The 286619-nt window shown below is 47.5% G+C and overlaps 7 protein-coding genes and 1 pseudogene across 17 annotated transcripts in view; 2 read left to right on the forward strand and 6 right to left on the reverse strand.

The window, feature by feature from the left end:
• Positions 1–15984, reverse strand: part of DNAJC16 (DnaJ heat shock protein family (Hsp40) member C16) — a 36283-nt gene extending 20299 nt beyond the window's left edge. The window contains exons 1-4 of one of the 3 annotated variants that reach the window (XM_081057453.1): positions 15834–15944; positions 13765–13949; positions 9668–9734; positions 8311–8650 (exon numbers count right to left, since the gene is read on the reverse strand). In XM_081057453.1, the coding sequence (XP_080913579.1) occupies positions 8311–8650; positions 9668–9734; positions 13765–13931 (574 nt within the window). In that variant the 5' untranslated portion in view covers positions 13932–13949; positions 15834–15944. Of the gene's footprint in view, positions 1–8310; positions 8651–9667; positions 9735–13764; positions 13950–15569; positions 15668–15833 lie in introns of those variants that run through there. The other 2 variants (XM_081057452.1, XM_081057454.1) reach the window with 2 other exon arrangements.
• Positions 15985–17571: 1587 nt separating this feature from the next.
• CASP9 (caspase 9) lies at positions 17572–35992 on the forward strand. Of its 3 annotated transcripts, none has more exons than XM_081057455.1 (9): positions 17572–17895; positions 21083–21389; positions 23514–23548; positions 24462–24632; positions 25090–25179; positions 26369–26516; positions 31916–32095; positions 32710–32819; positions 33868–35992. In XM_081057455.1, exons 1-9 carry the CDS (start codon positions 17764–17766, stop codon positions 33955–33957), a joined length of 1263 nt encoding a protein of 420 aa, XP_080913581.1. In that variant the 5' UTR covers positions 17572–17763; the 3' UTR covers positions 33958–35992. The 3 variants fall into 3 exon arrangements, with proteins under 3 accessions (XP_080913581.1, XP_080913583.1, XP_080913582.1); XM_081057456.1 differs by having other exon boundaries at positions 17653–18157; XM_081057457.1 differs by lacking the exon at positions 24462–24632 and having other exon boundaries at positions 17644–17895.
• A 694-nt stretch (positions 35993–36686) lies between these two features.
• On the forward strand, positions 36687–37159 carry LOC308501298 (large ribosomal subunit protein uL23-like; annotated as a pseudogene). The gene has a single exon. The product of its transcript is annotated as a large ribosomal subunit protein uL23-like (transcript).
• An 827-nt stretch (positions 37160–37986) lies between these two features.
• Positions 37987–47933, reverse strand: LOC308501556 (chymotrypsin-like elastase family member 2A; the record flags this gene model as incomplete). The annotated part of the gene is made up of 7 exons (XM_081058072.1): positions 37987–38025; positions 38594–38746; positions 39744–39889; positions 41890–42026; positions 46011–46139; positions 47228–47325; positions 47928–47933. The coding sequence occupies 7 exons, from the start codon at positions 47931–47933 to the stop codon at positions 37987–37989; spliced, it is 708 nt and encodes a 235-aa protein (XP_080914198.1).
• An 8810-nt stretch (positions 47934–56743) lies between these two features.
• On the reverse strand, positions 56744–61715 carry CTRC (chymotrypsin C). The gene is made up of 7 exons (XM_081055863.1): positions 61447–61715; positions 61254–61351; positions 60294–60419; positions 59390–59526; positions 58460–58605; positions 57433–57585; positions 56744–56820 (listed from the first exon to the last, which is right to left on the reverse strand). Exons 1-7 carry the CDS (start codon positions 61612–61614, stop codon positions 56806–56808), a joined length of 843 nt encoding a protein of 280 aa, XP_080911989.1. The 5' UTR covers positions 61615–61715; the 3' UTR covers positions 56744–56805.
• A 6031-nt stretch (positions 61716–67746) lies between these two features.
• EFHD2 (EF-hand domain family member D2) lies at positions 67747–83943 on the reverse strand. Of its 2 annotated transcripts, XM_081057883.1 has the most exons (5): positions 83556–83943; positions 71636–71783; positions 70320–70454; positions 69181–69359; positions 67747–68404 (listed from the first exon to the last, which is right to left on the reverse strand). In XM_081057883.1, the coding sequence occupies exons 1-4, from the start codon at positions 83867–83869 to the stop codon at positions 69228–69230; spliced, it is 729 nt and encodes a 242-aa protein (XP_080914009.1). In that variant the 5' UTR covers positions 83870–83943; the 3' UTR covers positions 67747–68404; positions 69181–69227. The 2 variants fall into 2 exon arrangements, with proteins under 2 accessions (XP_080914009.1, XP_080914008.1); XM_081057882.1 differs by having other exon boundaries at positions 67747–69359; positions 83556–83942.
• A 9574-nt stretch (positions 83944–93517) lies between these two features.
• FHAD1 (forkhead associated phosphopeptide binding domain 1) lies at positions 93518–212962 on the reverse strand. Its single transcript, XM_081056020.1, has 34 exons — positions 212818–212962; positions 208196–208373; positions 183971–184177; positions 171892–172147; positions 167567–167676; positions 163953–164189; positions 159779–159902; positions 157865–157995; positions 155806–155895; positions 154651–154755; positions 150951–151058; positions 148369–148452; positions 147475–147627; positions 146325–146520; positions 136709–136779; positions 134956–135108; positions 131873–131980; positions 131527–131634; positions 128165–128272; positions 124986–125093; positions 122423–122596; positions 120284–120509; positions 118634–118718; positions 116523–116629; positions 115426–115585; positions 114106–114238; positions 110074–110203; positions 109411–109535; positions 106686–106781; positions 106015–106235; positions 105279–105444; positions 101865–101945; positions 99294–99347; positions 93518–93731 (listed from the first exon to the last, which is right to left on the reverse strand). The coding sequence occupies exons 2-34, from the start codon at positions 208286–208288 to the stop codon at positions 93615–93617; spliced, it is 4425 nt and encodes a 1474-aa protein (XP_080912146.1). The 5' UTR covers positions 208289–208373; positions 212818–212962; the 3' UTR covers positions 93518–93614.
• Positions 212963–226422: 13460 nt separating this feature from the next.
• On the reverse strand, positions 226423–282292 carry TMEM51 (transmembrane protein 51). Of its 5 annotated transcripts, none has more exons than XM_081055799.1 (4): positions 282053–282292; positions 236230–236303; positions 231807–232362; positions 226423–229640 (listed from the first exon to the last, which is right to left on the reverse strand). In XM_081055799.1, exons 3-4 carry the CDS (start codon positions 232148–232150, stop codon positions 229241–229243), a joined length of 744 nt encoding a protein of 247 aa, XP_080911925.1. In that variant the 5' UTR covers positions 232151–232362; positions 236230–236303; positions 282053–282292; the 3' UTR covers positions 226423–229240. The 5 variants fall into 5 exon arrangements, with proteins under 5 accessions (XP_080911925.1, XP_080911924.1, XP_080911927.1 ...); XM_081055798.1 differs by lacking the exon at positions 282053–282292 and adding an exon at positions 280969–281667; XM_081055801.1 differs by lacking the exon at positions 282053–282292 and adding an exon at positions 247730–247817.
• Positions 282293–286619: the final 4327 nt, after the last annotated feature.

Here is a 286619-nt window from a genome sequence, read left to right on the forward strand (position 1 = left end):
TTCCTCTCTGGCCCCTCCTCACACTCACCTGCTCCAGCCCCCAGCATCTGCTCTTTTTTAAACATGCTGGCATTCCTGCCTCTGGGCCTTGGCGCTGGCTGTCCTGCCTGGAGTGCGTATGACATCTGCACAGCTGACTGACTCACCATCTGCAAGTCGTTCTCCAGGAGCCTCCTGGCTCCCGTATTTAACGCTCTCTCTCCCCTCAGGAACCCCCTCAACCCACTCACTTTCCCTGTTTTCCAAGAACTTACCATCTTCTGACATAGCACCCACTTTCGTTTTCCTGTCGGTTTTTATTGTCTGTCTTCCCCGCTGGAATGTACGGCAGGGATCTCTGTTTAGTTCACGGGTGCAGCCCAAACACCAGGACAGAACTTGGCACGCAGTCGGAGCTCACCGAAACTGGGCCATCACTGTTTATCCAATTCTTGCTTTTTGCACACTGAAGTTGCTTTTGGCTTTCACTGTTACAGAGAGTATTTTGATGGGCATTCTTATACACCTTTGCATACACATCTTTGTACATTTGTGTGCTTCTTTCCTAATTAAATTCCAAAAATGGAATTGCCGAGTAAATGGCAGGGATCACATACTTACTACTTTTAAAACTGCTGAGTAGACTAAACACATCTATCTGCAGGTGCGACCCCTGGAGTATCTCAAGGGCAGGAAAGGAGGAACCCTGGACATCACATAATCCACTCCCCTCACTTTACAGATAAAGAGATTCAGAGAAATTAAGGGAGTTATCCCACTTTGTAGAGCTAATGACATTGTAGAACAAGAATCTAAACTGGACGTTTTAGAGCGAGTCTGGTGCACTGTTATAGCACTCACAGGAGTTAACAATAAAATGGAACAAGGCCAATAAATCTAAGTACACGTAAGAATTATGCACGCAGAAGAAAGAACAGGAGTATACACCGAGAGACGTGGTTTTACGCAAAGCCAGAGGAGACATCACCAAGGAAGGTCAAGTGGCCATACAGCACAAGCCCCGGGGTGGAGTAAGTGTGCCTTGAGCCCCTCTAAGTTAGGCAGCGTGCCCAGCGCTTCCCAGATACTAGCACTTTTCATACTCACAAATGCCTGAGTGTGAGTACTGTACTTTTCATGGATGAGGACACTGGTGCTGAGAGAAGCTGGCATCACAGTCAGTATGCGGTGAACCCAGGCCCATCTGAGGGCGAAGCCTGCATCCTCCCCTCTCCATCGACCTCCTCCAGCCCAGGTTCTGAACACTGAAGGGATCCATTTCTTAGCAACCGACTCACCCTGAAGGACCTTCCCAGGGACTGCTGCATAGACCAGATGCCAATTTATTACCCGATCCTGCGGAGTACACCTTTCTAGTAACGGCGTCATTCAGGGTGCCCGCTACCAGACTTTGGGACACACAAGGATCGAATTAGTCATCGGAAAGGTGGCTGACGGGCCTGAAGTCAGGATGAAGGATATAGGCAGTCTTTGGAGAGCAAAGGAGAATTGAAGAGATCTTTGCGTCTGCTGCTCCTTCTCTTCCCCCAGGTATCCCTGAAATGCACTGTCTCACCTCCTGTGGGCCGGGCTGCCTTCTAAGGAAGGCCTTCCTCGTCTGCCCAATTTAATACAGCAACCATTCAGCCCAGCAGTCCCCAGTACCCCCCTGCTTTATCATGCTGGGTCACCATCTGACAGACTGCGTATTTTATTTGTTTGTTTGTGTCCACTCACCAGAATATAAACTCAATGAATGCAGGGATTTTGGGCTACTTTGTTCACTACTGTATTCCTGATATCTAGAACAGTTCTTGGCACTTAGTAGGCACTCACTGTTTTCTTAAACAAATAAATGAATCAAGTAAAGTATTCAAAGTCAGATCCAGATTGAAATCCGAGCTCTGCTACCCATTAGCTGTGTAACTTTAGATAAGTCATTTAACCTCTCTGAGCGTCTGTTTCTTTAGTTGTAAAAGACAGAGAAGTTCTTGAGGATTAAATGACAGTATAAAAAAGAACCTAACCCAGAACCTGGGATATAGTAGGTGCCTAATTAATTATAACTACTATTATTATTATGTCATCCGGACCATGGTGAAGTCTGAGCCTGAGACTGTCTCTATGTGAGTGGGATTTTATCCTCCAACAGACTCTGCCTCTTCCTTGTACAGAGTGAGATAAACAATGCCAAACCCTCCATCTTTAGGTTGTCTTTTCCCCACCTTTCCTATTTTCCCATCAATATAGCTTTTTTTCCAGTGAAAATAGAATACAAGTGATTAGGTTTCATCTCTTTGACTTAAGATTACCTTTGAGTCCTTGGAATTACACACATCATCTTCATTATACTCAGCGTTTCCAATCTATAAAGGCTATTTTCTTGGATCGTTTCTACAAAGGACTAAGACTAACTATTATAATCCCATTTCTAAATTCTGGAGGAATTTTACTTCTCCCCTGTAGATTAACTATCATAAGGATTAGACTAGAATAAAGAACGATAAATACCCGCTATCTAAATTGGTGGTATTTTTCCTCCTGAAAAGGTATTTAAGAGCATAATAAGGATTCCAAAAGTCATTTAAAGTCCAGATGAAACGCCTCCCCAGCCCCCTCCAAGCTGTGAAGGACGAGTAAGGCACTCTTTTCTCCCTAGGACTCAGGCTGGGAAATGACCATAATGACTGGTGGTGACTTAGGGTCGCTGAGACCCAGTGAACAACACTTTCCATTATCTCTTCCTCTGCCTTCAAATTCTCTACACTCCAAACTTCAGGGTTCACAGAGGGAGCTCGCTGGGCCAACAGCGAGTGAGACTGTTCAGGTATTCTTATCTCGATTCCGCATAACCCAGAATCCAAACGAACTGGGGTCGAAACTTTAAAAGAAGCAAAGCACATGTGACCTCTTTCAGAAACGTTATTAGATTTTTATAGGCGTTGTTGATGTTTCTGGCTAAGGTGCCAATCCAGGGGAACCAAAAATACTTTTAAAATTCTTTTTTTAGGTTGTAAGAGAATCTTCTTTCTGTGTAGTACTAAACATCTTTGAGTCATGACTCTGTTTTGAGGGGCCAAATTCTATTTGCTTTCATTATACACTCCAAAATGTGTAGGGGAACCCTTTTTCCCCTCTGTAGCACACACACATTCATTTTTCTTTCAGTTTTCACACATGCCATTCTCAAATCTGGCTAAATACACCCTGTTAAGAAGCAAACTACTGAGATGCAAAATAATGTGAAATAAATCAAAATCAAGGACATGGAGCTAACGCAGTTTTTTTTTTCTTTTTTACCAATTTCTAGGTAGACCCTTTTCCTAGATAGTATGAATTTGTTAGATATTCAGCAATTCCTTGAAAGAGGCATTACTCCTTCTTTTTAAATAAGAAGACATGGTGAATAATCACTGCATGATTATTTAAATTGGGTTTCCCTAAAATGATTTTTGATTTCAGGACACGAACCTCCTCCACACCCTGGTAGCTCTGTCTGCACCTCCTGGCAAGCACTGAGTGTGCTGTGATGATTCAGGTGTGTCTCTTATTTTGGTTTCCTGGGTACAAGGACCAAGTCTGACTTATTTCTGAAGCAGTGCAGCACAGTGGTTCAAAGAGTGAATCTGGAGTTCGATTCCGGTGTCCATATTCCAACACTGCTGCTTATGGGCAGTGTGACCTCAATTAGTTCCTTAACCTTCCTGGGCCTCAGTTTGCTCATCTGTAAAATAGGGATAATAACAGTCCCTCCCTCATTGGATTGCTTTGGGGGTAAGATAATCCATACAAAGCATTTAGCACAATAAAAAACAAATGAAATGCGCCATAAAAACTATTATTATTACTATAATATAATTTAGTGTCTAACATAGTACTAGGTCATCAAGAAAAAAGTTTTAAATGAGAACATGGAATGAATTCCTTATCATCCTCTATTCACTCTAGTATCCTGAACTTGCACATGTGAGGCTGGTGTGAATTCTCGGGGTACGTATCTTCTCTTCAACTAAATGGTAAGGTCCTCAAGGTCAGGGGCAGTGCTGACTATTTGTGGGCCCTCCTCCACAACACGGCCTTCTCTAAATGTTGATGCTTTTGCACACTAGTTATTACCGCACTGCATGACTGTAGATTCCCCCTAAATAGCAACATGTCTCCTCAGGGTAGAACTGTTCTAGTTCATTCGTGCGTGGCAATTCAGGCATTTTATGTTATTCAGAGAGAACATCCAAGCTTCCCCAGACCACTCAGCTGATCTTTAAGAATGTCTGCTCGTTCTGTCAACTCAGAATAGAAACATTTCCTGCAGTATTTGTCTTAAAGGGTAGGGCTGCTTCATGTGGACAGGGCACGGCCACGAATGTTGTAATGATCTCATCTCAATGTTGCCCAACTGTAATGAAGCAGAACCTGACTATCAGGCATCGTCAACTAATCTGGATGTTCCAAAGGGTGGGGCTGGGAGGGGTTTTGTGGAGCAGGGGAACAGACTAAATAATCAATTATTACTTCTATGAATCTAAATCCAACTCCTTCCATCCTTGTCATTTTGAGTCCTGACTCATTAGGATTGTGAACCAAAAAGAATGGCAAGATAGTCAGTCATCAAAGATTTACAGACCCTGAAAGGCAGTACAGCATCGGGTTCAGTATGTGGACTATAGAGCCACATTACCTGGGTTCGAATCCCAGCACCAACTGTGGGACCTTGACAAGGTACCAACAGGGAGCTAAGAATCTGTAGAAGGGATGACAATAGCTCCTGCCTCGAAGGGTTGTCTAATATGAGTTGATATTTATAATAGTGCTTAGCATATGGTAAACTCTCAACAAATATAAGCTATTATTTTTCTTGTATTATTTTCACATCATCACATTCAGTATGTCTCAACTGTAGTTACTATTGAGAACCACTTCTCCCCAAATTCACTTATTCCATTTTTCCCTGCCCATCCAGTAGTTCGAGTCAGAATGCAGAGTCCATCGTGAGCGCCCCTCGCCTTCTTCTTTTTCTTATTTCTCACATTCAAATGGTCTCCAGGAGCCAGGTCCCTCCAGGCCTCCACGATCCTACCCACGAAAGACCTGACACTTGTCCACCTCTCTCTATTTCGACTGCCCCAGTTGAAGCCAGTGGTCACTGTCTTGCCAGGGCTGGTAACCTCCCTGCCTCCATCCTCACCTTTAATTTGTTCTTCACATAGCTTTAACCGTTAACGTAGATCTAATTAGATCACTCTTCGATGTGAAAACTTTCCCTGGCTTTATTCTATACTATAAAATAAAGCCCCGCCTCCTTAGCGTGAAATTTAAGGCTTCTTACTGCCTGGCTCTCGCATGCTCTTCTGTTTCCGCTTCTCTCACCTACACCTGCTGCTGGCTCTCCTGAAGATCTGGTTCCGGCCTGCACTGCGCCCTCTGCCTGTGGTATTCCTCCCCCTGTCCTGCCCAGCCAACTGCTAATCACCCTTCAAGACTCAGCTGAAAGAAGTTAAAAGCTAGTGCTTGCTTGTGAGTGACTTGAAGTTGACTAGTACATTTAAGAATTTTCAAATGAGTTTATAGAATAGGTGGTTTCAAAAATTTTTGGCTCAGGCGGTTAGAGCTCTGTGCTCCTAACTCCAAAGGCTGCCGGTTCGATTCCCACATGGGCCAGTGGGCTCTCAACCACAAGGTTGCTGGTTCAATTCCTCAAGTCCCACAAGGGATGGTGGGCAGCGCCCCCTACAACTAAGATTGAACACAGCACCTTGAACTGAGCTGCTGCTGAGCTCCCAGATGGCTCAGTTGGTTGGAGTGCGTCCTCTCAACCACAAGGTTGCCGGTTCGACTCCTGCAAGGGATGGTGGGCTGCGCCCCCTGCAACTAGAAATGGCAACTGGACCTGGAGCTGAACTGCGCCCTCCATAACTAAGGCTGAAAGGACAACAACTTGAAGCTGAACGGCACCCTCCACAACTAAGATTGAAAGGACAACAACTTGACTTAGAAAAAAAGTCCTGGAAGTACACACTGTTCCCCGATAAAGTCCTGTTCCCCTTTCCCAATAAAATCTTTAAAAATAAAATTTAGTTTGGTAAACCAGAAAACTCAATTGATCAGAAATTCTCTACTGCTCATTTATTAAGTGCTTAATATATATAAGGTCCTTAATAAAAACTTTTCTCATTTAATATTCGTAACAATCCTGTTGGTCTGACAGTATTACACCCATTTTAGAGATGAAGAAACCTGGGATAAGTAATTTGTCTAAGGACACAAAGACAGTAAATGACAGAGCTGAGATTTGAACCCTGGTCTATCTGACTCCAAAGCACGTGGTCATAACATAATCTCACATCGTGTACGCTTGCTTGGAAGTCTTGAAATATAATGTTGCACTTTGGTGTAAATGCATTATCATCCTGAATTATGCAATGGTTTAATCTTTATGTTCTGCTGTTGGCTTTTAATGTCAGCTCCTCAGGGACGTTAAATAGTTTTCAATATACCACCTAGCATGGTATATTGCAATTAAGCCTTGTGATGAAGGAGCTGGTCAATCAGTGACTCCTACTTGATCTTAACCGCTCATTCATTCGTCCTGCACCATCAGCAAGCATCTACTGCCTGCCTGCCACATGTCAGACATTGTGCCAAACAGGTTCCTTCATTTTCCAAGAACTTCTTTATTCAGTCTCAGGAAAGCATTTTGGCAAACCTGAGTACCTGAGTGCTTCAGAACAACAGGTTGAAAATGTCTGTTTCAGAATAAATGAACCGATGGTTTTCAGTGGTACGCTCTCTCCAGAGACCTCCGGGCCCCTCAGCTGCTATGGTTGAGTCTGTCCCTTTTTAGTTACTCAAAAATAGGTCTGCTAATGCCTGTGACACACACACATACACACACAGACACTTTAGTAATTCCAACTTTTAGGAGTTATAAGTATCTTCCCTGGATCACTAAAATCTGCCTGGCACTAAATGGTAATTGTAAACAAAGGCAAGACTAATCCATAATCAAGAATGGTAACCCATGACCATTATGGGCTGAATTCTGTCCCCGCCCTCTAAATTCATATTTTGAAGCCTAAGTCCCCGAACTTCAGAATGTGACTATTTGGAGACAGGGCTTTTAAAGAGGTAATTAAGTTAAAATGGGGTCGTTAGGGTGGGCCCTAATCCAATATGATTGGTGTCTTTATAAGAAGAGTTCAGGACACAGAAAAAGAGAGTGAGACACCAGACACATGTGCACATAGAGAGATGACCATGTGAACACACAGGGAGAAGAGGACCATCTATAAGCCAAGGGGAGAGGCCTCAGAAGAAACCAACCTGCCGACATCTCGATCTTGGACTTCTCGACAACTATGAGAAAATAAATTTCTGCTGCTTATGTGATATTTTCTTATGGCAGCCCTAGCAAATTAATCCACAGAGTGAAATCATAAGTACTGTAAGAATAATCTACCCAAAAATTGGAAAACATTTATCCATAAAGACACGTGTGCTCCAATGTTCATTGCAACTTTGTTTACGGTGGCCAAGACATGGAAACAACCAAAATGTCCTTCGATAGATGAATGGATAAAAAAGTTGTGGTATATATACACAATGGAATACTATTCAGCGGTAAGAAAAGATGATATAGGAACATTTGTGACAACATGGATGGATCTTGAATATGATGCTAAGAGAAATAAGTCAGACAGAAAAAGCAGAGAACCCTATGATTTCACTGATATGTGGTATGTAAACCAAAACCAACAAAAGACCAAGACAAACAAATGAGAAACAAAAACTCATAGACACAGACAATAGTTTAGTGGTTACCAGAGGGTAAGGGGGGTGGGGGGTAGGAGATGAGGGTAAAGGGGATCAAATATATGGTGATGGAAGGAGAACTGACTCTGGGTGGTGAACACACAATGGGATTTATAGATGAAGTAATACAGAATTGTACACCTGAAATCTATGTAATTTCACTAACAATTGTCACCCCAATAAGTTTAAAAAAAAAGAATAACCCGCAAATCCTCTCAGCCTTAAAATTGATGCTTGAGGGCTGCTTTGTTCACCAATAAATTTAAGCTTCCCCTACGTAGTAGGCTCCCAAATATGTGTTAGGAGGCTAAACAGAAAAAGCTTCAAATCCGTAATGTAATGCAAAATGAAAATGGCTGATACATTTCCCCTCTGTGAAAATGTACCCTTGGAAAACAGCAGTCACCGTGAGCTTGTGAAGAGAAATCACACTATTCCTTCTCCCCAATATCCCATAAAATTCAAGATTTAAAAGTTATCTTCTCTTATATAAACATCTTCCAATGAATAAAATTATCTTACCCAATTCTTCCAGTTCTTGAACTACTTCTTTCCAAACAGGCTCGATATGGATACAGCTAAAGCACCAATCTGAGGTGATCTTAATGAGGTAGGGTTTCTTGAAGCTATCTGGAACCACTTCGTTCACATAATGTGAAAAGTGCAATAAATACTTTTCATCCATGGAGTCCCGCCTCTCAGAATTAAAAGGGAAGTGAAAAAAAGATTCATCAAAATAAAAATTTTCATGGAAATGGCGGAAGCGATACTCTCGCTGCTGTTGCTGCTTCTGGTAGCCCTGGTTCTCTCCAGCATCTCCATAGTGATCATAATTTGATCTCTTTTCTTCATTGGAAAGAATCTATAGGGAAAGAAAAAAATAAGAAATTAAAGAACGAAAAAAGATTTACTCAAAGAACTTTCCTGTAAGCAGCTTGGAAGACATAAGAAGAAAATAAATGTAGAGATCTGACATGATTAGATATTCTAACTGCAGTCACTCAACATAGCAGGAAACACTTCTTCCCATAGAAACATTGAGTATTTCAAGACCACATTACTTCAGTCGTTGAGATACTCATGTTCATCTCGGATTTAAAGATTTTGAGCTGTCATAATACTAAACATATCAGTAAAACGAATAAAACTTAACATAATGTTCATTACTAGGGTTCAACCACAAGAACACTGACTAGGTCACACCCTTTAAGTTGGAATAATTCAAACCAGAATATGAAAATCTGTGAACATCAAAAAGTAACCGCAGAATTGAGTTCAGTGTCTTGCACGTAGCTTTGTTTTAATTTAGAAACAACTTTGAAGTCTAAACCTTGAGAACCTGTTTTAGGATGATGTTTCGTTCTAGACACTAAGCACTGTCTGTTCAAGCACATTACCCTCCATAAATCAGGATGCCACGGACTTATCTTTTATGAGTCTTTAAGATCAACCTACTTTAGCTGACATGTTGGAAAATAGTAGAAAATCTTGTGTTTAGATGTATTTGTAACCTTGTGTCACTTTAATAAATACAGGCAAATTGGTCTGTAGTTATTTAAGTTTCTAGATATGTGCTGCCAAAGTGAGCATGTAACACAAGTTTCTAAAAAGGAAAAGAAATAGAAACATACATTCAGGGTAATTCTACAATTCCAATTAGAACCTTGAAAATAGGCCTTTTTTTTTTTCCAAGAGCTGAAGTGTTCAGGCACTAGTTTCAACTTACTGGATGTGGCCAAATACGGTCTCTGGACCATCGTCTAGAAACTGGGTCAAGGGTACAGGGAGCATGTCCCAGATGAGAGGACTTTATAAAACTCATTACCTAAGGCATATTTTATAAGAGGTAATGGATACATCACAAAGTTTGACACGCTACCTCGTAGGCCTTGCTAATTTGGATGAACTTGTCTTCTGCTCCGGGATCTTTGTTTTTGTCAGGATGCCTGAAACACAAATGGGCAGGCAGTGAGAATGGGTTTAATATTCCACACGTGGTCAATTAACATCGTTATACACACGGTTCACTACATCAGAGGCAACAGGAAGGCTATCCTGTTAGGACAGTGTCTTAAAAATAAATGGTAGAAGCAATCAGTTGCTTCACATGACTATATTAAATGCAACTTTAAAATGGGCAAGTTCTGGGGGCGGCCAGTTAGCACAGTTGGTTAGAGTGCAGTACTCTTAACAACAAGGTTGCTGGTTTGATCGCCACATGGGCCACTGTGACCTGCGCCCTCCATAACTAGATTGAAACGACTACTTGACTTGGAGCTGATGGGTCCTGGAAAAACACAACTAAAAAAATAAAATAAAATAAAAAATACACACACACACACACAAAAGCGCAAGTTCTTCCAAAAGCACTTTAGCTGGGCACATTTCCAAAGTACAACACGAGACAGTACTGTAGCATTTCACTGAGGAACAGTGGGTAATGTATAAGCCTTTACACTGCTCCTAAATATGGTTAGAGCTGGCTCAAGGCTGAAGTCACTTATCCATAAGAACCAACTGCTTTTCCCAGGATGGCAGCACTTCAGCCCAATGTTAGAATGATATCAACGAAGATATTTCTTCTGACAACTCAGGCAGACATAGGAAATAGCTTTAGTTGCAACATGAATTTGTTTAGTAAAAAAATAACATCTTGCTGCTGATGTTCAAATTAGAACATTTTAGTTTTCATTACTACTGTGGTTATCCCATTCCACCTACATATGATTGACTTTTACCTATAAATAGATAAAAGTCTTAAATAAAATGGATAAGAGCAAAGTCTACAGTTTATGTAAAGTGATTTCAACTAATATTAGAATTAATATTTGCTATTATGCGCAACTGGCAATTATCCATTTTGCAGTCATATATTATTCTGTAATCTGCTTATCATCAATTTTAGCTTTGGGGATTTTAAAGTCCTGGAAAGCAGGGGCTGAGTTGATTTTTCAATGTTCATTTTATTAAGAGACTCTGTTACAGAGCTAATTCTTTAAGTAATCACTTCTGCTAACTTCTAATAAATTTCATCAAGCAAAGGTTCTGGAAAGAGAAACAATCTACTGGGAAGCAAATGACTCCTGAAAACAGCATGAAGTACATTGGAATAAGAAAAACTTACAACTTGACCAACTTATTCCAACAGGATCACGTCTGAAAGAATTATACCACATATTCTGATTTCTCTAAAAGTAAAGAAACTTCAAACAGTTGGCTGTTGAATTTGGACATCACTTTTTCCTCAACTGTTTAACCCTTGTTATGAATATTAGTGGGAAAAATATCAGCTAGGTATAATGAAAATAGTGAAAATAGTACAACTTAAAGAAACAAGATGGCAGTTTCAAGCATGTTTCTGGATGACAAAAAAAAAGTGCTTTAAATATTCAAACTTAGGCTAAAGGCTGAGAAGCTAAAATGATGCGATCATACAAATGAAGATTTAACACACAGAACTCTGTAGGGGGAGAAGGGAACGAAGGAACTTGTAAAGAGACTGAACCAGAGAGAGAGTTTTGAGGGCAGCTGGGTTAAAACCACAGATCTTGGAACAGAGGAAACCAAGGCCCAAGAATTGGGAGGAAACCACAGGACAGTTTCAGCTTATAAGGAATATTCTCCTAATCGCAGGGAGACACCACAAAGTTGAAAACACTTTAGAAAAGGATAAATTCAGCTCTAGGAAAGTACCATCCAATGCTGTTTTCAGTGTATAGGAAACGATTCACAAACTACAATACACATCCTTTACATTTCAAAGTGAAGAAAATATTGTATTTGGTATCTACTGGCAGTCTAACTACCTCTAAGGGAATAAAAACGAAGGCAGAAAAGGTAATATAGTTTGAATGTCAACTGTAATTGAAAAATAAATGAAAAATACAAAAAATAATGATAATAAACATAAAAAAATAACATAGTAAAGTATTAGACGAATCAATTATTGTTCAGGTGACTGACCATGTGCTTCAAATCAAATTTTATTATGCCTTTTTCTTTGGTAGAAGGAGTTATTTTGCCAATGTAGATGACAAAAGAAAAGTACTTATGATAAAACTTAATTATTGGGAAATAGTTTTCTTGAGAGAAAAAGTAATTTTCAATGGTTTTACCAAGCAAGGGAAGGGAAAGCTCTTGAGGAGTGTAAGCCACTCTATTAAGTAGTGAAACACAGTGGAGAAAGGCTACAGATCCAATTCAACAATTAGTAGCTCATTCTGAAAAGTCAAACTGGGAACACTACTATGTTCATTGCATATGAAATCATTAAAAAATGAAACAAACTATTTCAGCAATAAAACACTGCCAATGCCAACACAGCAGAAAATAACAGTATAGTAAAAATACAAACGTAAAGTAAAATTTTAGACTTTCACTGGATGATACTCTATATATTTCTATGGTGATGAATTACTCCTAGAGAGAATCTAATTAAGGAAGAGAAGCATATGACTCATTTAATTAATATCATAACACCCTTTTCAGCTCTGGAAGACAGCAGTCAAAACTATACATTTTAAATAGGTCCCAAGCTATCATTTCTGTGTTTAAAACATTGTCAAAGGCCATATCCTGTCTAAAAGAATGTTGCTACCTTATGAATTCATTGCAGATTTATACATTTTGCTTTAAACATTATGAGACAAGAATCTGAAATGATGTCGAAAGCAACTTTACTGTAAAGAGTCCCTGGAAAGAGGCCACGCATAATGAGAGATTGTGTTTTTAGTATCCAATTCTGGATTCCTCACTGATATAAATATGGTCTAAAATATCTGTCTATTCAAAACATTATATTTTAAAACTATCTTTTACCTTTATTGAAACCAGTTTAAAACTAAGATACACCTTTCATTGAAGAAGAATGATGTCAGGCAGTCATGCGCAGCTTGCAATGTCATCTACAAATGGCAGTTTTGTTCCTGCATAACTTTCTACCCACCCACATACTAACCCACTCACTCTTACTTCTGTCCAGGAGGGTAAGTGATCAAAAAGCAAAAAAGCAATAAGCTACCTGTTGGTCCAGAGGGTCAAACTATGGAACCCAAAGGTAATAGAGACTTAACTCTAAGCATAGATTTCCTCTCACAAAACAGGGACAGCAGTACCCTCCCTCATAGGCTAATTATGAGAGTTAAATAGAGAGATAGAAAACATAGGATCTGGAACCTCGCATGCAGTAGGCCATCAATGATGGTTCCCATCCCAAGCCTTTCATTACTGATGCTTGGTTTACCCAGCTTGTAGTCGCCTGTGTCCTTTCCCTCCTTTCCTCCTCCTGCTGCTCCCTTCCAGCTATATAATCCGACACTTCTACTTCTTTGGTAAGTCCACAGCATTAGTGGAAGAAATTGATCATGTCTGTCCAAAATAAATTTTAAATTTATTGCTATCCTGCTAATTCACAAACACTTGTATCAATATATTCTCTAGCATATTCCACATCTATAGGTAAAATTATGATTTTGCTATAATTTTTAAAAGTAATGTACTCAATTCCCGAATAGTCCCTTTAAATCGAGCGCAAAAATCTCTTAATGTAAAATTTTTGTGAAAGCTTAAAAAGTTAATAATCTAGAAAATAGGATTGGATAGTGTTCCCATTAGCAATGACACTCATAAAGAGTTACTTTATGAATAACATCATGGAAGGGTAGCTTATCCCTTGTTGATTACACACATATTTTAAAAATTAAAGTTCCCCTCCTACTTTACTTTAACATTAAATATGCTAACAGTATATAGGGCAATTAAAGGGGTTTCACAGTAACACAGGCTTTGGGTCACATCACTAAAAATTATAGAATAACATGAACATTAGTTCTCCCAAATAAAATATTTTAGACAGATCTATATTATATATTTATTGAACACAGAAGCAGAGACAAATAAAAGCTAATCATAATTTAGGCTTCATTCCCCTGCTAAAACTGCTTAGTTTATATTAAACTATTTCTTTGTTTCACCTACCATTCCCGGGCGAGCTTCTTATAAGCCTTTTTAATATCAGCCTGACTGGCTGTTCGGCTGACCCCTAGGACTCTGTATGGGTCAAAATCCAACGCAGACAGAATTTGCAGGATCAGAACCAGAACTATCAAGAACTGCCAGGAAATGCTCAACTTTTTGACTTCCATTTCTCTTCCTTTCCAGAGCTGAAATGATTGAAGAGGCAACAAGTTTCAGTGGTAGAAACCTGGAAAGTCTTGCTTTTTTAGGTAAAGGTATAAGATACAGAGATGAAAAACAAAACAAACAAAAGATATTTTGCAGGAAAAGTGTCAAGCTGTTACACCATATTTTAAAAAAAAATCAATAATCTCGCTTCTATTTATATCACAAATAAGAACTATTATAGATGAAAAGATGAGCAATAAGAATTAATAGCAACTCTCCAGGATCCTTGGATTAGAAACGCTTTAGAAATGACTGAAAATGAATGAGATGAAATAATAAGCAAATGTGGGAAAAAATACATAGGAAAATCAAGGTCACTACATCTCAATACACTATTTCCCTTATTCTGGTGATAGTTTAAACTTAAAATATGAGACTTGAGTATACTTCACTGAGTATATGCTAAATAAATTCATGAAATCCTAAAATTTACCATGTGCAAAACCACAAAATGAGATAGTTGTGACATTCTTGGGTGTTAAATAAGTACACATACGAAAGTGAAATGCTCTTTAAAAACTATGCAATTATGATTTAATACGCCCCAATTCTATTCTTTCTTACCTAGTCCATTTGAACAAGAAAATGAGAAGCTGATCGTTAGCAATATGGTCATTATAAATGGAGGCCTCAGGAAATGCTCAACATTTTTTTCACTATTTGAGAAAAACTGGTGAGAAAAAATTTAGTTTTCCACGTGAAGGGGAATTAATGGCAAAGACTGTAGACCAGACAGACGCGGTCTTCACATGTTAAAGCTCCATCTTTGGTGAGCGTAGTGACTGCGTGCATTCACTGTGGGTTTTGGGAATAATCCTGGCTGCTTTAAGAACAAGGTAGTGCTGTCTGACTGCCCCGACCCACGCCAGGATTATGCTCTTTGTGATGTTACACAAAGTTCTATCAAGGCCCAAATTTACCTTGACTTCTCATAAATCACTCAAGTGTCAAGGTTCGAGTGTCTATTGTTGATACCTTACTTACGAGGGTGGGCCAAAGCTGTTAACAGGGGTGGGTTTTAACAGGTGGAAGGCTAAATACTGACTGGGAGTCCTCACAAAATCGACTACCCCGATGACCAATGCTTAGGATTGCATGCATGCTGCACAAAAGCCAAAAACAAACCAGTTTCTTTGCTAAGGTGACCTAGAACCTATCCTAGCCTGCAACACAGGTCCCGCGCGCTGAAAATCCGAAGGTGATGTAGCTACTGGGGAAGCACTTGGGCTCTGGAATCAGACGAAGATTGGGATCCATCCTCCACCCTTTCATGACCTTGGGCAAGTTAGTCCCAAACTTGTTACGCCTCAGTGTCCTTATTCAAAAAAGGGGGGTGAATAATACCATCTTGAAAGGATCAACCTGGGGGTTAAATGTCTGCAAAGGATTTACGGAGCACAGGGTCAACACTCAGTAAGTGGTACTCGGTAGGTTTTTCTGCCGAGCTGTGCAGCCACTGCCTTATTCAACTGTGTCAGTCGCCCCCAGTTCGTTAGAGGGCCCACGTGCGGCTGGGGGCTGTGAAGTTCTTGTGCTGACCGCCTGACGACGCCGGCCCCGGGGCAGTGAACAACCTGCCCAACAGGTAGGCTACCAACCTCAGGCAACATTCCCTAAACTAAGCAGCTGCTGCCGGAGACACACTCCGGGTCTGAGCCCCGCCTCGAACACCCGCCGGAGGTCGCAACCCTCCAGGAGACCGCCGCCGCCTCCTCCGAGAGCCCTTGGCCGGGCCCAGTCGGTTCCCCTTTCCTCCCAGGCCCAGCAGGGACCGGGAACCAGGAGGAACGGAAGGGAGATTCCTGAGCCTGCCCGGTCCCGCCGCGTTCGCGGCTCCGCGCGTCACGCCGGGAAGCAGTTACCGGGAAAGGGCACCAGCCTAAAAGGCGGCAGCTTCCGACATCCAGTTAGCCCCGCCGGCAGGTAGCCTCTGGTCCACACCGGCTCTCTTCGGGGCCTGGGGAGGGGAAAAGATTGAAGGGAGTCACGTGATACTTAAAGGCCCCGCTCATCAAAGGCGCTCACTGAAGCGGCTGAGGGCCTCTACTTGCAATCTATTTTGACCCTTGTCACCCACCGTCTGCGCGTGGACCTGGCGCGGTTGCCATAGGAACGAGGCGCGCTCCTTGGCGGGCCCAAAAAGCATCGTCGTGACCAAAGAGGTCAAAACGTGCCTCCTAGCGAGGCTAAATCGCGGTGCATGATGGGATGCGGAAAAGACCTCCCCGATCCAGGGAGGAGTTTCCAGTTCTACCAGGAGATGGCCCTCGTCTAGCAACGGTTGTTAGGGTGGGGAAGCAATCGCTGGTCTCCGTTCTCTTTAAGCCTATTCATAGAATTCTAGAGCGTCAGAGTCGGAAGGGACCTTAGGGATCCTTTCTAGTCCAACTCCTCCATCTGCTGATGGGGAGACTGAGGCCCAGAGATGGGCAGGGACTTGCCCCAGGCCTCGAAGCCGGGACTTCTAAACCCGTTGACCAAAAAGCGAGCTCCACCGTAGAATGTGCCAATCCCTGCCCTTAGCAAGGGAAAGGGATGTGTGGTGGGGGCAAAGGGGAGAGGGCACAGGTGACTGAGGTCAACTGTCATTGAGCCAGAGATAGATTCTGTAGGGATATAAAGAGCTACATTTCATATCGCCCTGCCTCGTATATATGTATGTATGTATTTATTTTAGATCTCCTTTGTATTTATCACTAACATGCTGTATCTTTTATTTTATCGTCTTTCTCCTGCTGGGATGTGAGCTCCTGTGGCAGGGCTGTGTCTGCTTTGTTTCACCTCTGTGTTCTCGATGCCTGCACAGACGGGGGCACAGGCAACATCGCAGTAAATATGTGTGGAATAAATGGGTGAACGGGGCTGGAGTTTTGCTACTCAAGAGAATACCTTTAAGGTGGACTCCCGGTTAGGAGTGTGGACTCTGAGTTAGGGTCGAGCTTACGTCCTGCCCCCCTCTGCCACTGACGACCTCGTGCTCTTGAACGGTGGCTTTCCTTCCTTGAGCCCCAGCATCCGCATGGATAAAATGGGGGAAAACACTTCCCTGGTAGCATTGTAGTCAGGGATAAATGCGATAATGCAATGTAAAGTGGCTGGCAGAATGGCTGAGACCTCGCAAATGCTCGATAAACAGGACCAATGACTTCTCAAATGAGCCGTACAAATTGGGAGTTCCGAGGACGCGACTTCTGCCCGTTTTCTGGCTTTGTTTGGGAGGTGCAAGGGTGGGAGGGAGGGAAGAGGGGAAGGGGAAACCATGAAGGGTGGGCGGGCTGGATGAGACACACGAATGTGGAACAGTAGACGGTAAGATCCGGACGCCCGGGTGGAAGGTTTCATTGGGGGCAGGGGTGGCTAGAGGGGAGCCATACCCGGAAGGGGGCTGAACGGGGGCGGGGACAGGCTGTGGCTCGAGCAGGGCTGTCTCTTAGTAGAACGACCCACTCCGAGCCTCGGGAAAAGTGAGTGGCCTTGGCGAGGGGCCTGCGTCAGTGACGCGAGGGTGTGTCTGGGGCGGGGCGTTGGCGTGGGGCGGGGCGTTGACGAGTGGGTGTGTCCTGGGGGCGGTGCCGCGGGGCTGGGTCCTGGGGGCTGGGCAGGGCTCAGAGGCGGAGCCAAAGGGGCCGGAAGTGGCCTGGCCCGGGAGTCGGACCCTGGGGGTGAGGAAGACTCGGGGGTGGAGCGCAGCGCGGTGGCTGGTCGCCGGGCGGGTCCTGGGGAGCAGGCTGGGCGCGGTGGCGTGGCCCGGAAGCGGCCGGAGGCGGCCGGTGTCCCCGCCGTCTGCTCGCCATGGACGACGCTGACCGGCAGCTCCTGCGGCGGTGCCGGGTGCGGCTGGTCAGCGAGCTGCAGGTGGCCCCTCTCTGGGACGTTCTGCTGAGCCGCGAGCTCTTCACGCCCGGCATGATCGAGGACATCCAGGTGCGCCCCCATCCAGCCGGCGCCCCCGGCTTCCCGCCTCGCGCGCAGACTTGTGTTACAACGTAACTTGCTGGCGGAGCTCCCACTTCTTCCTCTCCTAGCCGTACCACCCAGGACCCACCCCCTTTTGGGCACGACTGTGTGGGGACCCCGATTTCCCGCACGGCGGCCAGCCCACTGAATGCCCGCCGACCCAAACAATCCCAGTCACCGACCCGAGGGCTTGCTGAAGCCATGCCGCGCCCTGCGCCCCCACGTGCAGGTCTGTGCTGCTGCCGGCGAGGAGGCGCGGGTGTGTTTTCCTCCTCTAGCGCGGAGGTCCGGGGCCTCCGACTGCCTGGCTCCCTGTCCTTGGACGAGTCACTTGTACTCTCTGAGCCAGTTTCCTGGGCCGCGAAACGGGGACAACGGTAGTATTGTCCTGAGGGCTAAATGTGATAACGGACGTGAAACGGGGGAGTGTCAGGCACAGAGTAAGGGCTCACTCAACACATGGCCTCCTTGGCCAGCCCCTCACATAAAACCTAAGTTTATGTTTTGTAAGGGGTTTTGGAGATGAACGGTTTAATGCAGGTAATGGAGGGCACAATAACGTCACACCTTGGAGGTTCTCTTTAAAAGCACTTGCATATCTTTGTCTTAGTTGACCCTTACCGCAGGCCTGTGAGGTGAGGCCGGTTCAGGGGGCATTTCCTACCCTGGGGGTGCAGTGGGTGGGTGTGGCTTCCTGGAGGCCCCTGGCCGGTGTCCTGGGGACTGCTTACAGGCCGAGTGTCCAGTTTCTGCATCACCCAGGAGCTTGGCCTGACCCAGTGAGGAAGTCTTGAATAGGACAAGTGTCGTCTGGAAAATTAGCAATGCCTAGTATTAAAAGAAGCCTTTTGAGCACCTGTTGTGTGGCCTATACTGAGTGGTGGAAATGGTTTGAGACCATATCCTTGCCTTACATCCACAGTGGTCACCCATTCACATGCCCAATGCGTGGGCACTACAGCAGGCAGTCTCTGCCCTGCCCTCCAGCTCCACCTCCAGCTCCTTCTTTCTTCCTGCTCCTGCCCTGCTCTCTGTCTCTGTTATATGGCCGGGCGTCAGGTAGGTGGTCACAGTAGCCCTAGCCACGCCTGCAGCTGGGGAGAACAATCTTGAACCACATCCCCAGGCCTATAAGAAACGATACCGTAATTGCAGGAGAGATAAGTGGTCCAGGGAAAGTTTCTAGTCACAAGCACATTGATTGAAAGAGCTGTCCTATAGTTGTTAACTTTTCCTCATTATCATGGTAAAAAACATTCCCCTAGGTGCAGATTTAAGATGCTAATGAGATGGGAGTTCCATTGCTCTGGCCTCGCAGCAGTGTTGGACCAGCCTCAATATACTTTGGGGAGGGAGAAGGGAAAGAGGAAGGAATGGCCCCCAACCCCAAGAGCCCATAAAGCCACTGTGCCTATAAACCTGGGTGAGCCACACCCATTCTCTTTCGAGGTGTGCTCCCTCAATGCGGCAAGCTTTTGCTTTAATAAACCTTTTTGTCTGCAAAACTGTTACGCCCAGTCTCTTGATTTCTCTCCCAAGAGGGGCAAGGACCTCTGCACCGGTAACAGTCATGCCAGAATGCTGGGCTGGTGTTGCCAGACTTTGCATGTCTTTAAAGAGAAGCTGGAAATCATGATTTTGATGTCAAAGTCTCTGACTTTAAATGTTAGTAACAATTCAGAATTTTTAAAGAACGCTGTGTGAACAACAGGCCGCCCTTTCACCACACTGGTTTGGCTGATAAACACATAAGACTTTGGAACCACGTGGATCCGGGCCCTCATCCTGGCTTTGTTATATATTAACAAGTTGCAACACTTTTCTGTGACTCAGTTTCCCTCTTCCTGAAAGTGGGGATCATTGTAATTGAAGGTTGTTGAGGGGGGCTAAATAAAATGATGCATGTAACAAGTGTCTGCCTTGTTGTGCGGGTTGAGTAACTGTTGAGAGAAATCCAAACACCACAATCTATTTGTAGAGAAGTAGACATGTACCTAACTGTTTTTCTAGTGAGAATTATCTTCTCAGTGACACTATATATATAGGTCTGTGCTGTTCAATATAGTAGCCATTAGCCACATGTGGCTATTTCAATGTAAACCTGAAGTAATTAAGATTAAACAAAATAAAACATTCAGTTCCCCAGTCATAGGACCCAAGTGCTCAGTAGCCGCACGTGGCTGGTTGGACAGCCCTATTGGACTGCACAGATAAAGGACATTTCCCTCATCTTGAAAAGTTCCCTTGGACAGTGCTGCTGTAGGATATTTGAGGATAGGGTGGTGTCTTACTCCTGTGCTTCCTGAGGAACTTGGCCCAGTGCTGGGTCTCAACGGACAGCCAGCAGTTAACCAGCATCTTCTTTCTGCTTCCACCCTGCTCTCTGTCTCAGTGACAGGCCCCACCATCCCCACACCTGTCAGTCTTGACCATGACCATTTCTCCTTCACAGGCCACCCAATCAACGGCCAAGTCCTGTAGATTCTCCCTCCTTGTTTCTCTGGTCTGTCCTCTCACTTCTCTATATTCCACCTACACCATTTTTGCTGCCACCTGACCTGGCTATGGCTTTACTCCCTTTAATTGTCCACCTTGCCCCCCAGGATAATTCCTAAAAGGCAGATCTGACTCTGTCACCCCCTTAGAACTCTTTAGTGGCTTCTCACAGCTTTCTTGGCAGGACCACACAAATGCCTCCTCCCTCACTCCTGTTCCCCACCCCCAACTAACATTTCTCATTTCTTGGAATTCACTATTCATTTCCTAATGTTCCCTGGGGCCTCAGCTAAGATCCCCTCTTGGAACCCTCTGACCCCCAGGGCTTTTCAGGTGCCTGTGTACCTGCCTAGTCCCATGTGCTTTCCCTGCAGCACATCTCTCCTTGTTGTGTCATTATTGATGTGTCTGTTTCATTCCCCACCCGTCGTTTGCCCCTTGAGAACTGAGGCTGTTTGCTGCTGTATTGTCAGCCCTTAGCACAGCGCTGGCCACATAGTAGATGCCTCCAAAATACTGAATGGATACGCAAAGGCAATCTCAATTTTTGCTCACGTGCCTGACTGTTTAGATTTGTGTTATAAGGGAAGTGGAGGGATGAGGTGAGCATCACAGGAAAGTGCATTAGTAATAGTTCCATGTCTTTCTTTCCAAACAGCATGCAGGCTCTGGGTCTCGGCCTGATCAAGCCAGGCAGCTGGTCATAGATCTGGAGACTCGAGGGAGGCGGGCCCTTCCTTTGTTCATCTCCTGCTTAGAGGATACAGGCCAGACCAGCCTGGCTTCATTGCTGAGAACCAGCAGCCCGGCAGCGAAGCAGTATCCATCAAAGCCAATCCCAGGAAAACTCACTCCAGTGGTGCTGGGGCCAGAGGAGCTCTGGCCGGCCAAGCTCAAGCCAGAGGTTCTCAGACCAGAGGTGCCCAGGCCAGAGGACATTGGTTCTGGAGGATTCGGTGATGTCCGTGAGTACCGAGAGTGATTGGTGGGTGAGCATAACGAGTGGTCACTGGGAAATGACCATTGGTACAGCTGGGCAGACTGAAATTCAGAATTTAATTTTGGTATTGTCTTTCTGAGTACTCATAGGGGATGGGTGGAATATTCTGGTAGCCCTTCAGGAGATTTAATTTTGGCAGCCCCTCCTCTGAAAAGCAAGTGTTCTCTTCTGAATGGGTAATTTCAAATGTCTTCTACTTCACAGATTCTTTTCTTTTGTGCAATCAAGTCTGATATTGATGCTCTCTATTGCAGTTTTTCATTTTATTCATTGTATTCCACAGCTCCAGCATTTCTCTGTTTGGTTCTGTTTTATGATTTCTACCTCTCTTTTAAAATTCTCATTTTGTTTGTGTATTGTTTTCCCAATTTTGTTGAGTTATCTTTCTGTTGTAGCTAACTGAGCTTCCTTTAAACAATGATTTTTAATTCGTTATTGGACAGAGCTCATATTTCCATTTCTTTGGGGTCGAATACTGGAAAACTATTGTGTTCCTTTGGTGGAGTCATGTTTCTTGATTTTTCGTGTTCCTTGAAGTCTTGTGTTGCTGTCTTTGCATTTGAAGAAGCCTTACCTCATCCAATCTTTGCTGACTGGCTTCTTCAGTGCATCTGATTTGGATTTTTATTTTATTTTATTATTTTATTTTTATTTTATTTTATTTTATTTTTATTTTATTTTATTTTTATTTTATTTTATTTTATTATTTTATTTTTTATTTTATTTTATTTTTTATTTTTATTTTATTTTTTTATTTTATTTTTATTTTATTTTATTTTATTTATTTTATTTTATTTATTTTATTTTATTTTATTATTTTATTTTATTTTATTTTATTTTTATTTTATTTTATTTTATTTTATTTTATTTTTTATTTTTTGCATCCGCAGTGTCCTAGATCTTCTCCACTAGATTCCTGGACTTCTACAAAGGCATGCTGGTCTGTGGGCGATTGTCAAAGTCGGTGTTCTTTGTGGGAAAAGGCTGTAGAAAATTCTTAGGCTGCCATTCTGATGTCACTTTCTCATAGTGTGGATCATTATTGCTAATTTGGGAAATGAATAAATTCCTCAGTAGTGGATAATGGTTATATTTTTTAGGGTACAGTAAAAGTTTGAAAATGAGCAATCGTTTCAGAATTAAGCCTGTGGACTAATTGAAGTCTTCAGGCTAAGGAAAACCATTTCTTTTTTTTAAAACGGGATGTGAATGCTTTTCTGCCATGACTTTTACATTGACGAGAGAATAGTTCCAACAAGGGGTTTAGGCGTGCTCTGAGCAATGAATGTCACCATCATTGGCACATAAGTGACATGGAACAACATGACATGGAGGTAGCCACCATGTTCTCTTTGCTTAAAAAAGAAAAAAATTCCCCATGACCTTTAAGGCTGGTGGCTAGTTGACTTCTAGCTAATTGAAATGAAAACGTTTGACATTGAAGGAAAAATGACAATTTTACTCCCTTATTCATTCTGCAAATATTTCCTGAGGACCTACTGTGTGTTGGGCCCCATGGGTTCCACAGAGTGGGAGCATCTACTTTCCTGGAGCTCCCCTTTCACCCTTCTGTTCTAGGATTTCACTTAAATGAAATTGCACCATACATAATTACTTTTCTGGCTTTTTTGTTTGTTTGTTTGTTTTTTTACTAGGCATAATGTTTTTGAGGTTATTTGGTGTTGCATGTATCAGTCAGTAGCTCATTCCTTTTTAGGCTGTGTGGTGTTCCATTGTACGGCTATATTGCGGTTTGTTTCTCCATCGACTGTTGACGGATGTTTGGGTTGTTTCTAGTTTGCGGCATTATTGTTAAGGCTTCAGTGAACATTGGAGGCCAAGTCTTTTTGTGCCCATTTCTTTTGGGTGTACACCTGGGAGTGGAATTGCTGGTCAAAGGGTAGGTGTGTGTTTAATTATTAGAAACAGTTCTCCAAGGTGGCTTTGTCCCTTGTCTCCCACCAGCAGTGTCTGAAGGTTCCCAAGTTCCCACTCCTATGTTTCTGTGGGGGGTGTCCTCACATAGTCCCTTGCTCCTGCCCTGTTAGACCCTGACATTCATGTTTTCCCTCTTTCTTTCTCTTTCCAGGTGCTCAGAGGGAATTGAGGGGAAACGCCGATGTGGTGAGTCTTCAGATGATTTGGGGCCAGTTGTCTTGGCTTTGGGCCCTTCGGCTCTCCACTCCCCAGGGAACCCAGGGAACCCAGGGAACCCAGCCCAGCTGGAGAGAGGGTCCCAGGCCCAGGCCCTCTACAGCTCCCTGACTCCAGCACAGTTCATACTGCAGCAGATTGTCAACCCTGCTCTTTCCTCATCTGTGAAGTCAGGGGGTCAGACCTAATGAGGGGTGGGCATCAGAATCAGCTGTGGCACCCACCCCAGACCTAGCTACTCACTCTCTCATTCACAGCATTTTTGTGTGTGACTTCTGTGACAGCCCTGGGTTCTGTGTTGGGATACCTGGGAACAGACCACTCATGTTTCTAGTCCCCTAGTCCCCTGCTCTTGAAGCCATCAACCTAGCAGAGGCTCATTACACAAAGAAATATATACATATAAATAGTGTGAAGTACCATGAACAAAAAGAACAGACTGATATGAGAATTACAAGGGAACTGTCAACGTTCTGATGGTAGGTCTGGGCATGAGTCTGCCAACAGAGCTGCCCACATGACTCAGGTGCTCCCCTGGACTAGATGGTCTATAAGGTCCTTTTGGGGTGAATATCTATGGTTGCTAGATTTCTAAGCTAGCAGTTCCCATTCTTGAGTACTGTGATGGGAGCTAATCTCTTCTCCCACGTTTAGCTATTCGTACATCACACAGCTCGGGCTCACCCCAGTCTGGTTTGCAGTCTTTGCTCCTGCCCTGCCATGCTGGGTGTAGACCCTGTTACTCCTTCAGTGGGAGGGCAGACCCCATTTCCTGTCTTATCCCTCCAGACTGTCAACCCCACGAGTGAAAACCAGTGGGTCGCCTTCCCTCCTGAGGAGTGCAGGGAAGCCCTGGTTTACGTTGGTTCCTGTGCTTGGGCAGGCATACGTCCTGAACGCAGACCCCTGTGGCTATTGCCTCATTATCAACAATGTGAACTTCAGCTTGGGGCTCAGCACTCGCTTGGGCTCCAATGTCGACTGTGAGAAGCTGACGCAACGTTTCCGCTTGCTACATTTCATGGTGGAAGTGAAGTGCAACCTGACTAGCAAGGTGTGAGCGCTGTCTGTGGAGATGTGGGGTGGAGGCCAGGGTGGAACACTGTCCTATGAAAGACCCCAAAAGCAAGTGACTCCCTAAGACGAGCCCATAGGTCTGTAGGACCATTAGAGGCAGCGTGGTTCAGTGGTTACCAGTTTGAACTTCAGATTCAGACAGACCTGGGTGGAGGACTGGCACTCCTTCTCCCTGCCGTGTGACCCCTGAGCCTTAGTGTCCTTTTTCAGGCAATAAGAATAGTCCTCATCTCCCAGGGTTGTCGTGAGGATTAAATGAATAGTGCCCAAGCATAGTACCTTTTCCCCAAGAACGGTGACTTGAGACCGTTAAGTCTGCCATACCTTCAGTATTGGCCCTGGGAGGAGGGAACGTGCTCCTAGGCTTTCAGGTGGGCCCAGGAGGGGAATCTGGTCTGTCAAAGTTCCAGCTCACATGTAACCTTCTCTTGTAGCAAATGGTCCAGGCTTTGATGGAGCTGGCCCGACGAGACCATGGCGCTCTGGACTGCTGTGTGACGGTCATCCTCTCTCACGGTTGTGAGGTAGGAGGTCTCAGCTCCTGGGGCAGGTGCCCCAGAAAGGCTGCAGCGAGAGGCTGTGCGGGAGCCCCATTCCTTCCTGTGTCCAAGTTACCCGTGGCTTTATGGGTAGAGCCTTGGGGTCGCGTCTACCTCCTGTTGTTTTCTTGGGAGCCACCTGGCTCTCGGAGGAGTTGGATGCTCCTCCTGGGTTGGGTGTTCCTGGGAGAAGCCATCTCTGGGAGAGGCAGGGAGGAAACAAGCTGCTCACAAAGCTCCTTCCCCCAGATTTTGTTCAGAGCCTTGTTCAGAGCCGGCACAGCACAGAAGAGCTCCCAGCTCCTGCCTCGGTCCTGCTGGGTGTTGTTCTGGGCCCTTTGCCACTGGCTGGGAGTCAGGACACTCTGGGCTCAGCCACGAGTGTGCTGGGACATTGTGGCCAACTTTTTTCCCCTTCCTCGTCCTCAGTTTCCTCATCTTGTAAGTTGAGAGTTGGACAGATCAGAGGTTACAAGCTGGGGTCCTGTACTCCCCCTCTGGGTTACAGGTAGCATTTTCAAAAATGGCAGCCAGCTTTCACAGAAAAATCAGGATTTCTAGCTTCTCATGAAAAACCACAAAGGCCTCGCCTTAGCAGGCCAGCATCTTCACAGAGCATGTTGTGCGGCCTGCAGCTGGGCAGGGCCTGCCCCTTAGATCCTTCCCAGTGTGGCCCCTGGACGGGCAGCATGGGCATCACCCAGCAGCTTGTGAGAGGGCAGGCTCTGGGGCCCTACCCCAGACCTCTTCATGCAGAGCCATACACGTAACGTTGGAGAGGACTCCATCTAGAGCAGGGGTTCTCAATGTTTAGCAGCATCAGAGGTACCTGAAGGACCCGACTGCTGGTCTCTACTCTCAGGGTGATGGATTTAGGAGGTTTGGGTGGGGCCCAGGAGTTTGCGTGTCTTACAAGTCACACGTGATGCATATGCTGGTTGCCCAGGGACCTCACTTGGAGAGCCATGGATCCAGAAGAAGCTGGCTGGCACTCTCATTAGGCTGGCTTGGCCCCTGTAGGCATGTGGGACTTTGAGACCCCTGGAATAGAAGCTGCCCAGGGCTTGTCCAGAATGAACCTGCTCTGTAATGCATGCCGCCCCTCCCCCAAGCCTCAGGACAGGGATTCCTACCCAACTTCTTGGTTTTGTGACCAGGATTCTTGGTCTTCTAGGCCAGCCACCGCCAGTTCCCAGGGGCTATTTATGGCACAGATGGGTGTCCTGTGCCCGTCGAGAGAATTGTGAACATCTTCAACGGAACCAACTGCCCCAGCTTGGGAGGGAAGCCCAAGCTCTTTTTCATCCAGGCCTGTGTTGGAGGTAAGCAGGCCCTCAGCCTCTCTGCAGGTGAATCTAGGGGGGCCGGAGCGGCTTCCTTCTCCATCGAGCCCCTCACCATGTCCAAGGGGTCTTCCAGGGGTCACAGTGGTTCGGATGGCAGCACCTGCATCTGGCTAGAGCAGCCTCCGCTGTGTCTTGCCTTGGGAGGTGAGAGTCTTTATCTCACAGTGCTGTAGCAGCAGGGACTCTTGTAACTTTGGGAACTTCAACTCCAGAGACTTGACAGAAATAAACAACGTGGAAGAGAAAGAAAAAAACTCTTCCATTTTCTTTACCATCATTCTCCTGACCTCCATCAACTAGACCCCCTTTCCACTACCCAAGAGAAAGGGGGGCCAGCTTTCTGGGAAAGTTCAAGTTAGCTGGTCTTCCGGCCTAGTGCCCATGCCATATCCATTCTCAGCAGCACAGAGGATCTTGGTGGTGGTTTTGGGCTTATTGGTGGGGCCTATGGGCCCCTGGGTGATCTGGTCCCGGCCACTGCGCTTCCTCCAATCTGGAATGCTGTGCTCGCTCCAGCACCACTCAGCTTTCCCAGGATGTCACGGGCTCTGGCTTGCTCCTCAGCCTTCCCATGTGCCATTCCTCTGCCTTGTCTCCTGGCCAACTCTTCCTCATCCATCCTTCTGGTGACAACTTATTGTCACCTCCTCCAGGAAGTCTTCCCTCAACACCCACTTCCTTGCACAGTCAGCATTAACCAGCCCTTGTGCACATGCAGCTCCTGTTCTTCCCTGTCACAGGACTTTGTCCTTGTACTAACATGGCCTCATCCCCAAGGTCAGGGCTAGGCCTGTCTGCCCTACAGCTGGGTCCCCGGCGCCTGTCTGCCCTACAGCTGGGTCCCCGGCTGGTCTCAAAGCTCATGGTATGGTTGCATCTTAGGTTGATTCTAATTATTTAAATTTGAAACAAAACCATAGAAAAATAGCTGTGAGCAAAATTTGAAATAACATAGACTCCCTTCATTTAAAAACAAACCAAAATGACTCAGTGGGAACAGCAAGATTCCAAAGTTGGAATGTATTAGGTTGGTGCAAAAGTAATTGCGGTTTTTGCAATTTTTTTTTTTTTTAACCTTTTAAACTGCAAGTACTTTTGCACCAACCTAATAGCTGCTTTTGGAGTTCCATCCGGTCCCTGCTTAGCCCCCAGCTGGCTGTGTGATCTTGTGTTTAATGCTGTTGCCACATGGAGGGTGGCACGTCAGCTGAGGACAGAAATACCCAAATGTCCCTGTCTTTGTCTGTGTCTGGCAGGGTGTCCTGTGGTTTACCTGCCTCAGAACGTCTGCCCTGGATTTTGGTGTCTCTTATGTTGCTATTTTAAAGTTCACTGTTGTTACAGTTTAAAACCATTTTAAAGTCCTCTAACATGGTCATCCACCCCTTCATTAAGAGGTAGTACGGCACCAGGGCAGAAACACGTACCTCTTAAGTCAGTAACTTTGGTGTGGAATGTCATTGAACAAGTAGCATGATTCAAGGTGACATGGCGTGGTGATGGTCTTGGCCAAAGCTGGGCGGCCTCTGTTGGGCCAAGCTGTTCATTTTGGGTCACCCCTCTTCAGAATTTTAGCGATCATGCTGGGAAGGCAGAAGGAAGGACAGTATGAGACAGTGGTGGTGGAATTTATGTGCTGAGCGAACAGCTCCTCTCCCCTCTGTATACTTATTCTTATGGGAAGTTAGTCCTGCCTCACAAACGGTGTTGAATTATCGAGGAGCTTTAAGAACAAAGCCATGTAGAAAATGTAGCTAGGCCTTCGCGTCAGATTTGTAGGATGAGGCTGACCCATGAATGAAGACACAGCTAGCATTCTGTCTGACCCACTCTTTCTCTTGTCGCCATATTCCCCTCTCACATCCCATTGTCTCTGCTCCGTTTTTCACAGGCAGTCGCTCTGTCCATCCCTGTCTCCTTAGGCGGTTCTTAGGTCTTCCTCCAATGGAGTGCCCCCTCCCCCCTTCAGGATCCAGCTCTCCAGGCGGACCCAGCCGTAGTCCCATGCTCACATCTCGGGTCCCTTCCCCTGTTCCACTGCAAATCATCCCCAGACACGTGGGGCACATTCCAGAATCTTGACCAAGAAAACAACCAGAAGCAGTGACACAAGTCAGCTATAGAATAGTCCAGCTTTCACAGATTTACGAAGCCCCCTTTGCAGGCTTGGGGGGCCTCCAGGCAGTACAGCAGGGGGGTTGAGAGGCAGAAAGATATAAGGCAAAATCCTGGTCCCTGCACATTAGCGGTGAGAATAGAAATGACCAAGTTTCTGAGCTTCAGCTGTCTGGGGTGAGAGATCAGTAGGTGTCGGGATTATTATGGGGTTGCCAGAACTGTCTCTGTGTCCTGAAGATGGGACCCCAGCTTCCCTGGGTGAACCTCCCTCCTTCCTGGCTGTTTCCCACCACAGATGCCTGCTCTCCTGCCCATGGGCCTGTCTGCCGGGTGCCTTTTCTCCCACTGGACTGTTCTCCTTTTTCACATCGGAGCCTGGGTCCCAGTCCCCTGCTCCAGAAGGAACACTCTGGGCCACTCTGCCCTCTGCTTGTTTTTACCGAAGCTCTTTTTAGCTGCCTTCTTTGCGGAGTGGCCCGTTGTACCCTGCAGGGAGCTCTGCTCCGAGGAACTCACCTGGGACACCTGCAGCATCGCCACCCCCATCGCTCTGCAGTTGAGCTGCGTGTGGCTCCCATTCTGCTCTGACCCCTGTGTTTTCCAGGCCTTCCACTGCTTTGGGAGTTTGGATTTTACAACTGAAAGGACAGAAAATATGACAACTTAAAGTCATGCAGACACCTGCGAGGCCGACACAGCCATCTTATTTTTGGCTTTTACCTTTGGCTCTTGGCTCACGGGCTCAGTCTGCTTCACTCATCTAACATTATCCCTTACGCCTTTCCCCACATCTCCACAGTCTTCGTCATCACTAGTTCAAATGGCTTTATACTCTTCCATTTCAGTGATATGCAATCCCTTACTAAACCACTTCCCTCATGTAAGCCATTTAGGTGATAATCCAATTTTTGGCTCACATGACCACAAATGTCTTTATATAGAGCGCTTTGGCTCCACCTGAATTATTTCCTTAAGATATTATTGGGTCAGAAGCTGTAAGCTTCTCCATGGATACTGTTACCTATGACGTGATGCTTTCTTTGATTCCCGTAAGAGGATTTGCGATAGCTTCAGAAATACAAATGACACAGAACAAAATAGAGGAGCTGCGAGGAAGAATAAGTTTGGAATCTAGAAATGCGTTCTGCGAGGTCCTGCCTGCTTGCAGAGGCGGCTTGCAAGTTTGGCTTGTGCTTTTCCAGCAGCTGAGGGTAAGATAGGATAAGGCAGAATCACACAGAAGATCCACCTTATGTGGTATTTGTAAGACAGAAGCCAAGAATGGCAATTTTTCTCCCCTCGGTTGTCTTAAAGGGAGCACTGTGTGATAATAGTGGAAACTTCCGCAACTATATTCCTATCCCCACCGCCCAATGCTCCCCAAAAGGTGAGTTTTATACAGTTTTTTAAAAAATTTCTGTCCAAGTCTCAATGCATGTGTTTTCAGTTTGGGCGTTTAGCTCTCTAGACAGAGGACCCCGTCTTCTTACTTTACATCTTCCTCAGTGCCTGTGTTGGTGCTCTGTACCCCAGGGGGACCCCATATGTGTATGTGTCTTCATCTGTGTCATAAACCATGATTTTAAAGAAGGAAAATCCTCGTGATGTTGTGACTGGGGAATAAAGCACGATTAGTTGAACCTGCGAATCACCAGGTAAAAAATCGACCAACGACTGCAAAGAGAGCCGAGACGGTTAGCCCTGATTGTCTTTGGGTGCTGCCAACATGGCTGGGCTATGTTTTGTTTTTGAATCATTATGTTGAGATGTAATGTGTGGTGTGGTGGAGGCCATCAGTGTTTAAAACAGCCGATTACAAAGTGACCCCTGTAAACTGATGGGATGAAAAGTGGTTCATGCTCATTCAAAGAACATACAAAAAGATCAAAGACTTCAGAGGTATAAAAAGGTAAAAAAGTAAAAGTCCTCTGTCATCCCTACTCCCAGGCTTGTACCTCAAAGGTAGCGACTGGCAACAATTGGTGTGTTTTCTTCCAGATTTTTTTTTTCTTCTCTCTCTTTCCTATCTTTTTATTTATGATCTATATGCCAAATGGGTCATATTTTATATGCTATTCGGTGACCTTTTTTGGTAATTTTTTTTCTTTCTTGTTTCTCTTTTTTCGTTCTTTTTCCTCTTTTGGTAATTATTCAAAAATTGAAAAATGTTGCGGTACATACCATGCACATAAAATTTGCCATCTTAACCATTTTTAAGTGTGTAGCTCAGTGGCATTAAGTACATTCACCTTGTGCCACCATCACCACCATCCATCTCCAGCGCACTTTTCATTTTGCAACACTGAAACTCTGTCCCTGTGAAACACCAACTACCCACCCCCACCCCAGCCCTTAGTAACCACCATTCCATTTTCTGTCTCTATGAATTGGACCACTTTCGGCTCCTTTCCGTGTCTGGCTTATTTCACTGAGCATAATGTCCTCAAGGCTCATCTCTGTTGTAACATGTATCAGAATTTCCTTCCTTTTTAAGGCTGAATAATGTGACTTGTTTTTTAATGACATAAAATTTGCCATTTTAAAGTGTACAGTTCAGCGACATTAAGTACATTTACCTTGTGCAACCATCACACTGTTTTATTCCAGAATATTTTCATCACCCCAAAAAGAACTCCATCCCATTAGGAGTTACTCTCCATTCCTGCCTCCTGCCAGCCCCAACAACTTGCTTTCTTCTCAATGGATTTGCCTATTCTGGATAGTTCATGTAAATGGAATCATATTATGAGGTCTTTTGTTTCTGGCTTCTTTCACTTAGCATGCTTTCAAGGTTCATCCACATGTATTATGTATCAGTTACTTTATTCCATTTTAAGCCTGAGGAATATGCCATTGGATGTCTATACCACATTTTGTTTATCCATTCATCTGTTGATGGACACTTGGGTTGTTTCCACCTTTTGCCTGTTGTGAGTAATGCTGCTGTGAACATTTGTGGACACCTGTTGTCAGTTCTTTTGGGTATATATTTTGTAAATTTTTATAGCTGTTTTTTAAATTTCTACACTTCTCCCCTACCCTCCCCCCCCCCACACACATTTTACTTAATGGGTGTATAAAACTTTCGTTGTAGAAAAAAGTAAAACTTCTATTTCGGTTTCCTATGTGTTTGCCCAGCACGGCACCCTGGCTCCAGAGGGAATCAGGCAGGCTTGGGTTGGGGACAGGCTGCATGGAGCAGGAGCTCCGGTCTGTGTGTTTCCGTGACAAGTGGTGTCTGTTTCTGCTTCCTACAGAGCAGAAAGACCCTGGGTTTGAGGTGGCCTCTACTTCCTCTGAGGACAGGGCCCCTGGCAGTAATCCCGAGTCAGACGCTGCTCCATTCCAGGACAACCCAGGCAACTGTGACCAGCCAGATGCCATGTCTAGTTTGCCCACACCCAGTGACATCTTTGTGTCCTACTCCACCTTCCCAGGTGAGTGCATTAGGCGGTGGGTCCCCGCATCTGCCCTAAAAGCAACGGTGTTGTAAAAGAAAAGACCTGGATGTGAGTCTTGGTTCTGCCTCTTGCCACCTGTGTGACCCTGAGCAAGTTGCTGCACCTCTCTAAGCCTCAGCCCAGGGCAGGGCAGGCAAGGCGTCTAGGATGCAAAATTTATGGAGGCTCACACCGTCGGGTGTGTGTGCCTCGCCCTCAGCCTAGTCTTGCCTCAGTTTTCTCATCTTTAAAATGGGAATAGTAATCATACCTCGGGTTGTCATGGGATTAACAAGGTGGCTGGCAGATCACAGAGTGCAGTGCCTGGCACGTAGCAGGTGTGACAGCTATTAGTGTCCTTCCTTTCTTGTCCCTCAGGGGAGTCACTTGACTTCTCCAAGCCTTGGTTTCCTAGTTGGGAAAACGGGAATCATAACCAACGTCACTAGGTGGTGGTGAGGATGAAATAAGATCACGAGTGGGACAGAGTGCAGAGATGTGGGCTGTTCTGCTGGAGGTGTAAATGGGTCAGAGTCCGGAGGTGGCCCCTGCCTGCATGCGTGGGGAGGGGGTGGCTCTCCCAACAAACTTCAGCCTTTCTCTTTCCCAAGGTTTTGTCTCCTGGAGGGATCCCAACAGTGGCTCCTGGTACATCGAGACCCTGGATAGAGTTTTTGAGCAGTGGGCTCACTCTGAAGACCTGCAGAGCCTCCTGCTCAGGGTGAGCGGTGCCTTCCTCCAAGGAGAGGGAGGCTGCTGGGAGGGGCAGTATGTCCTCCATAGGGCGGGGTGGTGGGGGGAGCAGGTAGACCACAGGTAAAAGATGGTGAAATCCCGTCTGCTTCTGCGCAATGGCTTGCTACGAGTCCGTAAGATGTTACTGCCTGCGGTGACATTTGCCCCTTATTCCAAGGGCTGCCTTCCACTGTTGCTCTGGGATCCCCAGGCTGACACCTCCCGCTCCCCCCCACTGACCAGGGTTGGATGGCTCAATGGACAGAGCATCGCACCCCTGAAGGCATGTGGTGGCCCTGTCCCTGCACCCTTCACCCTGGTCATCTACTCTTGACCCTCAGCAATTGTGTATCCTCCTTAGTATGTCCCCTCCTTGGGAGGCCTCAGAGAACAGAGGGATGGCCCGATAGGGCTCCAGCCTCAGTGAGATCCCAGAGCACACATGGGCCCCTCTGGCTCTGCCCAGGCACTTTGTGCCATGACAAGGGGCTGTAAGGCCTGGGACCACTCCTTTCTCCTGAGTAGACTCTGGCTCTGCTTTGCTCAGTGGAGCGGAGGAGAAAAGCCAAGTGCAAGGCCACCATGCACCATGGCCCTGGCAGGTGACCCTCAGTGTCCGCCTGGGGCCCTGCAGGGTGGGGAGAAGGGTTCGTCGGGGCCAAGCAGTGCACTCAGCTCCCCGTCCCATCGCTTCTCTCAACTTTTCTCCCAGCAGACCTTTCAATCTGATTCAAATTTTGTGAATTTTTGAATTTTGAAATTTTGAATTGAGTTTTCTAAACTTATGGTTGCAGTGTTTGTCTTTTAACCCCGCTGCCCCATCCCAAGGAGCTGCAGGTAGAGCCATTTAAAATACTTATTCAGGGGACATTCCCCCCACCCCCTCTTCAATTCTGTTAGGTTGGTGCAAAAGTAATTGCGGTTTACAAGTTGCAAAAACTGCAATTACTTTTGCACCAACCTAATAGAAATAGAAGGGATTCTTACTTCGATCAATAAAACTCACAGACCTCCTGGTGGTTATGTTTTCACAGGTCGCTAATGCTGTTTCGGAGAAAGGGATTTACAAACAGATTCCTGGTTGTTTTAATTTCCTCCGGAAAAAACTTTTCTTTAAAACTTAATGAACCGAGGGCCCCTCATCCTGTCTTACATTTCACCCCAAAACCTTCATGCTCCAGGCCCGGCGCTGAGGCCTGGGCTTTCCTTCAGCTACGGCTGTCACACACTGAAGGATTTTGTAGCCCGCTGAGGGTCTGCTCTTTCCCCACTGGCAGCAGACAGGCTCTTAGCAGCTTCCAAACTGGGGACAAAGGACCAGTGATGGAGGAAGAGGAGCTGAAGAATGCCGTGGACAACACATGGCTTTTCACCAGTGGCTGGTTCCCTGGCTGATGGCCGTGGCCTGTGATCTTTGCATTTTTCTCTAGAGCAGGGCTTTTCAATGTTGGCAGCACTGACACTTGGGGCCAGATAATCCTTTGTTGTGAGACTGTCCTGTGCACTGTAGGAGGTCTAGAAGCAGCTCTGGCCTCTACCCACATGCCAGTAGCCCCCTCCCTGAATAGTGACAGCTAAAAATGTCTTCAGACATTGCCAAATATCCCTGGCTGGGCCCCACTTGAGAACCACCGAAGTATGGGAACGTTTTTAGCTATACACCAACCAGCGTCTCTCTAAGATCAGCAAGTTTGGGGCTACTGGAGCCTGAACAGTTGGAATCTGTGAATGTTAAATGAAGTCTTAAAAACTATTAATGTTTCCTGTATTGCAGTGTTCTTTAAAAACATCTGAGGTGAATATGAACTTTCGTTTTCCTATTCTCCCCCCATCCCCATTTCGCTTCGACTCTTTGTTCTTCCTTATAAAGGAGACTTTTGCTTTTTCCTAAACATTTCCCGGTCTCATTTCATTTGACCCTCACCTCCCAGGAAGGTGACTGGAGAGGGAACCACGTGCTCAGGGAGGTCACGTTGCTTGTCCAGGGGAACAGTTAGCCGGGGGAGAGACCTGGCCAGACCTGGGTATTCTCAGTGCAGCCTGTGTGTCCAGGTGCCTTCCTGGCTGAAGGCCCCGCACTGCAGGGTGACTGTGCTATGTGACAGTGACATGTTGGGCTTCCCCAGAGATGGCCCTGACCTTGAGGTCTTTGAGGCTGTCCTGACCCCTGGCCTTTCTTGCTTTTAGAGCCCCAGATGTGAGGATAGTTCACTAATAAGACTGTCACCCAGATGTGATTCATGGAGTTGTCACTTTATTTTCCTTCTGGGACCTTTCCAAGTCTGAAACAGTCCTGGGGACTTCTGGGGGTTAGTTATTTGCCATCACCTGCAGGACACATAACAAGAAAAGAACCCGGTTAACCTAGCAGAATGGAGACCTGTGCTTGGCAGTGTCCCCACCTTTCTCCTTCCAGGGTCCTTGCTGCTTGTGTCCATCAGAGGCGCCTGCAATGAAACAGCCACCCTGTGCAGCTCTGATGGTGTTCAGGGGAAAACGATGTAATCACAGCTTTTCACGGACCTGCTAGAGCAACTACAAATTATATACTGCATGTGTGGATGGGCAGACTTGGATTTCATTTGTTTCTCCCAAGAGTTTGACATCCCTGAAATTGTTAACAAACACTGCTGTTTACATGGCGCTATTATGCACTGTGGGCGGGGCTGGTTAGCAGTGTTCTCTTACACATTTTAACGCCAGCTCCATGGTCCAGAGATGCTGCTGGATCTCTGTAGCACATACTCAACCAACGCACGAGAATGTTTATGTCCCAGGATGTTGATGGCGGCAGCGTGAGTGTGGGAAACAGGAACTACATAAAAGGTTCATTCATTATATTCATACTATGGAATGTTATGTAGCTGTTCGAAAGTGCCATAAATATATGTGCTCACATGTAAAATGTGAAGTGGTGTTAAGTGAAAAAACTAAGTTGCAGAGCAATGAAGCATAAAATTCTATTTTTGACTAGAAGACGGTGTGTATATATGTCATAAATAAAATCTCCAGAAAATGATAATGGTGACTAGCTCTGGGGGGGTGGAATTGGAGATGTACAACAGGGGGGGGTCTTATGCGTTATTACTTGATATACTCCTATATTCATGTTTTTACAGAGTGTAATCTAATATAAAAATTAAAAAATTATGAGTGCTGAAGATCCATGTGTTACTGTCATTCAGTGAACATTTGTTGAGAGGATGAATGTCTTTGGCCACCTGTCTCCACCTGTCACCTTGCTCAAGTCTTTTGCTGGCAACTTCCTGACCTTGACTTGTCACCTCTCTGGGTTTGTCTGGGCAGGTGTTCCCAAGCACCTGTGTGGGACTCCTGGCATGCCCCTGGGCTGAGACCACGGCGGGGTTTCACTTGCCCATTGCAGCTGCCGGGGCCGCCTCCACCAGAGGACAGCTGGTTGCTTGGCTCTGCCATTCCTGGAACCCATCACCAGGCATATGGGCCTGCCTTGGTACTGTCCCCAGAACGCACAGCCCCTGCCTAGCTGCCTTGTGAAGCTTGCTCTTCCCAGGGGTCCCCTTGACATCTGGCCATGCTTTCAGCTGTGGCATACTCTGTTGCGCTTGTGTCTTTGGCTGGAAACAGCTGATGCTAGGACAAAACATCGGGACAATCGCCCCGTCCCCTGTTTGGGCCCTCACGGTGTTGCCAGGGCCAGCTGCACCATGACTCACGCAGCAGCTGAGGCTGGAAAAAGATCCTAGGAATTGTCTGGGGAAAGGCCCCTAAGCACCCTTACATCCAGTCAGTCTTGGGCCAGGCTCCTTTGAAATGCTGGCGACCCTTCAAAAGCCAGACTCACATTTTCCTCTGTCAAAATGGAATCGTGAAGATGGCGCCGAAAACGAAGAAGAAAGCCCCTGCCCTTCCCAAAGCCGAAGCCAAAGCGAAGGCTTTGAAGGCAAAGAAAGCAGTCCTAAAAGGAGTCCACAGCCACAAAAAAAAGAAAATCCGGACATCACCCACCTTCCAAAGGCCCAAGACACTGCGGCTCCGAAGGCAGCCCCTAAATATCCTCGGAAGAGCGCTCCCAGGAGAAACAAGCGTGACCACTATGCTATCATCAAATTCCCCCTGACTACCGAGTCGGCCATGAAGAAGATAGAAGACAACAACACACTTGTGTTCATTGTGGACATCAAGGCCAACAAGCACCAGATCAAACAGGCTGTGAAGAAGCTCTATGACATTGACGTGGCCACTGTCCGCACCCTGATCAGGCCTGATGGAGAGAAGAAGGCATATGTTCGACTGGCTCCTGACTACGATGCTTTGGATGTTGCCAACAAAATTGGGATCATCTAACCTGAGTCCAGCTGGCTAATTCTAAATACAAACGTTTTTCACTGCAAAAAAAAAAAAAGGAATCGTGGCTTTCTTCCAATTTACCAAAAACAAAACAAAAAACAAACCCTTCAAATGAATAGCCACTCTCTCCTAGATCTTACATTTTTCTCCAACAAACTTTTCTGGAATCTTGGGTATCTGTGGCTACTTGTTGGCAAAGAAATGCCAGCAGACAGACAAATGAACAAGGAGCCGGCAAATATTAATGGGAAACTTGGAGGCAGCCACCTGCTTATTTTGACAATACCCATTTGATAGCATAGTTTTCCTCTTGTGACCACATGCTCGTGGCTGTGGTTTCATATTTGGTTTTGTAGCGGAATGTCAGTTTGAGTCAATTGAACAGTTTTCTGAAAATTAAATGAAATCAGATGCCAGCTTCCCCTTCTTTGGGAGCTCTGGCTCTTAAAAATGTGGAGGGAACCTGGTCTAGTTCAGATCCCATTCTACAGAAGAGCAAACTGAGGTGGTGATGCCAAGAGATGAGAAAAAACAGTGCCCCTTATTGGCAGTGTCTTCTTCCCTCCCACCATTCATCACCAGACACAGGGACTCCTCGTCCCTGCTCCACTTCCCTCTGCGTCTCCCCTCAGGTACCCCCAGGCCTGCCTTTCTTGTGATGACCCTCCCTTGGTGACTGCTTACACCCGCTGCTGATTGTAAACATGGCTTCTCCCAAGATCGGTGCCAGTTTTTTTGTTTGTTTTTTTTTCACAGTAATTTTTATGGTCTTTATAATTAATATGTGTTCCTTGTTAAAATAGGTAGTGAGCTGGTGTGGAAGCTTATGAGGTACTGGTTTTGAGTTCCCAGGAGACAGCTTTCTGGGGACACATTCACAAAAAGAGGAGGATCAACTCAGCCCCACTGCCTGGCCTGTCCCAGTCTAAAATGTGAACAGAAACCTAAGAAACCTTCTAGTCCAAGGCAAACTACGATGGTTGTCACCTACAGAATAGTTGGGGGACCGTTTGGGGGAATTGTTTCCAATAATTAAGGCTGTGGGCGTCTTTACCTATCAGGTTTGGGGTTTGCAGGTAAATACATTTATAGTATTGGGTGATGGGGTCTGGGCCTACATAGATAAGCAAAAATAGCACATCCCATGAACCCTAAGAAACCCCTTAACACCCGAGGAGTGTCCTTTGTTTCCAACCTCTTTGGACAAGTCCTCCCTCTATGTGTCTTTTCACCCAACTTTGTCTACACAGAAATTGTGGGGACACATGGGGGTGCCCAGCAGGGGTTTCCCAGGTCTGTAGTCTCCTTCAGGGGCTCCTGCCTGGCTCTCAAGGGGAAGGAGGGGGGTTCTCAGACCCGGTGGACATTGCCCTCGTGGGGTCAGGTCAGGAGGGCAGGGCCCGTGGAGCCCAGGGCTTGTCCAGGTCTTACCGAATTGATCCAGTCGATGTAGTCGGAGACCCGTGTGAAGACCGAGGGCTTATGGTAGTAGTTGCAGCCAAGGGAGGACCCAAAGCTGACCACGCCATGCACTTCCCACTGGCCGTTATCCGCTTGGCAGTTCAGTGGTCCTCCTGAGTCTCCCTGGGGAAGGCCAGAGTTCTGTCAGGAGGGATCTGGGAGCTTGGGTGGGCGATGGGAGGGGAAGGGGCTGCCCATCGGGCCCCACGTTTCACATGTTTGCCATGCATTTTTATTGTTCCACTGCAAGTCGCCATGTTCTCGGACCAGCCCTAGCGGTGACAGCTCAAGATGGCACCACAATACCAACAAGAGCTAACATTTATTCTTTTTGTGTGCCTGGAACTGAGCTGAGCACTTTCTATGCCTTACCTCATTTAATCCTCATAAAAACGTATGAGGTAAGTATTGTTAGTATCCCCACTTCACTAAAGAGGGAAAACTGCAGCTCTCAGAGGTTGTGACTTTGCCTGAGGTTGTGCAAGCAGACAGTGAAGGAGCTGAGACTGTGTCCAACAGCTGGAATGCCATGCGCTCAACCACCACTGGCCATTTCCACCCGTGATGAGGGACTTTCTTGGAAGTTGGTCTGCACTAGGCCAGAGAGTTGCAGGGGCACAGTGTGATTTTAGGAACTTGTGAGGCTCCTTCTTACTTTGTCCTCACTCTACTGCGAAGTCCACCACATAGCAATTCCTTTTGGTTAAGACACTGTCTCCAGGAAGGCTCTGTGGCAGCTACCATAAGAAAACACATTGAGCCATTAATGGGATTAATTCAACAGATGAACTCCTTGTCACCTTAGAAAGGCCCTAACCCAGAGAATACATCCCCTTGGCTCTCTTCCTACACAGAGGAAAGAATAAGAGAGATGACGGTAATGACAGATTGCAATGAAATCCAAGGATGGACTTCCCAGCACGGGGTGTGGAGAAAACTACGAGGACAATCTCAAAGCATATTTTCTGGAGACTACAAGGACAAAGATCAGGGACTCAAATGTCTGGAGCTGTTTCACAGTTCTTCTGCCAGCATGTGGGAGGATGGATTCTAGGACCCCGAGAGCCTCTCCCCATCCCCTGCCCCATGTCATTGTGGAGGGACGACACTCGGCACTCACATTGCAGCTGGAAAGCACGCCATCACCCCCAGCACAGATCATATTCGTCTTCACGGAGCTGCCCCACCAGTCAGGACTGGAACATGTGGCATAGTCTACAACTAGCAGCTGACCTTGCTGCAGGATGTCAGGAAGAGCCCCATTGGCTGCATGAGAGAAAAGGTGTTAAAGGGACAAAGGAACGCCTGAGAATAAAGTAGTGGACACCTACTGGGTTTTCTGGCCAGCCCCTTTTTTTTCCTGGTCACTCTTACTTCCTATCTATCCATGGCTGCAATGGGAGTAACCACATTTGTGTATACTGTGTCCTCACAGTTGATTGGTTAGTATTCGGGCAGACCACTGATGATTGGTTCAGGGCTTAATATCTGACTCAACCTAAGCCAATGAGCTCCTTCCCTGGGAATTTGAGTTTGAGACTAAGAAATCCCAGCCAGAGAGAATGTAAACCTGGGAGCTGTTGGCAATGGCTGCCATTTCCTTCTAGGGAGAGAAGAATGAAGTAGATCCACCAAGAAAGAAATTCTGAGAGAGGGTTTCTAAAGTTTCTTACAGTCTTCCAGCCCCTGATTCTATTCTGTTCCTGAAGCTTGGCTGTGTCTCTGCCCTTGGTTGAGACCAGCTAGCTTCATGGTTTTCTATCACTTACCTTAAACATAACAGTGAACCTTCTGGCATTTGGGGCCCCAGGTTGAGAAAAATATTCTAATGTGGTGAAGGGAGAGCTTTCCTAATGGCCCCTAATGACACTGTCATCATAATCTCCATTACTATCACTGCTACTAATGGCAAGGATTTATAATATTACAATTCTTCACTGTGCTTCCTTAGGCTTTTCAAAACCTGCTAAACCTCACAGTAAATATTTATTCCTATATGACAGATGGGATATTGAACCTGAGAGAAGTTAAGCAGCTTGCCCAAGACTGCTCTGATTAATAAGTAATTAATACTTCTATAATATTTTACAATGTATAAAGCATTTTTATATCCCTTTTGTTATCTCTTTTAATCTCGCCAATTGCTATTTCAATTTCACAGATGAGGAAACAGAGGCCCCAAAGTTGCTTGCCCGAGGTTACCTAGCTAAGCAGAAGAGCTGGGACTAAAATCCAAGCATTTGGACCTTTCCTTGGCTCTCACTGCCTCCAACGAAATGCATTCTGCCTCGGTGTTTTCTGGGTAAATGAACAAGAGGTGGTGCTTGTAGCTTGATAAGCATGAGATGCTTCCTCCTCCTCATTTCTGCTGACTTTTTATGTGTCCTTACTTTTGTAGATAAGCCAGTCAAGAGGGCAATGCTAATTTACATGAGCATACGTGTGTTGATGTATCTCTGGAAAAAGTATATCACTTGTACTTAAAGGCTTATGTCATTCTCAAAAGAAAAATCACCTGCATGAGTCTTCCTAGAGTCTTCCAGACCTCTAGGGATATTACCACGGAAGGACAGTGCCTCTATTCCTTCTTGATGGCTAGCATCATCGGATTTCTGAACTTTGGGGTTTGTGTCAAAAGGAGACTCACATGCAGCCAGGTTTTGAGCAGGAAGATCAGGTGGCACATGGGAGAGTTAAGTTGGGGGGTCTGATGCGGGCCCCAGGGATCTTTGTGGAACCCCCAAAGCCTGAGGTCACAGAGTGAATGCTGTTCTGGACTCCGGCCTTGGTCCATAAAGATGAACTTCTAATGGCCCCTAATGAATGGCCCCTAATGGTCCATAAAGATGAACTTCTAATGGCCTAATGTCATGTAGTCTCTCATTCCATCATCGTGACAGTGACAACCAACACACAGCACCTACTATGTGTCAGGTACCGGTCTAAGTGCTTCCCATGAATTATCTCCTTCAATCCACTTGACAACCCTGTGACGCATGTGCTGTTATTATTCCCATTTTACAGGTGAGGAAACTGGCATGGAGAGGCTAAGTAATGTGCCCAAGGTTACACAGGTGGCATGTGTTGGAGCTGGGATTCAAACCCAGGCAGCCTGACCTCTCATCAGTCTACACTATTCTGCCTCTTCAAGACAGCCACCATTTTTCCCCAGATACCCTGGCATGAGAAGTGTGGAGAGATCCCCTGAGTGGATAGGGGTGATAACGCCTCCCTCCCAAGCCTTGGAGTTCCCAGCGCCCACTTACTCTGCAGCCTTCCCCAGCCGGTGACGTAGCAGGCGTAGTTGTTGGGTAGGATGCTACCAGCACGAGGGAGGCAGCCCAGCTGGATCTTATCGCTCAGGGCGACGGGTTCGGCCAGTTTGAGCATGGCAATGTCGTTCCTGGGTTGGCAAAGAGGCAGAGCGTAAAGACAGGGTTGACCGTTCCTGCCTCAATTTCATGTCTGATCTAGTCCTAGCTGGAACCATTAAACCCCCTCATTGGTCATTCTGATTGTGAATCTTCCTCCTGCCAGAGCTACAAGGGATTGGGGAGCAGTGGTGGTTAAACCTCAGGGTTGCATTTTGTCTCTGGTGGAGCTTGGAGCCCTAAATCCCCCCAAGTCCTTTCAGGGGACTATTTAGAACAGGGAGGGCAATATGTTTTGTCTTGCAATGTCTGCTCTGATGTGTTAACCATGGCGGCCAGGTGGGCTGTGTTGACAAGGATTCTGAGGTTCTGTTCAGGGTCAGCAAGGAAATAAATCCACGATTGCTTGGTGATGGCTGTCCGTGCCATATATACTTCCTGTGTTCAGTTAGAAAATGGCAAGAGATGCTCAGATAGAAAGGCCTTTTGCCTTTATACTCTTCACTCTCCCTTCCATCTTGAGTCTGCCTCCAGATTCATCCCTTAGCTCACGTTCTTGTCTAGGAAACCATTATTGATTGGCAGATTGTATTTTCCACGATGGCTGCAATGAGATCTCTTATCCCATAGGCACTTGTTACGATGTGATTTTGACATTCTGTCCATCAAGAGGTGGAGTCAGGCTTCCTTCCAGGATTGGGAAGGGGACCCCCGGGACCTGTGATGTGGAGGAAGTGACACCATGTGACTTCTGTAACTAGGTCATGAGAAGCTTCTGCCTGGGCCTCCGGGACTTGGGTTCTTGGAACTCAGCCTCCGTGCTGCGAAGAAGCCAAGGCCACACAGAAGGGCCATGTGTAGATGGTCTGTACAACAGTCCCAGCTGACAGCCAGCATTGACTCCCCATAGGTGAGGGAGGAAGCTTTGTATGTGATGCAGCCCAGCCACCACTGTCCATCAACTTCATGAGACATCTGAGTGAGAACCGCCCCGCTGAGCCCAGTCAGACCATGAAAGAGAATTATAAGTGATTATTGCTGTTTTAAACCATTACGTTTTGGGGTCATTTGTTATACAGCAATAGATAACCAGAAGGGGCGGCGGGATGGTTCAGTGGTTAGAGCGCGAGCTCTGAATGCCAAGGTTGCCGGTTCAATTCCCGCATGGGATGGTGGGCTGCACCCCCTGCAACTAAAGATTGAAAACAGTGACTGGACTTGGAACTGAGCTGCGTCCTCCACAACTAGACTGAAGGACAATGACTTGGAGCTGATGGACCCTGGAGAAACACACTGTTTCCCAATTAAAATAATAATAATAATAATAATAATAATAATAATAATAATAATGAAACTGGTTAGCATTAAAAAAAAAAAAAAGATAACCAGAAGGTCCTTAGGGCTGATGGCCTTCTCAGTTCTAACACAGATTTTTAGTTATTGCCCCCATAATTCTCTTCACTTGTCCTCCATTCCCGCTGGAATGCTCTGGTCACTGCCCCAGGACCACTAGCCCATTCTGTGACCTGTCCTCGCAGTTCTCCTGACTTGAAAAGCCCCTTGTAAAGCCCCTTCTGCACTTTCTGCTCACCCATGTTCTCCCTATCTCCCAAGGCATTCCTGTGTCTTTTTAGGGCTTTCTGGTGGTGGTGGTGGTGGTGTGTGTGTATGCGTGGTGTGTGTGTGTGTGTGTGTGTGTGTGTGTGTGTGTGTCATCTAGTTGACAAGCCCTTTGAGGGCAGAGACCGACTCGTGACACATGGACACCCTACATCCGTCATGAGCCTTTATCAGTGCTGGACCATCTCAGGCTGATTGGTTGAAGAAACACAGTGTTCCGGCCACAGGGCGTGCTCCATGGGGCTGTGATGAGGAATCTTCTGGAAGATTTGGCAGAGTGAGCTCTCTGGAAGCCAATTCAGGAGTGATATGTTGGGCTGCAGAAGAAGGTGCATGTGCATAAATCATGCAAATTGGAAGCAATAGCTGGGGTGCTTCTTTCTAGAGGCCCTTTGGGACCTGCAGACCTACTCTTTTGGATTGGGAGACAGAGGATGACGGACACCTCTGGGCCCTGAAAAGGTGATGGGGAAGCAGGGAGAGGGAAGATAACTTTGAATCTCCGCTAAGGAGAAAATGACAATAATGATGAAAGTGTACTGAAGGACTGCTAGGGTCAGCTTTCTCAGAAGTGCCTCACATCTCATTTAATGCTCCTTTCTAGATCTGTTAACTTCGGGCAAATCCCTTAATTTCTCTAGGTCATGGTTTCCTCATCTGTGCAATGGGGATAATAAGAGCACCTCCCTCTCTCCTAGGACTTTTGTGAGGAATACATAAGACAATAGACGGAAAACCTTTAGTACAAGGGAAGTTTGTATGACTGTGAAAACTACCTCCTGGGGTTGGCAGAGATCTCACCGGGAAGGCGTCCTGCATTGTAATTTCTGGAGGGTTGAGATCCTGACATTCCTGTCTTTGGGGCTGGCACGTTTGGCTGGGCACAGACACCATTGGTCACTGGACTGCCTGTGCTTGTGGGATTAGAAAGGGGAGCTCCCCCAAACCACAAGGAGCTGCTGCTCTGGTTTAGGGGTTACCATAAACCGCACGGGGCTGGGGACCCTGTGTGTCTCACTCATTGCTGTTGCCCAGGTGCCTAGAACCAGGTGCCTGGTGCCTAGTAGGTGCTCAACAGATATTTATGGAACGAGGGTGTGAGTGAAGCTATGGCTTGGAATTTTGTTTATGATCACCTGACTCTCAGGATTAGCAATCACAGAAGAAACCTGATGGTCCAAAACATATTCTGCAGCCTGCTTTGTACCCCCTTCCTGGGTTAGGGGCTGGCGATCCAGGGGTGGGTCAGGCCCAGCTCAGTCCTTGCAAAATTCCATCTAGAAGGGGAACCAGACATGAGCTAATCTCTAATGCAGCGAGCTCTGTGCCTTGACTGGGCCTGCCCCTTGAGAGCAGGATGGAGCAGGAGTGGCTGATTGTGCAAAGGACCTTCCCTTTCATCACTTCCTTCCATCATCCCCGCCCCCCCCCAGGGAGACAGGACCAGCCCCTTCCCAGGCTCTTTTCTAAGGGCTTTACATACATTATCTCATTTAATCCTCACAACAACCTGATAGATAGGCACCGTTATTATCTTCATTCGAATGAAGAGGAAACTGAGGCACAGCACAGAGAGGCTGAGGAAGTCGTGCAGGGTCACACAGTCACGATTCACAGCTAAGCCACCAGGCTCCAGAAGCTCAGCTCTTACCTAATCACTACCCCTCACTGCCTCACTGCCACACTTATGCCCAGGAGCTCCCTGGGAGCTGGCATGGTGACCTGTGTGCGTCTCTGTGTCCAGCACCCAGACTCCAGTGCCCAGCATGGCATATGGTACATTGGGGGGGGGGTCCGTAAAGGCTTCGGGGTGGGCATAGGATGGTATCTGATCATCTGGGAGGAAAAGTGGGATGTGGCTGTTGTCACTTCCTGACAAGCGAGGGGGGATCGTTACTCGTGGGCTTTGCAGAGCTCTGAGACCCCCGTCATCTTCCTGTGCACATTCCTCCCAGGCTGTCCCTGCACGTTATCAGGGAGACTTTGAAATGTAAAAGGCCTTGTTGGGAGGGGGCACAGCTTGGAGGAAGGCAGGAGGCAAGTGTCCTGCTCCACTGACAGTCATGGGGCCAGCAGACCCATTTCTGTGTCCCCAGGGCTGGGCGCAGTGTAGATGTACTGTCAGGGGTGCCTGAGGTGGACAGGGGGTCTAACAGGCTTACCTGACAGGACACACAGGGGGCTCTGCCAGTCTTTGCCTCTCCCTTCTACCAGCTTACACCCGAAAAGTCAGAGCTCTTTGGGGCTGGCTCCACTTCTAAAGGTCAGAGCTCCTTTCCCTCTCCTTACAAAAGGAGCAAAGGAGGGGTAGGGTGGCGCCTACTGCTCCGTGTGGGACACCCCTGAATGTATGCCCCTGCCGACCCAACCCCCAAATACACCCAGACAGAAGTTACCCTTTGGAGAGCTTGTTGGGGTTCCAGTCTTCATGGACCACGAGCTTGGAGACCGCGACCGCCAGCGAGCCGGGCTCCTCAGTGGAGAGACTGTGTCGGCCAAGCATCACCCGGTAGGTCCTGGAGGAGCTGGGAGAAAGGGGGTCGAGTGGGGAGGGTCAGCTCCTCGCTGTCCTGTCCTCTCTCTGCCCCCACCCCTGCAATTGAGAGGGACACCTCAGTGCGGTCTCCAGAGGCCTGGCTTTGGATGATGCTGGAATGGGCCCAAGTAAGCCACTAGTTGGCACTTGGGGATTTTTCTTCCCCGGAGCGATTGGTTAGTTACAAATATAACATTATAACTATATAACAATTATAATTACACTACACTAACTATAAACTGTAATATAAAATAAAAGTTAGAATAATGTAAACTCTATGTCATTATGGGGGAAATGAGATGTCATTTGCCCTCGAGAGTATTTTCTAGTTTAACCCCCACCTCTCATTTTTAGATGGGGAAACTGAGGCTCAGAGAGGTGTAACTGGTCCAGAGTCATATGGCTAGTTAGTGAGACTCCAGAACTAGAAGCCAGGACTCCTGCCTCCCAGACCTCTATTATTTTCCCCACCACCTCATAAAGCTTATAAATTAGGTGGTGAGAAGGGACCTCTCCCTGCAATGAAAGTCACACAGACCCAAGGGAAACTCCAGTGAGCGCCAGCTGGGGTGAGATAAGCAGACGTCTTATGCAGGAAGGGAAAAAGACAGGTGAACAATGAATGTTGCAGGAACTTTTCTTTCCCCATGGGCCTTTATAACGGGAACAGTTCACTTTATTGAGCACTTACTAAGTGCCAGGCCCTTTAATGCATCGTTTCATTTAACCTACACTATATTATCTGCTTTTCTGCAGGTGATGGTATCGAGGCTTGGAGAAGTCATCAAGTTATTTAAGAAAATGCAACTCCACATCTGGAGGCTGCATGGAGTATGCCAAGAGGTCAGGAAATGGGCCTCCCCCGCCCTTCTATTCCCCCTCAATGCTTTGCACAGGGCAGTCATTCTATGTCATATATTAATCCATCAATTGCCCAACAGACAGAAGCTTGTTTCTCGGCCAGACAAGTGGTTATTTGCAAGGCTCCTTTACACAGGGTAGTTTGGGCCATTTGGTCCCCAACTCTCAGCTAGCTGGTGGGATGAACGGGCTCGGTGACTAGGAAACAGAAGTTACCTGATGCAGTGGGCAGCTGTTAGGACCCAGTTCTGGGCCACCAGGGACCCTCCGCAGGTGTGGCGCCATTGGTCTTTGGAGAGGTACTGCAGGGAAACCTGGAAGAAGGGTGGGTACTCTGGTAGCTGAAGGAGCTGGGCCTCTCTGCTTTTTCAGTGGCCCTGAGAGCAGGGCTAGGGTGAGGTGAGCAAGGCACTCGTCACAGGTGCAAAATGTAAGGGGGCACCAAGAAACTCAGCCATCAGGATAAATAACATTTTAATGCAATAGTAAAAAAATAAAAATTAACACAAACCCATCCATGATGAACCAAATATCACCCATTTAAATAAAGACACTATTGAAAAATAACTCTGTTTTGAACATCTTTCTGTAATGTGATTTGTGGGATTTTCGCCCTCTTGGGAGCTGTTTCCTTAGGACCTAGCCCTCCAGTTTAAGGTCTAAAACCAAATCTTGACCCCTCCCCACCTTCCTGAACCTGCTCTTTTCTCAGGCTTCTTCCTCTCGGTAAATGGCAACCCTGCGTTACCAGCTACTCAGCGCGAACCCCTTGGTGTTATCCCTGACGCCTCTTTCTCTCAGATCCCTCATTCAAATCCACCAGCGAACCCCAGCAGCTCTACTTGCAGAATATGTGGAGGGGATGCTACATCTCTTGCCAGCTCAACGGTTAGTCCTAACCACCATCATCTCTCACCTGCATTATTAGTGCAGTGTTCTGTTTGTTCTCCCTGCTGTCACCCTGACCCATCCCTCACCCCATGTGTTCTCCACACCACGGTCAGAATGATCCTTTTTAAATGTAAGTCTGATTACGTCTCTTCAGTGGCTCCCCATTTTTACAAAGTGTAAAATCTTAAATCGTATGATGGCCTACAAGGCTTTGCATGACCGCCCTGACCTCATCGGCTCCCACTCCCCTCCTATCCAGCCACATGAACCTCCAGGAGGTTCTGCAAACACACCAAGCTCACTTCTGCCACAGGACCTTTGCATTTGCTGTTCCTCCTACCTGGAATAGTCTCCTCCCAGATATTAGCTTAGGTTCCTCCTTCACTTCCTACAGGTGTGTAGTCAAGGTCACCTTCTCCAAGAAGCTTCTATGACCACCCTGCACAGGCACATGCGCACACTTCTGTCCATACACACACGGACACACAGGTGTGTGGGTGGTAGGGTGGGGCTGCTCCTTACTGCAGCTGGAGAAGGCACGTCCAAGGTTGACCGAGGCCACAGAAATTGTGGCCACAGCATTTTATTGGTGAATTTTCCCATCTTTGCCAGTGTAATAGATCCCATGATGGGGGGCAAAGGGGTGATGGGAGGTGGTGGGGGCAGGGAGGGAAGAAATGGAGCGTGGGTGACTCACCTGCCAGGGCCAGCTGTTGGGCCTCACATTTTCACCTCCCACCACTCTGGGCAGGTGAGGCAGGTATGTGGGGAGCCCACAGCTGAGAGCTGTGAAAAGAGAAAGGGTTGTGAGTCCAGGAAGCAGTGACCAAAACCATGTAACTACACTTGCCACACACCCAAACCCCAAAGAGGAAATTTCTTTTCTGGAAGGATCCCAAGAGGTTCCAGAATCCCACCCTTTGACTACTTCTTCGGAACTTCACTCCAGCTTTCTTATAACCAGAGCACTGAGTGCAGTGGGAGCAGGACAGTGTCTCCGGAAGGCAGCGTTTACCTCCAGCCACCAATGCAGAAAGCAGTAGTGTCCTGAGCATGGTGTGTCCGTAGGAGGCCTGTAAGCATGGCCTTGATGAAGGCCGTGGTTTTATGAGCACGCTTATCGACCAGAGATATACTAGGAATACACAAAGATGGGGATTTTCTCAAAGCCCAGTGGAAAATAGGGCCTGTGTTCAAATATTTTTTCTCATTTCCTCCCACCTGTCACCCTAGATATACTTTGAAAAAGATGCCAAAGGTAGATATTGAAATATGTATTCTACCTGCTTTCAAGAGATTGTCTTATATGCTGGGGAAGGAGGAAAATATTGGTTGTTGGTCCCTGGAGTTGTTTTTTCCACAGAGAAAATTAGGTTGCATGCTGAACAAAAAGTATTCTAGGCCAGCGGTTCTCAAAGGGACTGGTATTGCCCACCAGGGACATTTGCCAATGTCTGGAGACATTTTTGGTTGTCATGGCTGGGGCTGGAGTCCTATCGGCATCTAGTGGTAGACACTAGAGACGCTGCTAAACAACCTACAACGCCCAGGACAGCCCATCACAAGGACTTATCTGGCCCCCAAGGTCAATGGTGCCGAGGTTGAGGAGTCCTGTTCTAGGCCACGGCTTGCGGTGTGACCTTGGATGAGTCACAGAAACTTTTAGGCCTGGGGCTTGCCCAACTGAGAAGCAGTCTGTTTTGCAACATTGTGATGAGGGTTTGAAAAATACAGGGGACACGCTTACAAAGAAACACAAGACATCTGCACAGTTGGGGTTTGGCAGCCCCAGCAACGGAATGAAAGAGAGTGTGCTGACAGAGGAGGGTTTTGTTGGGATGGATCACGATGTATTTTATTGCCTGCTCCCAACACAGCAGCAGTTTGCACTTCTCCGAAAACTTCATCTTCCAAACGGGGTCAAAGCAAGAGCCTCATAGAATGGGGGACTGATACCAAACACCACATACCTATCAGATGCATTCTAAGCCTTACAAAGCACGCCAAGGGGGTCCCCTATTTCAGATGAGGAAATGGAAGTTCAGAGAGGCAAAGTGACTTGCCCAAGATCACACAGCTTCTAAGTCAGAATGGGAATTCCAGCTTAGGTTGGACTGATTTCAAAGTCCCTTTGCTTGATGTCACTGGAGATGGCATTCTGAATCTCCTAGCATAGCAATAAGTTCCTTGTTTATTGAGAAGGGTGGAGAAAATAAGCAGGGTTTCCTTATTCCTCCTTAGACCTTCACTCTCCTTGCTTGTGGTCAGAACACAATGCCAGACAGGCCGGGCTCAGGTGAGACAGCCCTGCTCTATGACCGCACACTCTACCTTTGACCCAGCAAAAAAAGCAGAGAAAGTAGATTTAACTCAAGTCCTCACTCAGCCAGATTTGAACGTTATTATTCTGCACACGTCACTTATCTTCTGGACCTGTGTTTCCTAGATAATAGTCCAGGTGCAGACTGCAGGATTGTCGCAAGAGTGAGCGAGAGAATATGGGTGTGAAAACATTCTGTAATCGCCCAAGGATCTTGAGAAGGGAAGTGAGGCTGGGGCGGAGAATCCGTTGGACTGGATGTCAGAACACCCCGGTCTCGTCCCTGCTGTACCCCTAACTCCCCACAAGTGTTTGGACTTCTGTTTACAGTCTGTAGCAGTCACTACAACAGTAAACTATTTCTGAAGCCTCCTGTTTTATCTTGAAAGTTAATGTGAATTTGGCATTCTGCTCTGTGTAGCTGTGTTTGTTTTCATATAAAAAGAAGGTTTATCCTGTATGAGGTCACTGAACAAATACCAGTTTGTCATATGCCATGGGCTTGCTGTGTGACCCTGGGCAAGTCACACAGGCTGTCTGGCCTGGGGTTGCCCATCTATAAAACATTGAAGGATGTATGCTCAGTCTGTTTCACCACGTCGCTTTGAGGAGTTGAAAGTGACAGAAAACTTCATCAAACAGGCTGAAGCCATGAGGCCATTGATTGGGCCACAAAATGCGAAAGTCCAGAAGCAGTGCTAGCTTCGGGCACAGCTACCGTGTTTCCCCGAAAATAAGACCTAGCCGGACAATCAGCTCTAAGGTGTCTTTTGGAGCAAAAATTAATATAAAAGCTGGTATTATATTATATTATTAGTATATTATATTATATTACATTACATTACATTACATTACATTACATTATATTATATTAGACTGGTAAAACCGGTCTAAAAACCATGTAACTACACTTGCCACACACCCAAACTCCAAAGAGGAAATCTCTTTTCTGGAAGGATCCCAAGAGGTTCCAGAATCCCACCCTTTGACTACTTCTTCGGAACTTCACTCCAGCTTTCTTATAACCAGAGCACTGAGTGCAGTGGGAGCAGGACAGTGTCTCGGAAGGCAGCGTTTACCTCCAGCCACCAATGCAGAAAGCAGTAGTGTCCTGAGCATGGTGTGTCTTATGGTAAAATAAAACCGGGTCTTATATTAAGTTTTGCTCCAAAAGACACATTAGAGCTAATTGTCCGGCTAGGTCTTATTTTCGATTTTCTGGACAACATGGTAGATCCAGGGCTCTGATGATGTCCCCAGGACTTGGCTTCTCTCTGTTTCTTTGGCTCTGCCTTCCACTGTGAGGGTCCACTCTCAGGCTCTCCTGAGTGGCTTATAGCAGCCCCAGGTTCTCCCTTCTCATGGGAAGAAGATGGCTACAGAATGTCTGGCCCAGGGTTTCTCAATTGCGGCCCTATTGATGTTTTGGGTGATGATTCTTTGTTATGGGGACTGTCCTCCGCATTGTAGGTTTGCTATCACCCCAGGCACCACCCACTTGATGCCAGTAGCTCCCTTTTCTCCTCCTCCAGTTCAGTCACGACAACCGGAAATGTCTCCACATGTTGCCAAATATACCAGGGGAGCAAAATCACCTCCCCACTTCTTGCTGTTGTAACCTCACGCCCCCTCATCCTCAAACGCAGCATAAAGTGAGTGAGAGCCTTCTGGTAACTTCCAGAAAGTCCCTCAACTCTCTGATTGGATCTGCCTCAGGTCATATGCCCATGAGCCAGCCAATTATTGTGGTGGGAGAGCGGATACAACACACTGACTGACCAGGCCTGGAGCAGAAACGCCACCCCTAGATCTGGGCACGAGGCTCCACCCAGACCACACATAGCAGTGGGGGAGGGGTGACATGGAAACAAAAATGTAGGCTTCTGGAGAGGGAATGGAGGCCTGCAGGTACATAGCCCACTTCCCGCTCTGGGGCTCAGCTCCCCATTTCTCTGTCCTTGGACCTCAAGGCAGTCTGTCAAGTTCTACCCTGGGCTGGGTCCTTGAGGTCTCAGTGGGGACAGTTAGATGCAGATGTGACCTTCTCATGTGGTTTAGGAGTCATTCAAAAGGATTCCTCTGAGAAGTCACATGGCTCAGTGGTTAGGGGTTTGGGTTTACACCCCGATGCTTCCGTGCCCTGATTCTGTGGTTTGGATTCTTGCTACTCAGAGAGCGGCCTGGACCAGTGGCATCCTCAGAGCTCAGGACCCGGTGAGAAATGCAGACTCTCCCCCCAGACCTACTGACTCAGCAGCTGCAGAGGAACAAGATACTCAGGTGGTTCTTCTGAAGGTTCAAAGTTGAGAAGGACGGGGCTAAGGCAAGTTTTGTTTCTCTTTTCCTTAGTTTCTTTACCTGTCATATAGAAAATAACCATTCCGGCTGTCTCTTAGGTTTTTGGGTAGAATTCGTTTACTCACTCAAAAAACTGAGAATAGTAAATGTGCAATGAAATGTTCACTCTTACATCCTTAGAGCTGCAGGACTCAGATAATCAGAATAGCACAGAACTCTTCAAACTTTTCCATCAAAGAATCCTAGTAACTCAGGGGTTGGCAAACTTTTTCTGTAAAGGACCAGCTAGTAAATATTTTAGCTTGGGGGCCATATGGTCTCAGTTGCAATTAGTGAGCTCCACTGTTGCAGTGCAAAAGCAACCATATGGGCATAACTGTGTTCCAATAAAACTTTATTTACAAAACAGATCTTGTTTGCAGGCTCTAGTTTACAGTAGAGTAATCATCTGGGTCTAGCACACGGCAGTCACCATAACAGCAAGGTGTCTCTGAAGTCTCATCCTGCATCTGGAAAGCTCCATTTGAATTTTGTAGCTTAACTTCATAGCATAGCTAGGGTTATTTTAATGTAAAGTTTTTTCTTCCCACCGAATCTTCACAGACTTTGGGAAGATGTCCCGTGTAGTCTGCCTTTTCATGCCCCCCTGGCCCACAACCGTAAGAACTTTTGCAGTCACATGCCCCAACCTGATAAGAGTGGGCTTCAGGGAACTGGCCCCCAAGGCCTGCTGGGAACGAGGCACTCTCTCCCAAGTAACAAAGGGAGAGGGGAGATTTGCTAATAGGAGCCCAGGATGTAAGGTCAGTAGAAGTAATGACTCATCCTATCATATGCTGCTGCTATTTAATTGGTTCCCAACAGGGAGGGAGGGTGGGCAGGTGCCCATTTTATAGATGAGAATACTGAGGCTCTGAGAGGTTGAATGACTCAGCCACTGTCATTGCCTGTCAGTGGCAGAGTTCGGAGCCCCAGCCCAGTGAGCACCCTCCCATAATTAATGCCATTAATATGTGACTGAGATAATATGGGTGTAGGAGATTGTCAACATGGCCCCCAATTCTTTACCCGTCCCTGTAGCCACACCTTATGTTCTGTAACTTTGCAGTGTCCTCCAGGGAGGAGGATAACAGACATATGGAACTGAACTGCGCCAGCCAGACCCAGACTTGATCAGCCAACCCCTAGATGACATAGGAGTGATTCCAGCTAAAATCAGCAGGACCACCTAACTGACCCCCAGCTGACTGCAGATGCTTGTCATTAACTGCCACTGAGGGTTTGTGGTTGGTTGTTATGCAGCATTATTAATTATGCCAGCAGTAGCTGGTACAGCGGGTGCAAGCCCTTTGTGAACATCTGTGAGCAGTAATGCTCCTCCCAGGTTTGTCTGTCTGGGCTCATTGCCAGCCTCACTCAGGCTTGTTCACACCCACAGCCTACACTTGCACCTCCGGCAGGGCCAGGAGAGGATTTCAGTGTATGAGGGGGTCCTTATAGATTTGGGGATTAATGATTTGGGGATTAATGGCGGAATAACATGGTTTTTAGCCACACAGACTCTGCAGTCACTCACTGCCTGGGTTTAAGTTCTCGTGTCCTATTACTAGCTGTGTGATCTTGGGTGAGTTTTTAAACCTCTCTCAGCCTCAGTTTCCTCATCGGTAAAGAAGGGTAACAATCAGGGCTGTCACGATCATTAAATGAGATCGTGTACGTGAAGCCCTTGGATTGCCTGGCCCACATATTACCTCGTGCTCAATACACGGTAGCCACGGTGACTGCATCAGACACACAATGGCACGCTAGTGGGCTGCTGGGAAGTGGGCTCTCAGATCCCCCTGCCAGGCGTTCCCCTGCCAAGGCAGAGGTGGAGGTGGGAGGGTCAATGCCTGAAAGCCCCCTTTCTCTCACTTCCAACGGCTGATTTGTGACCTCCTGGACAAAGTCCACAAATGCTTGTTGTCACTCCAGCCAGACCCAAGGGAATTCTTCCTCACTCCACCCTTCCCTCTCTCTTACACTCCCACAGCATGCTCTAGCTTTTGCCAGAAAGAGATTATGTAGCTGTTTTATCATTGCTGCTTTAACAACTTACCATAAATGCAGTGGCTTAGAACACAGAAACATATCCTCTTACAGCTCCGAAGGTCAGAAGTCCACAATCAGTCTCACTGGGCTCAAGCAGGATTGGTTCCCTCTGCAGGCTCTCGGGAAGAATCCCTTCCCTCGCCTTTTCCAGCTTCTAGAGGCTGCCTGTATTCCTTGGCTTGTGGCCCCCCTCCTCTACCTACAAAGCCAGCAGCATAGCATCTTTGAACTCGACTCTCCGACTCTGAAGCCCCGTTTCAATTCCAAGCCTCCCACTTCCCTCTTATAAGGACGCTTGTGATGACATTGGGCCCACCTGGATAGTCCGGGTACTCTCCCCATCCCATGACCCTTAAATTAATCACACCTGCAAAATCCCTTTTGCCACGTAAGGTCACACATTCGCCTGTTGTGGGGACTAAGACATGGACCTGTTTGGAAGGCCATTTATTCTGTCCATTTCAGAGAGACTTTGACCCTTGGACACAACAGTGGATCTTGTCCTCGAATCTAAGAATGCTTGTTGAATAAAACAGAACTGTGTCGTATATTTCACTGTGTATTAGCTAATAAAAGTAGTTTGGGTAATTCAATCACATAGATTCGGGAGTGGGGGTGGGAGGTGTGGGGTGGTGCTTCTAGTCCACATTATACGTATGCCTTGTAAATAAGTACTGAATTACTGCTGAACTCCTGAGCCCTCTCCCTCCTTTCCATTACTGCCGTGGTCGGGGCCACGTTAATTTTGGCCTGAACCATTGCAGCTGGCCTCCCTGCAGCCATGCTTGCTTGCTCCAAATCACCCTCCATGCAGCTGGCAGATGGTCGCCTCTCTGTCTAAAACCCTCTATGGCTCCCTATTGCCCTCTGAATAAAGTGGCAACACCCCCTACCATGGCTATCAGGCTTTCCGGGAAGGCCCTTTGCTCACGCTCCAGCCACATCTCTTGCCCTTCCCTGCTGGGGTGCCCAGCCACCCCAGTTTGCTTGGGACTGTCTGGTTTTAGTGCTGAAAGTCTCATGTCCTGGAAAACTACTCAGTACCAGGACCATTGATCACCCTGTCCCTGCCCTGCGCCTTATGCTCTAGCAACGCCAGCTGCTCGGAGATGGCGTTCTTGTTGAACAAGTAAAGTCTTTCCTGAGAATTGCCTCGGCATAATAAGGTGTGGGAGGGTACACCCTGATCCCCACCTCCAGGAGCCAAAGTCTGATGGAGAAGCAGGACAACTCACGGACCCACCAGAGGCAGCTGCAGCTGCGGAGGAGTTCAGAGGCCGGGGTCGGGGCGTCTCCCTCTGTAATTAGCACATTCTCAGGAGCGTGGTGTTCAGGGGTCGGGGTCCCCACTTGGACTGTCCCTCACTGGAAACTGGATCAGTCTCTTTATTGGCCCCACCTGCCCTCCAGTTCTCCCTTCCCGCAGCTTCTGTGGCTCATGCATTACTGGCCATCCGTTCCTGTGACCTGGCCCAGCTCTTTCCTCTCTCTGGGACTCAGTTTCCCTGCCTGTCTAATACAGTAAAAGCTTTTGCAGCTCTGACCTGCTGAGACTGTGTGTGGAGACCATTGCTTTCCTCAAACCTGCATCCCCTGAGGGCTGGACCGTGGTCTCTTCCTGTACCCTCACTCTGCCCAGCAAAGGGCTGGCGTGTGGTCAGGGCTCATTAAACACTTCTCAACTCAGAGAACCCAGGCTGACAACAGCCACGGGGTCTGCTCTGGGGTTCGGGGCCTCCTGTGGTCATCTCTGAGCAGTGGACATCCTCCTGTGGCCGACCTCTCTGGAGCAGGGAGGGCTGTCCTTGGGGAGAACCCATCCTCCACCTTCAGCTGGGGGCCTGAGGACCCACCAGGCTCCTCTGTGGAGGCCGGATCAGGAAGAGGTGATTGGATCAGGGCCACAGTGGTTCACAGCTGTGAGATGTTGGGGGCCAACTGTGTGTGTCCTTAACTCATATCCCCTCAGGTACCAGGTGGTGTCCTAGGATCCCCTTCCACTGGCATCTCAGGCCTAGCCAGCCTGGCTGGGGTGTGCGTGTCTCTCTCTTTTGCATCCCTGGTGTGGAAAGGGGCAGCCCCGAGACAGCCTGTGCAGTGCAGGGGAGACGCAAATCAAGAATGCAGGCAGCTTGAGGGGGAAGGAGGTTTATTGTGGTTGTGGGGATTTGCGGCCTCGGGTCCCAAGGATGAATTACAGCTGCATTTTCTGGAAGAGCAAAGAACAGGGTGAGGGGCGCTGGTGTGTGTGTGTGTGTGTGTGTGTGTGTGTGTGTGTGTGTCCCCTTCCAGGACATCACAAGGCTCTGCTCGGAGAGCAGGAGAAAGGCGGCACGGCAGGCAGCCCTGGGCTTTCGCAAGCCAGTCTTGCTTCTGCCCAAGGGCTCTGCACCCCTCAGCATTTCAGATCACTATGTAAATGGGGCTCAGAACACATGTGTCCCCAGTGTGAAAGCCCCCAGCCCGAGCGACCCTCTGCTCCCTCAAGATACATATGGCCAGCCATGCCACCCCTCTGCTCTGCTGGGCCCTGCTCTCGTAGGGCCGCCTTTCACTTTTGGGGGGACTGATGTGATGCCAGGGATCAGGACGTAAGAATTTGCTGAAGCCAAGGGACGAATGGGCGGAAACGTTAATGTCTCTTTGCTTCACGGCACCTACTGAAGGTCTGCACACAGTAAGCACTCAGTACTTCTTGACTGAGTGAGTGAATGAATGAATAAGCACATGAATGAATGGGTGACTGAATGAGTGAGTGGGGAGCGAGTGAGGGTGAGGGGCTGGCGGGTGAAGGAAGGAGGGCTCGGAGGCAGGCACCCACCTCGTTGATCCAGTCGATGTAGGCGGACACGCGAGTGAAGACTGTGGGCTTCTTGCGGGTGTTGCAGCTGAGCCCAGAGCCAAAGCTGACAATGCCCCTCACCTCCCAGGAGCCGTTCTCAGCCTGGCAGTTCAGTGGGCCACCGGAGTCCCCCTGCACCAGACCAGGAGGGTATCAGCTCCCAGACTTCCCCCTGAGGCAGGCTTGGGAAGCAGGGAAGTGTGTGTGGGGGCCCTCAGCCTTGGGCCCTGTTTTGGCCTCAGGCTTCCATGTTGAGGGAGGCAGAGATGATGTGGTTTGGGGCTGCCTTGGCCTCATTCTGGGAGGCCCTGGGGTAAAGACTAGCTCTTGGATTGCTGTGTGATCTTGGAATCATGACAACCCTCTCTGTGCCTCGGTTTCCCTAGCTGTTCAGGTCACCCTGTCTAAGACTCTGGGAGCTGCCCAGGTAGGTGAGGATGTTGGAGAACTGGGAAAGTGAGGCAGGTGGGAGTGGGGAGAGGGGTCATGTGTTTGAAAACAGGACAGTCCCTGATTGTCCTAGATGTTTCTTGGTTCTGTGTCAGACTCCCTAAGTCTTCTGTCTCCCTGAACTGAGGGAGCTGATGGCATGAAGAAACATGTGCAGAGACTTTAATGAAGTCTTTTCTACACTTCTCAAACTCATCTATTCCTCACAGCAACCCTGCAAAGTGCTCACTATATTCCGTATTATAGATGGGAAAACAGGTTCAGAGAGGTTAAACAGCCTGCCTTAAGTCACACAGCTATGAAGTGGAGGGACTGGGGCTTGAACTCAGATACTCACGCTCAACTCTTATGCTCTCAACACAGTGCTGGGGGCAGGGGCAGGGAAGGAAGTGAGGGAGACACATTTCTCCTAAGCCTCCTGGGCCCAGCGAGGGCTCTCCAGGAAAGGGTCCACTCATGTGGGTCTCCCCACTCCCCACCCTCCTTTGCCCTCCTCACTGCCTCCTTCTACTTGGCCACCTGGAGTAGGGACAGGGTGCAGGGCCTGGACACTCACGTTGCAGGCTGAGATGACGCCGTCACCGCCGGCGCACACCATGGTGTCCCTCACCATGGCGCCCCACCAGTCTTTCTGGGTGCAGGTGGCATGATCCACCACGGGCTGCAGGCCCTGCTGCAGCTCGTCAGCAATGGGGCCGTTGGCTGGGGAAAGAACAGGTGGTGACCTGGGAAGTCAGCCCAGACAGCCCAGGCCTACAGGGAACAGAGGGCTGGATGGGGCTGGGACAGGCCCCTGGTGAGTTCTGGCTAGACTTTGTGTGAGCTGTACACATGCCTTTAACGGAGAGACGAGACGGAGGCAATGGGCCCAAACTGTTTGGATCAGAGACCCCTCTGAGGGTGGGGAAGGGAGAGCAGGCTCGAGGCAGAATTAATCATAGAAAGCCCTTTGAGGCAATATCTCTTCAATTTGGATGCTGGGGTTTTAGTTGTCATTTATTCCCTTGTAGGTCTCTGCCTTTGGTGTCTCAGTAAAAGGTCTTTCTCACCCCAAGATTTCCCAGTATTAATCTGCATTTTCCTCTGAGTCTTCTGTATTTTTTTAATTTGCATTTAACCTTTTAATTCTGCGGGACTTTATTTGGACATATGATATACTGTAAGATCTTCTCCCCATCCCAAACGGTTTGTTTAGTTTATTTGATACGCAGTCACTTATACGGCACTTAGTATGTGCCAAGCCCTGTTTTAAGCACTTGGCAAATTCTAATCCATTTAATCCTTACAGCACCCCTTCTATGCATTTGCTAGTGTGTCTGTTACATGGTATGTGCTTAATAAATACTAGCCGTTATTATTACAATGTTAAAAAGATCTGAAGATGTTTAGGCAGAAAGGAAAAGTGATCGGCAAACGTGGGTGGGGTGCTTATTATGGGAGCTGCTTGCTTCAGAAAGCTCTTGGATTTGACAGGGGATGTACTCACTCCAGAGGCGGCCCCAGCCGGTGACGTAGCAGGGGTAGTCCTGAGACAGCAAGGAGCCCTGAGCAGGCAGGCATGCCACCTGGATGGTGTCACTCATCTCCACGGACTCCGCCAGCTTGATGAGGGCAATGTCATTGCTGGAATTCAAAGTTGAGGTTTGAATGGGCAGGAGGTCTTGGCCCCCCCCCCCATCAGTGCTAAGACGCCTGGGCTATGAAGTGAGAGTCATGCCAAGGGTGACCCAAGGGTCCTCCCTAAATATCCTGACTGACAGAGATGTCAGAGGACAGATGACCCACCTTCTAAAACCATACTCATGCCCCTTTTCAGATATAGCTTCTTCTCCTATCTGTGTCTTCACATCATGGAGGGCTTAATAGAGGGGAGACTCGAGCAGAAGCATTTTGAACCACTGCAGGTTATGTATCAACCAGAAATGAAGCTAACGTATAATAAATAGAAAATTCCAATGATAAAAGAGAGATGCTTGTGGATGCCATTTTTAATGTTTTCACGTTACCAGGATGAAAGCTAGCAACCCGAAACAGACCTAGTTTGATTCCGAGTTCTGATACATACTTGGCTGTGTGACCTGGGACATATTTCTTAACCTCTCTGAGTCTCAGCTCCTTGTCTAGGCCTGTTGTGAGGATTAAATTTAGGCAATGCACTGTTTGGACCTCAGGGTCTTTCTTCCCTGTATACCTTCCAGGGACTCTTGGCCAATGATGGAGGTGGACAGGGTGTCTCTCTCCACTTAGCATTTTGCCACTTTGTGTAAAGGGGTCATGTGCTGACTGTTCAGGCTAAGGATGGGGTCCAGGGGCTCTGCAGCTCCGTCTCAGGACCCCTCCTTCTTCTGTGCTTCCCCCAGGGGCTGTGAGATGGTCAGCTGGGCACTCACCGCACCAGGAAGGAGTTCCACTTCTCGTGAACAAAGATGGTATCCACGTCAACGAACAGGGAGCCTTCCTCATCGTCCACTACCAGGTTGTTCTTCCCCAGGGCCACTCGATAGGTCCGGGCGTTGCTGAACAGAGGAAGGGGACTGGGTCAGGCGGGTAGAGAGGGAACTGGGAGCTTTGGTGGCCCAGCTCTGTGGCCACTGTGGGAATGGTTTAGGGGAAGAGAGCGTCTATCCCCATAGACCCTTGCCAGGGCACAGGGTAAGGACCTTGGTCTTGGAGTCAAGTCTACTTTGACTCCTAGGTGGGTAGCCTCAGGCCTCAGTTCCCTCGCCTATAAGGTGGAGATAATACTGGATTTCACCTTGCAGGACCGCTGTGAGAATGAACTAGTCTAAGCCACCAGCGCTTCTTGCCTGCATCGTCTTGCCTACTCGCCCGCTCCTCTCCCCTCATACACTCTGCTCCTGCTATGCTGTTATCCTCATCACTCCTCAAACATACCAAGTAGACTCCCTCCTCCAGGCTTTTGCACTGGCTGTTCCCTCCCCCTGGAGCACCCTTCCTGCCAGACTGATGATTTCCTCCCTTACTTCCTCCAGATACCCCCTTTTCAGAGACACCTTCCCCGGCCACCTCATTTAAAATAGGACCCCTTGTTCTTTAAATTCCCTTCCAGCCTTCTTCTTCATTGCCGTTTGATATGTTATATATTTACTTGTTTAATGGTCTGTTGCTTTGTCTTCCACTAGAATAGAAGCTTGCTGAGAGCACAGACTTTGTCCTCACTGCTGCATTCCCTGACACATAGTAGGTGCACAATAAATACTGTCGAACGGAGAAGTGAAAACTGAATTACTGGATATAAGTAGCTTATTTAGTCCAGTGCCTGTGTGCGCAGTAGGTGCCCAGTAAGAGCAGCCCAACAAGCTCCCGCTCCAGGTGTTATCCCCGTTCACCTGATGCAGTGGGCAGCCGTGAGGACGAAGTTGCTGGCGATCAAGGTGCCACCGCAAGTGTGCCTCCACGTGTCGTCCTTGAGGTACTGGAGGGAGATCTGGAGGCGGGTGTGGAAAGGCCATGTGTCAGCCCCCAGGGACCCTCACCCCACCACCCTCCCCACCCACCTCACACCCCTGCAGCAGCACTTACCTGCCAGGGCCAGCTGTGGGGCCTGGCATTGTCTCCTCCCACCACCCGGGATGATAGGTTGGGCAGGAAGGTGGGGACCCCGCAGCCGGAGGCTGGGGAGACACGAGAGGAAAAGCACAGGTGAGTAGGGCTGGCATCCCCATTGGGGGAGTGATGGGGAAAGAGCATGAACTTTGGGGCTGGGCAGACATGGGTTCAGATTCACTGCATGACTTTGGGGGAGCTATCTAGTTCTCTGGGCCTCAGCTTCCCTTTCTGTGAAATGGAAGAATAGCACTAACCTTGTGAGTTTGTCCTGAGAACTAAATTAGACAAGGTCTATAAAGAGTTAAGGGGAAGGCCTGGTATAGAGGGAATGCTTCGTACATTGGAGGAAACAAAAGGTGGCTGGTATGTTGTGAGTGCTCGGGTATATCTGTGTCCCTCCTGCTCACCTTGTTGTCCCTTTTTAGGCCATGACATAATGGGGTATGTGAGCACTGGCTCCACAGAGTTGTAGACTGTCATAGCTGAGAGCTGCGTGGAGCAGTCAGAGCATGTGCTCCAGTGAGACAGACCCAGACTCAAATTCTGGCTCTCCCATTAACCAGCTATGTGATCTTGGGCAAGATACAGAGCCTCACTGGGCTTCAGTGTCTTTCTCTGTAAAGTGGAGGTATTAATAGGCCTTGCCTCTCAGATTAGCTCCTGCATGTAAAGGACTTAGCACAGTGCCTGGCACATAGTAGACACTCAATAAACAGGGGCGGCTAGCTATTATTATTACTGCTGTTGTTGTTAGCTAGAAGGACTCTTAATCAAGCGCTCTCATTTGCCAAAGGAGCCAGTGAGATTTAGAGAGGTGAAGTGGCTTGTCCAGGTCCCGCCCAGAGTGAGTGACATTCAAACCAGTCTCCTTGACTCCTAATCTGGGAGAAGGCCACCAACATAAGGGAGTAATGGGTCCCCAGGGGAGAGATGCCAACACTGAGAAAAGTAGGCCCCAGCAGTCCCTGGAGTGACCCAGGATGAGGCATCTACGGTGTCTCCAGCCCACACTCGGTGCTGTCCCCACTTCCTCTCCAACCCTCACCCTGGGAGGTCAGATCATCAGCTCTATTTTGCAGAAATGGAAGCGAAGTTGCCAAGCAGATGAGTGGTCAGCAGTATCTGAACTCATATTGGACCGCTAGCTCCTTTCCTGGCGCCCTGGAAAGCAGAGGGCCCCCTGCTCCTGTCCTTGTCCCCGGGGTCCAGCCTGAGCTTACAGCCCACAGGCTGCGGCTCATCCCTGACCCATAGCTTACCGCAGGCCAGGAACGCGGCGAGGATGGTGAGGCCCAGCATGGTCTGTGTGTGGTCAGGACCGAGTAGCTGTCGAGGTGGGCAGGGGCACACTTATAGGCAGGAGTGGGGGTGGGCCCACCGGTCAAGGCTGAGCTACCCCTTGGAGAGAAATCTGTTCTGATAAGGCCCTTTCCCTGACCTTGGGTGGTTACTGTTTAATTTGGGCAGGAGATAGGGCTGGCTCGAGGCATGGATTTCCCAGGTATCCTGAGATAGAGCAAATTCGGAGGTTTGAAGGTTTTGGGGGTCCCCACCACTCTCCATGGAGTGTGTTCTCCTCCTCTTTCTGTATCTCATTCTTTTGTTATTTTTTTTATTGGGCACCTACTATGTGCTAGGCATTGTGCTCAATGCTCCTTGTGTTCACTGACTTCTCCCCACAACGTGAAGTAGACACTCTTACCCGCTCGTTAAAGAAGGGGCAGCTGAGGCTCAGGAGTCAGTGAACGTCCACAATGACACAGCTGGGCAACAGCTGAACCAGGATTTGCAGACAGCACTTCTAATACCAGCCTGCGGCTTCAAACTACTGCGAATCACTGAGTTCTTCTGTCTTTGTATCTTCATCTCTTTCTTTCCTCTCTTTTTGTTGTTTTTGTTTCCTTTCTTTTTCTTTTTCCCTCATTCAACAATTAGTGTCTGGGCTTGCAGCACCCCTGCTCTCCAGCACCTCCTCCCCGGGCTGAAGATGGAGACCGAGGCTTGGGCAGCCCCTGGAAGGTGCCTGGTTGGCCAAGTTCCTACCTGGAGCCATCTCCCTTGTCTCCTTGTAAAGCCCCTCAGTCTCTCCATCTCTAAAATGGGCAAATAGGACCAGATGTACGCCTAGGCTCCTTTCGACCCTAAGGATCTATGACTTGAACATCAAAGTCAAGCGGCAGATCTGGGTTCATTTGGCACTTGGTCTGTGTCCAAAGCACTGTGTGCCCAGAAGTTCTATCCCGAGCCTCGGCAGTTTGGGATGAGTCTGTCCCTTGCAGCGTCTGGTTTAATCCATTTGCCCCAAGGCCTGACCTCAGTCTGGTTGGTTCGATTCTGCTCTTCCCTTTCTACTCCTCCACGCACTCCTTGGAAGTTGCTTTCTGAACTGGGCCCACTGATCTAGGAATTTTTCCTATTAAACTCAGAACACTCTGCACCCTGCTGTTAATGGTGGTTATCTGGGTGGAGGAGGATTTTAACTTCTATATTTTATGCAGCTTACATTCTTTTTAAAAACAAGTATGCATTACTTTGGTGATATAAAAACGAATAATTTGATTAAAAACAGTGACAACAGAGAGACGGAGTGTGAGGGACTGTGCAGGGGTCTGTCCTGTGATGACATCAGGCCTCAGACCTGAAGTGTCTGGGGGAGCTCAGTCTGCGGGAACTTTCTGGTGTATTCCAGAGGCTGGTTCTGACAGAGGGATCAGTGGCTATGGCCTGATATATCTCAGATCCAGAGCTATTAGTTGCCAGACTCTGCAAAGGGTCACCCTGGGCTGGGGACTGACATCAGAAACAGAGATAGGACTGCGGTAGGTAACAGGTCAGACTCCTGGTTTCTGTCTCTCAGTGACTTGCTGGATGTCCCCGGTCTTGGGCAACTTCTTTGGGCCTCAGTTTCTCTTGAACAACCTGGGAAAATGATTAACTGGGCTTCTATGTGTGGGAGTTCGCTGGTTTACACTCAGAGAGATACAGCGTCTTCTCGGCACCCATCTCAGTCACGTGTACCTGCCCATACATACACAAGCATGAAGGGACAGGTAGACAGACAGACAGACACCCAGGCCTACAAATCCACAGACACGCACACACTAGTGTCACACATAGAAAGCATTCAATTCTACATGGCACGTGCAGAGCCACGTGCCACACATTCTAGCAGGTACCCGAATAGAGAAATTGCCACAAATTCACAGGCACATAGGTAGTGAGCTACCAGACAGAGCCATTCATTTTTCTTTTTCTTTTTGAAATGTTTACAAAGACACTGACCTTTTTTTTTTTTTTTTGGAGGGAGGTTGCTGGCTTCTCTGGAAAGTGCAGACAGCATCAGTTTTAGGAGAATGTCCTGGTTTTGAGACGTTTACCAGGTGTAGCCCTTTATGTAAGATAGCACGAACAATTGTCCCTGGAGAAGACTGAGGTCACCTCACTCTGCTTTAGATGCTGAAGACGGAATGTTGAGCGCTTTGCCTAGCGTTGGACCATACACCTGAGGGGGGAAGACCCAGAGCCAGTGCTTCCTATCCGCGTGACCTTGTGCGTGACTTAATCTCTCTCTGTGCTTTCCTGCCCTCATCCATAAAATAGGGGTAAAAAAGCATGGTACCTGCCTCCTAGGGCTACTGTGAGGAGTGCCTGGCAAGCACCATATAAGTGTTGGCTGTCATTATTATGGTTGTTGCCGTCTGCTTCTTACGAGAAAGCTTGCGTCTAGACTATCCCTGGGCCCTTTTGCCTTTGTGGATCCCTTCTTCCATCGATGAATATTAAAAATTATGTTTTATGACTGCATGGGTATAAAGACTAATATAATCCAGTTTAGATTATATTCATTTCCCCCCCTGCTGATTTTAAAAGAATCCAAGACATTTTTGTAGGCTCTAAAGGTATCGTGGGCGCCACCATACTGATGGAGGATTCAGCCGTGGCCCCTCCTCCTGTCAGGTTATAGACAGCTGAGAGAGACTTTGGGTGAATGTTCTGTGGCTCACCTGGGCCCCGACGGTGCCTTTAGCTGTGCCTTGGGGCGGTTGGGGAGAAAACTGGGTTCTCACTGAGAGCAACTGGTCAGAGGTGCTGGGAGCAGGGCATCAGAGGATGCCATTACTGCAATGGCTCAAACTGCCTAAGTTATGGTGGCGACATTCGGTTTGCTGACCTGATTTTCTGGCCATGGTGACCAAGAGAGAAGAAGCAGCCCCCACAGGGAGGGCTTGGGCATATCTGCAGAGGGGAGTCCTAGGGGAGTGGATTTCCTGTGACTAGAGGGGAGGGGGTTTGGAGTTGGCTTAAGTTAAAGATGCGACTCCTTTGTTTACCCCGACTGCGAGGCACTGAGATACCTACCACGTGCATGGAGGCCACTCATTCATTCCTCTCACCTTCGCTGAGCACCTCTGTGGGGGCCCCACGTGTTAGGGCTGGGACGACAGAGATGTTAAGACCCCGTCCGCCACTGCGGGCGCCCCCTGCCTGGCAGCATGGTAAGTGTTTCTCGGAGAGTCCCTGCATAAGAGGCGAGTTCTGGGTGGGAGCTTGATGGGGTGCAGGTTGGGAAAGGGTTCCTTCTCTACAGATTTCATGTCCAAAATGAACTTGAGGACTTGAGAGTAGGAGGATGCTAGAATCCCACCCCCATCCTGCTGAACTCGTGTTGTTTTTCAGGCCTGGAGTGGGGCCTCCCAGGAGCCCCTTAGGCTCAGACTGTACTGGAAAAATGACCATGGGTGGCTTGGTGGAGGCTGGGCTCAGGGGAGGCGAAACCTCAGGAGAAGCAATGCCAAGGCTGGGAGGTGGGGAGGCGGGGCAGTGAAAGGCTGAGAAACAGGGCAGGTGCCACTGACTGGGGGCCGTATCTTTTAGTCGCTGAAACAGGACTCTCAGGTGGCAGCTGTTACGTCTCAGGTGAGGCCCAATAAGTGGGCGTAGGGGCTGGCAGGGTTTCTCCTCTAAACCCGATGGAAGTACTGGGAGTTCAGAGAGGCTTTGGGGGCTGAGTGAAGGGTTTGGGTTTGGTGATGGGGGCCGGGACAGTGCGGGGAATCTCACTGAGAGGCTGAGACCTGGGGAGGTTTTTAAGAACCTGTCTCCCTTCCCACTCGTGGTCCCTGAATCATTTGGGGCCTGTTCATGCCTCAACATGTGCCCTCTGCCCAGGCTGGGAGTGTGTGTGGGTCTTGTGCAGGCAGAGGCTAAGGGCCCAGTTGGTGGAGGGCCCTGGCACGTGACATTTTTGAGGGCTTGAGGCCCATGTGCAGTACCGGGCCAGCTGGGAGGGGACTCTGGAGCTCGAATTTTAGCCTTTCCTTGTCAGTATCCTCTATCCTTTGGTTCTGAGACCATTTTTGCTAGGATGTTAGGGATCTGTTCTCCCTTGGGAATGCCATTGAAAGGCAATGCTTAACCTAACATGCAGTGTTAATGACCGTGGCATCTCAGGTATTAGGTGGCATTCCCTAGGACGCAGCCCTCCCCAGGCCTGGCCTGTGACGGAGAGGGCACGGGGACCCTGGCTGTAGTACCATCTACGTCCACCTGGGGGCAGCGATGCCCAGCCTAAGCCCAAACTCCCGAGAACACTCAGGTTTTACTTGGTGTCCTACCTGGAAACCACAGGGAAGACCTTGAGACCCTAGTCCACCCTCGCATTGAACAGATGAAGACTGGGATTCAGTGGGAGCCTGATCTGTCCAAAGCTATACAGGAAGCACCCTGGCTTTTCCTCGTCACCCCCCCTCCAGCCTGTGTGATACAGGAGGCTTGGGGCATGTTTGTGGGAGTCTTGGGGGGATCTAAGGTGCATCAACCCAGAATCCCCATAGCCTTGGTGCCACTTTCGACCACATGCTGTGTGCTACGGCCCCACGGACGTGCATGCCCCTTCTGAACTCACCAGGCCACATGGTTGGATGGGTAGGAGCACGGGCTGTGGACTCTGGCCCTGGCTTGCGTCCTGCTGGCCCTCTGGGAGATTTTCTGGGTCTCCCTGTTCTTATCTGGGAATAAAACAGCACCCCCATCATGGGCTGGTTGTTGGAGCAAATGAGTTAGTATCCGTAAAGTGCTTAGACTAATGCCCGGTGAGAGCGGTGGCCATCAGATTCAACTTCTCCCATTAGGAGTCCCTTCCTCCCTCTGGCCTCTGACATGCCATGGGAGCCACCTGAGCAAATGTTGCCCCAGCACCCAGGTGACCTCATCCCTGTTCTACCCCTTTGCCATGCCCTCCCAACCAACAAGAACCACACACACATAAAAATGTATAATTTTCTTATTTTAGTTAAAAAATAATTGTACCATTGAATGAAGAAGTCATTTTTGGGGTGGGGGGCGGTGGTTGAGGAAGGAGGGGGGAAAAAGCAACAAGCCCAAAGAAAAAGAACTTTCTCTATTCATCTGTAGAAACACATCCGCTAAGGCAAACGCAATTCAGGGCCAAGGCTGCTGCACTGGGGTTAGTACCTCCTAATTTCTGCAGATTCTAAGGCCAGAAAAATAAAACCTCTGCAAGTCCAATGGGAGTTTCATAGACTCTAGGGGGCATTTACTAAAATAAAGAGTTATCGAGTTTAAAAAGCGTGACGTTGTCATGACATACGCGTACATTGAAAGTTGCATAACTGGCCTCAACGGCCACTCATTTGTTTGGACTGTGTGACGGGCACAGTTTCACGATAGACAGACACACACTGACACACACACACGTGAGCAAGCACATGGGAGCTGGGCAGGACTGGGCCAGTGGCACAGGGAGTGCTGGGGTCCCCATGCTTCCTCAGGGAGTGGGTGTGATGGACAGATCCTGTCACTGGTGACAAGGCGGTGAATGTCACTCGGGTAAGGATGGTGTGAAAGGGCCGAGCGAGGTCCCCTGCTCCTCCTGTCGTACAAACCACGTAAAGCACTTCTTGGTCGCCTTCTGGAGAATGAACACGGCGCTGATTTCGTTCCCTACGAAGGGGTCAATCCCTCCTCTAACGCTGCTCTCTCCAGAGCCCCCGAGACCCTCAGGTTGTCCCGGGGGGCACTAGAGAGTAGTGTTTCTGCCCCCAGAGCCTCCCCTGCCCATGATCCATGGCATGGCTGGGAGAGTGTGCGCCTGTGAGGTAGATTGACACAGCTGTCCCCTCACCCTGCATGGCTGGGCCCCAGAGTTGGGGTTGCATGGGTGCCAGGGCCTTGGTCCCTTCACAAAAATAGAAGCCTTCCCCCAGCCCCTGACCCCAGTAGAGAAGAGGCAGGGCTGTAGGAACAGGTGCTGGGGGTGGGGCACCCGTGTGCCTCTGATCAGCTCCCAGTCTACGGAGCCAGCCACAATCCTTGCCATCTGTTGCTCCCCCAGTCTAGGAAGGGGCTGAGGGCCCCAGGAGCAGTGCAGCCTGTGGGTTAAGGGCAGGTGGCCTCTGGGCAAGGGAGGAGGCGGAAGGGACAGGCACAGGGGAGGAGCGGGGTGTGTGTGGAGGGCAGGCAGAGGGGCAGGGAGCAGGCGGGGAGCAGCCAGGGAGGGCTGGGCCCGGCAGGGAGCCAGCGCTGGTGTCACGGCCTCAGGAACAGCAGCAGGGAGCGGGGTGGAGACCGGGCCACAGTCTGTGAGCCTGCTCAGCTGGCTGTGTTCACAGACATTTGTAGGTTTTTAGTATGGTCCCTCAGACAGAGCCGAGGACTCGGGCTCGGCTCCCCGTCTGCCACCCTCACCCACTCTCGCTGGCCGGACTGGGCGCTGGTTGGGCCGCAGCCCCTCGCTACTTGAAGGTAGACTGCAGCTCCTTGAAGGCCGCTTTCCGCTGTTTCATCTCCTCTGCCTGCTTCTTCCTCTCCTCCTGCTCAGCCTTGATCTCTTCCTCAAAGCGGCTGGACACATTGATGGCCTGCACCTAGGGGTGGAGTGGGAGCGAGGTGCCTCAGGGCAAGAGGGGTCCCTGCGCTTCCATGTGGACTTTCCCAGCTCCCCCCCTCACTAGCTCCAGCCCTGGGACGGGCACTCTATTCAGCTCTCGGAGCCTCAGTTTCTCCATTTAGAGCCTGGTGCTCAGTAACTCTGGCCTCATAGATTCATTGGGAGGATTGAACAATAACATGTTTGGGGGCTGCTGCATAGCACGGGTCCTGTAACTTCTGACGTGTCCTTACCCTGCTTCCTGTCCAGGGGAGCCCAGCTGCCCACCAGTCCCACTGATAAACCCTGAAACATCTCCTTAGCCTGAGAAGCCCAGAAGGAGGTAGGAGGCGGCTTTTGGAAGGAATGTTCTCAGCTAACATGGGAAGACGGAGAACAAGGGGCCCTGAGGGCAGGATCCAGGAGCCATTCTTGTCCCTTCCATCTCTTTCAGCATGTGTTGAAAGGGGAGGGTGCTGTCCATGTAGGTGGCTTCTGGGGTCCATCATACCCCTTCCAGGCTGGGGCTGGCAGGGCTAGCATCTCCAAGAGGCCCCAGGAGCCCGTGTGTGTTTCTAGGCCTGGTCTGCTGTCTCCCAGGCCCACCCCTTAAGGCCCAGTCCTTTGGGGGCAGTGGCACTGTATACCAGGGGCAGCTCAAAATGGTCCCTGTCCCCTCTTCAAGAGTACCTGCCCCTCCCCCACCCTGGGGGCAGGGAGAGAGAGGAAGCTGGAAAGAAACACAGCCTAGATGGGACAGACGCCAGAAGCACAGTGGGCCTTGCCCAGCCCAGCCGGGGTGTCAGTTCTCACCTCCCGTCTGCAGCCTCCGCAGAGACAGGAAGCAGAGGTACTATTCCTCTAGCTAACCCAGGCTCCTGTGATACCCTGGCTACCCGTCCTTGAGCTGGGGTCAGGGCACCCCGCCCTGGGCTCCACACATCTTTCCATTCCTCACCTTGGCCTCAAAGAAGCTCTTGGCCCCCTTGACGCCCTCGGTGGAGACATCAATCTCAGAGAGGCGGGCCAGCACGTGTAGTCCGCTGTCCTCCTGCAGCTCCCCAGCTGCCGCCTTGCGGAAAATCAGGAGGAACTGCAGCAGGGAGAAAAGCATGGGGTGTCAGGGTGAGAGGGAAAGGGGCCAGTATCCCTGGCCATACCCAGGCCCAGCATGGCCTCCCTGGGAAAAAGGAGGCATGCTCACGGGACTGGGAGCTAGAGGTAGGTCTGGGTTCTCCTCCTCCATGCTGTGTCTCTGCACAGGCCTTGTGCCCCTACCTCTCCGGGTCTCGGTTTGCCCATCTGTACAATGGGAGAGAGGCTAGGGGACCCATCTCTTGCTCTCCTAGGATCCCAGGCCATATAGCAAGCCTGCTCGGTCCACACTCTGCTCCCATCAAGTCTCGATGACATGGCCTCAACTCACCTCTGTTTCCACTGTTCCCCAAACTAATTCACTCTAAATTCCATTTATTAAATCCTAAAGGTACATGACTATGCCCACTTTATAGAATGAAGAAAGGTTCAGGGACAAGAAAACACCTGTGCAAAATCTCAGCACCAGAAATTGATGGAGAGATTTGAACCCATGTCCTGACTCCAAACCAACCATTATCTTGCACAGCCTGCACCTTCCTCCCTGCCACTTGTCCTCCCCCAGGTGTCCCCACACTCCCAACCACCACCTTTCTCTTGCCCTGCCTCCTGTATGCTTCCTGCTGGCTTTCCAAGGCCCTGACTCTTCTGAGAGCCCCCAGCCCCCCAGCATTTAATGCTATACTGCTTGGAGTCCAGTCCCACTGCTCTCCGTGAGCCTTGCCTGTCTCAGAGTGGGGACTGAGTGAGATCCGGAGTGTGAAGTTCCCCAGGCCAGTCAGTGCTCAGCTCCTCTTGGACCTGCAGTACATGTCACTCTCTCCACCTGCCCCCCTCTCCTGAATCCCCGCATCGTGCCATCTCACTCTGGGCTTCTCTCCTCTACGCTCCAGGACTCCTGGAGCCCAGGGCCTTTCACTGCACTCCCGGAGCCCACACAGGGGCTCACTCAATAAGTGGTCACTCATGAAGAAATGGATGTCCCTTCTTCTCCGGTAAGGCATCTCAAAGCCCAGCCCCTCACCCTGGTGCCTGCTCCAGGATCCCACTGAAGCCTCACTCAGCCAACTACCAGCCATTCAACAGCAGCTGTTCAGGACAATGTTGCTCAAAGACAAAGGGGAGTGTCTCTCCTTGCCAACAAGCCCTCCGCTGCAGCCCCATGGGGAGTGGGCTCACCTCCCGGAAGCTGAGCTTGCTGTCAAAGTCCTCGTCCACCTCTTTGATCATGTTTTTCAGGCCCAGGTGGGTTTGGGGGGCTCCAAGTTTCTCCATCATCAGCTTTAGCTCCATCAAGTCGATGAAGCCATCCCGGCCGGCATCGTACCTGTGGGTCCACAGAGAAAGATAATCCTGATTATCTCATACCTGACCAGTGAGAGCAGGCACGAGCCGGAGTGCAGGGAGCCTGGGGGCTCCGAGGGCATCTCCCACCAACATATCGTCCTATCACAGCTGGAAGGGACCTCAGCCCAGGCGGAGTCCTGATTTGTGGCCCAGCTACTGCTTGGTTACTTCTGATGATGGGGAACTCACCACATGGCCTGGCAGCCTCCTACATGTTTAACAGCAGTTTTAGACAAGCCTGCTGCACAGGAAGCTCAAACCACAGCTTCCCTGTACTGAATGTTATATGAACAAGCAGGGATAAAAAACTCACAATATCATGGGGTGCAGACTGGGAGGGTGGGCGCTGAGGGTAGCACTCACTGACCACCTTCAGGACCAGCTGGCTTCCCAGCATCTCCATGGGCACTTGAGGGAAATGTTGATCCCACTCCCTGTCCCCACCCTGGAGGGAGGCAGAAGGTACGTCACAGGACAGGACTAGGGGTCACAGGAGGGAGGTCCACTTCTAGTTTTCCTGGAGGTGGCCTGGGATATGCAGAAAACAAGTTGTGCAGGTTCCCTGAAGCGAACAGTGGGGACATAGCTGGTTGGCTGGAAAAGGCCTGGAACAGTGATTAGGTGACGGCAGTATCTCTGCCCTCACATTTCAGGTCTATTTTTCCTACCACCAATGGCCTGGCAGAGTCAGGCACAGGGCGATGGGTGGAGTCCAAACGTCTCTTTAGACCGGCCTTCTTGTAGTAAGAACTTCTTGTAAGTGGACCGTTCCCTGGCTGGAGAGGTGCCACTGGTGTCAGAAGTACACAGAACGGTGATGTGGGCATTGTTTGCACAGCCCTGCCGGGCCTTCTTATCAGGCTAACCAAACACTTGTCTGCTGGGGGGCTGGGGAGAGTGGTCTCAGGGCTGGCCAAATGGGCCTTCGGAGCCCAAAGAAACCTTGTGCAGTCCCCAAGGCCTCAAGCTAGCTGGGTGACAGTAGTGTGACACAGAGGGGCTGAGTTCCAGAAACCTGTGTCCTGAAGACTTGGAGTTCCCACATAAAAACAGATCTCATTCCTCTGCTCCCTTCAGGACTCCCAGTTCCCTTCCCCTTCTCTAGTTATAGGTAAGCTATGCATGACTTTGGACACCTAATAGCAACCACTTTTCAAAAACTGTCATTGTACCGCGAACTTTATTCTACTTAAGCCTTGAAATAACCTGATTTTATAATGGAGACTCAGAGAGGTTAAGTGACCAGCCCAAGGTCCCACAGCAGGAAAAGGAGCTGGGCTTCCACCCCATGTCTGTCAAGCTCATAAATCTGCACATTTGCTCTGTGCCCAGCCCTCCTCCACATGTCCTGGGGCTGCCAGCAGAACAGAGACGTCTGCCTGGAGCGTGGAGTGGAGCATTTGTGCAAGGGGTATAAATAGTTCACGAGTGAGTCAGTGGTTGGAAGTGAAACAGCAGGGGAAGATGGATCTCTGGGAACTCTGCAGGGAACACTTGGTCCTGAGGCCTTCTTCCCCACTACAGGGGGAAAGCGCTGGAGTGGGGCACACAGGCCAGAGGCCCCTGTGAGCAGTGGCCATAGATGGGCCGGAAGCAGATGCAAGAGAATATGGTAGAGACGGGTGGGACCTGGGAGGGTCAGGCAGGCCTATGATCCCATGGATCCCAGGTCTAGGCTCCACTGAGAGCTGGAGGAGCCCCTCCATCCAGTTTTGGAGCCTGCCTGCCAGTTGGTAAGGGGCTGAGCTGCTGGTGCATGACTCTTAGTGACAGGTACTGGGGCATCTCTGTGGAGAGTGGCCTGGTGAGAGAAGTCCGTCTTTCCTGGGATGAGTCACATGGACTCCTTTCCTCAGTGCCCCTCAGAAAACAAAGCCCCATCACTTTCTGAACTGGGGCTCCAATGAAGGTCAGCGACATGTGAGGGCTGGAGCAGGTTGCCTGGATTCCAGAAGCCTGTGTCACTGGAGCCTCCAGCTGAGGCTGAGACCCCCTGGCATGATGGTGACTCTCTCACAGGGTCACTGTGAGGACTGAGTTCCTAAGTGCCAAACACAGTGCCTGGCACATGGAGCTGGCTCCAGAAATGGCAGCCGCCACCACTATAACGAGATTTAGTGACCTTTATTAAGCTCCTACTATGTGCCGGGCATTTCCTCTTTACAAGCTCTGTGCTCAGCAATCCTGGCAGGTCAGTATTATGTCTCCATGTGAGTGATGAGGGAACGAGGATTGTAGAGGTGAAGGCACTGGCCCGATAAACAAGAGGCCAAGGATTCGGACCCCGACCCTGCGATTCCCACACTCCACTCTCGGCGCTGCTCCACCCGTCTTCTGAGCCCAGCTTTATTTACTGCTCAAGTGTCCCGCTTTCTCCCGCAGCCAGTGGTGGCTCAGTTTCAGAGGAAGTGCAGATAAAGTATCCAACCTTGGACGGAAACTTGGACTCTGGCAGCTCCCAGGCCTGGCTGGGCGGCAGTTTAAACCACCGGCTGCATCAATCAAGGGTCAATCAATTACTGGGTCTGGGCTGGATCCCAGGCAGGCTCCAGCCCCCAGGGGGGCAATGCAGGGGCTGGCCGCAGGGCCTGTGGATCAATCGCCAAGGGGAGGTGACAGAGGTCATGGAGAGGCCAGGTGTTGGGGTGGGAGTTGGGGCCCCCAGACGAAGTGACACTGGAGAAGGCTGTTCCCATGAGACCCCCGGGGGGAGCAGGCATCTACCATGCACCCTGGGCTCTGATGGGTGAGCTCTGGGTCATTGGATCAGCCAGGTGCCAAGGTTAACCTGATTGAAGATGACCTTGAAGGTTTGTGCTCTCATCAACTCTGCTGACTGGGTTACCCTGGTAAAATCGCCGGTTCCCACAAACCTCAATTTTCCCATTTAAACCATGGAGATCAAAGGACCCATCTCAGGACTGAGACAAAGATTAAGAGTCAAAATAGATCCCAATCCAAGTAGATTCTTAGTACAGACTGTAGCCTACAGTAAGTAAGCACTTAATTAATACAATATCTACCTTTAGGATTAAAGATTAAATGAGATTATAGGTATAAAACGCCTAGTATACAGCAGGTACTTAAACCTGCTAATTTCATTATAATAACAGTGGCTACTAAGAACTTTTTGTGTGCCAGGTACTATGTTAAGTACTGCACACATAATGCTGACAATAAGCATAATGATAGAAAATGCAATGGCTTCTTCCCAGGGTACCAGTCCTGACAGGTGACTGGCTGGGCGGACATGCTTGTTGTAGACTAGCCTGGAGGCAGAGGGTGGACAAGATGATCCAGAGGCTCCTCCAGCATCTCACCCTCCTCTGAAGGTCTTCTTCCCCCCTCCCATTAGGCCTGATTCAAAGACCCTGCCACTTGGGGAGGTGGAAAGACAGCAGCACAGAGCCTTCCGCTCTCTCGCTGGGCAGAGGGAAAGAGGAGCCTAGATTACTCTCCTGTCCCTCCTCTGACAGAGAGGGAAGTGACAAAGAGACAGTCACTGTGCTACCAGCAGGTGGACAACTGGCAGCATAGGAGAGAATGATGTTCTAAGATGGCAGGAAACAGGCATATCTCTGGCTGGGGAGACCCTCTCGTCCATCAGAACCTATCCCTGAGCTGGAAGTGAGGCTGCAGGAGGCTGAGAGGATGCAGGGAAAGAGAAGTCAGCACACAAAGTCCATCTGGGTCGCTTGGTCTGTCAGTTTCATGTTACGGCAGGAAAAATGTTGCCCAGAGTGGTCAGCAACCAGCCCAAGGACACACCGTTGGCAGACCAGAAGATTCCAAACGCTTTCCTCCCTGCCTGCCTGCCTCCCTTTTTCCTTGTCCCATGGAGGGACCTAAATTCTCTTGCAGGGCCTGGGAAGGCTGGGTTGAGAGCCTGGCTTGGAGCCTGCCTGGGAGGGCCCATTCCATCCGGCAGGACTGGCAACAAAGCTCCCAGGCCGGGAGCTCAGCACTTTCTCTCGCACTGGAGGGAGGAGGCTGCAGCTGGCACCCTGCCCGCATTCCTACCCGCCTCCCCCTGAATACTTCTCGACAGGGAGGGCTCTGCAGCTGCCGCCCCGGATGCTGGTGACAAAATCCCCTCCCATCCATCCTTGAAAGTGGAGCAGCCGGCCACCACCCAGGCAGACTTTGCCCTTTGGGCTGAACTGGTCCCACCAGCTGGCTGCTCCTCCTCTGCTCTCCAGTTCTGACCAGGAGTCACGCGGGTGGGTGGTGGCTGGCTCCTACAGCGTGCAGTATGGATGCCCTGGATCTGCACCCAGGGCTCGTCCCCATTTCATTATCATTAGTGGCCACTCTGCTGAGCGCTTACTATGTGCCTGGCATTGTGCCAAGCGTTTTGCATCAGCTCCTCACCCGAACTCTGTGAAGCAGGCATAACTATCCCCATACCACAGATGAGGAGACTGAGGCGCAGGGAGGAATTGACTCGGCCAAGGCCACCGTTGACAAGGCCACAGCTGGGATCCGAACCCAGGCGTGATGAAAAACACACTTTTCACTACTATGCTATGTCCTGATGCCTACAGACCCTGTCCAGAGAAGCTCAGTTTGGGAGGGACAGTGGAGGCCACCTCAGCCATTCGTGGGGGTCAGGTTCCAAATGCAGTTATTCTGCTTGGTGTCTTGAATACCACTGAGGACGGGAGGCTCACTGCTTCCCCTCACAGGACCATTTTGGCTATGGAACTGTCTAGGAGAAAGCTGTTCCTCACACATGACTCTCCCCACCTGTTAGTTGTGCTGTTCAATCTGATGGCAGGATGAGGAGTTACCACTGCACAGGGGCAGGATGGCAACAGTTGGTTTGGGAGAACAGGGCTGATTCCCATCCCTGGCCTTTGCTAATGGCCCCTCTGCCCCTGAGAGGCCCCAGCAGGACAGACAGCTGGAGAGGGTGTTTATAGACCAAGAAGCCCTCAGGCGCACCTGGTTTTGGTCTCAGCATTCACAGACCTGGTCCCCCCACATCCTGTCCGGGAAGGCCCCTGTGGCCTCTACTTTTTGTCCTGCAAAATGGGAAGGCAGGTTCCTTGGGGCAGGAAAGTTCTGGAAGACGAAAAAATTCTGGCCTTGCTGTTACAGCCAGCTTGGCCCTGCCTGCCTTTCCAAGCAGGTAGATGCCCACATGCTTGGTGATGACGGCTGAGCAGCGCCCATCAGTTCCCACCCGCCCCCGCCCCCAAACTGCCTGACTCATGTGGGGAAAGCCCAGCCGATCACCACTTCCTCTAGTCCTATCTGCAGAATCTGAAACTCAATCTGCTGCCCTGTGTCAGCCGAGGGGTATCTGAGTGCGTATGACAATCTGCTGGGTGCTGTCAGGGCTCGGAGATATCCTAAACTGGGGTTCAAACACCTCGCGCTGAGCCCCAGCCCGAAAGGGGCAATCCTCTCCACCTGCTGCGTCAGCAGTGGGTTTCCCCGCCAGCTCTCCCCTACCCGCTCTTAGTATTAATACTTATTGTAACAATGATTGCACAGAACGTTTACTGAATGTCTCATAGAGCCCCGTGTTTATTATTTAATGTAACTTTTCCTCCCTACCGCTCGGACTAAGTAATGCATCCTACCTGAAGGTCAATCTTAGGCAAGCGGCGGGGAGATGGCTGTGGGTGGGGGGGCTAGCACTTCATACACAATGGGCACACCTGGTGATATTCTTAAAATAGAAACTGATCTAGTAAGTCTGGGGTGGAGCCCGAGTGTCTGCCCTTCTAACAGCTCCTGAATGATGCTGAGGCTGCTTTATTTGGGACCCGTGGGAGCAAGGGCCTCGAAGTCACACAGACCCAAGTTCAAATCCTGTCTCCGCTCCTTACTAGCTGTGTGACTTTAGACAAGTCACGTAAAGCTCCCCGAGAGCTCTTCTTTTCTGTGAAATGGGTGATGATAAAATTGCAGGATGGAAAGAAAGGATTAAACAAGAGCTAAAGTGCCCAGGGTGGAGCGGATTGACAGTGGCCCACCCCTCAGAGTGCTGGGAAGGGCTGGAATTGCATCTCCACACAGCTCTGGAATCTGGGGCCTGACTCCCAGCTCTCTGTGCCTTTCTGGCACGGAGGCCTCACTTCTCTGCAGTCCTAGAAAAGCAGAAGTCAGCCAAGGAGAAGACTGCTCGGCAGACAGAGGGAACTAAGCTGCTGGAAGGTGTGGGGACTGTCCCCGCTGAGGTCGCAGAGTGACTCTCTCCTCCCCTCCTCCGCCTGGGCGAGGCTCCCCTTGTAGAAAGGGCCTCTGACCTTCCCCGAGGCAGTAGGGCTTGGCCTCCCAGAGCCTTGGGTCCAGAGGGCAGGGAGGAGAGAAGACAGGCAGGAAGGTACAAACCAAAGGAGAACCAAAAATCCCAGGAAGAGGGAGAACAAAGGTGACTCAGAATCAGAAGGGAAGGAGGAAGAGCAGTGGGAGAGCACAAATCCTGCCCAGAAAGCCAGGCTCCTGAGGGCTTCCCCTGAGGCTCTCAGAGTCCCCTGACGCCCAACCATAAACACAGCCCTCGCTGGCCTCTGGAACTCCCTGTAGACAGACCTCATTCTAATCCTGCCTCTGCTGCTTATTATAACCTCCTTGAGCCTCCATTTCCTCATCTGGCAAATGGGGATAATGACAGCACCCACCTCACTATGTAGGTGTGAGGATTAAATTTAATTTCTGAAATAATACACTTAGGCTCCTTCGGGAGCAACTGGACCTGGTGGCTCCACTTAACAGGGAGAGGGCGGAGGCAGGGGGCTGGCTGTGGAGAACCTATCATCACAGCGTTCCTTATGAGACCTTTCAGTCCTCACGGTAGAAATAAACGGAACCTTCCATCTCTAGCTCTGTGAGCCTGTCCTCTCTCCCCCCTCAAAGGCTCCTACACATCGCTGCTCACGGTGAGACTTTAAGCTTCTTGATGGCGGGAACTTTATTCTTGCCTAGGTCTCTGCACACAGCAGAAACTTAATGAAGTATCTGTTGGATGAATGATCAAAGGAACGGAATGGGGGTTTTTCAAAGTCATCATCTATGTTTTTAACATGCACAGATCAGACACGATGGGGAACTCGACAAAGGCCCAGGACTTGTACGACTTCATCCTCAGCCCTTGACCTGGTAGGTTCTGCAGCCCCAGGAGGAGCTAAGTCTTGGAGAAGCTGAGTACCCCACCCAGAGTCTCCCAGCTGCACAGGGGCGGTCCAGCACGAGGGTCCCCTTTTTGTACTGCTCCTGCTCCAGAGCTGCTGTTTGCTCTTCGTTTTTTTCTGCCACCTGCCTTCCACGTAATTAAGTGATAATGAATTCCTTTCTCCATTTTTGTTATTTTATCTAAGCCATATGTAGCTGTCAATCAGAGTGTTTGTTGGGCAGGAGAAAAGGGTTGTCATGCTGGGTTCCTGTCACTCTGGACCAAAGCGAGAGGGTTGCTCCCAGTCCAGCAGCTCCGTGGGAGGTAAGTGAAGGCAGCCAGTGGCTTTTGTGGAGCTGCCTTGGTGCCAGCCCAACCACCGCCAGGGCTGGGGATGATGGTGACAGGAACTTAAGAAGTACTTACTTTGTGCCAAGCATTGGGTTAAGTACTTCACAACGATCATGTGATGTGGGTGCTATTATTCTCCTCGTTCTAGGGTGAAGAACTGAGGCTCAAAAAGGTTTAAGTGCCTCGCCCCAGGGCCCACAGCTGGGATTCAAACCCAGGGCCGCAGAGTCCAAACGCCCCACACTTAACCACTGCACCACACTGCAGTCCTTCCAGGAAGGACACTGAGGGGTGGTACTGTGAAGGGCCAGGGTCTCTGCGCAGGTGGAGAGGAAGGGAGGAGAAGGCAGGGTGGAAAGGAAGAAGCTTCCAAGAGAGGGAAACCTGTCTCCCTGACGTAAGGGGTCATGAGACGAAGTGGCTGGGGACGAGGCTGGCAAGGCAGGGAACTAGGGCGTCTTCCTCAGATTCCACGGCAGGTTCAGAATTACACGACTGTCTACCTCTCCAGCAGGTCTCAGCTTACGAAACCCCGCAGAGCCCAGGCAGGCTGTTGCCAGCTCAGAAGTGGGCCCCCTTGAGGCCCTCTGGGGCTATCATTGCCCCCTGGCTTGGAGGGTTCCACAGACAGCCCTGGATGATGGGCAGAGAGAAGTGGGAGAGGGTGGCATTAGAGGTGGTGGGCGCAGCCTGAGGCCGCATCGGGACGGAGGACAGACAGTCCTGGCTCCACTATCTCCACGTGCCCGGCACCGCGCCAGAGCTCTACATGCGTCCCCTCCTCTGAGCTTCACCCCCAGAAGCGGGGACCACTATCCCCACTGTACAGAGAAGGATGCTCTGGTCCAGCCACTGAAAACCTCCCTGTGACCCCAAGCAAGTCACTACACCTTTCTGGGTCTCAGTTTCTTCTTCTGTAAAGTGAGGAGAAGGGCTGGAGTCAGCCCTTGAGGTCTCTCCCTGCTGGAACCTGCACAGCTGTAGTGTGAGGTCAGCGATGGCGGAGCGCCTATCTTCCCTCCATCTCTTCTATTCTCCCTCCATCTCCATCCTCAGGAAGTATCTGCTGATGAACACTGCATGGATGGACAGGAAGACGGTGGAAGGCAGTTCTGCCATCCAGAAGGGTTCAGGACCTATCAGAAATAAGGTCGTTGCTGAATCACCTTTGGCAACCATCAGATAGAGCCTGCTCCTTTTACAGATGTGAAGCCTGGGGCCCGGGGTCGGGGCACAGGCAGAGCCAGGATAAAAGGCCAGGTTTCCCAGCTGCTGGCCTTCAAGGAAAGGCCGACTCTTAGCTCCCTCTGACCTTCTGTCTCCTGCACTTGGCTCTGGTGGACAGCTGCCCAGGAGGGCCAGGCTCCCTCCTCCCTGTCTTGGGAGCTGCACACCAGGGTGGAAGTCTCTCCGCAGAGCCCTGGCTGTGGCCCTGCTTGGACCCAGAAGGCTGCAGGCCTACTCAGACAGCAGAAGCAGAAGAGGGGTTTTGTCTTTCATGAGAGCCTGCCTGTTGGCTGTTCACAGCCGGACTCGGTGGGGCTGGGCTCGGCTGGCACAGTGAAGCCTTGTTTCCTTGAATACAAAATCTGCAGCTTTCCATTTTCACCAGGGCCCCCGGCGGGCAGCACTTCCTTCCCTAGAAGTCCAGCTCCTTGGCCCCTTCCTGCCTCTCTCCTCCCAAAGCTCCAGCAAGCAGTCATGCCAAGAGGTGGCTTGCAGGACTTCAGCTCCCCCGAATCTTTATCAAAGTATTCCTCGTCACACTAACACCAAAATCAGACTCTGTGAAAAGGGAGCTTGTTCTGCAAATGCACTCCCCCAGTTCCAAGCCCTTTGCAGTCTCATTACAACCTCCCAAGTCCCTGCTCTTTGGGGTGTCTGGGCTCTCCCAAACAGCTCCATCTTTTTTTTTTGGCGGGGGGGCAGAGGGTAGGGATGCTGTGGAAGCCTAAGAGAAGGAGGGCTCTGGGGGAAAGACGCTGGTGGGTGGTGGGTCCATGAGGTGGAAAATCACCCATGAACATGGAAGGGGATGTTGGAGGACTGTTTTCCCACTGGCAGCAGATACTGGTGACAGGAGACCCGGAAGGGAAGAACAAAGGTTTTGGAGTCATAGACTCCATCATTTTGTAGCTGTGTGGTCTTGGCAAGTCACTTAACTTCTCTGTGCCCAGACTCCCCAACTGTGCCATGGGAATGATGACAGTTCTTCCATGGGGTTACTGGGAGGAACTGTGAGCTCCTTAGCGCTTTGGTCCTCCTGATACAAGGATCTTGGCTGCCTTCGAATAATTTCGCTTGCACTCCCCAGGGTAGGGCAGGCTCTACAAGGAGGTTCTAGAGTGAAGTTACACCCACCCTGGGCTCAAGGAACTTGCAATCTATTCCTGCTACAATCTTGGAAATTTCCTCCTTGGGAATCCTGCTCTCCTAATCACGCCAGACTCTGGCTGGGAAGAAACTTTAGAACTCTCAACCAGGACTCTGGAGTCAAAGAGGCAGGCTGCCCAGGGCTGTGGGACTTGCATGAGAGGCTCAGCGGGGAGTCAAGGACTGTTTTTCCCCTGGAAAAGTATGGGGCGCCCAATCATTCAGGTCTGGGAACCAGAAACCTCTTCCCCTGCGTGGTAGGGCCAAATGCAGAAGCAGCAGCTGCAGCAAGTGTAAGAAGTGGGAAGAGCCTTTCTCAAGCTGTGGGGTTGCAAAACACCCGCCTTCCGGCTTGCTGTCTGGGCAGTCAGCTGCTGGCCAGCTTGGAGGCTTACAGCCCCAGCCTGCCCTGTCTCCTGCCTGGAGCAAGGTGGGTCCGGCGCCTCTCCCGTGGCCTTGGGCTGTCTGTCTCAAGGCAGAGACCTCCTGACTCCTCCATCCTAGAATCTGCCTCAGGATGGTTCCGCCTCCTCCAGGACCCACTCCAGACCAGTACCCCGGGGGTCTTGTCCCCTCCTGAAGCTAGGACCAGGGCGATTGGTGACAGGAAGTGGGGAAGGGTACCAAAAGGAATGGGGCTGGGTGCCTCTATTACCCTCATCCTCAAACCCCCTCCCCACCTGCAAACATGGCTGGAGGGGAGTGTGGCTGACCATCTCAATCCCAATTGGGTCAACCCAGGAATGGACCAGAGAGGACCTGGATGAAGCCCTTTCTCCCTCCTCAACAGAGACATTAGGGTGTTTTTTAGAGGTAGGGCTGATCCCATGGGCTTGGGGGTGGGGGAGTGCCTGTCCAACCTGCTGAGGGCACAGCATGTGGAATTATATGGAGTAAAGGGTAAGGGTGAGAGCAACTGGGAAGTCAGATAGGAAGGTGGGGGTCTTTGGGAACCCTGCATATGAAACAAGGGGCACAGGTGAGGGGCTGAGGAGAGATGCGGCAGTTTGACAGAGAGCAGGGGCATAGTGACTACGGAGCTGCTGGAGGCAGGGGAGTGGCGAGGGCAAGAGGAGAATGGTTGTGATACCTGCAAAGTGGGGAGCAGGGACTGAGGGGCCCTCCCCAGGGAGACTACCTGAGGGTCAAGGACTGGGGTCCTGGCTAACTGTGGATGGGGGTAGAGGTGGGAGGGGATGAAGGGTCTTTGACTGTAGTTGACTGGCAGATGCTGAATAACTGCAGGGGTAGAGGAGGAGAGGGTCTCTGCCCAGAACCTATGTTGAGAAGGATCCGAGAGAAGCAGAGGAAATGAAGGTACCCCAGGGAAAAGAATGTGTGTGGCCTGGGGAACAGGGACTGGGCACCTTTGTTGAGGCTCTGGGGGGGTGGGTGTTTGTGACCAGGGTGTGCTGAGGTGGGGGTGGGGAATTGAGTGGCTTGTTGGGGGCGAAAGGCAGGCCACGGGGTCTTCAATCTCGGTGTGCGCGGGTGTGGGGTGGTGGGGAAAGCGTCACTAACAGGGCAGGGACCTAGGCCAGCGACCCAGAGTTCTCAGACCCATGTGTGTGGTGGTAATGGGGGCTCGCGAGGACTCGTGATTAGAAGGAGCCGCGGTGCCCCCATTCCGTGTGCGCGCGTCTAGTGCACTGGGGGCGGCGTCACCCAGTGGAGGGGTAGCGTGCCAGGGGTCCCGGGTGCCCAGATCCATACGCGTGGTGGGGCGGATGGCTCCGCAGCCTCGTGATTATCTGGAAGGGGCCGCGGGGGTTCACAGCCCTGGTGTGTCGGGGTTCGGGGGAGCGCGGCTGGCAGCAGGGGACGCGGGGCGGCGCGGGGTCGGGGCTTGGGGGCCGAGGCCGGCGGGCGGGGTGGGTGGGGGGGCCGGGTCGGGCGGGCACTCACTGCTTGAACATCTTCTCCATGTCCTTGATCTGCTTCCTGGAGAACTCCTTGAACTCGGTGTAGGGGTTGAAGACGCGGCGGCTGGGCGACTGGGGCTCGCCGATGCCCTGGTTGAGGTCCGCGCGCCGCAGCAGCTTGGCGCTCAGCTCGCCGTCCGCGCTGCCCAGCGCCTCCGCCGCCTCGTCCGGCGCCCCGGTCGCAGCCGCCGCGGCCCCGTTCAGGCCGGGCTGCTCCGGGACCTCGCCGCCGCCCTCGCCCTCCCCCTCCATCTGCAGCCGCCGGCTCAGCTTGCTGGCCAGCTCGTCCGTGGCCATGGTGGCCCGCGCGGCGCTCCCCTCGGCCCGGCCCCTGCTCGCCGCGCGCCCGCACAGCCTCTGGCCGCGCTCTTCCTCTTCCTGACACTCCCCGCGCGAGGCACCGCCCCCGAAGGTGGGACTTAGGCCCCTCGGGGACCGCCTGCTCCCCGCCCCCGCTCCCGGCCCTGCGCAGCAGGCGCGGGCTCGGTCTAGGTCGCTGGCGTTCGAGTGCGCTGGGTGCGCCCAGCCCGCCGCCATCCCCCAGGGGGTCTTTGTAAAAATCCATCGCTCGTCGCCGTCCTCACAGCGCCGGCTGAGCGGGAGAGGTGGGGTTGGGGGTCCCGGACGCAGGCGGGAAAGGAAAGGCGTTTCTCCCCTGTAGTTTGAATGTGGATCAGGGGCTCCGGGGGTGCAGCCCCCAACTCCTCTGGAATCCCCATGCCGTGAAGTCGTAATCCTGTGTCCGTGCCACCCTGTCGGTTGCCATGGAGACAACTGGTGTTGTCAATGAGGGTTGCAGGGGTATGAAGGAGATGGACCCGGGGAGCGGGAACCCCCGTTTAGATTTAACCACAGCGGAGCTGCTGCATCTTTTGGAAAAGAATGGACCAGCAGCTGCGAGGGAGATGGGGCTTGGAGGTGTTCCGGGACTGGGGGAGAGCAGAAGGGGGAAGGGGCTGGCCCTGTCCCCCTGGCCCAGCAGATCACATGGATGACTTTGCAGAATAGCTGCTGGGCCACGGCTGGCTGTCGCCTGTGACTCTGCTTTAGGAAAACCGGCAGGGAGACCAGGATGGTGCCATGTCGACAAGGGCCCCAGAAGAGACATATCCTTTCCAAAGGCTCCCTGGATGGGGTTTCTCTCAGCAGTCTGGCCTGTCACCTTCAAACTGCAAAGCTGTGGACCCCCAGTATCAGAACCCAGTCGGGGGTGAGGGTGGGGGCGACGCTGGGCAACACTTCAGAGTCCCAGGCTCCAGTCCAGACAGACAAAATTGATCTCTGGGGTAGGGCTCAGAACTCTGCATTTTAACAGCACTCAGGGGAGTTCTGCTCACTGAAGTTTGAGAATCACTAGTCTAGGAGGGCTGCTTTGTGCTTATTCTTTAAAATGTTAGGACAACACTGAAGACCCCTATGTGGACCCGCATGTCAAATGGAGAGAAAAGATGGAGGCACAGAGCACTTGTGAAGCTAAAGCCAGCAGCTTCCAAAGCGATTTGCACAGAACGGACTCTCCACTGATACTTGTCAATTTGCCATAGTTTACAAATTATTGCTGAAATAATTTTAAAGGCATTTTAAAAAGAACAAAATTGAGAAAAACACTTCAGCGCTCAGAAAATACAAAATTTGCATTCTTATTTTTGAGCTTGTTTTCTGAGTCCAATAAAAATGTCCAGCTTAAATGACATGATATTGTTCTTTTAAAGCTTGGAATTAGTTTTTGTCGGTCAGGGGCAGTTTGGCCCAGCTACTTGCAAAAGGCAGGTTTCTGTATCTCTCACCTGTGGCTTTGAAGGACCCAACAGAGCTACAAAAGTTTGTTTTTTTATTGGACGCAAAAGATTAGGAATGTGGTGCAGATTGAAACTTTAAAAATTCTGTCTGCAGTTGTTTGCGTTTGTCCAAATCTTAGTTTTTCTCACAAAGCAGCTAAAAGACAAATCTGGTGAACCTTAACTTGCTTTAACGCATGAATATAATAGGCCTCATGAAATAGGGCTGCCTTTATTATGAAATGTTTTGCATCTGCTTGATGTGGGAGCAAACTGTTACCAGGGAAGAGATTATGTGAAGGTTTGCCTTCTTAAAAAACAACTTTCACATATATGTGAAAAACCTGGGGTTTGGTTTGAATTATTCACACGAGCTGTATGTATGAAACGCCCTGGTCAATTACCCATTTGGCTTGTGTGGACACCACCCTGGAGAGGCAGGGCAAGCTCCAAGACTCACGGGTAGGGGGATTCCTGTTCATTACCTATTGCAACTTGTAAAAGGGGAGTGGAATGCCCAGACCTTGCTGTTATACTCAGGCAATGGTTCAGGAAATGCTTCCCGGAAGGGCGAGCCTTTTTAACACCTCTTGGGCTGATCTCACAGGTTCTCAGGCTTTTAGAGCCCTGAGGTTCTGACTACAGAATGAGAGCTCAAGTTGTCAAGTGCTCTGCCCTATTTGCAGGCCTTGGGCTGGGCCTCCTACAAAAGAACTGTTGATCTCTAAAGCCAGAGATCATGCCAGGGGCTGCATTTTATTCAGACTTTTTCCTTCTGAGGACACTGGACTTCAGGAAAAGCACTGCTTCAGAAATCAAAGAACTGGTGACGAAAGGAAAAGCAGGGATAACTGCTGAATGTTGATTAGATTGTGAAACTCCCAGGAACTGTCCGTTGCCTGTTCATCAGCAGAAATCACTTTTGAATGACCCCGAGTGCTGTGCCCTAAGCATGGATTCAGGCAGAAAGAAACGAGCTGGACTGGTTACGCATTATAGCATTTGGTCATGTGGAAAGAATGATCGTCAGGAAAAATCACACCCTCGGCAAAGGATTTTGGGTCGAGAGAGAGCCAATTCTGACAGTATTCCAGCGGCAAGGGAGCTAGGCAGACTTAGTCATCACTGAGTATGTTTCTGTTCCTCCTCCCACATCTACTTGTGTAACTGTCTTTTGGGGAGGGGTAAAGTCATATTAAGAAAAACAACAGCACGTTGAAAAAGGGGAGGGGGCAATGGGGAGGGGTTAGGAAAAGCTCTTGGGTGAGGGGGCAGATGGGGTGACTATGGAGGGGCATTCCAGAGCCTGACAGAACTGGGTGGTCCCTCCAGCCTGAGATGCTGGGAGAACAAGAAGGGATTAGGGAGGCCTTCAGAGATAAAGTTGGCTCAAAGTGTAGCACTCACTTTGCACTTTATAAATACCAGCTTGCTAATTAATCATCGTGAAGCTCTGTGGTCACCAGGAAACCCTTGATGGATTGACAAAGATGCACGGAGGTCAAGAATTAGGGACAGCCCAAGTCCTCCTTTGGAGTGATTGGAGGAGTGAGCAGGGACGGGGTCACAGCCTGGTTGGTCTCAGAGGCGTTTTCTACCTCCTGCCAAGTCTGAAAGCTGTGGGAAGGGGAAGGAGCTGTGTCAGGCAGGTGCTTATGGGACCACTGAGCTGGGCAGGAGGAAAAGGGCATGATGGGGACAACAGCTGCAGGTAGACCCATTTGCAGGTCATTAGAAACCAAGGCATTTATCTATAGAGCTCCCTTTCTGTGATTATCTCAGAGGCTTTTACTTGAAAACCAAGATCGTCTTTCAAATTAGTTACACATGCCCAACTGGGCTGGAAAAAAATGAAAAAGAAAAAGCTGAGCGTGTTTTCTGCTTCTGTTAAAGCCCAGGCAGGTCAGCGTCCAAGTTTAACACCTGACAGGCGTGAGTTTTAAGCCTGTTTTAAACTGAGAGAGAGAGAGAGAGAGAGAGAGAGAGAGAGAGAGAGAGAGAGAGAGAGAGAAATCTTGTAGCTTAAAACCCAGCAATGCTACATTTACTGTGTCATCCTGGACCCCTTCCAAAGATAGCAATAATATGGGCAGCTAATTATGATTTTTCTACTACTCTGAGAAAGCTTGCTCACATTCAGGCAATCAAGTCATATTTATTCAGTGCGTCGGGCACCTGGGTCTGATCCTGGAATTCTTCTGGTTATGGACAGGAGGGGCGCAGAGGAGCAGGAACAGCCAGTGTGAAGAGTGAGGTTTATTGAACCCCACACTGCGGGACTGAGAGAGGATACAACTCTTCCTGCTGAACCCTCCTCTGGCTGGGACTCAGCACTTATTACATCCGACACTGAAGCTGTTAATAAAGTATCTGACACCACCCCCCTCCCGGAACACACCTTCCTGGGGGAAGGGACCTACGTGTCTGTCTGGTTCACCTTTGGCTTCTCAGTGCCCAGCACGGGGCCTGGCATGAGGTATGTGCTGGAGAAATAACTGTTGAATGAATGCAAGATGGCTCGCCCTGCCTGAGGCCTGGGGACAGACTGGGTGTTTTCTCAGTGTCCCCTCCAGAGCATCCGGTGGCCCATTTTTAGGTCCCAAGGTCACCGCCAAGAAAGAGAAGCTGCTAAAGTGACACCTCTATGCACCCACATGACTCAACACAAAAAGATAACAGGAGCTGTTAAAAAACAAACCTCTCAAGTATCTGTCCCCTACTCTCCTGAGGACAATGTCAGCTGCATCAGATAGGGATTGGGGCCGGGTGACCTGATGGTCCTTGGACATCAGTGTGACCCGGAGGTCATTTAGAGCTCTCTGCTCAGCAGACAGGATGGAAGGAATAAATGGAACATACAGATAGATGAACACTGCATGTGGCCGCTGTAGGGGGCACCTGAGAAATTGAGAGGGAAATTGTAAAATTAGCACAGTGCAGATAGGTAAAGTCAGTTGAAAGGAAGAGCGCACTGCCTAGGCCAGGGACACGTGACCTAAGATATTAACTAAAGAAAGCAGGTGACTCTCACTCAGAAGGGGCGAGGAAACTGGAGGCTTAGAGGAAAAGGTTTGTATCACGAAGGCTTAGTTCTTTCCCACATGGTCCAGGGGAAGGTAGGTCTCCAGACTCACTGGCAAAAACTCCCTATTGTCCTGGTGTAGGTCTCTGATGGTGAAAGGCAGCGTGGTGTCATGGTTAGGAATTGGAAAATCCCAGTGGGCAAGTGACTTTACCTTTCTGGCCTCAGTTGCACTGTCTATCAAATGGCAATAATTATCTCCTCCTGGTGCACTTGAGGGGATTAAATGAGGAAATTTATCTACAGTGTTTAGTGTAGTGCGTGGCACATAATAAAAGCTCAAAATGCTCACCATGATGGAGATGCTGAGAATCGGGTTCCCTGGTCGCCATGCAACAGGCAACAGCCATAGAGATATTAGTAATCTAGTCTGGGTGAGAGTTTAACGTGGGATCAGCTTATGTGGCCCACTGCCTATTTTTATAAATAAAGTTTTATTGGCACACAGCCACACTCATTCGTTTAAGTATTATGCCGCAGCGACAGAGTTGCATAGTTATGATGGAGACTCTATGGTCCACAAAGCGACATGGCCCTTTACAGGAAAAGGGCTTTCACTGTCTTGCCCTTTACAGAAGAAGTTTGCCGACCTTATCCTCATTGAGTGGTAACCAGCTAGTTCCTGGACTTCACTGAGGAAACTGATACAGGGGAGCAGTTATGGGTATGAAAGCTGAGATCTGATGCTCTTGATCTTGGGCAGATTACTTATCTATTCATCGTTTTCGCAGGTAAAACAGGAGGTATACGCGCAGCGAGGACTAAGTGGGCTAATGTTTGGGCCATGCTTGACGCAGTGTCTGATGGCTGGCAAGGACACTATAAAAAGTTTGCTATTATTAGCTATAAAACTTCAACTGTTAAAAGTCACAAAGAAACTTCCGGAAGAGGGTCACCGCTGTATGCAGCTCTCTCTACAGAATGTGCGGCAGTGATCCCATTGAAAACCGAAAAAAGAGGACACGAACGCCAAAGGGCAGCTCTCCCACGCAACATACCCAACAAATTAATGATTCCAAATCCTTTTCAGAAGAGCAGCAGATCAGAACAGGAAAAGAAAGGGGAGCAAAGGTCAAGGCCGTGAGGTCTAGCATAGTATCACGAGCCCGTGGCACATAGTAGGCACTCAGTATGTTTCCTGAATGAATGAAAAATGATTTATCAGTCAAAGGGCACCTCTGATTTTTATGATGATACGACCACAGTTAGCCAGAAGATAAAGGTTTCTGCTTCCTGTATCTTAGGGTCTTAGAAATGAAAGCAATATGCTAAAAAGATGAGAGAAAACTCAAAGCAAGGAGCCTGCTAAGGCTTCCCACCCCAGGATGGAGGCATTGGCTTGTGATGGATTCCTGGGGGACAGATGGGCAAAGGAAAATGTTTAAAAACAAAAGCAGGCACATAAGGTCATGAATTGGCTCAAAATAACTCGGGACACTGAGCAGACGGATGTAAGCAGCACATCTTGATGGAAAGGAGGCCAAGTTGATAAGCTGAAATAGTCTACCCTCACCGGGCACCCTAAGTCCTGCTTCAGGAGGCCTCGGCACGACACGGAATATAGAAACACATGAGCATTAGCAGGTGTGGGGTTTCTGCTCATCATCAGTGTACTGCTTTCACTCCTTAGACCCCCCCAAAATGGGAAACCTCTCCACTTACCAGGAGCACACTTCGGAAGGCAGATCCGGAAGCTATTTTTTTTTTTCTGCAGACACTTCACGACTCTGGTTTCCACAACAGCAGGCATTGGTGACTGCCAAGTTGCTAGAGAAGGGCACCTTATCTGCAAAGTCACGAATCCAGGAATCCAAACGGGCTGTCATTGGAGAGGGTGGAAGAAGTTGTTTGTCTTAGCTTCTTGGGGAATCAGAAGATTGGGAGGTTTTGGGGACGGCTAGTCCACTGCTGTACAACCCCTGGTAGAGGGGGCTGCACAGCAGTGTCTTAGCAGAGGCCATTTTAGTTGCAAATAACAGAAATTGAAAGCAGTGGGAGCAAAGAGGGGGCTTCTATGGGGAAAGAAAAGCCAATTCCTTACTGTCCGGACTCTTCAGCTTGCTTGCCCTTTGATTCTCTAACCTTCCTCATTTCCTTTCAATAAACTCCCCTCCTGCTTAACTCAGCCACAGGAGGTTTCTGTTTTTGGCAATCAAAGAATCTTGAGTGATACAAAGGGTCCTAGTGGAACCCAAGGACTAGCATTAGAACTGGCATTCCGAAGGGAAGAGACTGGGGACCAGAAAGTCATCAGGAATCAGGTTAACTTTCTCCTTCGTTATCAGTTGGAATGCATTCAACTTCCGATAACAGAACACTGGACATGGGTAGATTGTAAAAATTTGGAGCTCCTTCCAACTGACTCTGGTCATGTGACTTGCTTTGTTTGATGAGATATTAACAAACGCAACACAGACAGAGACTTGAAAAGTGTTTGTGTTTGGGGGCTTGCTCTCTCCTGCTGCTCTTGGGAACCTGAGTCCATCTCACATGAAAGATTCTGGGCTAGCCAGCTGGGTGATGAGAGACCACGCCAGGCATAGGCAAACTGCCCCAGCTAAGGCCTCTCTAGACCAGGGTTTCTCATTCTTGACGTTTTGGATCAAATAAGTCTTTGTTGTGGGGACTGTCCTGTGCTCTGTAGGACACTAAACGGCATCCTTGGCCCCCACCCACTGGATGATAATAGTACCCTCCCCCATTGTGACAATCAAAATTGTGAACATTGCCAAATGTCCCCTGGGGGGCAAAATCTCCCCTCGTTGAGAACCACTGCTCTAACCCGCTTGCCTAACGGTGACCAGGCATGTAAATGAGGCCATTCTAAACCATCCATCCCCAGCCAAGCCAGCCCGGACCGGTACCAGTGCCCAGCTTGACTCATGGGATCGTGAAAAGTAGTAAGTAGCTGTCCTTTTCAGTCACTAAGTTTTGTACGCCTGACTACAGTGGCTTAAACTGGTAGAGATGTATTTGTTTGACACCACAGGAAGTACAGAGGTAGGCAGCTCAGGCATGAGGCAGAGAACAGGGAAGCTGCCCCAGGCCCTTCTCATCGTTCCGCTCCGTTGTCCTTGGAGGTGGGCTTCCGTCTCTTGCATGTTGCCTGCTGATCCCCAAATGGCTGATCCAGCTCCAAGGCTAAGCTCCAGGAGACAAAGAGCAGCTAAGGCAACGGGACGGAGAGCAAAAAGCTCTCTCCTGGTGAAGACTTGCCTTTTATTCCAGAAGAGAAGCCCTCCCCAATGTCATTGGCCAGAACGGAATAACATGGCCAGCTCTAGCGGCAAGGGAAACCAGGTGTTCAGCCTTCAGCTTACACAGTACAGGGAGGCGATGCCCCAGGGGCTCGTGGGATCTGCTGCACTGAGTCTCTGGGGGTCTTGGTTTCTTGTCTCTCCTTGTTGCATGTCTACCCCAGCCTTTTCTCTCTGAAGACTGGCTTTGTACCTTCAAACACAAGAGGGGAGATGGCCACCCCAGCCCTGGAACTGCATCAAGACTCTCAGCTCCAGCGCCACTAATGACTTGTATGTCACCCCAGAGTCCCACTTCCAAACATCAAAGACAGAGATGCTGATTGGCCCATCTTGAGTTAGAAGAGGAACGTGATTGGTCTGGCTTGGGTAGGGTATCTACTGCTCAGCCAACCAGCTGTGGTCAAGAGAGAAGCATTAGGTAGGGCAAACCTGATGGGGGGGTGGTGGTGGTGCATTCTCAGGGAAAGGGGTGTGTGGCTGAGGAGACACCCGAAAAAGTAGTTCAAGAAGTGAAGAAAAGAAACTGCAATCATGGGCTGTAATGTTCATATGATCAAAATTAACATGCCCTTTGAAAGACCTAAAATACAATGGAGTCACATAGGCATTGCATTTAACTTATGCAAATTCAAATATACATGTTCAACCAATAAACAACATATTTTTCCCCCCCCCCGTACAATTTGGCTCCCAAACATGAACCAGCTGCTTGAACTACTGCCTAACCAAGTAATCTTTTCTGGTGCTGGAGAAAAACTTGCTATCTTGGACTTTTGGGATATGGTACAATATAAGTAATGGAAATTATGGAAAACTTCCAGAATTTTCAAGAATGTTTTTCAAAGAAGGTATGTTCACCTTTCTCACTGACTTTAGATCCTAACCTTGTATAAATGTACCTTCAGTGGAATACCACACAAAGAAATGTTCCCATTTCCTTTTAGTTTTAATCAGTATAGGGAATGTATTTGGTTTTGAAATTTCAAAATATTTTTATTGTGGCTTTTAAAAATAAAAAAAAATTATATTCATGACTTTTGGCCCCTCCTCCCATTTTGTCTGGCAGTCCTGGCCATACGAAAGAGGCAGTGAGAGGATGGCTGGCTGAAGAAAGGGCAGGATATGAGAGAAGCAGAGAGTGGACCAAGGAAAGTGAGGGTCCCTCCACACACAACGAAAAAGGAGTGTGTCCACCTGGGCAGTGTGTCCTCTTTGGTGACTGGGTACTTGGTCTGTCCTTATGGCCTGGGACTTGAACTACTGGGCCATCTTGGTGTAGCAGAATGGGAAGTATGAGATGGAACTAGAATAGAAACCTGGGTTCCAGTCTCAACTCTTGAATTTATCAGCTGTGTGATTTTAGACAGGCCACTTAACTTCTCTGGGCTTCAGCAACCTCGTCTGTTAAATGGGGGAACAAAATACTATGTACCTCCCAGGGTTTAGGGGAGGATTAGATGAGAACTGCAGAGTGCCACATAAGTGTTAGCCTTTCCTATGGAAGCGATAAAATGGATTGGCATTCTAAATTTATTGCAATAAACTCAGATGTAAATGCATGACACCATGGCCCCAGTCTCAGTCTTGGGTTTTCTTAACTACGGATTTCTTGGCACTCCTTAGTTGTGTGAGGAGTATGTCATGACTCAAACGGGGAACTACGTAATTGTATCTACCAGGCCCAGGAGTCTGAGTTTCAAACCCATTTTCTTCATGTGCCTGACTATGTATACATTCATAGGTATTTTGAAAAAGAACCGCTCTTCACACACCCCAAAGTACAGCATCGTGCAAAATATGTCTAGGAAACAACACACTAGGGGAACAACCTTTCAAGTCCTGTAAAAGCATCTTAGTATTTTGATACAGAAGAGTCACTCGGACTCACGGAGGATCACACAAGGCCGGGTGGGATGACATTTCTAGCTGCTTCCTCCAGCCTTAGAGAACAGAAGACTCTGGCTGGATTTGCTGGAAGAGTCTCTCTTCAGCGTCTCTCTTTCTCGGTCCGTCTTTGGGGTGGCTTTTCTGGCTCCAACCTTCAACGAGCAAGAGAAACAAATGTGCAAACTCTATAACTGCAGCGAGATCCCAAAACATTCTGCTCCAATGATTTTTGGTTTTGTTTTTGTTTTTTTACTCAAAAATGTTTGTTGTAAAAAAAGCAAAACCTAGAGATGAGCAAAAGGAAGCTAAAGGGAGCCACCATTATCACACTTCCCAGGGACAGCGTTATGGCTTTGGTGTCCACCCTTCCAGCTATACAGGTAACATTTTCCCTTTTCACATTTTCGTGTTTTTTGAAACCAGAGCTTCTTAGAATGGGCACATGCCTTGTGATGGAGTTCCTTTCTCCTGAAAAGCTGTTACTGAACTGCATGTGTCTCATGTCTCCGATGTCATAGGAGGAGAAAATGTAGGCTACTGGAGGGAGCATGTTTAGCCTTTTTCTGAGCACTGCCCCACCCTTCCAGCAGCCACGTGTGTGACCCCAGCCCTGCTCATAGTGGACGGGACACTTGGCACAGTGTGGGCTTTTCAGATGATCATTCTCAGGATTTGGGATTAATGGGCTCTGAAATGCTACTTAGTCCCTGGGCTGGTCCTTTGAACTGGGGGACCTTGAGGTCGTCTCTTCCTGTCATACGACTGGAGAGAGATCAGCGGAGATATGGAGAGATGCAGAGAGGAGATATGAGTGTGTGTGTGTGTCTGTGTGTATGTGTGTGCGTGCATGTGCACGTTTGTGTAAGACACATGATGCCTGGGATCTGACAGCTTACGAGTTCTCTTTGAGGCTGGACTCTCTTTCAACCGTTAGTTTTTATGAGACACTCACTCCAGTATCTTCATAAAAGCCCCTTCTTCTGTCTGAATAGGTTTCTATTAATTGCAACTCAAGAATCTCTCTCACATCATTCTGCACCTACTGTAAATAGGTTGTAACTTGCAAATTTCTTTCCAAAAGGCTTCAAATTCCAGCCCTACTTCCTGCATGTTTTGACTCTGACCATGAGGGCAAACATACTCCTGGGGGAAGAGCTCTGTGGGTAGTGGAATTTCAGCTCTGCCACTTACTATGTGACCCTTGGTTTCCCCATCTGTCAAATAGGAACCAGAATATCTGCCCTGTCTTCCTCAGGGGCAGAGAGCAGGTTCTGGGTAGAAAGTATCAGTGGACCATCTTTTGAGCTCTGTTCACTTTAAGACAGGTTTAAGTGTCACCTCCTGAGACCTGCCCAGTGGCTGGCTGGAGTCTTGGGTGTGTCTTGAGATTGTGTTCCAAATCATTTCAGAGTGAGAAAGGCTGACATCTCTACACTAGCCCAAAAAGTGTATCTTGCTTGGAATGCCAGGGAAAATGAAAACTGACAGCAAATGTCGGAAACCTCTCCTCCTGAAACCACTTTTCCTTTTATAGCCCTTTTTATTTGATTTTCAATAACATTGCTGCCTGGATGGTTCCCAAATGCCAGTGCCCTGACCCAGTGTGGGACTGGCTGCCAGGGAGTTTGTTAAACGTAAAAAGTCCCCAGTCCAGGGTTCACCCCCCTCCCCCCCCTCCAGGTCTGCTAGGAGCTTGGGATAAGAAGCACCAGGCAGCAAAGCTACGGTCCACCTTTTTGAGTGACAGGACTGGGGCAGCGGAGGCAGACAGGATGGCTGATGGGAAGAGGAAGAGATGGGGAATGGGAAATGGGAAAATGCCAATGTGGGCAGGAAGGGCAGGGGAAACCTGACAGGGTCCACCCTGAACTGAGGACAACAGCAAAGTGCCATGCATTCAGCTTGGATGTGTCGGCGTAAGAAACGTCCAAACCTGCAGAGAATTTTTATGAGCTTATTTGAGCTGAACTGATGACAATTACCAGGAAGCACAATCTCAGTGGACTGAGAAAATGTTCTGAGAATGGCAGTGTTGCAGCTTATTTGATACATTAGACTCAAAGGAGGAGAAGCAGGGAGGGTTACATGAAATCCACTGGTGGTAGATTAAGGGCGCGGGAGAAACCAAAGCAGGGGGAATACCTGATTGGATAAAAGGTAAAACGGAGGGACACGTACTGCTGTTACATTGGTGGGTACAGGATAGTTAGTAATTAACATTTACAGCACATAGAGATGGTATCCGGGGAATAAGATAGCAATGCTGGCTTCTCTGGTCTTGTGCTCTGGTGTGGAGGGTGTGCCCTGAGGGGTATGGAAAACATCTGACATTTCAAGGGTATGTTATCTTAGATGCAAAAAGACAACAGATAGGCTCCCTTCAGATAAAGACTGACCTTTGTCAAGGAAGCTACACCCTAGGACTGACTACCTGCCGTGACCTGCTTTTAGTTAGGAATTTTTCTATTCAGACCATCCTATGTGGTGACTTTCAGTTTCTGAGTTCTTAAGGCCTCCCCTGAGCTGGTCAGGTTTAGTATGTGGCCCCTTTTGCGCCCACAGATGTTTGGACCCACATGGCTCACACTTAGAATGAAAAGGCAGGAATAGAAGCCAGTCATTAAAATAGCGACACCCAGGTGGAAATTAGCCCAACACACTGGCATGACAGCTTCAGGCGGACTGCAAGCATCAGCTGTAGGAAGACCCCCGTCCATTCCCACACAACCTCAGGTCTCGGTTCCAACAACCCTTCTTCTGGGAGGCCTCTCCTGGTCCTTGGAGTGGGTGGGTTCCTGTGAAATAGCTCCTGAGCTCAGTCTCCTGGCCTCTGTCCTCAAAACAGTTTGTACAAAGGAATTCTTTCATTATTATTGTATTTTTTTGAAAATGTGGTCCAAGAATGTGAGCCAGAAAGGCAGGCAGTTTTGTGTATTTCTTCATTGATCTAACCCAGTGTTTCTCAGCCTTTTTTTTCATCATCATCCCTCCCTAAGGAGACTTCTTAGATAATTTTTCCTGATTGCTCCCACACCCATGAAATTTTAATGCCATAGATAGCATCGTATGTATGTCTGTGCTTTATAAGGTGTGATCAAACAATAGTGTGAATGTTTCAATAAAACAATGTATTACAGTAAAAGACACATTGACATTTATCCCCCTCAAAATACTCTCCCTCGCTTCAAACACACTTTCGTTCCTCTTTCGTGAGTGTCTTTACTTCATCCTCCATCATGACAACGCTCCGTGTCACACATCGCCTGTGGTACAGCAATTTCTGTCAAATAAAAACATTACCGTGTATCCTCATCTACCTTTTTCACCAGATCTGACACCGTGCAACTTCTAAATGATTCAGGACATCGAGGCAGCCACACCAGTGCAACTAAGGACACTCAAGAAAGAGGACTTCCAGAACTGCTTAGAAAGTGGCAAGGCTGAAGCAAGGGGGAGTATTTTGAGGGGGATTAATAGCAATGTGTCTTTTACTATAATACATTTTTAAAAATTTAAACATTCACCGTATTTTGTGATCACACCTTGTATACCTTTTTTTACTTCAAAGTATTTTATTTTTCAATTACACTTGACATTCAATATTATTTTATATTAGTTTCAGGTGTACAACACCTGGTTAGACATTTATATACCTTACGAAGTGATCTCCATGATAAGTCTAGTACCCACCTGGCACCATACATAGTTATTACTCTATTATTGAATATATTCCCTATGCTTTACTTTACATCCCTGTGTGCTTTATACATTAAAAAAAATAATTTTCACCCTCTCAGGGGTGATATTGTGCCACTGAAAAGTCATGATTGGACCCCCACACCTGGACAGTATCTGCCACATCGTAGGCTCTCAGTAAATATTTGTTGAATAAATCAGGCCAGGAAAGTACCTTCTGGTTTACTCTTCCATCCTGGGTGTCAAGCTCAGTATGTGGCCTAGACTAGGTAATTCAATAAATGATTGTTAACTAGAAGATGTTAGCATACCACTGAAAAATAATTAGAAAAGACTGTCAGCTGCAATGAAATAAAGAAGAAAATAAAATCAATGAAGGGTATTTTGGAGGACAGGAAACAAAACCCCACAGGGCCTTACACAGGAGGGAGCTGGCAGTTCTGAAGCTTACAGGAGACGGAGACTCTTAAGAGTGAGCCAGACCGAAAGAACAGATATTACAGGGCCCATCTTTTCCGAGGTGGTCACGATGACTCCAGCCCCCTGAGGACTCAAGGCACGCTATGGAGCTTCCAAGCTACGTTTTGCAAGGAACCTGGAGGAAACCTTTCTGTACTGAGGACGTCCTGGACACCAAACTTCGAAGTCTGGGCTGGAGGCCTAGAAGAACGGGGAGCTCCCTCTTTGCTCTAAGCTGAAGCAGCACCATCTGCCTGCATTCTGAGAAGCCAGGAGGTGGCCTGAAATTCCAGGGGGCTTCACCTCTCAGACAAGCACAACATTCCCACAAAATCCAGGGCCCATCTCCATATCTCCTGTCATCTTACATCCCCACATGGTCCTCAGACAAAACCTAGCTGTAGGGTGGTTTCTGCCGGTTCCCGGCGCAACCATATACCTGTGTTTTGCTGAAAATAAGACCTAGCTGGACAATCAGCTCTAATGTGTCTTTTGGAGCAAAAATTAATATAAGACCTGGTATTATGTTATATTATATTATACCTGATCTTATAGTAAAATAGGACCTGGTATTATATATTATATTTTATATTATATTGTATTATATTACATTATATTAAATTATATGACCCAGTCTTATATTATAGTAAAATAAGACTGGGTCTTATATTAATTTTTGCTCCAAAAGATGCATTAGAGTTTATGGTCCGGCGAGGTGTTATTTTCAGGGAAACACGGCACATGGATGAATAATTGACCAGTCTCCCATTCATTCCCACTTTGCAGGGTGGCAGAGGTCTTAGATCTAGGGGCGCCCTCAGGACGCTCTCTGTCCTCTTAACATCCTGCTCTGGGTAGTAACCACCTTCTAGTCTTACAAGTGTGTTTGTTGAGAAGAGGCTTCTAATTTTCAAAAATGTCCTTACCTACGATAATTTTATTTTTTCCAATCGTAATTTTGTTGTCTCAGAATGACTGTGGACTTTTATCAAACTCGACTATATCTCCTCTCTCTTATTCAACCAACACGTGCTTGCTTTTAAGCTTCCTGAGAGCTTGCGTCTCCTTTCTGCAAAGTGGGGATGTGGGTTGGGTCCATTCCAGTTCTAGGGCTGAATTGTGAATGGCAACGTTTCAACATGTTTAAGATTTCAGAGTCTTGATTCTCGACTCTTAAAAAAGAAGATTCTAAAGGATGCTTCCTTGCAATTCAAGAGAAATGCCACCAGCAATGTATCCGGTTTATTACTTGGACGTTTATTACCTCAAGGAGGGCAAGCAGCACTCACCTGGGTATCAGGTCTGTTTTGAGTGTCAGCTCTCCTACTTTGCTGTGTGGCTCTGGACCAGTTACTTAAAGTCTCTGAGCCTTAGACACCTCACTGAATAATTGAGGACAACAATCCCATAGGGTTGTTGTGAAGATTAAATAATGCCTATTGAGTGCTTAGCTCTGTGCCTGGCACACATAAATGCTAAGCACATAACAGGCGTGGGATTACTGTCAACTGGGTTTCTTGCTGACGTCCTACTGTCCCCTCTCTTCTGCTCTGGCTCACCTGGAAATTTGACTTCTGCATCTTGTTCTTCACCATCTCTACAAACATTCGTCTCTTTAATATAGAAAGAACATTGACAAAATTTAGCTTATGTTCTTTAACGTTTGCAGCAAAGAAAAATGGATCTTTTTTCTCAACTTTTAGATACCACTCATTTGGATGCATTAGAGTTTATGGTCCAGCGAGGTGTTATTTTCAGGGCCTTCCTAGGGAGAAGGAGTAGGGTGAGAATGTGGGTCTGCAGAGGGGGGCATGGCTTTGGGGCAATTACACTGTCCTGCTGAGCCCGAGGGGGCTATTTCCAGATTCCAGAGGAATCTGAGAGGAGGAGGCTGGTTAATGGAGGGGCCGTTGAGGAACACTGGGCCTCTCTTCGATGACAGATCTGCTTGAGCTGGAAGCAGAGCCTCCCAGATCAGCGGAGGAGGCTGTAGACCTCCAGTGGGTTTCCACCCAGGCATCCCAGGGCCCAGGTTTGATGAAAGCCACAAGCATAACCTCCCCGTTGGGGATAGCGTGGGCCTGTACAGAAGCCAGCAACACCAGAAATCTGGAGCTTGCCGTTCCCCTGGGCTTTGATCACCATTGCTGACCCTGGTCTCCTCAAGACCCTGCACCTCAGGGACAGTTGGCTGAAGAAAGCATCCCCTAGGCGCTGGGGACACAACAGTGAGAGAGAGCGTGAGTGAGCTGGGGCCAACAGGTGAATGTGCAGCAGTATTGGGAAGGGGACGTTCTCAGGGAGCCCTGAGCATTCCCTGGGGCCACCAACCTGCCACCGACAAGGGCCAGGGAAGTAAAAGAAGTGAGTGAAGTGAGCTCGGTGGTGACGGCAGCTAACCCACGAGCCCAGCACCTTTCTAAGGGCCTGGAAGATCTTCCAAGTTTCCCAGAGAAGCCGCAAATCCAGAGTATTCTGCGAAAGTGTTGTATTTTGAAATGTTACTAAAAAAAAAATCTCATGAACTAAGTGAAATTACCTGTGGGCTGCCACCTTGCGATATTTGCTTCAGAGCCCTGGCGTCTAGTTGGTGCTCCGTAAATATTGGTTAGGGGGTTGCCAGACGAAATGCAGGACGCCCAGTTAAATTTGAATTTCAGAATGAGACCAAAGAATGTGTTTAGTGTAAGTAGGTCCTATGCAATATTTGGGACACGTTATACTAAATGCCTGTGTGTTGTTGATCTGAAATCCAGATTTAACTAGGCATCCTGTTTTGTTTTGTTTAGTTTTCCCCTTTGGAATCTGGCAGCCCTGCTGGACGCTCACAAAACTCCTGGAGGAAGTAAAAAACCCCGTCTTTTGGGACAGCGGTTTACGTGCTTGTAAGTGTCTTTCCTTCTTACAAAAGGATGCTGACTCTCAGAGCGACTGTCTACGAAGGCCTGTGCGTTTGTATTTAACTGAGTTGCTCTGCAGTTATTTTCCATGGAGAAGGCCTTGAACCTGCAGCTATTCAATATTTATCACAAACTTAGTAGAGAGGAACTAAGCTCAGAAGACAGTCACCATCATCCAAATTTCCAGATATTACAAAGCAGTGGTTTTAAACCAACAACCTCTCTTCTTCTCCTTCTTCTTTTTTCTTTATGTAGCAGAACCACTTTACCCAAGCAAAGTCTCTTGAAGAACTTGGCATATAAAACATAATGGAGAGCTTCTCTCCTAGAAGAGTGTGTGTGTGTGTGTGTGTGTTGAGAGTCATACCCTCAAGTCGTACCCAAGTGCTCCAGTGAACCCCAGTTTGAACATTGCTCCCAAATATCTTCCTGGACTAAATCTAATCAGTGGCCAGCTGAGCACCGAAGGACAGAGCCTGGCTCCCGCACATCTGTTTTTCTTGAACTCACTGGAAAGTGTGTGATGACATCGGTCTATCTCAAAAGCTGTTCTCAGACAAGGCCCAGCCAACATTGCGTTGCTATTCTCAGGAATGTTGTTCGTTGTACCACACAAAGTCCTCTCTAGGGAAAATCCAGTACCATCTTTGTTCTGAGAACACTTCTGAGCATTGCATCCATCCTGTCTCATGGATACTGTGACCTCTGGACCACTCTGCGTCTCCCATTTGCCATGGGCTGCCAGAAAGCCCACAGTCAAATGCGGCTCCCCCTCTGACCGGTGAGGAGATCGTTAAACTGCCACTTGGTCATCCTCATTCCTGGTCCATTTTGGACCCGCTCTTCCCCCTTCTTTCACTCACTATTTCATTCTTAGGGCAGAGGTTCCTGGGGCTCCCCACTCCTCCCTTCTTCTTACGACCTGTTTCCAAGTTCCCAAATCATTTAGGGCCTAGGATGGTTGCTCCATCAGCCAAAACTACAGTTGCACTTCCCCTCTGCCTTCTCTCACCTTGAGACACTGGGTTAGACGCTTGTCTCTTAAATCATTTGTTAAGATTGCAGGCAGCGGAGGGGGCAGGGGCTGGGCTGGGGGAGGGGTGTGAGTGAAGGTGCGTGGCTGTTCCTTGGGCAGCGCATGCTGGCACTTACACTCTATAAGCTCTTACCCTTTGAAAACACTACGTCAGGTTTGTGCCTGGCTGTGAGAGCAGAAAAACCTCTCCATACCTGCCTCTCTTTCTCTTTGAAGGAACAGTTGCAAGGTGTTGATTCTTTTGCATTTCTCTGTTCGGGATCCTCTAAACGTTCCTGAGTGAAAATACCAGGTGAGTCAGAGAGTGTTTAGTGTGTCCTTACCTGTGCTATTCTGGGGACACACCTCAGGGGCTTCTAGGAGACACTGGGATTCAGGAGTTGTGAGCAAATGATGGGGGGTAGGTGAGGCTATTTTTCTTCAGCCATCTTCTATCCACATACAGTGCCACCCTAGCCACATTTTACTTCATCCTTGTGTGGGCCAGAGGTCCCTCCTCCATCCCATTCTTATCCTACATGATGTCTACCAATTTCTACTCCTTGGTCAAAAACACACAATTGGCACTGAAGGAACCAGGATCTTGAGAATACCTGGACCCAAGGAAATCTTGGAAAATAGTGAGTCAAACAGGATTGTGATGATGACAATGATGGTCTGAGAGCATCTACCGAGTGGTCCTATGGGCCGCGGTTTCCGTCCACATGCTCTCATTAAATCGAACGCTGTGAGTGAGCTGTCATTTTTATTTTCATCTTAAAGATGAGGGATCTGAGCTAAATAAGCAGAGGGATGGTTAGGGGGCTCTGGCTCGGCTGAGACCCACCACTTGGCAAAGCTGTGGCCACGCCCCTTGGCCAAGATTTGATTGGCAAGAGCGCAGAGCTGCTTCCGCAGCCTGAAGCAGCCAGTACACTTCAGCCTTTCTCACACTTTGAGCCCAAGGAGAGGGCTAAGAAACAGCTTGCGGTGCTTCTCACATGGCAACTTCTGTGCATTTAAAATTTCCTATTGAAAATTCCAGCCTTAACCCATTCACAAAAAGTATCTGGGCCTTTTCTTGGCTGTAGCCCTAGCTGTATTCACCAAATAGAAAAAGAGGTTCACAAAAGAGCTGCTGGCTTTGGGAGGACCTAGAGAGCAGGAAGTGGCTCCAGGTTTGCTGGACATGTCAACTGGCAGGAAGCTCTTTGAAAGAAATACAGGACTCGTCCCCTCCCATCCATGAGTTGCCTTTTCTCTCCCCCATAGTAACGGAGCTTGCTGTGTGCCAGGCACTACAGACATTATATCTTTGAACCCTTCCGCTGCCCCCGTGAAGCAGATCTCATCGTTCCCATTGTTGGTTGTTTTCGTTAAGGACTCAGATATACAATTGTCAAGCCACTTATTCGGGGTCCTGTAGGGACAGAGGTGGGGTTTGAACCCTTATTTGTTTAACTCAGAAGCCTGCCTGTGAACTTTGAGAGACACTGCCACCTTCTCTAGTGATGTGGGGAATGGGTCACTGTCACTGTCACTGTGTCACATGGACAGGGCTTTGGACTCAGGGCATTCCAGAGGCATCTGGAGGCTGATGACAAGGTTCTCTTTGAATGCTCAGCACTGAGGTTTGCCCAGCATCTTATGTCAAGTCTCATTTTCACAGCCAAAGGTATTAGTACAGAAGTATGACTTTTGATTCTGGAAAGTTCTGCTTGGTAAAGAGATGTTCAAACATTAAAGCTACAAATCACATTTGTTTTGGAGGGTGGTGGTGGCCTGGAGCTCAAGGTCAGTAATTTCATTTCCCAGTGCTTCGGCCACGACATCTCTATGAACAGGCGAAATTTTATATGGGAGACTGAAAAAAATAGTAAGGCTCCTTGTGAAACTATTAGGTGTCAAACTTAAAGCAAAAAGGAATTGTATTTTCCTTTAATTTCCGTTTTACAAACGAATGCATACTCCTTGGAAGGAGCAGATGCTAAGACAGAGTGATACGAATGCCCTTTAGAATCCAGCAAAACTTTAAAATGTATTACTATTATTTTTCCTGACAAACAGCAATTTCTGAAACACATGGCTAGCAAACCTTCCGTGCAAACCCAAGTCCTGGTACGAAAACCCCAGGAGCAATGGGGAGTGGAGGTGAAGGGGACGCCTGGGCGAGGGAGACGCAGACAGGAGTGGGTGTGGAGAAGTGGACCTGGGCTGGGGTGGGTGGCAGGTCTGGATGGCCATCCTGTTTCTGCTACTGAGCAGTCAGGTAACATTACCCTCTGTTAACCTCAGTTTTCCCCTCTCTCAAATGGGCTGACACTCGCCAACATTCCTCGCAGGACTGACTGGGAAGAGGAAGCGTGTGCCGTGTGGAGCAGGTACCTGCCACTCTGTAAGTGCTCGATAAACAATGCCATCAGCATTGCCATGATTGGGGCTATAATTCTTCTAAATCTTGCCCTAAACTGTGAGTGCCATGAATTTGAAAGCTCCCAGCTCTAGCTCTTCTGGGGAACCCTAACACAGGTTCGACTCGCCCATTTCAGATCCTTCTCCACTGAAGGATGTCTGGTGCCCAACAGGCTGGCAACGGCTCCTGCATTGTGTACGAATGAGACAGCACATGAATAATGCATGGGAAGCCTGATTATGCAAATCCTCAGGTTTTCTTACATTTTTCAGCCAGCACACGACAATGGTCTTTTTTGGGCCCTTTGCTGTCCCATTCTGTGGTACGGTGTCTCTGCTTTGGGGCCTCACCTGCCAAGCCCTGGGGAGGGCCTCGGAAGGGGTGAGCTCTCCAGACGGCATATCAAAGGAAAAGTCACAGCTCTGTCACTGGCTCAGCGCTCCCTGGCATTGCTTGGTGTGAAAGGAAACTGTCCTGTGCCTGAGGGAGCCCCATGAAACATTCAGAAAGAGGTCTGTGATGTTTAATTCAGAGCAGTGAATGCTAGAAATGCCACATCCGGTACTCCCTCAGAGCAGGACAGCGGCTTTCATTTCTGGGGCTACTAGCCAGGGAGCCTATTCTCTGGAAGGTTGGCAGGATGGGGAGCAGGCTTCTGCAGGGAACTCATCTGAAGTCAGGTCTTTACCTGTCTGTTCTGCACTAAAGGATTCATTCTTCAAGGACATCCACCCATTTCCATGCACCTGTCCATCCGTCTGTCCGTCCATCCATCCACCCAGCCACCCACCCACCAAATATTTACTGGGTGTCCACTACGTTCTGGGCACTCAGAACAGTGAAACCAAATCTTTGTTCTCAGAGGTATTACTCATCTATACACCCTCAGGACTTGGCAGAACAATAAAAATACGAATAATAGCCACCATTCACAAAAGTCCAGATGCATTTCAGAGAGGTTAAGAAATGTGCCTGAGGTATTTCATGGACACGTGACCTGCCATGTCTTTGATGTGCATCAGACTCCTGAGCGTCTTGCTCATATCCATGCACAGTAGGTGGTAAAGCGAAGGTCTTCACCTAGGTCTGCCTGATGCCAAAGCTATTCTGCCACTTTCCTCTGTATTAATAAGTGCGCTGCCCGATGCCCTGGGCCCTCCCTTTGCCAGGGAGCTGAGGGGCGGCCTCGGCGTTCGCGCGCCAAGCACAGACGCACCTTCTGCTGCCTGGCCGTCCTGTGGAGCCGCTTCTCCTGGTGCAGCTGGAGCTCCGTGCGCTCCAGCGCCTCCTTCAGCAGTGCCTTCTCTTCCACCTCCTTGTAGATGCTGTCCTCCAGCCGGGCCACCTGAGACTGGTACATCTGCATGGATACTCTGCTCTGCCTGAGCGTGCGGGAGACACAGAGGCTCCTTTCCCTCCTCTTTCTCACTCGCCACCAATGTCCCCGACCTGGGAGAGGCTCAAACCTGTCCCCTATACAGCCCACTTAGTGGTTTCATTACACGCAGGCGAGAATGACAACAATTTGGGCTGTAGAGGGCTGAATAAACAGCGGATCGGTTGAATACGCGTAGCATAGCACGAGGGGACAAAGGATATGTTCCCGGCCCCTCCCCGTTTCCCAGCGCGGGTAGGGAGACCTGCGCCCACTGCAGAGAAGATGGACTATGACCAGTTCTCAAATGGTAAAACACCAGACAGACTCAGGAGGTGCTGCTCATTCATCAGGACTGAGAATGGAGAACACTGAGCACATCAGCGGCTGCTGTCGCACCCAGAGGCTTACCTGGCTCAAGCCCTCATCATTGTCCTACCTCCCTTTCACCCCAATATTTCAGTTATTCCACACCCAGGTCTCTGCCCTCTTGTCCCAGTCTAGGCGTCTGCTGCCGCCCTCAGGTTTAGCTGGGAGAATGGAGGCCTGGGGCTTTCCACAGGGATGCGGGTGGTACCTGAGCTGCTCCATGTCCTTTTCGTAGCCTCTCAAGAGCTCCTCTTTCCTCTCCAGCCGGTTCTTGAGTTGGGTGATCTTATCAAACACCAGATCGAGATCCCTTTGTCGAAGCTGGTTGACTTTCTCTCTCTCTTTGGGGGAGAGGTATTTCATGGACACGTGACCTGCCATGTCTTTGATGTTCATCAGACTCCCGAGCGTCTTGCTCATATCCATGTACTACAGGGGAAGCGTTTCACAGGTCACAGGCCTGGCCCGAGACCGCTGGCGGCTGCTTTCAGGAGGTAAATGTCAAATTCTCTTTCATTCATTTCTGGCAATTGCAGAGAACAAACAATTGTGCTTTGGAAATGAGTGCAACTGGGGCTTTTAGTATGAGTTTCCTTTTCCCCACATCCATTTACACTCTGCCTTTGGGAGAATAGGGGGGTGGTGGTGGTGGGAATGACAACAGATATAAACACTCATTCTAATTCCCCAGTTTTTCAAGGAAGTCGGCTGCGCCATGTGTGACCCACACAGGGGTAGCAGATGGGCCCTGGAGAGCCATCGTAGCAACGGAACATGTATGGAGCGTTTATGTTCAGTGAAAGTGTCCCGTGGTTAACACTGACTGTCAGGAGAGGACCCAGTTTTGCACTGGAGGGGACAGAGGCTGTCTGTACATACCAGCTTTTCACTGAGATCCAAAGCCTCAGCCATGTCCATTTTCCCTGGTTTCTCGGTGGCGAGGATGGGGCCTGAGTTGGCAAGGCCACCATGAGGCTGAAATAAAAAGGAAATAAAAATTCTCTGTTGGAATTCCATGACGATTTTCTGCACCTAGAAGTTCTAACACGGTGTGGTTACTGCACAATATCTTGGGAGAGTAGATTTGCATGTCAGTTCTTGTTCGTCCAGTCTGATGCCTTTGTCACTTTCTTGTTATGGTTCCTACCCTGCAGAGTGTGACTCTCATTGAAATGATGCACCACTTGTCTTGTTCTTGGGTCACTGTCTTCCCTCTAGACCAGCAGTTCTCAACCAGAGGTGATTCTGTCCACCCTCGCTGTCCCCTCCCCAGACGCTTAGCCATGCCTGGGCACATTTTTTGTTGTTAAAACTGGGGGTGGCGGGTGCTTCTGCCGTCCAGTGGGTGGAGGGCAGGGATGCTGTCACACATCCCACAAACATGTCCTGCCGCAGGACAGCCCCACGGCAAGCAATTACCTGGTCCTCAAATATCAGCAGCACTAACAGTGGGAAACCCTGGTCTACAGGACAAACTCCAAGGAAATGGGGACCGTGTTGCTTTTGCTCACTGTCCCATTTCTTGTGCCTGCCATGGCACCTGGTACAGACTGGCATGGAGTGAGCAGATTTGTTGAATGAATGAAGGTTAACTAGAAAATAGTCCCCCTCCTGTTATTAAAAGAATCTGATTTTAGTACCCTCATAAAATTTGGCCAAGCCTTCTCCTAGTGCTGGAACCTCGTGGGTGAACATCCCGTCAGACCCTTTCCAGAGACAATGCACCATGGTATGTGGCTAGGACCCCAATCAGACAGCTGGCCGCTGAAAGGCCCTATCGACTGCGTGAAAAAGCCGCTGGACTGATCAGGGAGTCTGAAGGACCGCAAACAGCCACAATAAATCTCCTTTAAAAACTAAACTGGGTTTTAAGTGCTTGCCATGTGCCTCTCTTAGCTCACAGCATTTGCTGGCACTACACTGGAAACCTGTGAGATAAAAACAACAACAACAAAAACCCAACTACAACAGTATAGGGCCCCAAAAGTGACAGTGATGGATGAGCGGACAGATTTATCTATGTATCTATAGAGATGAGAATACAACGGTATTTGATGATGACAATAAACTGGGTAGACCGGCTGTGAAAAGAACCTGAAATGCCACTCAGTGTCTCCACCTCCCCCCGGAGCTGCATCCTCTGCACCTGTCTCCAGATCACCCCTTTTCCTGAGGGATAATCACCTCATTCTGGGCTACAGCGTTCATCCTTGCTCCCTTCTCTGCAGTCTAGCAGGGTACTAGAGGCAGACCGCTAGGGACACAGACCTGGCTCCATCATTCATTAATCTGCGACCTGGGGTAAAGTACTTGACCTCCTGAAGTTTCAAGTTCTCTGATCTGTAAAATGGGGGTAATGACAGTAACTACGACAGAAGGCTGCTGCGAGGATTCAACGAGATAATGTGTGCAAAGTGCTTAGCTCAGTGCCTGGTACTCAGTCAGCACTTCACAGACGTCAGCTATTCTTCCTTTTTAATTACTGCCAACCTCGGAGGACTGAGGTCTTCTAAGAGAGTTGGGAGGTTTCCTACCCTGTGGTGTCAGTGGTGGGATCAGGGGTCACTGCCAAGGGGCAGGAGATCCAGCTGAGCTCTCCATGGGCAGACTGTCCCTTTACTTCAGCCTTGGAGAATGAGCACTTGATTTTATCAAGAAAACCTACACATTTTTTAAGACTTACATCGTTAGCAAATGTCTAGAAACTGTTGAGGACAATGTTGGTACAGATAGAATGACTTTATTATTTGTCCTAAAAGTCCATGTCTATTTAGACCCAGCTGCGGCAGCAAGCCCCACCCAAATGGGTCATGTGCCATGTGTCAATCAAACACCCAACATCCATTTAGGGCGCAGGGCGCCTTCAACTTAACAATCAAATCACTTCTGAAGATTCTGGCAAATAAAGCTATGCCTCCGAAGAAAGGAAGGCTTTCTTGAATAATACTATTTAAATAATAACAACAGCTATTATTTATTAAGTGTTCACTATGAGTTAGGCAGTGGGATAAGCATGTAAACATAATTATCTTCTTTAACTTTTTCATCATCATTTTATAGCTGGGGCTTGGAATTCCAGAAAGGAATTCCTTGTCCAAGGTCACACAGTTTACAGAGCTAAGATTTCAAGACAGGTCTCTCCGACTCTAAAACTTGTGTCCTCTTAATCACGGCTCCCTTTAGCTACCCTTTATGTGTTCATGTTTTTTCAATTTACAGCAAAAAGCAAACTTCGGGCAAACTCATGGCATAATGTCATAAAGTCGCCTTTGGAGTAGTTTCTGCAGAATGTGACACACAGGTGAGGAGGGCTGGCTAGTGGCTGACATGGTGCAATGTCAATGCAGAGATATATTATTCTATGGACCAATGGAACGCCACCTTTCTGTTCGAACAGTGGATCACTGGTATGTAAGGTACCAACCATTCAGTACAACCCTTCAGTACAACCATTCAGTACAACCCTTCGGCACCAGCCCATCAGGCAGGACCTGGCCCCGAACCATGGATACGCACGGCTGAGCCAGGGCACACAGACGGTGCCTGCCCTCGTGACCACCCTCCAATGCGTCAGTCACTGCAGAGACAAACTTGTTTGGGTTACCACTTGGATCTCTATTCTTGAGAAAGCTGGCAAATCAGGTTTTGCGTTCAATATTTTCTGGACATTTTTTTCCATTCTGAGAGTCTTTAAGTCTAGAAATGATTCATTCAGGGGCTCCTTATGATCTAGAAAAGAAATGATTTAGACTCAAAAGAAAGGCTCAGGAAGAAGTTATTGCATGTAACAACCACCACTACTATTTACTGGTATCGTCTGAGGTCACACAGCTGATACGAGCCTCATGGGGATGAGGATGGGACTTGAACCCAGGCTTCTGGGTCCCAGCCCAGTGCTCCACCCAGCAGCAAGCTGCGTGTCTTGAGAGCCCTCACCCCTCTAAACAGGGTATTGTTGGAGGCCCCTCAGGTTGATCCTTGTTCATTGTTTAGTCCATGACAAAGTTTCCACAAGAGACACAGAGAAGTAAGAAAAAGAAGGACAATGTAGAAGGTTTTTTCATGAAATCCTATTTATTTAATATCAAGGCCTGATCTTGACTCTGAGATCATGTCTGCCCATTTTTTTTTGATATTATAACATCCTTTTGGTTATGAAATTATAGAGATAGAAGCTGGCAAATTGCTCAGTCCCCAAAGTGAACCCTGGAGTCTATGGCCCATGGATCCGAGCACAGACAGGCAGACGAGGAAGGAGGAAACTTACCTGATGAGCGGGCCTTCTCAAGTTCTTTAATTCGCACACGGAGTTCAGACAAGGCCTTTTTCTGACGCTGAATGATTTCCTCGTGTCGGGACCCTTTGCACTTGGCCCCCAGATCACTGAAGGACTGCTCCTGAGGCCAGAATGGTACAGATAGCAACTTTTAGGGATGAGAATACCTCTCTTATAGTAAAAGAAATGTGAACAATTCATGTATAGCAGAAACCTTGTCACTTAGTCCTTTGGAAAATACCATTAAGGGGCTTCAAGCAGATAAGGAATTTAACATTTTCATTTCAAATGCAAAGTCACATCTAGGAAGATTTCTAACATTCCTACCTACTTAGCATAACTATAAATGAAAGAGCCCCTCTGTGTTCCCGCCCCACATTTTATTTTTTTCTTTTAATATTCTTCTAAGCTTGGGTTTCCATTTGTTGTCATTCTGGTCTCGTCTCTGAAGAACACATCAAATTCTGCTCTAGGAAGGGCATTTTTAGATGAGAACACATGATACTTGCCTCTTAACTGGTAATAAGGATGTTATCTAATATTTGCTATAGGGGGAATTTGATAGATTGGCTCTTGGCTGGTCTGGAGAAAGGAAAACCTTCCTCTGAGACTTCCATAGCCTCTGGTACTACTCTGTCCAGCAGAACTTTGTGCTGTGATGGAAACATTCCATACCTGCACCATCCAACATGGCTGCCACCAGCCACGTATCTCAAGTTGGGCTTACGAAGGGCATAGACAAGGGACGGTCTCCATCATCGTTTAAGGTCATGCGCCCCTTTGAGATGTGGAAGAATTCAGGGTTCTTTCCTCCAGAAAAATTCACACAATAATTTGCTGGGGGTTCATGGAACCCCTGAAACCCAGTCATGGACTCCAAGTTACAAAACACTTCTCTAGGGTAAGCAATTCACTCATTCATTCATTTCACAAAGATTTATTGAGCACTCCTTGGTCTAGGCCCTGGGGATGCAGCAATGAATAATACCGACAAAATTCCTGCTGTCATGAATTCTGCAGTCTAGTGTGGGGAGACAGACAGACAGACAGACAGTGAGATAAGCACAGAAAATATATAGTGGACAGTGGCGTTAAAGAGAAAAACTGTAAATGGGATGGGGTGTTGGGAATGGTTTTCAGTAGACCTGCTAGGGGAGGCCCCAGTCAAAATGGCAAGAAAGGGAAGAAACTGAAAATTTGGTTCTTTTATAACAATTCTTAAAATAGCAATTTGGTTCACTTTACATATTCAAAACATATGTATATATATGTATGGAGCCAGACATTGGTTTAGGCACTGGGGAGAGATCAGGGAACCAGGCAGATGAGCCTTGTGCTGTGGGGCTCATTTCTGTGAGGCAGACGTGACAAATAAGCATGTAAATAATTCCAGAAAGTGGTAAATGTTACCAGGAGAACAAAGCACAGGGGAGGGAAAGAGACATTGATCTGAGCTTTCTTAGAGGCATCAAAGCTTATTAAAGGCCTATGTGACATGTCCTGGGCCCTTAGCAGCCACACTGGCCATCAGGGTACAAAGCCCACAGCTGAGGTCCTCCTGGGGCTGGTCCTTCCCCACCCCCCATGTCCCCACCACTCGTTCCTTCCTCCAGGCTCTGCACTCTGCTTCAAGTCTCCTCCAGGACAGGCTTTCCTGTACACCTGATCAGAAAGAGCCCCACCCCCAACCACGATACTCTCTGTCCCAAATCTTGCTGTATATTTCCTCGGAGCGCTCCTCCCACTGACAATTTGTTTGCTATTGACTTGTTTATTGCCTGTCTCTCCCTTTCCAGAATGTAGACTCTGTGGGCAAAGTCTTTGTCTCCATTGTAGGCTGTCCCCAAGCACAGGAGATGCTCACTAAATAGGAGCTGAGTGAAAGGAGGTCAGAAAGAGGAGCTGGAAGGAGCTTGCCCCAGCTTTCCAGCTGGGACCAGGGCTCAGCAGCCGAGAGAAGCAGTCGCTCCATCTGGCTGCACTTAGTAGGCTGCACTTAGTAGGAACTCACTGGGTCCCGTTCCTGGCTCCGGCCTGCTTACAGGTAGTATGGCTGGTCCATTTCCCGATTGGTTCTACACTGGCCTCACTCTCTTTGATGGTGTGTGTTTGCCCTGGGAGTAAACACCTCAAGTGCCTGCAGTTGTGTGTGTAGGGGCAGGAGCTACTAACCAGTCTGGGTTGGGGCAGCACAGCAGTGAGGCTCAGTGACAGCCTCTACTCAGCATGAAGAGCACACCCGAACCCGACATGACCCTTACTCATGGCCCTTCTGGGAATTTGTTTATTTAGAGAAGATGGAGATTTTTTCTCATACAACTCTTAAGCCCTCTGACCCACTCTGGCTTAGAAAGCAGGAAGTGGTCAGAGTGTGGAAACCATTCTGAGAAGAAACAAATACTTTTTCTCTTTTATCTTGCAGCCTCCCTCCCAGCCCCTGCTCAGCTAATCCCACCTCACAATGGAAACTAATAATCTTGGCGACCAGTCAACAATCCATTCCAGCAAACATGTGCAGAGTTGGAGGAGGTCTGGTGTGGGCAGGGACCCTGTGCGTTCTCCTGAGCCTAGCACATGACCTGGCATACAGCAAGTGCTCAATAGTTGTCGAACGAGCGAATGAATATGGGCCAGGTTTCTGCACTAACAGCTTGGGATTCCAGCAGGAGGGAGACCTGCTCCCTGCCCCAGGGGGCTTAGCTGCATGGACCCACTGTGGCCCCTGCTCCAGGCCACCCTGAGCAGCAAGGGGACACTTCTGTTAAAGTGCTCTGAGCAGCAGTCAGTGCCAAGGACAGCTGCTGGGCCGCCGAGCCCTTTCGTTGGAGCTGTGTGCAGCCCTGGCTCACTGCTGTTTGGCAGGAGAAAGGCAGCTTTGAGGAAGCAAGAAGGCAAGCTGACACATTTGGCCCTGTTTCCAAGTGAAAATCCAAAGCCCATTACCGAAACACCCTGCTCTCTAGTTTCATACAACAAAGGGGGAGGTGGCATTTGGGACTCCAGGAAACCTGGGGCCTTGAGGAAGCACCATACCCTCAGTCAGCCAATCATGGGCAATGGGAGCATCGCAGACCCAGAACGGGGCCAGGACCAAGTGCCACCTTCGAGGGCCATGTGATTAAGGCTCTGCTCACTCAAAGACACACTCCCTGTTTGCTGTGCAGTGGGGACTTCCGGGCACGCAAAGGCTTCTGGGAAGGCACCCGAGAGAAGTCACCACGAGACAGCGCGGGAGCATAAATGGCACAGCTCCTTGGGAATGCATCTTGGCCCCATCAAGCACAACGAGGATGTCCTCTGGACCCAGCAGTTTCACATCTAGGAATTTGTTCCACATACGCATAAGGATAATAACTACGGCAATTTGCGAAAGCAGAAACCACCCAAGTGCCCATCAACAGGGGACTCCTTGGACAAAAGGGACACAGTGGAATTCTATGCAGCCACTTAAAGGAATGAGGTAGAGCTTTATATACTAACTTGACAAGATGCCGTTAAATAGTGTTATGTTGGGGAAAAAAGAACAATTTGCAGAATATAGATGGCTTGATACCATTTTTCGCAAAAAATATGTTAAATAAATATAGGTATATATAGGTTTGTGTATGTTTGTGTTTATAAATAAAACTTATTTCTCGACAACCCCACGAGGTGGTTGCAGACTGTTGTTACTGACGAGGGAATCGGCTCACAGTGACCTGAGGTCACTGTGTCTGAGAGGAGGGGTCGGCGTTGGGACACAGGCAGCCCGGATCCAAGCCTCGTCCCAACCTGGCAGTCACGACTGCATAAGCGCGTGGCGGTCTCTGTGAAGAAAAGGTCTAACAGTATGTGTGCCAACCTGTTGACAGCCGTAGTTCCTGGTGACCGCCATTGGAGAGGCGGGCCTTCTGCTTTTTGACTTGTACATTTCCTATAATATAAGCAAGTGCTATTTTTGGAGCATTCAAAAGCACAGAAAGGCACCATTGGGTTCTTCCTTAGCTTGTCTTCCCAGGGGGCCAGGACCGGGCGGGCACTCACCTCTTGGCTGCTCAGGAAAACATCGGTGTGCATTGGTTCTATCTGCACTGAGATGTCACACATCTGGGTCGGACTCCTGGGCTTCTGCTCCTTCTCCTTGTGGAGCTGAAGTTTGTGTGTCTCTTGGGAGGCCCTGGAGCAGAGCAGATGAGTCACTGAGCAGCAGGTCCCGGGGACCCTGAATTACCTTTGTACCCCCGGCAGAACAGGGAAAGGAACTCCATTCATACAGATATTAATGACTAAAGTCTTCGAGGCTTCTAGTCTCCTGCCTACAGATTTCTAGAGAATGTAGTTTCCAGGGCCTGGTAGGAGTGGCCAGGGCAGTGAGCACCCAGCTGCTCTTGCTTCCTGCACTGGGTCTGGGGGACGCCTGCTGTGTCATTCACAGGGGCATTTACTGCATGTCCGCTATGCCTAATACTTTTATGTGTTAGTTCTTCTATTTCTCACAACAATCCCATGGGTTTGGGACTCTTCTTGCCCTGTTTTACAGACGAGGACAGAGACATAGAGCAATTTGCTTGTGGTCATGGAACTTGTCAGTGGAAGTGCCTGGCTTTGAACTCAGGCAGCGTGGGTTTGGGTTCAGCGTGGGTTAGAGGCTGCCCTTCTTCTCACCACTATGTGGCTCTGCCATGGCCATGAGCCAAGAGGCACACGAAACTACAGGGTATACACGTAACATCAACTTTATTCAGGGAAACCATTACTCTCATGTCAAAATATGGATGAGCGGTGGGTGAAAATGCAAACTCACGTGTATTTTTTTAGATAATCCATGGGATAAGGATATTTTGTATTTATTTTAAGCTGACTCCTGACTCCTGACACTCTCAATTTATATACTTGTTCAATAAGTATTTATTAAGTTCTCTTTGTGCCAGGAACTGTGTGAATGCTGGGAGTCAAAACCAGGCCAGGTCTATACAGACTCTGTCCTCATCGGGAAGGCAGGCAATTCAACACAGACTGAGTGTCTGACAAGTGTTAGGTTAGGCAAAGGGCAGGGGCTGAGGGACCCCAGGCAGAGCAGCAGCCCTTGTCTGTGTTTGATGAGGGTGAGTGACAGAGGGCTTCCTGGAGGAAGTGGCATTTCAGCTGAGACCTGTCATCTGGAATACTGGGTAGGAGTGTTTGAGAAGCACTGAACTAAACAAAGCCCTGTTTTAACTGATGAGTCTGAAAAATGAAACATGTCATTCATCCATCCATTCAAGTCTTTAAATCAGCATTAATTGGGCCGCTCTCCCTATGCAAGGTTCCTTGGACACTTGGGTGTGCCTGGGCTCCCCACGCCACGCAGACCTTCCCACACACCTGAGTGCCTCCTTGAGGACCTCCAGCTCCCTGTCCTTCTTCTTGACCAGGCTGGTCATCTGCGCCATATTTTCCTTGAGCACATTCAGTTCCTTGTTTTGCTGTTGGACCAGTGCCACGTTCCTCTCCAGTTCCATCTTCTGCTTCTCATTAAGCTCCCCTGGGAGCAACATGAAAGCTGGTGAGGGGGTGTCCCGCCTTGGGTCTCTGCTAAGGCCACAGCAGATCTGCCAGGCCCATGAGAACCATGAGGTGGGTCCACCCTCCAGGAATTCTCAGGGGGCTTCGGTAACAGCCAGGAGGTCTACCTGCATCTTAGCAAACAGCAGGAAAACAGCACACACGCATTGCCTATTAGTGAGTCCTGGCTCTCCGAGGCACGGAGTGCCCTGCCTTACCCCAGGGTTACACGGGCAGATGCCGCCTGTCCCTGCCCATGTACCTGTGGCATTTTAGGGCATGCTGGTCCAGTTTCAGCTGCCTGTTTCTGCATCTGTTTGCCTCACAGTGTTCTAGGCCTCTGGAATCTGCTGTGCTCATGTGTCTGCCAGGTGCGACAGCCTCCAGTGACAGGGGGAGACGCGCACAGAGCGCAGCTCCCTTACCCCCAGGTGGGCCACCCAGAGGTCGGAACCCAGAGTTATTTTCCCCTACTCTAGGTGGCCCTAAACGTCCACATCAACCCTAGGAAGCAGGTGTGTTGTAGGTGATTCTGCCTCAGAGGAAGGGGGCCTGGAGATAATATCCTGCCCCAGGTCCCAAAGCTGGTGAGTGGTAGGGTGTGTGCAGCCTGGCCTGCTCCAGGAGGGAGCCTTTGATTCTACAGACAAATCCTCAGTGGTAAAAGGGAATTCTCCCCCAAAAGAAAGTTGCATTTCAATGCACAGGTCCAGTGCATCCTGAGAATGTTCCCCGAGGCCCCTTGCTATGGAATCAGTGCCACAGCCAGGATACAGCTTTTGCTGACCCTGAATTACAAGCCCAGGAAAGCAGATCGAGTGGGGTGTTTAACTCCAAGCTTTCTAACTGTTCAGCCCCGTTTCTTTCCTTTCTTGAGGTGGGTCAGGGAGTTAAGACACACAGGTAATCGTACAAACCTCTCAAATCTGACATTCGGCCACGAGCTTCCGTAAGGTTTTTCCTCAAGCTCACGATGACCTCCTGCTGAGACAGGATTTCCTTCTGCGCACTCAATAAATCCTCTCTGAAATTCATAGAAACAGGCCACATAAGGTCAACTCAGTGGTGTCTTGACTGCCCGGAAGGGGCCAAGTGCAAACACAGAGAGTGATCGCCCTTCAATGGTGGTCCATGCGATACCAGTCCCAGCAAGGGCTGGATAAACACACGCTTTACACATTCTCAAAACAAAAATTCACTTTGGGGCACTGGGATCCTGTGGGTTTCGTCTGACATTGAGATAGGATTTGCGGGAGGGTGACACCTCTTCCGGCTCGAGCATTGTCTGCATGAACTGATAAGAATTTTGAGTTCGGTGAAAAGAGCAGGGAAGACTATTTCTTTGGAGGGCCCCGGGATTCTTGGAAGACGAGGAAGAGGAGAGAGAGGAGGACAGTATGGCTTTTGTTCTCTCGTTAGCTTCCTGCAGCTCCTGATGGAGAGAGGTGGGGCCAGAAGTAAAAGGATGGTGTTCATGGGACCCTTTGTGATGTGTGGGCTTTGGGGCCCCCGATAACTAGAGGGACATGGGGAGGGTGAGAGGAGGACAGCTCCTTCTCCACCACACCCCAGAGGGCAGGGCATCTTTGGCACCACAAGGCTCAGGGTGGTAGATGGGGATGGCTATGCCCAGGGAGGGGTGTTTATGGGAAGGGGCCCAGGACAGCGGGTGAGGTGCCTTGTCTGGGTTTAAGTGAGAACATGGCATGTGTTTCTGAGCAAGTGAGAGGCACCTTGGCCCTGAGGAAGTCATGTCGTGTGTGTGTGTGTGTGTGTGTGTGTGTGTGTGTGTTGGGAGCAGAAGGAAGAGCTGAGGTCTGGCACATTCCAAAGGGGGTTAAGAGCCTTTGGGCAGGAATGAATGTCACTTCGTTTGAGTTCACAGGCTTTTGAAATCCATGCTCTTCTTATATAGACTCTTGAAGGTAGAGTGTATGTTTATTATGAAATAAAGCAAAATAGTGGCAGGTTGCATGTCAAAATAAAAAGACTTGATCAGTAGAAGGGTAATGACTATACTCGTAGGTATACACATATACATATATGGGTATATATGTGTCTACCTCTCATCTCTCAATCTATCTATCTATCTATCCATCTATCCATCTATCCATCTATCCATCTATCCATCTATCCATCTATCCATCTATCCATCTATCCATCTATCTATCTATCTATCATCTCTCATCTCTCTATCTCCTTGGCTATGACCCTTTCAACTTGAGAATGAAACTTTAAGACTCAAGAGTGTCCACGAGCTAAGAAGTGGAAAGGAGAGCAGTGCGTGCTGACTCTTCTCCAGGCCATGGCGCTGCCATCTTTAGAGACCATTCTACCAGGAGGAGGCACTTAGGGACTTTTCAAAATGTGGAGGCTGCGTATCTTTGCCTTTGGGAGGTTAAGGACCCTATGACATTAGACTCTGGAAACGGACTCAGTGTAAGGATCCAGCTGGTGGTTTGTCTTCTTCGAGAACCTTTCTCTGCATCTCATTAGTGCCTTGTTATATGCTGCTTGGCAGTGGCTTTCCCAACCTTGGGTTTGTGTCTCTGGAAATTATTAGTTCCTCGAGGCTTAAGGTATAGACTTTTGGGTTGGGAAGGATCTTCAAAGTCTTTCAGTTCAACCTGTTAACTTTTAACCCTCCCTGGGACCACTCCACCGTGGGGTCTCCACTGGGAAACTTCCACTGTCTGCTCGTCCTGAGCAGGTACTTGGGAAAAACAGTGCGTCACAGTATTAGCCGGCATCTACCGAGCGCCCCGCATGTATCTCCTTATTTCGCAAACAAGGAAGCGAAGGTCCCGCGAGGTGACGTGCTCTGCCCAGGGACACACAACTGGAGAGTGCTGAGTTGGCTTTTGAACACAGATCCACCCAGATTTTTCCACAAAACCACCCTGACGTGCTCAAGGAATTGAGACATTTCAATAACAGTGAAAAGACCCCAGACTCAACTCCTTTGTTGCAGATTCTGACAAAGTGGCCAGAAGCAGGGTTTTGTCTGTCCTCACTCATGGGTACTCACATCAACAGGTCACACTGGGCATCTTTGGCACTGCTCTCCAACGGCGGCACCGGGGGAGGGTTCTGTTGTATTTCCTTCTCCTGGGCTGAATCGGAGGACAAGTGAATGTTAGGACAAGTGTGGGGGAGCAGACGCTTTTCTTCCCTGCTGCTTATCAACACACCTGAGACTTTCCCAACTTATAAACTCTCCCTACACCCTGCAGTCCTCTCCCCCTCCTGGGACCCACCGTCTGTTCTGTGTCATAGGCTGGGGACCCCTGCACCCCTCCCCAGGATGAGCTCATGAAATCTTTCCAGTTACTCTGTAAGGCAGGGGTCACTAACTCCATTTACAGGTGAGGAAATGGGCGTAGGAGTGACAGAGCCTGCAAGCTGGTGAGAGGTGGAGCGTTAACCGCTGGGTCACACCTCCTTCCGTATTGCCTCCTCTCTGCTCAGATGAGAGTCTTGCCCTGTCCTCACCTCCCACTGACTCTTCAGCCCACAGTCTTCTGGCTTCTATCCTCACCACTCAGTCACGTGTTCACTCATTCATTTATTCGTTCAACAGTTCTTATGGAAGGTCCGCTTTCTGGCAGGCACTGATGTAAGGGTGGGGTGACAAAGAGGTGTCACCCTTCAGGTCCCAGCTGAAGCATTCTCCCTCTAACCTGGCCCTGGGTTGGGAAACAGTCCCACTCCATGACCTTGCCCTGGTGCCCTGTTCATCCTGGATTGCCTGTCAGGGCAGTAATTCGGTTAACTGCAAGGACTCTGCCTGGCTTGCCCATCACTGAATCCTCAGTGCCTAGAATGAGCCTGGAACGTACTAGATGCTCAATTAGGAGTGCTGAGGGAATGAATGCATGAGGTGAGCCCTGACAGCTCGTCAACTGGCTTGAGACGAGGACTGTGGTTCTCAACCAGGGGTGAGCTTGCCCCCACCCCCAGGACATTGACAAAAATGTCTGCAGACATTCTCGGGTGTCGCACCAGCGTTGGGAGGTACCCACTGGCATCTGGTGAGTAGAGGCCAGAGATACTGCTCGATGCCCTGTAGTGCACAGGATCTCCCCACCACAAAGGCTCGTCCAGCTCCAACGTCAAAAGTGCTGAGGCTAAGAAACCCTGGCCTGAGGCCTACACTTCCGGAACTCTTCTCCAAGTAGCGAGTGTCTTTGCAATAAGATGATCACGCTGGTCATTTAGGGCAAATGCTCACGACTCTGAGTTCTGTCTCAGCCTCTTTTGTGTTTATCTTTTAAGAAACAAATCCTGGCTTGTTATGCAAGTGAATTAGACAACGTCACACATTGCTGATGGCAGAAGGAAACCTTTGAAAGGCTCCTGCCCGGGAGGTTCCCACGTAGGAAAGATGAAGGTCTGACATGCGGCTCTGACACCCCTCACGGCTCTGGCCGCCTGTGTGCCTCGCTGGCTGACTGGCTCTGCACAAAGGGTGTCCAGACTCATTGTTGCTGCTTCTGTTTATCTTGGGCCTTGAGGACCCCTGACCTTGTTGTGTACCAAGGACAAAAGGTGGCTCCAGGGATGAGCGAGCTTTTCAATGCACACAGCCCTTTTCCTATCCATCAGCCCATGGGGACCCACCGTACAATCAGAACCTGCCCCGAACACTAAGATTTCCTCCTCGTCTCTTTGGACCAACCTGAGTCACTGTTCTTCAGAGTTGCGATCTCTCCTTCTATTTTTTTATGGTGCTCAGTCACGTTTTGGAGTCTTTTTTCTAGACTCACGATCGTCTGGGAGTGCTGTTTGATTTGCTCCTTGTATTCCAGGATTTCGGCTTCAAATTCGTGTTTCTGTGATTTCTGTTCTTCTTCGAGGGCCTTCATAGTCTGCTGTTGCAACTGCATCCGCCCTTCCATCATGATCTGGGAAAACAGAAACGGCTACTGTGATCTTGGGAGCAGGATCTGATGAAAAGATCAAGAACAACACGTCCCCTTTGCACCCATGGGCACTGAACTTGGTCCCGTTGCAGGGCCTTTGCACGTGCTATTCCCACGGCATGGCACACTGCTCCCCTAGCTCCTTGCATGGCTGACTCCTTGTGTTGCATGTCTCAACTCCAATGTCACCTCCTCAGAGAGGCCCTCCCTGACTGCCTATCTAAAGGAGCAGTCCGAGACGCTTTCTATTTCATCACCCTGTTTTATTTTCAGTCGAGGCACTTATTATCATGTGAATTATCTAGTTTCTTTCTTTCTCACTCCCACTAGAATGTAAGCTACATGAGGGCAGAAACTTATCTTTTCTTATTGACTGATATACCCACAGCATCAGTGCCTAGTTCCCTGCCACAGGCTCCAGACTGAGATGCTTAGGAAACAGTCATTGAATTGATAAATGAATAATTTTATAAGAAAAAAGCACAGTGGGATTTATAGATGATGTAACACAGAATTGTACACCTGAAATCTATGTAATTTCACTAACAATTGTCACCCCAATAAATTTTTAAAAACTAATAAAATAAATAAATAAATAAATAAAAGAAAAAAACGAATGAATTTTTTCTTCTATGAATTTTTGTGTTTCTAAAAACCAAAAATTATCACCAAGTGGTGAATCAGACCCTTTCCCAGGACGGCCCTCTCCTTCCTGTGCTCTTCTCAGCGCTTCCTCTCAGTGCCTCATCTCAGTGCCTCATCCCCGACCCCCTCCACCTTTTCTGACAAGCCTTACAAGCCTCTGCTCCCTAATGACCTCATTCTCCTGCTCCCTATTCCCAGTTGACATTCTGGGCCTTGGTCATCATCTCCTCCTGACGGGTAAATTCTTTGCTGGAGAAGCTCACACACACCCACTGTTTCAACAGTCATGCCCACAAGGCTCTCTTCCAAGTTTAGACATGTTGTCTTGCTTTCTCCCCCAAATCTATTATACCACCGAAAGTCTGGGGCACTTTTGAACTGATACCCCACTGCTGCCTCAGTCTGATCTCTTCATCTTCTCTGGAAGAGCGCCCTCTCCATAAGAGACCACCCCCGTCCCCAGACCTCTGTATTTGCCACCCGTACGCCGTCATCTGGCTTGAAGCTTGCCCCTCTCCTTTGGCTCCTACTCTCTTGGTACTCACGTCTTGTCAATCACTTATCAAGCCTGCCATTCTCGTAACTCTCTGTATAGCGACTCCTTCCTCCCCACTCCTCTGCCTCCCCAAGTGTCCAGGTCCTTATAATTCTGGACTCTAGCAGTGGGCACCACATGCCATACCCGGAGCTGGTCTCTCCAACTGCAGACCCTCTCAGATTCACTTAGTGGACTTCCCATCACCTCCTGTCGGTTGAATGTATGAATGACAGATGAGTACAATATTGGCCCTGGATGGTAGAGAGCCTTGAACACTGAGCTAAAAATTTAAAACATCTTAAAGTCTGCAGAATAGTCACGGATCACTAAATTCTGGGGCTTCTTCGTCCTTCAGACCAATCCTGAGAGGACCCTATATTACAACATCTTAGAATGCCCTGGAGAGAGGGTATCATAGCCTCTGTTTACCTTTCAGACTAAACCAGTGCTTCTTAACAGACGGTGGTTTTGCCCCCAAGGGATATCTGGCAAAATCTGAAGGTGTTTTTGGTTGTCACAATTGGAGGGTAAGGTGCGACTGGCATCTAGTGGGTAGAGACCAGAGATTCTGCTCAGCTTCCCACATGCACAGACGGCCCTTACATCTGACTCAGAACGTCAGCAGAGCCGAGGTGGAGAACCCCTGTTGTAAACCACACATTCTCATGGCCGTGTGATCGTGCATTGAGAGGAAAATTCTCCCATCCCTTACCATTTTTGTCTTGGCAGTTTCCAGTTCAGTTAATGTTTCATTTAATTTTGTGGTGAGGCTCTCTGCTTTCAGACTCTCAGCTGTCTTTGTTTTTTGAGTCTCTTCTACCATGGCCAGTGCGTCCTTTAATTTATTATTTAAAACATCTTCCTTTTGCACTTTTAAATCTATTTCCTAGACAAACAACAAACATCAAATGAAGAGAAATTCAGGAATAAATATTTCCCCTCGTGTCCCCATGCCCCATTTTCAGACAGGAGGTGAACTCTGTTCTCCTGATCCTTTTTAAGCCCAAAGTCCATGCTTGCTCTGGAAGGTTTCAATTATTTTATGAACGCTCTTTTATATTCAGCTGACATCTGTCTCCTTGTGATTTCTGGTCTCTGAGCTCAGTTCTGTCACCTGGAGCTCATTGAGTAAGTTTTATTTCTCTTTTATGAGACAGCCCTTTAAATATTTGAGGAGGGCTGTCATGTCTCTCTCTAAATCTGTTTTCCAGGATAATGGTGCCGAGTTCCTTCACCCTTTATCACAGGACCTGCCTCCAGAACACTCCTCCACTTTCCTCCTTGGCTTTGGCACCAGGATGACCTCTCCTCCCACCCCATGTCCCACCCCCCCACCCCCAAAGCACAACAGGACGCCAGTCATCTTGTCCTTGCATATCCTATCCCTCCTGGAACCCATTCTTCCCATCTTGGTTACTATTGAGAAATCCCAGTGTGTGCAGACAACGTGGGGACCTGGCCTAAGGAGATGTTGGGGGGCGGGGACCCTGGCAGGTGGCAGGCATCCCACAGAGTAGCCTGTCATCTACAGCTCACACGGAGACACTCCAGGTGTCCCAGAAAATTCACAACATACTGAGATGGTTTTTTTGATGGGCCATGAAGCTGCATAAGGGCCGACATACCGCCTGGCATCTGTTCCTTGCCAGCTGACTCAAGGACAGAAGAACAAAGTTCACTGTTCCCACCGGTCTGAATTTATTTCTCATCTCCACTTTCTTCTGTTTCTTTTATATAAATCCTATTTTTGCCTGTGTAGATGAAATGAATCTTTCAATTGCTCTTCAGTGTATACAGGTCAAATAGCATGCAAATAAGCAACTCAGTGTCTGAGTGTGTCTTTGACCTTGAAGTGCCTTAGTCTTTCCTGGTAAAGAGGGGGTAGCTGGGGAGGAGACCTATTTCTCCTTGTCTGGTGTGATGCCAGCAGCCTGTCTTGAGGGTTGTCACAAGACCCTGCCCTCTGATGTCACCAGGATTCTAAGGCTGTTGGTGAGCACACTTCTGGTTGCATTACAGAGTCTATGTGACGATCCTTTGGAAGCATTCATTCTCTCTGGGTTGAGTACCAAGAATGGTTTAATTTCCACGAGCAATTGGTCCATTTTTTCCTGTGAATTGCACAACCAACTGGGCTACCCTTTTCACTGTAACTGCTAGAATACAAACTGTGACCCATTCATTGATTTCAAGATACATGCATATATATTTTGCATTAGTCTCATTCCTGATCCACTCTTTAAAAATGCCCAGAACTGGTATGTAATGCGGATGTGGTTTATTGACTCTTGTCTCCCCCAAGCAGTGATGTTCCAGGTGCACGAGCATAACCTAGGCTGAAAAATGCAGATTCCTGGGCCTACCCCATAGAGAGTGCACTAGAATTTCTGGGGGCGGGGCCCCAGAAACGGGCATTTAAAATAACTTTGCTGGTGATTCTATGCATGCTAATGTTTGGGAAACTTTCTTTGAAGAAAATGATTCAAGATTGACGTGAAGGGACCTTTTTAGTCCCACTTGGTCTTGAAAATCTTTTGGAATTGTATTTACCTGCATTTAAATTTATTGTCAGGTTGTGTGTTTATTGCTTCCTTTGACTTTGAGATATTGGCCATTGTGTGTGTCAGTATGTGTGTGTGTGCTTCCCTTGTACTGTGAATTACGTCCTACAGCTTGGAGGTGCCCAAGGCAGGGTCGTGTACAACCACCACGTCTACCCTCCTGTGTCTACTACTCCCAGAAATAATCGTAAATGCGGTTTGATTATGAAGGTGATAATGATGATGACAAGTTCTGGGGGAGAAATGACATCAAGGTGATCAGAAGTTCAGGCGTCCATATATGGACACCCCCTCCTTTACTCCAGGCAGCTGAGCCCACACAAAGCTCAAGGACAGCAGAGAGGGGAGGGGTGACGGTGAAGGATTCAGGAGTCAGATGGTCCTGGGTTCAGATTCTGCCTTCACTTCCTAGCTGTGAGCTCACAATAACAAAAGCAGCCAACACACATACAGCATTCAGGGAGTGCCAGGAACTTTTCTGTATGTTTCCTGTGTGTATTAGCAATGAAGCCTTACAGCTCGATCAGGTTGATCTATTGGTATCATCTGTATTTGTAAGTGGAGAAACCAAGGCACAGAGATGGTAAGTAACTTGCCTAGTATCTCACAGCCAGAGAATGGCAGAGGTGGGATTTGAACCCAGACCTCCTTCCTCCCGAGCCTGCTCTTAACCATGCCGGGCTCCTCAGGGTCTTTCCTCGTTGAGACTCATACCTCTTTCTGCTTGGTTATGCGGTTCTCCAGATCTTGCACCTTTTTCTTTTCCTTCTCGATGGCCTCCTTCGCTTTGTGTTTCTCGTAGGCGATGCTGCTCTCTGAAATCTGGAAGTCATCCACAAGTGGTTTGAGGGTGTGCGCACGAGAAAGGAAGGGAAATGACAACACAAAGGGAAGCCAGGATTAGTAATTGTTGAAACCAGTGAGTCAGGGTTTCGGAACAAGAACTCAAGGAACAGGACGCCCATTGGAGAGAGAGGTGAGAATCTTGGCACACCCACCATGCTGAGAACCCGGAAGTCACATCTTGGTTAGTCATATGCATAAAAGAGAGTTATTCATCATTCAGGATTTCTGGGCTGGTGTTCAGGAAGTGACATACTGGTGAGTGTTCAGGTCACAAGGCTTTTGATGCCGAGGCACTAAGTACACTGGCAGGTGTAGATAGCAATGTGGGTCCTTGTGGGGAAGTACCTGGCTTTTTGGGAGGTGGAGGGGGAGAGGCAGAGCGGAGGAGACACCTCCTGTCCCAGCAGACCCGGTACCTGTGGCAGTCTCTCCCCAGTCTACAAAGGCTTGAGTCCAGGGCAGTATGGAACTGAGAACATCACCCTCCCCACCTCCCCTGTAGGTCTGATGATGGGGAAGGGCCTGCAGCCCATCCTCCCCCACACAAGCCCCAGGAGGTATGCAGTCAGAATGGGGCTGGAAACTATTGCAGTTATGACTCCATACAAATATAAAGTTCACAAGAAAAATGTTTTAAATATATGCATACATGCATAGACAAAAGACTGGAGAGATATCTACCAACATGTAAATAGTGGTTACTTGGGGGGAGTTAGGATTATGGCAATTTACATTTTCTTCTTTTTGCTAGTCTGTATCTTCTCAATTTCCTTTAGTGAACATGCATTATTTGGCCCAAAAGAAAAACTACTGAGAATTGTTCTAGGGAATGCTATGCTGGGCGGTGGGCCCAGCCTTCGGGGATGCGTGACCCTGGAGAAAAGACAATCTTACTGTTCAGCTGCGTGTCAGAGGTCTCCATCCCCGCCCTGCTCTGCACACCGGCCTCGCTGGCCCATCCAGGCTCTGACTCACCTCTTTGCATGGACCTGGCATATTCCTACTGTCAAGTCTGCTTAACTGTCCCATCCCCCCCTTTCCCACTGCCAGTCTACGTCTTCTCTGTCGTAAGAGGCCCTGTGGGGAGGGCTCCTGCCCTTCTCTTATTATTCACTACTTGATATATCACAAGTGAAAATAATGACGATACTGACACTCTTTAAATGCGAGTGCCTGGCATCATGCACTGAATGCACGAGTGTATCTAATCCGCAAACCCCCAGACTGCACCTGCCCAATTATCCCCATTTTACAGGTAAGAACACAGAGGCTGCAAGAGGACAGGTAATGTGCCAAGGTCACATAGACCAGGAAGTGGTGGTGTAAGCTCCGATGCCACCGCCCTGTCCTAACCACTCTGTCATCAGCCTCTGAACCCTACCTTACCTGTCCTCCGGACTCAAACCCCTATCCAGAGGCAGGAGACAGGCTTATATGTTCACGACCAGGCTGGCACAGAGCCTGCCACCTGTCCAGCAGGAGACTGAGCTTCAAGACCTCACCTCTGGCCCATGTGTATAAGGGACACGCTGGGGACAGCTGCCAACCACAGTTTGGGTCTCACCCCTGTATGAGGCTTGCTCTGTGTGGTGCTTGCTCCCTCACCCACCTGGACTCTGACCTCAATTCCCTGCACGGGCTGGCACAGTCCCATTGCCAGAGTCTTTGCCTGACTGTCCAGACCCCTACCCCTTGCTATGTTGACCATCCTCCCACCCCACCCGGACTCTGACCTCACCTGGGCAGGTGATTCACAATGAATGTACTGACTCCTCACAACAAACCTCTAGAGTGGTTTTGTCACTATACTCACATTACAGATGAGGGCACAGAGAGGGCCAGGAGCTTGTCCAGGGTCACACAGCATGTTAGGGCAGAACTGGGATTTGAACCAGAATCGACGCTTTAAGCGCACCAAGCTCTCCTGCCAGGCCTCACTTTGCATACTCTGTGTCTCCCTCCTGCTTTCTTACCCAGCCGTAATTTGGCTTCCATCTTGTTCCAGCTTTCATTTCCTTCCTCACGCCACCATCCCCGTTCCCCTGGCTACCTCAGGTCCCTGTCCTTTGCACTTGGCCAGTGACATTCTCTATCCCCAAATGCTCCTTTGCGTGCTCCTTCTCCCCTCCAGATCTCACTGAAATGTCACCTCCTCAGAGAGGCCTTCCTTGCTTGCAGGCCACTCTCTAACCCTGTGGAGTCATCCTGTGCATGTGTGTACATGGTTGTATCCCGCTCTACCCTAGAGTGGACACTCTGGGAAGGCACGGGCTGGTCTGTCTTGTGCCTTGGGGCCTGCCTTTCACGGCAGCTCTGGGCCCAGTCCCCAGCTGACGGGGGAGGCTGGATATGGACATCTCCAGCTCTGGTGGGCCTGGCACTCAGACATCCCTCCATGTCCCCTCCCTTGAGGGTGCACTCTTCGCATCCACTGCAGAAGGCAGTCACCCCTGGCACCCATCTGCTCCGACCACCGTGTGGGCTCGTCACGTTCCTGTCTGCCCCACCTTACTGCATGTCCGTGTCTCTCCTCAACTGTCAGTCCAGGGTGAGTCTGCTTGCGCATATATGAAGGCGGGCAGCTGGGGCCAGGAGGGAGTCCTACCTTTGGGAAAAAAGGAGGGGGCTGCTGGCTGAGCGACAGACCCAGACTCCACTCCAGGGGTTCCTTTCTGGGGTGCATTTCTCTTCCCTAGGAATTGAGCCTGGAGTGCTGCTTACGCAGAGGCCCTCTGAATGTGAAGTGCAGTTCTGCGTACTTTGTATTGATTAACTCATTGAATCCTATGAGGCAGGGACTGTTATCACTCCCGTGTTACAGATAAGGAAACTGAGGCATGGGAGGTTACATGATCTGCTCTGGGTCACACAGCGAGTAAGCTGTTTCAGGTCAGATTGACCCCGTGGAATGGAGGCACTGCCCCGAACGTGCCCATGTGACCACCACTCCCTATCAGGGCACAGAAACACTGCCTCACGTCTGGCTTCGGAGACTCTTGCACAGGGCTTTTGGCTGCCGCAGCCCACTCTCTCTCTGCGCCTCATACCTCTTTTTGTTGGGTTAAGTGGTTCTCCAGATCTTGAACTTTTCTCTTTTCTGTCTCTAAGGCTTCCTTTGCTTTCCTTTTCTCATAGGCCATGCTGCTCTCCAAAACCTGAAAATCAATGACCAGTCTTTTTGGTTGCCCTGCACATTTTGGGGAGAAACTGCTCATGGTGGTGGTAAGGCTAATGCTAATAGTAAGAGCTACACTGTTGGGGGTTGGTCTGACCTGCCAGGGCTCATGGCCAGCACCCCACTCACAGTTTACTCTCACAGCAACCCTGTCAGAGAAGTTAGTGGCCCCATTTTACAGATGAGGGAAACGAGGAACAGAAAGTTGGTGAGAGCCCCAGGGTCATGCAGTGTGTTAGCGGCGATGCTGGGATTTGAACCCTGCGCTGAAGGAAAGCACACTGCCTGCATCCAGAGGCCCTGATAGGCCGCAGACAGGTAGAGGGAGCCAGACCTGCCTCCTATTGGAGCCTGAGCTCTTATCACCGTGCCAGGCAGCCTCCCTGATATAAGAAGAATCTCATCAATAATGGGATTTCCCAGGATTGAAATAAATCTCTTAATAAAGAATCAAGTCTCAAGAGGAGGGCAGTGTATTGAATTAATGAGCCACAACATACCAGTTCCTAGAAGGGCCGGGGGTGAACCTCGCAAGCAAAGCTCTGGTAGGATGCAGGGAAGAACGTGTGCTTAGGTGCTCGTCATCAAGTAATTTTATTTAGGAAATTATCTGCTGATAAGCTATCCAGTTAAATGGTCTTAATGCAAATCACTGAGGGATATAAATTGCCAGCAAGGCCCCTGTTTCTAATCATTGCAAACAAGTCAACTTTCAAGTGGGCTGTGTTTTAAACACCAGCTTGACTGTCCAATGTCTGTCACTTGGAACATGGTTTCCACTATAACTGGTGGTCTGGGTCCCAGACTAACGTGCCTAAAGTATTTAATTCACAATATGGCTGGAATGCTATATTTTTTTTGCAGTGAAAAGTCATTTAAAAAAAACCCCAGCACTCAGCTGTCGCAATACCAGTCCCACACAAAGAAGACAGGCAGTAATATAGGAGCTTCATATTTAGTTTGAACATCTGAGCCGGGTTTCTGGATAAGACATTTTCCTGTAACTTGTGAAAGGGACTTCCAGGCCCTTTCCAGTGGCTTAGGGTTGGCGCCACTGCATCTGATCTCATGTCTACACTCAGGACTTTCATCTCAGTGGCTTCCTGCACGCCTCACACACAGGTCCTGTCCCCCCAGCCGCTTTACTCTGAGTTCCTAGGAAGGTAACGGGAATGGACGTTACCTCAAAAGCCACATTATGACCTAGAGATTCTCTCGTCCTTAACGATTTGTTTGATAATGTGGCACAAGGTCTAATAAAAAGAAAAATTAAATAACCGTTTGAGGTTGACGGATATCTGTGTCTGGGACTCTTCTCTTAGATTTCCCCATCGGGATACCATAAGAAGTTCTGCTGGGAGAAGTGGGCTGACATTTCCTAGGCCGGGGTGACCCAGCCACAGCTCCTCTCTGCAACAAGGGTGTCCCCCATCACGCTGTCCCTTACATCTCTCTCGGGAAGTCCCCTATGACCTTGAAATCTCTCAATTCGAGGGCCTTCCCCAGCCATGAGCTGTTGACTTCTGGGTGGCATTAGGCCCCAGTGAGCCCCTGGGAGACCTTCCTCCTTGTCACCACCCCTGGAGAAATAACTCAGGGTCAGGCATCAGTGACACTGTTTACAGAAGGCTGCAGAGCACAGCTGCATGGAGACCCCATGTGAGACCCCAACACATAAACATGTCCCCTTCCTGGAGCAGATCAATGTGCACAGGTTCTGCCCAGCCGTCTCCTTTCTCCCCCAGTGGTGGGTGGGCAAGGATGTCACTGTGAGTAGTGAGGGTGGCTTAGGGTTGAAGCAAACAAGTACCTCAACTGAAGTAGAAGTAGAAGATAATGATAATAGCTACCATGTACTGAGCTACTGCTCAGTAATGTAACACTTCATGTTACATTATCTCTAATCTTCTCAGCCACCCTTTCTCAAAGGCAGGCATTGAAAGACCTGCTGTAGCCAGTAAGTAGCCCAGGAAGGATTTGAACCCATGTCTCATCGGGCTGCATGCCTGCACTCTTCACTGCTGTGCTGGCTCAGGATTGAAGAGCCAATGAAAGCATTATGTGGAACAGACTCAGGGACCTGAGCATCACCACAAGGAAGATGTGAGTCAATGATGTAATAGAGCTGTCCCAAAAGCTAGTTTGGACACATCAATAGAAGTACGACATCTTCAACAGGGGAGAAGAGGGTCCTGCCCTAGGCCACATGGCTGGAGAATGGCGTCTGGTCCTGGCTTCCACTTTAGGAAGATAATAGATGATGGGATGCAGGCTCAGATGCCTACAGAGGCCAGATAGATACCAAAATGAAGTGGGCTTTGTTGAATGCAATAGGGAACAGTGAGTATTGTGGGTAACTGCTACTACTTGGTTCACCTCCAGTCCATTTTTGCCAAGTGGGAACGAAAGCCAGATTTTTTTTGACTTTTTGAGAAAGGATGGAAATCTGGACTTTTAAGTAAATTTTATGAATTCAAACTGAAACACTCTGGGGCCAAACATAACATGTCCACAGGCCCTTTCAAGCAGGGAGCTGCCAATCTGTAACTTCTGGAGAGCAGAGCAGGTCAGAGGAGGGGACCCCAGCGAGGCTCTAGTCCTATGAGGCAGGTAAGAAGAAACAAGGGCATTCAGGATTGGAGAAGAGCAGCTGCCTCTCTTTCTAAGCACCTGAAAGATTTTTACGTGGACGAGGAAGAAGGTCTTGTAGGGCCCCGGGAGGCGGGTGGAGAATTGACACCCTTCTGGGAGAACGGGCAACTTAGCTCAACCTAAAAGAAGAATTTTCTACAGCCCAATGCATTGAACTGTGGATGGACTGCCTGGGCTGCAGAAAAGTCCTTGCTGCTGGAGGCTGGATTATTTTAGGATGTTGTTGGAGGATTCACACTGCCCTGAAGTCCCAGGACTCTGTCATCCCTCCATTTTTATGCTTTGGGATGTATTCTCCGTGTAGAAGATAATCGTGTCACCAACTAGTCTCCTAAACCCCACCTATGACTGTATTTTACGCTGTTTACAATTTTTCCAGCTGGTTATCAAGGCTACCTCCCTAGGGTTCTCTACTAGAGTCCACCATCCTTCTTTCCAGAGTGGTTGAGCCCTCCGAAGGACAAATTACTCTAGGAAAGCTCTGCCACACTCTACCCCCCATCATCTGTGGTTCTGAACTTACTTCCATGGCCCTCTAGGCCGGTTTGGGCTCGAGCTGACTCTACCTCCCCGACTGCATACCTCCTTCTGGCGGGTCAGGCAAGTCTCCAGCTCTCGAACTCTGATCTGTTCTTTCTCTAATGCTTCCTTGACTCTGGTTCTCTCTTGAGTAAAGCTCTCCTCCAAAGCCTGAAAGCCAATGACTGTTCTTTAATACACAGAGTTACCGCGGCAGAATCTGGACTCTGCGCCAGGCACTGCAACGGGTTATCGCTTCATCACTCACAACCACCCCCCAGGAGACGGTGGGCAGGTAAGGCCTGGGATCTGAAGTTGGCGGGCCTAGATCAGAGCCCCAGGTCTGTTCTTCCTGGCTGCATGGCCTTGATTTGGGCCCAGACCGACTCTGTCTCCCTGAGCTGCGTACCTTCTTGTGGCGGGTTAGGCGAGTCTCCAGCTCTTGCATTCTCTTCTGTTCTTCCTCTAATGCTTCTTTTGCTCTGTTTTTCTCTTGAGTAAAGCTCTCCTCCAAAGCCTGAAAGTCAATGGCTGTTGTTTAATAGACACAGGCACCATGGCAGAATCTGGATTCTGCGCCAGGCACTGCGATGGGTTATAGCTTTATAACTCACAACCACCCCACAGGAGACGGTGGGCAGCACAGCCTCGAGCTAAGAGTGTGGGGTCCACGGTCAGCAGGCTCAAGCTTTACTCAGAGCACGGAGTCTGGATTAGAGCCCCAGACCCGCCCTTCCTAGCTGTGTGGCCTTGGGCAAGTGAGAAGCTACAGGAGTCTTGTTCCCCTATCTATAGAGTGGGGACAGTAGTAGTGCTTCTTGTATTGGGTCGATGTGAGGAGCAGATGAGATGATGGACATGAAATGCCTGGCACATGATGACCATTCGTTAATAAGGGCCACTCATTTTTCTGTCATCTCTACCTCGCAGAGGAGGAAATAGGAAAGAGAGATTAAGGAATCTGCCTGATTACTAGTAAGTCACATGAGCAGGGATTTGAACCCTGGTCCATTTGACTTGAGAGCCTGTGTTCTAAATCAAGGCTTGGTAAACTATGGTCGACGGGCCAAATCTGGCCCTCTGCCTGCTTTTTGTAAATAAAGTTTTATTGGAACACCTCCATGGTCACTATCTGTGGATTGCCTCTGATTGCCTTCACACTACAACAGAAGGGTTAAGCAATCCCCACAGAGACTGTATGGCCCACAAAACTGAAAATATGTGCAGTCTGGCTCTTTCTGGAAAAAGCTTGCTGACCTCTGATCCAAACCATTAGTATGTGCACAAATCGGGTGAATGTTGTTAACAGATCTTAATAAGAAAGAATATTAGCTCGATAAAGGAACTTAACATTTCTTACCATTGAAACAGAGTCCTCAAACAAGGAAACATTCATGAGAAGGAGCATGATTAATGAATTTTGACACACAGACTTTTAGAGATGGTGAGGGTGACGCTGTTATATGGTATGAGGAAGGTTCATTTAAAATTGGGGCACCTGGTGCTAAAGTCTGGGATGACACTTTCAGATGAGTCCCTGGGGTCACGGTGATCAACATTAAATGTCTGGGGAACGAGGACCCTTGATGGGACAATGATGAATGTGAGCGGTGTCACCGTCTGTCTGGGTGAGAACCTGACCCTGCTTCCCCCTCCGGAGGGGGCGGTGTGCGCTGACGTTCATTGTGTTTTAAGGGGGTTTGATGCCAGTCCTTGAAAGCCTGTCTCTGTCAGGACCAATGTTCCAAGTGGGCGTCTGGGAGGCTCGGGCTGGAGCACAAGGCACTGTTGAACGCAGTGGGGCTGAAATATCAGGCTACCACCAAGAGAAAAGTTAATCCAAAATTAAAAATAAAATAAGACGTTCAGGAAGGGAGAAGTTAATCAGAGATGAGTGAGGAAGCAGGTGGACAGTATGTGAAGCTTTACTGTTTTTTAATTTTCTTTCCTGGTTTTATTTTCCTCTTTATTGAATGACACTGGCTTTTCCCCTATCTAATTGCCCTTCAAATAGACTCCCCTTGATTTATGCCTACCACTAATGTTGCCTTGAAGTGGATCAGAAGTGATTTTGGTCATGTGGTTCTTGCTTTTCAATCCTTTATTTCACCAAAGACAGAAAGGCAGAGAAAGAGGCAAAGAGAAGAAGAGACAGAAGGAAGAGAGAGATTTCTTGAGGTAACCGGGCATGAATTGGAGGATGAAATGAAACCAGGCAGAGGTCTCTGCCTCTTGGAGCGGTCTGGAAAGCGCCTGTGTTTGACAGAGAAGGATGGTCCAAGCCGAAGTCACCGAGCTTCGACCGGTAAAAGATGGAGGAAGCGTCAGGTCTAGTCCTCCTCAGGATAAGAAAGGAGGTGCTGGGGAAGAGTTGGGGTCCAGTGGATAATTGCTGCTGTGCTGAAGTGGGTGGGAGAGGGGTCAGCATGAAGCGGTTCTCAGTTGTGACTGTACATTGGAACCATGTGGAGCGCTTACAAATCCGAACGAGCCACACCCTCAACCCCAACTAGATCAGAACTGGGGGTGTGGGGAGAAGTGCAGGGCAGTAGTATTTTTCAATCTCCCGAATGACCAAAGGGCAGCCGAAGTCATGAGCCACTGACCATGAGATGCTGGCAACAAGATGGTTAAAATCATGGTGGTCCTTGAATATCAAAAGGGGCCAATTTTAGGACAGTGAGAAGAATCGCCTCCTTAAATGCTGTTTCCTGGCCTTCCCCAGAGATTCTGGTTCAGTGGGTTTGGGGCGGAGCCCACGAATCTGTATTTTTAACCAGTGTCCAGGTGGTTCTTATCAGGCAACTACGGGAAAATTTTTCTCTGAGACTTTGCTGCTGCCAACGTGGTCTGTAGACCAGTGCTTGTCAGACCAGCTGGGAGCTTGTTAGAAACGCAGACGCCCAGGCTCCATCCCAGACCTGCTGAGTCAGAATCTGCATGGTAGCAAGATTCCCAGGGCGCCCTGGAGCACCCTTGAGCTTGAAAGGCACTGCTGGAGAGTATCCTCTAATTGGCTTGGTTTCTAGAAAAGTGAATATTAATTTTGGCCATTTGTTTTCCCTGATATGCATAGAGGAAAAGCAAAAGGCTGAAATACACATGTATAGAGAGAAAACAAGACTGAAATAAATACGTATAAAGAGAAAGCAAAAGGCTGAAATAAATATGAGGTTGGTCGTGCACCCACGTAGAAACAGTCTGTCAGATACACACAGCAAGACTGGTAGTGACGACGCAGATTTGGAAACAAATGAGGTATCCTTTCTAGAAATTTCAATAACCTCGCCTATTCAAGTTGATTTTGCTCTGAGTTTTAGAATTCGAGCCCCATGTTAATTCCTCTATCGTTCACCCCATTTAAATAATTGAGTTCCACACACCAAACAAGGAGTTGCGGAGGTTTCTCCATCTAAGTACATGCTCTCGATTTCTCACAGAAAAGGTAACTTCATCAGGGTCCAGGAGAAAAGGAAATGACAGGGACCTTACCGCCTTCTCTTCCAGCAGCCACTTGACTTTGGCATTTAGCTTCTCCTCTTGCTGTAGCCTTTCCTCATTCAGCTTCTCCTTCTCTGCCAGGTGCTCCCGCAGCTTTTCTTGTAGCAAAGACTGCTGAGTTTCCTGAGAACTGCTGATCTTTATCTGAAATGAGGGGAAAGGAGGCTGAGGATGATGGAGGACAGGACTAACTAAGGAGTCGTTTCCACATTGTTCTTTTACAAGTTGTTTGCCTTTGTGGGGAGGGACAAAGGTTTACACAAAACTTTCTTAAAAATAAAGAAAAACTATGCTTCACCTAGCTACCAGTAGGAAAGCAGTAGAGTACAGTGGTTAAGAGCTCAGACTCTGGATCTACATAGCGCATCAGCTCTAGTTCTTTCTAGATGCTTCTTCATTTAAAAAATGAGGTTAATCGTAGTATCTACCTCTGAGAGTTTTAAGGATTAAGTGAGATAATGATGGAAAGCTGTAAGCACAAAGTCGGTGCCCAGTACACGGTAGCTAGAATTATTAGTTATTTGCTGAATGTACGAGAAAAAGCAGCGAGCTAGGGTCAGAAGACCTGAGCTTTTGTCTTGACTCTTCCACCAACTAGCTGTGTGACGTTGAAACAGTTACCTAGCCTCTCAACTTCGATGTCCGTATCTGGAAAATAAGGAAAATGGACTAGATCAGGGCTTGACAAACTACGGTCAGCAGGCCCAATCTGGTCCACCACCTGTTTTTATAAATAAAGTTTTACTGGAACAGGGGCACGCCCATCACGCTCATTCATGTGTGTGTTGTCTATGGCTCCTTTTGCTCTGCAACAGCGGAGTCGAATAGGTGACAGAGACTGCATGACCTGCGAAGCGTAAAATATTTAATATCTGGTCCTTTACAGAAAGTTTGCTGGCTCCTGGCCTAGCTGGTCTGATGTGGTTGAGCACAGCGGGGGTCCCAATATTCCCGTGTTTTTGGCTATGTAAGTTGCAGTCCCCATCCATATCCTGCCATCTGACGCTGAACCTCAGCCATGTGACTTGCTTTGGCCAATGGGATGTTTGCAGACATAACACCGACAAAGGAGGATTGGAAAGCATGCTGTGATTGGGCCTGCTTTCTCTTGAACCTCTGCTAACCATGAAAACACACCCAGGCCAGCCTGCTGGAGGCTGAGGACACGTGGAACAGAGGAAAGCTGCTCCCGCTGAGGCCAGCCGCGATTGACCAAGGACAGGCCCACACAGACACGTGAGCAAACCCATCCAAGACTAGCGGAAATACTGAGGGGCTGACTCCAGGCATGTGATCAGGGAACAGTACTTGTGGCACGGGACTCAGGTTTTGTGGGTGTTTATTATTCAGCATTATTATGGCAACAACTACCAGGGTGAGTCGATCCCTAAGGATCATTTTGACTGTAAAATGTTGACATCATGTAACTTGTGGTAATCCTGCTGCCTGTACTGTGGCCAGCTATACTTCTTCCATGGCAATTAACAAACACAGTTTTCAACGTCTGATGGCACTTAAGCCATTGTGGTTTTGGACAAGAGGAAAACCAGCATCCTGTGTGTGGCCTGGGCCTCCTGGGAGGTCTCAGTCACCCTGTCTGAATCTCTGCATGTGCAAACGGAGATAACATTTCCCTTCTTGGAGGGTGTGGACTGAGAGCTAACAGAGAGCTCAGGGTTAAATGCACAGCGCTGTAGAACTACCAAGGAGAAGCTGAAATGAACTTTCGCAGTTAGAAGATTACCTGAAGTTCCTGGGTCTGGCTCGTAATTTTTTTATAATGTTCCAGAAGATATTCCAGATACAAAGACAATCCTTAAAAAGAGAGGCAAGAAGAAGGTAAGTACCTATTCGATTCATCGCCTTTCCTTTCTGAATGTCTTAATAGAGCTTGCCAACAGGTGGATGAGGGCAACACTGCCCTCCCATCAAAAAAAAAACATGAGTTTAAAAAAAGAAAAAGAAAAGAAACGTGAGTTGCCATCCAACTTGTGGTTTTGAAATGGTTGTTCAGCCTCGGTTGGGCTCAAAGCCACTTTCTTTTTGGAGGCGGGAAGTTAAAAACCATCAACAGAACACCTACTAAGTGTCCACTGTGTGCAAAGCCGTGAGCCGTGTGTAGGGGGGATGGTAGGAGACACATGGTCTAAGTGCCTGATAGGAAACATGCAGTGACTCCAGGTAGCATGACAGTGACTGCTGAAGGACTGGGGGAGTGTGGGAGTCTCAGAAGATGAGGGATCATTCACTTGGAGAGATCACAGAAAGCTACCTGCCTGAGAAGCCACTGGGTGTGGGCAGAATTGAGAGCAGGAGCGGAGAGCATTTCGAAATGGAGGATGTGGTGGGCCGAGTGATGGCCCCCAAAGATATCCAGGCCCTGGTCCCTGGAATCTATGAATGTCACCTGATAGGGCAGAAGGATTTTTGCAGATGTGATGAAGTTAAGGATCTTGAGATGAGGGGATTATCCTGGATTTTCTGGGTGGACCCAATATAATCACACAGGTTCTCATAAGAAGGAGACAAAGGGAGATTTAACTCCAGACAGGCAGAGGAGAAGGTGATATGACAGAAACAGTGAGAGATTGGAAGCTGCGACAGTCCTGGCTGTGAAAACGGACGACCATGAGCCAAGGAACACAGGGAATAAAGCTCGAGAGACTGGAAAAGGCAAGGAAACGGATTCTTTCTTGGAGTGTCCAGAAGGGACCAGTCCTGCCAACGCCCTGGCTTTGGCCCAGTGATACTGATTTTGGACCCCCGGCTTCCGGAACTTAGAGCCTAAATAAATACGTGTTGTGTTACGCCCCTGAGTTTGTGGTAAATGATTACAGCAGCCCTGGGAAACACAGGGGGTGGAAGGCAGGTGGGAGGTGGGAGATGCAGTGATTATCCCGGGAGAGCGCTGAGCTGAACTGGGCTGGAGCCGATAAGGGGAGACGGGAGGAGTAGAAACTGGAGTTCAGCTGGAAGGCTGAGGTCAATTTGTGGCAGGCCTAGAACGTTAGCCTAAACCGTGGGAACTTGATTGAGACATCATTGAAATGGATCAAGTGTGCCCTATGTAGCTGGCCCTCCACTACGCAATCAATGCATCGCCCCATTTGACAAGGGGGGCAGTTGGGCTCTGAGACACGTGGCTGCTGAACGCCACATAGCTGGCAAATGGCTTGAGTCACTGCTCTTTCAGCTGCTGCTGAAGCACTGAATTGGTTTGTTGCACAGTGGGTTTTTCCCCCCTTTCTTTCAGAAAACTAACTGGGATTCACAAGAGAGGAAGGAGCTAGCAGGGTTTCTTAACTGTAGCCTTATCGATATGTCAGGCTAGACAATTCTGTTGTGGGGTGTCCTGCGCACTGTAGGATGCTGAGCAGCATCCCTGGCTTCGACCCACTGGGCGCCAGGAGCATCCCCCACCCCAGATGATAATAAAAAACGTCCCCAGACATTGCCAGGTGTCTCATAACTCAGAGGTAAAATCTCCTCTGATTTAAAGGCAGGGAACTTGGCTAAGAGCCCCAGGGACCTCCAGGTCTCCAGGGCTGATGGTCTAAATGAGGGTGGGCGAAGCAGGGATAAGAAAAGAGAGAAAGCCTTTTTTTAGGGGTGGAATGGTGGCCCCACCGTCAGACAGAGGAGGAGACAGGTTGGGGTGGGGTGGGGCTCGGGGAGAGGGGAGGAGCTGCCAAGCTCAGTGTTAGACGTGTTGAATTTGAGGTTCTAGGACTCCAAGGAGAGGTGGTCAGCAGAGAGCTGGACATGCTTGGTTGGCAGCCCAGCTTATCCAGGGTCTTCATGTGAATTAGGAAAGAGCACCCTTCCTCTTGGTGGATATGGCCCCAATCAGGTGCCCCCAACCTGTTGCTTTGGCTGGGCCCCCTTATGGGGCACCCAACCTGCACTCTTGGTCGTGGCAGCCCAGCATGCGGAGGTGTCCACTGGGCCACCACTGCATGGGAGTGGCTGTTGCAGCACCTGGAGTGGGGAGTTCCTTCATGAGAAAGGAGATAAGAGAAGGGGAGGACCAGGACTGCACTGGAGGAAACAACAGGGGCAGGAATTGATGAAAGGGGCTGAGAACAAACAGAGAAGATCAAGAGCGTTGGGTAGGCCAGAGAGAACACAGGCTAGGGAAAGATGGTGGGCGGGCCAGCGCAGGAGGGCTCCATGTCAGTTACTTGGCAGGGGCAAAGCAAAGAAGCAAACACAAAGCAGGACGTTGGCAGTGAAGATAGGGGGTGAACACACTTCTTCAAGGTCATCGTGAGACAGGACCGTGAGTAGCAGAAAAGGAGCTAAAGAAGCAGTACGTTCCAGTGAAGAATTACCATCTTGAAGTTCATGTTTGATGGCAAAAAGAAGGAGTAAGAGAGAGAAACGCTGAAGGTGCCTAAGGAGGTTGTAATTCAGGTTATTGTGCACAATTCCCCTGGGAGGGAGGGAGGGGGGGAGAAAGAGAGAGAGAGAGAGAGAGAAGGGGAGACACGGGGCGGGAAGAGCTGCATTTGGAAGGGGAGCATAGTGGCAAAGATGGAGTGCAGGGAGAAAAGATGGGTACAGAGGGAGAAAGGGGGTAAACATGCTCATGCCTGGGCCCTTGATCTCCGACAATGCAACCTTCTGAGAATTTCCAGCATGGAAGGGTAAGAATATCATAATAATAGCTATAAGTATTAAGTATCTACTGTGTGCCAGGCACCATGCCAGGAGTTGACATATGATATTTTGTAATCATTATCAACAACCCAGCAAGGAGATGTGTTTGCATTTACAGGTTAGGCTACAGGTCTGGCAAGTGATAGGATCAGAATTTAGACCTCAGTCTGTCATTGACTTTTAAAAGAGAGAGGAGGCTCAAGGGGAGAGGGTTGGGTTGGCTGTTGTGACGTGTGTGTGGGGAGAGGTGCAGTGGCAGGATACCCAGGGGAGGGTTGGTCTGGGTGGTGTTGGCTTGGGCCATAGGAACCAGGTGAGTACAAGGATTTGGGGTGGTTAACCTGGGATGGGTCTGGGATTGTGTTCAGCTGCAACCTGTGACCCAGGAACCCAACGGGAAGGATCAAATCAGGGGTAGAGAGGATGAGGGAGAGAGGGCGTCCAGGATGGTGAAGCCGAAGAGGGAGTGTGTGACTACGTTTCTAGATTTGATGATGAACTATAATCATAACGGACTCCCCTCTTTGGTAGAAGGAACAATTCTTATATTTCTGGTTACAAAAGATATATGTGCCTATTACAAAAATCCAAACATTACAGAAATCCATAACGTGGAAAGTGTTCACTGCTGTATCTTTATTGGCCAGCAATAAAAAGTGGTCGAATGGTCAAGTGAAAGGAAAGATCTGAGACAATCCACCATGCTGGGGTAATACGCTCAACAATTTTATGTCGTTTTTTTCCTCCAGATTTTTCTTTTGATCAGATACTGACATTTTAAAAACAAAAACAAAAATGGGAGTACACTATGCATATTGTATTACCACTTGCTTTTTAAAACAATACTGCATATCTTGGATATCTGAGAAAGTGATTTTCTATGTATGCAGGGAAGGCTTTTATTTGTAACAAAGTCTTGCAGAAGTGACATAAACCAATGAGCTTGCAAAGAAACATGCAGTCCTTCTTTCCCTTATCAAAAGGAGCTGAGAAAGCAGGCCGGAGGAGTAGGGAGCTAACTTTCAAGGCTTAGACGTTGCTTATCTTCCCAGCTGGACCCCACAGCTAATTCTTCACCAATCAGATCTTTAGTGGCAGCCACAGCCTTCTGGGCTGCTCATGACATCACCCAGTACAAGTGGCTTCCCTCTCCATTTACAAGACCTGGATTCCCCTAGGGGACTTATTTCAGGTTTACAGACCTAGCTTGTTAGGTATATTTTACGTCTTAGGACAGTATTCTAAAAGGCAGGCAGCACGGTGGTTGAGAGCAGGGGCTTTGAGGTCAGAGGGACCTGGGTTGAGTCCCAGCTTTACCAGTTGGCTGCTGGGACTCAAGGTCCATTGCCATGACTCTACGAAGGAGGCCTGGGAAAGGCTATTTTTGGGTTCAACCCAACTGAGTGCTGACGGCGGCTAAGAAAATCTCCTTTGCTGCCAAATGGAGATGGGCAGGGGTTGCAGGTAAAGTCACCTTGGTGTGCATATACCCATGTGGCTGCCACCCACATTTAGGCCACATTAAATCAACACAGATTTGAGGCTGCCGGTGATGGCAGCTCCCACTTATTATGGCTTACTTGGACTCAGGCGCTACGATTGTGTGTGTGTGTGTGTGTGTGTGTGTGTGCACATCACACCGTTTAATCCTCACAACAACCTTATGAGATTTTATCCCCATTTTATGGACAAGTAAACAGAGGCACAGAGAAGTCACGTAACTTGCTCCCACAACTAGTAAGTGCAGAGTCGAGATCCAGAGCTCGGCAGCTGGTATTCAAGCCCACACTCGGAATCATTCTGCTGTGATAACGCAAATGGGGCTTTCCGTGGACATGGCTCGTGGTGTGCGCCAGATACTTCCCCTTAGGCAACGAAGATGCTTAGCTCTATCTCTGCCCAAGTTAATGACAGAGGCTGTCCTCGAGGAGCTGGGCCTGCACCTGGTACCCTTCTGGGTCATCAAAGGGAGGGTGGTGTCACAGAAAAGCCACAGGCATTAGGGTCACGATGACCTCGGTCTGAATTCTGACCCTACCATGTATCAGCTGCTTGACCTTGAGCAAGTTTCTTCATGTCACTGAGACTCAGTTTCTTTACCTGAGAAACAAAGCCAAGAATAGTCCCTAGCTCACTGGGTGGTGAGAGGATATAAGTACACAATGCATATAGAAAACGGAACACAGAGATAAGTACGCGGGAGGAGCTAAATAAACCATTCAGGTTCCTCTCAGGAGCTGGGAACACAGAAGTCTCTGAGAAGTGTTTGTGGATGGTGATCAATGACTGGGGCGCTGCTGGCCTCTGCAACGGAAAGTACCCTGAATCCCTTATCACAATGGAATACTCATGAGAACAGTTTTTGACCCGTCTCTTCATTTCTAAAGTAAGAATGATGGTACCTGCCTCAGGGAGTTGTTGTGAAGATGGACTGAGATCACTTAGAACAGTATTTAGAATCTAAGTGCTCAGTAACGAATGGTGACCACCATCGTCTCCACCATCACCATCATCGCCCTCATCACCATGTAATCACTGTCACCACCACGACCATCAATTGCCATCATCACCATGACCATAACGGTTGTGTCCTCACCATAATTGTCCTCTCCCCGCACCCCGCCCCGGCCTCCTCCTCTTCCTCGGCTAGGAATTCCACACAGTGGCACCTATACACAGAGTATACGGAATACGCAAGCTCATCTCCTCTTTCGCATCCTTTGGGACCTTGCCATAATGTTGCTTGTATTGGAAGATAAATGACCTTTACCGTCAACTTCCTCTCCTGCTGAATGGATGGCGGGTGTGCCCTGCCCACTAACCTTTCTTTTATTACCCTCCATGTTTCCTCTCTGACTTCTTAGAACCATGTAGCTGTAATCACAGAATGCAGGCTGGGTTTCCCCAACAGGTGTTTCACAGGGCATCATTCCAAGAGATGTTCGTTGGGGGAAAGGGCATCAAGAAAGGAGAAATTTATTCTGGGAACATTGCATTCTTTATCCCCTCCTCACAGATCCACACTGCATATTACTGGAGGAGGGATATGCAGAGCTCAAGTCTCCTGACTCTATGAAGTCAGGAGAAAAAGATGGGGTTGGGGGGTGTCTGAGAAATGCTGCCCGAAATGAGTCTTTCTTGGCCTTTCTGGAATTGCTGGCCTGACAGCTTAACTTTCCAATCCACATTTCTTTATGGTAACATACGACTAGATTTACAGACATAGATTACAATAACCAAAATGTTTTGGGTGTGGGGAGGGGACAGTGCACGCAGAGCTTGGCCCCATTATTACTAGGATGGAGATCACTGTCTGTCTGTGTTTTAGTTCCAATCCTAAAGAACAATTAGGAGTGTGGTCATGTTTCACCTGATTTCATGTACCCTCAAGATTGCCATGATTACAACAGTAAAACTGGGGTTGGTGGGCCACTGGATACTTGGTAGAAAATCAGCCCCCTCTTCTCTGTGCTACATGGGAGGGGTGGGCACTTATATAAAAGTTCATCTTTTTTTTTGGTGTTTTTTTTCTTTTAAGAATTTTACACCACCTTCTGGATTACTTTGCAGACATGCTGGCTGGGAATGTTGAATCACCAGAGTTGAAAAATCACTCCTCTATTCTCATACATTGCTGTAAAAATGTCAAATTCATGCAGTCTCACTGAAGGGCAATTTGGCAAGGTGTATCAACACTCCTCAAAATGTTGCAGCTCCTCACAGTGTGGACGTGGGCTCTCTTCTTCTCACTCAATACTTTCTTCCTCAGTTATATTATTCACACCTATGGCTTTAACCATCCATCCATCCACCCACTTATCTGTCCATTCGTCCATCCATGCATCCATCCATCCATCCACCCATCCAACCCACTTATACATCCGTCATCCACCCACTTGTCCATCCATCCACCCATCCATCCATCCATCCACCCATCCGTCCGTCCGTCCATCCATCCATCCATCCATCCATCCATCCATCCATCCATCCATCCATCCATCCATCCATCCATTTATCCATCCCTCATCCCATAGCTATGTATTAAGCGTCCACTATGTGGCACATATTCTTTTGGGTTTGGGGGATACGTGACTAATCCTGATTTTCAGACTAGACAGCGAGGGGGACAGCTGCATCCTTGCCACCTCATCTTGGATGTCTCACAGGTACCTCACACTTATCTTTGCCCTCAAACCTGGTCCTCATGCAGCATTCCTATTCTGGGTCTTAGTGAAGGACATCTGTCCTTCCACACAAGCCAGAAACCTGGAGGTCTGTAGACCCCTTCCGCCCTGTCACCTCCTTTCCAACCATATCCAATGCCACCACTGAGGCCTGATGATTTATCTCTTAAACGCCCTGGGAGTCTTCCCTCCTCCTCCACCCCCACCCCTGTCCTACTGCGGGCCACCATTATGTCTTGTGATAGTCTCCTCACTGGTCTCCCAGTGTTCCATGCTGGAACACACCTTCCAGTACATTTTCCACTCATGGCCAATATGATAGTCTCCAAATGCAAACCTATGCCGTCAGTTCCTTACTTAAAACCTGTCATCGGCTTCTCGCTGCTCTAGGATAAAGCAGAGCTTCTTACTAGGGCCCTGCCAGTCCCCACGTGGCACAGCCCCTGCTGACCTCCCTTGCTGGCCCTGCCCTCCCCATCCCATTTCTTCCAGCCCCTGTGTTCTCCATGTTCCCCTCACCCCACCACGCTGCTCTCTTCACCCAGAAAGTCCCCTCCCTGTCCCCGCTTTGGCAAATAGCTCCCATGTATCCTGCACATGCCCTGCCCACCCCCCCAGGCAGGTCGGAGTCCCGCACTTCTTTCCAGCAATTGTCACCGTTAAAGTTTTACTGTGAGTTTTTTTTCAATCAATGTCCACCCTGTTCCTCTCTGAGACCATAGATCTATGAGGGCAGGGGTAGTGTGTGTCTCCCGCCCATATTTTATTAGGAGAAATTTCAAACGTAAAGTGGGAGGAATTTAGAGCCAACATCTTGGATTCTATACCCGTTTCTGACCCCATTGTATCTCCGCCCTGCACACACGCCTGGTGTCCAGGACACATGCCACACATCGTCGTTGGATGGAACTGGTTCCTGTCCTTCCACCATGAGGATGATAAAGATATAGGTACATGTGCAAGTGCAAGAATGTTTATTTCAGCATCACCTATAAGTGTGAAAACTGGAAAGCACTTAAATGCCCACGACAGAGGACTGGCTAAATAAATTAGGGTAATCCTGCACAATGGGACCCCCTGCCATCAGTAACGTTGTGTATGGACATAAAAGAAGGTTCCTGAGGTCCCATTAGGAAGAAAGGTAAAGAAAAGTGGGCATGACACTATTGTTTTGTAAAATTAAAAAAGCAGGAAACAGAGGCAGCGTCTATTCCATGCCAGGTGCTAGTCTAGGTACTTTGCATAAGCATATGGGTGCATTCTGATCCTCACAACAACAACCCCAGGGGCGGGAACTCCTTCTAATCCCCGTTTTGCAGGCAAGGAAACTGAGGCATAAGGAGGGTAAGGAACTTGCCTAGACTCACAGGGCCATTTCCATGGGAAAACGTTTCGGAAGTTCCACACAAAATACAACGGTAGTGACAATACCAAACGCTGGTGAGGATGTGGAACAACAGGAACTCTCATTCACTTGGGAATGCAAGATGGTGCGGCCACTTTGGGAGACGACTTGGTGGTTTCATGAAACACTGAACATACTCTTACCACATGATCCAGCAAACGTGCCCGTGGGTATTTACTCAAAGGAGTTGACACGTTATGTCCACACAGAACCCACACACGGGTTTATGGCAGCTTTGCTCCTAACTGCCCAAACCGGGAGGCAACCAGGATTCCTTCAGTAGGTAGAGAGAGAACCAAACTGTGGTTCCTCCAGACAACGGAGTATTATTCAGCACCAAAAAGAAATGAGCTATCAAGGTATGAACGGACATGAAGGAAACTGAAATGCATATGACTAAGTGAAAGACGCCCATCTGAAAAGACTGCTGACTGTGTGATTCCAACTACATGACATTCTGGAAAAGGCAAAACTATGGAGAACGTAAAAAGATCAGTGGTTGCCAGGGCTGGGGGTCAGGGGATGGATGAATAGACAGAGCACAGAGGATTTGTAGGGCAGTGAAAGTACTCTGTGTGGTACTACAGTGATGGATGTCTGTCATTTCCACCACCAAGGGTGAACTCTGCTGTGAACGGTGGACTCTGGGAGATAATGACGTGTCAGTGCAGGTTTGTCAATCGTAACAAATGGATGTTGATGACAGATGTTGATAATGGGGGGGGGGCGGTGCATGAACCGGGGCAGAGGGCACATGGGAATCTCTGTTCTTTCCTCTCAATTCAGCTGTGAACCTAAAACTCCTCTTTACGAAAGTCTATTAAAAACACATCTATAATGGTGGTCACTTCTGAGAGATAGGATTTAGTATCATTTTGATTTAATTTTCCATTTGCCTTTGTCACGTCTCATTGTTCTCCAGCCACCAAACCTCACGCGTCTGTTTTTTTCCCCCCAAAGAAAATCACATCTCAAGTGGAGAAGCAAAGTCTGGAGGAGGGGATACTTGGCCACATACCTAAAAAGCCTTCCTCAACAGATGGCCCGTCGTGACAAGATTCTACACGACATTTTAGAGTCATGCAACTGTATGAGAAAAAAGTGCCAGTCACCTTTGTCAGAGCTGGGTAACTGGATCCCGACGTCCCGGAGGACATGCTCAGTTGCCTCCAGCCAGGACTGCGACAGACGCAGGATATCCAGCGCCACCTTCTGGAGCCCTGAAACAGGTGGGCTCACCGGAAGGTACTGAAGAAGTTCGATCTCCTTCTTTAGGTCATTGCTACAGCAAGACATTTTCATGCAAGCCTGGAAAGAGATGCGATCATGAGGAGCCCAGACCCGGTCGCCAGAAATAGCGCCTGACGTGACCTGTGAAGAACGACATTCTTGACTTCGCCACGAAGCAGGGGCTCCCGCACAGGGCAGCATTGGGATGGCTCCGTTTTATTTGCTTTTTTTGGGGGGGGCAGTTTTTATTTCATTTGCACTCTAACTTGGACTTTCGGTAGTCAAAGAGACCCCCACTTAGGTCTATTCAATTCCAAAGCCAAACTGCCAGGGACAATTTGGCTGAAATGAGAACCAAATTTGGCTACTTCTATTCATCAAAATTCCTGCTGAGATCAACACATAAGCTGGTCAGAAAGCGCGGTTTCCTGATTTGAAAGAGTGCTGACAGGCCAACATTTGCACAGACTCCCCAAATAGTAGCTGCTGATTTCCAGAGAAAGCAGAAGCAGCTGCCTGCTCTGATAAACTGGATCCCTGTGTGGGGGCCGTGGGGGCATGGCCAGAACCCTTGGTCCCCTCCACAGTCAAAGGCAATGGGGGTGAGAAGGGCCTTTCCATGGCTGGGCCAAAGAGAAAATGCAAATAGTGAGTGGGAATGTCTTTGGTTTCTCTGGAAATAACATGCGGCTTTTTTCTTTTTCTTTCTTTCTCTCTCTCTCTCCCCCCCAATCCGTCCTCCCCTCCTTCTCTCCCTTCATTCTTTCCTTTTTGCTAGAGTCCATGACCTCCCCAAGTCAGTACTTGGAGTGTCCAGGCCTCTTTTCCTTGGCTACACCAAGTTCACCTGGCAGGGATTTTTTGAGGTCCTTTGTTTTCTCTTCTCAAATAAGTTTCTCCAATGAGAGAAAAGGTGGACAAGAGAGCAGAGCATTTCTACCCAATCCGCTCCCTGAAGGCTGGACAATTTCCCAAACCAGCAGCACAAATATTGGACAATGGGGACATGTGGGGAAAGCAGAGAAGGGGCACCTGGCAGCTGTCTAGAGACATCTTCAGCTTCTCAATGTTCTCTGTGATTTCCTCCTGTTTGGAATTACTGAGCTGAGTCTCCTTCTGCAGGGTCCATTTTTTCTGCTGAAAGTGGATGTTGTCCTCGGTGACCTGAGTGATCTTCTCTATTAACTGGTAAGAGAAAGAAAAGAAGATTTAACGTACAGGGAGGCCCTGGGGGGGAGGGAACTGGGGAGCGCCAATGGAAGCCCAGTCTCAGCAGGCGAGGAAGGAGGCCCTGCCACGTTTTGGCCATGGCTCTGGAGGAGGGCATCCGCTCTGTCCCCAGGACACGTTTCCCAGGGTCACAGATGATTTTAAGAGCCCCAGGCCTGTACTGTTGCCATGAATTTGTTCTAGATTTGCCTGCCTTCTAGGAGCGATTCAGAACACAGCCTGATGCAATGGGCACAGAGAGAAGGTCGGGTTCTCCTGCAGCCAGTGAGAGGCGTGTGTTCTTACCCACATGTTGACACCCAGGGTTGGAAAGACCAGCGGCAAGAATAACAAGGCCGTCATTACAGCCAGAAGTCCATCCTCACGGCCATCTTTCTTCCCTCTTCACAAGGAACAAGCCAGAACGCATGGTCTGTGGTGAGGCAGCCCTTTCCCAACAGTCTTACGAAGGTTAAATGTACTTGTCTGGCGACCAGAAATAGGCCAGACGGGTTTAATTTGATATTCATAGAAACATTTCAAGGGAGTTTAACTGGCTTTTACTTTAAAAGCCAGAAAATCCCATAAAATCAAAACAAATCTTTATGGTGTAGTGACAGTGTGAAAAATATGTGCCACCAACAAAAAACAGGAACATATGCTCCGAGTGTCTGCAGTCCGGGTCCCCCAAGAAGAAAGTGCCAAACCCAGACGAACCTGCTGATCGGTGACGGGTTTGTCCGGGAGCGGCTTCACTCCTCCGTAGGTGGCCCGGATGACTTGACTCCTGAAATGCTCCAGCTGCAGCACAAAGAGAAGGAAACTGAGTCAATGGGGCAGCTGGAGCCGGCAAAGCCTGAGGGTGGCATTTCCATCGCCGGGGTCCAGGAGAAATCGGTGAGCAGGGTCTGCACACCTTCAATGGTCTTTATGGGTTATGGTCCTTATGGGTTATTAAAATCTCCGCCTCGCACTGGAAGGGGCAGTGCCCACAGAAGAGAAGGGAACAGCAGGTTTTAATTACGTTTTAGGCCTGCCTGCCTAACTAACCCAACTGACGCATGTGGTCAGCACACACGTCGCAAGCCACTTGCTGCCAATTATCCAGTGGGAAGCCTGGGGCTGGGAGCGCGCTTCCATGATTGCTAAGCTGGCACCAGGCTGTGAAATAAATATTGAGGCTGTCAGCCCAAGTAAATTGTGTAATCAGCGAGGGTGCCTGGGGAGAGAAGAATGCACTCCCTTCTGCCATTTTGTGCCTCGGGCCGCACGTGTCCCGAGGACTCTGGCTACTGGATCCTTCTCTGTACCCCAGGACCTGGTACAGTGCCTGGCACAGAGGAGACCCTCGGTGATGTTCCCTGAAGGCCTGTGCACAGAAGGGTCCTCCACTCCAGTTCAACTCTTTTTACTCAGTGCCTCCTGGGTGCTGGCGTTTTCAGATTGCAGTTGAGGGAACAGTGCAGTTAAATTAAATCAAGGCCTATGGAATTATAAATTCAAGGTGTCCTAGGTTCCTTGAGAAGTGAGAGACAAAGAAGTCCAATTTCCTCTGGGAATTCACCAGCACGGTGACCCTTGGCCTGGGTTTTTGGTTCAGTGGCAAAATGTGGTTGTTGAAGACTCTAAAACAGAGTCCTGAAAGGGCCAGAAGGGCCACTGTATCAACTTAAAAGTCAACAGGTCCCCAAACAAAGGAGTTTACCGCATACCGTGGCGTTCTGGAAAACCAAGTAGTGGAGTGCTGACTCCCCTAAGAATATCCCTGTGGTCAGCCTGCCGGAAGCCAACAGGGGTACCTCCATGCCATCCTCAGCCAAGGGAAGTGTCCTAACTCACCCAAGGAAGAGGTTACGTACAGAGGGCCCTGTGAGTGATGGTCCCCATTACCACCAGAGGCCCCCACAGGAACGCTCAGGGGTGGAGGGGCAGGTTCTCCTGGACGATGGGCTGTCCTGGAGTTATGTGTCTGGGAAAAGGTGAGTCTGAGACAGGGAGCAGGGCCATGGGTGTCAGGGGGTGTGGGGGGAAGGTCCAGGAGGCACAGAGGGCTCATCCTCTCGAGTCTAGACCTGGAGGAACATCAACGTCTCTGAGGGTCCTCCGGGATGACCTCTGCCCAGTCATAACTAGGACCTTGGCACTTGGGCAATTGGCACAGATTATGCCCCCAAATCAGGTGTCTGTTGGGGTGCAGAGTGCAGGAAAGATGAGGGGTAGCCCAGGTGCACAAAGGGAGTCTCAGATGGGCAGGCTGTCTGCCCTTGTTAAAGGGTTGGCACCCTGCAGGACAAAGGACACTGGGGTGGTGATGGTGGATTATTTGTGGAAGGGGCTTTAAAATCTGCCCAATAGTCAGCGTCATTATTTCACTTGTCTGTGCCTCTAACAAGACCCTGTCACACTGCTGTTCAGGCTTCAGATGCTACCAAAGAGAAGGGCTTTGGGGGCTGGGCTTGGTTGGATGGAAGGATCCTTAAGGATTGAGGTTCTTAATCTTTTTTGGTGGTTCAGACACCCTGCTGAGAATCCAGTGAGCACAATGGTGGACCCTCCCTCCCAGAAAAAAACTACAAACACACGTGCACACTAAACGTCCTTGGAAGTCCTGGAGCCATGGTTGCCAGGAGGGCCCCCTCGAGGAGGAGGCCGAGGTGGGCTGCCATTGGTGGGCCATATTCTAGAGGGTCAGTGCCCCCCATCCTGCATCCCGTTTGCCCTCCCTTAGTCTTTGATGAAGCCTCATTTGCATGTTCTGGCCCTCACGACTGTGCCACTGGGCCCTCTTGGACCAGAGCATGAAAGAAATGGCACCCCCAGACGAGAGCCTGCTCACACCATGCCCAGGGACTTCTCCATCTCCCATGAGCGTTGGCATTCTGGGGTTTTACTTTCTTAAAAAAAGGTGGCACTGTCTTATGGACACTGATGGTGATATCTGCTGGGGTCCCACAGGAAGAAAGACCGTGGTACATGTCAGGATGAAAAATGACAGGGAGAAAGGACTAGAAACACTATTGGGGTCAAGAGGCTCAAACCTTCCCTAGGAGGGAAGCGCACGGCTGGTGCCACTGCTTGGTCAGGGTCTCGGGCAATGGCAAATGACGTGAGTGGGCAGCTACCCAGCAGCAAAAGCCTCTTCAGGGACGTCCTTTGGGATGCAGAAGCCACACAAGGCTTCTTCCCATGAGATAAATGGGAGAATTAAACCACAGACGATTTCCTCCTCACCAGCCACTTGGGAGCAGAAAATCCTTGGGGAGCACGGGCCAATGAAGGGGGTGCTGGAGCATGCCTACCTGACCTACCGCCCTTTCCAAATTGACTCTAATGAGGTTCTCTCTGTTCCCCATTTCTTGTAGCTGAAGCAATTTCCTTCTGGAATCCTCCTGAAGCTTCTCTTCAACCTGAAAGGATGACGAAAGCATGCGCTTGCTGCTAATGTGATCATAATGCACTCTGGGGAAATTCCTCTAGGAGGTCTAATGGCCTGGGGGAGTCCCAGAGGAGTAGGGACAGCTGCAGCCCATGTGGCAGGGGTTGCAGGGGTGCCCGAGGCGGAGGCAGCCTCGCATGGCTCCGTCTCCTAGGGGAAAGGGCCGAGCTCTGCATCCTGGGCTCAGCTGCGTTTGCGTGACCTCAGACTCCAATCCCAGCTTGGTCTCTAACAAGCCGTGTGACCCTAGGAGAGCTATTTTACTGCTCTGTTACTCAGTGTCCTCATCTGTCAAATGGGAATGATACTAGCACCGCTTCATGGAGGTGCTGTGGAGATTCGGGATATTTAGACTCATGCCAGTACTTCTTAAGGGCTTTGTGAGTGTGTTGGGTATTGGTATAACCTATAAACATGGACAGCAATGTGTAGCCTTGTTCTAATGCCATTAGTCACTGGCCCATGAGGGTGCTTGGTAAATGTTATTATTGGTTTATTAGCATAACTATTTGTTGTTACCACTTTTAGCACACTCACCAGTGGAATCCATTTTTGGAAGTGTTTAAAGTGGGGAAGCTTGTCTATTCATTCCGCCTGGCTTGGGTGTATAGTCAACTGGAGGGGAACCTGGGGGTGCTCAGTGCTACCCTCTGCTGGCCATTATAGGACCCTGCAGCTGCTCAATTCATTCTCAAACAAACATTTTGGGAGCATCTGCTTGGCCCAGGACTCTGGCACTATCGGGAAATGACACAAACTCTCCTAAATAAGTGAAAGGATTTTGTATTGAAACAGCCCCATAAGCTGTTTATTAGGGAGCTGAAGTGGGGGGTGTCACACAGATGTAACAAAAGACCCAGAAAAGCCCTTTAGAGTTTTCTTCTGAGTGGTGTGGGACAATGGAGGAGTAACTAACTAGTGGTGCTATTTTGGAAATGCCATCTCACCTCTCCAGGCCTAGCTTCCTCCCTGAGCAACTCTCCCAGGTTAAGCGTGCTCTGACCTTATTTCAGCAGACTCTTAATACGTTACAAAAGCCAAGTGCAACCCTAGACTCTGCCCTGGTCTGTGTTCCCCATCTCACTGAATGGCCCCCCCACCCTCAACCCCAAGCCTCCGCATCAGCTCCAGCTCCGCGCTGCTCCCTCTTTCACACCCAGCATTCTCCAAGCCTGTCGCTCTGATCCCTCTCCCCTCCCCTCCACTTCTCTGTCCCCACCCTGCACAAGTCCCTGGTCGGGCACTGAGAACCTTTGGCCTGTGATAACTGGCTCCTGGCCTCTAGTTTTTTTTCCTTCTGGAACATTCTTCATGGTACTGTGAGAGTTAGCAAGCCGTCGAGCAGCTCTGTCTGACAGAAGTTTCCACAATGGTAGAAGTGTGTCAGGTCTGTGTGGTCTGGTATGGCAGCCGCTAGCCACATCTGGCGACCAAGCCCTTGAAATGTGGCTGGCGTGACTGAGGAATTTTATTTAATTTTGGTGCATTTCAATGTAAACAGGCACATGTGGCTAGTGGCTCTGCCACAGTCACGGGCGTCAGACAAACCCTGCTTCTAGTCTCGTTTCGCCACTTACTGGCTGTGGCCTTGGGCTACTTGCTGCAGTAGAAACTAGTAACCTTGATTAAAATGAGGGTAATTTCTAGATCCTAGAGCTGCTGTGAAGATAAAATGAGATGAAATGCTTGGCATCATGCCTAATCCATGAGAAATCATAGCTATCATCTGCACTGTTGTTATTTATCACAAATGTATTCCCATCAGTCTTCCATCCAGGAGCCTGCCTTTCAGCAGCTCCTCTGTGCCCAGTGGGAGGTACCCCGCGTGCCAGAGCCATGCAAAGCACCAAGCCAGGGAGTCAAGAAGCCCTATGAACAAGGCAAATGGAAATGAATCCACCACACCCAGAGAAGTCACAATAAAACTTCTGGAAATCAAGGGAAAGGAGAATCTTAAAAGCAGCCTGAGGAAAAAAGAGGTTATGCACAGGTCCAACAGTCAGGCTTGTCAATCACTTCTCAATAGAAACAACAGGAGGTAAAAGACAATGGAACGATGTCCGCAGTGCTATTTATAAGCTGCTGAAAGAATAGAATTGCCGACATAGAATTCAATACTCAGTCAAAACGTGTTTTAAGAATGAAGGTTAAATATACATTTTAAGACATACACATCCCCACCCCCCCCAAGAATCTGCCATCAGCTGAACCACGTTGAAGGAAAACACTAGAGGGTGTTCTTCAGACAGAAGAAAAATGATCACAGACGGATAATCAGAGGTCAGAAAACACACGCATTGGAAAGGATAATGTGTGGATATGAATATGTAAAAAGACCAATAATGTATTTGGGGTTTTAAGTATAGCTAATAGGTTAGACGATGCTAACAGTGGCATATAAATCTGGAAGGGGTAAGTGAAGTTAAAGTGTTCTGAAGTCATTGCATTGTTAAGAACGAGGGCATAATGATCAACCCAGGCTGGATCTTGGTAACACGAGAGTGCGTGTGACAATCTTTAGCATGACCACTCTTTAGCGAGAATGAAAAACTCAATTGATACTGGATTTTGGTAAGTCAGGGTGAATGCTATCGCCTTCCTATGACTGAAAGAATTAAAGAGTGAAACATTTCCAAGCTCACAGAGAGAAAAATGGAACGATGGAAAACCAACCCGAAAGAACACAAGAAAGGAGAGAAAAGGAAATATAACAGAGATACTACAACGGGCACTAAGCAAGAAGGTCAACGTACACCCAAGTCTACCAGCAATTACGCTTCATACAAACGGGCTGAAAGACAAAGACTCAAACTGGATTTTATAAAAATGACACGCTATTCAGAAGAGATAGGTCTAAAACTTAAAACAAAGTTTGTGAGAAAAATTGCGAGAAAGATATGTCATGAAAACCCTAACCAACAGAAAGCCCGCGTAGCCGATGGAGCTGCATTCATGACAAAATTGGCTTTCAGGGAGAAACACTACCAGAGATAAACAGGGACATTTTATGATGATCAAAGGGTTTTTTTTTCAACAGGAAGTATTAGAATTCTAAATTTATATGCACTTATTAACACAGCCTCAAAATATAAAAGGGAAAAATTGGCAATATTAAAAGAATACCCAAATCCATGATTATGAGGGTATTTTAAGAAAACACACAGACAGAACTATCAGTAACAGTACTTACGTTAGAACCACGTCATTGACAAACTTGATTTAATGGATCAATTCTTTTCTGGATAATTTTACAGTAAAATTTGAAGGCAAAAAAAAAAAAGTAAAAAAAAAAGTTTGAAGGCAGTCCAGGGTAATGGTGACACATGGGGGCTTTGGAGTCACAGACCTGGATTCAAGTTCTCTATTTGAGTGAACTACTCAACTACTCTATTTGAGTGAACATGGGTAACATCCTTCACTCCTATGAGCCTCAGTTTTCCCACCTGTAAAATGGGGTTAACACCAGTAGAAACCACACAGGGTCATGCTAAGGACTAACGGAGACAATGCGTGCAGAGCCCTGGCCCAGGGCGCTCACTGCACCCATGCTGCCCAGGCCATACCTTGCTCTTTTCTCGAAGTGTCTTGGAGATCATACTCTGCTCAGCACTACTCTTCTTCAGCTCCTCCCTGAGCTTCTTTATTTCCTTCTCCATGTCTTGGATTTGCTGAAAGAGTTTGAACAACAGGGACGTCAACTTCCCTGAGGGCTGGCACAAGCTGCCTTCCGGGCTGAAAGGTCCGAATCTTTGGAACTCATTTCATCGGTTCATTAAGGCTAGTCTGGTATTAGCTTAATCCCTTCCATTGGGGGAAAATTCTACATCTGTAGAGCCAAGGAAACTTTTTTTTCAGTTGATATTGGGTACAGAAAAATGATTAGTTTTGTTTGAAAATCAGCGTGGACCCTGGATTGAACAGTCCAAGCTACCCATCAACTCATTAGAATCTCTTTTCTTGGGGTGTATTTTTGAGATCAATCTAAATAAGGGCTGTTTGGGAGACACCATGGGCACCGTTTGGAAGAAGAGAACAATGACATTTTTCTTTTTCCCCATTTGGGGCAGAGCATAGAAATGCTCCCGACGTGGAGAAAAGCGCTGTGCGTCCCAGCAAATGGAGCCTGTGTGCCTGGTGACATACGGTGGGTCCCGCTGGCCAAGGAAGCGAATGTTTTCCTAACTACATGTTTTCATTGTAGTTAGTTTTATAGTCACTTATATAAGGCAAAAGATGCCTTTTTGTTTGGTTTTATATATTGGTGTACAATTGATGTATTTCAATAAAAAACACTTAGGAATTTTGTGTCAATAATAGTGCCCGTGGCTATGATAAAAGTGTGACAGTGGGACATATTACAGGTCTGGACTCAAGGGACCACAGGGAATTTCCGGCAGCATGTGGTGTCCAGCTGGCCATCTCCCATTCCCATCCCCATCCCAACCCCAGTCCAGTCCCAACGGAAGTCCGGTGAGGGGGCTGGAACCAATTGCCCAGAAAATCCTGAGAGATTATGTTTTCCATGGTCTTTCCACCTATTTCATCCTTGAGGCTAAAGGCAGCAAATCAAAGAATTATGAAACTACATCCACAAAAATAAATGATCATAAAGCCCTAGAGATTGTGCTATCTAATGGGCCAAGGACCCCTCCCTCAAAGCCTGAAGGTCAAAGTCTAGCGTTTCTATAGATACCCAGGAATGAGGAAGTTCAACTCACGGATTTGCAGAGTTTTAACTCTTTCTCTTGGGCTTCCCGGTGCTCCTTCTGAGCAATTCCCTTTTTTAACTCCTCTTGCAGTACCGAGCACTGTAGAGAAAAAAGACAACAAGGCCCCGTGGGGTCGTCTGGGGGGCCCAAGTCCCCACGTTGGCCCCTAAGAGCATTTCCTAAGGTTTAATCCAATCACAGCCCCCAATTCCCACTTCAGGAATGTACCCTAAGGATCTGTAGGTTCAAGGATGTGTTTCCCAGCATTGCTGGCAACAGAAAAAGAAAAGAAACAACCCAAGTGTCCCACAACAGGAGACCGCCTCATTGTATTGTGTACGTCAGGAAACTGTGATGCAGCTTTTTAGACCAATGATGAGAGCGTTTATTTATTAGCACAGGCAAACAGCATTTAAAAATTTAAAATGTGCACAGTATAAATTCACTATGATACACACACACACACACACACATATATGATTTCTTTCTTTCTTTCTAGGTACTATATAGAAACAAGACTAGAAGAATATATATTAAAATATTAATGTTGATTTCTTGAGGGAGCATTTCCTTTGTTGTCTTTTTAATTTTTGTTTCTAATATCATCTACTTATTTTTCTAAAATAAACACCATGACATACGTAACTTAAAACAAGATGGGCATTCCAAATAAATGCTCCCGAGAGCAATTCCCTTGGTGGTGAGGAGCCTGTGTGCTGATGGATGGCACAGGCTAGACAAGAAGGCAGACCTTATTCCAAGGTCAAGAAGGAAGGAGAAATGGGGAGAAAAATAATGCAAATGCACTTCAGGAAGTAGAATAGCCAAACAGGTGCTGTTTTTCTGTATTTCTCCTACTTAGCATCAGCTGGACAACCCTCCCCCCCCCAACACACACACACACACACACACACACACACACACATACACTTGTACATTGCACATGAAACAGGGGTCACAGGAGTCTAGGAAGTCAATGTACTCGTGAGAAATGAAGGCAGAGGGCTGGGTGAGGCGGCTGAGCAGGGGTAGAGGCAGAAGAGCATAATTAAAATAAGTCTCCCATTTCTTCGAAAATGATTTTGCTATCCCCAATTCAAAGATGGGAAAATGGAGGCCAAATAGGTTACAATAAAATAAAGCTCTGGGGTTGGGCGCTGGTGGGTCTGACCCCAAAGCTCAGGCTCTGCCTTTCACCAGCTCCAAACTGCCTTTCACCAGTCTCGTACTAAGCACCAGATATTACTTCTTCTGCCTTTTCTTTGGAACTTCAAGATCTATTCCCACCCGGGCACCCATGCAGACACAGAGCTAGCTTATCAGCAGCCGCCGTGAATCTATCTGAGTTGCCCACTGAGATGAAAGCTATTACATTTTATCTTGGCTCATCGAAACAGAAAAATCCTACAAACACAGAGAAGTCTTATCCTATAGGATGAGGATTCTAAAGTCAGGACAAGGCAAAACTTGCAAGTAGTCAAAAGTTACATTTAAAAAGCTCCTAACTTGCCTACCAAGTTCATTTTACACAGAGGAATTCTTATACGCACTAAAGTCTAAAGGGAGAAATGAGAGTCAGCATGTCTGCATCTGGACCCTCAAACCTTCTGCTTTGAAGGCAGCTACGAAAACCACTGGTGGCCGGGACCATGACGAAGCCGGCGTGGTCCTCCTTGCCCCGTGAGAGATCCTATTCTGTTGTAATATTAAGCTTTGCAGTGGCAAGACATGCTAATAATGTGTTTGTTCTTGGGATTCAACAAACCAACTTATAATAGGTGTTAGAAGTATTTGCTGGATTTGAATACATCTCTTGCTTATTCTGAGCCACATACATGATGTTCTTTAAAAACATGCAAAGAACTTGGCCCCCCCAGCTTTTATCTTTCCAGGTGGGCGTTTGATGCACGCAGTACCTATCCTCCCTATGCCCTTGGGCACTGGCCTCACCTCACCAAGGTGTGAGAGGAGGCAGGAACATTTGGGGGAGGGGACCCCAAGGTCAATGAGATGAGTGTGTCTCCTGTTGGCCTGACAGCTGCAGTAGGATGATGAGGCCACCACTTACCCGGGAGCCGAGGGCTTCGAGCTGGCAACCTTTTTCTTTGTTCTCACTTCTTAGTTGGTTCACTTCCTGTCTGAGTTGTTGAACTTGCTCGTCCTTTGCTAACATGTCTTTTTGCAAAGATGACACCATCCCTGTTTAAAAAACAAAACAAAAACTCACAGAGGTCAAAGAGGCAATAAAAGTTATTGTCATCACCACTGCTGTCAGCCAACTGTGGACAAGGGAGACTCAGGGCCTATTTGTTACTGCAGCATAATTCAGCCTCGTGCTTCTCAAACTTGAAATGTGCATACAGAATACCTGGGATATCGATAAAGTGCAGATTCTGATTCAAGAGGTCTGGGCTGAGGCCTGAGGCTCTGAATTTCCCACAAGGGCCCAGGGAAGGCTGATGCTGCTTCCACACAAAGTGACGAAGTGGTATCTGAGCCAGGCTGGAAGCATGGATGAGATCTGATGAGCAGGCGTAGGGGAGGAAGGCAAGGGCCCAGTGAGTTCATCCTTGTATTCCTGGAGCCCAGAGCAGCGCCTGGCCCTTCGAAGGTGCTCAGGATATTCCAGGTTAGCGAGGAGCATAAGCAGAGGCCTGCTGGGTGGGGGAAGCATGGGGTATGTACGTAGAGAATGAGGCAGAGGAAAAGCCAGAGGTCAGGCTGGCCCGGGGCACAGCACAGATTCAGAGACGGAGAGCCACACGTGGCTCGTGGCTCAATGCTGTGCCTGGCTCTTACAGCAATGAACACATTTCCTGCAGGACACTGGGAATTGTAGAAGCAACATGCCCAACCCAGACTCACTGCCTGCTCCCCATCACCTGCTTCTGTCCCTCCCTTCTTTCTCTTTTAATGGCCCCCTCCTCTTCAGGTCTCTAGACATGTCATTTTCTGCTTAAAAAAACCCCAATGGCTTCCCGTTACCCTTCGAGTAAGGGTGATGGGACTTAAGGGGGATGGGAGTCCCCCGACTCCTCCTGAGATCTCGCCCCTACCTCCCATAGCCCTCTTGTTCCTATCACTCCAGCGCTACTCCCAACACAATCAACTTGCTGTGGCCCCAGGGCCTTTGTACTTGCGATCTCTCTGCCTGGAACACCATTCCCATTGGTCTCCCGACCGCTCCCCCTTTCACCTGCTTAAAGACCTGTCCTTGCCCACCCATAAAGCTATTCTCCCTTCGCTTCACCCCCTGAAGCACTTCACCCACCATGCTGCCCAGTGTTTTCTGAAATGGGCTGTTTAATCATCTATTTACTTGTTTCTGTCTGTCGCCCATTCCCAAATGTGAGCCCTGTCAGTATGGTGATCTGACTGTCTTGCTCAGGGCTCTCTCCCTAGCATGTAGAACAGGCCCTGGCACCTACTAGGTGCTCCATAAACATGTTGAACGAATGATGGAGTCCAGACTAAGAAACAGCTGTGCCCTGGACCAGGCGTTGTCTGCCCTTCCGCCACCCAAGTTCTTTAGTATGAAAGTATCTCTTTTGGCCAATTAGAAAAATGTTTCCACTCGGGCCCAGTGTACTGGGGTGAGATGGGTAAGATGATGGGAGCCTTAACGCAGTGACCCCATTTTGTCTACATTCTAGTTTGTATTCATGGCAGGCTGGCTTATGGGACTTACCCAAGCCACATAACATCCTGTGTTCTCCCTAGTGAGGCCGGTGCTCAATGGACCTTCTAACTAAGACATAACATTCACTCAAATATTTATCAGGCCCTGCCCAACACAAACCAGATGGCAATAAACCTCGCTTGTGGGCAAGCTCTAATTCACTGACACTGGCTACTGAAAAGGGTGCTGAGATCTCTGAGGCCGCACCTGGTTCAGTGAGCAAAGGTGCAGTGGTTGATTGGTGATGTCTGTCCCGGCCTTGGAATGAGGGGGGATGGTGGGCCGACTCCTAAGAGAGCTCACCTGATGTGATGGCGTTTTCCTTTCTCAAGTTCTCACCCTCATTCTTCAGGGATGTGATTTCCGAGTTCCTCTCCGAAAGGGTCTGGCACAGCACCTGGCTGTAGCCTTTCTGTAGCTCACTGACCTGTGGGCAGAGACAAGACGCACATAGTCAGCAGGGTGGCAGGGAAGGCAGCCCAGGCCTGGCGTGCACACTGGTACTTCTCCAAGGTTGGACGGAAAGAGTCGGACTGATCTTGGGTTGGGGTTTTGGGAAACCAAGCCTTTTAGTTTTAACTAGTGGAAGGGACAAAAGGGGACCTGCTCCATCAGTGACCATCATTTCATATGCAATCAAAACACAAATGTTATCTTTGTGCCCACAAGGGCTCAGGCACAGCTACCACTGGGGACTGAAGACACCTGACCCCTAACGAGCCTTCCTACGGCCTTTAGACTCTGAGCGATACACAGACCAGCCCTTGGTTCCAGACCATCCAGCACTGATTGGACGCAGAGCAAAGTTCAAGAGAGGGGAGCAGGTTACAAAATTAATTCGCTCCAATGCTAATAACCATCGTTTATATTGCACAGAACACATCCGTCCGTTCACAGATGCTACTTCTTCCTTAGCCCCTCACAGTGTCATGCAAGGCGGATGATCCCATTAATGTTCCCATTTTGCAAGTGAGCAAACGGAGGCTCAGAGAGGCGAGGTCGCTTGCTCAGGGTCACACGGCCTGTCAGAGGTGGAGTTTTTAGCTGCCTGGTTCCAGGTCTTTCCACCTTGCCGCACGGCTCTAGGAACCAGCAGTGAAAGCTGGAGGCTGTAAATCTGGCTTTCAAATTCTGTTGCTGCCACTTCCAGGTGGTGTGAACGTGGGCAGGACTCTAAATTCTGTCTCAACTTTTCATGCTGTAAGTGGGTGATGATGGTCCCAACCTGATAGTCAGAAGTATTTCAATTGTTCGGATGTGTACAAGTGCTCATATCATGCCTGGCACACGGTACGCAGGTATCAGCTGTGACTTTCTTTTCACTTGACTACCTACCCACCATGTATGTTTCCTTTGGTTTCTCTCCTCTGTCTTGGGGGAAGGTAGACTAGTAATACTTTTCGTGCATGTGTAAGCCTTGTCCAGGCTCACTGAAACACCAGTGTAATTGTTATTAAGAGGAAATGTATTATAGGAATTCCTGTTAACTGTCATATCATGTTGTACACAGAGCATAAAAAAAATGACGGGGGGCCGGCCCGGTGGTTCAGGTGGTTAGAGCTCCGTGCTCCTAATTCTGAAGGCTGCCGGTTAGATTCCCACATGGGCCAGTGGGCTCTCAACCACAAGGTTGCCGGTTCGACTCCCGCACAAGGGATGGTGGGCTGTGCCCCCTGCAACTAGCAACGGCAACTGGACCTGGAGCTGAGCTGCGCCCTCCACAACTAAGACTGAAAGGACAACAACTGGAAGCTGAACGGCACCCTCCACGACTAAGATTGAAAGGACAACAACTTGAGTTGGAAAAAAGTACACACTGTTCCCCAATAAAAATCTTAAAAAAAAAAAAAATGACAGAGCTGGGGCATGCTCACATAACGTAGGTACGGACGTCGCCACCAGATGGCACGCATGGTCTTTGTTGTTGCTTTCTGTCCCTGAAAAGCTTGCCATCACTACTCTGGTAGAATTAAAAGAACCATCAAGGTTTCATTTCATTTTCTGACTCATTTCATACACCACCATGGTTCAGATTCTACGACATTTGGGACAGTTACACTTACTTTTTCCCTGGGGCATCTGAGACATTGGGGAGGGGAGTAATGCTAGAAGGTGGGGGGGGAGGACATAGGTCACTCTGTCCCCCACCCTCCCCAAGGCTATACTTTTGCACATTTGTGCTTTGGAACCTTGGAGTGAAAAAATTTATTTTACCTCTTACTGTTCTCTGTGGGGGAAATGCAACTTTTCCATAGAAGGTACTTGGAACAATTAAAAAAAATGTTTCTAGCTCTTTTGAGTTTAATACTTTTATTTGCATGATACCAGAGGTACAACACAAACTTCCAGAAGGGATGGGAAAACATACCCCGCCAAGACTCCAGTGCTTCTGAAACATAGAATACTTCAAAGTATCAGAGTTTTAGGATTTCAGATGGTGAGAAAATTCCAAATAGTCTTCAAACTCCTTCTCTTTCACTACCAAAATAAATACCCATATTGTCTACAATTGGCATAAATAGCAAGAAATTTAATGTCTGCTATACTCTGGATTCTAAGAAAGTTAATGGTGCTAGGAGGAGTGATTGCTTCAAAGGATAATTTGGCTGCTAATTAGCACAGGTGGACAAGAGCTCACGGATCGAAGCATTTTCTAGCGATACTGCAGTGGATCGAAGATGTTTGAGAGCAAATCATTACGTAACACTGTCAGGGGGACCACAGAGAACATGTAAAATAATCAGACCAATAAATCAACCCACCACGTGGCTTATACTTCCGGCTGAATGTTCTGCAGGCGACAGAGTATTTAAGAAACTGAAATGTGCGCGGAGAAAACTCAATTTGAGTTCAAACAAACTGCACCCTCTAGGTAGGATATGCCTTGTTATAAAATAGTCTCCTTCAGGTATAAATGAAGATCAAGGGGTAGGGGAAGGCAACAGGATGAGGAGTTAGTGTAATTATTTCTAGATAATTTTTCTGTACAAAAACCCCTTTTCCAGATATCATTAGCCACTCTAAACAACACTCAAATTGTGACCTGATGACCCCAACGATTTGTGGGAATTGCACAATGCTATATGTCGAATATATTTCAACTAAATAAAAAAAGATATGTGGGAATTATTCATCCTTGTCCATGTACCTGGACAAGGCGAGTCACTTGCATAGGAAAGCTCTGATATGGGAGAATAACTGAAAGGGATATTTCTCCATCCAATGGTCAAACTGGTTCAGATCAAGAAAAAGATGCTCGTGAATGAGTCGGTTACATGTCAAGGTTACTGTCTGCAGGACTAGTTCCCATAGCACCTGCTACTCATTATTTTTCTAAAACAGGTCCAAAGGACAGTCCTTTGTTCGTTTAAATGTTAGAGCACATATTTGTTCATTTGTTTATTCTGCCTCCCTCACTGGGACGTAATCAGGGGAAGGCGAGAATCATACGCCTCGTTCTCTGCTGAATTCCCAGGGCCCGGAAGATGGCATGACACAGGGTAGGCACCCCACAACTGTTTATTTGAATGAATGAACAAATGGATGAATGAATGAATGAATGGATGGGTGAATGAATCGATGAGTGAATGACTGAACAGACATGGTCCTTTCAGAGTTCTGGAAGGACACACAACCTACTCCCTTTTCTGTGCACCTCAAATTGGTTGTAGAAGGGAAAGGCAGTGACAGGGGACAGGAGAACAGAGAACCCAAACATGACCATGGTTTTAAGCAGCATTACGCAGCGAGGCCATGCATCAGTGGCCGGTTTCTTCTTTTACCAACTTTGTTGACATATAATGTATGTACAAGATCTACGGCCAATTTTAAAGTAGTCCTTTTAAAAAAATAAAGTGGGGTCTAATTTCAAGAGAATGACCATGACTGGCAAATCCAGGAATGCCAGGTGGAGAATTTTTGTTCGAGGAAATTCCCCACGAGTGAGCCAGCAACCACCTTCAGGATTTGGTAAAGGTCTCAGTGTTTGGAACACTATGGATTCTGTCTCCCTGTCTCTAGCTAACTCCCCACAGCTCTTTCTTGCTGGCGCTGGATGGGTCAGAGGTGGTTACTGAAGTGACAGAGTTGGGTGGAAATATGAAGTGGGGGTGAGAACATGGGGCCTGCAAGGAGGCAGACCTGAGTTCAAATTGTACCTCTACACTAACTCGCTGTGCAAGCTGTACCAGGTTCCTGGGCATCTCTGAGCCTGCTCAATCTCATCTGTATGTGTCAGAGGGTCGTGAGGTTTAACTAAGCATCTAAAGGGCTTGCACATGATAGGCGCTTAATAAAGTTAATATTGTTTTTACTGGGCTGGGAACCTGCCAAGTCTCATCCCTGGGATGTGTGCTCTTACCCACTGTGCTGCACTGACCACTCCTTTTCTAACCATCTGGGTGGCGCCCCTGTCTACCAGAGCAGTCACCCCGTGTCGTGACTCTAAGGCCTCGATCGACGTATCTCTGAGCCCTACCTGGCTTTTCAAGGTCTGGATCTCTCTCTGTTTGGCATCGATGTCTTCGTCCAGCACTGGAAACTTCTGTGACATCACCCTCTCACTCTGGCTGGAGGGGGTGGTCTCCGCCAGCTTGTGACTCAGGCTGGCCACTTCGTTCTGCAGGTTTGCGATCACGGCGTCCTTGTACTTAGATTCAAGTTCAAAATCCGAGAGGCGGCTGACTTCTTTTCCCAGCAGCAGAATTATTTCATCCTGGGTAGAGGCCAGATGGGAAGTTTACTAGGTGTGGGTCCTGCGGCAAGGCTGAGACCACTTCAAAAAAAAAAAAAAAAAAGAAGGAAAAACGCGGTGTAATTCTTTGGGGATGGTGAGGGCCGGTAGGCAGGGGGAAAGGCAGACTTTTGTGGTTGTCTCTGTCACTTGGGAAACTTCTCAGAGACAAGAGTACGATTAAAATGATCTAGGCTTATATCTAGACTCCTGTAAATCGATGCTTATGCCTCACAGGTACTAAAGCTTTTCTTTCCCCTAAAGTTATACTGAGAACAACCATCCCAGTTGGGAATTTTTGTTGCTAGGAAGTTTATGTATGCTATTTTTATTTATAATATTCAGCCCAGGACACTGGGGACCTAGGAAAGGTAATTAGGAAAATGACATTCTATTCGGCCACATTCTGCCTATAATGAGGGCTATTTTTTAACTTCAAAAATTTAGTACATTCTGAAATATTTCTTTTCTCTTTCCCCTCTCCTGATACTCCCTGCCCCTTTTGGTTATTCATATAAAAATGTATTCCAGTAACTGAACCTGGAAACTAAATGAGACAGGAATGGTGATTTATTTGTGTGGATTCATGTGAACTCTGGGCTGGAAAGAAAAAAAAAAAAATTGCTGGCTGACTTTACCCACAGGTATAATTAACCCAGTCCTCCATCTCTCCAAGAAAAAAAAAGCTCTGCAGCCAAAGAATTTGTGAGGTTTCCCAAAAAGGAAAAAAAGAAAAGTCTCTCAAACATCTCACCAGAAGTCATCAATAAAATGTCAGACAGACTGGAAAAAAAAAATTCCCAGGTGCATTTTCAAATGCAGCCATAGAATTTCTGCTTTTAAAGGAATTCCTGCTCTTCCAACAATTTTCCATCAGTTGGAAGGAAGTAAGTGGGCCGTTTCTAGGCCAGCTCATTGCCCGGGGAGCTAACTGATCAGCCTCATGACCTTCCAGCTCCCTGACCTGGGGAAGGACAGGCTTTTGGTCAAAAGGAAGCCCATCCGGCATTACCAACTACTGCCAATTTCTTTGGGTCTTTGCAAATGCCTGTGGCGAAACGTCAAGGGACAGCATCAAGCACTCTGTACTCCTGGGCAGCTTCCCTTGTTCCACCCCATTATAAGTGGCCCAGCCAGGTGCTTATTAATTATTCATGCAACAAACTTTTTTATTTTTTTAAAGGTGGGCGCAGCTCACAGTGGCCCATGTGGGGATCGAACCGGCAACCTTGGTGTTATTAGCACCACGCTCTAACCAACTGAGCTAGCTGGCTACCCCCATGCAACAAACATTTATTGAGCAGTTACTATGTGCCAGGCCCTGTGCTGGGTGCTGGAGTGTAAAGAAGCCTGCAGAACATGGCGTCCAGCTGTGGCTTCTGCCTTTCTGGGTGAGGATCCCACACGCTTCCTTGAGGTCTTGGTACGGTGCTCCCCCTTCCATGTGGTCTTGGTAGGACTGGAAATGGGGTGCTCTGCTCCTTCTTGTACCACCTCCCCATGTGCAAGTGTCCCTGGCTGGTCAATCAGAGTTTTTTCAGAGATGTCACATGGTCAGTTACGGAGGGAGAGGATCCTGACTCCTTTAGGATCATAAACTTTAAACGTATATGGGCTTGCTTGGTTGAGTGTGTCTTTTCCGACCCACGAAGCCAGCCTGCTATAGAAAGCCAAACTCTGAGGGATGTGGTGTCCACGGGGGAGAGACTGGTAGTGGGCAGAGTTCTGAAGACATCATTTGAGCTCCTGGATCTAGCAATGCTTGAAGAGTGTAGGCCTTTAAATTTCCCGATAAGATGGCCCAATAAATGCTTTCGCTTTTTTTTTTAATTTATTGAGGTGACAATTGTTAGTAAAATTACATAGATGTCAGGTGTACAATTCTGTATTACATCATCTATAAATCCCATTGTGTGTTCACCACCCAGAGTCAGTTCTCCTTCCATCACCATATGTTTGATCTCCCTTACCCTCATCTCCCACTCCCCGGCCACCTTACCCTCTGGTAACCACTAAACTATTGTCATTTTTTGGCTTAAGCTAATTTGTTCATTGTCACTTGTATTTGAAGGAGTCCCGGCAAGTCAGGGCATAAATGGCTCATAAATAGAACAAAATATAAATGTGGTTACATTATATTTCCAGCTTAACAATTGGGGTGGATTGAAACATGGCTACAAATACTTGGCAGCTTTTGCCATCAAGCGGTGGAGTCTATTTCCCCCACCCCCTAAGTCTGGATGTGGTGGAAGGAATGCTGGGTATTCTCCATGTAAATTCTTAAGAGGCCACCCACTGACTGTAGTTATATGAGTGAGGCCCGGGGACACCAGCAGAAGAACCTTCCAGGTCAACCTGGAGATCCTGAGAAATAATAAGCTGCTGTTTTAAGCATGAGTTTTGGGGTGGCTTGTTGCACAGCAGTGGGTGACTGGTCAGCCATCTGAGCCTGGCTTCTCACCTCACTGCCACATTTCTCAAAGTCTGGTCTGGGGCACCTACCTCAGAATCACCTGCCACCTCAAGCTGCACATTCCCGTGTCTAACGAGAACCCCAGCTGGTTCTGCTCGTCACGGACTCAGAGAGGTGCTTCTGGCTCAGGCCTTGGGCCTTAAGGAAAGCAAGATGGTGTACGACCGCTTCTTTTAGGGTAATTTTCAGGTTGCTTGAAGGGAGAAATCAAACTGGACCCTTCCCCAATTGCTTGAGCTCTGGTTCCAGTTCCTGCTTCACTCTCCAAAGCTCTCTGGTTCTTTAACAAATCTCTCTCTCTCTCTCTCTCTCTCTCTCTCTCTCTCTCTGTCTCTCTCTCTCTGTCTCTCTCTGTCTCTCTCACTCAGTCCTCTCTGAGGACCTCAGTGCTGACTTCTTCCTGCTAGGAAACGTGTTTTCCCCACCACTGTCCCATCACTCATGGCTGACCAAACAGGTACTGTGTGGGAGTTATAAGTACCAGCGTAGAAGTTAACCAGAGCTAGGTTTGAATCCCAACTTTGCCCCTCCCACTGTGCAACCTCGGGCAAGTTACTTAACCTCTCTGAGCACCAGTTCCCTCGTCTGTAAAGTGAGGGGGATACAATCTATTTTGAAGACCATGAAGCTTAATGAGCTCACTGATTGTCAAGTGCCCAGGACGTGGTAGTGTGCACAGTGGGTGCTCAATACTGTGGTTGTAGAGGTTGTTATTTGGGATAAAATGAGCAGTTACCAGTTTTAGTTGAATGTCCTGGGAGTAGGAGGCGGTTTCTTGGAAGTAGTAAAAAGGGCACTTCTCAGCCACAGAGAACAAGAGGCAGTGGCAATCCCTCTGCAGTCTGTGTGGCTGCTGTAGCTCTGTCCTTCCCCTGAGACCTCTCACCTTATCCTGCTGGGCCAGGTCCTGGTCCACATAAATCTCCCTGGAAGGTCCTGCTCCGGGAATTCCGTTGGCCATTGACTGTTCTGACACTTCCACAGCGTTGGTCCACACTAACACACAAGATCAAAAGGGAACGCAGAGGAACTGTGAGTTTCCCTAAGGTCTTGAAGAATATTTTCAGATTAACCTTCACATTCATTTCCCGCTGAGATTTACATCTTATACAATTAAAAATTTACAAAGTGGTGTATAAGTTCGTTGGGGAAAAAAATGAAAGCATTATAGACGTACTAGAAAGGGAAAGAGCGACCTCATTCCTCGCCCCCAGTGTTAACTATGCTGACTTACTTTGATGTGTCTCTTTCCAGACTTTTTTCTATGCCACATAAGAGCCGATGACCTTGGGCAGGTCATTTACTCTCTCTAAGCCTTAGTTTCCACTATATGTAATAGGGACACTATTTAATTTAGGGATGCTAACAGTCTCTGCTATAAAGGGCTATTTGAGGATCAAATGAAATGATGTAGAGCAGGGGTTGGCAAGCTATGGCCCTAGGGACAAATCTGGCCCTCCACCTGGTTTTGTAAATAAAGTTTTATTAAAACACAGCCACACTCATTCATTCACATACTGTCTGTGTCTGCTTTCCAGCTACAATGGCAGAATTGAGCAGTAGTGACAGAGACCACATAGCCCACAAAAACTAAACTATTTACTATCTGGCTCTTTACAGAAAAAGTTTCCTGCCCCTGATGTACAGCAGTTAGTACTCAATGTTAGCTATTTCTTACTGCAATTACATCTTCCAAAAGACAAAAAAAGTGTATTTATATTGCACAGATTTTTCTCCAGTTTGTTTTTTCACCCGAAAATATATCAAAAACATCTTCCCACGTCACTATTTGTAGGTATACTGCATTCTTTTAATAGTAGCATTGCAGTCCATTTTACAAGTGTGCCAAAATGCATTTAACTAGAATCCACTTGACAGACATTTGGTTTTCCTGATTTTTTAATTCACCCCCAATATTAACAAGGGCTGTTTAAATGACTTTCAGGGGTTCTGGTATTGCTACATTTGGAAGCCCCACTCTGTATCACATCAAACACACCACAATTTACTGAATATATATATTTTGGGGGGGTATAGATACTTTGGAAAAAATTATAATTCTGGTTTTGAGATCACTTGGCTATGAACACTGTATTTTAAATTTCTGGGCTCATTTTTGTCTTCTTATGAAGAGAGAAACTGAACCACTTGTTTTCAAAAGTAATGAAACATTCATGAGTGCTAACATTAACAATTAATGAAGTATACACCGTCACATTTGTGGACACTTTTTCATTTTGATTCCGCATTTTTTATTGATGCGTTTTAGAGCCAATGACTCCCGCCCTGCCTCCCCCCCCCACCAGGTCCCAAACAAGCAGAACCCTTCTCAGTTATGCCCAAGTTGCTTTCCCTGTGATGACAAACGCATCCAAAGTCAGATACCTCCTGGTGTGGCCAGACCTTGGCCATGTCCCCTCCCTGCCTCATACTGGCTGTCATGTCTCATTGCACTTTTTAGGTGGTCTCGAGCCACGTTCCTCCGGGAGCACACCTTCACCACACTGACCATGTCCTCGCCACCCTCGCCCTCCACACAGCCCGGCATTCAGTCCCTTCCACCTGGAATGCTGTCCCCTATGTACTGAATGTCACTTGCCTTTTATAACAGTACTCAGCTTGAGTGTCGCTCCTTTGGGGACACCTTCCTGATCCCTCAACTAAGTCAGGTCCTACAGCTCAAGGGGCACCAGGTACCTGTCCCGCCAGGTGTTGTCACTTTACAGATGTCTTTCTGCGATCACTTTGTTCATGTTGGTCTCCCTATGTGGTTGGGGACCATGTCTCAGTCTGTGACCCTCAAAATGAGTTTACTAATCCTGTTTTACAGATCTGCAAACTGGGGCACAGAGAGAGAAAACCTCTGCCCACGCTCACGGCTAGAAAGAGGTCAAACACCAGTGCGGACCCCCACCTGCCTCGATTCTGTTACGTATGCACTGGTGGGGAAAAGTGCCCAGGAATGGTGTTTGGGAACAAGAGCGCAGTGCCTGGCCCATATTCATAACTAATAACTCATGAAAGGCTTGGCGGCCACCAGTGCTTTCCATGTGTAAACGCTGGTGCTCACAAACACTGTGAGGTGGGTGCTATTGCTAATCCTGCTGAAACATGGGGGGGGGCAAGGCGCAGACTGAGGCCACACATCCCATCTGGAAAGGGGCAGAGTCAGGGTCTGACCCAGATGGTCTGGCTCTAGGGCACACAACCCTCACGGTAGTAATAGGCTCCCAGTATGGTGAACTCATGAACGAGGGAGCAAATGCCTGATGAAACAGTTAAGGTGAACAACTGTCTTGGTTTGCCTGGAACTGAGGAGTTTCTCGGCGTGGGGGACTTGCAGTGCCAACACCAGGAAAGTGTCAGGCAAAGCGAGACGAGTTGGTCTCTCTAGAAATAGTTGAGAAAACAAAGCTCCACACTCACTTGGGTTTACCCAGCCTCTAAGATGACTGCTAATAATTCTTGCCCCTTGGTATTCAGGCCCATGTGTAGTCTCCTCCCACACTGGACACAGCTGACTGTGTAACCAATAGGATGTTGCAGAAATGACAAAGAGTGACTTCTGAGGCTTGGCCTTAATAGACACTGCAGTTCCTGTCTTGCTCTCTGGGAACACTTGCTCAGGAGGAACCAACTGGCCCATTGTGAGGACACTCCAGCAGCTCTCTGGAGATATCCCTGTGGTGAGGAGCGGAGACCTCCTGCCCACAGCCATGCGAGTGGAGCGTCTCGGGAGCAGCGGATTCCCTTGCCCCAGTCAAGCCTTCATAGAACTGCAGCCCAGGCCTCAGCGTGGCTGCACAAGAGACTATGAGCCATGGCCACCTTCTAAGGTGCTCCCAAGTTCCTGACCCACAGGAACTAGGACAATACTTTATTTATTTGTGCTTTAAGTTGCTAAATTTTGGGAGAATTTGTTATGCAACAATTGATAGCTAATATATATGGTATGTTAATTTGACATCAAAAAACTGTTTGATGTAAAACAAAAACTGTTGAACTCCAGTTAACGGTATATAGGCTAAAATATTTAGGGAGAGGACTACAGATGTGTGCAATTTATTTTGAAATGCATCAAAAATAAGGTGGATTAATGAATGAACAGGAGGATGGATAGACTGATAGGTATGCAATGAAGAGTACAGAAAAATGTTAGTGGTAGAATTAGGTGGAGAGGGGGTTCTCTGTAAACCTCTTTTTACTTTGCTGAATGTTTGAAAGTTTTCATATGAAAATGTTGGGTTGAAATGGCTGAATAATTTCTTAATGTGGGAGGTGGGTACATGATGACGATGATACAAACTGTAGAGACATTTCATTTACTCCTTCGTTTGTCTATTTCACAGTAATAACTATTATTTGCATGGTTGAGGGAGGTGACTAGGTGAATCGTCCTGAGTGAGACCAGGGGAGGGCGTGGAGCCTCTGAGAGACCTGGGGCTTCAGAGGGGGCTGGGGCTGGGACACAGAGGCCAGAGGAGAAAACCTGGGAATCACACCAGGGACAGAGTCAACCCCGCTACTCTGCCGGTGAGGCTGCTGAGGCCAAAAGGACTGTGGCAGACAGGAGTCTCCTTCCCAAATGTCACGAGGCCTTCCAGGGGGAGAGGGTGAGGGAAGGAAACCCTGAAGGCTGTGTGTCCCCAAAGTGACCTGGCTGTGGTAACAGTCACTGAGATAACCCACCTTAAATGTGACTGAAAAACATTAGATGAGATTGAATATGTCACCTCTGGGGAAGCAATTTTCCTCGATAAGCCTCAGTCTCCGTTCATCTCGAAAACGGTAATAAAATATTTAAAAACTTCCTAAGGCAAGGAGGATTTCAGTTGCCAATATTTCTGCACATCTAAGTCAACATGTGTAAATGTAGATCCTGCTGGGGTACACATTCACATAGACGTACGTACGTACACACACACACACACACACACACACACACACACACTCACCACAGAAGTACCGACATGTGCGTGTGGATAGAGCACAAAGTCTGGAGGGATTTGCACCAAAAAGTCCACGGGGGGAAATCAGGTGAGCAGGGTGACAGCTGATCTTTAATTGTTTTCTTACTTCCTGTTTATCCCAATTTTTTCACAGTTGACTATGCTCTACTTTTAGAGTCAGAGAAAATAAGTGAAACACAAGACCCATCCTCACACCTACAAGCCCATCCCTGAAGCCACCAGTGGACGTGCCCACAAATACCTTGCTTGATGATGGGGGAGCGGTGGGTGCTATCCACCCCGAAGGAGAATATCTTTCCGCTGGCACTCACAGGCCGCTTGTGGGAGGCAGGTGGGACGAGGGTGGGTCTGGGGAATCCCTGGGACCAGCTCTTCTGCACTGCCGCTGGCTGGATGCCTGGGTGGAAGGGCATCTGTGGCGGCGAGGGTGTCTGGTTCGGGTGAGGTGCCTGTGGCCTTGGCCAAGGTGCTGGGCCCCTCACCCATGGGAAGGAGACCTGCAGGGGCAGATAAGAGGGTCACAGGAGGTTACGATCAGCTGGAGTGGTCTCCACCCCTTTGTCCCATCCTTAGGTCTCAGCTTATAAGCCACCTCCCCCAGGAAGTTCTCCCTGACTCTCTCCAAGACTGGGATGGTGGTCCCCACCATGGGTCTCACTGCACACTGCCACTCCATTTATCGGGTGCAGCCTTCATGACAGGCACCCCACCAAGAGGTTCCTATGCATTAACTCATTAAATTCACCCGACACTCTTTGATGAGACTGAGGCTGAGCAAGACCTAGTGACTTCCCCAAGGTACTAGTTTTGCTAGTGAGCTGCTGAGCTGGCAGAATGTTATCTCTAAGAGGATAAAAGCTTTGGCCTATCGTGCCCACCACGTATCCTCCATACCTAGAATAAACGCCTAGCACATACAGTAGGCCCTCCAATATTGGATGACAGAAAAAAGGAGCCAATCACTGAGATTCAAGCCCAATTTGCCAGGACCCCACAGCCTGCTTTCTTGCCATCTGCACGGCACTTCTGCTCTCTGAAGCCGAGAGCTCAGGGGTGGCAGGGACCCCGTCTGTCTCATTAACCTTTGATTCTCAGCACCCACCACCCCTGATTCCTGGCAGACGCTCCATAATGTCTATCCAGGGAACCTCTCTTCATCTAAATCGGGGAAATGTCTGTAGTTACTTAAGATGAAGAGCACATGGAAACCCATCTCACCACGGAGAAGCAAATGCTGAGTGGGGAGCTGACAGCTGGCTTTTGTGTTGGTTTAACGCTTAGTGGTGGCTTCTCCCTGTGCCTAGTGGTTAAGCAGTGAGATGGGTGAGCGCCGTGATTTATACCATTTCTCGCACTTGACTGTCTGTACCTCACAACAGCCCTTCAGGGGAGGAGGTTGCCTTATTGCTGTTTCACAAAGGAGGCTTGGAGGTTAAGGAACTTGCTGGTAGTGAAGGAGAGGGAATGCGGATCAAGGTCTGCTGACATCTCTCTCTCTCTCTTTCTCCTCTCTGTCTCCCTGTCTTTTCTCTCCTCTTCCTTTCAGTCTCTCCTGTCTCTGTCTCTTTCTCTCCCAGTTCTCTTCCAGAAAAAAAAAACACAGTTTTCAAGTCAGAAGCTAAGTTCACAGGTTTGCTGCCTACGTAGGACCACACATCGATCCTCCCCAGGGTCGCGGTTCTCCTTCTGTGGCCGGGAGAGAAGATGAGCTCAGAGACACACAAGGGAGCACTGGCAGGGAGACCTTCCTGTCCCCACTTACTCAGGCTCCTGAACCCATCTTTTAGCTGCAGTCTTTCCGGCAAGGCGAGACTCCTGCGTGCTCCCCTGTAGAGCCTTTCTTGGAAATCAAGCCTGGGGACGATTGTCCCAGCATCTCTGTCACCCTTTTCCACTGGTTTGATAAAGATTGACTGAATGAATGGGCTGAAAGTGAGAAGGGGTAAATTCTAGTGGGCTTTACCTCAGCCTGCTGGAAAACAAACCTGGGGACTCCTGGTAGGGTGGAGGAGCTCCCTGTTATGCTGGGGGTGCTCAGGTCAGTGTGCCTCACCACCAACCTATTGCAAGGGTGCTAAAGGGAAGGTCACACGCCTCACGATCTCCCCTTCTGTAGTGGACGGACCAGCACCCACTCAGCTCTTCTGGAGGTTCTGGGGAAATCCCCCTCCCTCTGGGACCTCATTGTTGTGGGCAGGGCTAAGCGATCAGCCAATCGAATTCCCTGGCCATAGTGATTGGTTCAGCAATGGGGGATGGGAGCCAATCAAAGCCAAGGAGACCCAGGAAGACCTGGCTGGATACGAGGATCTGGAGTGACCTTGAGAATGGGGGCGGCATGAAGGGAGTGGAGCTGGGACATGGACAAAGGGAAGCTGTTGTTGTTGTTTTCAAATTGCAGTAAATAACATACAACATAAAATGTATAATCTTAGGCATTTTTAAGTATACAGTTCAGTAGTGTTAAGTATATTCACAGTGCTGTTAGACAAATCTCCAGAATGTTTTCATCTTGCAAAATTGAAACTCTATTCCAGGGGTTTCCAAACTTTTTTCAACGTTTTTTACCAAGGGCCACATGCGGTAACATACACAAACAGCCGGGCCACTCACTCGAGGTGAAGTACGTATTGCCTCACCTGGTTTATTTAAGTAAACTAAATATATTTTTGGAATTTGCTGCGGGCCGATTAAAAATGGATCGCGGGCCACAGTTGGCCCGCGGGCCGCAGTTTGGACACCCCTGCCCTATTCCCATGAAACAACTTCCATCCCTCCCCCACACCAGTCCCTGTAACCAGCATTCTACCTTCTGTCTCTGAATCTGACTACTCTAGGTACCTCGTATAAGTGGAATCGTACAGTATTTGCTAGCGACTGCCTTATTTCACTTTGCATAATGCCCTCAAGGGGCATCCATGTTGTAACGTGTTAGATTTTCCTTCCTTAATAATACTCCACTGTAAGTGTATATCACATTTTGTTTATTCACTCAGTATCGGGCAGTTGGGTTGTTTCCACCTCTTGGCTACTGTGACTATGCTGCTGTGAATATGGGGGTGCAAATAGGAGAGCTGGTTTTCAGCTCTGGCGGGGTTTTACCTGGAACTGCTCAGCGCCACGAGGTGGGTCAGAGCTGGATGCTTGCAGCACACAGAGCCCGAACGACAGGGTCCTCAAAAGGGGAAGGTGCCCAAGATGTGTAAATATAGCAGACTCCAAAGGGCTCTTTGGGTTCAAAAATTAAAAATCAAGTTTGTTTTCCCCCCCCTCTAAAGCTTGTTGAATGAGGGTAGCTTTAATTGGAAGGTTAAAGTTGCTTTTTCTAGTTAGCAGGCCTGCTCTATCAAGGTTTTCTCAGAAATTACTGCTGGTAACTATAAGGACACAGGCAGGGGAAAAGCAAACTAAGAAAAAGAGTCACATTACAAGTTAGCTCTGGGGCTGTGCTCACATTAGAATGTATACGAAGCTTGGGGTCAAGGTCAGTTATCACACCTGTCTTTAGAAACTTTAGTTCAAAAATACATGCTAATGTCTTTTCTCTTTTTTCCCTTTTCTGTTCTCTGTGGCATATTGCATGGTTGGTTTTTCTGTTTTGCTTTTGAGGGAACATATGTTACAGTCCTGATTTCTTCCACACTATCTTTAAAATAGCAGGTTGTCAGCCACCTGGATTTAACCGTGACTATATCCACTGCTGAATTTTATCAGCTCGAACAAACACCGGTCAATGATTTACTCAAGAAATCACAATCCATTTTTTTTCAGATTATCTACTTGTTCTTTGTATTATCACTTCAACATCTGCTCCTAACCCTGTAAAGGGTGCATGGGATACCCTAAAAAAAAATCAAGGTAGTTTTTGCCTAGGGTGCCCGCAGGACACATGCGTTCTGCCAGGAAGCCCCAAAAGTGGGGAAGATGACCTTGCCCTTGGAGAGCCTGTCACATGCTCTGCTGTTTATAAGTAATCACTAATACGCTACGGCTATGAACCAACATGTAGAGAAGGCACACATATACCAGAGACTATGCTGTGGGCTTCAGATATAAGTGGTCTCATGTAATTGTCAGAATAACCTTGGAGTAGGGGGACCATTTTCACCCCTATTTTGTGGATTAAGAAACTGAAGCTCACACAGGTCAAGTGACTTGCCCAAAGTCCCACAGCCAGGAGGCGGTGAGGCTGTTTGACTCCAAACTCCTGTGCTTTTAGAGCTTCTGGGTTATTTGAAGTCATGATTTTTTACTGCTTTCCATACTTCCAAAAGGATCTTACAGGAATGGTTAGTAAAGAATAGATTTTCCACGTTAACAAAAGAAAATAGATGGTGTGAAAACCACAAGACGTCACATGGGCTACCTGGAAACAGGATTTACTAGGAACATGCACAATTCCCTCATGGCAGCGTTATTCATGTGGTACATGCCAACAAAAATACCCACCAATGTTCAGGCCGGGAATTCACTCATTTGTCAGTTGCATTGATAAGTTGGCTGTGGATGTAAGAGTTCACAGCCAAAGTCAACAAAAGCATTCCGTGAGACTCAACTGGTCGTATGGAATTTACAAGAAAAAAACGCTATTTTATTATTATCTGTAAAGAATGTGTTCCACATTCTTGATGTCAGTAAACCTTATGCTATATGTGCATATGTTTTTTCAGTTGATCGGCAAACATTTACCACCAGTCACTGGCTGTGCCCAGCCAATTGCCTGGTACTCACTGTAGGTGTTTGCCAACTGCACAGAACAACTGGTACACAGAGCGTGAGGGAAAAGACCTTTGACTGATTCTGGGACTGAAGAGAGGAAAATACACTATAAGCCTGGCACGTCTTGTAATATTGGAAAGGAACTGCCCCAAAATAAAAGTGTGGGGCCATTCAAAGGACACAGCAACCAACCTGAAAGTGGCCAAAGCTAGACTAGTTTGGGCAACAAAATAGATACTGTAGGTTGGCTTATAACCCAAAGAATACAATAAATACACATGAGTCCATACTGAATAAATACATGATTGGGCATCAGTTCATACAACGACAGGGGCGGTCCTAACAACCTCTATACAAATTCTGAAGGGGGAAAGGGGACCTGTGATGAACGAGTACCTGTTGGGCAGAAATTGGAAACTGAAGCTCAGACAGGTTAAGTTGTAGTTGGAATGTGAGCTGGGCTCTGTGGAACCCTTCCTCGCTTCTTCACTGTACAGCAGAGAGCAGCAAGGAATACAAGCCAGCAGAGGTTGCTCTTTATGTTGGACCAGGTGTCACGACGTTGCATGAAGGACACAGGGCCGTGTTCACAAGTCACCTGGGAGAGTCTGGCTGGACTGGGAACTGGGCAAAGCAGGCTAAAGGAAGCCCAAAGATGGGAGGCCACGTTTAGCCCTGTGGAGCTCCCCACTGGCCCCGTGGTCAAGGTTAGCCCAGAGCCTGACTGAGTCATTGCTGCTGGAACCATGCCATGCACCAAAAAGTGGGTGGGGTCAACCTGTTCTTTATTCTGGGCATTTCCATTAGATTTGCCATATTTCAGGACCGAGAAAGACACGGTTTATGTATTCGGGTGACGTAGGTTTCCTAACCCAGCTGCTTTATAAGAACACCACCACTGTGAATAGGACAGCTGGTTTCCACACCTCCCTTCCTGTAACTCAGAAAGCACTAAAAAAAGGCAACAACAAACAAAACCCACAAAATGGCAGGCACACCTGACTTTGTGACTTCAATTTCCCACGCCAGGTGCTGAGGCACAGACTCCTTGTTATTACCTAACAGTTAATTCAGGGCATTTATTGCAGGTTATGTCCTGCACAACTCCAGGGGACGCTGTCCACATGGATGGTGAGCCTGGAGTTGTGCAACATGGTGGCCCTAGGTTACGCTTTGGTGAAAGAACTATGATTTACAAAGTACACTCCTGGCCATATCCTGCCTGCCAATGTACTCTGTCAACCAAGAGTTTTTCTTTATATTTTCCTATCTTGTATGTCATTCCATGGGTAATTTACTTGCAAATGTATCCATCTGCTAGCTGGGGAGGTTCCCTCTCCAGAGGAACACTCACAAAGGAGGGACCCTGACTGCTGACGTGTTTGCTTCATTCTAAACCGGACAGTTATCATGCGCCTATCGTAGGTGCCAGATACTGGTCTAGGCAATTATATACACTGCCCACTTAACACCACAGCAATTCACGTGGTAGGAACTATTGTCACCCCAATTTTACAGTAATGGGAACTGAGGCTTTGAGGGGTGAAGTGACCTGTGCGTGATTCCACAGGTAGCGGGAGAGCAGGGCTGGGACTGCAAGTTAGCCTGACATCGTGACGCACGTTCTAACCACTGTGACATCTGCAAACACGTCTAGTTCCCTAACTTCTCCCCACCAGCCACATTTGTCACATCCTCCTTTATTGGTTATGGTCACCGCAGAGCCTGAATTAAATGTTTTCATTTGGGAACGCGTTGTCAGGAAAAGAAAAGTTATGATCACCCAACCCTTATGACGTCAGGATGTCTTCCTTGAAAACTCTATCCTGGGGGAAACACAGTGCCCTCACCTGGGACCCAAAAATTACTCAGAAACAAGAGCACGCGGGAATCAAGATGGCCACAGATTTCTTAGAAAAATGGGGCCTCAGAATATTCGATGCGAGATGGTCTTCAATACTTCCTCTTTTCAAATTTTCTTTCTTTTTTACAAATAGCCCACAGGTCTGCGTCACAGGAAGTGGAATTCGTAGGAATGTGTTACTGTCACATGGCTGCCCTCACTCAGGCCTTTCAAAGGACCCCTCCATTAATAAGAGCTTAGAGGATGCTTGCACGGAAGTCTCTCAATCTAGGAAGACCCGAGCAGAGATCAGTGGGGGGAAGATGGGGTCAGGACGAGTTCTGCTGGAAAAAATTGCTCACTGGACAGAAAAGGCTCAGGCTGAAGTGCCTGGGGCACAGGCCAAGGGAGCATTTGTGCTTGCACCTGGAGTGACTCGGGGAAGAAAGCACAATGCAACTACATGTAGAAATAAGAATTCCAGAAATTCATGTATATTCAAGTCACCATGAAAGTGTGCTTTGCTCTATTTGAAAACCAGTCGATGATTCTGCTCTAGTTAGCATGACTAAATGGTTCTCTCTCCCCCGCCATTATCTGCAACGGGGGACAGAGTTTAATTTGCACTGACTAGCTGTGTGACCCTGGGGAAATTACTCAGCCTCTCTGAGTTTTGGATTCCTTGTTTGTAAAATGGGAATGCTGAGAGAACCCACCTCATAGGTTGTTGTAAGCATTAAATAAGGGAAAGCAGGTAAATTGCTTAGCACAGTGGCATCAAAACATCGTCTTCCTTCTTCTCTCGTCAAGGTGAGAGCTCTTCACCGCTGTTACCCACTCTTATCTGGTATAAGAAGCACGTCTTAAAATGAGGTACCCCTTCCGTATTTGTATACCCATGTTTATAACAATTTCATTCTTGATGGCCAAAAGTAGCCCTGGACAGATGAATGGATAAACATGGTGTATCCACACACTAGAACATTACTCAGCCTTAAAAAGGAAATTCTGACACATACTACAACATGGATGAATCTTGAGGACATTACGCTAAGTGAAATAAGGCAGCCACAAAAGGACAAATACGGTAAAAGTCCATTTATATGAGGCACCTAGAGTAGTCAGATTCATAGAGACAGGGTGGCTGGGGAGAGGAAGGAAGAGGGAGTTTTATTTAATGGGCATAGAGTTTCAGTTTGGGAAGATAAAAACGGTTCTGAAGATGGTCGCACGACAATGTGAATTGTATTTACTGCCACTGAACTGTACACTTAAAAATGGTTAGACGGTAAATTTCATCACAATTTTAAAAATTAGAAACAAAAATCCCAAGTACCTCCAATGTTTCTTGGTGGGGGGAGGGATAAAAACGGATAGAAATGTTCAGGAAGTGGATTATAGTGATGGTTGTATAACTCGGTAAACATAATAAATTGATTAAATTGTACACTTCAAATGGGCAAAGGTTGTTGTGTGAATCGTACTTCAGCGAGGCTGTTAAAAGCCAACAAAGAAATGTCGTGCTCCTGAGGAAACCTCTGGGGATGATGGATATGGTCACTGTTTTGTGTGTGGCAATAGTTTCACAGGTGCAGACATGTGTCACAACCTGTCAAATGATATACTTCAAACGTGTGCAGTTTATTGTATGTCAATTATATCTCGATAAAAAGGTTTTTGAAGAAAGTGGCACCGTATTCCGTACATGAACAAACTCCTTATAGTTTATGAAACAATGCCCCCTTTCGATGGTCATTTTAGATTTCAAATATTGTGTCCCTATAAATAAGTTTTTAATAATTATCTTTGTATGAAAAAATGAAAAAGTGCAGATATTAATTGGTTGCCTTCGCCCCGCACTGGGAAGCCACAAAATCAGAATTTCCCAGGGAGGGGGCTGGGAACCTATAATTTTTCTGAACATTCCAGAAAAATTCCTTTAATCAGACATGTTAGAGGAACATAGACTCAAACTTCACAAACTTGGATTTACAGACTTGGGGTTTGAAATTCCATTTTCTTTGGTTCCTAAACAAATCCATAAATGTGCCACGATTCTAAATTGGGGTTTCCTTTCTGTTGGGGGTGCGTCAGAATCATCTGGGAGCTTGTGAGAATGCGTATTCCCAGACCCCACTCCCAAGGGAGTATGAGTAGGGTTGCCAGATTTGCATAAATAAGTGAATAAATAAATGCATAAATAAAATATAGGGTGTCCAGTTAAATCTGAATTTCAGACAAACACCAAATATGTTTTCTAAAGAAATATTTGGGACCTACTTATACTAAAAAATTATTTGTTTCTTATGTGAAATTCAAATTTAACTGGGTGTCCTGCATTTTATCTGGCAACCCCAAGTATGAGTCCTTGGGCCTGGGGTGAGGCCCAGGGACCTGCATTGTTGGTCCCCTTCCCATGTGGTTCCCACGTGGGGATCTTTAGAACCTGTGTTGAAGTCAATCCCTCTGGGTCAGGAGCCCCTCCTCAGGCTGCCAGCAGACTCTACCATACTACAAGAGCAAACACGCTTTAATGTTGCCCCAAGGAGGGTAAGGCAGCTGAGCAGCAGCAGAAAAAAACACCGCTCCTGATTTTCAAAGACAAGAGTGATGGATGTGGCGTCATGGCCCACGCAGCCTGAGGGATACCGTTGATCTTCTTGGAGTGCATATTTAGGGCTGCCCAGGGGCCCCAAACCCCAGAATTCTGTCTAGAGTCTCTAAATTTTACTTATTTATACTCAGCCTCATCCCAGAAAGAATTTTAAGCCTCAGGGGTCTGAGTCCATGCAGCATTCTTGGTGCTGGGGAGTGAGGCACAAACACCACCTCATGGGGATACGCGTGACAGATAATAATTGTGTGCTCACCATGAATGGGCACCGTGATGGGAGTTTTACAATTATAACCGTCTCATTCAGCCCTGAGATAAGCCTGCGAGGTCATTGCTGTCACTGGCCCCATTTTGTAGATAAAGAAACCAAGGTTCCAAGCGGTCCAATGGCTTGCTCAAGAGCATACAGAATAAACAAGTGGCGGAGTTGGGATTCTGACCAAAGGCTGTGTTGCTAACCACTGTGTAATCCTGCCTCCCTGGTTTACCGTATGTTCCTTGTGACTGAGCTTTTATGGATAAGGTTTGTGTTACATTCTGTTTAAACTGGGGCCGTGCTTTAGGCCACGATCCCAGGAACATTTCTGATCTGGGGTATGACAACAGCTTCTCTCAATGCCACACACTGTTGAGAAGCCTAGGCATACAAGGAACCCTGGCCAAGGTCACAAAGCTCGGAAGCCAAACACACTGATCTGCCCAGGAAGGAAGCGTCTATCTCTGAGTTTTCAAAAGCACATACCTGCTTTCCACCTCCCCTCACCAAGCTTCACATTTTTAGGAAAACATTATAGGTCTGTTGGCTACTAATGTATTTCCCTGAAAATAAGACCTAACCAGAAAATAAGCACTAGCATGATTTTTCTGGATGCTCGTAATATACGCCCTACCCCCAAAATAAGCCCCAATTAAGATGGTCAGGCAGATGGACGCAGTTAGTATGTCTGTAGCAACACACCACAGACGTATTGAATTATAAAATAATAATATTAACATATAATTAAACGTAAATAATATTAATGACATTAATACTTAAAATAAATAATATAAATTATAATTAAATATTTGTAAATACCCAGGTGGGCACCTTTGGACGAGAGGTAAATGCCTATGTAAACAGATGAACTTGAGACTTATTGCCGAAGGACCAATCGGAGTACACACACAAAACGCACGAATAACGTGTGCACTTGATAATGAACGGATGTAGTTGTGTCTAATATGAATCTTCATAATTCAATACATCGTGTGTTGTAACGGACTTACTTAATGCACTCGTGTGAAATAAAGAAACGTTTTCTGAATTCTGTTGACTGCAATTTTTCGTCGCTTTTGTGTGGACCATCATTCTTAATAGTCATCATTTTTGTTGCCACTTCTGTCTCGTAAGTCATCAATTAACACTTGATTTAATGGTAGATTTAAAAGGAATAATACTTTGATCCCCAGACAAGATGAGTGCAAAAAGAAAGAGCTATTCCGTCAAGTACAAGAAAGGAATCGTGGCGGACTCCTGGGGCAAGAATCTTACGGCTTTCTGCAAAGAGAAGAAGTTGGATCTTCGAATGGTCTGAAAATGACAAGCAGAGCACGATAACCTCAGTCAACAGGTGGACGAGGGAAATGCTAAGAAGCACAAGTATGGATCAAGTCGGCAACCATTATTTCCTGAGCTGGAAGACATCATCTGGGAATGGATTGCTGACAGGATAGCAAAGACTTTGGTTGTGCACTGGGCTGATAGTCAAGCATTTGCCCTTACAATGGCACCACAGTTAGAAATATCCCCAGAAGAATTCAAAGCATCACAACACTGCCTGGACGGCTTCCTTCAGCGACATGAACTGTCTCTAAAATGGACAACATTGTTCAAGCTGGAAGATACTGAGGTTATTAAACGTGCACTTGCATTCAAGTCCTTTGTTGATGGCATCGACTTTTCTAAATACCAACTCTCCAACATGATTGCTATGGATGAAACTGCAGTGTTTGTGGGCCAAGGATCTCAAACGACAGTTGATCAGAGGGGTGCCTCGTCAATCTACAATCCCTCCACTGATTACGAAAGTGCACACGTTACCTGTATTTTGGCAATTTGTCTGGATGGAAAGAAAGCTCCGCCTCTAATCATCACTAAGGGCAAGAAAGATAAGGTTAAATGTGTTTCAGGCATTTATGTTCTTGAAACTGAAAAAGCCTGGTGCACACAAGCAGTTACAAGGAAGTGGGTTGATTTAATGCTGCCACTTGTTTTGCGAGGCAGCCAAAGAGGTCTGCTAGTCTGGGAATCAGCCAGCACTCACCACGCTAAAGACATGAAGATCTTCCTTTCATAGAGAATAGAGCAAATAATGATTCCCACAGGAATGACTGCCTATCTCCAGACTCTCGATATTGCCATAAACAAGCCATTCAAGGACCATTTGTGAATGGAAATCAGTGACTACATTGAAAATAGAATGGAGAGAAATCAGCGTGGAAACTGTGAAACCCAGCCTGCAAGAGGTGACTTGGGTGAAGATTCATGGGATAAAACCACTGACAGCTGTGTTGCCAACGCACTACGAGCAGCTACATGAACAAGAGGTGCTCATTTAAGGAGAGCTCTATTGCTGGGCATGAGAGATTGGGGCCAATGGTTCTACAGGAAATGGAGTCACAAGAAATTCAAGCCAGAATTCAGGGTTTGGAGAATTATGACGATGTCCAGAAGAAGATGACATGACTGTATTTTAATACATGTAGATTTTTGTACATGAATAAATGAGTAAATGTAGATTGTTGTACGTGAAAAAATAAGACATTCCCTGAAAATAAGCCCTAATGCGGCTTTTGGAGCAAAAATTAACGTAAGACCCGGTCTTATTTTCAGGGAAATACGGTATAAAACTCTTGCGTGTAATTCCACAAAATGCCCAGAAGAGGGCGTGAGGACTCGCTCCTCCAGGAACCCACTCAGATCGGTCTGAACTTCGCAGAATTGAGACCTGGGACTGCCACTGTGTGTGTAGCGTGAAATCGGTGACGCGCTTTGGACGAGCTCCACCTTTGGCTGCATCTGAGCCTCGAGCTGCTCGGAAAGCGACACAGCACTGCACTTCTGCACCCCCCCACCCCCCCCTTCCGTGGGGGGCTTGTACTCACCGGGGATGGATTTTCGATGACCAGTTCGTAGGTCAGCCCTCCAGACCCAAACCTCAGGACGTCTCCGGGTAACAGTTTCACAGCCACATTCTGAATGTGGCACTCGTTGACAAAGGTGCCGTTGCGGGAATTGAAGTCCTGGAGAACGAAGCTGCCGTCGGCCTCGTTGTATTCAATGAGCGCATGATGGTTGTCGATGTCAGTGGACTGAGAGGAGGAGGAGGAGGGCGGTCATAGCCAGGAAAACAATAAGGACATTTACTAGTGTCATTGGGTGCCAGAATGTGCCCAGTGTCTCATCTGGCTAGATGGGCACCACAATCCTCATTTTAAAATGAAGATGCTGAGAGTCAGAGAGGTTAAGTGACTTGCCCAAGGCCACACAGCCAGTGCATGGTGAAGCTGGGATATGTGCTCTCTCTGACTACAGACTCAGGACAGGTGCCCAGGTTGTTGGGTGGGGAATCAGGTAGGAAATTCAGGAGTCTGATTGGGCACTGGTTTGGCCAGGGAGTTGGCCATTGTCTATTTCCCTCTCCCCATGCAAGTACGCTTTCGGTTGTTCCAGAAAGCAGGACAGAAAGCAGAAATGGCCCAAACACAAATCAGAAAGGTCTGTTGGCAAGTGACAACCGTCCATTTTTCTGCAAGGAAAATGCCAAGTTTACGGAATAGGGTATATTAAGTTGAGGGGAGGTTTTGCAATGATTGTTGTATTCTTTTGTTTGTGCTATTCATTTTTTAAAAATATGTTTTTCTTAATACTACAGAAAATGAGAATTAGAGAAAAGCACAAAGATGACATTAAAATCCCCTAGGGTCCCATTTAACACTGTGGTTCACGTCCTTCCAGTCTTTTAAATTGTTTTTTATGCTTGTAATCTTTAAAAGTTTAAACAAAATTGAGATCATGTCATAGAACACAGTTTTATAACTACGTTTTAAAAAACTGTGATGTACAGTGAAGGTTTTCTCATGCGATTAGTTATTTCTATTGCTTCTTAAAAGCCTCTCAGAGTTTACCTAACCAAAAGGGCCTGGTGTGACGACACTTGCCTAAAAGAAGGAGACCCCAGAGAATGTGTCTGTGAATCAACAGTGGGGTCAGACGGCTCCTCTATAATTCCACTTTAATAAGAAGCAAAACTCAGCCCCCAGGAGGAAATACCACATTCCCCTGGCATTGTGGCCCTGGACTGTGGGCTGCAGGGTACATGCGAAGTCTTGGGTTTTTTCAAGACACTGCCTATGAGGCATCCACTCTAGCCCAAGACTTTGCTACTATTTTCTAAGTTTATCTTCTCAGTGTCTCATCTCACTTTCATACAAAGAGTACTTGTATTTAAAAATCTGTACTGAAGCCCCATAATATAATAACCAACAGCTTCTATTAATAATATAATAAATAACTTATATATTATTAAGTAATAATATAACAGCTTCTATTAATAGAATATATTAACTAAAACTTACATGCCAGGAAATTTGCTAAGTGCTTTACTGCATTATCCCATTTCATCTTCACAATAATCCAAAGGGATAGTTCTCCATTTTGTAAGTGAGGAAACTGAGGCACAGAATGATTAAATTTGCCCAAAGTCACTCAGCTTGACTAGCCTGGCTTGTACCCAGGTTTACCTGGTTCACATGTCTGCGCTCTTACCCACTTTGCAAATTTCTACTTTAGCAGTGAAAATATTGAAACACACAAAAAAAGCAGATAGAGCTTTTTTTTTTTAAAAGCTCTTCAGATTAATTTCAGATAGAGCAGCCTCCAGAAAAAGGAAAATTATCCAGGAGTATTATATAATGATAAGGGGGCCAGTTCTCCAAAAAGACACAACAATCCTTAATGTGTATGTACTTAGCAACAGAGCATAAAAATATGTGAGGCAAAGACCTGAAAAAACTGAAAGGAAAAACAGATAAATCCATTATCATACTTAAAGACTTCAACATTCCTCTATTGGTAATAGATCCAGCAGACAGAAAATTAGTGAGGATAAAGTTGAACTGAACAGAACCATCACTCACCTGGATCTCACTGACATTTATAACTATGTCCTCCAGCAACAAAATACACATTCTTCTCAAGCTTATATTCTGAGTCACAAGATATACCTCAACAGTGCGGCCGGATGGCTCAGTTGGTTAGAGCGCGAGCTCTCAACAACAAGGTTGCCGGTTCAATTCTCTCATGGGATGGTGGGCTGTGCCCCCTGCAACTAAGATTGAAAACAGCGACTGGACTTGGAGCTGAGCTGTGTCCTCCACAACTAGATTGAAAGAACAACGACTTGACTTGGATCTGATGGGCCCTGGAAAAACACACTGTTCCCCAATATGAAAAAAAATACCTCAACAAATTTAAAAGAATAGAAATTATGCAGAGTATGCTCTCAGATCACAATGGAATTATACTAGAAATAAATAGCAGAAAAAAAGCTGGAAAGTCCCAAAATATTTGGAGATTAAAGAACACACTTCTAAACAGTACATGGGTCAAAGAAGAAGTTTCAAGAGAAATAAAAAATTATCCTGAATTAAATGAAAATGAAAATACAACTTATCAAAATTTGTGGCATGCAGCAAAGTCAGTGCTTAGAGAAAATGTTATAGCATTAAATATGTATATTAGAAAAGAAGAAAGATCTAAAATCAATATCTAAGCTTCCATTTTAGGAAACTAGAGAAAGAATGGCAATAGAAATCTAGTGCAAGCGGAAGAAAAGAAACAAAAATTAGAGCAGAAAGAAATGAAATAAAAAATAATAATAAAACAATAGAGAAAAATCAATGAAACCAAAAGCTGGTTCTTTGAAAATATCAGTAAAATTGAAAAGTCTCCAGCAGACTAACCAAGAAAATAGAATATATAAATTACTAAGATCAGAAATGAAAGAGAGGCCATCACTATGATCCCACAGACACTGAAAGGATAACAAAAGAATATTATGAATAATTCTATGTCCACGAATTTAATAACTTAGATGAAATGGACCAATTCATTGAAGGAAATTATGTACTAAAACTTACATATGGACTAGATAATCTGAATAGACCCATATCTATTAAAGAATTTGAATCAATATTTAATAACCTTCCAAAACAGAAAGCATCAGGCCCAGATGGGTTTACTGGTGAATTCTATCAAACATTTAAGTAAGAAATGATACCAGTTCTCTACAATCCCTTCCAGGAAACAGAAGCAGAGGGAACCCTTCCCAACTCATTCAATGAAGCTAACATTAGTCTAATACCAGAAAAAGATAAAGATATTATAAGAAAGAAAAACTATAGATCAATATCTCTCATTAACATAAATGTAAAATCCTTAATAAAGTATTAGCAAATAGATGTTTGCTAATGTTTAAAAACAATGTTTAAAAACATTTATACACCACAACCAAATGAGATTTATTCCAAGTATGTAAGGCTGGTTCAAAATTTGAAAATCAATTAATGTAATCCATTGCATCAACAGGCTAAAGAAGAAAGACCACATGATTATATCAACAGATGAAAAAGAGCATTTGACCAAATCCAACACCAATTCATGATTTAAACAAAACACACCAAAAAACTCTTGGAAAACTACGATTAAGGGGGGAAACCTTCTCAACCTGATAAAGAACATCTACAAGAAACCTAAAGCTAATCTCATACTTAATTGTGAGAAATTACAAACTTTCCCACTAAGATCAGGAGCAAGGCAGGGACGGCCTCTTTCACCACTCCTTTTCAACATGGTACTGGAAGCCCTAGCTAAGGCAATAAGACAAGAAAAGTGAAATAAAAGGTATATGGATTGGGAAGGAAGAAATAAAACTGTTTTTGTTGCAGATAACACGATTGCCTATGTAGAAAATTCCAAAGAATCATCAATAACAAAAAACTCCTGGAACTAATAAGCAATTATGGCAAGGTTTCAGGATATAGGTTAATATACAAAAGTCAATTGCTTTCCTATATACCATCAATGAACAACTGGAATTTGAAATAGAAAACACAACACGATTTACATTAGCACCAAAACATGAAGTACTTAGGTAAAATCTAACAAAATATGTACAAGATGTATTTAAGAAAATTACAAAATCTTGATGGAATAAATCAAAGACCTAAATAAATGAAGAGCTATTCCATGTTTTATTTGTAATTCTTTAATGATATGTGATGTTTAGCAACTTTTCATTTGCTTATTTGCCGTCTATATATCTTCTTTGGTGATGCCTCTGTTCAGACCTTTTGCCCATTTTTCTTTCTTTCTTTCTTTTTTCTCTTTTTGAATCCTACAATACGTGACCTTTTGTGTCTGGCTTCTTTCACTTAGAGTAATGTTTTCAAAGCTCACCCATGTTGCAGCATGGATCAGTATTTGATCCCTTTTTATGGTTAAATAATATTTCATTGTATGAATACATGGTACTTTGAGCTTGTCCATGTATTTACGCCTTTATTGGCCAAATAAATTGCTATACTTCAAAATCTTTAAGGGCAGAGACAGGGCTTTCGTGGTCAGCACTGTCTTCCCATCATGTTTGTAAGGTGTGTCACCTGTTAGATGAGAAGAGTTGATGGATTATGGTACTTTCCACTGTAGAACGTTAAGTAGCAGTTCAATATTATGAGCTAGACCTATAATAAAAATTTCTGCTTGTTTTATTTAGTTTTGAATTTGATCTCCTAGGTAATTGCCAGTTCCCTGGACTGTGAGCCTTGTCAGCCAGGCTTACCCTAACCCCTGACCCCACGAGGGTCCTGCCATGAGGAGATGAGGTCACCTAGAAGTATGGACAGAACAGGTTCCTCTCCAGTGTCCTCCTGGTGGTCTGTGGCTGAGGGACATTAACAGATGTCACCAAATCCGTCTCAAAAACCAACCTATACTCTAAAAGATTGAAAGGCCAGTTTCCCAATCCCCACACCCACCAATCCCAGGCCTGGTCTCTCTCCTCATCTTTGTCAATCTAATCAGCAAAATGTTACACTTAATTTCCTTTCAAAATCAGAGAGAAGGTGGCCTCTAGTCACATCTTAGAGACCAAAGAAATTGCTAGATTATCCCTGTTGACAGCAGGGCTATCGACTGTCCTGGTGACCAATGTGTTCCCAGGAGCCCAAGAAGCAGGAAAAATGTCCTATCATGGTAGAATGCCACCGTGACATAAGAAGTGACTGCTCAGAGTGTGAGGTAAATCTAATCATGAGATCACTTTGATTTCTTTCTTTTTGTATTTGGTCACCCAGCTAATTTTCACTTCCATTGATTATAATAAAAGGCCCCTGGGGATGAGCATTGGAAGTTGTACTCTCCCCTGTCCCAAGTCCCCCAAGACCATGGACAAGTGAGGAGTCCAGTCTGATATTTAGATGCAGGTCTATGCAACTCTGAGGGGCTGGTCTCAGTGACCAGAGACACACACCAGACCCAGTTCATTCATTCCCAAGGGAAATCTGCAGCTGCCCACCTGCAACCCGTCCCGCCTTTATCACAGAGGAAAACTGCCTGGACGCTAAACTATGGTCAGGGCCAGGGTGTGGAACTCTCCCTATGTCCAGGGCCTGAGGAGACAGTTGCAGAATGGACTGGAGAAGTGAGAGTGGCCTCTGAGGACGGGGAGGAAGGAGGCTGCTGGATGGTTGGGGCAGGAGAACACGGCGGCTGGACAGGGAGGTGGGAGAGGCGGAGCTCCCAGGACTGGGAGGGAATAGGATGACCCCTGGCACTGGCGGGCCAGAGGGATTGTTCCGTGAGATGGGCAATGCCCGGTCCCCTTGAGCTGGAGCCCTCTGAGGGCAGGACTAAGGCTGTCTTGCCACCGCAGTTTCCCCTCTTTTGCCCATTTTTAAATTGCTTTGTTTGTTTTCTTACTGTTGAGTTTTAAGACTCATCTATTTTTGATATATGTTTATAGCAGCTTTCTTCATAATTGCCCCAAATTGGAAACAACCAAGATGTCCTTTAAAAGATGACTGGATAAACACATTGTGGTACCACCATACTATAAAATATAGTCAGTGATCAAAAGAAATGAGCTATCAAGCCACAAAGCACACAGGAACCTTAAACGCATACTGCTTAGTGCAAGACGTCAATCTGCCGAGGCTATCTATACTAGATGATTTCAACTATAAGAAATTCTGGAAAAAGCAAAACTTACAGAGAGAGTGAAAAGATCGGCAGCTGCCACGGGCTCAGGTGGAGATGGGCAGGGATGAATAGATGAGAGGGTTTTTAGGGCAGTGAAACTACTCTGTGTGATAATACAATACTGTGTGGATACGTGTCATTACAATCTGTCCAAACCCATAACATGTACAACACCAAGAGTGACCCGAAATACAAACTATGGACTTCACTTTATAATAATATATCAATATTGGCTCGTCAGTTGTATCAATTGTACCACACTAATGAGAGGTGTTAGGAATAAGGAAACTGTGCGTTGGTGGGGGGGATATATGGGAACTCTCTGTACTATTTGCTCAATTTCTGGTAAACCTAAAACAGTTCTAAAAAATGAAGTATTTTAAAAAAAGTTAAAACACATCATTTTCGGGAGGAAGTGCCGCCCACGTCTTCTTCATCACCATTCCCATCGACCTTTGTGCTCTGTGAACCCATCAAAGAGAGAAATTCTATGTGGCGCATTTTGTTTTTCCCTTCCCAGGCCTCATTACTTTCAGTTCCTCAAAAGCTGTCAAGCCCTTATGAAGAAATCAAAGCAAGCAGGAAGTTTTGGATGCTCCTCAGAATGGGATAAGGTTCTGCCACATGTTAGGCCAAGAGAGAGCTTCCCAGGTCTGTCCTCTAAAGCCACTTACTCCCTCCTCTTGGAAAAGTGCTAAAAGCTACAATTTGACAGAAGCCCGGCTGCAAATATAGGCTGAATGTATAAGTTCCATCTGAGCTGCCCCACTATGAGATAAACTGCTTTTATTTATTATTATTACTATTATAATTATCTAATGTATTTTGAGGGCTTCCTGTGAGTTGGGCCCTGATGAAACAGTGTGTGTGTATTCTCTTATTTACTCTGTACAACAGCCCCACACAGGGGGTTCTAGTATTATCCCCATCTTATAGGTGAAGAAGCTGAGACTCGAAAGGTGAAAGGAGAGAACAGCATCACCTTGGTTCCAGAACCAAAGACACTACAAGAAAACTATATACCAATATCCCATATGAACACTGATACAAAAATCCTTAACAAAATACTAGCAAGCTGAATTAAACAGCACATCGAAAGGACTACACACACACACACACACACAGACACATACATACATACATATGATGGATTATTCATTATTCATCCGTGAAAAGGAAATCTTACCATTTGTGACATCTTGGATGGGAATGGGGGCATTATGCTAAGTGAAATAAGTCAGATAGCTGAAGACAAACACTACACAATCTCACTTATATGTCGGATCTTAAAAAACAAAAAGCAACTGAGCTCATAGATATAGAGAACAGATTGGTGGCTGGCAGAGGCAGGCGGTGGGGGTGGTTAAGTGGGTGAAGAGGGTCAAAAGGTACAAACGCCCAGTTATTATATAAAATAAATAAGTCATGGGAATGTAACATATAGCATGGGGACTACAGTTACTAGCACTGTATTGCATATTTAAAAGTTGCTAAGAGAATAAATCTCTTTTTTTTTTTTTACCCTTTTCACTCAGGTCCCCAACCCCCCTCCCATCTGGCAACCATCAGTTTATTCTCTGTATCTATGAGTCTGTTTCTGTGTTGTTTGTTCATTTATTTTGTTCTTTAGATTCCACATATAAGTGAGATCACATGGTATTTGTCTTTCTCAGTCTGTCTTATTTCACTTAGTATGACATCCTGTAGGTCCATCCACGTTGCCACAAATGGCATGATTTCATTTTTTATGGCTGAGTAATATTCCATTGTATATATGTACCACAGCTTTATCCAGTCGTCTCCTGATGGACACTTGTGTGGCTTCCATATCTTGGCTACTGTCAATAGTGCTGCAGTGATCATAGGGGTGCATATATCTTTTCAAATTAGTATTTTGGATTTCTGTAGATAAAAATCCAGAAATGGAATTGCTAGGTCAGAAGGTAGTTCTGTTTTTAATTTTCTGAGGGACCTCCGTACTGTTTTCCATAGCAGTTGCACCAATTTACAATCCCACCAACAGTGCAGGAGGGCTCCCTTTTGTCGACATCATCGCCAACACCTGTTGTGTGAGAGTAAATCTTAAAAGTCCTCATCACAAGAAAAAAAGTTTTATAACTATGTATAGTGACGGATGTTAACTGGACGTACTTTGGTGATCATTTTGCTATACATACAAATATCAAATCATTATGCACTACACCTGAAGCTAATAATGTTGTATGTCACTTACACCTCAATAAAAATAAATAAATAGTAAGATAAAACAAGAAGATTAAACACCGTGACCAAGTGGAATTTATTCCTGCAATGCAAGCTGGATGGTTCAACATATGAAAGTCAATCAATGTAATCACATTAATAGAAAGAAGGAAAAAAAATAATCATCTCAATTGATGCAGAAACGCATTTAACAAAATTTAATACTCTTTCATGATAAGAAATACTCAACAAACTAGGAATAGAAAGAAATTACTTCAACATAATAAAGGCCATATATGAAAAGCCCACAGCTTACATTATATTTAATGGTGAAAGACTGAAAGATTTTCCTCTAAGATCGAGAACAAGACAAAGATACACACTTTTGCCACTTCTATTCAACATAGCAGTGGAAGTCCTAGTCAGAACAATGAGGCAAAAGAGGGAAAAAAAAGGCATCCAAATTGGAAAGGAAGAAATAAAGTGATCTCTATTCCCAGACAACATGATCGTATACACTTATGTAGAAAATAATAAAGATTTCATACACAAAAAAAACCCTGTTTAAACTTATAAACAGATTCAGTAGCAAAGTTGCAGGATATAAAATCAACACACAAAAATTAGTTGCGTTTCTATACACTAACAATGAACGATCTGTAAAGGAAATTAAGAAAATAATTTCATTTTCAATAGCATCAAAAAAATAAAATCCTTAGGACTAAACCAAGCTGGTAAAAGATCTGTACACTGAAAACTACAAAATGTTGCTGAAAGAAATTAAAGAAGACAGAAATAAATGAAAACACAGCCTGTGTTCATGGATTGGAAGACAAAATAATGTTAAGATGTCATTACTACCCAGAAAGACCTACAGATTCAATGCAATCCTTATCAAAATCCCAATGGCATTTTTTGCAGATAGAAAAACCCATCTTAAAATTCATATGGAATCTCAAGGGAACCTAAACAGCCAAAACAATCTTGAAAAAGAACATAAAGGCTGCAGTTCTCATACTTGCTTATTTCAAAACTAGAGCAGTCAAAACAGTGTGGTATTGCCATAAGGTCAGACATATAGACCAACGGAATAGAATAGAAAGCGCAGAAAAAAATCCTTGCATGTATGGTCAAACAATTTTTGGCATGGGTACCAAGATCATTCAATGGGGAAAGGACAGTCTTTCCAACAAATGATGCTGGGAAAACTGTTAAAAGAATAAAGTTGGACTCTTACCTTATACCACATACAAAAGTTAACTCAAAATGAATCAAAGATTTAAATGTAAGACCTCAAACTACAAAACTCTTAGAAGAAAACATGGGGGAACGCTTCATGACGTTGGATTGGAAAATGATTTCTTGGATCTGATACCCAAAGCACAGGCAACAAAAATGAAAATAGATAAATTGGGCCACATCACAATTAAAAACTTCTGTGCATCAAAGGACATAATCACCAGGGTGAAAAGCAATCTACGGAATGGGAGAAAATATTTGCAAATCATCTATCTGAAAAGGGTTACTATCAAAAGTATTTTATAAAGAAGTCCCATAACTCAACAACAACAACAAAAAACAATACATAACCAGATTAAAAGTGGGCCAAGGACGGGAATAGCCATTAGCTCCAAAGAAGACATACAAATGGCCAACCACTGCACAAAAAGATGCCAGACATCGCTCATTATTAGGAAAATGCAAATCAAAACCACAATGAGATATCATCTCGTACCCATTAGGATGGCTACTATCAAAAACAAACAAACAAACAAACAAACAAACAAACAAGCGTTGGCAAGGATGTGGAGCAATTGGAACACTTCTGCACTTACCGGGAATGTAAAATGGTGTAACAGCTGATATGAAAACAGTATGGTGGTTCTTTAACAATTGAAAATAAAATTATCATATAATCCAGCAAGTCCACGTCTGGGTATAAATCCAAAAGCATTGAAAGCAGGGTCTCCAAGGTATTTACACACTCGTCTTCGTAGCAGAATTATTCACGGTAGCCAAAAGGTGGAAACAACTCAGGGGTCCCCCGACAGATGAATAGATAAGCAAAATGTCCTATTTACCTGCAGTGGAATATTATTCACCCTTAAAAAGGAAGGAAATTCTGACACGTGCTACAACATGGATGAACCTTGAGGACATTAAGCTAAGTGAAACAAACTAGTCACAGAAAGGCAACTACTGTATGAATCCATTTATATGAAGCACCTAGAACAGTCAAGCTCATAGAGACAGAAAGTAGAATGGTGGTTGCCACGAGCTGGGGAGAGGGGAAATTGGGAACTGGGAATGGGGATAGAGCTTCAGATTTGCAAGATGAAAAAGTTCTAGAGATTGGTTACACAACAATGTGCATACACTTCACACTACTGAACTACACACTTACAAAGGGCTAAGGTGCTAAGTTGTATGTGATACGTACTTTGCTCCCCTTTCCCCCCACATAAAGGTGAAGGGACTCATCCAAAGTCAAGACGCTGGCGCACCTGACAACGCCAGGATTTGAACCCAGGTGTAACGGCAGAATCTGTACCCTTGCCTTGTATGTGCCCTGTGCTTTTCAGACTAGAAGGTGATTGAATAATGAGAGGAGTGGGGTGGAACTGAATATAGAAAACAAATGCATTTTTAAAGTCACCTGTGGGGGGAGGGGGGATGGGAGAAGAGGGTAAAGGGCGTCAAATATATGGTGATGGAAGGAGAACTCTGTGTGGTGAACACACAATGCAATGTACAGATGATGTATTATAGAATTGTACACTTGAAACCTATGTAGTTTTGTTGACCATTGTCACCCCAATAAATTTTAATTAAAAAAGGTCACTTGCATTTTAAATATCTTTTAAAAATATATAGTGAGCCCATAAAATACTGAGTCTGGAACAAATCCACTAACACCGCACATCTCCTCCACTGTGCTGTGAGGAAACCTCCCGAGAAGCTGAGGGTCAGCGGCAAAGCTACCACCAGGGCTCAAAAGGTGCCTGAACCATCCTTTGAAGCCACTTTTCAACCTGGCATCATCTGGACCTCGGAAGCCCAGTCTCGGGTCGTAACCTCTGGACCCCCAGCCTTCCTTATCTTCCCTCCCTTCCTCTCCTTGATTCATCATGACCTTTGTTTCCCCACCCACTCCCCATGGGCTCCCCCCTCTGCCTCGCACCTCCCCCAGCCTGGGTCCCTGCTCAAGCTCACCAGCTCCTTTACGTCCGTCTCTGCCCCTGAGTCCTCTGGACACGCTTACATTCTGTCCTCAAGTCCGGCCCAGTCCTGCCATGTGCCGTTCCCTTCGGGTCCCCCAGCTAGCAGGTCCCTCGTCTTGGGCCGTTCATTCCACCTCATGAACAGCCTCCTACGTCCACCCCTCCCATTCCCTGCATGCTGTCCTCCTGACCCTCTCCCACCCCTCCCCACTTCGCCCTCTGCCCCAGCAGACCAGCCTGTGTGGCTGCATCAATGTGCTGATGGCTCCTGGCCGTCTGGTTGGGTTTGGCCAATGGGAGACTAGAGAGGAGAGCAGGGAGGAGGGAGGTTGGGCTATTTATTCCCCTGGCTCCCTCCCTGTGGGGTCACACAGCTCCAGCAGGCAGCTCACCCCCAGTCCTCTAGGTTCCAGGAAATGTCCCTCCCCTCACCCTTCAGGTCTGGGGGCTGGAACAACTCCTCACTCACTGTCCTTGGTGGTTTCTGAGTCCTGCCCACCCTCTGTAGAGTCGGTTCATGAGACTCACCTCTGCCATGCCTCACCCACTCTGAATGTGCCCTCTGCTTCCTGCTAGGACCCAGACTTCCAGCATGGAGAAACTCTCAGATAGGACCTTCAAGTCCCTGTCCCTCAGCCACCAAGGGGCTCTGAGTGGTCCTGCCTTCCTCCCACCCTGGTCTGGCCCGGGCTCAGCAATGATCGCCTTTTGTGTCTCCACTCTCACCTTCCATTTAACCTGCGTACATGCTCACCATCACCCCATCCTAGACACGCCCCCCCGGCCCCCCACTCCCTTCCTCTATTGTCAAACTGCTTCAGGAGAGTTCCTTTGCCACTGAGTCCTCAACCCACTGCATTGTCACCTGTGGCTTCCTCAGCCTCTCTGTGGCATTTGACACTGTTGTCAGAGGCAGGCATGTGGCCTGGTGGTTCAGGAGTCAGGGAGGCAGGACAGTGTGGTGGTTACTAGACTGGCTTTCCAGGTGCATGGTCTGGGCTCTACGTCCCGCTCTCCTACTTCCTAGCTGGGTGACCTTGGGCAATGCTTTCCTCATCTTTAAATGGGGAGAACAATAGAACAGCCTTCTAAGTTACTGGTGACATATAAACGAGGTGACACATGCCAAAGCTCTTAGAAGAGAATTTTGGCACATATAGCAAATGTCAAAATGTTCACTAGTATAAGCAAGACGATGGGCTCTGCAGTTAGGAAGCCTTGAGTTCGAGTTCCACCTCTGCCACTTTCCAGCTGTGCAGCCTGGGGCAAGTGTCTTTGCTTCTCTGAGATTGCTTCCAGTGCTGCAAAAATGAGTGTGATAAGCTGTACTTCGTGGGACTGACCAAAGGTATTGTTTGGCGAAATTTTCAATGTAACATTTAAAAAATTAACTGGTGTGTGTGTATGTGTTTCATTTAGTGTTTAATCTACTTCTTTTTACCTTTTGGTTCTTGGCCACCCCAGCCGCCAACCCACTCACTGCCTCAGGAAAGGGATGTAATGCAGAAACAGTAAAAACTGGGGTTTTCAAGAGAATAAGGATATGAGGAAATGGACAGACTCTGGTGAGACAGAGTCTGGGAGGAGAAGGAAAGAGGAAGCATCTCCATTTGCCTCTGTCAGCCCCACCCTGGTCTTCCTGCGGGAGCCTTGAGGAGGGGTGAGGCCCCAAGAAGAGGCCGCTTCGTGAAGCCTGACCATGGTTCCCAGCCCCCCAAGCCTTCCTGTGTGACCTTAGGCAGGCTACTCAGCTTCCTCATCTATAAAATGGGGGAAGAGATAGTCCCCACCTCGTAAGGTTTACCTGAGTTAATACACATAAGTGCAAAGAACGGTGCCTGGCACAGAGCAGCCCTCAGTACTGTCTGCTATTTCTGTTCCTAATATTCCCCGGCCTGTGACGGTTTTCTGACTCTCCTCCTTCCTATCTGACTAGCTCCCCATGCCGGGCTCCAATCCCTTCACCTGTCCTTCAGATGCCGCTGCTCCCCTGGCGTCTGGGGTTGTCTCCATTTACTTCTCACTCTGTCCACAGGCTGGGGCTGCTGCACCCCCTGTTCCCAGGTGTGTATCTCCAACCCCCAGGTCACCTCTGAGCCCCCAAATGCCTGTTTACTCCTATATGTTGACGCGCCACCTCAAGTCTTGCCATCCTGCCTCCTCCCTCCTGTGTGACCCTCTCGCTAACATTATCACCCTCCCAGCTCATCCAGCCATCTTTCCCCACAGCCCCTGGCCTGGACCTTACTGAGTGCTCTGAAAAGCTCGCAAACCAGTCCCATACCACCACCCCCGCCCCATGGCAACAGTCCAGGGAAGAGAGTGGAAAGAACAGTCTCCCAAGATGTCCACGCTCTGGTCCCTGGAGCCTGGGGAACATGCCCCATTACATGGCAAGAGCGACTGCGCAGATGCAAATGTTACTATTCAGGATCTGAGAAGAAGAAGAGCATTCTGGGTTATCCAGGGGGGACGCATCTAACCCCAGGGGCCTTTGAAAGCAAAGAACTTTATCTGGCTGGATTGGAGATGGTTCAAAAGGGGAGGTCAGAGAGGTTCAAAGCATGCGAAGGAGTCGGCCAACTGTGGCTGGCTTTAGATGAAGGCGGCCATGAGCCATGGGATGCGGGCAGCCTCTCGAGGCTCAGAACAACCTCCAACTGACAGCCAGCAAGGACATGGGGAGCTCAGTCCATCAGTGCAGGGGCGACATTCTGCCAACCACCCGAATGGACCTGGACACGGAGTCTTCCTACAGACTTCGGATAAGAGCCCACGCCACCAACACCTTGATTTTGGTCTCATGTGACCGGAGCAGAGGAACCACCAGAGTTCACTCCAACTTCTGACCTACAGACAGTGAGATAATACATTTCTGTTGTTTTAAGTAGAAAAAACACAATAATCAAAATGTACTGCAATAGGGGCCGGCCCAGTGGCTCAGGTGGTTGGAGCTCCGTGCTCCTAACTCTGAAGGCTGCTGGTTCAATTCCCACATGGGCCAGTGGGCTCTCAACCACAAGGTTGCCAGTTCAACTCCTCAACTCCCACAAGGATGGTGAGCTCTACTCTCTGCAACTAACAACAGCAACTGGACCTGGAGCTGAGCTGTGCCCTCCACAACTACAACTGAAAGGACAACAACTTGACTTGGAAAAAATCCTGCAAGTACACACTGTTCCCCAATAAAGTCCTGCTAAAAAAAATGACTGCAATATTTACCACCGCCAGGCACTGTTCTAAGCAGTTCTCAGTAATTCAATCTCACAACATAGTCACGCCAACTATCCCCATTGCCCATATACAGAAATTGCAACAGAGAACGGCTGCATAACTTGCTTGAGACCCTACAGCTCATGAGGGCCGAGCCAGGCTGCAAACCAGCTGGCTGGTGCCTGACTCACGCACTTGACAGCTCTCTGTTCTAGGGCCAGCTCTGCCTGAGCTCCCACCCAAACAACAAAGCTCAATAATCCCCTTCCAGTTTAAAAGCATTTTCAGGGGGGAGGTTCCATCTTCAAACAAATTAAACGTTACACAGTTAGGCTGGCTTACATTTTACACTGTTGACGTAAGAATGTCCAAGGCTGTAGAGAATGTTTATGAGTTTATTTGAGCCAAAGTAACAACACATGCTGGGGAACAAGATCTCAAATGCTCCGTGGAGGAAAAGTTTTGCACTTGAAATTAAGGAGGGGACATAAGGAAGATGACAGGAAGGTGGGAGAGAGCAAGGTGGGGATTGGATTACAGGACAGTTAACACGATTATGTGCTCTCTTGAGAGTTAATACCCCCTTGCACAGGTATCACCTCTGGCATCTCAAAGGTGTGTTAGCCCAGATGCACAAGAGCAATGGACAGGACTGGCTTAAAACCTTTCACTAAAGATGTGATCGGCCTGGGGCAGGACTACCCACCGTGACCAGTTAGGAATTTATGATCAGACCACCCTGTGAGGTTACTTTCCATAGTTTATCCACAACATATTGCCACCAACAGGCCATTGAGCCCTTTTCTCTCCTGCCAAATTATTCACCAAACACCTCCAGACCTAAACACATGCTGTGTCAACATCTGGGGTGTCCTTTCCTGCCTGCTCTGCCTGGTAAATCCCCAGGCTTCTCTTTATAGAGGCAGCTCAAGCTTGGTCAACTCTGTCTGAGGAGTTCCCCGTCCCCCAGACAGGATTCTGGCGGGGCCTCTGTTTACAGCCCCAAAACTTCTCCTTTGTGGGAAGCACTGCTTTTCCCAAATCCCCCACTAGATGACGCCACCCTGGTTTCTTGCGTGAATGAGGATCAAAGAAAACGCATTCCGTGTTTCACGACAACTCTCACTTAGGATTCCACCTACGGAATCTCCCTAGCTTAGTCAACTATGTTACGATCTCAGTTAAGTCACTGACACTTAAGAGTTTTACATGTTCCCAAAAGCTAAATTTACAACCAAAGAGCGACGCTTCTTTCTTTACAAGTTTTGAGTCAGCCTGGAGTCTGAAACTCCGGTCCTCCCTCCCTCGAGGGACTGTGTGACTTTGAACAACTTACTTAACCTTTCTGAGCCCCATTTCCACATCTTGAAATGAGAATAAAAATGATGATAATAGTTCCTACCCCATAGGATTGTTTTGAGGCTATAATTCTGTAAATACATACACAGAACATACATAGAATATATATATATATAACTCTGCAAGATACTTTAAGTAGACTAGAAATACATGCTGTAGCTGTTTTTCTTATTTGTGCTTTCAAAAGATCATGACCTTCCACCTCACATCCATTACAATAGCTGTTATAAAAAAAAAAAACACCCAGAAAAATAACGCATGTTGATGGTGAGTAGAACCCTTGTGCACTGTGGGAGTGTAAATTGCTGCAGCGGCTACTGAAAACAGTACGGCAGTTCCTCAAGAAATTAAAAATAAAATTATTATATAATCCAGCAAGTTCCCTTTTGGGTACCCCCCCCCCCAAAGAACTGCAAACACTGGCCTGAAGAGAGAGCTATACTCCCATGTTCATACATTATTCACCGTAGCCAAAAGGTGGGAACAACGCAAGTGTCCATCAACAAATGCATACATAAGCAAAGTGTGGTAGATACATACAAAGGAATATTATTTAGTCTTTAAAAATAGGGAAATTCTGACACACTCTACAACATGGATGTACCTTCAGGACGTTATGGTAAGTGAAATGAGTCAGGCACAGAAAGACAAATGCTGGAGGATTCTACTTATGTGAGGTACCCAGAGTTGTCAAATTTATAGACAGAGAACGGAATGCTGGTTGCCAGGGGTTGGGGGAGCAGGGAATGAGGAGTTGTTGTTTCATGGGTGAGGGGTTTCAATTCTGCAAGATTCACGCAGACGAATGCGATAGATGGCTGTACAACGTGAATGTACTTAATGCCACTGTACTGTATACTTAAAAACGGTTAAGTACATTTTATGTTCTGTGTATTTTACCACAATAAACAGATGAGAAAACTAAGGTTATGCTCTAGTTCTTTCCCCTGAACTTCTTCCTCTTGGAAGCCCTCCACTTGCCAGAGGGAAAGGAGGGCCATAATTGCTGTGTGGTGAGAACATAACTGCTGTGTGGTCAGCCCCCATTTCCAGCCGCCAGTTCTAGAACAGGGGAGAAAGAAGTTCCCTGAGGACTAATGAAACCAGATGGGTGAAGCTGCAGAGCAGGAGTGTGCTCTGGGTGGAGCCAGGGGTGGGTGTGGGAGCCCATCCCTGGCAGGAAGGTGAGCTACCAAGCGCAGACAGAGCTGGCGACTGCACCCCCAGCCCTGTTTCTTTCTGTGGCTTTCCCCCCAGAAGCTGAGGGGAGTAAGAACCCTCATCCAGGCCAGGTCCACCTGTCACCTTACATATCAAAATGTAGGGGTTCGAGCCGGCCCGGTGGCTCAGGCGGTTAGAGCTCCATGCTCCTAACTCCGAAGGCTGCCGGTTCGATTCCCACATGGGCCAGTGGGCTCTCAACCACAAGGTTGCCAGTTTGATTCCTAGAGTCCCGCAAGGGATGGTGGGCAGCGCCCCCTGCAACTAAGATTGAACACGGCACCTTGAGCTGAGCTGCCGCTGAGCTCCGGGATGGCTCAGTTAGTTGGAATGCATCCTCTCAACCACAAGGTTGCCGGTTGGACTCCCGCAAGGGATGGTGGGCTGTGCCCCCTGCAACTAGAAACAGCAACTGGACCTGGAGCTGGGCTGCGCCCTCCACAACTAAGACTGAAAGGACAACAACTTGAAGCTGAACGGCACCCTCCACAACTAAGATTGAAAGGACAACAACTTGACTTGGGAAAAAGTCCTGGAAGTACACACTGTTACCCAGTAAAGTCCTGTTCCCCTTCCCCAATACAATCTAAAAAATAACAATAAAAACAAACAAAAAGACAGAGGGGTTCACTCATAATAGAGAAATGCAAATGACTCAGGCACCTCATTTCACCTCCTAGATCAGCAAAGACCCAGTGGCAACACCAGGTTGGGGCGGACATGGGACACAGACATCCACCGCTGGCTGGCGCGACACTGACTGCATCTGTTAACCTATGGTGGGCAATCTGGCAACACCCATAAGTCACAGATATGTGTGCCCTTTGCCCCAGCGGATATACTCACACACCTGCGAAATGATGTCCCAACAGCCTTGTTTCGTAATAAAAAAACAAGATTAGAATGTAGGCTCCGATGGCTTTTTGAAGAGGCAGCTCAGAACTGGCAGGTGCCAGGCAAAGGGACAAGAGCAATCTGGCTGTACGGGTTCTGGTGTGTTTGTTCGACAAGTCTTGTTCCATGACCCAGATCCCATATGACAAAAGGCTGACATATGCTAGAGAGATTGTTACAGCTATGAGAAAGGAGCCCGCTGGAAGGACGCTGTGCACCAAGCATGGAGGTGTAGGGACAAGCATTTTACCCCCCACCCCCTGTCGTTTCTGTCCTTGGTGTTTCTCCATCTGCGCCCTCCCCCCCCCCCAGCACTGCGCTGACTCAGGCTGTCCTACAGCTCAGTCTTCAAGGGGATCCTGGAAAGTGCCCAGTGTGGGGCCAGGTGAGTTCTTGGGGAGGGGCTAGGGTCAGCCAGCTCTTCACTTGTTTAACCTTCACTTCTCTTTTCCTCAAAACACCATTTATTGAAATAGCACCCCCCCACACACACACACCAAGCAGGAGCTCCCACACCATCAGAAGTGAGGAAGCATGGGTGATGGAGGAGAGGGAGGGGGCACTGATGGAGGGGTTCTCAAACTGTGTTCCTGGAACCATCACCATGGAACTCCACCCCACCACCCACCTGAACCTGGGGAGCATATAAATGTGAGGATTCCTGGGCCTTACCCCAAACCCACTGGGTCAGAATGTCTAGGGGTCCATGTTTAACAAGCACTTTCATACATATGAAAAAAATGCAACAACCATTGGCTTGTAGTACTTCTCCATTCTGGAAGAACTGAGCCCCTTTCTCAGCAGAGTTTAAATAACAGCTACACTCAGCTCTAAAAATTGTAGTTCACAAGCCACATCAGATCACATCAATTATAATTCACAAGGTTTAGCTTTGACATGTGCAAGGCCAAGGCTTTCCAGCTGTGTAAAATGGGAGGGGGACGATTCTGAACAGCGCTCCTGATCGCGAGTCTGCACAGGACAGCCAGGATGGTCATTCCAAAAGGCAGGTCTCCCCCTCACTTAAAATTCGTTAGTACTTGCTTCCCTTTACTCTTCAGATAAAGATCAAAATCTGTATGGTGGCACGAAGAAGGCCCACACATCTCTTGGCCCTCCCCTTTCCCACTCTTACTTCTGAACACACTCGTTTTCTCTCAGTCCCGTGGGCTCGCAATATTTCACCTCAGGGCCTTTGCACATGCTGCTCCCTTCTCGCCTTGTCTAGTGAAGTCCTCCATATTTCTTTCCTTTGGAGCCCGAACATTGGCATGGAAACTATACATGTCTTTGAGGGATCTTTGACTGATGTCTCTGTTGCCTTGCAGCTTTCTGACTGCAGAGACCATGCCTGATTTGGCCACCACTGTGTCCCCAGAACTGCCTCAGTGCTGTGTCTCCAGATACATATTTGTGAAATGAATGAGGGATGACAAAAGCAAAACCCAGGCTGGCTAACACAGGCTTCCTATTGCCGTCAGGGAACCAAACTCCTTACAGGATATAGAAAAATGTCTGGAGGGAAAAACCCTACAAATATCAATATTGATTTTTGTCACTCCAAGTGACTTTTATTTTCTTCCGTGTACTTTGCTTTCTCCCAATTTTTTAAAACAATAAGCATGTAACTACCTTCCATCATCAGCAAAAGTAAATGATGTCAAAATATTATGATATCAACAATCAAAACAGTATGTCGGCCTTGCAAATGAGTGTAAATCTTTAGAAGCGTGACTGCCTATATTTTAGGATTTAACTAGGTAAATAAAACAATCTTTTTTATTTGCTAGATGTAACCTCTGGGTAATTTCAAAAATGACTTTTTATTAATATATATTTCTCAACTTTATTTAGTGGAATGATTTCTAATGGCAACTATAAATTGACTATTGAATTATTCCTTAGGGTGGCCCATAGCTGATCAAGGGTGATTCTTCTAATCAGAAAGGCCCGATGAAGTCAGCAGAGAGGCAATTTTCACCTTGCATTGTTTTACAAAACTGGAAAATGTTGACATGTCTGCAGGTTGCAATTCTTCAACATGGACCTGTGTCCCAATTTCCCTTTTTAAAGCAGATCTCCTCTCCCAAATCCATTTAAGCTTTGGGAAGAGGATTTGTCTAAGAGAAGATAGAGTGCCCATCAAGAGTCTATTCACAAAACATTTGGCAATTCACATATCATCTGTTCTCTAGGGAGCCAATGCAAGCTCGTGCTTCTGGAAATGCAACTTATTTCTTCATAAATCAATATGACTGTTGCTGGCAGTGATGACTTGCTTCTTAAACTAAGTCCAAGGAGCATTAAGCAGTCAATCACATTTTATACAATGAATGCAACTCAATTTCTGTCTACAGGATAATTATCCTCATTAGTTCCCTTTTCCAAGCAGCTTGTTAATATCAGTGGGTCCTCATCTCAACCCTGTGTACCTCTGAGGATTCCTTTCAGTCTCCACTTTATGAGACAATAACAATAATCATGGTGTCATTTACTTAGCACCGTGCGCCAGGCACTTTATATGTGTTTCTTACTTACTCCTCAAAACAACCCTGTGAGATAAGTGGTTTGTAGACAGGGAAAATGAGCTCAGAGCGATTAAGCAATTTACTTAAAGTCACACAGCCAGAAAGTGGCCTAATGAGATTCAAACCCAAGTATATCTACCTCCAAAGCCTGTGCTTTTGAAAAATTACTATAGTCAGGTTCAAAACAGAGATCTCTGTCTCTACTTTGGACAGACAGAAATAAAACTGCCTAAAATCTATCCATTGTTATGTATAACAAAGAGGCTGTGTTTCTTTTTCTTTCCCCCCCGCCCTCACACTTTGTACACTGAATAGATTTTCTGTATCCTTGTAGGGAGACCATGACACAGATGAGAACCTCAAGGGGAGTTATTTTTTAAATTTACCGAGTATATGATACACTCTCAGATAACTAGGAATAAAGGGGGCATTTTCTCTACTTGATAAGAACATGTACAAAAAAACCCCAAAGTTAATATCATACCTAATGGTGAAAGACTGAATGCTTTCCCACGAAGACCAGAAACACCCAAATATAAAGAGTTATACTTCATTAATTGCTCTTATTCAACAGTCCTGGAAGTCCTAGCCAGTGCAATAAAGCAAGAAAAAGGAAATTAAGGCATTCAGATCTCCTTTTCTGAAAGGAGAAATAAAACCGTTCTTTTTTTTTGCAGATGACATGATTATTTAAGTGTAAAATCCCAAGAAATCTCAAAAAAACTTCTAGAAAGTTTAGTTTAGATGCCATTTAAGCATACAAAAGTCAACCATGTTTCTATATAATGTCAATGAGCATGTGGATACCAAATTTTAAATGATACCTGAAACTAATAATAAAAAATATAAATAAATGTTTTAAATATAATACCATTTATAATCACTCAAAAAGAGAGAGAGAGAGAGAGAAATACTGAAGTGTAAATATAACAAAACATGTGCAGGACCTGCATGCTAAAAACTATAGGACACTTTTGAAAGAAATCAGAGATCACTTGAATAAATGAAAAAACATACCATGTGCATCGAGTGGAAGACAACATAGTAAAGATATAGATTCTTCTCATACTGACATATAGATTTAAACACAATTCCTGTCAAAATTCCAACAGGGTATTTTGTATATATACAAAGTTTATAGTGGCAAAAGAGCTAGAATAGGTAAAAACAAACTTTTTTTTCCCTAAAGAAGAATAAAATGGGAGCAATCACTCTATCTAAGACTTAAATAGCTACAGTATTCAAGACTGTGCCATATTGGTAGAGGTACAGACACCTAGATCAATGAAACGTAATAGGAACTCAGAAATAGCCCCCAAACAAATATGGCCAAATGATTTTTGACAGTTTCAAAAGCAGTTCAATGGAGAAGAACAGTCTTTTCAACAAATGGTCCTGGGGTAACTGGATATCCACATGCAATAAAAATAAACCTTGGCCTAAACCTCACATCATATATAAAAATGAACTCAAAAAGTTCAGAGATTTAAAAATAAAACTATAAAACCTTTACAAGGAAACATAAGAGAAAATCCTCAGAATCAAGGACTTGGTGATGTGTTCCTAGATTTGACACTAAAACCATGATCGATAAAAGAAAAAAAAAAAGAACTGAACTTCATAAAAATTTAAAACTTTTGCTCTGTGAAATCTCTGTTAAGAGAATGAAAATACAAACTATGGATGGGAGAAAATATTTGCAAACCATACATCTGACAAAGGACTCATAGCTAAAATATATAAAGAATTCTCAAAACTCAATAGTGAAAAAGCAAATAATCCGATTAGAAATGCGCAAAAATATGAAGAGACATTTCATCAAAGAGGGTATACAGAAGGCAAATAAGTATATGAAAAGTATATGAAAAGACATTCAACATCGCTAGCCATTTGGGAAATGCAAATTAAGACCATGATACGATAACACTACATACTTACTAAAACGGCTAAATTAAAAAAGTGATAACACTAATTGCTCGTGAGGATGCAGTAAAACTGTGTCTCACCCATTGCTTGAAGGAGTATAAAATGGTACAGCCACCTGGATAAATAGCCTGGCAGTCTCTTTAGAAACCAAACATATACCTACCATATGATCCGGCAATCACACTTCTGAGAATTTATTCCAGAGAAATGAAAACTTATAGTCACACAAAAACCTATACACAAATGTTTATAGTGATTTATTCATAACAGCCCCAAATCAGAAACAATCAAAATGTCCTTCAATATGTGAATGGTTCAACAAACGGTGGTATATCTATACCATGGAATATTACTCAGCAATAAAAAAGAATAGGCTAGCAACTTAAATAAATCTCAAGGGTATTATGCTAAGTGAAAAAAAACCCTCGAATGGTCAAATATTGTATGATTCCATTTATATAACATTCTCAAAATGATAAAAATTCTAGAAATGGAAAACAGATGAGACTGTCAGGGTATAGGGATGGTGGTATGAGGAGGTATTATGACTATAAAGGAATATCGTAAAGGAGATCTTTGATGATGGAATAGTTCTGTCTCTTGATGGCTGCACACAAATCCACACATGTGATAAAATGGCATAGAAACACACACTTTGCACCCGTGTCAATTTCCTGGTTTTGGTTATGATTAGGTAATATGTAACCAACTGGGGGAAACTACGTGAAGGGTACCCAGGATCTATCTCTCTATTTTTGGAACTTCTTAAGAATTATTTCAACACAAAAAGTTAAAAGAAAATCTGTTGAGTGAGGTCTGAGACAGGCCTGCCTTTCACAGTTATAGATTCCGTTGCATTTCTCTTTCTGCTTCAATATTTTAAACCCCTTCAATAGTTAAAAAAAAAAAAAAACCAAACATGTTTTTATTATTTCATTCTTTCTTCCAACTTCCTTGGCTGTCAGTGAGCTGAGGCTCTGGGACCCAACCACAGCGAATTCAGAAAATGAAAGGAAATGAGAAAATACTGAGGCCACACCCAGGGCTTATCCTGATTTACTGCTTGGAAGTCCAGGGGCTCGGAGGGGCTCACAATAGTCTCCAAAAAGTCTGTGAAGGGCACGAGGCCATTGCCCAGGCTGGGCACTCCAGGTGGCCCTGGCTGTCAGGCCTAAAGCCGGTGAAGGTCAAAACATCAGCTGTACGCCCTCCTTCTAAACCACCCCATCGACTGCTGGGGAGGGAACAATGGGTGGGACATCCACAGACATGTTCAACAAAGGACCAGAGGGCACATCACGCTTCGCATCCTGTTCTTTTTCACTATGTATGCCAGGGAAACCCAGCATACCTGGCAATTGGTTATTGGCAGCACATTGAGGAAAGATGTGGCTGTCAGTCAGAGGTTATGCTTTAAAAGAGCTGTGAGTCCACAAAACAGTCATGGGCTCTTGGAGGGTGGTGAGGGGCTGGAGAGAGGTGGGGAATGAGCACGAAGAGTTCTTACCTCTAAAACAAGGTCTGAGTCTTCGTGCCTTCCAATTGTAGTACTTTTATTCAGGACAAAAAAGCCTTCTGCGCTCTTTAGATAGGCTTTCATGCTCTCTCCTTTCCCTATATAAGATTTTCAGGAAAAACACCGTGTTGGAAAAACGAAGTCCTCTAATTATTCAACAGTGTCACATCTGGAATGAATGAAACACGCCATAATGTCACAGACGTGGGAGCTGATAGGACTCAACAATGACCACAATTTAATTCTGCATATTTTCAAGATTATCTCTATAGCAGTGATATTTAGCAGAGATGAACTTGGTTCTGATACTCAAACAGAAGACATTTTTTTTTACGGAACTCAGAGCACAAACAATAGCTAAAACAACCCAATGACAAAGCTGAATTCCACTGATAACTGCTCTCCATCTCCCATTAAGTTTACTACGAAGTGAGTAATCTGACACATCAAGCATTCACATTCAATATTTCTGAGCCTCCGCTTCCTAGCTCTGGGACCTTAGGTGAATTACTTGTTTCTTTTCTAGGCCTCAGTGTCCTTATCTGTAAAATGGGATTAATGACGCTCTGAACCCCAAAGGGTTTGGTGAGAATTTAATATGTGAAGCTTTTAGAATGGTGATTGCTACACATTAAACACATATTTGTACTAAAACTACTGTTATAAATCCTACAATTAATAACTACAACTAAAAAAAAAAACAAAACTACAACTATTGTTATTAATCCTGGGCTTCTTGAACTCTGATCCAAGGAGCTCTAAGCTTCTATAGAGCTTCTTAAAGTGCTGAGTCAGTCATTGAGGAAATGGGCTTTAAATGATACTTTCTTTTGAAATCGTTCAATTTCTCCATATGCTTGGGAAAAAAATATGATTTTTAAAGACCAAGGTATCAATACTATAGCTTGGGCATATGATTAGGACTCTGCACATATTTTTCCCCAATATTTAATTATGAAAATGTCAAACACACAGACAAGTTGAAAGAAGTGAACGGTGAACTCCTGTATACCCATCACCTAGATCCTACAATTGACATTTTGCTATACTTGCTTGATCACATATCTATCCATCTATCCATTCACCCACCCATTTTATACTTTGATGCATTTCAAAATAAGTTCTATACATGTTTTTTAAGACATAAAAATTTCAGTGACTTCAGTAGGTTACAAAATGTTGGTGATAATTTATATGATGCTTGAATTCTGATTTGAGATATGTCCAATTACATAGTGTGACATCCTCCATCTCAACAACATGTCAAAGAATGAAAGTCCCTCTCTTTTCTTTTCAACTGAAAGATCACTGAAATGTGAAGTTGCTGGACTGCGGATAAAAACAAAGTCATCTAGTCGTGATCGTAAAGAGTCTCAGATCTTCTGCTCTTCATCAGCATCACCACCTCCATCATCATTTATTGAAGCCCTATTAAGTGCCACGCACTGTGCTATCCTTTTATACACTTGGCCTCTTTTCATCCTCAGGACAACCCTGCAAGGTCGGTAGCAGTACTGTCCCATTTTACAGATGGGGAAACCGAGACTCAGAGGGGTTAAGGTCACCCAACAGTAAATGTCAGGGAGAGAACTCTGAGTAACTACTGCTCAATCCTCTGGCAGCTCAATTTCCACGCCTCCATTGTTGCTAGGTAGGACAGAGTGGGATTGGGGAGTTGCACTTGGAACATACAATAACAGAAAGTCCTTGAAACCAGGCTTCTACCCTCTGATAGGAAAAAAAAAGACCCTACTTGGGGGTAAGAGAAATAAAAATAAGCCAGATAGTTTATTTTACATTAGTAAATTCTGAGGACTATAGGTGCCTCACAAATAAAAATGTTTTCATATCATGAGAAATAAATTGCACTGTTTACTTCATTAATATAGGAGAAAAGACATTTCCTCTTCCAAAGGAACCATACTCTCTCACCATCAAATCACTTCATTTACTCATCTTCAGTTGCAGAGGACCACGTTAACAAGCAGCACATTCAAGCCTAATTATCCTAAACTGGAAACTTGGCTGAAATGTCTCTTCTGTGGGAATGCCACTAGACTAAAACCCAAAAGTTGGCTGATGTGCATATTTGTGTTTTAGCTCTCACTCCAGATGTTCCCAAGGCTGGTGCCTTCTCTCTGTTCAGATGTTACCCCCTTGTGGTCACCACCTGGCCACCCTGGCTAATGGCACCCTCCAGTTACGTCACTCTCTTGCTAACATATCTCCCTACTGTACCTACCATTTTCTGACATTTTATATTCCTTTATTTAGTTGTTGTGTTTGCTGTGTGTTTCCCTTTTACTAAGAAACACCAGGGGTGATCAAACAATACAATGAATGTTTAAAAAAATTATTACAGTAAAAGAAACATTGCCATTAATCCCCCTCAAAATATTCCCCCTCACTTTGAACTTATACCATCGTTCTTGCCACTTTCTGAAGCAGTTCTGGAAGTCCTCTTTTGTGAGTGTCTTTAGTTGCGCTGTCGTGGCTGCTTCGACATCCTGAATTATTTTGACTTTGGGGAAGAGCCAGAAGTGGCACAGTGCCAGATCTGGTGAATAAGGCGGATGAGGACACACCGTAATGTTTTTATTTGACAGAAACTGCCATATACCTGAAGTGATGTGTGGCATGGAGCATTGTCATGATGTACGATGATTTACAGCACACTTTAAAACAAACCTTCTCTCAACCGTAGCTCACACCCAACTGACTGCACCGAATAAGTTGAAACTTGTCACACACTGTTACTAAGGTTCAACGTGCTGCTTCCCATATTAAAGATCCCTGCTTTTCCATTGGATGGCACTTGGTAGCAACATTCACTATATTCTCTGATCACAATGGAAAGTCTCTGTGTCACACATTGCTTCTCACGGCAATTTCTATCAAATAAAAACATTACGGTGTGTCCTCATCCACCTTATTCACCGGATCTGGCACTGTGCCACTTCTGGCTCTTCCCCAAAGTCAAAATGACCATGAAAGGAAAACGTTTTGAATCGATTAAGGACATCAAGATAGTCACGACAGAGCAACTCAAGACCACTCACAAAAGAGGAACTCCCAGACCTGCTTCAGAAAGTGGAAAGAATGATGGGGTAAGTGTGTTTGAAGTGAGGGGGAGTATTTTGAGGGGCGTTAATAGCAATGTGACTTATAGTGTAATACATTTTTAAAATTTAAACATACACTGTATTTGTTAATCACACCTCGCATGTTCCAAAAGAGCCAGAACTGTGTTGTTTTTGTTAAGAGACAGTACCTCATGAGTATCTTGTGCTTGTACCATCTTTAGAGCAATGGCATTGAAAGATTTTTGTCCTGCACCATCTTTCCAAGGGTCTTTGTATATTCAACAGCGCAGGAGAATATAGGTAACATTTATAATAAAGATAACGTTTCCTTTTGGGGCAATGGTCGGGCGGGTTTGCTAGCAGCCCCTTTCAAAGACTGGGGATTCCTAAGCTTGGAGTTCCATAGCTGGGACACAGACCCACTGTGTGCACAGCCCCTTCCCCTGCTGTTCTGAATCACCCCTAGGGACTTATGGGGCAAGAGGGACCAATTTGAATGTGAAACTCTGGGTGCCTGTTGTACCTGCTGTGCTGTGAGGAATAAAATCTTCTGTCTCTGGCCCAGGAGTCTCCTGACTTCTGCCACCCTCTATAAACTGGGCAGCCTAACTTGTTAGCTTGCAAACAAGGTAAAACCTCAGACCCTTCGCAGTTCCTGACCATTTTGTTCATTACCCCATGTCTAGTGCCTGGCGCAACACCTGACACATAGTTGGTGCTTGGTAAACACTTGCTGAATGAATGAAAATACAAGTGACACCTCCAAGCAATTAGTGCAGAAGCTGGCTAGAAATCTTTGACAGTAACTACCTTCATCCTGCCTCCTACCCCGCCCCAGTACCTATCCTAGATGACTTTTCGGAAAACCGAAATTCTCTCTCTTTAGCTTTGGGGCTAGACAATATTTCTCCACCTTCATCTTGCCCTGTGCCGTCGTTTCCCTGCCTGAAAACACTGTGGAAAGTAATTGGAATGTGTTAAACTCTGTAAATTTGTTCTTAGTGCCACAGAGCACCAGCCTAGCAAAGAGGGAAAGAGCTTCCCTGCAGGGGGCTTCATCTGCAGCCCCCTGACCACTTCTTTGGGTTAGAATTGGGTTCTAGGAGCAACATTTCTTTGAGGACTACCAGGTCTTCAGCGGCTTGGGAGCTGAGAAATTCATCAAAGGAGAAGGCAGGTGAAGGGGATCTCTGACCCCTGGGTGGTGGTGTCCGTAAATCCGGAAAACCTGGGGGCGCCCCTCCTAATCCCAGCTGTACTCCACAGGATATTCCGAGAGTGGGTGCCAAGGAGGGGGCCTGAAACTCCCGCGCGGGCTACCTGGGGGGGCTGGGTGCAGGGTGGGGTCCGGCCGCACTGAGGGAGGAAGGGCGAGTGTTGGGGCCCCTCCTGTTGGGTGCTCCTGGGGGCAGAAGTCTGGGTCAGACAGAAGTTCGGCCGGGTGATGGAGCCGCGTCACTCCCCGCCCTCCAGGGGCCGCCCCGTCCGGCACAGGTCTCCGCCCCCCGCCCCCTCCCGCGCCGCGCTCACCTGGCCCGAGGAAGCCCGCTCCGTCCTCCGCCCAGAGCCGGGCGGGCTGGGGAGGCGCGGGGCCCTCTCCCGGGCGAGGCCGCCCGGCCGCGCTCCCGCGGAGTGTCCAGAGGCGGCCCGCACCCGGCGCACCCGCCTGGCCTGTGTATGCACGTAGCCATGGCAACGGCGCCGGGCCGCGCGGCGGGTGGAGGGCGTGGCCTGCGCCCGGACGGCGTGGGGCGAGGCGTGGTGCGCGCGGCGGACCTGTGCACGGTACAACCTGCCACGGCCCCGCGAGGGATCCGGGACCTGCCACGTGGGGGGCCTCCGCACTGTTCCACAGATGGGGAAACGGGGGCTCAGAGGTCACAGGCGTGGCCCAAGGGTTTACAGCGAGAAAGGAGCAGACTCAGAATCTTTCTTACTCTGCTTTATTTAGGCTAGGTGCGTGGAGGGGGAGTGGGTGGGAGGGTGACGGAGCTAAACCAGGAGAAGTTCGGAAGGTAGTACCCCTGGCTCCACCCAAACCCCTAGTTCCTAGGAAATAGCATAAGCTGTAGGGATGGGAGAGGGATGGGGTGCGAGGAACAATTTTGAAAGAATGAGGGTTTTTTTCAAGTGCTGGGGAAAGGATATTTCCAAACTCACAATCCTACTACTGTTCCTGACCTTCCCTGTCAAAACTGACTTTTATTCATTCGTTCTTTCCTTATCTCTACAAACATCTCCTGAATTCCTGTAAGTGTCAGGTGGTGGCCCCAGAGTTGACCTGGATCAGTCACTGTCCTTAAGAAGCCCCCGCCTGATGGCAAATTAGTGCAGCCACTATGGAAAACAGTATATGGATTTTCCTCAAAAAATTAGAACTACCTTATGACCCAACAATCCCACTTCTGGGTATTTATCTGCAGAAATCCGAAACAGTAATGCTGTATGTACCCATATGTTCTTTGCAGCACTATTTACTAGCTAAGATATGGAAGCAGCCTAAATGTCTCTCAATAGACTATTGGATAAAGAAGATGTGGTACATATATACAATGGAATATTACTCGGCCATAGAAAAGAATGAAATCTTACCATTTGCGACAACATGGATTGACCTAGAGGGTATTATGCTAAGTGACATCAGTCAGATAGAGAACAACAAATACCATATGATTTCACTTATATGTGGAATCTAAAGGACAAAAATGAACAAAACAGAAACAGACTCCTAGGTTCAGAGAACAAACTGATGGTTGCCAGATGGGAGGTTGGTTGAGGCACTGGGTGAAAAAGGTGAAAAGATTAAGAAATACAAATTGGTAGTTAGAAATAGTCACAGGGGGCCGGCCCGGTGGCTCAGGCGGTTAGAGCTCCATGCTCCTAACTCGGAAGGTTGCCGGTTCGATTCCCACATGGGCCAGTGGGCTCTCAACCACAAGGTTGCCGGTTCAATTCCTCAAGTCCCGCAAGGGATGGTGGGCAGCGCCCCCTGCAACTAAGATTGAACACAGCACCTTGAGCTGAGCTGCATCTGAGCTCCCGAATGGCTCAGTTGGTTGGAGTGCGTCCTCTCAACCACAAGGTTGCCGTTTTAGACTCACGCAAGGGATGGTGGGCTGCGACCCTGCAACTAGTAACGGCAACTGGACCTGGAGCTGAGCTGTGCCCTCCACAACTAAGATTGAAAGGACAACAACTTGACTTGGAAAAAAAAAAAAAAAAGAAATAGTCACGGGGATGTAAAGTACAGCATAGGGAATATAGTCAATTTGTATTATAATAACTATGTATGGGTACTAGATTCATTGGGGGGATCGCTTTGTAAATTATATAAACATTTAACCACTATGCTGTACACCTCAAACTAATATAAAGTAATATGGAATGTCAATTGTAATTGAAAAAGAAAAATTAATTTAAAAAAACCAAAAAGCAAGCCTCCACTCATAGGCACTGCAGAGAAGCCCAACTTAAAAATGTCAGTGAGGACCCTTAGCTCTATTAAATTGCTTGCATTTTAGCAGGAAAATAAGGCTCAGAGACATGGAGGAATGTGCCCAAAGTTGCACAGCTAGAATATACAGCAGGATTTGAATCTAGATGAGTGTGACAAGGAGCATATTTTTCCCAGGGACTACAGGAGACTGTTGTCACAACCACAAGACACACATGCTTTTTCCTTCATCTCTGAACAGGCTGAACTCCTGTCCAGCAGTGCCTGAGGCCTGGAGGGAATGGAGGCCTAGGCCAAGTGTGGCAGTTCTTGCCCGCCAGACACTGGGCTTCCTTCCTGTGGGCCCTCTGTCCTCCCCATCCCCCCCAATCTCATTCTGCCCCAGCCACTTTCCCTGAATGGTCCTTGATGGGGGGGACAAGCTTACCCACTGTGCCCCCCTCCCTAGGCCTACCTGCTGTTTTTCCTGTTGCCCCTTCATTTCTACAAGAAATGAATGATGGCCTCAGGTCCCCAGCCCACCTGTGGGAGAGGTTGGAAAATGCCCAGACTCTCTGGGGTAAGAGAGATCCAGAGAAAGAGATGGAACAGGAGCACAGGAGAGCAAGAACAGGAAATAGAGCATGACCAGCAGGAAGTAGCCAAGCTGTTGGGTAGGACAGCAGAGAGCCTACCGGACTAGCAGCTCATCAATAAACTGACCCTATAGGCTTAGGAAATGCAGGTTTTTATATAAGTACACACACACACACACACACACACACACACACACTCACACGAAAATAAATTCAAACCATGGAAAGAACAACTGATAACAGACCTTTCACAGCTGTCCTCATCCCATTCCCTGGCCAAAAATGAGAACACACCCAGATTTTTCCTCAAATAGACTCTTCTCCTGCTGGTTCGGGCATTCATTTCTTTTGAAGATCAGTCTTCAAAGCCCTTGGTTTCTTGGACTCTGCTATTGGAGTCGGTGTGTGTGTTCTGTTTGAAAGCTGCAGAGGAAGTGTGCTGATCCCACCTTTGATGGGTGTGTTGTTTTGTTTTATTCTGTCTGGGCCTCACTTCTCTTACTTGCCAAATGGAGGTAATAACTGTGACATTACATTGGTTAGAAGTAAGGTACATGTCCCATCCACACTCTAGGGGAGGGGCTTACACAGAGATGTGAACACCAGGGGTAATTGGGGGCCACTGTATGTGTCTCTTGGTATGCACATGCGCACATCTCTCTTGGATGTATATACCTAGGAGTAGAATTTCTGGGTCATAGAGTACATCAACGTCCAGCTTTAGGAGAATCTGCCAAACATTTTCCCAAAGCGCTCCCAAAGTGCATCCACACTCCCTCGACGATGTATGAGATGTATGATGGTTCCAGTCAGAACACGTGACTACATATTCTCCTACCCTCTCTCCTTACAGAGGTGATGTTTGACTTGGGTTCTTTGGAACAGTAGGTCCTAAACCTGGTCCCCACGTCAGGATCACCAAATTCCTGGCCACATCTCCAGAGTTTCTGATCGTTTGAGGGCTGGAATACAAATTGGGAGGTACACTCCATGAGGCAAGGATCACTGTCATGTACCCCTGGTGCCCAGAGCAGTACCTGGCATATATTTGACACTCAATAAAAACGTTTTTTTGATAAAGGAATGAGTTTAGAACTGTTGTTCAAGAGATGGGCCTCAGGGAGAGTGTGAATTCCTGAAATGGAGAGGAAACTTTGATGTGTCTGAGCCAGTATGCATTTTCCTGGGAAGAGGGCCCAGAGCCTTAACCAAAATTCTCCCCAACAAAGGTTAAGAGCTGCTGTTATTGTCTAGCTTTTATTTTATCACATAAAAACAGCTGGTCCAGCTGGGGAAGGAGGCATAGGAACCGTATACAAGGCTCAGTGGTACTTGATAGAGTTTAGAAGTTACAAGAGAGACAGTGCTTGCCTGGGGCTGCTCATAAACTGACACTTATTTTGACCTTTGACCCGTGGTGGCTCTTTCTGAACTTCTAGCAACTGCTTGGCTTCCTGGGGCCCTCCCTTGTGTCTGTCTGTTGAATGGCAAGTTCCAGAAGCCCTCGGTGGCCCTGAGTTTTCATCAGTGGCAAGCCAACATGAGCCCCACCTTTTAAGTCTCTTTTCATCAACAGAAAGCCTCCCAGTTCATCTGGTTTGAAATGACCTCATCCTTTGTCACCTTCTCTGTTTTCTGAAGGTTTTGCAATGTCTTGCTACTGTCTGCATTTTTTTCTCATTTGAACAGTGCTCCTGTTTTAAGCTTTTTTTTTTTTTTTCGGGTCATTCCGTCACATGATTTTTATCTTCCTTTCCAAGCAGATCAAACTCTTGCCTCTCTAGACATTTCTTCTCGGGTTTCCTCTGAATCATTTCATTTGGTCTAAGTATGTCCAGTTTTCCCTCCTTCCTCACTGCATTCAACATAGACCCTCTCTTTTCCCTAGAACAACTGTTCTTTTCTTTCTAATCCATTACCCAAATCCTCGTCTTTCACCATGTTTTCTAACCTCTCCTAAGAATGAATTGTTTTTTGAAACTTAAGTTGCAAAGATCATCCCTTCTAATCTGAGTCTGAATTTGGATCACTGTCAAGAAACAAGGGAGATCGGAATGTTGCTGGGTAATTAGGTTCCTAGGCAGAAGGGCCTAGGGCTCAATGGCAGTGGGTGGGGAGTGGTGGACAGAGGAACCTGGGGATGCAGAGGGAAGTATATTCTTCCACCCGAGGAGGGGTTTGTTGGGGTTGGGGGGTTGGAGGAGGTGGGGGTGGGGCAGTCAGGAAAGACTAAGCAAAAGGAAGCATTTGACATTTGACCTGAACTGTGAAGGACAGGTAGGATTTCAGGAAGTAGAGTAGGGAGAGAAGACTATAGTGGAAGGAAGGTATAGTGAGAACAGAAGCTAGAAGACAGGTAATAAGAGAAGCTAAGTATCCTGGTACAGGGGGAGAAGGGAGGCTAGGTGCTGAGATTGCAAAGTGAATGGCCATGGTCAGCTTTCAGAGGTTTGTTTGGCGTTCACACTGTATAAAGACTTTTAAAAATTAGTTGCTGAAGGGATAGGCTTCTTTCTGTGGAGTGATAGAGACACTGATTCAAATGGGCTTCAGAAGAAAGCAAATTCACTGGTTACCATAAATGAATAGTCTAGAGGGAACAGCTACATTCAGGTCCAAGTGATGTCATCAGGCTTTGGCTTCTCTCCAGTTCTCAGCAATGCTTTTAACCATGTGGATCCAACCACAGACAGAATCTCTACATAATGATTACAAAAAGGCTGCCCTAGCTCCAGCCCTTACATCTTCTCAGTTTTGAATTCCATGGGCAAGAATGAGAATCTTTTTCCTAAAGTTCCCTGGAAGGCCTCACTGTTTCTCATTTTCTCTGATTGGGTCTCAGGCCTGTTCCTGAGCCAAGTATTGTGGCATAGGAGATTGCTGGGCTCTGATTGGCTGAGTTTGAGTCACATGCCCATTCCTGCAACCAGAGACAGAGTCAACACCATCTCTGAGAGACTGGGCTGAGATTGGGAGAAAGGTGTAGTCTACAAAGGGTGATCAGAATACCATACAATTGTAGAAGAGAGGTGACTGGATACTGGGTGACAGAAACTTTAGATGTCTACCACAGCAGCCAACATGTACAGGTGATTTTAATCTACATTAAAATCGGGATGTGTGCCTTTTCTTGGAAAATGGGAACATCTGGCAATTCCTGGCTCTATTCTTGCATAGAAATCAACAATCTGCTCCGGCTGAGGAGAGGCTGTCCTCTTTAGACACAGCCTATGTTCTCCCTGCCTACTGCACTGCTCACATCTCGCTGGCTTCTGGAAGCACTTGAGTTTTCAGCCTGGCATAATTTGATTCTGTAAATAAATGTGTTTGTCCCACCAGAATGGAAGTGCCAAAGTACAGGCGTCAAATAGCTCTCCCCATGCTTCCACAAACCCCTGAGGACAAATGCCTTTGGATAATTTCATTCCTTGCTCATTTTAAAATCCTTCTTTAAAAAATATTTAAGGCATAGTGATTTTTAGATTCTGGATCTGATAATTTCCATGTCTGAAGTCCTTAGTGGGGAGGGTGTCTCTAGGATTTGTTTCTGCTTGCTCTGGTTCATACTGACTGCTTCTTAGATGTTTGGTAATTTGATTGCGGTTTCATTTTTAATTGATATTAATCTGTGGGAATCCTGAGGGGTCTGATGCCTGGCTGCTTTCCTCTGTTTGTTTCAGCTGAATGCCAAGGGTGCTAATAACTTGTGACCACTCGCATATATTTACTTCCTCAGCTTGGAGTTTTCCCACTGCATATGTGGAGTATAAATTTGAACCCCAGACCCATGTGGTTATAAATGTCATTATAAATAATGACAATCGTTATTATCATTATTGTGGCCATTATTAATATTTACCTCCAGAACCACACTGAAAAGAGACAGGTTGTCTCAGAGGCTCCCTTTTCGGGCAGTCCAGGAAAAAATATTTTAAAATCCCTCTCTTTGCCAAGATCTATTGCAGCTTTGAGGGTGTTGGCCTCGTGTGAGCATTTTAGACTGGGCTAGCTCACTTTGCAAAGGCCCGAGGCTTAACCTCCCATTTCCTGTACCTGTGCTCTCCCCACATTGGTAAAGGTGTTTGTCCTCAGGTCGCCCTGGCTTCCTCATTTGCTTACCCTTTGGTTGTAACTCACTCTGCCTGTATTGTATGTTATGTATGTTCTTTTGGGATTGCTTACATTAAAAATTGTTTTTTATCATGGAATTTTTGAAGCATACCCAAGAGTAGAGGAAAAAAATGAAATCAACCGCATGTACCCATTATCCAACTTCAACATTTTCCCAATCTTCTTGTTTCTCCCTTTTTGATGTTTTTATGGATTAATTTGAAGCAAATTATGTCATTTTACTCATAAGTAATTCCTAACTGAACAGAGGACCTTTTTTCCCTTGTGGACAAAAAAAGAGGCCACATATTGAATCTGCATGGTGGGCCTTACACACTCCGAGACTGAAAGCAACCACATAGGATGGTCTGAACATAAAAATTCCTAACTAAAGGAATGGTGGGTAGTCTTGTCATAGGCCTGTAGCTTCCTTGACAAAGGTCAATATTTACCATAAGTGAGCCTGTCTATTGCCTCTTTGCATCTAAGATAATGTACCTTTGAAATGTCAGAGTAATATCCTTTCTTCAGACCCCTCAGGACACGACCTCCCACTAGAACACAAGACGACAGGACCCCTCATTATTGTCTTGTTCCCCTCATACCATCTCTATGTGCTATAAATGTTACTAACTATCCTGTACCCATCAATGTAACAGCAGTATGTGTCCCTCCATTTTATTTTTGTCCAATCCCAGAGACTTCTCCCGCTTTGTTTTCTGCCACCGCCCTAATCTACCACCAATGGTTGTCATGTAATCCTCCTTACATCTCCTCCTTTGATTCTAATGTATAAAATAAGCTGCAAAACTGCCATTCTCTGGAGCATTTTTCTCAATCTGTTGAGATTTTGCTTCCCAACAATTGTCATCAGTTTGACTCAAATGCCATCATGAAAATTCTCTATAAATTTGGACATTTCTTACGTCGACTCCCTTTACATTATCTTACCTGCCCCCAACATTATCACACCTAACAACACTTATAATTACTGAATGTCATCTGATACCCAGTCCGTGTTCACAGTTCCTTGATTTTTCTCAAAGATATCTTTTAACTCTTGGTTGGTTAGAATCAGGAGCCAGACAATATCTACATATTACATTTGTATTTTGTATTTTTAAAATCTCATTTATTCTATAATGGCAACCAGACCCCAGCCCCACACACACACCTTTCTTTTCACCATTTATTGGTGGACACCAGGCAATATTTAATTATAACCATCTATGTTATGTTGCATTGGCCTGGTCTTTAGGGGGACATCTCTTTGTCTCAGTTTTCCTTCTCTGAACAAGGAAGCTGGACGCGATAAACTCTAGAACCATTCCCACTCAAAACTCTACTTTTTTGTAGCATTTTCTCATATAGTTTACTCATTTGATTCTCCCAGTTTTGTGACCCAATGCAGTTATCAATATCTTTTTTCCCCCTTCTTCCACCTCCCCCCCACCTCCCTCTGGTTCAAGCTATTGTTTCTCAAGCTAGTTGTGTAGGACACAGCTCCAGAGAGAGCTGTTGCTCACAATCTTAGCTGTAGAGGGCGCAGCTCACTGGCCCATGTGAGAATTGAACCAGCGACCTCGGCAGGCAGTGGAGGAGTGTTAGGAGCAGTGCCCTCCAACCACCTGAGCCACCGGGCCCTTCCCAGTTATCAATATCTTCGTTTTACAAACATAGAAATTGCCAGGAGGTGATACTATTTTTTTCTACTTCTCCATACTGAATTCCCCCCCCCCCCAGTAGACTTAAAACTGTGGTATTCAATCAGGAACATTTTGCCCCCCAGAAGACTTTTTTAACATTTATTTTTAAATTAGAGTTAACATGCAATGTTATATTAGTTTCAGGTGTACAAGATATTTTTTTGACATTTACACAACTTAGGAAGTGATCACGCCAGGGGACTTTTAACAATGTCTGGAGACATTTTTGATTGTCATACCTGAGAGGGGCTATTGGCATCCAGTTATTAGAGGCCAGAGATAAAAATCATATTCTTTTCAATGCAATGAAAGGGTGTGTAAAAATGTATACATCCAAGAATTCAACTCTACGTCAGTAGGATGATGGTATAGTCTGTTTTTAACATACCCATAGAACTTAGCTATTTGATGTTCTTCTTCTACTGCTTGCCCTTCAGTTTTATTTCTGGCTCCTATTTTGCCCCTTGAGACCTTTCTATTATTGACCTAAGGGAAGATTAATGGACAATTTTTACTGCTTTCAAGTCAATGGAAAAACTTTAGGACATTTTTTTTTAACTTGAAAGATGAATATCAAAATGAAATTTTATCCCAAATAACAGATTTTTTTTGGTCCCAATTCCTCCTTGCCATTTTATTGATCAAATGGATATTTTCAATAAACTTAGCATTACCTTTTAAAGTCAGTGAAATTATTGCGTCCTGCTGCTCACAACTTCTGTAAGGTGTATATTCTCATACACTTTTCTCTGCTGCATTTGTGGTGATCTAAAAGAACCCCGTTGGTGCTACGTAATATGAATTTACCATTGGCGACTGCTGGCACTGTGTGGCCTTTCTCTTTTCCAAAAGTCAATTTGTGGACTAGTGCTTTGAATCTGATTTAAAACTAATTTGTCAGAAACAAAAAAATGCAGCTATTTCTTTTCTTTTCTTTTTGGTTCACCTTTGAAAAAGGCAGGAATTAGATAAAGCAGATGCATTTATTCACCTGTTCATATTGAGTATTCAAGTAGTTTTTCTTATAAATACAGATATTCACAGCTTGTCATATTGTATCCAAAAAGTAAAAGTAAAAGCTTGCTGTCATATTATTATATTACTTTTCTCTCATTTGCGTTTTGTGAAAGTAGATGCTAATGATTTTTCTGGACTGGACACAACTGCCAAGAATGCATTCTGAAGTAAGACATCTTGAGGATAAATACGAAGAATATTTTCTTGGGTTTAAAGTCCCCATATGCCTCCTAAATTTCGTATAGTACTGAGCCCAGCTTATATCTCTGAGGAGTACGCTGTATTATTTGACATTGTTTTCTCCTGAGAAGAAAGGCTTATTGCCCAGAAAAGGTCATGCTGTCAGTTTTCCTCCCCAAAGTATATTCCAGTTGTTTTATTTTGTCATATACCCTTCATGAGTTCCAAGTATGCTTTTAAATAATATAAAATTTCTCAAAATCTATTTGAGTTTGTAAGTACTACTGACCATTATCTTTCCCATATCCTTTATATTTCAGTTAATAAATTCCAGGTTTTAATGCACAGTTGGGACTGGGGATGGAGAAAAAAAAAGAAAGGGAAGAGACATCTGTTTTTATCATGCCATGGAGAATTAGATTTATAGTTCTGGATTGGAGAGGGATAGGAAAGCAGTCTTTGTAAAAATGACAGTTAAAACAAAAAGCAAGATAATACCACACTCAGGCTAATCTCCAAGGATGACTGTTTCCTGCTTCCTCTTCTTTTTTATTTTTATTTTTTCTGGCTTCTTTTTGATGGAGCTGACACTGGGTGGCCAGGCTCTGTGGCCAGAGTCCCCATTGCCCAAGAGAATGGATCTTCCTTCATCTAGGGCAGGGTTTCTCAACTTTGGTACTATTGACGATTTAGGACAAGATAATTCTTAGTTGTGGGGACTGTCTTGTGCATTGCAGGATGTTTGGCAGCCTCCTTGCCCTACTAGATGCCAGTAGCAGCCCCCCTCCCGTCACTGTCAAATACCCCCCAGGCAGCAAAATCAATCCTGGTGGGGAACCACTGATGGAAGGTGAAATGGCCTGTTGCCCCGGATGTTTAAGCATCACTGGGAGCTGAGAGAGTTTTGTCGCATGTGGCATCTGAGGGTTGGTTGGTTTGTATCAGCATGCCATCCATCTGTCTGCCTTCCTTGAATGTGCAGAGTTCTGGGGTCTGCTTTTCCCCTAGGGTGTTGGTGTTAATAAGACACACATGGTGGGCAGCCTCGTTGGCCCGGAGCAAAGTCTTGTTGCAAGGGCCATGTTATAGAGACTTCTGGTGTGTGTGTACCAATTCTGGATAAACTGGCATCCATAGATTGTGAGTTCCTTCAATGTTTTTCCCTCTCTCTCTCTCGATCAGCTTGCTGTCCTGACCACTGCTTTCCATCGATTATTGGAGAATCTGAGATTGATGTGCTGTGGCTCACTGCCACATACCATCCCAGCTTCATGTACTGGCAGGCATCATTTCTTAGGCCAGCTGCATTGCTACAATGAGACAAGGGAATGGTCCTCTCCTTTGAGCTCTCTGTGTGAAAGCTGCATCGGAACGATCTCCAGGTGACTCACAAACCTCCATCCATAGAGGTGGCAGGAACTTTGGAAAGCATCCACTCATCGGTCATGAGGCTGCAGGAGGGGGTGCAGGCTTCGCGTTACAGGCACAAGCTTCCCCATTGGGGAAAGGACACAGCAAGGTCTGCAGTGGGTCTGAGAGCTGGAGGCCCTTGGTGCTGGTGCCTGGCTCATCCTGGACCCTAACGGACAACTTCGTCAATGAGCTGTGGGACTTTGGACAAGTCTCTTGTCTGCTCTGGACCCATTTCTGCCCTACATAATTATTGGGTTTGGCTCAATCAGCACTCCCTGGAGTGTGTTCCGTGAGAGATGATCATGGAAGGTGCTTTGTGGGGAAAAAAGGTTCTGTGACCAAATTGGTTCGGGAAATACCATGTCCTGGAGATTCACAATAATCATATGGGATAGAGAGTTTCTGAAATTCTCTGCACCCAGACACCCATGTGACCACTCCCCACTTTTTTCTAACGTTACTTCCCCAGAGACTTTTCCTGATCACCCAAACAGGCAATACCTCTCCCATCCTGTTCTTTACCCTGTCTCATTTTTCTTCACAGCACTTCCCGGTGTTTTTTTTTTTTTTGACATTATATCATATATTTCTTTATTTGTTCATCATCTGTCCCCCTCCACCCAGAATGCAGCCTCTGTGTCAGCAGGAACTTCAGCCATTTGTTTGCCGCTTCTCCCTAACACAGGGCACATAGTGGGTGCTTAATAAAAATCTGTTGTCTGAATAGACTTTGTTTAACTTGGGGATTCCCAAATGGATCTACTCTGGGATTTTTCCACTTCCACCCATTAAAATCCAGGAAAACATGCTCAGGGACTCACCAGGAAAGAGTGTCTCTAAAATCCTGATAGCTGCAGTTCCCAAGATTCGTTTTCTTTGTCCGAGCCACTCAGTTCTGAATATACGGACAATGCGGCATTAGACTGAAAATCAAATGAAACAGACTGTCAACAATTAACCTGTAGTGCGTGCTGCTCCCAGCTGACCCCAGTGCTGCCATTTTCCTGGAGCTGGCTTTCTGTGAAGATCCCTCACAAACTACTCACGGCACCAGGTGAATTTTCCCAGAACATCTTTTCAGAAATGCCACGCTTGGAGAAGTGCTAGGTCTTCAGGTTTTCCATCACATCGTGGTCCAGTCAAGCTACCATGTAGCCCTTTCTTTCTCTGTGACAGGAACAGCTTTTGCGGTGTTTTCCTCAGGGTACCCACCTTAAAATCAGTAACCTCCATTTTTCTGGTGAAGACATCAAGGCTCAGAGGAATCAAATGATTTGCCCAGTATCTTACTTCGAGAAAGTGGCTGTGCCAGGATTAAACGACATCCTCCCTGCTACAAAGCCCATGTCTTAGCTTCTGTGCTCGCAGACTGAATAGGAGTGGTCCTTTTCTAATTCTGCACTTGAACACTCAGCACGGTTTGTCCTGGGAGCTAAATGGTCCTTGTTAGGGACTTTAAAGCCACAAATGAGCCCATTAGTCCTCAGAGGGGCTCTTTATGCACTGCCCTTTATAGCCTGCAGGTCAATTGATCTCTCCATTTCCAGTGACACAGCTGAGTCCCATTTTCAGTTTGCCGCACACTTGCAGATTTATTTGGGCTTTGCCATCTTACGCTTGTCCATCCAGAACCAAGCCGTCTCAGGATATTTAACATCAAGTAACAGAAACCCACTCCAACTTGTCTAGAAGATGGGACTCTATTGAAAGCAGCCTGAGGCATCCTATACGGGGTGTGGCCAGGCTCAGGAGGACCTAGACCAGGAGAGGCAAAGCAGCTGACCCTTCCATCTCTTTCTGTGTAGGGCTGTTTCCTCCACGACCCTCTGTTTCATTGGTCTCTTCTTGCAGACCAGCTTTCTCTGTGCACATGGCTCCCCCATGGCTTTCAAGTTTGTTGTACCCAGTTCAATAGCCAGTCCAAAATGACCATGGTCCCTGTTGCCCTAAGGCCATGGGACCCACTTTAGGAAAGAACCCAAGCAGGAACCCTTCCCGTGGAGAGCAGGGCTTTAGCTTCACTGCTGTAACCCCAGAAACTAGAACAGTGTCTGACACTAGTCACAGTCATGCTCTAACCCAACCTTTTGCCTCAATTATCTGCTTGTCACTCTCTCTCCTTCATCAAAACTGTAACCAGTCTGAGAAACGTGAAAGTCAAAATCAAGAGTAGGTAGAGTACCCACTACGGCCCGGCACCGCTGACAATGAAAAGGCAGTGCCCGCTTTCAAGGACTTCAGCTAAATTTAGGGTCAGAGCTATAAAGGGGAATTTGTTGGGAGGACACAGCATCTCTTATGGAAGCCAAGGGCAGAAGTACAGCTGGGCTTCCCAAGGGACAAGGACCAAGGACTAGAACGTCATCATGAGACGGCCACTTCTGAGATCTCATTGCTCATGCCTGCCTCTTTCAGCAGTTGGCTTCATTCTGTCTCTGCAGAGCAGCAACCCCTGCTTCAGTCACCTGTGGCCCATCATGAGGGTCCCCAAACGGTCCCCTAATCCCTGAGACCACATCCAATTCCTGGGGGTGGAGGTCACATGACACCAACATGGCTGCTGAGATTCCTCCTTTTGAGTGGGATGGGAGTGGTTGGTGGGAATTTACTCTTTCATAGCCCCGGAGTCTTTCTTCTGGTTTTTACCCTTTTAGCTTTTTTGTTTGTTTGTTTGTTTTTTGTCAACAGAGAGCCCTGATAGGTCTGTAACAAGGAACAAACAGGAAGAGTGTTTCTTGGGGAACTTTGAGGTGAAGGTGGCCCCTTGCTTTGACAGGTAGTTTTAAGTGAACCATGCAAATAACTTCCTTGTCTCTCTAGACACAGTTCAGGACTCCAGCTTATGGCTCATGTCGCCGGCTAACATTCTCTCTGCCTTCATTTTAGACAGAGGTGAGCTCATGCTCTCTATTTTACATGCTAAATATCCATGATATAGTCTCTTAGTAACATAATTTTCTACTTGGTCATTTCCATACGTATAAAACAAATAGGGTCCTTGGTGCTATTTCCATAGTACTCGCGCCTATATGAAGAGTCAGGGCGTGTTCAGGTGGAGGGGGGAGCGGCTTCATGTGTTTGGCTTGAACATGAAGCCACATGTTGGCTTCCTATGGCCTCTGCACCAAATGCCCACAAACTTGGTGGGTGGCCTAAAACACCAGAAAGATATTTTCTCACAGCGCTGGAGCCCAGAAATCCAAAATCAGTGTCAGCTGGGCCCAAATCAAAGTTTTTCAGCAGGGCTGACCCCCTTTGGGTGCCCTAGGGAAGAACCCATCCTTGCCTCTTCCAGCTTCGGTGGCTGCTGGTGTCCCTGGGCTTGTGGCCACATCACTCCAATCTCTGCCTCGGTGTCAAATGGCCTCCCACTTCTGTGTGTGTGATCTCTCCACCCCCAGCCCACCCCCATCTCTCACTTATAAGTACACATGTGGATGAGCTGTAGGGCCCACCTGGATAATCCAGGATAACCTCACCTCAAAATCCTGAACTGAATCACATCTGCAAAAAGTTTACCATATAAAGTAACATTCTCAGGTTCCAGGGATTAAGGCCTGATATCTTTGGGGTCCACCATTCAGCCCACTACAAGCCTCAAACGTTTCTCACCTAAGGAAGGCACAGGCTGGGCAGTATCCACCAGAGGCCAGGTTGCCAGCCCTTTTAAAAAACCATTTCTCAGCTCACTGGGAACATTGCTATTTCCCTTTTCTTTTTCTTCCCATCAGGGTGGAGCGTAAAGGGTAAAGAATGAGTCCAGCCCAGAGATACACGCAGAACCATAGGCTGGCTCTGTCATGGGCTGGGATCAGACCAGCCTCTGGGTGTCCTATGCCGGAGGGCAGATCCAGGCAGCTCCCTTTTTTTATAGATGGATTTGCATAAGGAAAGTGAAAGGTTGAACTTTAGGCCCTGCTGGGAATCCCAAGATGAGGAAGTGATTCACTTCCTAACTGCTGTCACTTGCCTCCCACTGGGAGCTTTTAGGAAACACCCAGAGCCTGAGAATTTACTCTTCCAACCAAGCTCCTAGCCATGGTGACTCTTTAACAGGTCCACTCCAGGCTCGCCAATAGCAGGAAGGCACGTTTGGACTCAGGTCTACCTTCCCAGACTCCCAACTCCATGGTAAGACGCTGACCCAGACATCCCCATTCCTCTGTCTGAAATCCCCTGGGCATTTCTGGTTAGTTGAACTGCTTTCCTGGGCTCCACAGGTAGTCACTTTGCCCTCTCTATGAGGACATGCTCTCCACCCCTACCCCCCCATGGTCACACAGCCTGTCAGTTCTGGGCCAGATGAAAGGTGGTGCAGAGCTCTGTCCTGCGCCAGTTCTCAAGAGAGAGATGTGGGAAGAATGTTCAGATAGGTAGAGAGCTGCTGGGTAAGCCACGGAACTTTCTGTTGGGCCTGTGGGTTGATGGGAACAGCCGTTGGGAAACACGAATCCTCATTCAATACCTGAAAAAACTCTTTACAAGGAGTTGCGTGGCAGAGTGTTTAAGAACTCAGGCCCTGGAGCCAGACAGCCTGGCTTCAAATCCCAGCTCTGCCACTTATTAGTGGTGTGACATGGGGCATTTTAACCTGAACCTCCACGAGCTAACCTACAAAACGGGTACAGGGGAAATGGAATAACATACGTGAAGTGCTTAGCACAGCACCTGGCATATATTAAGTGTTTGGTACCTATGAGTTATTATTATTGATATTTTTCCATAAGCAAGTCAGTATTGGAGGAGCTGCTCAAGTAACTCAGCACCCAAATGTACTACATATAAAATATTTTATTATAAAAAGCTCAGTTGCACGGCAGTTTAGAAGGAACAGAACATCTCATACAGCTTTTCTTTCTGGCTGTTAACACAGCAGAGACTAGTAAAGAGGACTGGTTAAGACTATGAGCTTATGTATCATTGGGCCCTGGGCCCTCAAAGAACCAATGGCATCAGGGGCTCTGAGGACCCCCTCCCCCCGGGTCTCACCCCCACGTAACCATCTAGACTTTTGTTTTGCTTACTTCACAAAACGGCTCCCTGTCCTTTCTACAAAACCGAGTTGTATTTCCTACCCACCGCTCAGGACTCCAGTGAAGAAAGCAAAGGCATAACTTGTTTTCTTTTTGAAACAAAACAGTCCTAGGGGAAGCAAATCAAAACAACAATCTAAACCAGTTGCTAGGTATCCTTCCCTAGTCGGAAAGAGGTGTGTCGTCACCAACGATTCAGTTGAGGAAAGAGGACAGGGAAAATGTCTCCACTGCCACCCCCAGCTGGGGTCCACAGCTTCATGAGACCCGAGGTTTCCGCAGCGGGCCAGGTGAGGTTCTGCAGCTGTGTGTCACCCTCGAATCACAGGACTCCCCCGGCACCCCCATCCAAGTTGCTACGTACACATCTGGCCCCTCGTTTCTCAACTGTGGCTGGAGTGGTTTCATTGGGGTCTGTTGGTACGGAGGGTGAGTGACAAGAGGGAACATGGCAGAGAGGGCCTGTCAGTCAGGTGGCCGGGTATTGGGGGCCTTCTCCTGGACTTCGTCGTACTGTGGTGGGGGAGTTAAAGGCTCGATGGAGGGAGGAGGGACATTTTTGTCTGGGAGGTTGATCCTAAAGTCTTTGAGGTGAAGTTTTTCGGATTTAATCCTTCGAACTTTCAGCGGCTTCATGTGTTTGGCTAACTTGGAGTTCTGCCTGTCGGGTGGATTTCCCTCCACGTCGGCCCTGGTTGTCGTCGGGCTTGTCTCATCAAGCCCCGTCAAGGACTCATAGGAGGGGAGAGAGATGCTCATCCTCGGGCTCTGGTCTGGTCCCCTGGCTTCTGAGAAGTTTGTGTTCATCACTTCCTCGTAACTGGGGACGTAGTACCTCGAGGAGGCCTCCTCCTCTTCCTCCTGGCTGCAAGACAACATGCACAGACACGGAGTATTAGCAGGTGCTCGGATCATTGGAAATCACAAGAAGATGGACTCTAAATCCTGTGTTGGCACTGGGTTCATGTCCACCAGCCTTGGAAACAAGAAATGGGTCCAAGAAGTAATAAAAGCTAACACTTCAACTGTTTGCTAGGAGCCACTGTTCTAAGTACTTTAACATATATGAACCAATTTCATCTTCCTAATAACTATTATTGTACCCATTTTATGGACGGGAAAACTGATACATCGAGGTTAACTGACTCGGTCAGACTTTTAGGAAGCAAGAGGACAGGAAGCCACATTCTCAATTATTACACTGTATTATCTGGGTGTTAAGTCCCCCTTGCCTTTAAGCCACACTTAACAACATGCTAAGTGGGCTATTCTGATGCCTGGCTGGTCCTTTAGCTAAAGGCAACATAAACATGCATGAAATAGCTGCCGATCTAAAGCATAATGGTTGTCCACAGGTAGAGAAGGACTATCTGAATATAAAATGTATATATATTTCAAATTATCCTGTGGTTTTTATCTTCCAGGGTTACCGTAAGACTCAAAGGACAGGTCAGGTACTCAGCCTTACTCTCATTTGACTGTTGAAAGAGAAAACGAAAGAGTCAGGGTGTTTTTTACACATTTATAGGTAGTAATAGCCATTTTCCAAGACCCTACACTTGAACCTGTAGATGATAACGGCCAATATCAGACACCTCACTGATTGTCTAGGCTTTCTTATCTCCTTTACGAATGAACTTGTATGAGTTCATGACTAAGGTGGGGAAGACGGGTGACTGAGTTTTCCTTCTTCGTTCTTTTCTCTATTTCCCAAGTTTTCTAGAATATGCATGATTATCTTTTGTTACCATAAAGTCGGTTTAACTTTTCCAAAATAAAAACAACTCCCCTCCCACTCTAAAGATAAGACAGACTTATAGAAAATTCAAACAACACAGAAAAATCTAATAAAATAAAAACATCCCAAATCCTTCTACCCGGTGAAAACTACTGTTAACATTCTGAACACCTTTCCAGATCCTTCCCTAATCCCACAGCCACAACATATGATGCGATTAGGTCTTTAACCAAAGATGTGGTGTCACAATCTTCTTTTCTCAATGTGGTGGGTACGGTCCCACATGAGCAAATATACCGGGGGTGCCAAAAAAATGTATCCACGTGACCTGTATTCATCTTTTGTTATCAGTATATATTGGGCATTACAATTTTAATACAGTTTTTTCCTTTCTTAAAATGTGTATACTTTTTTTTGGCACCCTCATTGTTTTGGGGGTACCAAAACAATGACTGCATAGAAGGCTACTGAAGGGCATGTCATAATTTAGCTCGATTGATGGGTATTTAGGTTTTTTCCTCCACTTTTGCTACTCTAAGCAATGCTCTGATAAACACGGGTACACACTCCTTTGCACACACATCTTCAGTACTGCCTCTTATTGTGAAACTCCCCTTCAGAAAGATGATGTCAGTCAGCTGTCCCGTCAGACACCCATTTCCCTCCAATTCTTCAACACTGGGGCTATCTATCTTGGCCAACATGAGAGGTGAAGAATAACGATGACTTTTTTGTGTTTGCATTTTGTGATTAATGAGGTTGAACAGCAATTGTGTCTGGACGTCTATGAAATGCTCGCTCATATCCTTTGTCCATTTTCCTACTGGTGTATTCATCTTTCATACTCGTTTGCAAGGGCTCTTTTTATAATAGAGATGTCAACATTTACCATATGTTCCCCAATATATCACTTATCACTTAAATGAGTTTGTGGCATTTATGGTCAAAGAGAACACTGCTTCTCAACCTTTTCCACTCGACATAGATACACGCAGCACGCTAAGGAGAACGGACAAGCAGCCAGTCTGGCCACCCCAGGCCAGGCCCATGCAGCTTCTCTGGGGGGGTGTCAAAATCTTGGTATGCCTGTCATCCATTCACACCACATCATGTGGGAAACGCTGGGAAAGGAGTATAAAGTTATTTGTAAAATGATAAACTGATCTTCTGAGCCTTAATGGGAGAGAGGGAAGGTAAAAAGCTTCCTAGACTAAACTACTTTCATCATGGAACCCCATGAGTGTGCGTGTGCACATCCATGCCCCAGTCTGGGGTAGGTCAGACAGTCCTCACCTGTCTTCCTCCTGGGCATGCGGCTCAACCCCCGGCGGGGGCTGGATGTGAGCCATCTCCTCGCTTTGCCGCTGTTTCCTCTTGTCGCGGATGCTCAGGCAGATGGAGAGCAGCAACAACATCACCCCGGCCCCAACCAGCACGTAGGCCACGGAGAAGGTCTTGCTCTTGAGAATGCCACTGCCTATGTCCGTCTTATTGTTCCCCTGAGCGGTCGGCTTCTCGGCGGCGCTGAACCCGGGTACCAGGTTCCACATGGCCATGATGACCCCAAGGACCAGCATCCCCAGGCCGATGGCGGTCAGTGCATAGTGTGAGCCGTTGGCCTTGGACTGGGCCATCATGCCAGCGGGAGCAGGGCAAGGCCAGGTTCAAAGAAAGAAAATAAAGAGCTGCAGCGGCTCCAACAACAAAACCCCCTTAAACACACTTAAGCAGGATCCCTAGGGCCACACTAAAAACAAACAAAAAGAACAATAAAACCAGCAGCCGAAGTCTCAGGGATGGCTTCATGCAAACGTGAGGCGTCCCATGTGGATAGCTATGGCCAAGAGGTCTGAAAGGAAAGCAGAAAGAGGAGGGAAGAAAATCAGTTCCGACTCAAGACGCTGTTGTGAACACGGCGGATGTACTCTCAAAGGAGTTAAAAAGCGGTGCTGAGCCACAGGCTCTGGCTGGGCTTGTCTTTGATGCATTCCAGATGTCTTACGTGCTCCCGCTCCTTCTGTGAGCCTGGAGAAGGAAGGCTGACCCGCCTACCCCCACCCAAAAAGGAAAAGCCAGGCCTTTCCCTGCAGGAGGCCAGAAAGGTCAGGGCTCTGGGTTGTTGAAACGTTTTGTGGAATTTAATGAAGTGCTGTGAAATCTCAGACCTCACTGGGTATGCGAGGAGAGCAAATGATGACATGTGTGAGCTGTGATCGATAACTATAACAGAATCCCCTGGGCGATGGGCATCCGTCAATGCTATGACCCAGTCCAGACAGCCTACTGCAGACTTTACAACCCTCAGTGGCTTCCCATGTCCTGCAGCTGAAAATCCAGTTTCTTTAGAATGAAGGTCAGGGCTGACTGGACCTGGCCCTGCCCCTCCCACTCATCTCTCACCTCGCCCTTCTTTGCACACCCCGTCCTCCAGCATTTCTGCACTTCTCTGGCCACTCCAGCTCAGCTGCCCCTTCTGGGAGCCCCCACAAGCCCCCAGCAATGACTAGGGTAAGTCCCTCTATTTCCGTGACCACATCTTCCTCATCTCTGTGCCTGGAACATAGCAGGGACTCAAAAAATGTATGCTGAATCAGCTGAATGAAATGAACAGAGGCCACATGAAGCTAGTCTGCAAGACATGCTTCTCTTCAGCCACATGGAGTTTTCCTTTCCCTAAAGAGCCTGGAGCCTGCACAGTCCTTATCTTCACGGCTGTGCCCACTGGACGAGAAACTCTCTTCCCGTGAAGAAGCTCAGAGACCCTGTGCTAAAGGGAGCCGCAGCCAACTGTCCTGGATTCCACACCGATTTGTTGGATGGGAGAGTGAGCCAGATGAGCAAGTCACCTGAACGAGGGGCCAAGGAGGCCAAGCAAACAATGCTCCTTGTTGACCACTCCTCAATACGTTGTTCCTGCGACAGCAGCCTTTGTAGAACAGCCAACGTCTACAGATGTTTAGATGGGCAAGGTCCTCTTTTCAATTCTGTATTCTTTGCCATCTTTCCAGAAGGACGGCTAACCAGGCCGCCTGAAATCCGATGCTGCAGAGCTGTTTTCTCATCAAACAATGGCCTCAATCTGAAACTGGCCACTTTGTTAAAAAATGCTCTGAAAATATTTGGGATAACATCCTTTATCAGCTTGAAGTCTGTTCCTTTCCCCTCCCCCAATATATTTTTTGTGCATCGAGAAATAGTGTTATAGGCACTAGAGAAACACCAATGAGCAAGGTAAGGGGCTTCCAGGTCAGCAGGAAAACAGCCCACAAGGCATAACAATAAAAGTGGGAAGAAAGTACAGGAACTGTGCAGGTAAGAAGCTGGGTGTTCTAACTTGGGCTGCAGGGCATCTGGAAAGTCTCTGTGAGACAGAAGCCCCATTGGCATAATTGGGCCTGCACCCTGAACATGCTAAATTGTGTGTGTGCGTGTGTATGCACATGTGCACACATATGTGCACATGCACACGCGTGTCCTGGTGTACGCACATGTGCGTGATGAGTGTGCCTATGTGTGGCATGCAGGGCACAGGATCCGCTGCAGACAGTTGCAGTGGACCAGCCGGGAACAGTCTACCATAAGCACGAGAGCATTTGTTTCTCACACTGTCACTCACAGCCAGTGAATGGAAGGATGAGGGGCTTGCCAGCCCTAGAAATGATTTGGTTCTGCATAATGCATCTGGGACAAGGCCAGAGATGGAGGGCTCAGTAGTGGAGAGGTGTAGCCAGAGGCTTGTGTTGGAAGCAGGAGATGAACAAGCCACATACTGAGCACCTAAGGGCCTAACAGGTAGGCCTTGTACCTGAGAGGCTGATAGTGTATTTAGTAAACCAGTGACTGAGGCCACTTTAACACCCGCCTCCCCTGTTAATTCTCAATTCAAGCTTCACTTTATGATGTCAGTGAGTAAAACAGGCCCCAGATGAGTCATGGCACAGATGAAAATGTCAGGATTCACTTATTTTTGACCTGTTAAATTGTCAATGATTGAGAATCGGCAGTAATATCCAGTGTGGGTAAGGGTGTTGGGATGGGCAATTTCATACAATTTTTATAGATGGCAAATTTTGGCACTTATGGATCAAAAGTTTAAAAAATGTTTATATCCTTTAGCTTTGTAATTCCAGCTTCTAAGAATTATGTACAAGGCAAGGATATTCATCGTAGCTTTATGGTAGTGAGAAACTAGAAACTGCTTAAATAGCCAATAATCTGGATCTGGTTAAATAAAATATGGGCCATGCACTTATTACATTATGGTCTCAAAGCAGCTAATGGTACATTTTAAAGTCAAACAACAAGGTTAAAAAGACAGTATGTTCAGTGTGATGCTAATTTAAAAAATTCCATACACATATATGTATATATGAATATATAGGAAAAAAGACTGGATGCTTCTACTTATGATAAAAAAGAAACATGTTTTCATATATACAAACGTGTAAAAAATCCAAGACGATGGACACATTCAAAACTTATGTCAATGACTGCTTCTGGGGTTGGAGGGAGCTTGGGAAATGTATCTTTCATTCTATTTCTGTATTTTGAATTTTTTTACAATCAAATGTGTTGCTGCAAAGCAACATAGCTTGTGGTTAAGTGTGAACTTTGGAGCCAGGCTGCCTAGGCTCAGAACCTCACTCTGTACTTTCCCAGCTGTGTGACCTTGGACAAGTCACTTAACCTCTCTGGGCCTTGAATTTCCACAATGGTAAAATGGAGATAAAAGCTCTCTAGTACTCACTTCATAGGGGAGTTACGATAAGTAAACATAAATAAAGCACCTAGAACCATATATGACCAGCACACAGTAACTTTTTCTAGAAAGGTTTGTTATTAAATATTATTTAAAGGCTAAATTCTCAATAGGGTGAGCTCACTCACAAGGGGAAAAACTTGGTTTTCGGGGTTGGTGTAATCTTAAATATTACAGTGGTTTGTGGTCTTCCACAGTCATAAATAGACACATAGTATCTCTGCGGTGTTAAAATTTCCTGGGTGGGGGTGGGAGAGCATAACAAGAAGAGTGTTTATAAAGATCCCTGAGGGAATGATAAGGGAAAAAGAGGTTGAAAAACACCATTTATGTATTATATTAAATTTCATAACACTCAATTATACATGCCATGATGTTTTCAGTTATTTTCTCTGTGTGATGGAATTAGAATGATTTTTTCCCTTCGTTTTTCTTACTGGGAGAATAAGACTTGGAAAACAGAAATGTACACGTGTTGCTTTTAGTAAAAGAAAAAGAAATAAAGGTTTTTGGTTTTGGGGGTTCAAGGCAGGGTTACGTGTTCAGCGGTAGCTTAAAATTGTTTGTCGATTCTACCCTCCCTCTGGAGACCAGGATTTTGATGGGTTCTCTGGGGGAGGTGAAAACCCAGCTCCCTGAGGTGCAGCTGCTGGCTATTTATCTTGTTTCTGGCTTGTTGATCCACGTTATATTTAGTATGGTGTTCTTTCCCTTTGAAAAATATGGAAAGAAGCTAATTTTGTTCTTGGAGGATTTGGACCACGTAGCTTCCAACGTGTTCCTAAAACAGAGCCGCCTTGGTGGGCAGCCTGGGCTTCCAACTCGGCCAGACTCAGCTCTGGACCCCGGAGTTGGACCCATCATGGCTCATGTTCAAGGTGGCCTTCAGGGTTACATGAGTGATCTTATATCTGGGTTTTCAAGAAAAACTGTTAACCAGTAAAGAGAGGCACCTACCTGTTGTTAACTGGGGGGCTCAAGGAAGGCCTGGAAACCACTCTGCATACTAAAATCTTGAGTTAAGGACCCACCTGTAAAAAACCAGAAACACAGCTTTCTAAGTAAGCTGTGGCCATTCCAATTTGAGGTGCTCATAGGGGAGGCATGGGTTTTCTTTGTTTTTCTGGGCGTAGGGCAGGTTGGGGTAGGGGTACATGCAAGGAAAGTTGTACCAAAAGAAGCCAAGATTCTGTACCAAAAAAGTAGAGTTGCAGAAGGATGATAACACGCTGACTACATTTACCAATCCCTTTCATGGTTTTATCCATCTTACACAAGTGCTCCAGGGAATCAAAGAGGAAACACTCCCCAGGTCATTTAATGAAGTGTGTATAACCTTGATAGCAACCCCAAAAAATGACAAGGCAAGAAAGGAAAACAAAAGGCCAATCTCATCCACCAGCACAGAAACAAAAGTTCCTCAACAAAATATCAGCAAATAGAATCCAACATTTTTTTTTTTTTAAAAAGACAATACATCATAATGAAGTTAGGTTGAGTTTATCCCAAGAATGTAGGGTTGGTTCAACATCAGAACATGAAATAAAAATGTCACGTCCCAGGAAAAAGGGTAAGCATGACAGTGTGATCCAGTGGGGTAGTATGCAGCAGTAAAAATGAATAAACGGCAGTTCTATGGACCAACGGGGACCATTCTGACACACGTTGAACAGAAAAGCAAATTGTGGAAGAACACACAAGTTTCCATTTATATGAAGTTCAAAATCAGGCAAAGCCAAACAATATATTGGTCTATTTTTGTAATATTGGGAGGGAATGCAAAGATTATAAACTAAAAGGCAGGATAATAGTTACTCCCCTGGAGGAGTGAGAAATGGAGTTGGGGAGGGAAACAGTGAAGGTTGTTTACTTATTATATTATTCCTTAAACCTCACATGTCTCTTAAATATACTCTTTTGATTAGCTGAAATATTTTGTAAGAGGAATTTCCAAGAGCCCATCAATATTTTTCCTTTACTCTTAGGATAAAACCCAAACTCTGCTATGGCCTTCAAATCCCACCAGATTGGATTGGGTTCCTTCCTGACTCTCATATCTGATCTTTTGGCTCACCAACCCTCAGTGGCTTCTGTCCTGCCTCAGGGCCTTTGCACTTGCTGTTCCCGCTGCCTGAAACACTCGTGCACCTGTCTCTTTTATTTACTTCTTTACTACTTCCGTCTCTCAGCTCAAATGCCATCTCCTCAGCAAGGATTTCCTTGACCACTCTACATAAAATGCCTCCACCCGCACCCAGCTCCTCTCAAATTCCATGCGTAGGTCCTGATGACACTCCTTCCCAAGATGGATGACATCACTTCACCATCTGTGAGTCTCGCTTTGTTTTCTTGTTGGCTCTCTGTCTCCCCCATTGGACTGTAAACCACGTGAAAGTTCTTGTCTGACTTGTTCATCTCCAGCATTCAGCACAGTGACACTAACAGGTGCCAAACAACTATTTATAGAATGAACAGATAAAGTTCAATGTAAAAGTTCAAGGTAAAAAGTTCAATGTCCCATGTCAATTAGGGGACATTCCTGGTTCAAGGTTGGCACCGAGGGGGAGAGGATTTGATAGAACTGAGTTCCTGAACACTGACATCTCATATCCATAGGCAAAGGATTTGCCAGCAATATGGGCAAGGTGCCAGATTAAATGTGATTTCCATTCTGACCTGAGAAGGCGACTTTCTCACTATTCCCTGGTGGGGTTGAGATTTCAGTCGTTCCTGCATCTTCCCAGGTAGAGGTGAGCAGGGCTGTGAGAGCCCTGAGCCCACTCCTCCACCTGAACAGCTGATACCTTTGCTCCCACGCACACCTTTGGCCAACCAGAGACAGCAAGGATTTCTCTGGGGGAAGGGAAGAGACAGGGGAGGGGCTGTGAGGCGGGAAAAGTAGTCACAGCTCTGGACAATCAGTGCTCCACCTGGCTGAGACCCAAGTGGGTCATCACTGCCGGTCAGTCCACACCTGATATGGAGTCTCTAATATAAAGACAATAAATAAAATCGCACAAGAGAACACAGCACTGCTCTGGCTAAAAGAGAGCAAAGGATCCCAGGTTTTGATGGTCAAGGCTTTCCCTCGTCCCCTTCCCACCGAGTCCCAGAAATCCTATAGAATACCGTTTAGAAACCAGGGATCTGATCTAGACCCTCATACGGCCATTGAGTTCTGCCCTGTGGTCCTGGAAAAGCACGGTTCCAGAAGCATTCAGCCCAGCCGGCTTTACTGGGAGGAGATCTCGGCAGTTGGAGGTGTCTGGCAGCACGACCAGCCCCTGCGACAAAGAGGCTCCTTACCATTCATTCTCCCTGTGCCCCAACTTTTTCCTGCCAAGCTGCGTTATTGGGAAAGAGATCCTGGGCTCCATTCTCAGGGAACCCAGCCGTGTTACATTCCCACCACAAAGAAAGGATTCAGTGGGGCCCTCTCGGCCAAGTTTCAGCCCACAATAACTTTTGTCACCAAGTTCCAGTCCCATGCAGTGTGGAGGGGGTGGGGTCAGGAAGAAAGGCTCTGAGCTGCTGCTGTTGCTGCTCCTGGCCCATCGGGGAGTTTCAGGCCACCTCCCCAAGAGCCAAGGTCAAAGGGTGTCAGGTTCCTGTTCTATCAGAACAGGTTCTTGTAGATTGTACACTCAGAAAAAAATGCAAAGTGCTGTGCAAATGAGTCATCAAGGTTGGGGAGGAGAGGGGAAGAGGGCTGCCTAAACCAGAGAGAGCTCATGGGCAAAAGAAAAAGAAGGATGTTAGGCAACCTGCAAGGCAGAGGAATGATAAAAGTGGGAATAGTACAGTCACGTGCCACGTAACAATGTTTCGGTCAATGACATGATGTATATACAACAACGATCCTGTAAGATTATAATGGAGCTGAATTTCCTGTAAGAAACGGAAGGATGCGTGGTTCAGGAGGAATTTGTTTTCTCTGACGGGAGCAGTATCTTGTGGGGTTGGCAGAAGATTTCCTGCCACTCACAGCTAGGGTCAGTGGGTGGGAAGTCGGGAGTTTTTTTCACTCTCCTAATCCTGAATCCCGAGAAAAGTTGGTCAGGAAATCAGGAAAATTGTCTCCTTGAACCCAGTAATACTCACAGTGGGAAATAACGGTACTGCTCACAATGTATCTCTTAGACATTTTTCCTATTTATTGCTATCGAAAGTTACATTGTGTTACAATGTTACACACCCACCAGACATGCAGGCGGGACACCAGAATCAGATATCTCATGACCAGCTCATTTTACCTCTTGTAAATCAAGCACATTTGATCATGGAGAACAAAAAATAGTTTGTATTTACACAGAGAAATATTTATTTTCACAACCCAGGATTTGACTACAAAGTCATCTTCAGGTGAAGTAATTAAGGAAATCTAAGATAGTTTACCTTAATATGACATTGTAGTCAAATCCTGGGTTGTGAAAACAAATATTTCTCTGTGTAAATACAAACTGATTTCTGTTCTCCACGATGAATCGTTTCCACAAAGTGACGGCCGATACAAATATTTCTCTGTGTAAATACAAACTGATTTCTGTTCTCCACGATGAATCGTTTCCACAAAGTGACGGCCGATACTACCAACCACATTCCATCAGTTGGTTAAGCGGCTGACGATTGTGATGTATGTGCGTGTTCTTGGCTCTCTCAGCAACTGTGGGTAAGTCAGTCTATTTGAAAACAACTTGCACTGCTAGTATTTTATTCCAATATTACAATAATTTCCAATCTCATATCATAATGTTTTGTGGCACTTTTTAGCTATAAATATTCGCTGCACAATATGGGTCTTTCTTAATATTTTCTTAATGTTTTTAAAGGAAATGAAATTTGAATTGGTTAAATGTAGAAATAGAGATCGTGTGTCTCTCACAAAGGACTTGAGCAACGTTACTTGTCTATGTGAGATGGAAGAGGATGGATTTTTTGCCTTGTCAAGTAAGAATGAAATTGCACGATTGGCGAAGTCATTAATGGAAAGACTTTTTAAAGGAACATTTACAGCAGAAGAAATTCCAAGAGAAGAAATAAAGGATGTCCTTACAGAGAGTTCTGACATTAAATCAGAATCTGATCTGAAGTGAGAATTGACTAAAGCTATACCAACTTTGACATCACAGCCTAGCCCTATGCATGCAGACAAAATATTTGCTTCTCTACGGAAGGAAATGAGCTTATATGAAGCAACGCATTCTCTCCCTCCCAACTTGAAGATGCTGTTAGATGCACTCATAACAATTTGACCAACGTCTACAGAAAACAAAAGAAAATTTTCCACATCAAGTACATTTGGTACAAAGCGAAGATCACGATTGTCTGATCGGGCAATTAATGCTCTATGTTTCTTAAAGTTTCATTTTAAAAATCACCCGGGGCCATGAACCCCGGTTGCCCCATCTTCTGTAAGGCTTTTCTGTTTGTTAATATTTACTGCTACAGCCATTGTTACAGATGAGCAACGAAAATTAAATAAAAAAGATTATTTCGGGAATTCCCGAGAATGGTTGGGAAATAAGATTTCCCATTCCTGATTCCCGAAGGTTCCAAAATGTCGGGAATTTGAAAACCCTACTCACAGCACTTCAATTCTGAGTGCACAGATGACATCCCAGTCAGCGAGCCACGGACCTGTTCCAGCACTGTCCCCCAGCATTGTGTATTCAGAGGGTGCCACCCGCCCCCAGATCTAGCTTGACGGTCTTCAGAGCACACCGCTGTAAATTCTTTGTCGAGGACCGAAGATCCTGCACAAGGACACAGGTCCGCAGGAGCTCCCTTAAGACTTATTAAGTGCCGCGGCCACTTTAGTGAGAGCTCTGTGGTCGTGTGCAGCAGGCCTGTGCCTGACTTTGGGAATATTTGCAGGTTGTCCTGGTGTAAAGCACAGCTGAGTTTTATTTCTTCCATAATTCAGGGGCAGAGAGAGAGCCTTTTCTGCTAAAGAGGGTCAACAGAACCAAAAACAAATGACCCAAGTCTAATCCTGAGTCCTCAGTTCTACACCCTCTCCGTGTTAAACACCCTCTTTTTTATGAATACCCACAAAGTTCCTTACTCTGACCACTGCTCCAGCACGCGATAGCCCAAGCCACACTGCATGACCATCCCTGTGTTCCTTTCTTTCCATCTTGATTTCTTATTGCTACTGATCCTCAGGCCACCTTTCTCTCCTTCCTGACAGTCACTGTTAGGTGGTCGACGCCTCACCCAGCCACTTTCTCCTCGATATTTCCAACCAGTCCAGCCCACAGCCCTGTTCCTGGAGCAGCGCTGACAGCTTCGATGTTCTGCTTCTGACCCTGTTGGAAAGAGGCAGGGGGAGGGCTTGTGGGGCAGGGTTTCTAAAGCCTTCCGTGGTGTACAATGATGTCCGAGGCCGTCACGGTCACTCCCCACTCACTCACTGACCACCCCCCCGGAGGCACTTCCAGTCCTGCAGGCTCTGTTCATCCTGAGTGCCTTACACAGGCGAACCATTTTCTGTCTTTTGTACTGTACCTTTTCTATGCTTAGACATGTTTAGATATACAAATACCACTGTGTTCCAGTCGCCTGCAGTATTCAGTACAGTGACATGCTGTACGGGTTTGTAGCCTAGGTGTGCGGTAGACGGGACCATCCAGCAGGTGAGCAGTGGGCTGGACCATCTAGGTTGTATGTGTGCGCTCTGCCATGTTTGCAACAATGAAATAGCCGAATGATGCATTTCTCGTACCCTGTCATTAAGCAGCACATGATTGTAATAGTAGCAGCAGCAGCAATAATGAAATCAGCATTACTGATTTCATGACACCATGAATCAGGCACCCTTTCTAAACTTATCCAATCCTCACAGCCACCCTTCAAGAATGATTAGCCCCACTATCTCTGAGGCTCAGATAGGTTAAGTAACTTGCCTTAGGTTGCACAGGTGTAAGGAGCAGAGTCAAGATTCACAATCAAACCTAGCTGACTTTGAAGTCCAACCCCTGTGCCATGCACAACATCAGCTCCCTCAGGGCTGAGTTCCTGTGGGCTACTCCCCGGGCACGGTACACAGGCCGAAAATGAGCATCACAGTTTATCCTTGGAGACATTTCATCACAAAAGCACAGGGGGCAACAGGTGTGCATTTCTTTTAAAATGGCTTTTTAAAGAAGAATTTGATTCCAACAATAACTGTGCCTGTACTGTGTGCCAGGGGCTTTGGGGGACACAGATGTGTGAGACCTGCTTTTATAGCCCCGCAGGAAGACAGGTGACTCTTCATCAGAGGAGGGAAGCCAACATCAGGGTAAGAGCGAATGAGCGTTGAATGCCGACTCTGCCAGGCCCTCTGCTGAGCTCCGTCCACACATAATCACTTAATAGTTATTAGTTCTGTTTTGTAGATAAACAGAGAGGTAAAGTAACTTGCCCAAGGTCTACAACAAGGCAGGGAGAAAGTAAGTCTGATATAAAAACCCATGCTTTTAACCATTAAGCAGTACTGCTAAAGTGGGTCACGGATAATGAGGCTACAGAAATTCACTTTAAATGGGGCGGGCAGAGGAAAGATAAAGCAGCAGCTTTGCAGGGACTTGAAGTGAACACCAACTTTCCTTGGGTGGAGTTGGGGGTAGGAGGAGATTAAGGTATTCCAGGGGAAAGGGTGCAGCCTGGGAAATGGCAGAGCGATGGGGCTGAGGACATCTCCCACCTCTACTTCCTGCAGAGAAAAGAGGCAGCTTCTCCGTCTCCAACAGAAGAATGGGTGAATTTTATAAGACCTGCCACCTCCAGGCTCCTTGCGAATCCATTTACCTGTTGGTGAAATTAAGGAACGCAAACTCGTTCTGAAGACTCCGGGAGCCATCAACAGAAGGAGGAAGTTAACAAACCAAACGTCTTTTCTTTGGGAGCTTGATGCGGTGTCTTGCTCTAAGCCGGTGGCTGGCATGTGACCCTATTTAGAAGGTTGGCACCAGGGACCCAGTCTCGAGGCTCTAGCCAAATTCAATATGTCTGGGGAAAAGTGACAGCTCTGTAAGTTCCCCTCCAGGATAGTCTGGTACTTGTGGGAGGAGGGTAGCAGCCAGAGCTCCTGTCACCGTCAATTTAAAGCAACTTTGACACCATGGTCCTTCTCTAGGCTCTGGGATGAGCCACCATGGGCCTCTCAGCCTGGCAAACGAGGTTGAGCGCAAGTGCTGACCACCACCTGGCCCCAACCCGCCGGTCCAGCACTCCCTCAGCAACAGAAGAAGAATCTGCTACTATTGCCCAGATGCCAAGTGCATGCTGGGCTCATGCTAAATGCTTTGCATGGGTTAGCTCACTTGTTCTGCCAACCACCACACGTGGGAGGTACTATTCTCCTCCACTTTGTCCATGTTATCACCAAATACACTGAGGCACAGAGAGGGTGAGAAACTTGCCCCAGGTCTCACAGCTTATCCGTGGTGGCCCTGTGTACAGTCTCCTTATTCAGGCCTTCCTCATCCACGGGGGCAACAGAAAACCAGCCTCCCAGCCAAACTTAGCGAAAACCAAGGCAGGGCCAATCCCTGATATTAATGGCGGACCTGACGGTCCCACCCCTGAGGGTCCCGGGAGGGCACGAGGAGGAAGTTCAAGTGCGATGGCATAGCTGACCTTCCTGGGACCAGGAGCTCTTCCTTCTGAGGCTTAGCCCTGGGGCTGGGGAGGTGGGAGTGGAGGCTGCCGCACTGCCTGCTCCTGGTCAGGGAGCTGGCTGCCCACGAGGCTCCTGGGACCCTGGGCACCATCTGGACACAGCATTTGTCCTGGCAGAGCAGGCCGTTTGGGCACTGACTTGACTCATGTGTTTCCTCCTCCCCAAGAGGCATTGTTGCAGCAAAAAGAGGAGGGCGGAGGAGAGAACTTCGGAAGTCAGGGACCACGGAGGCCGTCTGAGCATCCACTCCCCCCCCATGCAGTGGCATTTCCAGTGTGCGTGCTGGACCAGAGGCTGCGTCCGTTATCGCACGTCTCCTACTTAATAGCTACCTAGACAAGTCAGTTCTTACCTCACTCAGCCTCGTCTGGAAGAGGGGAACTGTACCCGGATCTCCCTTGCTGGGTTGTTATGCATTACGAGCTCCAAGTTTTGAGTTTCAGGTATTTATTCATTCAACAAAACAGTAACTGCGCACCTGTCACGTGCCAGACTCATCTCTAAGTGATGGGGATAGAGGAATGACCAAAGCAGCCAGGAGGCCTTGTCCCATGGAGCTCACAGACAACCAGCCTACCAGAGACCATCCTACCGAATGTCAGGCTCGAGACGACGATGACGCTGGGGCTGGGTGCTGGGGAGTGCTGGGAGCCATGATTTCAAATATAGTGGTCAGGGAACACAGATATGGAAAAAAGCGATACCTGGGCAAAGATCAGAAGGAGGTGAGGGAGGGAAGGAGCCCTATGGGTATTTGGGAGGAGGCCATTCTAGGTCGAGGGAACCCACAGAACAAACACCCTGAGGCAGGAGACGGCCAGGCAGTTTCCAGAGACAGTAAGGCTGAAAACGCAGCGAGTGAATGCACTACAGGGCGTCACCCAGTGCCTGGCAGAGAAGAACTGCTCTAAATGTGTTAGCTGTCAGCTACAGACCTGTGGAGACAGGTGAACATCCACCCAGCTTTACAGAGGCCTGGGAAGGGCTAATTCAAGGCCACTCAAGCGGGGGGCAGAGAAAAATCTGGGGTCCAGCCAAGAGATGTTTTCTACTCGCTACCCTGTGTTTCTCAGAATTTGGGGAAAGGCATGTGGTAGGCAGAGTCGGCCCCCAAAGATAGCCAGACCCTAATCCCTGGAATTGTGACTGTTACTTTAAATGGCAAAGGGACTTCTTCAGATGTGATTAAGTTAAGCGCCTTGAGATGGGGAGATTAGGCAGGATTATCCAGGTGGGTGCAATTATTATTATTACAGTGTCCTTATAAGAGGGAGCAAAAAGGTCAAAGGAGGAAGTAGGAGATGTGACGATGGAAACAAGAGGCTGGCATGACGAGGAGGGGACAAACCCAGGAATGCAGGTGGCCCCTAGAGGTGGAAAAGACAAGTGCACGGACTCTCCCTAGAGCCTCCGGAAGGACCGGGCCTTGTCCACCTGCTGACTTGAGCCTACACAACTCCCTGTGGACTTCTGACCTCCAGAACATCCGGAGAATGAACTTGTGCTGTTTTCAGCCACCAAATTTGGGGTAATTTGTTACAGGAAACAAAAAGAGGCAGCATGCATGTTCACACCTTTCTATGGCACCTCAGATTTACCCAATAGTTGGTTTAGCTGGGCATAGTTCCTTAATCCTGATAAAAACCAACTACGTGGTGAATTTTGCACCCATGCCTCGTGTGGTCAGGTTGGAGGGAGGCTGGGCAACCTGGATTTCCTCTACCCCGTTTACATTTTAACCCAGGATTCTGCCAGTGAGCCAAGTTTGCACTTGAGCTGACTTTGCTGGGATAAAAACTATGATAAGAGGTAGGTTTGTATCCACAGGCACTCCGCTTTCCTGGTGGCTCACATTATAGTTCCCTCAGGCCCAAACCAGCAAGATGTTTATTTTGTGTCCTGCGATGAGGGGCTTTTAACCAAAACTAGAGGTGTGTTGAGGAGACAGACAGATCTCTGCGGGCCGACGAATCCTGCAGAAGCGAAGCCCTCCTGGTTTCCAGGCCTGTATCAGACCGGCCCTGATTCTGGAGATTAGGACGCAGTTTGAGAAAGTTGATCCTGCCCATATCTGGAGATTTTCTTTTTTAGCCACAGTGACGAGACTGCCATGGAAGCAGTTCCCAAACCTTCTGCCAAGAGCTCTTTTGGAACACAGCTGACCTTGTCCAGCCCTCTCCCACCACCTCCTTTCCCTTTCTACCTCCGATGTCTACTTGAACCATTTTAGCAAGAGCTGCTTTCTGGAGTTCCAGGTTTCCCCCGACTTCCGATTTTCAGGAAGTCACTTGTCACATCCAGTTCTTTTTCCAACTGTTACATTTTGGAATTATAGCAACAACAGTGAATATTCTCCTAAATGCCAGGCATTGTGCTGGGTGCTTTCCATGCATTTATTATTATTATTAATAATATTTTATTTGTAAAATTTAGTATATTTTATTTATCTTATAAAATATTTATTCATGATTATCCCCATTATTTATTTAATATAATTATCATAATAATTGTCTAATATAATTATTATTTATTACCACATTTAAATTTCCCAAGGATCCTAATGAGAACGTTTCTAGAATAATCTCCATTTCACAGATGAGGAAACTGAAGTTCAGAGAAGTTAAGATACCTGCTCAAAGTCACACACAAATGGCACAGCAAAGATTCAAACTAGGTACATCTGACTCCAGAGCTAGCATGCTTCCAGTCCCCTTCTCCCTCTGCCTCCCAGCCCCCCACCCCATGCACATGGAGCGCCCCCTCCCCACACCCTGGCTGCTGGAAGCCCTCCCAAGGCCGAGGCAACCTCAGTCTCTGTGTCAGGAGGTAGAATTCCTTGTTTTCCTTTGTGTCGTTTCCCCTCCATAAAAACCAACTTTCCCCGTGTGAGTCACTCAGGCTCCTGCGTACCTGATACTCATCTGGACGTATTGTAAATAATTGACACTGGAATGTTTAATCATAAAACTGGAATTAAGGTTAAAACGGGGCAGCCTCCAGGAGACGGGGAGGAGAGTAAGAGCCCGGGAGTCGCGGGATTGCTTTGGGGGGCTGGGCACCTCTTTCACATTGGGAAATGCAATGAGAACCCCTCTTGACCGAGTGCTTACGGCCTCCACGGCATGGCCAGTGCTTCCAACATCTTCTCCACTGTTACTTCCCAGCAGCCTGTGGCAAGTGCTATCGTAACCCCCACTTTACAGAGAGGTCGAGGCACAGTCTGAGTGAGGGTTGGAACGGAATACCCCTCTGTCCAGTGGTGACTAGAACAGGCAGTATCGCCCTCATAGAGATGTGGAATGAAGGTTTCATCCGTGTTAAGTGCACAGCACTGGGAATACAGTAAATGCCAAGATATAGCAAGCACATCAAGGGAAGGATGACATTTGGATAACCCAAACCCTAACCGTAACCCTAACCCTAAAGCTCCTGGGAACTAAAAAAGACTCCTTTTGCTTTCTTTGCAGCCAACATGTGGCCTCATCGTCTACAGTTAAGCCCCGGAGATACTCCTGGGGTACAAATGATTTCTCAGGGGCTTCAGAGGGTACATCTCGGCTGCCCTTCCTCTCTACCATTCTGGTCTGTAAAAGTCATTCAGGGCCCAGCTAAGTGCTGGAAAATGTGAAGACCTCCTTGGAGAAGCTCAGAGACAGGTGTCTGGGGTGAGATGTCACCTCCAAACACAGCTTATCTCCTGAGTTTTGATTCTTCTACCTGAGCTGGAGGGAGAGAAAGAAGAGAAGGTGGTGCCAGCTCACTCGCCTGATAGTCTAGGTAAGGTGGTTTTACCTGCTCATGGGTCCCAACATCCACTCTTCCCTTCCTTCATCGTAAGAAAATTGATGCTCAGCTTCTAGTGGTTTCTCAGAATAAAGAGAGCCTGACCCAGCCTCTTGGGCAGCTAGCTGTGCCACATGACTAAGTTCTGGCCAATGGGATATACGAGTAAGCAGAAGTGTGTATCAGGGAGGACATTCGGGAAGGGTTCTTAAGTGGAAGGGACATGACATGTCTTTTTTTTTTTTTTCACCATGTCCTCCTTCCTATTGGCTGTAGTACAGATATAATGGCTGGAGCTCAGCAGCCTTGAAGGAGCATGAGGTAGAGGCAAGCAGAGCAATATGATAGAAGGAGTCTAGGTCCCTGGTGATCACAGAGCTGGCCTCCCAGCCCTACACCGCTGACATCCGGACTCTGTTTACACAGGAGAAGAATAAAGGTTGATTTTATTGAATCTACTGTTACTTAGGGATTTTGTCACCTAAACCAGCCCAGGCCTGGTGAAGAGTAACAGCGAATTTGTTATTATTCATAAGACTGTCTGCTATGCCAAGGACAGTGCTGAAAGCTTTACCTATATGACCTTATTTAATCATCACAAGAACTCCAAGAGCCAGATGGTGTTACCCCATGTTATAGATGAGGAAACTGAAGTCCTGCTCAGAGCCATACAGTAAGTCCCCTTGAGCATACTCTCCCACCCTGTTGTTAAGAAAAGATAACCAGAGAGAGGGTGTGGCAGACTGACCCTTAAGGTGGCCCTATGGTCCCCACCTACTGGTGTTTTCACCATCTGTGTGTGACCCTCTGCTTGAGTGTGGGAGAGACCTGTGCCTTACTTCTGGCCAAGAAAATAGGGCAAAAGGGACAGGATGAAGGTGATTATATTACACAGACCAGAAGGCTGGCTGTGGGCAATTGCAGCTCTGTGAGGTAAAGGCACAAAGTTTCAGAGCTGGAGGCCCTTTGGTGACAGAGGCACGCATGGGTCAGGAAGTGAAGGACCATGGCAGTAAAAGGCAAGGACCCTGGTACTGGCGTCGGCTCCTTCACGTAACTAGCTGTTCCTTACACCCCGCAGAGTCATATTTCCTCACCTGTAAAATGGCAATAATGCCATCTTCCCGAAGAGATAATACACAGAGAAAATGTTCGTCTGGGGAGCACTGGTCAGGATGCAGTCTTTGCAGGAACAGGCTTTCCAAGAGCCTGAGCCAGACGGAAAAGAGGGCATCCTGATAAGGAAGCCGAGATGGGCTCCTTAGGCAGAGAGGCCAGGAAGCCAGAAGCACAGCTTCTGCACAGTCCAGAGGTTCCAGAAGGAGGTGCAAACAGGGAGTGGCCACCGTCAGCCTCAAGCACCCTAGACAAGTTCAAAGGATGCTGTCAGACCCACCCAGCTCCCACTCCTGGTGCAAGAGCGCCCTGATTTCCATTTGCAAGGGCCTCTCATTCTCAGTCCAGGGATTTGGCCCTAACTCTGGCTCCAGGGGTGGCACCTGCATTCCTAGGCATTCCACGCCCCTGGGATGGTTGCCCTGAGAGCAAAGGAAAAATGGAGTGGGGGAGGCGAGAAAAAGGGAATAAAATAATAACCACAATAATAAAACAAGACAGGGGTCCTACATGGACCACTGATGGTGATATGGTACAAAGTAAGGGCTGGATTAACCCAATCTTCTGAGCTGAGGCCCAGGACCTCCAGTCACCACCCCACAAAGAAATACTGGTTCCCTAATTCCACAACAACCCAGCCAGAGGAAGCCACAGAGCTGAGTGTGGCCAGTGTAATCCCAAGGTGGACATGGTAGTAATGGACTGATAGCTACTGAGTGCCACTGACTGGTGACACCCAGCTCCCTGCCTGAATTTGCTTTCTGCAAGAGTTACGCTGTTAAGGGGCCAGCCCGGTGGCTCAGGCGGTTAGAGCTGCATGCTCCTAACTCCGAAGGCTGCCGGTTCAATTCCCACATGGGCCAGTGGGCTCTCAACCACAAGGTTGCCAGTTCGATTCCTCGAGTCCCGCAAGGGATGGTGGGCTGCGCCCCCTGCAACTAACAACAGCAACTGGACCTGGAGCTGAGCTGTGCCCTCCACAACTAAGACTGAAAGGACAACAACTTGACTTGGAAAAAAAAATCCTGGAAGTACACACTGTTCCCCAATAAAGTCCTGTTCCCCTTACCCGATTAAAAAAAAAAAAAAGAGTTACTCTGTCATATACAATAGCCACTAGCCATGTGTGGCCATTGAGCTCTGGAAATGTGGCCAGTTTGCACTGAGATGTACTGTAACGGTGTAAAATATACAGCAGATTTCAAAGCTTTCGTAGGACAAAAGAATAGCTCATTACCATTTTTAATTGATTCCATACTGCAACGATATATTTCAGATGCATCGAGTTAAATAAAACACGATTCATTTTGCCTACTTCTTTGTACTTGTAAAAAAATGTGGTTACCAGGAAATTTAAAATTACACTGGGGCTTGCATTCTATTCCTATTGGATAGCTCTCCAGGGTCAGAATTTTTGTCGGTTTTGTTCTCTGTTTTCTCTGAGTTCTAGAACAGGCCTGGAACATGCCAGAGGAGAGTAATAAATGAAGACTGACTAGCACAACATAGTGGTATTGTGGAAAATACACGGATTTTGGAATCTGTCCGACCTTGGTTTAGTCCTGTATGCCCCTGGCAATGTCCTTTACCTCATGAGCCTCAGTTTCCTCATCTGTAACAGGACGATGCTGCTTCTGAGGATCCAGGGACATAACCACCTACGCCAGGTCTGGCACAGAATGGGCACAGAATGGCACAGAATGGGCTGCTGTTGCCACGTGTGTGGGAAACCTGGGGAGATGTGAAGGCCGGAGGCCTCTGCCGAGAAGCTGTTGCGATTTTGGGGTATGAGAAGGATAAACCCACGCTAGGCACCAGGCTGTGGCCTCAAGCGGCTGCTACGAGGTTTATCCCCAAACAGAAGTGCCTCTATGATCCCACTGCCAGAACCAAGCCAGTCCCCCATTCAGACAGGCATGGCCCCTTGGAGAGGGAGCCTCAGAGCCGGAGTCGGCTGTGATGAAGGACCAGGGGAGGCACGTTCCAGGACCAGGGGAGGTCCCTAATTTAGGAACCCCCAGCGAGAGGGCTCCGACTGTCCTGTGGGGCTTCTCAGAGTCCTTTTCCAGAGAAGAAATGACTGATGAAGAGTGTATTGGCATTTCAGGTGCTCTATAGAGGGACATGGAGTCCGGGAGCAGGGGGCGTGGCTGTCGTAACACCCAGCAGAGGTTTCTGGGGCCAGGTGGGCTGCTCCGGACCAGTGACTGTTCACCACCTGCCTGTTACCAGATGACAATCTGATAAACGCCACGGACCCTGTCCCGAGAAGGGCTGTAATCCTTTCCTGTTGCTGCTGTGACAAATTACCACAAACTTAGTGGCTCAAAGCAACACAGAGTCACTCTCTTACAGTTCTGGAGGCCAGAAGTCTGAAATCAAGGTGTCAGGGCTGCATTCCTTCTGGAGGGTTCAGGAGAGTATTCTCCCCGTGCCTTCTCCAGCTTCGGGAGGCTGCCTGCATTCCTGGCTCCATCTTCAGGGCACTTTATTCCTACCTCTGTTTCCATCGTAACATCTCCTTCTCCCTTTTATGAGGACTCTTGTGATGAAATGATGCCCGTCTGGGTCATGTGACTCTTTTTACCCTAGAAGGTGACATAACAACCACTGGTTCTGGGATTGGGAGGTGGACATTTGTGTGTGTGTGTGTGTGTGTGTGTGTGTCATTATTTATTAACAATTTCACTATCCAGCCTACCACAAGGGTGCTAGGTACAATCCTGCACAATTTCGGGAGATTACTGGCCTTCCACGACTGTCTTTCAGGATAAGAATCCCCACTCTGGTACCTAACAGCAAGGCTCTTGGAGATTCAGGTGTATCTGGATATAGACAATGTGTGTCAGGTTACAAATTGGGGGGATTGCCCATTTTACAAAAGAGGACCTTTTGTTTTCAAAAGCATGCATCTTTAATTCATGGTAAGAACAGTGAACACGCATTGACTGCTTACTCAGAGCCTGGACTATCTCATTTAATCTTCAAGAAGACACTACCATCATCCCCATGTTACAGATGCAGACAGTGAGGCCCAGCGAGGTTACGTAACTTGCCCAAAGTCTTGCATTAATAAGTATCAGAGTGAGACGTGAACCAGATGGTCTGAGTCCAGAGTCCCTCTAAAATCCCGCTTTTCACCTACCCCAAGCCATGCCTTAAAAAGAATGAGTTTTTTAAATGTCTACACATTGCTTCCATGGACAAGATACTCCTTTGTCCAATGTCAGAAGCAGAAGTTTGCTCATGGCAGAGATGGAAGGGGTGAGGGGCTGTCCCAGACCACTCAGTGGCAAAGACAAACGAATACTAGAGTCTTAAGGAACCTGCCCGGAAGCCGAGGGTCAGGGCTGAGTGCCGACCCTCTGCCTTCCCACCACCCAATTCAGCCCCTGTGACTCAGGGCTCACAGGGCTGCCTGGAGCCCTGTCTCAGGCCCAAGGACTGCCCCTGCCCCTCTCCGAGTGGCCACAACACAGTGTTGGAGGTTGAGATTCAATCCCCGTGCTCAGAGCCACTCCTGGGCCCAGGCCCCGAGCTGGACACTTTTGCACGTTATCTCTGTAGCCCAAATCATCAAAACGCTCCTGGCTGCTCCCGTGTCCCCCCTGTAAGAGGACGGAAGGAGGCTGAAGACAGTGACCAGTCAGAGACCACATGCTCTAACCGGCGCTGCCTAGATTCAAACCCATATCGTCCGCCTGGAAGCCCCACAGCAGGTGTCATGATTTCCGGTGTGTGTGGGTGTTCCAGTCGTGTCCCCCATCCCTCAGGCAGGGAACTATGCCACACAGTCTCTCCGCACCGGGCGCCTGGACAACACAGGAGTTTATTAAATATCTGAGAGGTTGGATCCCTGATCTACCCAGCAGAGTGTTTACATCTACACATCAGCTGAGGAATCGTGACTCCACACATTTTGGCACAGAATAGGATAACTGAAGCCACAGCGGGTGAGGGTCAGCAACGGTCCAGGTTGCTCCCTGGGCCGGGAGAAACTTCAAGGCTGACCAATGACATCTGCCATGTAGTCACAGAATCACAACAACAAATAACAATAAAGATGATGATGACACAATAGCTGCTATTTCCTGAGTGCCCCCGACAAGCTGGGCATGGATGGATGTTGTTGCCCAGTGAGGGTGGGCCTTGGGGAGCACGAGCAAGGCTGCCAAACTCTGGTTTGCTGCCTCCCTCTAGGCATTCCTTCCACAGACATTAACTGGGCACCCACAACACGCCCCGTAGTAGTCGAGGGGCTGGGGGAAACTGCAACGAGCATCTCAGAGAAACCACCAACGCTAGACACCCTGCAGGTATGTCCTCTTTACGAAAAATCCAACATCAATAGGAAAATCCCACACAGGTAATCTGGGGGATGCTTATCATTATCGCAGAAGAAGTTGTTCAGAGCTTATTGTACTAGTCACTCCCAAGGATGGTCATTGGGGGACCCAGGGGATGGGCCACGTTGGGCTGGGCGAGCCAGGTTGCCCATGGCTACCTGGCCCAGTGTGTAGGGCTAAGTGGCCGTCCTGGGTGCCGGTCCAGGATCCAGGTCCCCTTCTCCAGGCTCTAAGCCTGGGTATGACCAGACCTAGCCAGTGAGATCTTTCTATTTCCCAAAAGGCGGGCCCAGCCCAACCAGAACCAATTCAGTTCTTCACTGTGGAGGAAATGCTAGGGGTGGAGGGGGGGGCATCGCTGCCTTCCCTGCTGGGTTTGCTGAAGGACAGGAAGTAGCCCAACTGCTGGTGGCCATCTGGTCCTCACAAGGCTCTCAGAGGAGGGAGCCAGCATGGAGGAAATGAGGGCTGAGGTGGGAAGTGAACTGGACCCCAGGGGACACCACTTAAACCCATGAATCCAGCTGGACCTACCAGTGTTTCAGTTGTATGAACTAATCATACCCTCTTTTGTCTCATTAAAAAAATTAAAATAATGACTAAAACGAAACAAAAGTACCAGTTGCCCCCAACCCTCCCTTTTCTGAGGTGAGCTCGGTGCTGACAGAGGGGTAGCAGCAGCTACCTGTCCCCCGTCCTCTCAGATTGCATAGTCGGGCATTCCGAAGCGGGGCTGAGTCAAGGCCTGATTTCCAAGCTATTGGGTCTCTTTCCTCCACCGGGATGTTTTGAGCATGACTGTTTGGGTCCCTCACTAAGAGAGGCCTGTGGCCGTGGCAGTGACTGAGGAAGGACACAGTCAGAGGGCTGTGACAGATGGCCAATCTCTCCCTGGGCCACCACCATGCCAGCCGAGAGGTAGTGTCATAAATCACTGGGATGGGAACGCCTCTAGGCGATTAGCTGGAATTAGAGGGCGGAAGAGCCAGGCCTGCCCTTGAAAACGTTATTGCCAAGGTTAAAAGTACATCTAGCAAGCAGATGCACACCCAGGAAAAGGGAAGGAAGAAGGGAGTGCATTGGAAGGGCACGTGGGGACTGGCAGACAGCCCGAGGGGACACCATCTCTCTCCCCCATGGCCTACGTACTGTGCTGGGCATGGAGCTAGCCGTCAGCAGCACTCTACCCTCAGCCTTGCATGACCAAGAGGGGCAAAAGAAGGAAAAACTAGGAGTAGTGACATATTGGGGAGAGAAGGCAGGAAGGAACAAGGCGGCATCAACAATCCAAAGGAGGGAAAAGTTAGCAAAACTGGAGAGGACACGGTGACGGCATCGGAGGAGGAAGAAATGAGTACAGAGGATGAAAGCGGGAGGAATGAAGACCGAGTCCCTAATACCTAATGAGGCAAGGGAGGGACTGAGGGGCGGGTGGGGGCAGATATTTTGGAAGGGTGGGTGACTCTGGCACTGGGCCCCACGCTCCCACTGGACAGCTGCCAAGCCTTTGTGTCCCAGCAGCTATCACAGGGGCTGGCCCTGCGTAAGGTTTGTGCACACAGGTAGGCCAAGTCACAGAGAGCCCCAGAGCGGGGTTGCCAGGCCGCATGCCTGCCAGCCTCCAATCATCCCAGTGGTTGTCCAAGCACAAAGGGGAGACAGCAAGCAGGGCCTTGGGGAAAGGCCATGCCCCAGGAGGGCCCACCACCTCCTACCTAATCCAGGCCAACCTCACACCTCATCCAGGTACACACCACAGACACCTCCTCCCCGGCCTCCCGGCCAGCCCTCTCTACATTGCTTTCCAATGTCGAGGGTTCTTTCCAAAAGGCAAATGTGATCACACCACCCTCACTCAAGATCCCTCCATGGCTCCCCATCACCCCCAGGAATAAAGTCCTGCTCATAGGCTCTTCCAGACCCTGGCACCCACCTGCTGTGCCCCTCAGGACTGGATTGATTTCCATGCATCATCTCATTTTATCCTCCCCATAACCCTACCTCTCACCCCATTCTACAGACAACTTAACTGAGGCTGGGAGAGGGGAAGTAACCTCTGCCAGCTGCCCATATTGGCAGAGTCACTGTCCTCCTCACCTGGGCTCAAAATCCATGTCATCCATGACTCCTGGCTCTGCCTGGGAAAGACGGCCCTGGCTGAGAACCACTGCTCTAGACTATTGGTTTAATTTTTTTTTTTTAAGAAGCACATGTAATAATTTATATTAAGATTATTAAGAATATCCAAATTCAACACCTCAGCAAGTGTTGTGAATTCTACTTGCCCAAAGATCTCAAATAAACCTACTTCCGGCCTCTTCTGTTGCTACCACCGCCACCTGGGTGACTGCTCAGCCTCCTACCTGGTCTCCCTGCTGTTGTCCTTGCCCCAGCAAGTCTCCACATAGCAGCCAAAATGAGCTTCTAGAAGCATCCTTCGGTGATGTCACTCCCCTGCCTGGCTTCCTACTGTCCTGAGAGTAAAACCCAAACTCCCCACCTGCCTTTAGGCACTCTGCCCTCTGGACCCTGGCTCCCTCTGCCTTCTTCCAGTCCTCGCCACTCAGAGTGTGGTCCACGGACCAGCAGCCTTGGTAGCTACCGAGCTGCTGAGAAAAGCAGAATCTCATGTCCACTTAGATCTCCTGAATCAGAACCTGTATTTCCACAGGTGCTTATCCAAGTCTGCAAAGAGCTGCTCCAGTCCACCCCAACCCCACCTGGTGCTCCAGCCCCTCTATCCCTCATCATCAGCTCCTTCTCATCTGTCACTTAAATGTTACTATCACATTGAGGTGTCCCAAACCAGACATTTGCAAGTAGTTGCCACGGGGTTCTGTATCTTGGAACAGATACAGAACATAGCTGGTTTTGGACACAGCTTTGATGGGAGCTTGGAGCCATCCTGTTCATGTTATATTTTGTTTCTCTCTCCCCATGTCTCATACAGGAGCTCTACAAGGCCAGGTACAGGGCAGACAGCACCAGGCACAGAGAAGGCACTCTGCAAATATTTTTGGAATTAATAAGAGCCACAAGTATGGCACCCTTACGATGTGGCAGAAAATTTTCTTTACATGGATTATCTTGTTTATCCTTCATGAAACCTATGAGGTGAGAGAGCTACAAAGTACGATAATCACCACTTTACAGATGAGGAAATAGAAGACATGACACAAGGGCTCAGAGCTGGTAATAGGCAGAACAGGGGTTCCACCTGGAGCCAGGCAGGGCAGTGATCTGGCCTCCGTGACTATACCCACGGTCACTGAGCAAGCCTGGCCTCTTATTCTTAAATCAAACAGCAGTTTATACACACAAGAGGTGCTGGACAATGCAAAGAATTTGCTAGTGAATACTTCCACAAAATAAAGAACTGTGTTACTGGGACTCACGATCCCTTCATGTGTTTTTCGGGTAAATCATATTTTTGTATTTGGAATCTGTGTCAGTGAGGTCTGTCCATCCATATGTTCCCAAAGACTGTTGCTATAAATCATTGTACCTCCAGAAACAAGCCCAACGGGGAAGACAATGAGGGGCGGCCGCTCAAGCTAAGGAACGGTCGATACTTGTATGCGGTCTGTTGGGCACGTATGTGCTCCCGTCAGAGCCACCAGGTCAGTAACTGTCCATCTTTGGTGACCTAGAGCCTTCCTTCTGTGGTCCTTCCTGTCTCCCCTCTCCCTCACGCCATAGAGCATCTTTCTTCTGGCTCACGGCTCTCCCTCACTCCATAGAGCATCTTTCTTCTGGCTCACGGCTCTCCCTCACCCCATAGAGCATCTTTCTTCTGGTTCACGGCTGTACCAAGTACCCCTGCCATCGCAGCTCCAGGACCCTTTGGGGGACACTTACAGGCTTGCTCGACCTCCCTGTGAGTGAGGGTCATGTGTCCCCATCGTCACATGGTCAGCACAATCGCTACCATTTCTTGAGCACAAGCTTGTGTTAGGCTGCCTTCATTCTTACCTCCCTCAATATAATCCTCAGGACAATCGTTCACATTGGGAACATGGGTCTCAATTTTGCAAATGAAGAACCTGAAGCTCAGGGAGGTGAAGAAACTGGCCTGAGGTCACACAGGCAGTCCTAGAGACCTAGAACTTGATCATGACAACTCAGAGTGGTCCTGGCATTCCAATAACTCGCTTTGCTCATGCTTATTGAGTCTGTACCATGTGCCTGCCATGCGCTGCGCTGAGACCTTCACTGCTTGATGTTACAACGGCCCCCCAGGAGATGGGTGCCTATTTTACAGATGAGGAAACTGAGGCTCAGAGAGGCAGATGGACACATGGTCAAGGTCACACAGCCAAGACAAGAGCAGGGATCTGACTCCAGAAGTGATGTACTGTGCTGGGTGGCCACTCTGCTTTCAGCCTAAGGCCGTCAGACATGTTTCCATCATAAACCAGCCCTCAGGGAGTCTCATGCAGACAGCTGGATGTCACGGTTTGATGGTTTGCCTTTTATTTTTGTTTGCAACCCAAACAAAACAGAGCAGTCTGAGAAACCCACACTGGTCCCCAAGATGCGGGCAGAAAAAAATGAATAAATAAAACAGACACACAAAATCAACAACCAAAAGGGTCGTTTGTTCTCCTCGGACTCGGTCTTGTCCAGCACCTACTATCACCCCACTGTCCAGTCTGAGGGCCGGGTCAGGAAGGCGGGAAGCCTGCCGTTCATTTAGACATGAACGTGATGGTGTGACGGCGGCTGTCAGACTGAATCTCTTCCAACAGAGTAAACATGATGGTGAGGAAACTGGGATAAGGTTGGGAACAAAGCTTTGAGTTTTTAACATGAGGGAATCCATCAGAGGGTTTAAATCACAGACCCTCCGGTTCCCTGGAGATGGTTCAAAATGGCTTTTCGCTATACCTGTTGCCATAGACTGCCCTGGAGACTGTCCTGCGATTTGCTCGAAGGCATGAAGGACAACTTCCCATCCTGGGGCAGCCTGGAGCCCCACCCAGCTTAGTCACGAACCGAAAGAGGTGTGTGACTTCACAGGTGACAGTAAATAAAGCTGAGACATATGACGGGCTTACCGTGTGCTGGGTGCCACTCTGTGTGTCCTACACCTATTGACTCATTTTATCCTCACAATAGTCTTTCAAGGTGGCATTAGCACCCCTATTTTACAGATGAGGAAACTAAGGGGGTGAAGCAATTTGTCCAAAGTCCCACAGCTCATAGAGGTGGGATTTGAACTGACTTTTGGAACCAACACACAGAGTCCTCCTGAAGAAGGGTACATCGCCCACTCAACTGGCAATGGACGCTCATTTTAGCACACGGGGGTCTTCTGTAGTGATCCCCATCCCACAGAGCTGGTGGCAGTGTGGTGCAGTGAAAAGCATCAGGCGTTAGGCGTGCCAAAGTTTCAATTCCAGCTCCTCTATTTTCTAGCTGTGTGACTTTGGGTGAGGGACTTAAACCTCTCTGAACCTCAGTTGTTGCTCTGTAAAATGGGGATAAGAATACCATCTAAACCAACAGGGTTATTATAAGGATTAAATTAGGTAATAATAACAATAACCAACATTAATTAAATGCTTCCCATACTCAGGGCACTATAAAGAAAGATGTAGTGCCATCTTCCTCATTTTAAAGGTAGGGAGCTCAGAGAGGTTAAGTCACTTGCACAAAGACACACAGCTAATTGTGGGGATTTGAGCCTAGGCTGACTGTAAGCCCAGGCTCCTGGGAACTGCATAATGCCTCCTCTTATATAATTCAACACACACACAAAACAACTGGCATAGTGTCTATGATACAACAGCTCTTCAACCCACAGCCAAAATCATTATCCCCTGGAGGGCAGCCAGGGAGACAGAACCCAGAGAGGACCTGTCTAGTTCTGCCTAATGCCCAGCGCCTGGCAGACATCTGCAACTCTGCATGGAAGTCCTGCCCTCTGTTCCCAGCATAGCAGACCCTGTGATGCCCGGCATGTGGCCAGGATCAGCCTGGTAACTGAGGGTGTTTTGTCCATGGCTTAGAGCCGGTCTTGCCGATTATCGGGTATCAGCCCCGGGACCAGACTTTGACCCCAGTTAGGTTTATGTTTAAAAACAGACTAACAGTTAAGTGCTTGACATCTTCAAAGACTCAACTGTCCTGGTCAGAAGAGATTTTAGCGATGAGAGTACCCGCCAGGCTGGGGTTCAACGCTGTCTGTGGCACTTGTTGAAAATACAGATGACCCTGGGCCCCACCCAAGACTGCTGACTCTGAGCTGCCAGGGCTGGTGTGGAGGCATGTGCTCACTTACTTGTTTAAAGTATAATTTATACCTAGGAAAATATACAGATCTTAGTGTACAGTTCGACGAGTTGTAACCACCGCTCAGATGAAGGTCTAAGACATTTCCATCACCCCAGAAAGTTCTCTGTGTGTGCCTTCCCCCACCCTCCCCACCCTAGGCAACCACTGCTTTCTGTCACTATAGGTTAATTTTTCCTGTGCTAGAGGTTTCTATAAGTGGACTCAGACACTGTGTGCTCTTATGTCTGCTTTTGTTCATGTCTGTCTCTGTCTCTGCAGTTCGTTTGGTGCCTTTATCTTGCTGAGCAGTGCCCATTGTGTGGGCATACCACAGGCTGTCTGCCGACCTGCTGAGGGACACTGGGGCTATTTTCTCACTGGGCTGCTGTGCACGAAGCTGCTGTGGACATTCGTGTGCGCCTCTCTGAGTGGGCAAATGTTTGCCTTTCTCTCCATAAATACCCAGGAGTGGAACTGCTAGGGCACAGGAAGAAGCATTTATTTTTACCTTCTCTTCCGGTGCTGCAGCAGCCTGGTTGGGGTGGGATTCCCTAGCCTGCTCTTTTTCGAGCCCTCTATCCAAGTGAGACACCCCCAGAGGTTACAGGACCTGCTCTGGGTCACAGAGGGATCAGTCTTCCTAACCAATGATCCTTGAGTCATTCCACATTTTGATTCACATTTAGCTTTGAAAGTTGAGCCGATTTTGGCTGTGGGTTGAAGAGCTATCAGGCTGTAGACACTATGCCAATTGTCTTGCATACATGTTGAATTATATAAGAGGATGCACTGTGCAGTTCTTAGGACTCTGAGCCTGAGTTCAAATCCCCACATCTCCACAATTAGCTGTGTGTCTTTGTGCAAGTGACTTAACCTCTCTGAGCTCCCCACCTATGAAATGAGGAAAATGGCAGTACATCTTCTTTCACAGTGCCTTGTTCTAATGATGTCAGCTGTTCATACCAGGGCTTAAAAGTCCATGAAGATAATGCAAGGAATATTCTGGTTGCCAAGGCTTTGACTGGGTTCCATGCCTCCTTTCCTTCTGCGACCGACATATTGAATGTGTTGATGAAAACAGATCATTCATAGCCCTTCCTCTGAACTCCACCAGGGATTCCCAGGGCATCAATGCCAATTTAGCAGAGGCGGCAAAGCAAGATGCTGATTAAAATCTGGGTCTGTCAGGGTGGCCTTAGGCAAGTCGCTTCACCGTTCAGAGTCTTGCTTTCCCCGTATGTAAAATGTGGTCACTACCTCTTGATACTGGAGTTGAGATGAAGCAATCTGAGGTGTATAAAAAGAGGTGGCAGTGGGTGGGTGACAGCACCCATCTTAGTGCAGTGTTGTGGGGCTTGAGTAAAACTGCCCAGACAGACCCAGTAACCCAGTGCCTGGCCCTGAGTGAGTACTCAGTAAATGTTATCACAAACTTTGTGGATTAGTATTCTCTCCTGAGTAACCTCTGTCACCCTCCCTCCTGACAGCAGATGTGGTCAGAAAGCAGAGGGGGTGATAACTTAAGACCTGCTGTTATCTGAGGACCACTTTATCCTCTACCTTGTAGGGGTAAAATGGGGTTTGCTGAGTGTGCAGATTTTGGGGCCCCACTGTGGACTTACAGAATCAGAATCGGGGGCGGGGCCATGGATCTGCTTGTAGCAAGTGTCCCGAGTGCTCCTGATACACACAAAAGCCTTGAACCCTCATCCTGGAGTGTGGACCAAGGCAGAGCCTGGGAGTCAGCCCGGCATGAGGATGCAGAGACAGGCGGGGTGGAAGGACCCAGAAGGACAGGTAAGACTTGGAAGAGTCGCAGCGTGGAAGTGGGCCAGGGAGGACCAGGGACTGATTTATTCCTCCACCAAGACTGCCTCAGGGCTCTGCCCCAGGAATTCCAGCCTTGTGTGCCTGCTGCACCTCCTGTGGCCTGTGGGACAATTCCACAAAGTCCTAACCCCTTTGCAAAGGAGGCATTATCAGGCCAGGGTTAGGCTCCGGACTTAGGAGGTTCGAGGTCCACCTCCGAGCTACACCACTTCCTGGCTGGATAAACTTGAGCAAGTTTGCTCAGCTGAGCTGTAAAAAGGGTACAATGAACTGCAGTGTTTCTCTACTGAAGTTGCCAGAAAGCAGTCAGGAGCTCGAGTGGGTAGGGCACTTAACACCATGCTGGGCAACCTTTATAACACAATGATTACAGATACAGCACTAGGCCTTATCTTGCTCCCCTTTAGGTTTGGGGGTGCATTTGATGACTCCTAACAACTGAGTCCCAACCCACGGGGCCTGGCAACAGAGGACATGCTTCTCTCAAGTATCTGCCTGAGCAGCCACTTTCCTTCCAGCTGTGTTTGCCTTCCTTTAAGTCTCAGCTTTAATTCATTTCCTCATGTGCCATTTGCTTAGGCCTTATAACCAGGGAGGCTCGCTTTGTACCCAAAGCGAGGGCGGGTCAAGTGACTTTACCACGTCAAGTCTCAGTTTCCTCATCTGGGAAGTGGGCACCGTAGTGCAGTGTTGTGGGGCTTGAGTAAAACTGCCCAGACAGACCCAGTAACCCAGTGCCTGGCCCACAAACTTTGTGGATTAGTATTATCTCCTGAGTAACCTCTGTCACCCTCCCTCCTGACAGACTGTAAGCCCCAGGAGGACAGGACCCTTATCGGACAAAACTACACCCAAACAGGTGTCCAGGGCCTCAGGACGTTCTCTGGCTCCCGTGACCAGGGAGGTGGCTGACAACCATTCTTCGGGACCCCTCCTCAGAGGGCCGAGAGTTCCTTGGTGGTGAAAGGAGGTTCTTCTGGGAGGTTAGGGTGTGCTGTGGCTCTAGGTGTCTGGGCAAGAGCAGCCTGCATTGCCTAGAAGATTCCTCCTCTGCCTCTTCCCTGTAGCCAAAGTGCACTCAGGTTTCGAGGGGACTTCTGGGTGGGATCCACGAGGCCCAGGAGGGATGAATGGAACCAGGAAGGATGCGGAGTTCATTCCATCTGCGCCCCTCGTTTTGGGCAAAGGAGGCCAGGGTACTGCAGGAGTGAGGGGTGCCTTCAGACGACAATTTTAACGATCGTGTGTGTGGAGCAGGAAGCCTGGGGAGGGAGCATTCTTACCCACGTGTGACAGAGACGCAGGGAAGGGAGGGCCAGGAGGGACGCTGCCCAAGGTCCCTGACAACAAAGAGGCACAGCAGGATGGGGACCTGTGTTTCTAAGGCTAGCACCAGTGTTCTTAAGTTTGCCCCTCCGGGGATGCAAATCAGGCAATCTTAAGTAAAACAAAACACAGAAACAAAAACAACAACAAAAACCCCCAACCTACAACAGAACGAACCCCCTACAGAAGCACTCTGGGAGAGGGCTACCCATTACCAAGTAACCACACCCAGAGGCTCTCCCTCCCGTCTCTAACCAACCATTCTGCAATGCAGCTGTTTCCCCAGAATGAGCTGTTTTTATCCGTCCGTATCCTCATTTGCCACATGACCATCCATATCACTTCAACATCTTCGACTCCCCTCCTCCTTCTGTCCACACCCTCTTCTCCCCCAGACTTCCCAATGACAGTGGGAGGGCACAGCATTCTCCCAGCGACCTGGGCTTGAAATCTCAGAGACCTTGGGCATTCTCCGCCCGCTTATCCTACCCCCACAACACATAAGGCATTCCCAGGTCTCAAACTGGAAGCCCAAGGGCTGTATCTGGCCTGTGGACATATCTTATTTGGCCTGTGGCGTGGCATTTATTTTATATAACATGGAGTAGTTGCCAGTGTTGAGAACATGGGTGATCTCATACATAACACTTGAATATTTGATAAACCTTGGCCCAAATTCTCGCATGTCACAGGCAGCTGGTGCTGAATCATAGTTGTGCCCCATGGAAGGGGCCTGCCTTCCACTCTGTCACAATCCCCACCACTGCCTGATGTCTTACGTCTCACGCCAGACTCTCTCCTCCACATCCCCTGGCTGCCCCTTTTCAGACATGTGCATTTGTAACCCCTCTCCACTTCCACTTTCAGTTGGTCCCCAGATCTGTGTCTTCTTCCTTCACACAGCCTTTCTTTTCAGTGATTCTTCTTGCCCCTCCCCCCCATCCGTCTCCCTCCTAATTATCAGGCCTGGCTGATTGCAAGCGAGGAAGAGAGCCCTCCCCAGAACCTGACCGTGCTGGAACCTTGACCTTGGACTTCCCAGCCTCCAGAACTGTGAGAAAACAAGTTTCTGTCGTTTAAACCGCGCAGTCTATGGGATTTGTTACGGCAGCCTGACCATTAGCGAGGTGGGGAAATCGCAAGAAATGATTACAGAGGCCTCCAGGATGAAAAAATCTCAGAGTTGTCTGGTATAGTCCAGACACATCCGTGAGATCACATCGGTGAAGCCTATGGAACTGTGCCCATGCATGCCTGTCTCTGAGCCTTTGCCTAATGCTGACAGCTATTCTCAAAAGGCCCCCTCTCTGATTCCTGACCAGGAAAATCATCTTTCTTTTCCCCTTCCCTCCTGGCAGCTGAAATGCAAAACCCGTTGTTTTCCTTACTGCTGTTTTTGCTTGCTTCGGGACTAACAGCTTCTTTAAAAGCACACGTCAAAGTCAGGGCTCCATTTGTCCAATCGCCTGGCCCAGGAGGTGCTGCTTTGATCCACTGAACAGCAGGCATCACAAAACCTTCCAACTTGCTTTCTTGGGAAAGGAGTTTGTTGGACCATGCAGACCACAGTAACTCTCCGAGTGTCAGAATGACAGACGCAAAAGGAAAGGCAGTTATGAAAATGTTCAGTGTGTGGCAAAAACTTCAAAGATTCCAGGTTGAGGAAAGAGAGTTTTGAGACAGAGCAAGGCCTGGAAGTGAAATGGTCTTGATGGAAATTTTTTTTTTTTTTAAGATGGCATTTGTGAAATTTGCCTAAAGAAGCAGCAAGCAACTGGTATTTCGATGAAACCATGCCTGGAGCGTGAACTGAGACACAGGTTAAAGCAGGGGTAGTTTTCATGTCAGGAAGACAGTCTGTGTAAGAATATGGTCAGGGTGAGGTCCAGATTCCTAAGAAAAAAGGAAAGACTTTGGGACCATCGGCCATTCCCCAGACATGTGCGCACGATTATTAGATATATTAATTAGCACAATTATTTTACGCCAAAAGTTTGGTACACACTATGTCACTGAGTCCCCTCAACCCTCCAAGGGGAAGGTAGGCCTTATGTCCATTTTATAGATGAGTAAACAGTATTGGATCAGCAAGGGTAAGTCACTCGCCCAGGATCACAAAGCTATTCAGTCCCAGAACCAGAATTCTAACCCAAGCTTGTCTGGCCCCAGAGCCCACTTTCTGTTCCATGTGTCCGGAGTTCCAAACTTAGTTGGGTATTTGAATCAACTAGAGAACGTGTTCGAACTCCAGGTTCCTGGCTCCCACTGCTGGAGTCTGACTCAGCAGGCCTGGCTGGGGCCTGTGATTCTCTGGTTGTAATAAGTTCCCTAAAGGGGACTCATCTAGCTGACTGATGATCTGGGCACAGGATTGCTGGGGTAGACCACATCTGGGCCAGACAGAAGGTCCTGCCAGGAGAGCTGGGGGACCCAAGCTGTGGGCTCAGGAAGGTAGCTGCACGGTAAGGGTTGATCTGTTGTGGCAGTTGATGCTGTGTCAGCTTGGTTACGTTGGAACTGCTTTTCCCAGAATCCCCCTCCCTGTCCGGTTGGAAAGGGTTCCTAGACCCAATTCCAACGTGTGTGTGGAGGCTTCCCCACACCAACAAGCAATTCTTGGACGCCAGCAGGACGTCCAAGAATTCAACTCGGTTCTGACACCATCTACCCGGAGACAGAATCAGATTCCACAGGTAAAAGGCGCAGTCCTACAAGACCGCCCTCCACTTCAGACGCCAAGCGCAAGTCCAGGATGTCACCTGTGCTTCCGACCAACTGTAAACCGCAGGTTCCTGTGGCCCCCTCCTCGGGTTCGATTAATTTGCTGGAACAGCTGGCAGGACTCAGGAAAACCCATTTACTCACTATGTTACCGATTTATTACCAAGGATATTAAAGGATCTGAATCAACAGCTAGATGACGAGATAGATAGGGCGAGGTCTGGAACAAAGGAACTTCTGTCCTCAAAGAGCTTGGGGCCCCCGCACGGTGGTATGTGGAAGCATTCTGGTTCCCCAACGTGAACGCTCTCCAAAAAAGGGGGCAACAAGTTATCCTTTTGGGTTTTTGGGGAGGCTTTATTACACAGTCTTGACTGACGGAATCCCTGGCCATTGGTGACTGATTCGACCTCCAGCCCCTCTCCCCTCCCCAGAAGTCAGAGGGTGGGACTGAACGTTCCAACCCTCCAATCACACGCTTGGGTTTGCTGATGACCGACACCCATCCTTAGATGCTTTCCAGAAAACACTTCATTCACATAACAAAAGATCTTTATCACTCTTATCACTTAGACAATTACAAGGGTTTTAGGAGTTCTGTGCCAGAAACAGGGAAGAAGGCCAAATATATGTCTTGTAAGTCACAATATGACCTTGGTTCTAGGTTAGAATTGGCTGGAAAAAAAAAAAAAAAGTAGTATGCTGGGAATTTGGGAGGTGGGAGTACAGCAGCAGCCATTACACTTCTGAGCCATCACAGAGGTGGTGATGGGTAGGTACCACGGAGTCCAGCAGAGTCAAGCCTGGCCTGTTGTCCTTCGGTCTGTGTCCAGCTCTCCCTCCTCACTGCTGGTCCTGCTGACCAACAGTGACCCCTGGGCCCCCACCAGGCCCCCACCAGGCAATGGCTGCGCTTAAAATCACTCGCCTCCCCGTGGTCCCACTTTGTGGCTGGACCTCCTGGCTTCTCAGGTGGACATGGTCTCTGGTCCATCAGACCCCCTTTCTCCTTCACCTCTGCCTTCCACCCCCATAACTGTGTCAGATCTAATTCTTACACTAAATCCCCTTTCCCACAGGTCATAGTGGCTCAGTTTCCCTGATTCGCCCTGAATGAGATTATTGTCCACTCTCTCCAGGAGACCTTTCAGTCTAAAGCAGCAGTTCTCCAAAAGTGGTCCCTGACCAACAGCGTCTGCATTGCTGGGAGCTTGTGAAAAATGCAAAAATTCTCAGGCTCCACCCTAGACCGACTGAATCAGAAATTCTGGAGGAGGGTCCACCAATCTGTTTTAACAAACCCTCTGGGGGTGTCTAACATGTGCTGAAGTTTAAGAACCACTCAAGTAGGCATTTAAAAAGTCTTTCTCTCTTTCCGTTTGGGATGATGAAAAAGGTCTAGAAAAAAAGAGATGCGATGGTTGTACAACATTATTGTGACAAGGAGGTCAAGAAAAAAAAAAAAAAAACCGTGCCTCAATTCAGTTTAGGCAATCTACTTAACAATGGAAGATAAGCAGGTCAGAGCAAAAGTGCCGTGGGAAATTTTCGGCCACCCGAACATATCTTCCGTTAAAACCATGTACCCAGTTAAGCTTACCCCAAAACTAGATATCCTGTTGCTGCAGCAAAGATAAGCAGATCCTGTTGCTGCAGCAAAGATAAGCAGAACATCCCCTTACCCCTGGGAACATTCCCTTAAGGAAAACCTACCCCTGAGAACATCCCCTTAAAAAATAATAACCAGCACCCCTTTTTTCTCCAAGGCACATAAATCAGAAAAAGGACAAGTAACAGAAAAGAATAAATAGGGATGGGAAACAGTGCTCAGGGCTCTCGCTCACTGCTATGTCAGTGGAGGCTTGAGCCCAGATTCGAATCTGTAATAAAGGCCTTGTTAATTTGTCCAATTCGGCTCCGTGGTCATTTCTTGGGGACTCGCTCCGTAACAATTATGAATGTGCTTAATGCCACTGAATAGCACATTTAAAAATGGTTAAAATAATTAATTAGCCAGAAGCCACATACAAAAGGTCACACATTGTATGAGTCCCTTTATATAAAATATCCAGAAAGCAGATCAGTAGTTGCCAGGGGTGTGAAAAAAAGGGAGTGGGGAGTAACTGCTTAATGGGCATGGGGTTTTTTGGGGGGTGATGAAAAAGTTTTGGAAGTAGACAGAGGTGGTGGTTGCACCACACTGTGCATGTGAAAACTGCCGCTGAATTGTTCACTTTTAAATGGTTAATTTTAGGTTACGTGAATTTCCGAGGCCAGACATTCTATCTATTAACAATTAGCATTTATTGAGACATCATGCTAAGGTGTCACAAGCATGGTGCCATTACATCCTCACCCCAATCCTATGAGGGTGGCATTATTATTCTCCTCATTTAATGGGTATGGATATCCAGGCAGTCTGACTCCAGAATCCATACTTTAATATGCCATTATACCCAGAACACTGAGTATTTTTTGTGTGTGCGGGAGTCAGAACCCTTTGGTCTACAATTAAAAGCAGGTTCCCAGTCGCTCAGTTTCACCCTGCCCCGAAGGGAAGGGGTGGGGACAGAGGCTGGCTGACTCAAGGGTTCCTAACCCCAGGCTTTCTGAGACAAAGCCCCAAGGGCTATCAGAAATGGGTGGTTTGGATTTGGAGCTGGCTTAACAGAATGGAAAGATTAATAAAAAAAAAAAATCACGGTAGTAACAGCACCTAAAAACTTACTGAGCAACTATGTGCTAAGTACTTTTTACAGGTTGTTCATGAATCTTCACAAAATCTTAAAACTGTTTTCCCCATTTGGAGAAATTAAGCAATTGGTCACTAGGGCCAGTACTTGAACTTAAATTTGTTTACTTTAATACAAAGGGATACATACATATTTCTCCGTAGGAAATTTAAAAATAGTAAATACTTGAATTTTAAAAATTCCTTGTACCTTTTTTTAAAATTGAAAAATAAGCCAGCTCTGTAATCTGCCTTCTTACGTGAATAGATTAAGATCATCTTTCTTTGTCTTTCAGTCTTCTCCATTATCACCATTTTGAATGGCCATGTGGTATTCCCCCTCATGGATGTGTGATAGTCTATTTCCAGGCCTTTATGTTGGACATTTGGGTTATTTCCACAAGTAGACATTTCAACTAGAGAAAAACAGTTTAACCAGGCTGCTGAAATTCAGCAAAACCCCTCCCTACAACAAGCAGCAATGTGTCAATCAGCTTTGGAGGGATATTTGTGGCAGAAAGAACCAAGTGCCAGGCAGCAACGTAGCTGGTACACATTTATTTCAGGTACAAACTTGTGGAGGCAAAGGCTTTCCTTTTTATGTGCTGAAAATAAAGTCAAAATGCCTCTCAGATTTACCCATCTCATGCCTTAGAAAGAGGAGCTTGATTCCTTGGCAATGAGAAGCAAATGTTCTCCAGAATCCCAAGTTATCTCCACACTTCCCAGTTCTGAGGTTACCTACCAGGTAAATCTGGTTAAAACTCAGCACTCTCATTTTTCACCATAGTGTAGTGGTTAAGAATACAGACTCTAGAACCAGACTGCCCGAGTTCAAATCCCAACTCTACGACGTACTCAAATCCCAACTCTACCACGTACTAGCTGTGCATGGTGTTATTATTATAGCTCACCAAGCGTTGGAAACCACAGTGCTAAAGATGGAAGAAGCCTGGGTCCCTGAAAGACTATGTGGAGCAAAGACCCCACTTTCCGCACCCAACACATTAAACTATAATTGTGACGTACATATCTTAAGCCCTAGAGATGTGGGGGTTGTTTTACAGAGTAACCTGGGTTTCCTCAAGTCAGAGAACTGTTAAGAGTATCTATGAGCTAACATATGCAAAATGCTTAGGACCTGACACAATTGTTATGTAAACTTAAACCAATATTAGAAACAAGTTGGAAGCTCAGACTCTCTCACAGCAGCCCAGGATCTGCCTCCTCCAGGGCCAGCCCAAGACAGGGGTGACAGGAAGGCCTGGATATTTCCCTCTCTCCCAACTCCATCAAGGACATTGACCCCATGGAGAATATTTCCCCAAACATTTGTGACTTTCATCACTAACCAGATATGTCTCTGCCTCACACTCCCACTCAAAATTTCCCTAAACTCTTTTTGAGTATTTTCAGCCTGAAACCCTTTTGTAGGAAGCAAACTTGTCTCCATGAGAAGTTGCCAGCAACTGGGCAACTTCAGCCTGGGCAAGAGCATACATGAGTTCCAAAGCTGCCGACATACTTCCCCACACGCGATGAGTCAGTAGAAACACGCAGGGTTGAAGAACTCCATTAACTCCGTCTTTGTTGGCTCAGCCAGGCACAGTTCCCTTTAGGCTGAGACAATGCTGTTCACTAAATGGCTCCATCAGCTTCCAACCACAAAAATAAGGACCAGTGATCCGGAAATTCAGAACTTGTACCCCGGGGCTAATTACACATTTATCTGCCATTTATCTGTAAAAGGTTGTTTTTCTCATACCTATGAATCATGGTTCTTTTTTGTGGGGATACACAGACCCCTTGGACCTTTCAGGATCCTATAAAAACTACTGACCTTCCATAGAAAAATCCAGAAATGGAAAGTTTGACACAACTTCAGGTAGTTACTGGGTCCTTAAAGTTAATCTGAGGACAGTGACATGAGCTTAAAATTACCCAACATTTTCATAACGATCCTGACAACTGTAATACTTTATTGCCTCGATTAGCAGGAGAATAACTAAATACAGCATTTAAAAGCATCATTGTATATGTGGAATCCAAAGAACAAAATAAACGAACAGACAAAACAGAAACAGACCCACAGATACTGAGAACAAACAGATGGTTGCCAGATGGGAGGGGGGTTGGGAGGCTGGTTGAGAAAAGCTAAGGGATTAAGAAGTACAAATTGACAGTTACAAAAGTCACAGGGATGTAAAGTACAGTATGAGGAATATAGTCCATAATATTGTAAAAACTAAGTATGAAGTCAGATGGGTATTAGACTTATTGGGGGATCACTTCTTAAATGATATAAATGTCTAACTACTAATTGAAAAAAATAGTCACAGGGATATATAGCACAGCCTAGGGAATATAATCGATGATATTCTAATAATTATATACAGTGTCAGATGGGTAATATTAGTTTGGTGCAAAAGTAACGGTGGTTTAAAAGGTTAAAAATAATTGCAGGCTGGCCCGGTGGCTCAGGTGGTTGGAGCTCCGTGCTCCTAACGCGGAAGGCTGCCAGTTTGATTCCCACATGGGCCAGTGGGCTCTCAACCACAAGGTTGCCGGTTCGACTCCTGCAAGGGATGGTGGGCTCTGCCCCCTACAACTAGCAACGGCAACTGGACCTGGAGCCGAAGGGCGCCCTCCACAACTAAGATTGAAAGGACAGCAACTTGACTCGGAAAAAGTCCTGGAAGTACACACTGTTCCCCAATAAAATACTTTCCCCCTTCCCCAATAAAATCTCAAAAAAAGATAATAATAATTGCAAAAACCACAATTACTTTCGCACCAACCTAATAGACTCATTGGGATTAATCACTTTGTGAGGTATATAAATGTCTACTAATCACTATGTTGTTCTGTACACCTGAAACTAATAAAAAAAATCAGCCAAAAAAGAGAGACAGTTGATAAAAAAAATAGTAATACTTTAAAAAAAGCATCATCATCATCATCATAGCTGCATGAAAATGTCTGGAAGCATGGCTATCTCTGGGAAAATGTACTAAGGGGGCTAGTTTGTGGTGAGAGGGAGATTTACATTTATTTCATTGCGTATTCTTTTATACTGTTTTTTGCTATGTGTAAAAAAAGAAGTTCCAATTAAGCTAATTTTCTAGTTAAAAGAAGAGAGTCAATAAAAAGTTACTTTAAGAACTCTATACAACACATTGTTAACTTCCATTCTTGTGACGTGGGGAAGGGGGAGGTCACCAATGGGGAAAAGTTCCACTTAGTACGGAGAGAGTTGAACACACGTCATCTGGGAAAGGCAAAACATCACTCAAGGAGAGATGACAAATTGTTTCTGCTTGGTGTACAACATAGGTCATTAAGGTTCCAAATCGAAGGGGAGGGTATTATTAACATCTCATTAGGTCCCTACACAGCTGTGGTGTTGGGGTGTAAAAAGTGGCCAAAACTTCTTATGGAAGTTTCGGGCGTGTACACTCAAGCAAATTGACTGAGCTAGGCTGAAGGTCACAAAGACGTGTAAATGCTAGAACAATGCTGGGACACGTAGTAGAGGCTAAAGAGCCGTCCACCACATGCCCCCTCCAAATTCAAAGAGGGAAGCTCTGCATTTATTAGATCCAGTCACATGAAATCGCCCTTTCTGGGGGTCATCTGTAAAGGGCCTGTTACTTCCTGTGCTGCAGTGAGGATTACATGAGGCCACCTGGGTAAAGCTCCTGGCTCTGTAGAAGGCACACAGTAGGTGCTCAACAAGAAGCCACCCCTTCTGCCCTCCCCTCCCTGGATCATTAGCATGAAACTTTCTATGCTTGGCCATTTCCTATAAAGATAAACATAATTCTCCATATAAACCCAGTGGTCCCACTCCTCCTAGGTATTTGCCTAAGAGGAATGTGATATGAATGTTTACAACGGCTTTAGTCATCATCACCAAAAACTAGAAAAATACTCCAACACCTTTCAACAGGTGATAAACAGTGTGGGACATTCGTACCACAGAATAAATGCATTAAACTCCGTAAAGGAAGCCAGACTCAAAAGGCTTCATGCTGTATGATTCCATTTACTTGACATCTTGCAAAAAAATATATGGGCAGCAAACATCAGTGGTTGCTAAAGACTGGGGTGGGAGAGGGGTTGACTACAAATGGGGCAGCATGAGGGAATTTTGGGGGATGATGAAACCGGTCTGTATCCTGATTACGGTGGGGGTTATACAATTGTAGTGTTTGTCAAAACCCTAACTGTACATGAAAGACAGTGAATTTTACTGTTTGTAAATTCAAATATATATACATATATATATATATGCATATATATACATATATATACATACATATATATACATACATATATATACATACATATATATATAGTGCTGGGAGGGTGGTGTCTTAGTCAGCTCAGGCTGCTATAACAAAATTCCATAGACTGGTGGTGGGGGATGGGGGTGGGCTTAGACAATAGACATTTATTTCTCATGGTTCTAGAGGCTGGAAGCTCAAGATCAAGGTGCCAGCAGATTTGGTGTCTGGTGAGAGCCAGGTGGCTGGCTTACAGAGGGCCGCCTTCTCACTGTGTCCTCATATGGCCTTTCCTTAGCGATCTCTCTCTCTCTTCCTCTTCTTTAAGGGCACAAATCTCATTGTGATGGTCTCGTTCTCAGGACCTAATCTAAACCTAAATACCTCCCAAAGATCCTGCCTCCTGTGACTATCACACTGAGGGTTAGGACTTCCACATATCAATTTGGGGGAGCCGTGGGGGGCAACACAAATTCTACCCATAACAGGTAGTTTTTACAGTTGTAGACGAGTGAGCTGCTGTGGGTGTGCCTTGCCCCTATATCAGCTTCCTAAGCCGAGGAAAAGAGGCCCAGATGTTCCAAGTTAGAATCGTAAAAGAACCACCTGGAATACTGGCTAATATTTGCAAAGCCCTCTACAACTCACAAAGCAACTTACTTAGTAGTAACCCTTGGGGAATCTACAACAACCTGATGAAATTTAAAAAAAAATTAATTTTCTCTTGTTACTATAAAAACACTGCTTGTTTATTAAACAAAAACGTATAAATCTAGTTAACAGAAAAATTTTAAATCACCGAATTACCCTACCACCCATGAACTACTGATAATATCCATGATGCTGTTCAGACGTTTCTTGTGCACTTTGTAAACAAACATACGTTGTTCTACAAACAGGAGATCTTACTGCAATATGGTTTTGTGACCTAACTTACGTCATGCTAATATCATGTGTATCCCGACATGATGCAATGAGGACACTTATCTCTGCAGTATTCTTTCCTAAAACTCCAAACCCCATGATGTGTAATCATGAGAGGACAGCAGACAAACCCAAATTGGGGGACATTCTATAAACTACTGACCAGTACTCTTTAAAACTTTCAAGGTTATAAAACTCAAGGAAAGACTGAGAAACTGTCACAGCTCAGTAGAGATGGAGACATGACACCTAAAGGCCATTATAGCACGTTGGATTGGATCCTGGAGCAGGAACACGGCAGCGGGAAAAATGGTGACATCCAAATAAAGTGTGTCGTTTAGTTAGTAGTAATCTAAATTTCTTAGTTTTCATATGTATACTATAGTTATCTAAGAGGCTAACAGGGCCTCTGCTCTCCTTTTGCAACTTTTCTATAAATGTAAAATTACTTCAAAATAAAAAGTTTCTTTTTTTTTTTTAAAAAAAAAGTTTGTGACTAGAATAGAGAAGAGTCTAGGCAGAAAAGCAGAAGGAATAGAAAAGGAAAAAAAAGCCATCAAAGTTCATGGTGGATGGGTGGGGGGAGGAGGGAGGTGGAGGTGGGAAGTGGTTCCTGGTTCCTGATCACCAGGCATTGGGTGGGAGAAGGGGTGGGGGAAGGGCAGTGGGAATGGGTCTGGAAAGGTAAGCTGAGTCTGAACTCTAACGAGTCCAGTCTTCAGAGCTTGGAAAGCCAAGAGCTCAGCCTAGACTGGATCCTGCAGGCCATGCGGAAGCGGCAAAGATTTTAGCTCGGTGCGTGATTTGGTTATCAGTTTGTTATGCTACTTGTGTGCTTACAGACTACCTGCCCAGTAAGGCATAAGCTCTATGAGAGCAGGTCCTCTGTCTCTATGATGGACTGTTTCCCCTCAAAACCCAGAACACCAGACCTATAGAGAGAACTCAGTGACTATTGTTTGAATGAAGGAGTCTCGTTTCCAAAATGACTTTTAAGAAGAAATTATATTCCTCCCACCCCTGCCCTTCACATCTAATATCAACCTGTGTGAATTAAGCCATTTTACACCTCTGGGCCTTTGCACAGGCTGGTGCCCCTGCCAGGCAGTGGCACCTTCTTCCGTGCAGACCTGAGATTGCAACCTAGACTTCACTCTTTCTGAAGATCCTTCCTCGACGCTCAGTTTGAGTTAAACCTCCTCCTTTGTGCGCCAGCGCTTTCCCATCGCTGCCCGCTGTATCGCCCGTTCACATCAGTCTCCCCAGGGACAATCCACTCCATCTAGGGCAGGAGCTGGCCCTCTCCAGTTCACTTCCGGCTCAGTGTCAGTGACTAGCACACAGTGCGGATTAGCACATTGGTTTCAAGTGACAGTCTGTGGAGAGCCAAAGATGGCTTCGCCTCTATAGTATAATTTGACTCTGTCACTGTTTGAAAACAATTACCCAGAGGCAACTCCAATCCATAATTGCTAGCTCCAAACTGCAGCTAATGAAGCCGTAATAGTTGGGGTCTGAAAGTGTGGGTGTTAACAAAGCATGCCCGCATCCTAAGCAACACAAGTCGGGCCAGTGGCTGTGGGGAAAATACAGGACAAGGAAAAGGTGAGCAAATCCTCTGTCTCTCTCTCTCTTCAAAACCAGATGTAAAAAGAAAAAAGTGGCAAAGATATAAAATTCACCAGGAATTAGGACCACCTGGTTCTCCACCTTGAATAGAAGAAATAGCAGGACCTTCTGGAGACATCCAGAATTGTACGTCACTTGAGACCACAATCTTAAAAAAAAAAAGGCACTTGCCCACTGAGGTGAGTTCTCGTCCTGGATCTGCCAGGATTTGCTGAGTGACCTTGGGCCCGTTGCCTCTGGGATGTTTCCATTAGTGAAGCTCTGATTCAGAAGAAATGTCAAAATGGGCTTCCCAGCCCTGTGATGTGTTTTAAATGCTGGCATTGAACACGAATTTTTGTGTGCACTGTGGCCCTATGAGGTGCGCGGCTGGCATGAAAGTTACAGGCTTTATGATAAACATTAATTCCTAGTGCACGTATCAGTGTAGGCTGCAGGGGACTGAGGCTGCCCTGTGAGCGTGTGGTTCGGGCCAATAGCTCTGTCTGATACTGACTGCAGACCTCTTTTTGAGGACATGTCAAAGGCCGACATTTGGAGACCCTCATCAACGTGAGGCCTGAGAGCCCACCTGCTCGCACAGGTCCTGTCCTGTCTGTTTTCTGGCCCCAATTTCTTCTTCTGAGAACTGAGGTGGCCAGCCTAGCAGCAGTTTCCAACTTGCTGTTTTGTTTTATTTTCAAAGTTGCAGAATCTTTTTAAAAGGATCTTTCGCACCCCTGACGTCTGGAACATTTGTAAGCAGGGCTTCCTTCCAGCTGGCCCTGCCTCCCACCACTCAGCCCTGTCCGGGCAAACCTGAGTAGCTTCTGGGACCCATCAAAGGACCCGCAAGTCCCCCAGGGTCACAGAATTAAAACTAAGTGTACCTAAGTAGTGCTGCTGAAGGAACCCACCACGCTGCTGGAAATATGTTTATCTGGTAACCCAGTGCATACCCCCACGTACACATAACTGAGATGAAAGGTTTACTAAAGAATACTTCTCCTAACAGGAAATGCATTCTGTGTTCAAGGTTACTTTCTTCTATTTCACTTTTTAAAAGCCAGCAGAAGACCACTTAACTGACTTAAAAGCCCACCATTAAGTCGCTGCTCACAATCTGCAAACATTAGCCTACGGAACCTCCAAGATGGCTTCTAGTATTGACAGTTTACAAAGCAGTCACAAAGCTGGGATCCTGTTAGGGGATAAGAGGTGCCAGGAGATACAGTCCCCAAGGTGAAGTGACAGACCTCACCACCTGAGTAGGTAACAAGTTTTCTGCATGTGTTTGCCACTGAAACACCTGTACTCCAAGAGGCAGGGTTTAGAGACAAGCAAGTCAAATGTGTGTGTGTGTGTGTGTGTGTGTGTGTGTGTATATATATATTTTCCCCCTAGGAACCTGCACTTAGCACCAATGCCTAATCTCAGGGAGATGTGGGGCAAGGGGTGATGACACCTGGCTGGGTTAAAACCAACACAGCAAAAACTCAGAAGAAACAAAGCTTTCTTCCTCCCTCTGTATAATCTTTGGGTCCCACCCATCCCACCCAGATAGCTGACCTCTTCCATTTCTAAGAGACTCACTGAGAAGCAATTTTGCTTTAGATTTTATAAACACAGTCCTTTTCCAAGAACCCACGGCGAAGCAGAGAAATGGCCTCCTAAGTCCCACAGTGGTGAATAATTTGCACAGTGTTACAGGATTTTGGCCATGGGAGTGTTCTGAGGGAGCCAACACAGAAAGCTGGCCTCCTGAATACCTTTCAGCCATCAGATGGGAGAAGCACGTGAGACCGGTACATTAGAGCCAGTGTACAAAACTGTCACACGGGCAAAATGCATAACTGATGAGGAACTGAAAGCTAGGATACAAAATAGAGCAAGCAAGCAAGCGAACAAAAAACCTGAATAAAACATCACAATATCAACAGTGGCTGCCAGCATATCGTGACGTTTTCCTTTCAAGTTTTCTGCAATGAACATGTACTTCTTTTATAATCTGGGGACAAAACAACTTTAAAAGCCTGTCCATCCAGAGGCAGAGGCACATTATAAAGTATGACTAAGGAGTAGCAAATAAGTTTAATCCCTCACTTACTCCCTGATGTTAATGCCAGCTTGAATGGACAGAAACTGAAATGTCAAGATACATAATCCTTGATGTGCACCCCTTGTCTTCCAGGGGTCTCAGCGTTTATTCCTTTGGGGCATGTCACTGTGGATGCCCCCAAATACCTGGCAGTGTGGGCTGGAGGGAGAAAGGGCTCCTGGAGGGGAGAGTGCTCTGGGTTTTTGTTTTCTTTTTCCAAGAATCAGCCTCAAAATCATTGAAGACGGAAGCGGGAAACTTGGGTTCTAGTCCTGGCTCTGATCTCAGGCAAGCCCTTTTCCTTCCCTCCCTTCTCCTCCCTTCCTTTCTCTTCTCTTCCCTTCCCTGGGCCTCGGTTTCCCCATTTATAAAATAAGCAGATTGGACTTTCTAATGGCTAAGGTCCCTTCTGGCTCCATGTTTTAAGAGCTAAAGGGATAACCATTCAGGTTTAAGGGCTGCTACGTCTGATAAATCTAGGGCAAAAGAGAATAAGGAGACTTCCGGCTGCTCAGCCCAAGTAAACAATACTGGACAGGAGGCAAGGGCCAACCGAGCAGTCCTGAGATACAGGTTGGGGCTCAGGAGAGGGAGGAACAGAGAATCAGCCTGAGGCTGCAGAGAGAGGGAGAGAGAGAGCTCAGTGGAGACCCTCAGAGAGCCACCTCTGGCCTGTGTCTTGGGGCTGTCTGGGAGGAAGCTGTCTCTGCCTGAAGCAGAGAAAACCAAACAAGTGACCTGTTTCTTTGGGGAGCCAGAGCTCCCAGGAGGGGCAGCTGGTGCACCAAGGGCTCAATCCAGGAGAAGAGAGGGAAAAAACATCGCCAGGAGAAGCTGGGCCACCTGTCCGGCTGGGGAGGAGCAAGACTCTATGAAGCGGCCGGCAAGACTGAGATATTGAGAACCACCAAACCTGGGCTAAACTCGGCCTAAAACAAGACCCTAACCTGAATATAGCCAGACCTCTTGGGATAAGGCAGACGACCCTAGAGGGGTCAGGAGGGCTGGGTGCCAGTCCTGATTCTGCTGCTGACTTGCTGTGTGCCCTTGGGCAAGTGCCTTCCCCTCTCTGAGTTTCCTTTGTCAAATAAGAGTGGTCTCCTCCACCTGAGACATCCTAGGGTCCTCGTGTGGCAGGTGAAAGGCCATGTGCGGTCCACTTCCAAGCAAAAGGAGACTTATAACATGGAGAAGGAAACTCTTACAGCTGTCGATTGCAAGGACTCCTCCAAGCTTCAGAGCAGACACAACAAAAGTGAAAGCAAAATCCAGTAGCCAGAGCAGACTCTTCACCATGTCCCCCCATCAGAAGACATCTGAGTTTCTGGAACTTTCCAGGCACTAAAGGAGAACTCTTCTCAGTCCCTCAAATTCCACCTTATTTGGGAGCTGGGGGAAGAAAAGCCCAGAGCCAAAGATCTCTTCCAGCCTGAGAGTTATGAGGACTTTACTGCCAGCCCCGCAGAGGGAGGGAATGAACATTTACCAGAACTGTGACCCAGTAAAACAGGAGCCCCCCCCCCCCCCAAAGGAGCAGAGCAAATGTCGACAGGAGACAGGTTGCTGGCTCTGCCTCCTGTTCTGCCATTACTCATATAGAGAAACTCCTGGACCTTGTGACTTCTGGAGCCAGAGAGCCTAAAAGCCACAGCTGGAGGGGCTGGGGCCCTGCCAAGGTCCCAGGCACCTGCCACCTCTGCCTGGTAGAAGAAAGGCTGGTAGTTTGGACCTCACACCGAATCCACAAATCTCACCCTTGACCACTGGTTACATGTTAGGACCACATGTTAATCTCTGCCTCCTGTGTGGTGCTCTAACCCAGCCCCCCTTTTTCATTCTGACCGCCCCAACTCCCAGGCCAGTCTTCTCTCTCCTAGTAGACTTCTCCAAACTTCTGTTCAACATCCACCCAGCCAGAATTATCTACCTAACATATCCCTAGGATCAAATGACTCCCCTGCTTAAAGAAACTGAATGGAATTCCTTCCTTCCTTCCTTCCTTCCTTCCTTCCTTCCTTCCTTCCTTCCGTCCCTCCCTCCCTCCCTCCCTCCCTCCCTCCTTCCTTCCTTCTTTGATGTATACAGAGCACCTAGAACAGTGCCTGGTATACAGAAGGCACTCAACTAGTATCTGTGAGTTCCAAGATATCTACAAGATCCAGTCTAACCCGCAGTGACCTGGCACTGCCTACCCAGTCCAGCTCATTCCATACCCTCCACTACCTTCACCCTTCCCATCCGTTACTGCCTGAGTACCCCGGACCAGCATATTCCATGCCCTTCATATTTCCATGCTTTTGCTTATGCTGTTCCATATGCCCAGGCACCCTTCCTCCCCATTCATCTGAGGGACTCCAATTCACTATTTAATATTCTAACATTCCTTTCTTAGCAGGACCTCTTGGCACGCCTCAGCCTGAGTTATTTTTCTTCTGTTCTCCCCTAAGCTCTCTAACAGAACTTCCTAGAGTACTTGCTATGTGCTAAGCATGAATGTCCCACCTCACCCTAGGAGGTTATCTTTCCCATTTTACAGATGAGGAAACCAAGGCTCAGATAGGCAAAGTGACTGACCACCAGGAGTCACATGGCCAGCCAGTGGTGGGGCCTGAGTATATTGTCACCTTTCTGCAACCCTGTCACTTACTACTCACTAGGCTAGGAGCTCTCTGAGGCTCCCTGGGGCAGGCCTGGCCCTGCGAGATGCCTGATGCTGCAAAGGTCCTAATCGTGGAATCATTGTCAGCTCAAGAAGTCACGCGGGACAGATGCACAGCCAGCCTCCTCCCCTTCCTCACTCTTCTGCCTTTTCTCCCACTCTGGGTGGTACCTTTGGCAAGCTGGGGAAGGCGGTATTTGGATGAAAAGGGGCTCCTTCCTAATTCCATGTTGCCCTATCCCCTTAGGTCGAGATCCTGTGCGACAAGTCTCCAAAGTGTGAAGGCCCTTCACAGGTCCCAGAGCCTGCCTTCCACTAGAGAAGCTTCCGCAAAGGGAAAGTCAGAAGCCGGCCTAGAGGGCAATACTTCTCCTGCAGCCCTCTAGGGCTGGCTCCGGCTCCGCCCACTCAGCGATGGCCCCGCCCACCTTTGCTGGGGGTGCGCCCGGGTTCCCAGCGCTGCGACCACCCGCGCTGCTAGGACAGACCTGACCCAGGTCACACAGGCTCATCCGAGCGCTGCACAGGTGCCCCATAGCTGCTACCGGCCAGGAAGAGCCGGGGCAGGGCTGGGGAAAACGTAGGGACGTCCAGGTTTCCTGTTCCTCCACCCGTTGGAAAGATTTCTTTCTGAAAGTGTGACCATCCCTCGTAATCAGATTGGCGCTCCTGGGCCACATGCCTTCCTTCAGGACGCAGATTATAGATCTGATTTGGATTCCGAGTACTCGCTGTGTGCTAGGCATGAGTGCCCCAGCGCACCCCAGTTCGTGATCGTTCCCATTTTACAGTGAAGAAACTGAGTTTCATCCCCCTTTGCTCACGCCCAATTCTTCACCCTTTGGCTTGTGGCACGTAACAGACACACACACACACACCCGAATCTAAATCGCTAAAAGCCTCAATTTCCAGAAAGGAGTAAGGGATGGGGGCGAGGAGATGTTGCGGGCAGCTCCGGGGTGGTTTCCGGGGACCTACTGGGAAATTCTGCTCCAAGCACCGGTGGAAGGTGCCTCTTTGTCGAGGCCAAAGGTTCGAAACCCGCCCGGCCGATGGCACCTGTCCCCGCCAACAGGGGGCCCCGGAGACCCGCTGCCTTTCCCCGGCCGAGACCAGCTGGCCCCAGCGTCCTGCCCGGGAGGCGGGGGTGACCCGCACGGGCGGGGAGCTGCTCCAGGGGGGGAGGTACGTAGTACTCCCGGCGGCAGGAAGCTCTCGGACGGACGGACAGACAGCCCGGGACAGCGCTTGACTCCCTCCCCGGCCGGGAAGGAACGATCGCTCCTCCCGGCGCGGCGGGGCGGAGGGCGCGGCGGCGCAGACTCACCGGGCGGTGCGGGTCCAGCTCGGTCTCGTCCGGGCGGCTGGGGACTCCACGCCCCCGCCCCCCCAGGCTGCGTCCTCCGGGGCGCTGGGCCCCCGGGGCTGGGAGCTCCCGGGAGTCTCGGTCGAGGGAAGCGGCGGCGGAGAGGGCGCACTGCCCGTTCGGGGACCAGGATGCGAACGCAGGAAGCGAGGCCTCTGAGCGCCGGCGTGCTGGCTGGCGGGTCGGCGCGAGGCGGAGGGCGGTGCCCGGCGGGAGCCGCCTCCGGCCGGGAGAGGCGCCGCCCACCAGCCGACCCTCCTTGCAGGCCCTCCGCGCCACCCCGAAGCCCGGGCTCAGGACCCGAGCTGCGGAGGGCGGGCACCCACTCCCTCGCGTCCGCTGGAGAGCGCGGGGTTGGGTGGGGGCGGGGGGGAGGGCGCTGGGCCCAAGTTCACCCCCACCCCAGCCACAGCGAGTTGACACCTCCCCGCCAGGGTCCGCGGAATTGGGCGGAGAGTCCAGATATTTATGAGTTAAGTAGAACTGGAGCCCCCCCGCCCCTCGCTCCACGCTAGGCGCAAGTGCGGAGGCCAGGCGGCTTCACCTGGCCGGGCGCTCACCTGGCCGACCGGTGCGCCGGCCTCTCCCCTCTCTTCCTGGGGAGGCAGCCGCCCCCCTCCACCCTCGTGCGGGTTCGGGGTGCTGGGGCCCGCCTGCACCGCTCAGGGCGAGAGCTCTGAGAGGTTGACTGGGCGGAGGTTTGGGAAGCGAGTTTTTAAAAAGCGAGTCCGCTCATGCCCTTGGCTTAGCTCCCTACCCCCGCCCGGGTGCCCATTGCGTCGCACGCCAGGGCCTCCGCCGGGGTGGAGCCCATTTCGGCTGCTCCAGCACGAGATGGGGGCGTCCAGGCCCCGGAGTCTCCCCTGTTGGGGGTGCATTCCCAGCTTTGCGGAGAACTTTTTCAGGGACGCACCGGTTGCTGTTCTCTCGCCGAACGGGGCGACCGGCAGGTGACCCGCCTCTGCCCAGGGCCCCCGCGCTCCTGAAAGAAGCCTGGTTGAGGGGGTGGGGGTGTGAACCTGAGCTTGGCGAGCGCGCCTCTTACCTGTGGCTCTGCCTCTGGCCCCTACTTGAACGTTTGCCCTGAAACCGTGCAGATCTGGCGTCCAAACTGAATGGGTTGGTCTCAGCCAAAGAACCGAAAACCTAGATTCTAAACAAAGTGAGAAGGTAGTTCGCCTCCTCTTTCAATCTTAGACTGTTTGAATTCCAAGAGAGGTCAAGCCGGGGCCCCCCTTCTCGGGTGAGTGTCCAGTTCTTTGAAGTTCAAACCCCGAGAAAAGCCAATAGGAAACTGGCCGAGTGTCATAGAATTGAGCTGAGGACAAAGGCGCCTCCTACTGGGAATCTACCATGTCCAGGACAGAAATTAGTGGAATTGCAATCAAGTTCACTTCCAAACTGCTAAAGACATGGCTACACATCGTCTCCACGTGTGTGTACCTACAGAGTTGTCTCCCGTGGATATTTTCCCCCATTGTTGCTTCTTAACTTGCACAGTAACAGTTCAATAGGATCCTGGTGTTCACAAAAAGGTCAAATTTGGGGCTGTCTTGTGATTTGGGGGGTGCGGACGGCATTTGGGGAAACAGTAATGAGTCTCCATGAGTATAACAATAACTGCTACTCCATACATCCTTACTATGGACCAATCACTGGCTTGCCACCCACTTCCCTTGCACCGTCTCATTTAATCCTCATAAAAACCCCGGAGACGGTTATTGCTTACACCCACTTGACAGAAGAGAAAGCTGAGGCTTAAGGAAGTGAGCCAATTTGCTCAAGGCCACACAGCTGGGAAGTATCAAGAGTTAGACCCCAGTTGGTCCTTTCAAGAGCCTGGCCCTCCCTGATCTAGAATGATTCCTTCTAGATGTCAGTCTGCACAAGCTCTCTACTCTGAGAAAAGGTCCCCTACGTCCCCTGCTTGCCATTCAGGAAGAGATGTCACCTTAGTCCCACTCTCTGCACAGTGATGTAATTCTTTGTAAGTCTAACTCCTGTTCTCCTTGATGACAGGGACCCCTGTGCCCTGGCCACTTTGTCTGGCCCCCTGCAGGGGCTTAATAAACACCTTGTTGGCTGAATGAAAGCCCCAAACAATAACCTTTTAGCAAATGGGGAGAGCACCTTGGGAAGGCAGTACTTGAGAAAACATGCTCCCATTTGAGATCTGTGTATATACATCGCAAAGTTTAGACAATGAATTTGGGGAGCTTCCAGGCTCCAAAGGAGTGATGGGAAGCAGTCACGTGGCTTTCAGATATGACTAGAATCTGGTTTTCATTTCACTCTGCAAGACCAGCTGTGGAAAGGCCTGGACTGGGGGTGACAGCTGCTCAAGCTTCTACCTGCAGGCAAAGAGCCTGAGTAATTTTCCATGCCAGAATCCAACTACAGATTCGCCCCGCTTTGCTGTAAACCCAACTGGGCTGTCCCCGTCTATCGCAGAAAATCATCTTCCGTGTGTTCCTTTTAGGCCGGCTTATCCTGGCTAATCTGGGGAGAGGCTGGAGAAATTCTCAGCCAAAACTGAGCCACAGGCAAAATTGAGAAGCTAGCAAAGGAATCATGTTTCTCCTTGTCATCCTCTCCTTCAGTGCCCTCTCCTTCTACATTACTTTCTCTGAATCTTCCCAGGTTCTCTATGTCCCATTGAGGAGACTGACTTAATTTAACTGGCAACTTATCCCACTGAGTGTTAGCCGACAGGGGCCTGAGATATATCCTTGAGAAATGAGCCAAAGAAATAAATCTTGAATGGTGGAATTTCTGTTACCCATTACCATAAAAGGCAGCGAGGAAGATGACAGTTATTATTTACTAAGCTCCATGTTTCCTGTGCTCTGCATGTGTTGTGTTATTCGATCCTCGTAACAGCCTTAGAAAGAATATTCTATTATTCCAGTTTTTCAGGTGAGGCGAACTAAAACTCAGAGAAGTTATGTACCTGCATCTTCTAGCAAGTTGTAGAGCCAGGATTTGAACCGAGATAAAGCCTTGCTATTTATCATTGTACTGAAGACCCCATGTAGTAGATAGAAAAATGGCTGCCCGTAGATGTTCACATCCCAAACCCCAGAACATGCAAATGTGTTACTTTACATGGCAAAAGAGGGTTTGCAGGTGTGATGAAGCTAAGGATCTTGAAATGGGGAGGTTATCCTGAATTATACTGGTGGACCTAATATAATCACAAGGATTCTTATAAGAGGGAGGCAGGAGGGTCAGAGTTAGACAGGAGATATGACAATAGAACAGAGGTCAGAGTGATGCAATGGCTGGAGGGGGTCATGAGCCAAGGAGTGTGGGGCAGCCTACAGAAGCTGGAAAAGGTCAGGAATGGATTCACCCCCAGACCCTCTAGAAAGAGCACATCTCTGCTGACACCTTAATTTTAGCACAGTGAGGTCAATTCTGGACTTCTGACGTCTAGAACTATAACAAATTTGTGTTGTTCTAAGCCATGAAGTCTGGGGTAATTTGTTACAATAGCAGCAGGAAACTAATCCATCCTGCAAACTCAGCTATGTAAGCAGATGTTCATTTCACTACCTTTCCAGCTGTCTACCAGGAAACTCTTCTTATAAATGGCACCATGTATCACGGATTTAGAAAGGAGGCAGGATTTCATTGGCTCTGTCTTGGGTTTCTGAGTTGTGTGACCTTGGGCAGACGTCTGCTTCCCTCTGAGCCTGTTTCCTCATCTGTCAAACAGTGATGCTAATGATGTCTACTTAGAAGGATCGATATGAAGATCAGGTGACCAGAATGGGACAAAGTGCCTTGTAAATGGCCCAATGTCATCTAAATTTGAGTTGTTTGGGGGCATTAGCCTGTTCAGTTCTGAAAGTCTGGATTCTAAGAGGAAACAATGCTGTTCTGAGCATTTGTTCTGGCTGAGTGGGCAAATGACTAATTTAAAATATTAGACTGTCTCTAGTCAGTGACTAGACACCGATCTGTAGTGAAATGAAGCTGGAAAATCTACTTATAGGGATATATCCTCATGCAGAGCTCACACATGTCCTCGAGAATATGTGTTCAAGGATTTCCATTGCTAATCTATATTATTTATAATGGTAAAAATTGTAACTAACTCAAGTGCCACCAATAGGAGATACGCTAAATAAATTACAGTACAGGTACATGCTGGAATACTATGCAGTCATGAAAAAGGAGTGTGGAGCTGTCCAACAGGGAAGAATATCAAAGAAGTATCATTCACTGAGGAAGGCACAGGCCTAAGCATTATGATACCACACAAATGTTTTTTTAAAAAAATGTAGACATCTATATATTTGATTAGGCCTAGAAAGTGTGTGGGAAGAATCAAACCAAACTGTGTTAACCTTAGAAATTGAGAAGGTGTGTGTGTGTGTGTGTGTGTGTGTGTGTGTGTGTGTGTGTGAGAGAGAGAGAGAGAGAGAGAGAGAGAGAGAGAGAGAGAGATAGGGGGAGGTAATTTTTTTCAATAAGAATGTGTTAAATTAATAATAAAAATTAAGAAGAAAGCAAAGGAGGCCAGCAGCCACCTGTTAGTCTACCAGGAACTCACCCTCCTTTATCTGCCCCAGGTCTCCTCTTTCTTCCTGTGGTCTTCCTTCACCTGACACTCTTTTCCTTTGCTCCGTTCTGAGCAGGGGACCCCCCGTTTCCCATTTACTTTTTACTAGGGCTCATTTCTAAACTCTTGAGTTTCTGAGCAATGTCTCCACTGTGTGACTCTTGCCAAAGTCAGCCATAAATCACATATGTACGTGTACTTGTAACTTGGCCTTCATCTGGAACGGTTCCCATTAGTCACCAAGAAGGGATGCATCTTACGTGCAGGTATCACTCGTGACATACTGGCCCAACTTCTCTGGAGCCTGAATCAGATCTGTGTGGCAGAGAAACTGTGCTCATGTTGTACAAAGTGCATTGGATAGTTGGACCACCAATACACAGGAAATAATTGTCATCCCATTTCCCCCAAATTTTTCATTTGAAAAATATGTCTCTACCTGAGTTACTAATATAATGGGCCAGATAGCCCAGAATGGAACTAGTGAGGACCTCAGTGCATTAGGGTGCAGGTTCTTGAGACCCCTGAGCAGAGCCAGCCAGCAATTCTATCTCCTTATCACCCCATATTCCTTTCCATAGAACCTCCCTCTCTGGGCTCATAATCAAATACAATTCACCTACTTACTTCCTAACGTGTCCTGCTTCCAAGCTCCCTTGAATCCACTCTCCATGTTGCATGATTAGCTGTGAAACAGATCTGGGCAATGGTTCCTCACTGCCCTCAGCATCAAGTCTAGACTCCTCGACAAGGACACGCAAGGACTTCATAATTGGGTGGACCCTTCTGATTTGCTCCACCTCGTTGCTCATCACTCCCTCGGGTGCCATGCTCTGTCACTCTCTCTTCCTATAGGTCCCGTTTCATCTATGATGAAACCTTTCTCAGAAGCTCCCAGTAAACTTCCTTGAAAATTCCTTGCCGGAACTGAGTCACATATCCATTCCTAAACCTATTACTGGTAAGGACCCTCAAGACTGTAGATTCTCAGGATTCACCTGGTGTCACTTGGGGTCAGTGCAGACACCTGAACCAAATGGAGGCC

Source organism: Rhinolophus hipposideros (genome assembly GCF_964194185.1).
Source record: "Rhinolophus hipposideros genome assembly, chromosome: 8".
In the NCBI taxonomy this organism is placed as follows: Eukaryota; Metazoa; Chordata; class Mammalia; order Chiroptera; family Rhinolophidae; genus Rhinolophus; species Rhinolophus hipposideros.

Excerpts from the sequence above, each read along its gene's own strand:
- EFHD2 (XM_081057883.1), bottom strand. The coding sequence starts at position 83,869 with ATGGCCACGGACGAGCTGGCCAGCAAGCTGAGCCGGCGGCTGCAGATG. Across the intron at positions 71,784-83,555 it reads ATGGAGAAGATGTTCAAGCA|GTACGATGCCGGCCGGGATG; the intron begins GTGAGTGCCCGC and ends GTGGACCCACAG. Across the intron at positions 70,455-71,635 it reads GCAAGCTCAGCTTCCGGGAG|TTCCTCCTGATTTTCCGCAA; the intron begins GTGAGCCCACTC and ends TCCCTGCTGCAG.
- FHAD1 (XM_081056020.1), bottom strand. The coding sequence starts at position 208,288 with ATGAAAGCCTATCTAAAGAGCGCAGAAGGCTTTTTTGTCCTGAATAAA. Across the intron at positions 167,677-171,891 it reads CTCCCCCATCATCAAGCAAG|TGTGGACCAACGCTGTGGAA; the intron begins GTATTTGTGGGC and ends CTTGTGTGTTAG. Across the intron at positions 109,536-110,073 it reads TGAGAAGGCCCGCTCATCAG|ATCATAAGGAGCCCCTGAAT; the intron begins GTAAGTTTCCTC and ends TTTCTTTTCTAG.
- TMEM51 (XM_081055799.1), bottom strand. The coding sequence starts at position 232,150 with ATGATGGCCCAGTCCAAGGCCAACGGCTCACACTATGCACTGACCGCC. Across the intron at positions 229,641-231,806 it reads CATGCCCAGGAGGAAGACAG|CCAGGAGGAAGAGGAGGAGG; the intron begins GTGAGGACTGTC and ends GTTGTCTTGCAG.
- CASP9 (XM_081057455.1), top strand. The coding sequence starts at position 17,764 with ATGGACGACGCTGACCGGCAGCTCCTGCGGCGGTGCCGGGTGCGGCTG. Across the intron at positions 32,096-32,709 it reads GTCCTACTCCACCTTCCCAG|GTTTTGTCTCCTGGAGGGAT; the intron begins GTGAGTGCATTA and ends CTCTTTCCCAAG. Across the intron at positions 32,820-33,867 it reads TGCAGAGCCTCCTGCTCAGG|GTCGCTAATGCTGTTTCGGA; the intron begins GTGAGCGGTGCC and ends ATGTTTTCACAG.
- CTRC (XM_081055863.1), bottom strand. The coding sequence starts at position 61,614 with ATGCTCTTTCCCCATCACTCCCCCAATGGGGATGCCAGCCCTACTCAC. Across the intron at positions 60,420-61,253 it reads ACGGCTGCCCACTGCATCAG|CAACGCCCGGACCTATCGAG; the intron begins GTGAACGGGGAT and ends TCCTCTGTTCAG. Across the intron at positions 57,586-58,459 it reads GCGTCATCTCAGCCTGCAAC|GGGGACTCCGGTGGCCCACT; the intron begins GTGAGTGTCCAG and ends GGTCTGGTGCAG.